Source organism: Indicator indicator, chromosome 1 (assembly GCF_027791375.1).
Source record: "Indicator indicator isolate 239-I01 chromosome 1, UM_Iind_1.1, whole genome shotgun sequence".
Taxonomy (NCBI): domain Eukaryota; kingdom Metazoa; phylum Chordata; class Aves; order Piciformes; family Indicatoridae; genus Indicator; species Indicator indicator.
The window spans coordinates 21,012,337-21,300,694 of record NC_072010.1 but is presented as its reverse complement, the minus strand read 5'-3'; the positions used below and the strand labels follow the sequence as shown (position 1 = coordinate 21,300,694).

The 288,358-nt window shown below is 40.3% G+C and overlaps 3 protein-coding genes across 6 annotated transcripts; all 3 read left to right on the top strand.

Moving 5' to 3' along the window:
• The first annotated feature begins 140,624 nt into the window (after positions 1-140,624).
• On the top strand, positions 140,625-188,597 carry SPATA13 (spermatogenesis associated 13). 4 transcript variants are annotated; one of them, XM_054399909.1, is made up of 12 exons: positions 140,625-142,115; positions 154,684-155,043; positions 158,008-158,152; positions 173,898-174,034; positions 174,452-174,631; positions 175,700-175,885; positions 178,672-178,851; positions 179,494-179,726; positions 182,382-182,511; positions 183,069-183,441; positions 187,123-187,201; positions 188,423-188,597. In XM_054399909.1, exons 1-12 carry the CDS (start codon positions 140,649-140,651, stop codon positions 188,595-188,597), a joined length of 3,645 nt encoding a protein of 1,214 aa, XP_054255884.1. In that variant the 5' UTR covers positions 140,625-140,648. The 4 variants fall into 4 exon arrangements, with proteins under 4 accessions (XP_054255884.1, XP_054255911.1, XP_054255893.1 ...); XM_054399936.1 differs by lacking the exons at positions 140,625-142,115; positions 154,684-155,043 and having other exon boundaries at positions 158,122-158,152; positions 188,459-188,597; XM_054399918.1 differs by lacking the exons at positions 140,625-142,115; positions 154,684-155,043; positions 158,008-158,152 and adding an exon at positions 171,608-171,662.
• A 12,255-nt stretch (positions 188,598-200,852) lies between these two features.
• On the top strand, positions 200,853-206,738 carry LOC128974241 (complement C1q and tumor necrosis factor-related protein 9A-like). The gene is made up of 3 exons (XM_054390799.1): positions 200,853-201,064; positions 204,278-204,340; positions 205,933-206,738. Exons 1-3 carry the CDS (start codon positions 200,899-200,901, stop codon positions 206,736-206,738), a joined length of 1,035 nt encoding a protein of 344 aa, XP_054246774.1. The 5' UTR covers positions 200,853-200,898.
• A 1,961-nt stretch (positions 206,739-208,699) lies between these two features.
• Positions 208,700-279,457, top strand: MIPEP (mitochondrial intermediate peptidase). The gene is made up of 19 exons (XM_054385680.1): positions 208,700-208,870; positions 211,467-211,640; positions 213,549-213,637; positions 218,370-218,456; positions 219,378-219,441; positions 220,485-220,667; positions 223,206-223,362; positions 223,617-223,665; positions 224,919-224,979; positions 225,630-225,682; positions 238,045-238,198; positions 239,126-239,203; positions 240,217-240,421; positions 243,609-243,718; positions 251,126-251,200; positions 253,635-253,754; positions 270,861-270,982; positions 271,762-271,835; positions 279,276-279,457. The coding sequence occupies exons 1-19, from the start codon at positions 208,700-208,702 to the stop codon at positions 279,368-279,370; spliced, it is 2,121 nt and encodes a 706-aa protein (XP_054241655.1). The 3' UTR covers positions 279,371-279,457.
• The last annotated feature ends 8,901 nt before the right edge of the window (positions 279,458-288,358 follow it).

Sequence of the window (288,358 nt, the reverse complement as noted above, 5' to 3'; positions counted from 1 at the left end):
TTTTCTTGATCATAAGAAGGATGAGTTCAAGTGAACAATGCCTATCCCTTGCAATTAATACAGAATAAAATACACTCATTTTAGAGACATACACCTGTGATCGCAAATAGCATCCCAAACCTAAGGAGAGCTGACCATATCTCAAAAGGTCCTGGGGGTTCTCAGCTTCTGTTGGTGGTAGCAGCATGTATGGAAGTAATATTAAAAGCCATGTAAGTACTCAAACTATCTAAATCTTAGGCATCTATTGTATCTAAATCTCAGGACTATTTGTATTCTTGAAGAAAGCACCCGCTTAATTTTGAAGACACAGGAGTTGTATCTTTTTGTCCAAGATGTTATGTTAATAGTGTGATTTTTGTTTGGGAGATATTTTCCTTATAATAGATTAGCAAAATAGATGTGAATGTGCTTTCTGTTAAGTCTAGTGCAAAAATTGATCTGTCAATGTGTATGAAGTCTGCAGTTAGGAATAATTATGGAAACAATGTACATGTCTATGGATGAGATGCCAAAAATCAAAGAACAGTAATCAGTCCCTACTTCTGTGTGCAGAAATCTTAACTCTGCACCCTGTTAGAAATTAGCAAGGCAACCAAACTTCAAAAGGAAACGTATGTTCCCAAGGCTGAGTCACACATGGGCCCTGGGCTGTTAGTGTTTGAAGACAAAATATACCATGTAGAAGCAAGAGCTGTGTCAGGAACACCTATGCCCTCAAATGTAGTATCACATTCTTGCTTTGAATTACTATGAGGAAAGATATCGTTGCTTTAATCACAAAGGAATAAAGTGTTATGTCTATAATGAGTATGTGGAAACCAAGTCAAAAATCATGGAGCATAGAACACTGTGGCATGGAAAGCCATGGTTGTAATTAATCTAAAAAATGTTTAAAAAAAAAATCTCTTGACACAGCATGGGATTTGTGGACTACTTGTAATAACTTCTAGCAAGCTTAATTTAGGATTATTTTTGTATATTTTTTTTTAATTTTTATTATATGCAATCCACACATTGGAATGTAGTGGAAAGTACTGAGCTTTTTCACATGTATAGCTTGAATAGAGTATTCAAGGGAAAATCAACAATTATCCCTATGATAATTCATTGATGTACTTAATCGTAATGTTTCTAATATGTTGGTTGCAAACAACATGGCAATGTTTTATATGTCTATATACACAGCTACAAAATGTATGTATAAACAGATTGCCAGAGTTACTTTTACACTGGTAAAAGAATTGAGGTGCTGTGGTAGCATGACTGTTACTTCTGTAGCCTGCATGAAGAAAGGTGTTTTTTGACAATTCAGTTTAAAAATTTGTGTGTGCCTTTGCCACAAATCTAAGTCCCAGGCGAAGCAGGTAAATGAGCTATTTATAATTTTACTGGTATTGAGACAAACTAGTAGTAAGTTTGGGAGCAGCAGGCCCTATGGTTTGGTCAGGAATAAACCACAGCTCCATGTGAGAGAGCACAGGGCAGAAGGCACAGTTCTGTGGAAGATATAAAGGGCAAAAGAGAATCAGGCAAGAAAACAGATCAGAGATGGAAAGATCTATACCCTATAGATTTATCAGTTTGGTATCAAGGAAGTTTTGGATAATCGGGGAATATGATCTACATTTCAGATACCTTTCTTTTGGAGAAAATGTTGTAACTGCTCTGACTTTACAGAAATAGCTTCTTTCTTTTCCTCCCTGGTAGCCAGCTGGGCTGTTTAGGGAGCACAATCAGCCAGTATGGGATATACTCGACTTCATTTTGGAGACTTCACATGTTGATAATTAGAACTCAGCTAGCTATCTGCACTGTCTTCATAGTGGAGAAGCAGTCAGCCACATACCACCATTCCTCTCAGTTAAAATAGGTACTGATAATCAAATTAATAACATCTAGAAATGTTGATCATAAAGAGAGCCAATGATGACTGACAGAGGCATGAACTGTAAGTGAACAGGATAATTCAGGCTTGAAGAGAACTGAAGTCTCCAGTCAAACCTTCTGTTCACTGGGGCTAGGCCAGGTTTCTCAGTGTTTTGTTCAGTCAAGTCTTGACCACCTCCAAGGATGGAGATGGTGCAACCTCCCTGGGCAGCCCACTTTTCTGTTTGACTGTTCTTGTGGAAAATCCTTTCTTATATCCAGTCTTCTTCAGTTTGCACCTGAAGTCTCTTCTCATCCTGCCATGCACTGCTGTAAAGAATGAAGCTCCATCTGTAGGAAGATAGCAAACATTTGAACAACTTTTGAGAAGTCTATGTTTTGTCTTTGAGTTGGAAAGAATGTAAACACCTTGTAACTGAAGAGAAAGACTAGGCAGAAGTTGACTGGATATGTTGAGAAGGTTGTTTGTCAGTATTAAGCTATTGTATGCTTTGCTTGGACCCATGCCAGTGAAAGGATAGCCAATTGGGATGTGACAGCTCTGTATTAGAAAAGTATACAAGTTGACTATGTAACAGGTAGTAGGCTTTGGCTTATGCTTAAGCTCTTGCTTTGCTTTGCTTTTGCTTGTTGCTTAGTACTTTGGTTAGTTACACAGGCAATAAATGCTGTTGCCTTTCACAATAAGAGTCTTTTCATCTTGGCATCACCTGCAACACAATAACAGGCATCCTATGAGAAGAACATCACTGCTACAATTATAAATGGTAACCCCAACTGATACAACTATATCCATCTTCTTGCTCACATCTTCACAGGCACTGGGAGCTATTGCTAGGTGCCTCTGACACCATTGTTTCCTCTGGCTGAAGAAACTCTAGTCCTTAGTATCTTCCTGTGGGTCAAATGTTTCAGCCCCAACCACTCTCATGGCCCTCCACTGACTTCTTCCCAAGGGGGAAGTCTAACTGGATGCAGGATTTCTAGAACCATAGAATGGTTTGGGTTGGAAGAAACCTTTAAAGACTGTCTGACCAATCCCTCTGCTGTGAGAGAGGGAAAGTTGCTCAGAGCCTCAGCCAATCTGACCTTGAATGCTTCCAAAGATAGAGCACCCAGAACTTTTCTGTGCAGCCTGTTCCCATCTCCCATCACCCACAAATTTCTTCTGTTTATTCTACATCCACCCTCTTTCAGTTCAAAATCTTTGCCCCTTGTTGTGTGACAACAGATTTTTGGTAAAATGTCTCCCTCCATCTTTCTTGTAAACCCTTTTTGGGTATTGAAAGGCTCTAATAAAGTCTCCTGGGAATCTTCTCTTCAGGCTGATCAACCCTAATTCTCTCAGCCTTTCTTTATATGAGAAGTGTTCCAGCCTTTTGCCTATTTTTGTGGTGGTCCTCTGGGCCGATTTGAGCAGGTCTAAGTCATTCTTTTACTCAGGACCTGAGAGTGGTAGTCCAGGTTGTGGTCTCATGAGAGCAGAGTAGAGAAAGAGAATCACTTCCCTCGACCTGCTGGTCGTGCATCTTTTTATGTAGCCAAGGATGCAAGAGGCTTTCTGGGTTACCAGTGCTCATGTCCACTTTTATTGATATTCCCAAACTCATCTCTGCAGGACTGCTCTCAATCCATTCACCACCCAGACCATATCAATACTGGGGGTTGCTATGGCTGAAGCGCAGGACCTTACACTCGGCCTTGAATTTCAAGAGGCGTTCGTACTAGCAATCATTTCTCAAGCCTGAGAGGTCCCTCTGGATGGCATCTCTTCCCTCTAGCAAATCAACCATACTATTCAATGTGTCTGCAAACTTGTTCAATCCCACTGTCATCACTAAAGATACTGAACAATATATTTAAGTAGTGTCCCTCAGTTGTCTCTACCAATAAGACCCCTGAGGGACATCACTTGTTACTGATCACCACTTGGACATTGAGCTGCTGAGGGGCAACTCTTTGGGTGTGGCTATCCAGCCAATTCCTTATCTATCAAACAGTCCTTCCATTAAAGCCATATCTGTCTGATTTAGTGGCAAGAATGTTGTGTGGGACTGTATCAAAGGCCTCACAGAAGTCCAGATAGATGACATCAGTTGCTCTTCCCTTATCCATCAGTGGAATCGTTTTATCATAAAAGACCACCATCTGAGTCTGTCACAGTTTGGACTTTGTGAAGCCCTCTTGGCTGCCTCTTCTCACCTCCCTGTTATCCTGGCATTCAGATGTGATCTAAAGTGTGAAGTGAAGCAAGGAACCTACTGGGTGCGTGTTAATGTTATTCTGGATGCTGTTGGCTTTAGTGTCAGGGTTCACTGCCGGCTCACATTTACCGTGCTGTCCCCCAAGGATTTCTTCCCACAGCTTCTGCTCCCCAGACTGTTGGTCCTCAGCCAGAGGGTCTTCCTTCCCAGAGACAAGATTTTGTTTGTTCTTGTTGAATTTAATGAAGTTAGTCCACTTCCCCCTGCCCTCCCCAGACTATCTAGGTCCTTCTGGCTCCCAATTTATCTACTGGTCCCTTCAATTTGGTATAATCTGTTAAATTTCTGTCTTGTCTGTGCTTTCATGACAAATTTAAAGGAATTATTGCTGTCAAAGTCTTGTCAGATTTTGATCAGTTTCTATCCTTGGGTTTTCATTTATTTAATTTATTGCTGCCTTCTAGGTCAGCCTTCTTGACCTGTGTGTTTCAACTCTAATAAAGCAATGGAATCAGCTAGAATAGGCTTTGATGTGGTCAGGTCTGTTTGTAAAACCTAGGTTACAGAAGAACCTTTAGCAGAAGGAAAGCTATGGTCTTTTGCTGCTTCATGCAGTGTTGTTTCTCCTGACTTGGGAGTCTTGTGAAACACATTTCAGTAAGAACATCAAAATTGCAGGTGTTCAGATGTATTTTGCAATATGAAAACATGTTAGAAGGTGGTGTTGGTTGTGAGGAGAGCATTGACCTGCAGTAAAATGTCTGTAAATTAGTGAACCATTTTCAGGACAGTGCAGCTGCACTTTTTCTGACTTGAGTTTTCAGGTTGAATGTTCATTGTTCAAGAAGCAAATGCATCACATGTGTTTGTGGATATATCTTTGATTAGCACCTGAGATTCAAAACCTGCTGCTGATTAAAGATCAAACCTATCCTGTGTACTGAATATTGTATTTTGCTGCTCTTAAAGTCATTGAGCATGCAGCAATATGTCTACACAGTGATATATATACATAGGAATACAACCTCTGCTTTGTCCATATTGCTGAGCCTCTAAAAGAACAGCAACTCTCAGAAAACATCTGTATAGAATAGATTTGTTAAACTGAATGCTGTTTGGTTTGCCTGGCTTTGTTTTACCATCTCTTGACTGTGTGTTTTTCATGCAAAAGCTGGGAAAGGCAGGGCAAGGAGTTGCATGTTTAAAATACATAAATTTGTGTTCTGTATCACTCAGTGTGGTTTCTGTGCTTCTGCCTGGATGGGATGCTTAGTTTGAGAGACAGGTGGAGAGTAAATGGGATCAAAGAGACTTAGGAGTGTTTAATACATATCTACAGCTATTTGCTTGGCAAAGATGACGACGTTCCATTGCATGCTAATTCCTTTTGCAAAGCCAATAAAAGAGAAGGTTTTTCTTACAGAAACTGACTTAGATGTCTAGCAGTGTAGACTGTTACTGTGGAGTTTGCTGTGTTGCTGTGACCTTACTCTTTTTCATGCTGAAGTACAGGAGTAGCAAAATTTAAGAACAAAAGGTGAAGGATTATTCAGAAGAGTGCCAGTACAGTTACTTCTACTTGAGAGTGTGATTTGATGAAGAATAGACTAAAGCAGAGGAAGATGAGCAGTGGTGAGTAATATTTTCTGCACTGACAAACAGAAGAATTTACCTGGTAAGATAAGAATGTCTTGAGAGAGGACACCAGCTTTTAAAATAATCGCTCTCTTTAAGGTTGAAATATAATTTGTCTTCCACTGTAAAGGATTTAATAAAGGAATAACCAAAACCAGGTCATATTTAAATCTCACAGGGAATTTCTGGCTTCTGAGAAATCATTCTGAGACTCCTCCTGACTACTGGAAAGGAAGATTTTTTTGGTTTGTTGAAGAAAACTGTGACATATGCTTCCGGAATCTAGTAGAGAACAAAAGAAAGAAGGAATTGTGATGCAAGTAACCTGTTACTTCTGCAATGATAAACAGGACAGGTTAAATTACTCTTGGCTGAGGTTAAACAATGTGATATGTTGAAAGTCTGGTGCTCTGCTGAGGACAAGCTTTAAAAAGCCCATGAGGCAATAATAAAAACTACGATTTGCAGCTACTACTGACAGGGATTGAGGGTGCTCTTGCACAGATATGGTGCTCATAAATAACAAGCCACAATGTTTCAGAAGTGACAGTAGGCAGTGCTTTCAATTTACTTATGTCTCAATTAGCTTGTATTTTCATATTCTACTTAAATAAAACTGAGTTTTATTTAACTTAATAAAAGTCAGTTTTATTTAACTTTTTTGCTGATGACTGACCTGATTTTTTTTCCCTCTCTCCTGTTGCTTGTAAAAGCAGATGGCTTAATGCACAGATGCTCATGAACAGCAAAGCTGAATTAGCTGATTAAATATTTTCAGAGAATACCTGACTTGTCACTTACTGCTTTGCTTTTGATGTGCAAATAAAATATATGCTTTCTAAATAAGGAATTCAACAATAACTTTGCAGCCCTCTCATATTAACTCTCATATAAGCCCATACACTGTAGCCAGCAACTGTGATGTCAATAACTTAATTCTATTACGAGGAGAGACGATCAGGGTTGGAACAAATGAGGTAGTTATCTAAAAAGCATTGTCTAGCAAATAGCCACGTGTTTGCCTGTAAGTTCTTCGAGACAAGGATTATCTTTTTGTTCTGTGTACTGCATCTAGCACAAAGGGAATCTGTGGCACGACTAAAACTCAGAACACTGCTTCCATAGAAATAATAATGAACCATATAGGGGAGGATCATATGTGGTTTGGAAACAAAAAACTAGTTGTTCACCTAAACATATTTAAAATTCCCTGCTCTCTTCTTTCTCTCTTACCTCCCTCCAATAACGTCAAAGTAACCTTGAGACTTCTTGTGAAACTAGCTTGTAGCAGGTCGCTGAGAGTAAGAGTATTTCAATGTCAAATGCAAACAGTTATTTGATGTTGGGATTTGGCCTGTTTAGTTTGATTCAGCACAGTGATTCACTCCCACATTCTCAGCAAGTATATTACTTGTACTACCCAAACCAATTCAAATATGTCAATAATTGACTGTATTAGTGTTGGAGTTTTTTCATTTGATGGTACAGTTTAATAATTGGAACGTATAATGACTGCTAAATTAGTTTTTGCAGATTTTCATTCAGTAAACTGACATTTCACAGGTTGTCTGCCTGAAATTACTTTCAACTAATTGAAGATTTTCTCACTCTATTTAGCTGTTAACCCCTGGTGTATGAGCTTCTGATCAATTCTGCTATTCAAACAGATCCTCAGAGAAAGCTGGCAGTGACAATATTAAAAACAAACAAAACCCTGGTTCAGATAGTAAAGAAAATTTATTGCTCATGCTGGTAATTCTGGAGCTGTCCTCCACTCATCAGAAGAGGATTTGATGGAAGCAAGAAATGAGCTTCCCACACTACTTGGCTATCTGCTTAGAAGGAGCACTTCTCAGAGGCAAACATCAGCATAGCAACATAATGACTGCTAATTAAGCCTTGAGTAACCACATCTCTGTAGCTGCCGAAGTACATTTTGGTAGCATGCTGCTGCTCAATAGTTGCTGATGTACTCCTCAGCAATCTGATATGTGATGCTTACAATCACCTGGAGTTTATTTGGGGAGTTTTTCTTGGTGTGTGGTTGGTTTTCTGTGTGGGTTGTTTTTTGTTTTGTGGTGGTTTGGTTTTGTTTTGTTTTGTTTTTGTTTTTGTTTTTTTTTTTTTTTGGAGAGGCTAGGGAGATTAAAATGAGCGTGGCTAGAAAGTTCTCGTATTTCAACTATGTTGTTTGTGAACAAAGGAAATCCTTGTACGTCAAGTTTCTTAGCTAGTTGGTATTAACTAGGATGAAGCTTCTTCTGAAAAGAAATACCCTTTGTATGTTTAAGTTTTCCTGTTTTCCTATTCCTAATATTACCACACATCACTGTTTTGTTGTTGAACTGTGTGAGAACTTCAAATATTGTAGCTTATCTAATAATGTAACTGGGAATTGTGAAAATGAACTGTTGCAGCAGAGGTAACTGAACCTGAGCTGCCCAGTTTATTCTTATTTTCTCCATTCTCTTTATGTGCTGAAGTCAGAGATGACAGAACTGCCTAACATATCCTGGGCTGAGTTTTATTAGCTTGTGTTGTGAACGATGAATAGAATGTATTTTCATGTTTGATATCTTATAGAGAAGGTTTATGTATTGGGGAAAACTCAATTAACTTCAGTGAGACTTTAAAACAAATTGCTGTAAAGAGTTTGAAGTGCTATTGGTGACATAAATGTGTCTGATCCATCAATTTCCCATCCAAGACTAAGATTTATTATTCTAGGGTCTTTGTTTGAAATAATATCTTAAAGTATTTAATTAAATATTTCTTGCTAAAATACAGAGATCTGGAGTGTACTGTCTGCTATAGTTATTGTGCCAGTAGGGTGGGAGATGACATCAGAACTGAATTAAATTTAATTTAGAGAAAGCTACACTTTTAAGATGACAGCTCCAATATAAGAAACTAGAAATTGGTATGAATAATAACAATATTGTTTTCCCCTCATGAAAGGCTGTTATTGTCTAAAAGGGTTATTTTCAGCAAGCTTGATAATACAAGTCTCTGTCTTCTGACAGTGTGGGACGTTTCCTATGTTCTATAGTGGTTTGTGATGAACCATTTAGGAATGAATAATCATAATGTTTTTGTTACCTTCTGGCATAGTTTGGTGCACTGTCCATACAAATTCCAAAACTGGGTTAATTGTCTGAAAGGGTTTAATTATCTGAAAGTTAATTAAGATCTCTCTAGTCATGCATGTATTGAACCTTTTCACTGGACTTAATAGGCCTATTTCTATCAGTAAATTAGGATAATTATTATGAATCTGTAAGGAAAACAGTTCAAAGTAACATTTTCATGTTGCAAGAGACTCATTAAATTATCCTGCATTGGAGAGCTTCACAGCTCAGGTAACTGTTGTGCCTGGAGAGAAGCAGCATATGGTGCATATCCAGCAGCAGATGTCAGTGACATTTAGACTTTACCAATGAAAACGTAGACAAGTAGGGAAATGAGGTACTTCAAAGGACAGTAGGGAATGGAGAAAATCTGATAGGAAATGGATTTGAGTAATGTCCAAAATTTGAACTAATAACCTTAAATTCACAACAGGAAGACAAAAGCACCTTACAGAAAGTTCCCTTATCTGTGGTAAGCTATGCTTGTAGAAGCCTTCAGTTTAGGGAGAGATAATTGAGAAGTTAGTGTTAGTGTGGGAAAATTAAAGTGGAAGATCTGAGGACTTAATCCAGATTGTTTGGCTTGGTGTTCCCTTACCCTACATCAACAACATAGCACAGGAGCCTGTTTTGCCAAAGCAAGGATGCAGGGTCAAAATCAAATCCTTCATTTACAACTTGGAAAAAATTCTCTTTGCTGTAATCCTGGCCTTTCAAATAGGAACTCAGGCATGCAGAGGGAATGCATGGATATCTGTTTTTTGTTAATTTATCCTTTGGAGAGCTACCGATATTCCAATTGAATCACCATGGTGGTTTAAACTTTGATACTTCCAACATTTTCAGCACAGACTTCCAATGCTAGAGTTTATGGAGTAAATTATACTGGTAGCTGAATAGCTTTTTAGAACATGAGATGCTCATTACTGTGTGAAACAGTTTTCCCACTGATGGGGAAATCTAGAATCAGCTTTAAGTCCTATAATTCAGACTTTTACAGTAGTTATAGATGCTTTCACCTTGAACTTCTCTCCTTTATACCTTGTTTGCTTCTCCCTGTTCTGGACATATAGTTATTTTTCTCTGGCTGTTTGACTCCCTCTGCCACCGTCGCTCATTTGCTTTTATCCTGTTCCTGTAATTCTCCTTGCTTTTCTTATCACTCTGCTCAAATCCAGCTTTTTCCAGCTCACCAATAAAGCAAGTTGCAAGAACACAGGAGAGAGCATCCTTCTTCCAGTACAATAACAAAAGCCTATGCCCGGGGCCAGAAAACTCACTAAAACCAAATTTCAAATCTGTGTCCAAAAGAAAGTGCTGTTAGAGATTCTTTAAAGGAGTTCTTGAAAAGATTAACTTTCTGTAATCTCAGTTTGATAAAACCCTGAACTGTTTTGATTAAAACATCCAAAAATTCAGCCAGGGGCAGGCATCCTAAGCAGAAGATCTCTTAACTCAGTGACTGATATCTGGCAAACACTGAAGGCCTGGAAAAAGGCTCCCAGGATAGGAATTATCACAATATCAGATCTAGCTGGCAGCTTCACTTCTCTTGCCGGTAATAAAAAGTATTGTTTCAGCCAGTTCTGCGGGCGCAGTCAGGCGGAGATAACTTCTGTGGGTAAAGGGCACTCTTATGAGAACTCCTTTGGCCATTGCTACTTGTATTGAAATGTCTCAGAGCAGCCTGAGTGCTTAACTCCAAGCAGCACTGGAAAGTGCAGCCATGCATAAACCAAAATCATTTTGCAGGTTATTATTTTATTTCACAGAAAACTAAGATGTTTTTAGGCAGCTTTAGGCACCTGATTTAGATAATTTTGAAATCAGATCTGTCTTAACCTGAACTCTCAGAACTCTTAATTCAAGCCAAACTGTGCTATATAATTATTAACTACTCCCTATGGTGCAGCATTGTCTGCAAAAGACACTAATCACGTGAGTATAATGCTTTCAAGCAATTATGACCTGTATTGAAAATTGTTGAGGCTTAACTAATGGTCTAGTTAGAATTGAAAAGGAGAAAGCTCCTCCTCCAACTCTACATTGCCTTCCTTCCTAATGAAATTATGAATGCTTGAATCAATAGGAGATTTGCTGCTTATTTCTGCAAATCCAGAGAAGGATCATGAGTATTTATTGCTTTATTCCACTTTTCATTTTGGGTAATAAATTAATTTTGTAGTAAATCCTGGATAAGGTATTGAAAACTTTCTCTCCAAGTACCATGGAAGTTTTTCTGTGTAAATATTACATATCACAACATGTGAGGCATTGATATTGTTGTCTGTCTGGGTTTTGTTTTTTGTTGTTTTGTTTTGTTTTGTTTTGTTTTTTTTTCATTTTAATGCAGGTGAACTTAAACGTGGCTTTTTTGCTCTCCCAATTCCAGGTTCAGTGAAAGTCTGACAGTATTTTGAGTCAATATTCTCTCTGTGCTGGTATGCATGAAAAAATGTGATTTCTAAATGATCAGCTGGACAAAAGAAATTATATTGGAGATTTTGGGGATAATTTTCTTTGAATTCTTTTAGTTTATCATGGGCAGTGACTACTAAGTACACTAATTATATATTGAATATTCTTTTTACTGTTTCAGCAATAAATATGCCACCACCTATATGTGAGAGATGAATGGAAAAATACTTTTCCATAAATACCTGAAGATCAAATTATCATTTTCATTTGACTGGTCAACATTGCTTTGCATTCAATTGTCTCTCCAGATATCACAGAAACATTCAGGTTGGAAAAGACCCTCAGGATCACCAAGTCCAACCCAGAACCCTCCTCTACAAGGTTCAAGCCTAAACCATATCCCCAAGCACCACATCCAAACAACCTTTAAATACAGCCAGGGCTGGCAACACAACCACCTCCCTAGGCAGTCCCTTCCAATGCCTGACTGCTCTTTCAATAAAAAAAATTTTCCTAATGTCCAGTCTAAACCTACCCAGTTGCAGCTTGAGGCTGTTCCCTCTTCTTCTATCACTAATTACCTGTGAGAAGAGACCAGCACCAGCCTCTCCACAATGTCCTTTCAGGTAGTTGTAGACAGTAATGAGGTCTCCCCTCAGCCTCCTCTTTTCCAAACTAAACACCCCCAGCTCCTTCAGTTGTTCTTCATAAGATTTATTCTCCAGATTCTTCACCAGCTTCATTGCCTTCCTCCCCACTCACTCCAGCACCTCCACATCTTTCTTGCAGTGAGGTGCCTAAAACTGAACACAATACTCAAGGTGTGGTCTCATGGGAGCTGAGTACAAGGGGACAATCACCTCCCTATCCCAGCTGGAAGATGAAAGCTTAAACCTGTTGAGTAGGCTACTGACCATAATCAATTTTCAGATTGTGTTCAGCTGTATTTTTTTACTATTTCAATCTGAAATGAAGCACTGGGGAAAGTATTTATATGATTGTAGAGTTGAAGTTTGAATATCAAGAAGCTAAAATAAACAGTTTATCAGTTTACTTAAAATTCTACTTCTGTATCAGTCAGTCTCAATTATAAGTAATTTTAAAACAATCTAAGAAAGATTTCTTAATGGGCATAAAGAAAATCAAGGAAATAAAGATCATTTTTACCTCACTAAAATCCGTTTTTCTTTCCCTCAAAAGTTTTTAATAGTGATGTGTGCTGATAGAAACAATTATTCTGTTGTGGAAGAAAACAAAACCACATTCCCTACAGATTAGTACCCACAGGTATCTATCATCTCCAAAGCAGTCAACATTTAATTGATATGAATTCCTGTGCTGGCCAGAAGGATTTTCAGTGGCCCCACTGAGTGATGCTGGTTCATGCACACAGTTCTAATTGCTTTAATGGGATTTTTCTTCATTTAATTTTTGTATAACCCACTGGTGCTGCCCTGAATGGAGGCTTTATATCTGTAATACCTGTACCTGCTGTATTGCATACTGCAAAGATATGCTGCAGCACTAGAGATTTCTAATCTTCTCTCTAGCATCTTGGCCAAGTTGAAATAGAAAATTAACATGCAATAATAGACCTTGGTTGTAATAGAGTTTACAATTAGTTTGCTGAAATTAATTTAGATTAGAAGATACCTATTTGGAACTTTTAGCATTTGAAAAACTTACTACAAATTATTCTGCCACAGTGGTTTCTCCTCAATGTCAAGATCTCCACAGGCACAGGGATGAGTATCAAGGGTGTCAAGTTCCTCTCTGGAGCCAACACTGTCCAGTGAACAGGCAGGGGCCTAGCTTTTAGGAAGCTGGAAGCTGTGGTATCCTCCTGCTGGCCTCAGGAGGAGGTGTGGCAGGTCTCTGCACTAGGTGGCTAGGGGCAGAAGGTAGCATATTTGTCCTCCAGAAACAAGCTGGGGCTCCCATGGCATCTGGGAAAACAGCTTGTCTTTTAAAAGATGAATGTTGCTATGTGTTAGCTTGGGAAATATGCCTAGTGGTGCAAAGCATGCGGTGATTTACTACACCAGGAAAGTCCTGGTGTTCTTATTTTGTGTTTCTCTGCTATGGAACTACTTGCTCATTACAGAAATGCTTTCTTGCATGCAGAGCACATCAAGGGCAATTCAGGTTATATAAGCAGTTTGATGTGAATAGATGTGACTGGAGCTCAAATGACATTTGTGCTGGACCCCTGCCCCTTGTCTATCCACTCCAACATGTGGCAGAACAGATACTGCTTTCAAAAGAAAAATCCATTGCAGCAATGGAAACATGCAGTGTCTCTGTCGTATTACCTAGACAGACTGCATCTGATGTCCTCAAAGAAACCTATAGTGGTTTATCCATCTTGAGAGTGGATGGTCTTGACTCCAGGAATTTTGATTTTATAAAACAGAACATATAAAGAGGGGTGGTGATGATCTTTCTGCAGCATATGCCTTGTATACCACAGACAAATCATAGGATCATTTAGGTTGGGAAAGTCCCTTAAGATCATCAAGTCCCACTATTAAATGTCAGTTGATAAAGGCAGGATTGAAAGATATTGCAATTCACAGGCCTCATCTTGTTAGCATTTTGAATCAACCTGCTTGTTTTGTATGGAGAGTACACATCTAATGGCAGCCTTTAAACTTTATTACCACTTTTCTCTCTCCTTTCCCGTGACTAAAGTACTTTTCATATCAGAAAAGCTTGCAAGAGTACTAGGTTCAACTTCTTTAAAGGTTAGTAAGGTAAATACATGCTTCAGTCTGCTGCCTGTCAGGTCAGCTTCTGCACTACTGAGGGAAGAGATTAGCATTGCCACAGAGATCCTAATTCTTCCAGCTCATTGGTAGCTGATTAGTTATGGTGTGTATGAAGGAAAAATTACTTCTTTTTTTACTCTAATAAGAGATCTGAATCTGAGATCATTAGTATGTACAGGCTTACTGTGGCTCCAAATCTTGTCTCACATTTTACTGGTTGTACCTATGTTGGCATCCAGTCTTACTGTTAGCCAACACTGTCTGGGCTGATCATGCTCTGCAATATGGCTTCCTATCCCTTCTCTTCCAGGGTTTGGATGTATTTATTCTTATGTCCCAAGGTGTGATGATATACTTTATCCATAGTGCCAGATGAAGATTGTAAGACTGAAATGAAACAAGAATTAAGCAGCAGATTTAATTCATACAAGTAATGGTAAAAAAACCCAGGAACCTTCAGTGAAAATTAAGAAAATGTATTTCAGAAAGCCAGACCTCTCATTTATTGCTTCTTCAGTGAGTAATGAAAAATGCTTATGGAAATCAGCCTGGGAACTAAAAATCACACCTTTAGCAGATATTGAAAATCACAGATTCAATAGAAAAACTTCCAGGAAGTGTTTTCTCCATAGTATGCCCTCCATGAAGATCTTACTTTTCTGTAGGCAATTGCTAATTTCTTGTCCCACAGTGCCTAAGATATTATCACTCCTGTTTCTGCTAACATTTTATTATGTTCCCTTGGTATCAACTGTCCTTCTTCAAATTAAATTAAAATCAGAGTAATGATTCAAGTTTTTGGTGTAATTTAGCTATATAGAACTGAAAAAGGGCTCATGTGCTTGAGAGCTTTTGAATTTTTTCCATCTCTATCAATCAAAGTTACCTTTAGACACATTGTTTCGTTTATATCCTTGGAACATCACAAGTTGCAACAACATTGCATTACAAACACAATTCATAACTGGTGGTTTAAAAATATGTTGTATGCCATCTGAAATTACTGAAACCCCAACTCTTGTGTGTGGACCTGATATGTCAGCTGAGAGTTTGCACGATGAATAGAGCATGTCTGATCTGTAGTGAATTAGCTTTAATTATGCAAACTCACAAGTGGCTTTACAAAAACCAGTCATTGTTTTCTCTCTTCCTCTTTGCCCTCCCTTGGCTTTGCTAGTTTCATTGTTTATTGGTATCTGTTCGTGTCAACATCTGCCTGTGACTGGTACAGATAAGATGGGCTGCTGGATCACATGCAGGGTGCTATAGATAGGTTGTAAAGAACAGCTCTGCCATTGTCTGTTTACCAGATTTAGAAGCTTTTTTGGTCAATCTATATGATTGTTTTAATCTAAAGAAAATTCAGCAGTTACAATGAAATAGTAATTTCTGTTTGAGATCATCTGTATTTATACTTCTGAACCTTGTGTGAAGTTTGCCAAGTCCTTAATGGTAAAGAATTATGTTGTTAATGTAAGAATTATTGGAATTATAACAGCAAAGTGGTAGCCTAGCTAAGATCCTACACTGTATTAACTGAGCCTTTTCCTGAAGTGCAGAAACTCCATTTAGATGAATTTCATGCTTTCTCCATTAAAGTTCCAGGGTGTATTCTATATTCTTAGGCTACCTTCTTAAATTATACTTTGTAGGGGAAAAAAGATGAATGTTAATTTGTTTAGTGCTGATTTAAAGCCAGCAGGTAAAAATCCTGCTACAGTTCATTAAGGGATTATTTTACTTAGTACATGCATGACTGTAAAGCCGAGAATTGCATTTCATAACTTCGCCTTTGTTGGTTTAATGACAACATCTGCACTAGTGGATGAAATGGGGACAGGACTTGCTGACTGTAGGGTGAATAGTGTGATTCAGCTTGCATTCCTGCAATTAAGCTTTCTAGCCCCCTTTCCAAAACTGAATGCCTACATTTACAAGAGTAATTGGGCATTATTTGCTTCCACCCTGATGTGGCATACAAAAGTGGAAGCTGGCTTAGGCCAAAATTGTGCTATAAAGTGTGTAAATGGACAGCCTGCTCACAGGGTGGGCACAGCGTGACCTCCAGCCTGTGCCTTGACCTTGTTTAGCCCATGGATGCTAGTGAACTGTTCAGTTTTCCAATATGTCTCTTTTATTGAGGAGTTTAAACCTGGACACAGCAGTTTAGATGTGGCTAAAAGCAGTAAGCAGAAAGAACAGATCATGTCCCTTAACTTTCGAGTTACAAGCATGCTAATGCGGTGCACAGTGTAATAACTGTAGGAAGAGGTTACACAGGTTTTCAAAGTCATTTTAATCAGAGTTAAAATGTAAGCTTCCTACATAGAAGGGGTAGAAGAAGAAAATGATAAATGTAAAATTTTGAGTCGACTTTCTGTGTGGGGAAAATGCAGTCAAGTTAATGCATTCATATATTCAAATAAATGCCAGCATTCTAATTTATTATTAGATACAGCAAAGCAGATATCACTGTGATGAGCAGCTACACAGCACTAAATGATATTCATCCAGACATTAATTCTTGATATGTCTCTGAGTTGGTTAAAAAGCAGGTAATGGCTCCCCCCCCCCTTTCCCCTCCCCCAAATCCATGTAAATAGGTCTTTTTTTCCTTTCTTTTCTGACTTCACATGAGCCAAAAAAACCCCATCAAGTCATCCAGTGTAAAGAGATAGTCAAAAACAGCTGAATGAATGATTTGACTAAGCTCATGCAACAAAAATAATGAATATCTTTAAGAACATGATCTAACACAAACTATTGCAAGGCCAGGAAAACTAGGGTGCAGTTGGTGGAGCTTCAAGTTTGTAACATTTGTTTAATCCACAATGAAACTGTCAGAAACCAATCTCACCGATACTGTTTTGCTCAGCATGGGCTGATTTCAGCATTCTGATGAGAGACCTAATTAAGCATTGATGTTTACAGATTGTACATCATTATTTTTCAGATCTTCAGGAAAGCGTTCTTAAAATGAAAATAATCTTCCTGGGTACATCATACATCATCTAATTTCTGGGATCTTCTAAAGCAAATATTGAAAAACAAATATCAGTCACTGGTAGCAGATGGGATTCTGTTTATTGTATCTTTTTTTCCCCTCTTTTTTTTTTTTTTTTTTCTGTGATTAAGTTGTACCTAGACATCTCGACTATGTAATTTTCCATATAAAAAGCTGCTTTTAAAGCTACAAAGAGATTTTCAGGGATTAGCAAGTGTTGTCTGGGACTTTCTGTATTACTTGATACTCTGTCTCTCTATTTGCATCGATTAGTTTCTTTTGTCTCTTTCCAGAGTTTTTCCATGAAAGCCATCAGTGGTCCTTACTTGGTAAGAATAGTCATTTTTTTCCTCATGTGATACTTCTCCTATTGATTTTAACAGAAACACAATTTTATTGCACTTGCAGATATGCAGAATGTGTCTCAAGAGCAGTGAATTTGCTCAGTCTTAGCATTTTCCCTCTTAAGAGCCTTTTCAAAATGCAAATTAGGGGCCAAGCCTACAGCATCAGAAATTTTAGAGCACATGCTAATGGCAGAAATCTGAGATGGTTGCTCTGAATGGTAGGTTGTCAGTCAGGCTTGCATTAATGTGAGCTCTGAGGATTTGTATTGCTAATTTAGAGTAGCTCAAAAGGAAAGATGAATCTCTTCTCTCACAGGGATGGCAAAGCTAACTCCCAACTCTACCGTCTCACCCCTGAAGCTTTTTTAATTACTGTGATCTTGTTAGCATAATTCAACAACTTTAAAAATTAATTCAATGCATATCAGTCAGGAGATGAAATAATTTTTCTTACACTGCAAAATTATAACATTACACAGTGATCTAAATTACCAAAAAGCTACAGGGCAAACCAAGTGGATTTAGGCTTTTTCATATTCCAGTATTTCTGAATCAATAAATTCACATAAAAACAATAAATAAACCAAACTAAGAACACCTCAAAAATCTGTAATTAGAGTTTAAGATCTAGGTTTATAACTACTTGTACTTATATGGAGGGGTGGGGGGGGGGTTACTGAGCAAGCAATTACTCCTCAGTTAAAGTTCCTCTTCTAGGTAGTTTAAGTATGTTCAGATAGTCGCATTTGAAAAGGTAAGTTTTAGAGCTCACTATACACAAAAACATGATCAGACAGCAGACACATGGTGCTCTAGTCAACACTTGCAACCAGCACAGAAGTGGCTGGGCAGAACTCATTGCTACCATTGTATTCCTGTCCTACAACATGGCTAATGAAACCCAGGCTGTCATGTCTTTAAAGTGACAGGACTGTCTGAAGGGTTGTTTGTCTGTCCTGGAGGTGGAATCAGCAGGAGCCCTGATGCTCCAGGGCTGACTCTTGCTGAGAGGCAGTTCTGCATTCTCTCAGGCAACTTCACAAGGCAAGCTCACAGCCTTGTTTACAAGTGGTCTTAACGATATTGCTTTGTTATCATGACAAGGAGGTTTCAGGAACTGTCTATTGACATAAAGACAGGCTGTTCTTACCAGCTGATGGCAGGGCAAGCTGTTGTGCAGCTGCTTTGGCTTTACAAAGAAATGGAGGTGTGGAAAATTCTGGGAAAGCTACAATAGTGGGCAACAGCAGGGGAAATTCCAAGCCTGATTCAGAGCAGACCACAGACTGACAAAATGTTCTCAGCATCCTTGCCCCAGTCTTTTAGGAATTACGTAACTGGAAACAAGATAAATCAGTCTAATTTAAGTCATGTGGAGAAAGGCTCAAGATGAGAAGAAGGTTTGGAGGTTCTGCTCTCTGGCTCTGTAGGACTATAATAAACTTTTCTATAAAATTTCTTTCTTAAGCCTGCCTCCTGTAAAGAAGACAAAGAGCACAGCAGTTGGTAGTGTTTGGTAGCACAACAGACATCCTGTGTGTGGAATGGCAACATAAACAAGCTCTAAGAAACAATGATACAAAATGTCTACTGATGGAGGGCAGAAGGGGATGTCTTTCACATCCTGCAGATGTACAAAGTAGTTTCACTATCTTGTGCCAGAAGCACATGCACAAACAATGTCTTCACGGAGTTGGGTCCTGTAACAGGAATTCTTCAGTTCACCAGCTCAGTAACTTTTGTTGTGTAAGGGTAAGTGACTCCAAAATGAATCTGTTTAAACAGTGAGCCATATGAGTTGCCACCTCTCAGACCTCTTGAGTACCAGCATGCGATTTGCTTTCATCATAGCAGTGGTACATGTGAGATTATGTTCCCTGGAGTGAGAGCTGAGGGACCTACTGATGTGTGTGTAATTATGCAATACTGTAGAGTCATCTAGGTGAGAGCAATCATACACAGCAGCAAAGAGTACCAGAGGATCTTAAATGTTGCTAGTGCATTTGTGTTTCTGCCTTGTGAAATTGTTACTGACAGCTCAGCTGCACAGTGGGGATGGAAAGAGCACATGTATGGATGCATGGTGTGGCTGTATTTGGGACATCACCTGTAAGACAAAGTCTGTCTGCTGGCATCTAGTGAGAGTAGTTATGCAACCACTGCAGAGATGGCAAAAGGCACAAGACCGTAAATGCCTTCTGATGAGGATAAAAGGTGAATTGAGCTGGCAGACAGGAGCTCTTCTGTCTCATAAGAACTGTGGAAGAGAAGGTATTTTCAGCATCAGCATGAAGAATGTGTGCAGGAAAGTGAAACAAGAAGTTGGAAGAAATAGACAGCAGAACAAGGAGAAGGATGAGATTTAAGGCAAATTAGCTAGGGGTATAAATTAAGCCTGGAGAGATGGCCCAGTTTTGTATTAGCCAAAAAAAAGGCACATGAAATGTGAAGCAGGTTTGAAAAAATTTGTTTTGCATGGGGATGAGGAATGAGTAAGAAATTAGAAATAAAATATATCATAGCTTGTATGTTGCTCCATTTATGTGAACATTTGGGCAATTAGCTATTCCATGGTAGCCAGGATCTTATACACAGCAATAAATGCTACTACACCTACATGTTTCCTCTCTGTTAGCATGGAGAGGACACTCTGTGCACACCTTTGGCCAAAAGCAGCAGCAGCTCTTGCAAATAATTACCACAATTTCTGACACTGATTATCTGGTGAGGGAAGTAAAGTTGAAACTATAATGATTGGGCTTTTCATTCTCAGTTTTTGTAGTTTGGGGGACTGTTATCAAGGAGGACTGTGTGTTAATGTGCACTGTTTTATCTTCTGAATTCTTTGCATTAGTAGTGGGTTAAGCAACAGAACTAGCAGTTATAGGATGTCTCACCAGGGGCAGTACTGTCAGTGGAGGGTTTATTATAGATTTTTGTAATAAAAATCTGTTTTGTGTGGAACAGGGCAAGACTAAAGAAATTCACTGTCTCTTTGGGGTTTGTGGTGCTCTTATGCTTTCTGTGGAGATTTATCCTTTCATTCTGGGATCAAGACCTGAGAGTTGCTTGCTACAAGTCTGTTTCTGTATAAAATTCCTTTGTATGAGAGAACTAAAAAGACATTGTTTATACCTTCCATCCTTGTCTGAAAATCTGTAGTAGTTCAGGGATTGATGCAATGATTCAGGTTCTTTTATTCAGCCTGCAAATAACAAATAATAATTCTCCTTTGTTGATCTACTTGCTCGTAGGGATGTCTAGACAACCATGAGACAGCTTTCTTCCCTGTGTGCCTGTGTGTGGAGTTATTGCTGTGTAAATATTTAAGCAGTTCTTCATTTATTTGATCACACATGTTTGTAGTCCATTTTAGCTAATATTTTATTTTATCCATCTGTTAACTGTGCACCCAAACTGTGATCACTGTCAGCACTTTCTGAGTTCATATTCAGATGTTTCCTGGTCTGTTATCCTCGTATTTACGCTTTAATTGATGAGATAAGCCACACTAAAGGTTTCTTGTGTAAACTTCTGATAGTTCTTTGATGGTCTGCAGACACCTTGATCGCTAATCCATTACTCATCTGCTTATCTCTTAACGATCTCGAGCCATTCAGTTGCACAGCTTTTACAATTCTAAATACAAGCTTCCTGTGCCTACTTTGCATTACTGTAACAGCTGTAAAACCCAGTCTCCATCCTTGAGCTGGGACCAAGACACACATTAATGTGTGGATGCACACATTAATCCTGTAATCTCGATGAATTCTGATGAAGACATGAGCTACACAGGGGGTGTCATCACTTGTTGGGTTGAAAGAGAATTTTTATGGCTGACAGGCACAGTATCAAGTGTAACTTGTGGTGCTGTTTTGAGAAAACCTGCATTAGCTGTGGTTAGCTGTGGATGCAGAAGTGCTCTGAGATGACACACTGAAAATGGCCAGTTGTGGATGCAAGTGCACATTCCAACCAAAGAAATTGGAACTATTTTTCATATTTAAAAAAAAAAACAAACAAACAAGCTTTCCTGTGCCAGCATCACTTACATCATTCCTTAATCTCATCTTCAGTATGAAATCTTAGTCTTCATCTAAACCAGACAGTGGGTCATGTGAGAGGTTTGGATACCATACTAATGGCCAGTAAACCGAAGAGGTAATGTGCTAGATTATGGTTTTGTTTTTCGATTTAGCAGCTAAGAAGTGATGTATTTGGAATGGCTTCATTTCTGCATGCAGGAGGAAGACAAAATTTATTCGTAGAACAAGGAATTGACTCTTTGATTCAGAAAATGTGCTTAAATCTCTCAACAAACCAGGAAAAGCACAGCTTACAATCCTAAATCAAGCAGAAAAAGAAGTCCTTCAGGTTATTTAGAACTTTTAAATTAATGATTTCTGGAAATATAGATTGTTGATTATCCAATAATCCAAATTTTTCTTAAGGTTTGTTTATTGAGATTTCCCCCCCCATCTATAATTATTTTGATAAAGATGAATAACTATTTTTCTGGTGCATTAGTTTGCTATAGGCTTTGGATACCTGTGACTGATTTTAATCACCCTGCATAGTTTCTTAGAATGTAATTCATCAGCTAAACTAAACATTACAAAGAGGGGCTTGTCATGTATTTAAACCTTCTTGCTAGTCTGTTGAGTCACCCAGTCCAAATCACAAGAAATTTTGGTCCTTATAATGCATTTCAAATGCTATCAGATTTTAACAAACTACCTAAAAATGATTTATTTATTAAAGGAATCTATGCTTTCAGAGGCCTTTTTCTGCCAGTAAAAGTGGAAAAGAGGATCCAAAAGCAAGCAAGACAAAAATCTTTCCCAAGAATTAATAGAAATTATTTGCTCAAATAAAAGTTAAAATTCCTGATGATTACAGTTCAGATGATATGAAATAAATTTATTTTGACATATTAATTCTCCACAGAGTCACAGTCATCCTTCTGACACACTGTCATTTACTTAAACTCAGCTTAGCTGCTATCAAGATTGCTAACCTTTTATCTGCTTTTGTCTGGGATAGAGTTAATTTTATTCCTAGTATCTGATAAGGTGGCTGTATTTTGGAATTAGTGTGAGAGTAGTGTTGATTATTCACTGATGTTTTAGTTGTTGCTAAGCACTGCTTATCCTAAGTCAAGGACTTTTCAATTTTCCATGCTCTACCAATGAGGAGGTGCACAAAAAGTCAAAGGGGAGCATGTCCAGGACAGCTGAGCTGAACTAGCCAAAGGATAACATAAGCATAGAATGTCCTGGAGACAGTTGACTTGGGAGGAGTGGATCACTGCTTGGGGTTTGGTCATGGGTGGTGAGCAACTGCAGTGTGTGTCAAGTGTCTTTTCTTGGGGTTCATTTTTCTGTCTTTTTGTTCTATTCATTTTTCTTTTCATTATTATTATTACCACCATAGTTTTGTTATTGTTTTATTTTAATTATTAAACTGTTCTTATCTCAACCTGTGAATTTTACCTCTTTTTTTTTCAATTCTCCTGTTGGTGCTTACTTGCTTCCTGGGGTTAAACCATGACACCTTTCAAGACCATTGTGACAGATGTCTGGTTTCAGACCAAAGACTCAGCAAGACTGAGAAATTCATAGTCTCATAAATCAGTTATAGAGCTAGTCATCACACAGCCACAAATGTAAATAGATTTACAGAGAATGTAGGTGACATCACAGAAAGAAGGTTCATTACTGAATACAAAGACACTTCAATAACTTTGGTTTTGGAAGACCCTAAGCAAATATTGCTGAAAGCTGGAGTGATCTATGAAAAAAGCTGAGATAAACTTGTCCTCATATTTGCTTTTTCCTAAGTCTCCAGTAGCAGCTACTCTAGGGATCTACAGACTGGCTAGGCAGACCTTCAGTTTGAACTACTGTCTCCTTTTGCATCCATAGTGACTACACACTCAGGCAACTGGTTTTCTGCTTGGTTTGGGGTTTGTGTGTATTAATTGGAGGCTGCTGGAGACATTTGCCTTGTTCTATAGATGTAGAGCCTCTAGTGAAATGGTATTGCCCTGATTGCTCCCTAGGGCTTCATATTCTACTTTCATACACACTGGAATTAGTAGTTAAGTAAAAGCCAACTGAAAACATGCATAGTAAGCACAGAATCTAGCTTGACACACTAATGCTTGTTCCACAGCTACAGCACTGCTTTGCTTTTTTTTTTTTTTTTTTTTAATTGGAACCTACCTCATTTTACACTAGCTCCTTTACCTTCAATCTTTAGAGCCACACAGTTCTTCACTATCCTCAAAAGTAAGTACTGACTACCACAAGGCACCCTCACTGCAAGCTTCTTCCAAAATCTCTCTCAGAGCATGTTTCTTCCACTGTCCTGGAGATACAAACCTCACACATGCTGTTCAGGAAGGCAGAATATTCTTCCAGGCACAGAACTATTACCTGGTTCTCCCCAGGGTGTGCTGTTTGTTTCTTGCTCAGTTATCCCCCAGGAATATCTCTGTTGCTTTCTTGTATAATGTAGAGCACTCTTAGTGGAATATAATAGCTAAGAGTGATTTGACATTGATCAATCATAGAATAGGATCATAGAATTTGTTTTGGCTGGAAACTACATCTAAGATCATCAACTATGATTGTTGACCTAATACTATACGGCCATTAAACCATGCCCCAAAATGCCATGTCTATACTTGTTGTTTAGCACTTCCAGGGATGGTGACTCCACGTCCCTGGGCAGCCTATTCCAATGCTTGACCACCCTTTTCAAAAATAATTTTTACTAATATTCAGCCTGAACCTCCCCAATTTAAGACTATGTCCTTGTGTTCTATCACTTGTTACTAGGGAGATCAACACACAGAGAGCAAAGAGGCTACCCCCCAGTTTCCTATTCCCCAGACTAAATAATCCCAGTTCCCTCAGCCACTCCTCATAGAACTTGTTTTCCAGACCATTCATCAGCTTCATTGCCCTTCTCAGGACATGCTCCAGCAACTCAACCTCCTCCTTGTAGTGAGGAGAACCCAGTATCCATGGTGTGACCTCACCACTGCCGAGTACAGTGGCACAATCACTTCCCTGTTTCTGTTGGTCACACAGTCAACCCTAAACAAATTTTTACCCAGTATTCTGAGTGGGCTCCTGACAAAATATTAGCATCAAGTTAAAAAATAATCACTTTTTAATGTGTGAGATTGTTTCCTTTGGTACCAAAATGTTGGTATCAGCCAGGTCATATCCTAACATTCACAGTGACATCAATGAGGGCTGTTGACTGGAAAGACATGTAGATTAGAAAATTTGAACTCTTGTTTAGATTATGATTTGGGGGGGCGTTTTACCCTTAGTATTGTTTTCTTTTAAAGTGTATGTGTATTTTGTTAAAACCAGATTGATATCACTTTATACTGTACTTGCTTTCAACAAAATCTGGATTACAAGTGCTTTAAATGAAGTCATAGTTAGAAACCTATGTGTTATTGTGTTTTAAGTTCAAGCAAATATCTGGTTTATTCATTGCTTTTGTAAAATATTGGGCTTTGCCACGTATTAAATTTGGTGAAAGAGTCAGCAAGCCATGATTCAGTTGTATTTTCAAATAATATTTCTCTCGTTGATGTAACTCAAAGCTCTATTTGTGCTTTATTTAAGCAGAATCTAAGACAATAGGGGTTAAGTTATCACGCATGTCCTGCCAGAGGTGGGATGTGAAAGATCTTCTCTGGAGACCTCTGACAGCAGGCACAAATGTCTTACCAGATAAGTTGTAAAACGACCATCAGATGGGAAATACATTTGCAAAGCCATAACAGTGAATTTTGTTAATTAAAGACAATACAGCATTTAGAAATAATGCTAGGGACTGCTGCTTATATCTCCTGAGGCAATGTTTTATTTGGATAGCTGGGGATGTTACTGAGAGTGGCTAGGACAAAATGCATTCCTTGTAAATGTTGTGTGATTGTTACCCTTTCAGAGGAGTCCCTAAAAGAGGAGAGTATCTCTCTTACCATTGGACAATCTGAAGATAAAAAAAGAAGTTTTTGAGCATCTCAAAGTCTGTTGATCAGACATTTTGTAACGTGTTCCTTCTAGAACATGGTGTCCCTGAGCCAGACCAAAAGCCACGTTCCCATTGGTAGCGGATGTGTCTCTGTCTTCAGCAAGGTTTGGATCAAATCCCTCTGCTATAAGGTGATCATTCCTTCAAATTCAGGTCTTCTCTTAAATTTGGTGGGTCAGTAGCCCTGAATTTGTGTCTTCTGCCACTTTTCATTCCATCACCTTTCTTCGTGTGTCCTTAGTCACCGTATGGAATAGAATTCATTGTAATGTGGCGGAGTGGGAGGAAAGGAGGAGTTCCTAGAAACCTTGTCTCTTTATGAAAAGTAGAATATAGTTTCCATGGTATATTTCTTCAATCATAAATTTAATGTTTGTTTTACTCATGGCATAACTTTTAACTGTTGTTTATACTTATGATTACTGAATGTTTTGTGCATTAATCCTGGATTACTGTGAGGTTGACCGTAACCAAGCATTTTCCATCAGACCACCAGAAGGAGCTATTGAATTCAAAAAGCTTTTCTTTCAAAGCAGGAATTCCCAATGCAGCAGGGCAAGCAATAAGATTAATGGACCAGGCACACTTGTTTTCCTTGGAAAGTCCATCTTTGAGCTACAGAGCAAATTCTCATTTAGAGTCTTGCACATTTTTCTGATCCATTGTATTGTAGTAATCAAAGCTAACTTCACAAGGCTTAAGATACTTCAAGGAGAGATTTTGGGCATCATCCCTTAAATGTGCAAACAAATACTAACCAAATCCAAACTTACTGAGGCAGGTTTAACCATTTATTTTCAAAGCACAAGAAGTGAGGAAGCTGCTGTTTCCCATTAGGTCAGCTGGGAGATGTTAGGCTAACAGACCTGTGAAAGACTTCAGAGAGCTAACGGCAATGACCATAAGGATAAATTAAACTTAAAATTCTACTTACCCAAGCTGACTGGCAATCAGAATGCACTAGTCAGTTGTTATGTGTTTTCTGAAATGATGTGAAAATGTGCAGTTATTTGTTATTAGCCCAATACAGGTGTCTCATGACCAGATTCATAGAAAATGAGATATTGGGATTTATAAGTAGCCTTCCTGCTAGGACATTTGGCCTTTATATTTGATCAAAAAAGTTACACTAACAGAAAGCAGATTATGTTGCTTCTCCCTGTCTTCCATTTACACTTTTTCATGTGACAGCAGCTTAAAAATTTGTGATGGTGGTTTGTGGGTGGCGTGTTCTGTGTGGATATGTGTGTCTTTAAATCACTGTTTGGGGCAAGACCTTAATTATGTCCACTGCTATTCATAGCCTGCTTTGCTTTTATAGCATTGACTCTGGAGAAGGGTCACACTGCTTGTCTGTAAGACACTATCAAGATGCAATCCTACACATATTTCACAGAATAAAACTCTCAGCTATCTAGGGGAGAAGCAGGTACTAACACAAAATACCAGTGTCTCAGTTAACCTTTGTTGTATGCTATAACTGATAAGAGCTCTGGCTCTCTGGGTGGATCTCAAGAACTGTGCCTTCAGCTGTTGATGTGTTGGGATGTGCTTCTTGATCTGCTAATTTCTTTGGAAAGGAAGAAAACATGGGGTGTCATGGAAAACCAGGATGCATACAGGCATGTGGGTTGTAGACAAAGGGAGGTAATGGTTATTTCTGAGTATGTCATCAAACAGCATTTGTCACTGAGCTCCCAGTTCTGATATCCTATGCAATTTGCTAAATCGATGTATCCAGCATACCAAAATAATAATTGTTTTAAACATATGTATTACACATCTTTGGATTAATAAGAGGAGAAAAGGTGTCTGTGGAATAATTTTTCTAAATGCTTTTAGGCAGTAGTTCAGGCTGAGTCAACTCAGAACTAGCTTTTTTTTAATGCTGAGTTTCATTATAATGGATTTGCACTCAAGAGACTCTGCTAGTACTAAGGCATAATTTTGGGGCTGTACATAAGGTAAATCAAATTTTGCCCCAAGGAGCTTACAGTGCAAATGGTTACAAGACATGAGAAATAAGTATAAATCATAACATAGGAGGAGAGAAAGGAGCAGAATGAAACTGAGAGATAGCATGGAGAGGACAAGATGAGTTGTTTTTCTTACTGTGACCTTTTCAGAGATGATGACCTTGTGCTAGATGCTTTGCTGTGAAAAGATGGAAATTGCAGGTGGTCTTTGTCTCAGATTTAATTTGTATGATTGAGATCCAAGATATCTTATCTTAGTCAGAAGATGATTATAAAGAATAGATGCTATAGGCAATGAGTTATATGCCAAAACCACTATCAAAATTAAGCAGTTCCAGAATAAAATGCATTTTGTGTTTTATTACAGCTAAATTCCTATTCATTTATGCAGTGAGACTGTGTGACATATATGTTTAAATATTTTTGCTTTTTTTCCCCCCTTTGTTTTCTCCCCCCAAACAGTTTAGCATGCCCTCATCTCTTTCTTGGGAAGCAGGAACCCATTACAAGCAGCTATGCATCTGCAATGACATCAAATCCTGGTTATGGTAGATTTCTGGAGTTACAGATTGTTGCTTTTATTAAAGACATAAATAATGACTGTTGTAAACTGTAAGCAGCACAGTGGGCACTAAGACTGTACCAGCCTAAACCTCACTTTTCTTTATGATATGGATTTTCATCTCCAAGGCTCTCTATCAGCATGGCAGAGATAACCAGAGAACTGGTCTCAACCTGAGCCTGTCTGTGACAATTGCATCTGGCACTCTGAAGACTGTTTACAAGGAAACTATCTTGGAAATACCTTTTCTCACAAGTGACACTTTCTACTTCAGATTCTCAGTAAACCTGCACTTGAAAGAAAAGAAAGAATGCAAACTTTATAAAACTAAAACATGAAGATAGTTCTTATATTTTTTTGCCCCCACTTCATTGACTGGTGCTTAAATAGTCTTAAAAGAATATGAATAGACAAGTCAGTGAAAGCAGACTGTAGGAAGCTGGTTGTGAACAGAAAGAAACATCTTTCAGAAATATGGTATTATGAATACATTATTTACAGGAAGCTGAATCTTCTATTTTTATCTTGGCAAATAGATGATCTCTGTCTCTCCCTGCAGTCCTGATGTGACATCACACATCATTCTGTCCTTTAACGGTGTGCATCAAAGCCTGTGTTCAGATGGGCTTCCTACAAAGTTCTCAATTTTTTTTCATCTTATTCAGGTTGAAGGTAATTGGACACTGACTGGTTGATTTGTTGATCTTCTTGGGAGGGATACTGGTACCAGGAGTTGAGCTATGGGGTTGCTTTGTTAGGATTTCAAGTAATGGTTTTATAACGTGACTCTTGTGCCCTTTAAACACTGTGGGGTTTAGTTCTACTAGTGCAGGTATTAATGTATGGGAATCCAGCCATATGCTGTCATCACATGGCTTGGGGCATTCCTTAGCTTTTACACAGTGCATGGCTTCTTCTGGGCTATAAGAATTAGATTATTAGGATAAGCAAATTCTTACAGGATCAGACTGCCAATATGCTGTGCCCCTTGGTTCAATGTCTCATCAGTCCAATGTCAGTGCAATTTTTGTATGAGTAGGTATTCACTGGCAAGAAAAAAGGGTTTTAAGTCTGGCCTCTTTCCACCATTGCAAATGTGTTACTCATGGTACAGTTACTGGCTAGTAGCATAAAACATACTCAGGAAATGTTGATGGTGTTCTCATTTGGTAGCAAGGATTTGTCTAGAGTCACAGACCCACAAGGAAGTGAAAAGAAGGTCAACGCATCTTTGAACTTGGTTTTAACACTCAGTAAAAGTTTTAAAGGGAGGTATTAATCTCCAATCACATCTGAATACACAAACTCCCTCTCCTTAGCTGGAAACCTGGGTTTTGAAACATAAGTATAGATGAGAGACAAGCTACTTTCTCTCAAACTCAGTCTGTACTGCACATGCTGGTACTATTACATGATGGCATCAGTCAGAGCTGACTGCATCCGCTGTGTTCATGAGGGAAGAGCATCTCAGGTACAGCATCTCCACGCATCCAGACAGCCACTGTTAATGTTGGCTATTGTGCTACTTAATTTCCCTTTTTTCTTTCTTCTTTTGAATTTTCCTTCCCAGGAGGCTAAATCTTCCTCAGTCAGTAATGGAGATGGAAGAAGTACTCTGAAGAGAGCTGAGGATTGTGAAGTAGTATCTTTCTTGTTTTGTCTTCTCTGGTTGTGTCCCTCTGACCCTTTTGCCCGAGTCTCCAGATTAGGCCATCTGTGAAACTTGTTATCTAGTACTATGCAGAACAGATTGTGTGACTGATCTCTTGGCACAGCCAACATGTTGCCTTGTTGGGTGGTGTGGGATGAAAAAAGCACAATACATGCCTTTTCTCTCTGAGACTTGTTTATCTGCACAACATCAAGGCCACTGTGGGACAGCTCTCCTCTTGGTGATCACTAGCAACTAAAAACGAATCAAATCAAGGCAAAGTTAAAGACATTCTCCTATACAAAGAGCCACTCTAAAACAAAGCTGCATTTTTGTGGTGCATTGTCCTGGCTCTGTGAGAGTCCTGTAGAGAGACAAAGGCGAGCAGGAAGGAAATCTCAGCTGCTTAGTAAATGCCCTAATTTGATTTATTTACTGCTCCCTTCCCCCACCCAAACTGTTCTGCTAACCTGTTAGTCCCAACTCAGACAAGTAAAACCAGCTAATCTGATTAGTTCTGACACACAGGAGCCAGGCTGCTGGGAAAAGCTGGACCCTTACAGCTGTTTCAGGCTTCAGCTTAGATCATAACGTTATGGGTTCACTGAATGTATAGCGCAGTGTGGCGGGAGCCCGGCAGCATGTACACAAGTGAGCAGTGTGACCGTCACTGAAGATTTCTACCCTGGCTCTGAGGCCACCGGAATACAAACCATGTTTCGCGTCACCTTCAATGTAGTGACAGAGAAAGTTACCTTCACCTTGGCAGCCTGCCCCTCCGTCACATGGAAGGTAAGATCAGTTATGCACCATGTAAAAAGGTTGATGGCACAGGAAAAATGAGTATCTAAACTATTTTCCTAAACACAGGCTATGTTTACAAATTTTTTAAGGGGAAGTGTTTTAAAGGAATGTTTTAAAGGAACTGCACTTCAAAGTTTCATATGCATGACTGGTTGGAGCTAGACTAAATGGATCTGGTTCTGGAGAACAGCTTATCCATTTTCTTTTAAAGCTGTTATCATCTGACTTTTAAAATAGTAAAATTCATGTTCGCTTTCATCATTCTGGTCTGAAAATGCTACTGTATTGAGAGCAAATTCAGAGAGGCACAAGCTCCTTATTTCTGCAAGGAAGGAACACTGGGGAAAGATTTCAGGCTTCCTAAGAAATTTAGGGGTTGCAAAGATTTGTGAACTGTACCAAGGTACAATAAATTAGAAAAACTTTTGCATCTCTGTGGTAAGAGACTTGAAGCAAAAGAATCCTAATTGCGTAATTTACCTAACACAGGGCAGTGATAAACTTTGGCAGAAGTCAGAGATGCTTTGCACATCAATTCTCTCCCATGCAGCAACTCAGTTCAGATCTTCATTTCCTTGAGACAAGTGTTCTTATGTTGAAGAGACCACCATTATCAAGATTAGATGGGACCAGGTTCATTGCATTTTCCTTCTAGTGAGTGTGTGCTTTGAGTGTAGTGCAGTTTGAGAAGACAGCTTCTCAAATGTAGCTTTAAAAACTTCATTTTAGAATCTGTATCTTATATAGCAGTTACTGTAGGAACCTCACCTCTGTCTGTTATTATGACTTTCAGATGTGAGACAATTATGAATAACTAGATACTGTGGCAGAGCAAGGTAATTGCTCTTGCTTTAACTATTCATGATTCATTATGCTGCATAAGAAGTTGTCCTAGATCTTTGCTGTATTGTTTTCTCATTCTTGGACCTGTCTTTTCTCTTGACTTTGAAGGTAGACACTGCTCAGAAGCTGTTATTAGAAAATCTTTAAAGGGCTGGGTACAGTGTGGCTGTAGCCCAGATTTATGCTATTTGTAGTATCAGACAGTAAATGAAAAACTGTACTGTGGCAAAGTATGCTTGGAGGAAAATTCACACAAAATTAATTTTAACGGATACCCTCTCTTTGTTTATAGTGATATTGCTCCAGTTTCACTATTTATTAGGAAAGCTTTCCATCCCAAACGCGTATTCACTAAATGGTAATGAAAAGATAATTTCAACACAACATAGAATGGCCTTACATGTGCTTGTTAATAGTGTGCTTAGATTTTTCTGCCTTTGTATGAGAGCTGTAAGGACTTAGAACTCTCTGCCTTTAGGCTGCAAAGCACTTAGAAGAGGGGATTGAAATAGAAAAGGTAATACTGGATCTTACCACGCTGCAGTGTTCCCACCTGATCCTGACTCATGAGCTCTTGATACAGCATGGATGTGAATATAACCCAGCTGGGTGCTGCATTTCAGTGTTCATTTTTTACGTTGCTAAGGGCTGTTAGAAATAAGTGCATTGTAGTAAATCCTTTTGAAACAAACTGGCAAATAATGAAAAGTGCACCCTGGCACAGTTTTCCAGTTCTCCAGCTCTTCTGTTATTTACATAACTTAAATTATTTGGTATGTGCAATGCGCAAAGATGGGGAAGTGGTTAAAAATAAGAGTTAAAAGAAATGTGGTACAATAGAACTTCCTGAAATTTCTTGAAGAACTAAGTAAAAAATACGTGAGAAAACGGGTGCAATTATATGGAAGAACGAAATGGGATGCCAAGCCAGCAGGAGGTGTGGTGCTGCAATAGAGCTTACATAAGTAATGTTAATTTAATTTAAGGAAAGCTTTATGGAGGGAGGTAATATTTTTCTATTGACCAGCTCTTACAGTTGGAAAAATCTGGCAGGCTGTCAGACACACAAGCCTTCTATTTTGACAGTAGGAGGCTAGGGAAAGGTACTGTTTTCCTACAACCTTATCTTGCTTACGTTCTTATATCAGCCATAACACCACTAGCATTGCAAGTTAATTTAGATCCTTTAAAGCTGAAAGAGGTCACACCACTGCTGGAGAAGGGAGAACAGAGACATCTACTTTCAGACAGCAAAGTCTTTTTCTTTCAATCATTAAGTGTCCCAGACTGTAGATAGCTCTGGGATTTTCTGCTGTTCTCCACATACCACAGCACAATCACGGTGTGGTGAGGCCAGGAGGATGTGGCATCTCTGTAGCAGACATCTTGAGACCAGGAGCAACAGTACAAGTTCTGTCCCATATTGTTGTCTTTCTGCCCTACGCTATGCAGTTTTCGCATCTGTTAGAAATAGAATTCTCATTAGAAGTATTGGTGAAATACTAACCAAAGCCTATTCTAACTGTAGATAAACATTTTATTGTAAGAAAGGTGGGACTCCTGCCCCAGACATTTCAGTCTGTAGGGTATAAAGCCCATTGCTTTTATCCAAATATTGTTTTGTAGAAACTAGCTTAATTAGAAGTGGGGGAGGGTATGGATACAGGACAACCAGAGGGAAGTGACAGACAAAAAGGCTGTTAACATGCAGAGGGGTCAGCGTCAAATGTGCTTTTTCACATAGGCACCAATGCTTGAAAACCAAAGCAAAGAAGCAGCTGTATTTTAGTATATATATTATAATAGGTGTAATATATATAAGCCAAGCCATAGCATCTTTTCTGTAAAACCTGGAGGAGGGGACTGGTCTGCTCTTCTCACTTCTCTGTGTCAGTATACTTCTGTTCATTTCCCTGCCCCTTAAGAGAAGAAACTGCTGGCCCTTCTTGATCTGTTGGCAGGCTTGGGGCTGGTCAGCAGAACAGAGGGCTGAGTACTCTGACATTCACAGGGGTTACACAAAGCGAACTGCAGCCAGTATCACTTTGGCCAGAGTCCCTCTTCAAAGGTCTTTTCAGGTGTCACACTTGTGAATTGTTGAATTTGCAATCAGTTGCTGTTAATATTTGGCAAATCTCTTGTTGCACCTCTTTGTGTCGTATACTTCAACTTAAGAACAGACAGCAAGATCAGGCAGTTATTGATACACCAACAAATTCCTACCACCACTCACTTTCTTACCTGTGAATAGATGACCTGCTTTTTAGATGACTGCAATTCAAATTTGCAGGGTACCAGCAGATTTAGTTACAGAATGTACTTATTCGTTGAGGACTAAGCTACACTTAAATCCTACTGATTTTCTCTTATTGTTGGTGGGTTGCTTTTGTAGAATCCTGTCTTGACTGTATGGGGGAAAGCTGCAGAAACTACTAGTTTGTGGCTTTCTATTCAAGGCCAGGAAACTCACTTGATGGGAATCAGCCTGATTCAGAGCTTTCTTGCCAAATGATGCTCTGCTTTATCTCCCTGGCATCGACAGACAAACGAGCTGAGGGTAGCTTTGCAGGCAGTTGGAGCCTGACCCAAACACATTGCCAACGTTTGAAAGCTGCACAATGACTTGCTCTCCCTGGCAGTTACAGCCGTTGGGGCAGGGACCTGTCATCTGAATGGCTGTTAAGAAATAATGATGTAAACTCCTCCCTAAGGATATGGGAACAATGCTTGAATCCTATGAAGGGAGCAATTCCTGTGATAAGGAATTCAAAAAAAGTGGGAAATTAGTGATACTTTTCTTTCTGTGGTGAGTTGAATGCAGTGCTTCTGCTTGTGAAGGGCCTGTGGGGAGGTAGGATGTGAGATGTGGGAAGTGGGCAGCAGCAAGCAGCTCTTCTGGCTCAGAATAGCCTTCCCTGCTGCTGTTTTAGAAATCTCAGTTATGTTTATGTAGAGCTACAGTCATATGCCCTGTTCAGCAATGGAAGGTGCACATTAATGAGCAGTTTTAGAACTGTGTTGTGGTAGAACTGAAAACACCCCCATTGTCAAAACCCACAAGAGTACAGAGACAAGATGATCTATGGTTTTAGTGCACCCTAGCAAAGGACCAGACCATGAGGAGAAAGAGTATGGTGATGATGAATGTCATCCTCATGTGATGACTCCTGGGACAGAAGTGAGTGCAGGAGGAGAGCAACATTAATGCAGAACATGCTATGGTGGATTACTCAAGGGCTGAATCCAGGAAAGTCTTGCATTAGTCCAAGGAGCTGCTTTGCTTCTGAGATGATATTAAAGCTGAGGAGATGACAGATCTGAGGAGGCTCAGCACCTTGTGGGGAAGAATTACAGCTTATTCTTTACTTGAGCATTGTTTTCAGCTTACAGAACAGTGCAGTTCCCCTTGAACAGTAACCACTTAATTTCTAACTGTTAAACAAACAGCTGCTAAATACTTCCAAGAGTAAGTTCCCTGAAAAAAAAATCCAGAAACAGCTATTGCACTCAATCTTAATTTGAAATGCTTTTTTTTCCCACCTTGCTTTTAAAGAGTACCCCAGTATATATGTCAGACACTTGTACGCTAGTTTCTATGGACTTTGCTCAAGGCTCACAAGCACTTGAGACTATTTTTTTATGGTTGGTTGGTTGTTTTTTTGGGGGTGGTGGTGTGTGTTTGTTTCTGTGCTTGAGAGTGCAGATGCACACTGTCTTGTGTATTTGGCTGCTTATTTTGTCTTTTTTTTTCTTTTTGATTCACCCAAAAGAGTTTGAAAAATTCCCTTCACTCTTCACAATATTCACAGTGCAATAGTAGTCTAGGACCACAAATACTCGTCTCAGCAACCCTGAACCCAACTGCACTTTGGCACAATCACCTTGAGAATGACGATGTCTGATTTAGGAGCTACTGCCATAGAAGCAATTACTTTTTGAGGTGATGACTTATTACTATTTCTAGCAACAATCACAAAGCTATATTTTCTTGACCTATGATAAGGTTTTCTTCCTGTCAGTATGCATCTGGGAGTTCTGTAATTCCCACAGGTCTTCTCAAAGGTCTTGCTAACAGAGATTTGCTCATCTTTAGAGGCCTGAAATCCCTTTCTCCATTTCTCCCTAATTGTTTTTCTTTGCAATATAACATGCCCACCTTTGTTGGCTTCTTTACCACACAACAAATATATCAGTATTTGCTAAGCATCCTACTAAATCCTTAAATGCATGTGATTCCAACAGATTTTCTGATTTTTGCTTAGGAGTCTGGTAGAGCAGAAAATGAAGTCTGACACTTATTTGATCCCCAACTGCAGTTCACCAGCAGATGGTAGCAAACATCTCTTTCTCTGTGAGCCTCATGGCGGTTCCCTGAATGAGAAAGAGCTGGAGTGCCTCGTCGGAGTCTTTTGTTTCCAGCGAGAAGAAATAAGCTGTAAACAAAGTAATTGTGCAGTTCGGAACTGGGAGAAGAACCACGGAAACCATGGAAATATTGCTGCAATCAGGACAGAAGAATTAAGTAGAGGTTGGAATAAAACCATTGCAGTGACTTGCACTGAATGGCATGAGAAGCATTTCGGTGGCATGATTATTGTTCTTGTGGTGACAGAAAGGGACCATTATTTGCAATGCAGCAAATCAACAACATTCAGAGCAGCATGATAAAATCGAAACTGCTCTGGGTCAGCTCTGCCAGCATATGTTGACCCTTTGTCGTTGCAGTGAAGACATGGAAAGTTCAGGATGGATATTATTTCAGGAGGCTGTTTCTAGTTATTTATTTGTTTTCCTTCTGAGCTGCACCAGCTCTAGTTCTTCTATATTTGATATGGGCTCTTGATTACCACTTTCTCTCACTCTGTATGCTATGTGTTCAAATGGCTTGTTGTGACAACATTTCTCAAGATTCTTTTTCCTGATAGCAGCTAAACTGAGACAGGAGGAGAAAGGGAGAGGATAAAGTGAAAACTGCTAAACTGTGGTGTAATTCCCAGAAGGAAATGTCTTTTCATACTGTCATATACTTTTAACTACTTTACCGGGGATTTGACTCCTTCATGCAAACATTGTTCAATTCTGTAAGCAGTTTCTGGGAAACATTCTCTTTGTGCTCATTTCTCCATCAATAAGTGGTTGGTGACCAAAATCCTAAGAGTTGGTCCTGTTGTCTGACTGGATATGGAAACTGATTCCTATGCTTAGTTGCTTGAAATAGGAGAGAGGGGAAAGAAAAAAAAAAAGGAAGGGAAAAAAAGTAATTTAAATCAAATTTATAGCAAGACTGGCTTTCTATGGCTATAAAAATATACAAATGTACTCCTTTCACAGCACTTACCATACTCTGAGCCAGAATGTCTTTATTGGTTAAAGTTTAAGAATAGAAAGGAAGGAACTCAGTTGCCACATTTTCCTGCTCTGGAAAGCAGTGCAAATTGCAAGCGAGACTGCCTATACCTCTGTCAGTGCTTATGACATGTATCTGAGGATCTAATCTGAAGTTGTCAGGATTCCCCTTTGAGCTTAAACCTTTCTATTTTCTTGCAATTATTAGCAATACCTAAATACCTTCTGTGCCTTTGTCAGATATAGCTGGCGTGGGTCCTTTTGGCTCCATTGGCATCAGTCAGTAGTATTGGTGTTTGTATATGTTGTTGATAGGGAATTGAAGTCCTCCCTATGGAACAACACTTCTCTCCTACAGTTGATCTGTGTTCTTGGCACAAGTGATGATCAATCAGTTCCAGAAGCTTGGGAGTTTTTGGTCCATATGCTTTGGCAGAGAGGTGCACTGGGAAAGGTTTGTATATTAAGTCGACCTAACAACCTAACCTGACTGAGCTAGAACTGGAAAAGGGCACATGTCTATGACTTGAACATCATGATTCAGCAGTTTGGTAAAGCTGCCTTCAGGGGTCCTCATATTTCATCAGAAATGCCATGGACATCTGAAGCCAAGCTTTGATCCCACACAAACTCACTGCTGATTCATATTTGTTCAAAACCACTGATAGAGCTGTTTTGTACTGTTGGGCTTTATGCCCAATCAGATGTAATTTACTTGCACATTTTTATGCTAGATCATGGGACATCTGCCCTCCTGCAACTGGCATAAGGGGTGAAACCATCACACAGCTTCAGCTCTCTCCTGTATAGTGTGTTTAATCTGGCTGAACTGCAGTCATGTTCTCTGACCAGATCCATTTTATACTGTCGGTGGTGCTTAGATACACCATTATGGAACAAAGGCCTAATGCAGAAATGGAGCCACACAGGAAGCTGACATTAAGTGCAAACTGAAGTTAAACATTTGCTTAATCACATTTGATTGTACAAGTGATGAGTGCTTTGTTTTCCTTCAAATAGTTTAAAATACAAACAGATAAGTGCAGGAGATCTGTTAAGAGAGATGCAAACAATACAGCTGCAGGGTTGTAGAGATGGGTGTGTGCTCTTTCAAATACTAGACTTAAACTGTGTCCATTTACTAGTTAACATCAGGTCTCCCTTTAGTCATCTTTTACGGGCTTCATGACATTAGAAAAGGAGGTCGGAGGTAATAGTCTTCTTAGGTGGGTAAGAATCTGGGTAAGAAACAGGAAGGAAAGAGCAAATATATGGGAACTGATTGCTGTTATTGGAAAGAGTACCTGGAAAGATGGTAAATTGCAAGTGGAAATTGCAAAGGGCTTGTTGAAGACAGATAGTTGTTGATTTGAGCAGGACCAAGGCTGGAAAAGATGATGACACAGCATCAAAACAAAGAGATGTGTATGAGAGAAGTTTAGGAGTTATCTTGTAGAAGTGAAGTCTTAGATTTTGACCAAAAAGAATAAACTTACTTTATGTGAAACAATGGGGGTTTTTGTTGTTTGTTTGGTTGGTTTTTTTAATGACAACACATTATGAAACAATAGAGCAATTATATTTTGTCCATGGGATCCGCTTTCTGTTCCAGGGCAGATGTTTAGTGCTTGATAATCATATTAATACTGGGTTATTATAGCTCATTTAGACACTTTCTACTGCATTTAATAATATTTGAAACTATTCTCACTATTAATCTAATAAAAGAAGTAGTTGCAAACTCAGGGCAGAGTGTAGAAATCTCTTCCCAGGGCAGTGATAATTCATTCCTCACTATCCAATATCCATTTTCTTGGTGCAATGAAAAGCAGCCTAGGTGCTTTACACACTATAAAAAGACATGATCCCTGGTCCAAAGTGCTTTCTGCTTTAGCTCAGTCATGGCAGGAGACATGATAAATGAGAGCAAGATGGTTCAGGGATGAGTGAGATCCAGATTCCTCTAAAGAAAGCACTCTGGTGTGATGTTTACAGGACCTGATCATCAAACCATGTCCAGCTCTCCATCTCCTTTTTGAAGTCAGCCTAATTTTGTTACAGAAGCAAGGACTGTATGACATTAACCATCACTGAAAGAATTCTGACTGATGATAGTATCAATTTTTACTTTTGATACAAGCTCTTGTGAACATTAAGAAATGTGTAAATTTATCTTAATATGCATCAATTTATCTTAATATGCAGTAAATCACAAAGATTTTCTTGCTGCTGTAGAAGAATTTCAGCAACCTCTGCAGCAGGGATAGGGACCTCCAAGTTCTGAGGGGTAGACAGTTGAGAAAACAGATATTACATACATATTTCAACTTTCAATGTGGTCACAAAATGTGGAAGATATATTTTGTGAGATATACTGTATTCAAGCTTCTTACAAGGCCAGCAACTTCCAATCAGGCTTGTAAATCCTGGTGAGTCTTTGTGAAACTGTTCTCAGCAGCAGGGAATGTTTAGCAGTGTCTTTGTTGCATTGCTAACAACCATTTCACAAAAAAAATGTTCCCTGCAACATCTCCTTCCTGAGAGCTAGACAGAAAAGTATAGTTTAAAAATCTTTATATACAACTGTAAAAAAGGATCCTTTGACTTAGTGAGCTTCTGGCAGTTACTTAGCCTCCATATTGCAAAATATTCACTTGTTTCCTGAAGAAACTATCTGGTTTACCCATGTGATCACAGATCAGACTATGCTGGTTCCACTGCTGTTGCAGTGGAGTTTCTTAGATCTCATGAACTTCATACTGAGATGGAAATGTGTCCTTCCTACTGGCCATGGGGTCCTCTGTGAGCAGAGAAGCGGTGTAGAACAGCTTCCTTAGGTAGGCAATTTAGGTTCAGTGGCAGAGGTGACAGGCATTTAACTCTCTGGAAAGACCGTGCCATTTCTTTCCTTTAGTGCTTTTAAGCATCCTTCTCTCTGTCCTCTATGCCTAGATAGCCCTCTATGTCTCTCACTTAGATGTAATCAAATCAACATTGTACCACGTAGCACTTCCCAAGGGAGTATTTCAGAGGACCATATTGATGACGGCAGTGAGTATTTTCTCAATGTTCCTGAAGAGAGATTTGCATCCTACAGTGATCAGCAAGTAGCTCTGTAAGGATATTATACTGGGTCAGCCTGGTCACTGCATCTCATTTATCTCTGATTTTCAACAGCTGAATCATTCACTCCTGAATGAGGAGCCTAACCCAAGCCGGAGCACAACATAATTCTCCAAATACACTTGGAGTTCCCTTTTTGACCCCATACAGAACTTCAAAAGCCTCTGAGCATTATCCAGCAACATGCTGGCCTCCACTGGCCAGTCCCAGAGTTGGCTTATGGCAGCTTTGCAGGCTCTACCCCTCAAATGCAGGCAGTGGCAAGAGGCTGTGGGCAGTGTTGAGCTTGTGTACAAATTAGGAAGAATTTTTAGAAATTGTTCTCCAATATAAACTTGTTCTCTCTTGTTTTCTTTATATCCTAATCTTGAGATGGGATGTTTCACTGCTCTGTCATTATCTGCCAGCTCATTTCCAGGTTGATCAAAGCTAAGGCAGGCTGTACACCTTCAACTAGTACTGCCTGGGCCCTATAACAGGAGGGGTTCTAGGCCTGCTCACATGCCATGTAGTTCAGTAAAATAGTGCTGGGAAGGAAAAAAAAAAGGCATTTAAAGAAGGGGAGTAAGAAAAAAGTTTGCCATTTATAGTTCATGTGCCACCAGATAAAATGAATGAAACAGTGAGCTGTGCATAGCCCAAGGTGTAGAGTATGTGGTGTGACACACTTGTCTCTTCTCGAACTGTCTCACCACTCTCCAGGCAATAATATAAACAAGTTCTGGATGAACACTATAACTCCAAGTAAGCTCAAAGATAAGCTGAGAGGCTTTTGCCATTTAAACTTCTTTAAGGTCCTAATGCATTAACAGGAGATTTACGTAGACCAAAAGTTACATAAACAGTCGCTTATGAAAATGTTCTCTTTCATGTGGGTGCCAAAATTTGACTTCTCTCTGAAAGCAAAGGTGTTGCATTGGTGTTTAATACTATGGCTGCCACTTCTTACCCTGCTGGCAGCACAGAGCTCCTGCAATTACAGAGCCCTGGAGTTGTGTTTAGGGAGACTGGTAACATGTCTGTAATCTCTGCAGTTTGCTTTGTTTAATGTGAAGAGGAGGACGCTGAGGGGGAGACCGTCTTGCTCTCTACAGCTACCTGAAAGGAGGTTGTAGCAAAGTGGGTGCTGATCTCTTCTCCCAAGTACATGCAATGTTTACCATGACCTCAGGCTGTGACAGGGAAGGTTTAGATTGGATCTTAGGAAAAATTTCTTCACTGAAATGGTCGTAAGGCACTGGAACAGGCTGCCCAGGGAAGTGGTGGAGTCACCATCCCTAGAGGTGTTTAAAAGAGGTCTAGATGTGGTGCTGAGGGACCATGGTATCACAGGATGTTAGGGTTTGGAGGGGACCTCTGAAGATCATTGAATCCAACCTCTCTGCCAGAGCAGGACCATAGAATCTAGCACAGGTGGCACAGGAACACATCCAGCTGGGCCTTAAAACTCTCAGAGAAGGAGACAACCCCTCTGGGGAGCCTATTCCAGTGCTCTGCAACCCTCACAGTGAAGATGTTCCTCCTCATGTTGAGGTGGAACCTCCCGTGCTGTAGTTTATATCCATTATTCCTTGTCCTATCACAGGGTGCAATGGAGAAGAGCCTGTCCCATCCCTCTTTATGCCCAGCCCTCAGATATTTATAAACATTTATTAAATCCCCTCTCAGTCTTTTCTTCTCCAGAGTAAAAAGCCCCAGGGCTCTCAGCCTCTCCTCGTGAGGCAGGTGCTCCAATCCCTTAATCATCCTTGTAGCTCTCTGTTAGACTTTCTCCAGCAGATCCCTGTCCCTCTTGAACTGGGGAGCCCAAAATTGGATGCAATATTCCAGGTGTGGCCTCACGAAGGCAGAGTAGAGGGGGAGGAGAACCTTCCTTGATCTGCTGGACACCCTCCTCTTAATGCACCCCAGGATCCTATTGGCCTTCTTGGCCACAAGGGCACATTGCTGACCCATGGATAACTTCTTGTCCACCAGGACTCCCAGGTCCTTCTCCACAGGGCTGCTTTCTAGCAGATCACCTCCTAACCTGTACTGGTGCAGTTTATTATTCCTTCCAAGATGCAGGACTCTGCACTTATCCTTGTTGAATCTCATTAGGTTCCTCTTTGCCCAGCTCTCCAGCCTCTCCAGGTCTCATTGAATAGTTTACTAGTGACTTGGTAGTGTTGGGTTAACAGATGCCTTTAATGATCTGAAAGGTCTCTCCCAACCACAATGATTCTCTGATTCTACAGAGTATTAAAATATATGGTGTTTAATACTTCTTTGATTCAACATTAAACCAGGCATTTCTTCACTTTAAAAAGCTGCCTTTTGGGTCCTTATCAGTATATTAAAGCAATGACAGGCTCAGCTGTTTGCAGGAATTGTTTACCTTCCACGAGCTCAGATTAGTGTACATTAATAGTGTGTTACTGGAATAGCTATTATAACCATTAACTAATGACTCCTCAACACAATGAATCCCTGTATTCTGAAGAAACTGGAGCACTCAGTGGGTCCAGTGCATAGCACCTCAAAGGATTCTGGACTAGGATTTGTCCCTGAATTACAGAAAACATTAACCATCCTGAAACATGTATCATTCTCTTCAGTCACTGAGTCCTTGGAATATTTATTTTGATAAAATATAGAATGTCTTTGCACTTTTCTCTCAATATTTTTCAGGTTAACAGCTCTGAAGGGCTTGCTGATTTCAGATTTTAGTAACTGAAGAGTCTCATTAAGGGAGATTTCTAAAGACCAAATTTCTAGGTTAGGAAGCACACAGTGGTTTCACTTCTGGAGCCAAGCTAGGATGGCCTATGTGTATGCTTAGCTCTCTCTTACTAGATAAAATAATTGCTGTTTCCAGACTATGGGCCTGGCTTGCTCTACAGGTATCCCAAAAGCCCTAGTATCTCAGTTATCTTTATAGGGAGGCATGTTGGACTGTGCAGAGGATCCCATCTACTCCTATTCTTCTAGTGGAAGTTGTGTGACAGTTCAGGGCCTGGATGAGCACTGGTATACATTGCTGAGTACATTCAGTACTCAGCCAGAGAATGAACCTTGATGCAAGAGGTGGGAGACATTCCCAGAACCTAGGACAGATATTGTCAAATACCAGATTCAGCTTTTCTACCTGTGAGCAATGCACAACAGTTCAATTGCCCAGTAACTGAAGGACTGGTTGTCTAAACTGGTGGATACTCTGAGCCATTGCCTTTTAGAGCTCAAAAATGTTACTAATGAACGTTAGTCATGACAGTGACTAATGTTCTTGTTTGTGCCAATGTTTAGCCAGTCTGAAAAGATACAGGTTTAGTAAATGATCTCCAGACTTTGAGATTCTGCCCAGTTCTACACCCAAAGCTCACTAGGAAAATGCAATAATTTATACCACACTGAAGTAAAGAAGCGTCAAAGTAACCCTATTAAAGCAATGGGACAAAACCTGGCTTTAGCCAGGGTATAGAAAAGTATTCAGCTGTTTTGAAAGCTGCCACTGCCTTGTACTCTCAAATGTACTGCATGCATTGCAAAGTAACTTTAGCTTTAAAGGGAGGGGGACAGTTTACAATTTGCTGAATACATAATTTAAAAGAATTTTGACAAAATATCATGTAACATACCCTTTATCGTTTGGAATATGGTAATTGCCTCATTTCAGCTGTAAAACTTTGAACCCAAGATCGCAGGCTGATCTCGTGAAGGAATGAATTTTCTCTGATTAGAGATCTCATTGCTGTCCCTCTGTTGTGAGCAGTTCAATTTGTTCCATTCACTGTTCTTTGAAGTTTTGTCAGCAGGACAATTTACTGCAGCCAGTCCATGTGTAGTGAATCCATAATGAATTATGGAAATTCGCTGTGAAAGCCTGACCTTTTCTGATGTTTATATTGGGATTTCCCAGTACCTTTGTTCTTGTACATTTCAATGCTCTAAACAGAAAGTAATTTCAAATATTGCTGAAGAAATTAACTTTAAAGTCTAGCCAGACACCAGAAAACTCATTCTTACAAAAAAATCCTTTCCAACAGCATAAATTAATGCCACTGATATTAGCTGAGATAAACTATTGGAGGACATAACATGCTCCTCGTTAGGTTTCTACCAAGGCAAGTAGAATTATTACAAGCACAAAAAAATGCTTCAAGCTGTCTGTTGGTCAGATACGCACTTCACAGCATATAATCACCTTAAATGGAGATTTCCAAAAACATGGCTCAATTTACTCATGCATCCAAAAAGATGGATATTTGTCTGAACAGTGATATTAATGCAATAAAGTATTGTAGTATCTTCTGCTAATCAGGGGTAGTGCAAAGCTGGAGCAAGAATGAAACAATTCATCCAAGTTTCTAAATATTAACTGATGTCCAGTATTGGTTGGTAGCTCTCACAGTATCTTGGCAGCTTTTCCATTCTCAAATCTGTATGCTTTATATAATGAAGAGCAGATTCCAAGAAATGATCTGAGCTCATCACATCCATGGTTCACACGTTTGATTCTGAACCAGCCAGTTAACCTTGGAAAGATACCCCCTGACAGTCATTAACTTATATGGCCCTTGATGGGTACAGGGTTGAATGTCTCAGCTGGTGAAAGGGGACAGCAGTCTGGACATGTGGGGTCTAATCTAAAGCCTTATAAATCCAGGCAGAAACCTTCCAGGCTTTGTATAACTCTTTTTTAGATCTACAATGTCAAGTCAAGCTGCATCTGTTTCCCAAACAAAAGCAGATAACAAAGAGCTGCTGTATTCTTTTAGACAAGCATAAAGGGAGAAGATTAATTTCAGAAGCCTTGAGATAATGTCTAGTCCAAAGAATCAGAATGGATGGGCAGATATATCCTCTGAAAATTATTATGACCACAGTATTTCTTAATTTACCGACATCGTGGTCAGACAAGCAGCACTGATCCAGCTTGATAAGTTACATAGGAACTGCAATGCAATTTAAAATCCTTTGCACTGAAGCCTGTTTAAGCACACAGACTTAGAAGGCTTCATAAAGGATTAGAAATGGATCCCTTGGACAATCTTTTCTACTAGATAAAAGGAAGGCCTTCTTCAGCTTTGGGTGTCTGGGTTGGACCATTTGTGCTTCTGACCCCCAATGTCATGGGATATTTAAAATGCTGCTAGTTTAGACCTTAAAAAGAAACAGAAGTTACAGAGATAGTAAATGGGGCAGGAAGATGTAGAAACCTACAGCACCCTCTGCACTGAAGACCTTTGTAATTTTAAATGTCGCTATGTCAGTGCAACCCCTTGAGATTAATGAGCCATTTCCTGGTGCTCTTGTTACTCCAGTGATCTGCAAGACCTGTTTGCAGCATCGAAAGTCCTTGATGAAATACTCTATATGAGAGACTTGTGTTAGTGGTAGTATGAAAAGTAGGCAGGGATGCTGCTGCTTTGATACAGGGGGCTGGGTTATCTTCTACCCTGAAACTCGTTGGTGTAGAACACGTTTTATGTTTTAAGTGTAAAACAGTTAACTTGAATATGGGGGAAGAAAGCAAATGGGAACTCACCTGGTCTATGTCCAGCACTTACTGGGTTTGCAGTCTAAGGAAGCTAAAACTTGAATATTACAGTATTGCAAGGAAATATACCTACCAAATTAGGGAGGATATCTACACTTGTATATATAAAGGAAAGGACACACCTTCCTCACCCCCCACACCCCCTTGCTTAACAGCTGCAGAATGAGTTCTGATGAACGACAAAAAGCCAATAGCATTTGGTGGAAAATGCTGGCCTTGATAATATATGGTGCTTTCTGAAATATCTCTGCATGGAAATCTGTTTCAATATTTAGTTACCATTATAGTGTGGTTTCCATCCACAAAATATGTTCATAACTTAGCCGCATTCTGTTAGATGTTATCCATGTGGATGTGAAGAATTGCTACCCCACAGGATTTACAAATCAATAATTCTAGTTCAGTTTAAACAGAAATTATTTAGTAGGCAAAGCCTTTAGAAGTTTCTTTCCCACTTACATTCTGTAAAGACTTCTGTATTTGTTTTTACATTCTGGGAAAGGAATGATATTTCAAAAGTCATGGCAGTCAGGTGAAGACCCTGGTGACTGGAAGAAAGGAAACATCTCACCAATTTTAAAAAAGGGTAGAAAAGAGGACCCTGAGAACTACTGACCTGTCAGCCTCACCTCTGTTCCTGGGAACACCATGGACCAGATCCTCCTAGAGGCCATGCTAGGGCACATGGAGAACAGGGAGGTGGTTCAAGACAACCAGCATGGCTTTACTAGGGGCAAATTTTCCCTGACCAACCTAGTGGCTTTCTATGATAAAGTTACTATGTCAGTAGATAAGGAATGACCTACGGATATGATCTATCTGGACTTCTGCAAGGCCTTTGACATGGTTCCCCACAGCATCCTGCTTGCCAAGTTGGAAAGATGTGGATTTGAGATGTGGACTGTTCAGTGGATAAGAAACTGGCTGGATGGAGAGCAGTGACGTGGTGCCCCTCAGGGGTCTGTACTGGGATGTGTACCGTTTAATATTTTTATTAATGACATAGACAGTGGGATTGAGTGCACCATCAACAAGTTTGCAGATGACACCAAGCTGAGTGGTGTTGACGATACACCAGAGGGACAGGATGTCATCCAGAGGGACCTGGACAAGCTGGAGAGGTGTGCCCAGGTGAACCTCATGAGGTTCAACAAGAGGAAGTGCAGGGTTTTGCACCTGGGCTGGAACAATCCTCACTATCAATACAGACTGGGGATGAGGTGACAGAAAACAGCCCTGAAAAAAAGGACTTGGTGGTGCTGCTGGATGAGAAGCTGGACAGGAGCAGGCAGTGTGTGCTTGCAGCCAATTACATCCTGGGCTGCATCAAAAGAAGTGTTGCCTGCAGATCCAGAGAGGTGATTCTGCCACTTTGCTCTGCTCTGGTGAGACCTCACCTGGAATGCTGTGTGCAGGTCTGGAGCCCTCAATACAGGAAAGACATGGACCTGATAGAGTGGGTCCAGAGGAGGGCCACAAAAATGATCAGGGGGTTGGGGCACCTCTGCTACAATGACAGGCTGAGGGAGCTGGGGTTGTTCAGGCTAGAGAAGAGGAGGCTCCAGGGAGACATAATAGAGCCTTCCAGTACTTGAAGGGGGGCCTACAAGAAGGATGGAGAGAAACTGTTTACAAAAGCCTGCAGAGACAGGACGAGAGGCAACAGCTTCAAACTAGAGAAGAGCAGGTTTAGATTGGATGTTAGGAACCAGTTCTTTACTATGAGGGTGGTGGAACACTGGAGCAGGTTGCCTAGGGAGATGGTTGGGACCCTATCCCTGAGGATATTCAGAGTGGGGCTCGACAGGGCTCTGGGCAACCTAATCTAGTTGAGGATGCCCCTGCTGACTGCAGGGGGGGTTGGACCTTCGGAGATCCCTTCCAACCCAGATCATTCTATGATTCCATGAGTTGCCTGAGCTAAAACAAAGCTTGATCTGAACAAGATTTTAACCTGCTTGTCTAAGAGCTGCTATATATGTTTAGTTCCAGATGACCAAGATTTGTTTCACTTGGAACTGGAAGTTCAGGGGCTTTGCAAAGCTAGTGCCTCTGTTCCCATCAGCAGAGTTCCACTAGACCACAGAGAGCTCTTGTGAAGCCAGACTGTATCATCACATTCCACCCTTCCTTCCCAAGCCACCATCAATTTCATGTAATTTAGAGACAAGATCTTGTCTATGGTGGGGATTGGGAGATTGTTCTGTGAGTAGGCTTATGGCTGGGGATTTTTTTTCTTTTAAGAAACTACCCTGTGGTCTTTGTTTTTACATACAATCAGATCTTATTGTTGAAGTCCTAGAACTATCAAAATCCATAGCAACTCTCCATGACTTTAGTAGGTCCAGAATTTTATGTTTGTAAGGAAGACAGCAGTGTTGAGGTTTTTTTCCTGTATCATCTTTAGAATTAGCTGACACTCAAATAATGCAATTGCAGAACACAGTATGTAGAGAAGCGTGGATAACATTTGCAAAGATCAAGGGACAGCTTGAATTCTGGTAAGAAAGCATTTTGCTACCAGATGTGTTCATAATCTTTGTAAATGTACTCTGAGAGCTTACCGGATATTTCTTCCTTTAGAACAATCTACTATTATGTTTTATGGACTTCTGAAACACAGATATCCTTTAAGAAGTCTTAGGGCCTGCTTCAGGAGTGGTACAGTTCTATGAATTTGTGACAAGTGATCTTCTCACCAAAGTGAGACCAGCTCAGCTCCTGTTACAGAAACACAGGCCTGGCAGCCAGTTCTGATTTCATGTCCCCTTAATACAGCACGCTATATGGTGTGTTGGTTCAATATTTGTGAACTAGACCACTGAGCTATCACTACGATGCGAGTGATTTGGACTCATTGGGTTGGGAATTGCTGCACAGTAGTTTTGCAGCATAATCCTTAAACATTGTGACAGTGTTGCCTCTACTGGTACAGTAAATAATATGACAACAGTAAGAGTATAACTACTAAGAGCGATATATCTCAAAAAAAGTTTTGCTACGGCCATGACTGTAGGATGTAGTGGCTTATCATAACCTCTCTGGAATATTTCCTCTCAGGAACTGTTTTGGATGCTTTTTGGCCAGGAATTCTGATTCCAGTGTTAAGAATAAACACACGTTTTATTTCTGAAGTGTTTTGATGTTTCTGAATTTGGTTTTGAACAAAGCCAGAAAATGAGGAGGAAACTGGAAATTAGACATGGTACATACATGTTTCTCTCTCACTACCCTATAAAAGTAGCTGTTTCAAATCAAGTTATAAATGATCCTTTCAGACAAATTATTAATTGAAATGTGCTCTCTCAAGGCTATTAAGCTGTCATCTTCTCCGGAGTGAGGATAGGCACAAATCAAACGCACAGATCAGAATGACCCTGGTCAACGTGTGGGAGTTTAAAACTCTTTTGATGGAGGGTTTCTGAATGACCTTTCGCTTTGTACCAGGCTGCATCAAACTCTCCAGTCAAATATCCACTCTGTTCTTAAGCGTCCTTAATCTAGTGCAGATGAAATAGTTATTTACATTCGAAATGCTAAACATCTGTGCAAAGCTACATTCTCAGGCTGCTGCTAACGCGCTCCGACGAAGCCTGAAGCTGCAATTAGCTGGTAGATCGCTAGAGGTCGCGGTGGGTGAAGCGCGTCGCAGCGCGTAGTGTGGGATCGCCAGGGAAAGGTTCCTTTTGTTTTTCTCCTGCCTTTGGCTCCTCAGTTAGATCTGTATGCGTTACATTGCTGGAAGCGAAACTTGGACTTGTTTCAGAACCTCTGAAATATTTTTTTTTCTGACATTAACAATATAAACAAATTTTTCATTAAGTTTTTCTCATGTTTAGCTATTCAATGAGTCATGTGTTTCTGAATCATCTTGTTCCCAGCATTATGCTTCTCAGACATTAATTAGAAAACATCAGAACAAAGCAGCATTTCCCCTGCTTCTTCTGGAAGAAAATAAAATATGGATCCAATTAGTTTGAGTAATTCTGGTTCTAGATAATTTTGTCACAGGATTTTTTATCTCCTTGGTGCAGCATTTTCTAAAGTCAGATTGAGTTGAAAAAATAGGAAGACTGGAAGGAAGAAAGTATAACAATATCCTGTGAACACCACCAGTATTATTATCTTCTCTTTGTCTTCAGAAATAAACTAATGAAAAGGCTCCTTCAAAAGCTCGTTTAAAATACCTTGTTTAATCCTTTCTCTTCTCCTGAAGCTATTTACCAGCACAAAAGGCCTCAGCCTAAGAATCGACACAAAACCCTGAAGATGAACAGGGATCAATGCAACAACTATTCTGCCAGTCTAGTGCTACACCTCAGCATAACTGTTAATTTCTACATAGCCACTGGCTGAGGATTTTTGTCTTCCTAAAGGTTAGGATTTTGGTATTTTCTGAAGTTCCGAAGACCTGCTTCTGATCCCTTTATTTAGCATATACTAGGAAGCAATACATTTATAATGGCCTTTAGAAGTACTATTACACTTCTAAAGCACTCTGAAAATACTTAGCTTCTCAGTAAATTAATCAAATTACATTTCTACTCATTTTGGAGGTTCTGGTAGATGAGAAGGTGGACATAAGCCAACAATGCACACTTGCAGCCCAAAAAGCAAATTGCAATCTAGGTTGCATCAAAAGAGTCAACAGCAAGTCAAGAGAGATGATTCTATCACTGTACTCTGCTCAGACCTTCTCACCTGCAGTACTGTGTCTAGCTCTGGGGTCCCTCAGCACAAGAAGGACATTGATTTGCTGAAGCAGGTCCAGAGGAGGTGGATCAGAGGGCCTGGAGCACCTCTCACAGATTTACAGATTACATCTGGTTGGAAGAGGTCCTCAAAGATCATCTTGTCCAACTCCCTTGCAGTAAGCAGGGACACCTCCAACTAGATTAGACTGCCCCAGGTCACATCAAGTCTGATCTTGAATGTCTCTGAAGACAGGGCCTTAACCACACCCCTTGGCAACCTGTTTCAGGTTTCCAGCGCCCTCATAGTAAAGAACTTCTTCCTAATGTCCAATCTAAATTTGCTCCGCTCCAGCTTAAAACCACTGTCCCTTCTCCTGTTGCTACAAGCTATTCTAAACGTTCCTTTTGCAGCCTTCCTGTAGGTCCCCCTCAGATGCTGAAATGCAGTTGTAAGGTCTCCCTGGAGCCTTCTCTTCTCCAGGCTGAACAGCCCTGGTTCTTTCAGCCTGACTTGATAGGACAGGTACTCCAGCCCTCTGATCATATTTGTGTACCTTCTCTTGACCCACTCCAGCAGGTCTATGTCTCTCTTGTGTTTGGGGTCTCAGAGCTGGACACAGTACTCCAGGTCTCACCAGAGCAGAGTCAAGTGTCAAAATCACCTCTCAGCTTGCTGGAGTTGCTTCTTTTAGTGCAGCCCAGGATGCAATTTGCCTTCTGAGCTGCAAGTATGCATTGTTGGCTCATGTCCAGCTTCTCATCTACCAGAACCCTTAAAATGAGTGGAGAAGTAATTTGGTTAATTTACTGAGAAGCTAAGTATTTTCAGAGTGCTTTAAAAGGATACTAGTACTTCTAAAGGCCATTAAAAATGTATGGCTTCCTAGTATATGCTGAAGGGATCAGACACCGGTCTTGAGAACTTAAGAAAGTGCTACAAAAACAGGCTGAGTTGGGGTTGTTCAATCTGGAGAAGAGAAGGCTCTGAAGAGACTTTACAGTGGCCTTCCAGTACCTGAAGGACGCCTGCAAGAGAGCTGGGGAGGGACTGTTTACAAAGGCATGTAAAACTAGGACTAGGGGCAGTGGTTTTAATCTAGAGAAGGGTAGATTTAGATTGGACATTAGGAAGGAGTTCTTTACTATGAGGCTAGTGGAACATTGGAGCAGATTGCCCAGGGACATGGTGGAGGCCTGGTTCCTGGAGACAGGCAAGGTCAGGCTTGATGGGCCTCTGAGCAACCTGATCTAGTTGGAGATGTCCCTGATTACTGCAAGGGGGTTGGACTAGATGACATTTAAAGTTCCCTTCCAACCCAATGCATTCTGTGGTTCTACTCCTCTTTGTGAAATTGTTTCCTGCTGTTAAACGGCTCTCTTTATATTTTATGATCTCTCTGCAGTTTGTACTTCTCTTTTTGACAACCTGTTAAGACAACAGTAGCTTGAGCCTTATATTTTTCATCAAACCTCTGACTACACTGTGAAAATACAAACTTCTACTAATGCAAACTATAGAATCCATGTGCATTTTTTTCAGGTGACAATATTAACGGTTCCTGTAGAGGTGACGTTGCAAATTCAAAGCCAGAGTAACTACACTCTCTGCATTATTTGTGCTTCTTTCACCCTAATTCACTGTGACAGTGAACAGATGCAATATGCTTATTGTGATCAGTGATTTCCTGTCCTCAAAGAGCCTTGTAAAATTGCCTCTCCTTCCCATTTCCAGATGCTCATTGAGAGCTTCAATTGAGTTAGGTTCTGAAAATATTGTCTAAATGTTATCTTATTCTGTTCCTTACAATTACGTTTTTCTTACCTTTATGAGAAGGGGCTGCTGAACCCTGTCTGATCTGAGCACAGGCCATTTTTGCCCAGGATCAGGATGGGATGGCACCACATACAAGTTGTGCTTGAAATCTTCCTCACAGTTTTGTAGCCAAAATGGTCATAAATGATCTAGAAATTTCTAATTTATGAGAGACTCTTACACTCTTTTTGCTTAAGGGAACTTATCTTGCCATGTATCTCAGGGTCTTTGGTTCTTGCTGTCAGAGTCTAATGCATCTGTGTGCTGAAGTGCTGGTATTATCTCAGTAGCAGTAGATCTACAACATACATTTGGGCTGTCCAGTAGCTCGTTTTGCACAGTGACATGGAGAAAGTGCAAGCAGAAACACCCAATGGATTGTTCATTGGTAAGAAAGAGCATCACCAGCTATCAGATTTCTAAGTTTCCTGTCCATGTCTTTCCAGTTTTCAAGAGAAAGTTTGAGATGTGGATCACAAGAACTGTCTTCTTTGACAGACCTCCTCTTGATGTTCTTCAAATGTGGAGAAGTATAGAGGCTTCTGTTTCTCAAAATATTCCCATGGATCATGTTTTGATTAAAAATTTATGCATCTTGTTATATGCGTGAGCTGCCTCCCCTGAGATGCAAAACTTGTGACCTGCATTAAAAGCAGCACTAGTGCAAAGTTTCCCAACTTTTGCTGAACTTTCTTTCTCGTTATCTGCAGCAATTTCCTTCAGTATGTTGGGAGTCTGCTTTGGATATGACCTGTTGGCCTTTTGCTTCTTTATGGGTCCCTGGTTTTGGAAGAGGGTGAGGAAAAGAGCTATTTTCTCTGTTTGCTCATTTGAACCAAACCAAACAAATCAGACCTTTCTTCTCCAGGTAAGGCTTATCAAAGAGTCTCTGGCTATGGCACAAACACCACTTACTAAAGACTTTGCCCGAGTACCTGAGCTGACAGGCCAGCGAGCAAGGTATTAGTAAAGAAAAGTGCTGTTGTGTTGAACCATTCAGTATGAGTGACCAGACTTTTGCCAGGAAGTGCAGGACAAGTTTGTGAAGATGCACTGTATCTGACTGTCCTGCTTTTACTGGCACAAAATCCCAGACCAGCCGTGGGCTGCGGGCTGCTAGCAGTTCAGTCAGCCAGGACACATGATGTGGCTCACAGGTGTATCCCAGATCACGAGCATGACATTCAGTGTAAAAGTTTGCTGAGAAGAGGAGAGCCTTTGGCTTGAGCCTCCTGCTTGGGTTCCTCATCACCTTCTTCCTCTTTCCTCTCCTGCTCTTGAGGACTGTCTTCCTGGATATTGTGATTGTTGCACTTTAGCTGGAATGAATATAACTTTACCTATCATGTATTAATACTGGTATTAATTTGGCCATCTCATTAAATCAATTTTTATTTCAACCTGTGGGTCTTTTCTCTTTTTCCTGATTCCCCTTTTCTAGGAAGGGGTCACTGAGTGATAGAGTGTAGTTTAACCCCAGATAAGGGCTAAATGTGGACACTGACCACACAGCAGCAGTACTAGAGCAGTATTTAATATTATAAAGAAAAAATGTGATGCATTTTTCCAGCACAGCACATGGTTGGATGGGACTGTGGCCTTTCACCCTGACATTCTCAGCAAGAGCTGCACTTTGTGTAAGTGGCTTATAAAACATGCCAGCTTTGGTAGTTAGGAAACGTGTCTGTGCCCTCTGACATTGTTAGAAACCAATATGCAGAGTGGTAAACAGGGTACAAATTTTTGACATTTTGGGTAAAGTTGCTTTTAAAATGTTCCTCTGTGCTTGAAAAGAGGACATGACTCAGTTACTGGAGTTCCATTATAAATGCTGGCTTGAAAGTGTCCCATAATAGCTCTTTTCATTGCAGGCTTTCTGCCTGCAGGGGCTAGGAAGAGTACACCCTGCCACTCAGACCTGTTGTCCTTTTTTCCCTTGTTAAAGCAGTACTTTGATGCTGGCATAGAGACAGCTGCAAACTTAGTGTGGCTAAACGCCAGTTTCCCCTGATCAGATTCTTTGCTGGAGTCTTTGCAAATCAGCTCTCAAAACACCCACAGGAAAAGGTCTCTCGAACAATGTGAGTGTGACTGTGTGACTGTGCACTTTAGAGCAGTCATAAGTTTGTCAAGGATGGAGAAAAGTAACGTTTTTTGTTGTTGGTTGGTGGAAGTTTTTGTGGTTTTTTTTTTTTTTGTTTGTTTTTTTTTTTGGTTGAGTAATAACATGAAAATACAACTTAAAGCTGTAAAAAAATCAACAGAATCAAAATGAAAGTCTTTATTCTATGGCAGCTGCTTTCTGAGCCAGTACAGTGTTCAGTTCATATTTATGTACCTGTGGTGCTGCAGGCTGCAAAGTTCTCTGGATTTTATTGCCCTACCAATATATTTAAAGGCTTAGATTTAGAGGAGCTGAGCACTTGAAGCAGGCAAGTGGCACTGAGTGGTCTTCACATTTGCATTTCCTGCTCTGAAATCCTATTGTTTTTAATTGTCTTTGAATTGTCAGACGACTTCATTGAATTTATCTCATTAGGAAAATTGTTCTGAAAATTGTGTTCAGTTACAGAGCTAGAGATTGTGGTGGAAATCAATGGGCAAAACAATCACACAGGAGGATCAATATTGCTATGCATTTGAGATGAAGATTGCTAGGATATGGACTAGAAAGTCATGCTATTTATCACAAATCAATAGTTATACTAGAGGTACCACAGAGAGCAGAACTAAGACAACTTTCCTCATCTACAGCAAGTCCAATACAATTAGTAAAGTTAAATTTGCTTATTTAATTTAAATGACCAATACTGAATAGGAGCAATAAATTATTTCAGAAAATGCACACAAATATATATGTGTCATGTCACTGTAGAAAAAGGCACTAGTCATAAATGATTAGCAATATGGTAACATTATTTTGCATTACATGAGCAAAATTTCTGGAGCAAAATTTCTTATGGAATATTTCTCTTCCCAAAGAATGGTAATTTCTAACCAGATGCACAATGTTGTTGATGATGATATGAAAAACTAATAAACCCTTTGAGGGAATATGAGAGTAATACAGTTAAGAACAAGGGAATGATTTACAGTCTGCAAATACGAAATTTTGGAGTGTTTCTCTTCAAATCTGCTCTTAGGCCAGCTAGAAAATTTGGTCAATGTTCAGGTATCATTAAACTAATGTAACTGTTCCCACTGAGGTTCAATACTGAAGAGAAAGAAAGTAATTTCTGATCTTTTGTTGCCTATGTTCAGAACAGCTTTAATGGTAATCACACAGTATTGCTGCTTATGATGTAGCAGTAAGAACAGCAGGAAAATATTTGGGATGCAAATATTTTAATAGCATGTGTCACCTTGTTGTACCTACCTTGGAGACAGGGATTTTGGACATTTTTGGTTTAATCTGGGCAGGCATTCAGGCAAGGCTTGAAAAATTTTAGTACCAGAGACCACACTTGTGTGAATTGTTTCCTTAAAAAGCCACTTTGTTTTAAAGGGAATATCATAGATGTATTGATATTTTTCATTGGATGTTTAGCTGCAGAATCAATTTTATTCTGTAAGTCCTGGTCAAATATAAATCAGGTCTACTGGTTTTTGAGACATACTGTAGGGTAGCTTAAGCGACAGTAGAGTATGGAACCTGGTTAAGAGATGTACAAATGCAGGATGCTTCAGAAAGTGTCTGAAGGGACTGTTCTAAGAGTTTGAATGAACTTAGTTCTTACAGTGTGTGCTGGTTTGAGGCCAGCCAGAACATCTCTTGCCCCGAAAGGGACAAAAGAATGACACACGCAAACGGATTGGAGAGTGATGGAAAGTTTAAATGGAAAGGCGACTGGTGAAACTACAGAAAAACTACACAGCATAGTGGCAAAGAACATCCTAAAGCATACACAGTCCCTTACATAGTACCCAGAGGCTTCCCAATCCTTCCCTTCTCCCACCTGAGGGTATACCCAAACCCTCAGGGCTCTTTCTTCCCCCCTCCCGCTGCTAGGCAAGTCTCAGGCTGGCCAGGTCTGGGACTGCCCCCCCCTCCATTCTCCTCCTGGCATTAGGGCTAGACAGGCCTAAGAGGCCTTGAGGATACCCCCCTGGCATTACCCTATAAGAGAGGACATCTCCCAGGGGAGCAGAGAGGGAAGAAAGAGGAAGAGAATGACTCTGCAGATGGATTTATAGGGTGCAGGATTTATGGGTAGAAATACGTCGTTTCCTGTGTCCACCCCTATTGGGTGGACACCCAGGACACCAGAGGTGTATCTCATGCAGCAGTGGCAGGGGGCACCCAGCCTAAACTGCCACACAGTGTGATCTTCTATCTGTATCCTTTTCCTTTTGTCTGATGTAGTCCTAAGTAAAGATAAAATATATTTAATTTTGAAGTGAATCTCCTTCTCTTTAAGCATCTAAATGCTTGCTATATATATATATTGAGTTGTGCAGGGAATCTCTAGTATATTAAGAAACTGGATAAAGGTGACAAACTGGGCTTACATATCATCTTTATTGACTATCTACATGAAACTTTAAAAATCCCAAAGTCCCCAAATGTGTTTTTGGATGTTCAAGTAAACCTTGAGATAAGAATGCTGTAAGTGATTTCAGTGTTACACAAAACCAGAATATTTCTGAAATATGTAGAGAATGGTTTTCCTGTTTGATTCACTGAATAAAATATCTACTTATACTTTTGGTCTTTAGCACAGTGAATATGTACCTTTTAAAAATACCTACAGCTGGATGTCCTGTTTATATTTCTTTAAAATAAAAATTGCATTTTATATTTCACTCAACTCAATATTTCACTCATATTAAGCTGAAATAAGATATACTTCTCTCTTTGAAAGACATGAATCTAAAAAGTGAATTGCAAATATTGAGAAACAAAATATCTAGAATATTGAGGGAGAAAACACTCTGTAAAGAAGAAGGCATTACAACGTGTGTAATCAATTAACATAGTGTAGTTAGAAATTCCATCTTCTAGCTTTAGATTCTTTTTTTGCCCTTGGCTTTCGTGTGGCATTTTGGCTATGAGGACTGAAATATAGACCGATGGAAATCAAAACCTGACTTTACCCAAGATTCTCCAATGAAAATTGTATTGGTAAAATAAAATGAGAACATGATCTGTAAACAAGTAAGACTGGATAAAACTTCTTTCCTGTCCCTGGAGAAAGATTGCTCAATTAGGATATGTGTTGAGTAATAACAACTGTGTTATGGCAGCTCAGAAAAGGTCATCAGTTCCAGCTGATGTTCGTTCTGAGCTTCTAGCTTCCTTTGAATGCTGATCTCAAAGTGAAACTCCAAAGCTTCTTAATGCTGTAAAGCAAAATAATAAATCTATTTTGTTCACATCTAGAAGAACTGAAACCACTAGTTCTCATATAGCTGCTTCACCAATCAGTGGGTTTGCTAACAAATATGGGAACTGATTTTCTTTGGGCACTGTCTGTTTTCTGATTTGTACCCCAAAATTTCTCTCTATTGATTTGCTTATTTTTCTTGTGTTTTCACTTTGCAACATGTGCAGCAACTGGGTAGGGAAAAGGACACTGAATGGGGCAGGGTACTGGATCAGCTGGGAACTAGCTGGTTATTGAGTAAACTAAGAACAGCACGCTGCCTGCTGGCACCACTCCAACCTGGAACTGGGGCAGCTGAGGAAATTGGTGAAAGTCTTTCCAGTTTGGCCCCAAACAAGTGGAAGATTTTGGAATTTATTTTGTTGCCCACAAGACTTCTTGTTTTGCCAACTGCTGTTGAAAGGGAAATACAGATTGTCTAAACTCTGCAAAGGGAAAGATATTTATGACTGACTTTATTTTCAAGAGTATTTAGCTAGGCATTCACACTGCTGTTTTGGACATCAAAAAGCTCCATGGTGTTTCATTTAACATTGCTGTTCACATGTTTTGCTGTTTTATGTTTGCAAGGCTAAACTCTGTCATAGGAACTTGTCCTTAAAGTCCAGGTAGTATAGGCAGAGAATATTGAAACTGAGCTTTCTAGACTACTGGAAACTGACTATAACTTCAGTATGTATCAGCTCTCATCTTGCTGTCTCTTATTTTCAAAGTATGAACATGTCAGCTATCTGTCAGGAAAATGCTGCAGCTTATGACAGGAATCAATAAAATGGTGAATACCATGCTGGAGGCATTGAATATGATCTAGCTAACTCATTTGTCAGGGAAATCTTCTTCTGTTAACATCTAGAAGAGTTACATATGAAGTAGCAAACTCGTTTCTTTGTATATTGAAAAATAGTTTTATGACCAGGGAACTACCTGAAAATCAAGTGAAGGGCAACCTCTGTTTGTTAATGAACTTGCAGCACTTGGAATAACAGGATTATTAGCTTTGATCCAGAAAAATGCCAGGTTGCATGCCTACTTTTCTTTTTAGGGAAATTATGAAATACCTTGCTAAAAACTGTCTACTGCTACTGAAAGTATGCCCTGCTTCACTCCCCCCAAATAATGCATTTCATTAGGACAGTAATAATCTAATACATGCCTTCATTCATAGCTTTCATCTAAATAGTGCCCATAGAGCATTATAAAGCTAAACTGATGCAAGGACTGTAAGGGAGATCCATTTCCACAAGAATTTATATGCTTTTGAGATTAACCTCCACAACAGCTAAGTAATTGAAAACTGATTCTACATTAAGCCATTATAAAAAATGTCAAATGTCATTGTGGTCTCCTGGAACTGAAGTGATAATTTGCTAATTGGTATTCACATGATTGAAGGAAAATCATCTTCTTCCCATTTGATTTCCCTGATGGTGAAGAACATACGAAACAGGAACACCTACCACCAACAAGACTAGACTCCCTGAGGAAGTACTTGGCTTCCCCTGCCATCATGTTTCTGTAAGTAAAGGTCAGAACCAGCAGGATGTCTTTGAGATTACATGCTGAACTGAGCTATAAAAACATTTTGTGGTTGCTTAGCCATGAACTCTGTATTATAAACAGTTAGGTTGTCTCAACTCTTGGCATGAGCACTCAAGGGTGAACTAGTGGCAACCATATCACTAGAAGATCTCTCAATACTAGGTGAACAGGGAGGCCGGTTTAGACACATGCTGACTGCAGAGTTGCCTCACATGTGTCTGTGGTAAGTTACTGCTCTTCAAAAGCCTTGTGAGTTCACGTCTGCAAGTATCCACTACGCTTCTTTGGTCATCTAGCAGATTTCAGAAAATCTTCCCACCACATAGATGAGCTATTGCAGAAAGCAGTGAGAAACAACACCAAACTCCCAATTGCCTACCAAGCTTTAAACAAAATCCCTTGGGATTGTCTGAGAAGGTCCTATCATTATTTGCATATGCCTTTCTTGCTAACAGTCCAGATGAATAGTGAGCAGTCAGGTTTGGTGGTGATTTAGATTTTTTTTTTTTTTTTTGGATGAATGAAAACAATTTCTTCTTGAGTTTCTGGAGTCTCAAGATATCCAAGATCGCCATGCAACCTCTTCTTACTGTAACTGTGTTTGTTTAGCTATTTTTACTCTAAACATTTTGCAAAGAAGATATACACTGCTTTAAACTGTAAATTATTTATTGGCCAGCCAGCCATCAGTCAGGTGGGGAAGAGTTATCTTGTATTGCTCCTTGCTGGTCCTTGCTGTTGCTGAGTTGCCATCTGACAGTGCTCTGCTTTCTTTCCTTAGGGTTTTATATTGGTTCATCATTTTTCCTCTCAAATGCTTGAGTTAATAATAGTAACTGTTGCCAATTATTATTCAACAATCACACCCCTGTGTTTTCATCTTGACTTTTTTTTTTTTTTTTTTTACTCTTTAGCTCATGTACTTATATAAACTTCATCAATAATTTTGTGGATGAAACTATACTGAGGTCATACAGCCTGCTTGTTTCAAGCTATACTTGGGATATTAGATGGCTTAATCCTGAGGCCACAAGATTCAGCAGCAGCAAGCTCTTTGTGAGCTTTGCAGAGCTGCTTGCACAGCAGTATGTGATGATGAATTTTATAGTCTTCTCTATGATTTCCTGCTTTATCTGAAGAAGATGCTTATTGGAACGTATCTATTTTTGGTCTGGATAGATCTACAGCAGTGAGTTATCCTTTGGGTCTGGTATTCTCAGCAGTGACTGTATATTTCCAGAATGAAGTTGTTATATAAATTTTAGCTCTACAGTAAACCATATAAAACCCCCATACTAACAGAAGTGCTGATAATTCTGATGAAGATAACCTTTCATCTGCAGAAGCTGATCTTAGCTTACAGCTGAAAGATAGAAAGTACTGTGCTCATGGTTATGTGCTAGTAACACTGATAAAATGGGCAAGGAAATGCTCTTGGGATAAAGGAGATCAAAATGCCAGAGAATAAAAGAAATTTTCATCCCTGAACACTTTAGTGGTAACTGATGAAGCTTGTCTTGCTTACATTCCTTTCCAGAAGACACCAGAAAGCTACCCACTGGTGATACAAAGCATAGTGGGGGTAGCTACGAAGATGGAAGGCAAGTGGTGCTTGTGCTATGCAGTTATGGAAAATTGAAATCTAAATTGACATATTTGATATCTTAATAAAGTTGACACTACTGAGTCGGCAGTGAGCCAGTCCAGTGATGATGATTAAACACTTTCTGAAGCTCTATTAACAGAACTGTTGCCAGTAGACTGAAAGATGTGAGCATTTTCTTCTAGTTAGTGCTCATGAGGATGCTATATGGAGTATGGTGTCTGATTTTAGGATCTCCAGTACAAAGGAGATGTCAAGGAACTGTAGAGACTTTGCAGAAGGACCACTTAGATGGTCAGAGAGCTGGTACATATGGCACAGAACAGGTTGCTCTATAAAATGGAGTTTCCCAACATGGAGGTGAGAATGGTAAGGGGGTTTGGGTTGCTGCCTCCTACTGCTTAGAGGGTAGGTATGGAGAAGGCAGAGACAGGCTTCTGTTACAGGTACACAATGAAAGGACAAGACGCCATGGCAGAAAGTTGTAGCAAGGTAGATTTTGCCGGAGTATACAGAAAGGTGTTCACTGAGAAGGATGTGAAGGACTGTAATAGGTTGTGGAGAGAGACTTTGGAATTTTGCTCTTTTGAGCTTTTCACAATTTGACTGAACAAGGCCTTGAAGAAACTAATTTACTACTTGAGTGAGTTCAACTTTGAGTAAGAAGTTGGAAAAGAGATCTTCATAGATCCTTCCATCTTAAATTTTTGCTATGACTCTCTGATGGTAGATTTCATATCTTAAATCAGTGTCTTTTCATTTTGTGTCCCTGACTAAGCTGTTCAGCAAGAAGTTAAAAGTTAGTAGATAATCCATCCTTCCTCCCAAATCTGGAGTGGACAAAAAACCCATCTGAAATAAAAATCCTTCAGACTGTCAGACTTCAAAGTGCTGGAATGATTCCCGGTCTTGAATCCCACAGTCTGATTCAAGCAACCCATGTATCAGTGACTATTAGAATTCTTATAAATTAAAACTGGGAATCTAATTAAAGTTCAATTTCAGTCTGATGAATTGGCTTATTTTTTTAAAGACGTTTGTGTTACGGAAACACAGATGTTAAATTAACATCTTCCTCAGCTAGCATGACTGCCACTCCCATTGTAAAGCTAAGCATGTCTCAGAAGACTTTCAGTAGATGATTTGAAAATGTTCTCTATGTGCATGTTGCCTACTGTGTTTTGGGATATCTGTGTAGATGAAATCTGGGGTTTGCTCTCTACTAAACAGACATTTTTGTGGTGCAGATTTGACAGGTACCTCAGTTCAAGAAGGACAGGGAACTGATTGAAAGAGACCAGCACAGAGACACAAAGCTGATTAAGGGAGTGGAACATCTCCCTTATGAGGAAAGGCTCAGGCAGCAGGGGCTCTTCAGCTTGGAGAAGAGGAGACTGAGGAGTGACCTCATTCATGTTTATAAATATGCAAAGGGCAAATGTTGGGAGGTCAGAGTCAGGCTCTACTCAGTGATGTCCAATGATAGAACAAGGGGCAATGGGTGTAGGCTGCAGCATAGGACATGAACATAAGGAAAACCTTTTTCACTGTGAGGGTGACAGAACACTGGAATGGGCTGCCCAGAGAGGTTGTGGGTTCTCTTTCTCTGGAGGCATTCAAAACCCATGTGGATGTGCTTCTGTGTGACTTATTCTGTACTCTAGGTGATCCTGCTCTGACAGGGGGTTTGGACTAGATGATGTTTTAGGTCCCTTCCAACTGCTAGCATTCTGCGATTCTGTGATTTGACTGACAGGCCATGTCTCCCTTGGGAGTGAGGCAAATATACCAAGGTTCCAGAACAGGGTGCTAACAAACATGGAGGGTTACTAAATGTGCCTGAACAACAGACTCCTGCCTGGATTTTCACTGTCTTTAGAAGAGACTGATGCTCTTGTTCTAATCACTGCCTTGACTGTTGTTTAAACAAAGATGACTATTTTTGTTTTGGCATCTCAAAGAAAGCATAATTATGACAATATTAGTTTTTCCTATTTTATGTGAGCAACTTGAACATAAGAACTATTACAACATTTTAAAATCATATAATCTTGATGTTGCCAAGTCTAGAATGAACCAGGCTTTGTCACCTGAGTATAAAGGTAACATTACTGCAAAAGATGTGTTTTCACTAGTTATCAACTGTGAATTGTTCAGAAACCAGTGATAATTGCACATTGATTCTCTGAAAGTCCATCTTTTACAGGGAGAACAAGGTTTTAGCTCTTATGATGGTTTCTATTTGATGTTCTACAGCCCAGAGAAAATTAATATTGACTTTGGATTTTGTATTATGCTCAGTGGGAGAGATCTCACCTAGATGTAGAGCTCTGAAATGAATTAGACACATGGTATAAATGGATATTCTAGATTCTCCTTCTTGTCAATATGAAGAGAAATGCATTTCCAGAAGCAGATTCAGACACCTGTCTTATACCTGCTTTATGGGAAGAATTCATCACACTAGCTGAACATTTTTTCCATATGCCTAATGAATCGTACATTTTAATTACCTGAACAAAATCTACGTTATTCCTTTCATTTGGACATCTGTTGTGGTTTTTGGATCTTGATCAGTATCACTTCAGAGAGAGAGGGAGATAAGCTTCCATCACTATAAACTAATGACAAATTTTGTAGAAAATGTGATTTATTCATTTGTGATAATACAAAAAGAGTCCCTGTTCAATCCCTTCACTGCACTGAAGGGGAGACTCAGCTAGCCATGGAACTGACACACTTTACCTACTTATAGAAGAACCTGTGTTCTGCAAGTTTAAATCAATATAAGCATTTTTCCTCGCTTTTTGGGGAATTTTTCTAGGAGCACATACACTGTACTCTAGTTCCTAGCTTCACTTCCTTCCTGCAAGTCTCTTCTGCTTTTTTATTTGATGTGATCTGGTGTCTGTCCCTGCCATGAAGCATTTGCACTGTCGACAGTAACCTCTTCTTTCTGTGTACAGAAGGCTCTGGATGTGCACAGTGACCCTGTGTGCAGTCTGTGCTGGAGTCCTAACCGCAGTCTCCTCTCTGGATCCAACTCCTGGCACTGCTGCAGTATTCCTATCTCATTGTGTATAAAGATACTAATGTGGCAGACTTTGTATATTAAAGGCTTATTCACAGCCCTTGTGATCTGCCCCACAGCCTAACAGTGTAGAAAAGAGCAACCAAACCCACACAGAGACATAAACTAAATAGAATTGGAAGTTCTAAGGCAGTAATCCTAAACTCAGAAAACCAAGAGAGTAATCAGTGGAAAGTAAACCCAGAGGAAGGGATTCGTTATGAGCAATGGAGTTGGTGTAGGTTGCTGATATATCTTCGCTGGTCATCCTGACTCACCAGCATACTGAGTTTGTCTAAATAGCTTCAGATATGTTCAACTTGCCTTATGGCCACAATCAGTCTCTCCAAAATCATTCTCAGACAGCGTGAGAAAATTGTGACCTAACTGTTGTAGAGCATGGCTACTCCCAGGAAACCTGAGTGCTCCAAAATCCTACCCTAGCTGGGAGCACTGCTATTGTCTTGGCACTGAGGGGTGCCACGAGGACCTGGAGCAATCTAGTGATGAGTTAATTAAAAGAAAACAAGTTACAGTTTCACCTCGTTTACTGAAGAAGATGGTTAACTCTTTGTTGCAGCTGGCTACTAGTGATTTGCTGTGCTGGGATGAAAGCCCATCTTCTTCAATCATTCCCCAGCAGAACAAAATTACCCACGTCAGGAAAACTCATTTTGTGGCATTAATCAGAATGGATTAAAACGGAATGATTTCTGAGCTGCCCTGTGAGAATAGCTGTGGGACATCAAAGAGAGCTTGTGATCCACAAACCCAGAAGACTGTGTCCTCTGATTTGAAATATGGTAGTCAGACAAACATTTATTGAAGTGACATGTTAATTGTATTGTGTTTAAAAGCACTTTGGAGTTTAATCACTTGTGTCCTATCTCCTCCAGTGTAATATAATTGGGTGAGTAGTCATTTGGTGTGTTCAGGTGGTTTGTTGGAGGAATTTGAAGATCCATTTAAAATCTTGGACTGTTTCTCAATCTTGAATGTTTGGTAATGAGCTACCACAGATTCCATTCAATCCATTAGGAATAAATCCATTGCTATACATGTTAGAGCTACATGCAGTTACTTCAAACAAGAATGTTTCCCTGACTGCTTTTGAAAGTAGTTTTCTTCTTCTAAGGAAATAAAATAAAATAAAATAAAATAAAATAAAATAAAATAAAATAAAATAAAATAAAATAAAACCAGACTGAGTAGATCTGGGATATCTTATAATCCAAAAATCTGGTTTAGATAATGTATTGGAATTTACTGCATAGCAACATGCTTGTCAAGAGGATAAAGCCTTTCTTATAAAGCCTGGAATCTGGATGATCTGTGGAACTTGGAAAAGATACATGAATTAGCTTTTAAAAATGTCTCATGCTATTTTTGTTTTAAGAAGAACAGAGTATGTACAAGCTACCATATACAGTAGATATATGTGATATGATTTTCAAAGACAAGGGGAGAAAAACATGTATCTGTTCAGATTCTTCTCCACTTCATCTAAGATCCCACATGTACTATAGTCATATACATGTCATTGTTGAGTGGAAAATATTAGTTTGGATTTGACAGACCCAAAGAAACCCTAGATCCTGCTGTGGTCACTACCACACAGTCATTGTAAAACTGTCTCTTGCCCAAGTTCTTGGGACTGTAGTATATAGTTCTGTGAAAATGTCAACTTGATGCTCAGTACCAGTTAAAAACAAACAAACACAAAAACCAACCCACAAAACAACCCTCAACAAAACCCCTAAAAAACAAAACAAATAAAATTCTAAGACTTGTTAACGAAGGAATAAAATGTTTTGATGCATTGAACAAACAAATTCATGCTTCACTTGCACCCTAAATACTGTGCAGAAACCTACTCTCCCCAGCTCAACAATATACAGTACCATTAAAAAGATCCAGAGGCAAGTTACAAGAATGATAAATATTTTGTTATGGCTTCTGTGCAAGGAGCAAATGAGTTAGGATTCTTCAGTCTGCAAAAAGACAAATGAAGGGAAACTACAACCGAAATCTATAAACTAATAAACACCATAAAGAGAATGGGTAGGAGACTCCTGCTTGTATCATAGGTTTAGAATAAAGAAGAGGAGGTGATTCATCACTCAATAGGAATTTAGCCTGTGGAGGAGTTGTGTCACAGGGTGTTCTGGACATTTCAAGTTTACCAAAATTCAAGAGAAATCCATGAAGAGATATTACCTATGAGGATACAACTTCTGGCTCATGAAGCCCCTGAAGGCTGGAACGCGTTCTGATGAATTGCCACCATATGCTTGCTGTGGTTCTTTTACACTATTTGCTAGACATTTCCCTTTGGCCAGAGACAGGATATTGAACTAAAGAAATCTTCTTGCCCCAGTACAGTCACAGTTTAAAACCATGGGAACTTCCATATGAGAACACATGGGGAAGGGGAAAAGGGACAGCACAACTGAGTGGGTATGGCACATGACTTAGAGAATGCACCATGTTTCAAACAGTGCCATTGGGAAGCATGGAGCATTTCAGATCTTTGGGGTTCTTTGTTTTTCTATGACTTCTTTAGTTGTAGTATTGCATACAAAGACAGAATTGGACTCACATATTCCAATTTCCAAGGAAATGTTTGGTCTGTTTGGTACTTAAGGGACACAAGACATATGGTTTCAGTCTTTTACTCCAGAGATACATGCCTGCAGTGTCATTACCACATTATCTGTGATAACGTTTCACAAAATTCAGGATAATACTGGAAAGATATTTGATAACAAAATTTCATGGTGGAATTTTTCTTGTTTTATTGTTTCCCTCCAAGTGGGATTTGCATGTAGTATGAAGGAATATGTCATGTGGCAGGCAAGGGAAAGGATCTTAAGCAACCTTACATAGAGTGATTAAAAAATCATTTTCCTTTGAACCAGGCGTGGAGCTCTAGCTGCACAAGTTTTAGAGACAAATTCAAGCAACAGATTTCAGGAATGTCAAATTATACATTTCTACTACAGATTATTGTATTTAGAAATAGCCTCTGCATAACCCTTGCCAGAGTCCCTGGAAGACTTTTATTTACAACAGAACATTCTAGTACATCAGAAGCTACAGTTTTGCCACACTAAATCACCTTGATCTGCACCTTTCCCTGTAAATAGATGATGCAAGCAAGTTGGCTGTAGACTTTGAGATTTTCTTTTTTTACCCAAACTAACCCTAACTTGAGGGCTAGATGGTCTTACCTCCTCATATGAAGCAATGAGCATGTCTCCTTGGACCATTTCCTAAAAACTACATCTCTAAATGTGAAAAATATTTCCATAGTGCCAAGCAGGGTAGGTGAGTCAGATCCCTTCTGGAATTGTTTCTCTGGAAAATTGTCACAGTGCTTGCAAATGCATTCATCTGAGGTATCCCATATGCATATGCTATGCCTTTCAAAAAATTGCTGAAAATCAGCCTGTAATATCACTATTAACATGTCCTCTGTAACTGCCTGTGTCTTTATTGTGCATTTTTGCATCAGAATACAGAATCTGTGACACAATATGTGTTGCTAGGAATTACATGAATATAACATTAGAAGAACTCCCAGCTTCATCTGGACCACATTATATATCTAATCAAGTCATATAACTGCAACCTATCACTTGATTACTGAAACACCTTCTAGTGTGAAACACCTCAGTTTATACAGAAAAGATGATTATTTTGGTTCCAGGGATTTCAGTGAGATTCTTCCTCTGAATATTTATCCATACTTTAAGTAGAAAAAAAAATCAGTCTTTATGGGACTGGACTCTCCAATTTATCCTCAGGAACAAAAATGTGTTTTAGAGGATGCATTTCACATTACCTCTGCTTTCAGTCTGAACCATCTGAGGAAAGGATGAGTCAGAAAACCAAAATGATTTTTGAAGAGAACTGTATCTTGAGGGATGACTTGTTACCATAATCCCCAGGCTCAAAGGTGGTTCCCCACAGAGGTGTATGGAAGGGAGGAATACCACCCACTGACTTTGGACAGTGACAACCCCTAAATATAGTAGTGAGATGCAGTGATTGCTGTGTCTGTAACTTGTGTAAATGGCCTTGACCCCAGAGCAACGCAAAAGAGTGAGCCTGATTGCTGCTGCTCTGGTTTCTGTGCCAGTAAAAGTGCTGAGCAAGAAACTGTCACCCTGCTTAGGGCTGGCTTTGTAGCCAGCACTGGACTCTAAACCAGCATAGTCCCATGGCTGCCAGTCAAAGGTAGTCTGTTTTAGGTGTGCTCCTGCCAGCCTCTCTCAGTGAAGCAGGAGGGTGTTCTGTACAGAGCCAGTCCTTTGGAGTTAGTGCTGTCCTGATACTGCTGCATGCTGTAGGGCACTACATTCCCCTGCTGTGTTACGTTTTTTGAAAATAGTATTTTTTTTTTGTCCCCGAGGAACCTAGGAACCTGTCCATAATATAAGAAGTTTTCCCACTTTAGGATAACTTCAACTGTATGAGGCACAGAGGAACAAATATGTTAGCAAGATGGATCATTCACTGAAGCCTGAAGCACAGTCCTAAGCAAGGAAGGATGCCCAAGTGGCTCTGGAGCTCCCTGAGACAAATCAAAATAGATTTATTTCTCTGCTCTGTTGTAGAAATAATTTGGGCTGGGACTTCTGAAAGTACCATCTGCCTAAGGACACAGAGTGCAGACTGCCACCCATGCAGAGTACTTGATGGCTGGTAGAATAAAATTCGGTGCAAGCAGCTGTGGCAGGCAGGAGTGGGGGCAAGGGAGTGTAGGGAGACACAGGAGAAATATTCTAACTTCTCATTCACATTCATGCACTGAAGGTCAACCATGGATTAGCAAAGATTTATCTAGACTTGCAGTTTTTTAATCCAAAATGAATTACAGGGAGGAGAGAAAGAAAAGAGAAAGGTAGCATGGGTACTTCCCAGAACAGCCTCCCAATTAGCACTGATTCACAGCTTTGAGGTTGTCACAAAGTTCAGTCCAACATCCTGCTACAGCCTAAGGTTTGCGCAAATCTTACCCATGCCTCTTATTATTTCAGTGCTGTCCACCACAATGAGTATGTTAAAGATTTTTTTTTTTGCATTTGTAGAAACATGCAAACCAGATGTGCAGCATCCTGCCAGCCTGTGCCTGGGAAGCTGGTTAAAACCAAAGGAGCTTGTCATAGGCATACAATTATGTCCCAAGTAGCACTTACAAAAAGTGAGGACTTAACTGGGATGATTTCTATGGACAGGTGCAGTAAAACCTTACTAGGGTTTATTGGTGGTGCTGAAAGGATGAAGTGCAGCTCAGCAAAGGATCTTGGTCAGTGCATGGCACTGGTAAATGACTGACCAGTGTAGATGTGGTGCCTTTTAATAAATAAACCGTTTGACTAGAAGAAAAATTACGCTGAAACACCCTTAACCATGGCACTTTCAGGAATGTTGCATGCTTCCTTCATCCATGATTTATCAGTCTCTTGATTCTGTTATTTATTCACAAAAAAGAGCAGTAAATGTTTCTGTCTTTTCGAATCTGAAAAGATATTTCTGTATTTGCCCTGTTCTAGCCCAGGCTTTTGCTGCATGTCACTCATGCCGGTTGCAACAAGCTGAGAGACTGAAGAGGGTATTTCTTGTTTACCTCCCTGGAAACAGAAATAGTGTCTTAAAAAGCCCCAGCACTCGACTCTATGGCTCCTAGTTCTCCTAGTTTTAACCCACAAACAAAACACTCCGCAGCTGCTTGGATGACAAACCATGAGGAAATGCAGTGTGTGACAGCCTGGTACATCTGCCTCAACAAATGTTTTGTCTGTCTAACTAAAAACAATGGCTCCAAAGGCAAAAAATAGGCATATGAGCATCCCACAGCTCTTGGCATACAGGTAAGCAGAGCTGAAGAGCAGCATGGCATCACTTGCCTGGTGAGCAGGGTACAACCAGCAGGCATTTGGAACAGACTGATCTGCCACTGGGCAAACTGGCTTCTTTGCGTCACAACTGCTGCCCAAGGCTTTAAAATCTTCCTGTTTAGTGCTTTAACTGAAGGAAATATGAAGACTTTCATCTTCTTTGTAAAATGTATTTTTCAGGATAAAAAGCTGCTTAGTAATTAGTTCCTCTGTTCATGTGCTGTTATTGCAGGTAGGACTTCAGGCTTCAATCTGAAGAAGGCTGGAGGCAGGGGCAATGATGGCTCCCTTAGGCTGGGGCTAGGATGCAGATGATGTAGAGCATAGTGAGAAGGAGCCTGTGCTGCCATAGATCCCTGTTTTGGAAAGTACACAAACCAGACATAACACAGTGGGTGTTTGTGCATACACAACTGCATGCACAACTGTCCCTATCTTTGTGGAAAAGTATCCTGTTTCTGTACTTTAGTGCAAATTTTCTACTGAAATTGTTCCTCTGACAGGAAGCATCCTCCCTCATAAAGTCTCAGAAGTATATTAGGGATGTAGAGCTTGCTTTAACAACAGAAAATTAGGGTTTCTCAAATTACTTGCAGATTAAAAGAATTTGCAGAGCCAGTCTTAGAAAACACAAAGGCTGTGTGATTGATCTTTCTGAGCAATGCTAATTAGTAAACGCTGTTTGCAGATGTGTCTGTATTGAACAAACACAGACAAATGATTGATGAGAAAAAAACATGACAAACTTTTCCCCCTTATTGTAGAATTGTCTCTGATTTTACTGTATTTCTTCTCTAGTCAAATTCTGTTTTCATAGTGATTTCTGAAAGTAATCTTTCCTTTTATGTTTTGTTGCTACAAAGAATTAATTGCATCAGTAATTTCCAGCCTCTTCTCTGTGAGTCTTCCACCCACAGTCTCGTCTTCTTCCCTGTCCCCTTCATTCTCAGCAGCGCTGTAGGTCTGGAGATGAAAGAAGGGGAAGGTTTGTACTATAACCCATCTGTTAGCACTTCTTTTTGTTGTCTTCTCTTACACCTTTCTCTGCAGTTACCTGGGATCCAGGAGGGAGTTTGACAACAGTGATGGGGCCTTTGTGTTCCTCATCCTTGGCTCAGACTCTTTGCTTCACCCTCCCTAGTTACCCAGTTCTCACCCAGTGCTTCAGTGCTGGGGACTCTGTGTTTGTGGTACAGAGGGGCTGAGGGAACATGTTGTGTATTTTGGTTTGCTATAGTTTACAGTGGCACATCACCCGTGCTGCATCTCACAGTGCAGCAGGCAGGTGAGATGATGCCTCTGCAGTACAGGTGCGGGCAAGGGAAGCACAGCTGATACTGTGTGACCATCATCAATGTGCCAGAGCTCAGCAGTGGGGAGAAGTTGCATGATTTATGCTGCTCAGGGGTATTTGATTCTTTTGATTCTCTTCCCTGGGGTATTATATTCTCTTCCCTAATTCCTGGTAATAACTCTCAAAATCAGGATTCCTATAAAGCACACTCTGAAATGTGCTTTCTGCACAAGTCCATAATGTTCCCTTCAATATAATCACAGAATCACAGAAAACATCTGATTGGAAGAGACCTCAAAGATCATCCAGTCCAACCTTCAACCCAGCACAATACTAAACCATGTCCCTAAGCGCCAGGTTCGCATGCTGCTTAAACCTCCAGGGATGGTGACTCAACCACTGCCCTGGGCAGTCCGTTCCAATGTTTGATAACCCTCTCTATGAAGAACTATTTCTTAGCATCCAGCCTGATCTCCCCTTGAACAACTTGAAACCATTTCCTGTAGTCCTGTTGCTTGCCATGGAGAAGAAGAGGCTGGCCCCCTCCTTGCTCCAACCTCCCTTCAGGTAGTTGTATAAAGTGATGAGGTCTCCTCTCAGCCTCCTCTTCTCCAGACTGAACAACCCCAGCTCCCTCAGATGCTCCTCGTAGGCTGTGTGCTCCAGGCCCTTCACAAGCCTTGCAGCCCTTCTCTGAACACTCTTGAGAACTTCAATGTCCCTCTTGTAGTGAGGGACCCAGAACTGAACATGATACTTGAGGTGTGGCCTCACCAGTGCTGAGTACAGGAGGATGATCACCTCCCTGCTCCTGCTGGCCACAGTGTGCCTAATACAAGCCAGGATGCCATTGGCTTTCTTGGCCACTTGGGCACACTGCTGATTTGTATTTAATCGACTATCAAACAGAACCCCCAGGTCTCTCTCACAGTCTCAGCTTTCCAACCACACATCCCCACATCTGTAGCTTACCATGGGGTTGTTGTGACCCAGATTGAGGACCTGGCACTTGGTCTTGTAAAACGCCATACAATTAGCCTGGGCACATTGGTTTAATCCATCCAGGTCCCACTGCAAAGCCTCCCTACCCTCTAGCAGATCAACACAGCCACCCAGCTTGGTGTCATCTGCAAATTTACTGAGGGTGCACTCAATCCCCTCATCCAGATCACTGATAAAGATATTAAAGAGGACAGGCCCCAGTACTGAACCCTGGGGGATGCCTCTAGTAACTGGGCACTAGACTTAACTCCATTCACCACCACTCTTTGGGCTCAGCCATCCAGACAGTTTTTATCCAGTGCAGAGTGCACTTATTCAAACCTTGTGCCATGAGTTTCTGAAGGAGAATGCTGTGAGAGACAGTGTTAAAGGCTTTACTAGAGTCCACGTAGACAATGTCCACAGCATTTAGAGGAGTCAGACAGAACCTGCCTCTCATAAACCTATGCTGATCCTGGCTTCTTAAGTAGCTAGTTCTAGGCATAGATGCCATTACTGGTTTTGTTTGTGACAGGCAAGGAAGATATTTCTTGTTCTTTAAAGTTGAGTACTCATTTTAAAATTATTATTGTGCTTCTGTCCTTCTTCCCTTTGTCTGGCACATCAAACTGGCTTGTAAACTTTCTTGGTTTGGGGATTGTCTCTTGCCTTCTGTTTGTTTACTAACAAACTAGATAGGAATTTCAAAGTGTAACCATAACACAAGCATTAGAGTGATGGTCCCAGTAAACTAATTTCTTACAAGAGCTGTAGAAACAGAACAAGAAAACACAGCTTTATCCTGTTTTCACATGTAAAGCAGAAATGGTTGAACAGCTTTCTACAGAGTTTGTGCGAGCTGAACTCAGATACAACATTTCAGCTACACTATGCAGTGAATCAGATAATAGTTGGGGAGGGTACTGTCAGTGTACCAGTGAATTATGCTTTTAGGTGATTATATAGAAAGGAATTACCAACCTCATGAATTTTAGGCAAGTGATTGATTGCTTGACAATTTAATGTAGATTGAACTCCCTGAATAGTCAGCCTCACAGATGTTTTTTCTCTCCTCTTACATCTTTATTTAGATATCCTTTATCTCTTTCTTTTTATATGATTTTTTCCATTTATGTTTTCTTCAGCAAGGAATTCTTTCCTCCTCCGAACTCCTTTTAGTTCATTCTCAATTTAAATGACAAATAAAAAATGTTAGATTTGAAAACCCTGTCAAACTGCAAGAGGAGTGACAAAATCCAAAGAGCATGTCTTCCATGCATGGAGGCACTGGAAGCTAACTACTTATAATCTACCATCAGTTTATTAGATGCATCTAGGTCATAATTCTAACAACTTTTATGCCTCAGTATGAGTTTATTTGGCTGGGTAATTCCAGTGATGTAAATAGAAGTATACACTGAAGTAAAGTACCTCAGAGTAAACTTACACACAGACTAAGACTACATTAGAGTTAAGCAGGGAGAGGTCATGGACTCACGCACAGGGTTTCACAGCTATCTTTATTGCCAGCTTGTTAGGAAGCTTCCCAGTGTGGGTCAGCTGCAGATGAGCCAGCACATTGCTCTCATCTAGGCAGTGTGGATGAAGTCCTTTGTGGGAAGCTAAGAAAGCTCAGTAATGTGGATGTGGTCAAACCATGCCACTTGTTTTCATCACAAGAGACAAATCTGTGCCACTGTTTGTTATACTAGAACAAATGTATCCTTAGAGGCCACTACTGGAAGCTGCAAGGAGCACGAGTTGTGTACCACTGCCTGGGTTGGATGTTTGCAAGAGTTTTCATAAGTCTGCCTCTCTTGAGCGTTTGAAATTAACCTCTGCATAGGTATACACAAACCCCTTGTCTCTAAATTGGAGAGACATGGAATTGATGGGTGGATAAGGAATTGGCTGGACTGGTACACCCAAAGAGTTGTGGTCAATGGCTTGATGTCTAAGTGGAGACCAGTGATGAGTGGTGTTCCTTAGGAGTCAGTATTGGGACTGATGTTTAACATCTTTTTTGGTGACATGGAGAGTGGGACTAAGCGTAACCTTAGCAAGTCTATCAACAGCACCAAGCTGTGTGGTCCAGAAGGACCTTGAAAGGATGAGAGTTAGGCCTGTGAGAACCCTATGAAGTTCAACAGGGCCAAGTGCAAGGCGAAATTTGAAGAATAAATACAGGTTGGGCAATGAGTAGATTGAGAGCAGCCCTGCAGAGAAGGACTTGGGATTCTTGGTGGATGAAAACCAGCTATGAACTCACAGAGTCACAGGATTTATTAATTGCCTTCCTGTAATGATTACCAGTTTCAAAAATACAGCACTCACATCAGATACTCCCAAAATACCATTATAGGGTTTTTTAATAAAGTACATGCAAAATAAACTTGTAAGAAAGACACTTGCGGAAGTAGAGCCTAGAATTGCTCTTCTGAGTTAATAGAGAGCAAAATTAGGTTCTTGAGAGCAGTGAAAGACCTGGCTCAATATCTGTAGCATCTCAGTTGCTTAGTGTTCGAAAAACATTTGTCTGCAATACCAGTTATGTTTGTTGCCAAACAGTTTCAAAATCCAGTTTGATGCTGATACATGCTTTGGAATGAGGTTGTAGCCCCTGAGGAAGTAAGATTATTTCCAGGTACTTTGGAAGATCTGTAACAGCTGCTCTGGCTGCATAAACTGAGAAAGTTTTTTAATTACTTCTCTGAAGAGGAAGAGAACCATCAGCCTTGCTTAATTCTTCTTCATTAGCAAATAAGCTTATTGCTCAGCAGAAGTACTATGAGGAGGTCATACATCCTCTCTACTATTAACGTGATGAGCTGGAAAATGAGCTGTGACTCTAAGGAAGATGTTCTGTGCTGTTCTGAAGAGAATTTAAATCCCAATCCATGAAGAGTCAATGTTCGGGGCTAAGGTAGTTTTTACTGAGGTTGTTTGCTTTTATTACTTAATACTGTCCTAGTGTTCGTTGCTATTCTGTTTTCTTTATTTCTTTTCTCAGAGTAATGTCAGATCATGTGGATAACGTGATGAAGTAGATTTACTTGTAATACAATATATTGATAGTAGTCTGTCAGCTTTGCTGTGGTACATTTCTGGCATTGCATAAAAAATACGAACGAAAAGGCGATAGTAAACTAAACTAATACAGGGAATTTTGAAAGAAGGAGCTAGCAAAGCTTAATGTTGTTCTCTTTTGATATTAACAGGAGTACAGGAGTCTTCCTAGTATAAAGGTAATGTAACTATGGCTGCATGAATATCTATGAAGGACATTAAAATAAAGGAGAAATGGCAAGGATATTTCTAAGAATTGATATAACAGAGAGGGTGAGGTGGTAATTTAGCATAGTGTATCACAGGATGAAAAAGAGAACAATTATTTGAAATAAATTATTTTGAGCTAAGACGTATGTCTTAACCATAATTTTGTTCTATTTTATATGATCCGCAGCCCTTCCTACAGAAAGGGTAGTATTTGCATATTTCTCAGTGGTGCCTTTGATGTGACTGACATATTTTATATAATTTCCTCCACCCCTTTCATTCTCCTCCCTGATAATCAGTCAATGATGGCAAAGACACTGACTGTTATTTTAATGGAATTTTCACATAAAATACAATAGAGGAAATCTAACTTGATGCAGGAAAGTCCATATGCTTTGAAAGCTCAGAACTTCCTTTTTTTTTTAATAGAAGACATCTTCTATAATACTTGGGCTATTAGCACATACCTAGTTCACAAAGCGTTTATTTGCTGACATACATCATACATGGTTTCCTGCCATAGTACAGACAGTCCTGAACAACCAAACAGATAAATTTCATACTAAAGAATTGTGTTTGTTTCCTCTAAATTTAATATAGAGTTCAAAAATGCTTTTACAATGCACTGAAAACAACAATGAAATGAGAGGAGCATATTCAAGAAGAGGATATATTGACCTCAGCCCCAGGAATATGTAATTCCAGATACCAAACTTGAACGACACTTCATTTTCATCCAAAAATTATTTACTGATCTCATTCTTATGAAACCTCAAAAGAATTAAAACTGTGAAGAATAATTTGTAAGAAATTGCAGGTATTTTTTATGCAGACTAGGTGGTGGTGGCTGTGTAGCTTGAAACTTTCTTTTTCTTATAAAACAAACAACAAAAAAACTTGGCAACTGGTATCTTAGAAGTACAGAAAAAATCTTGATAAACTCACATGGTTTTTTTCCCAGGCTGTAAAAAGTAGCTAATATTTCGTTGCTCACATAAAAGTGGATAAACTCTGTTCACCTTCAACTGCACAATTGTTTTTGGCAGGAACTCTGGAAAGTTTTCATGGAAAAAGGCTAGCAAACCTGCAAGATCAAGAGGTGAATATCTATCTGTTCTTTCTGCAGGTAACTGAAAACATGTCCCCAAGAGGACAGACTTGTCTTGAGTATTGTTATTATAGCTTACTTAAGTGGAAAAGTAAAACAATGGCTGTTAACATACAGTTACTATATATTGTGTGGAAGAAGACTCTACAGTTTGGGTTCTGACCTCTTCAAAATTAGTATTCCACAAATGTGAGTCAGGAAGCAGAAGTGAAGTCAGTTGTGATCTTAAGACACAATTAATCTTTCTTAAAAAATAAGTTTCCATGCAAAAGCATAGATTTTGAAAATGTTAAAAAAGCAGAGAAAACAAAATTACAGGGAGTAACCTACATGGAAGAAAGTAAGTTTTAATGTAGTTAGTCAATTTAAATAGTTTTAATGACTCATGAAATCAGAGGTTTCTTTTCAATTTAGAAATAAGGATGAAAAGCTATTCAAGGACTTACAGGTGCCTATACTTCTCTCACCTGCTATTAAACTTGTAAACAACCTTTTCATAGTTCCAGCTGGAGAACTAAAATATGATTAGGCTAAAGATTAGAATTTCTTTTGACACATTAGAGCAGCAGTGCAGATAAAACACAAATATCTCACTTCAGCTCCAAAGGTGCCATAATATCTGAGCTCAAGCAGTATTGTTTTGAGCTACTCCATTTTGCAGTGGCTTCAGCCAGCAGGGAGCTATAGTTCAGTCATTAATCATGTGCATTTTAATCATTATAATTTGTTTGAATTTGCATATATGGCTGGTAATCAGTGACAGAAAAACATATCAGGAGTGTAAAAGAGGTTTTGAAAATGTATTTTCAGAGATTGAGCTACGGTACTTCTCAAGCAGTTGTATTTTGGAGAGGTCACCCAAACCTTTTGAGCCCTGCCTGTTGCTAATATACATTCTGGTAGAGTATTTTGCTCTCAAGGCTGAGAACTGCTTTTTTTCTCAGTGCTTTTATGCCATTAAAGTTCTTGCCCTTGACAGTCCTTGAGTGAACATAATCCACGACACACCACATTTTCTGACAGCCTCTTTTAAGAGGCATTCCAATGCATTTCTCGTACTTCATCCTTCATGCACCCTTAATCATCTCCCCCTGAAAGAGAAATGATACTGCTCACCTACAGCGTTTCTAAGTATGCACTTCTTTGTTTAAATCCTCACTTTTTTAGATTGACAGTGAATTTCAAAGGAGGTAATTGAGTTCAAGTTATGTAAATTTTTTGTTATTTTTCAGGAGGTCTGGGGTTTTATGGGATTTTTGAGGTTACTTAACTTTTTTATAATTTTAGGAGTTTTGTTTTCACTTTTGTGGAGTTTTGCAGGCTGTCTTCTAGTTCTGCTTGCAGTTACAATGATGTAGTGTTAGAAAACACACCCTAATAACGTGTTATTTCTGCCTCCATGGCTGCTCATTTCTGCTAACCTTACAGTGGAACTGGACTAGTGAAGCACTCCAGGTAAAATTAACCTGTCTGAAAAGCTGTTTGGGAGCAGCTCTGGTGAATTAGGTGAACTAAGTGAATAATCTCATTTGACTCACCCTGTTAAGCACAGAAGATACAGTTGTTTCTGGAGGAGCTCCTGTATCTTTGATAATTGAATCTTAACATTATGGAAGGGCTAATGTATAAGCACAGCTGTTGGCCCCTGTAACAGCTGTTCATCAGGGGCATAACAGGATGGAAGGGGACCAGGGGAGCTATCTTCTGAGCAAGCACCCCTGGAAACACCATCCATAGATGCAGAGACACTCAGGATGCTGATACCCACAGGATGCCACCAGCATGCTCAATGAATGGCACTTACTGCACTGGTTCCACAAGGGTAACTTCTCTCACTTTTATTCAAGTGCTGATAAGCTGCACAGGAGGAAGGAGGAGATGGTCTTTGGCTTTTGTGCATTCCAGCATAATCACTTGGAGTCTTGCAACAATATTCTGAGGTGTGGCAAGCCTGCTCCTTTCCACCCTGCCAGCACACTGATGGCATCGTACCACCAGGACTGGTTTTGCCAGGACAGAGAAGGGGCTCAGTTCACACATGCTTCCTGAGGCATGTTTCTTGTGATGGCCTAATGCATTCCTCCAGGGGTTCTGTCAACGGATAGAACTGTGGTGCATGGAATAGGCAATAAGTACAGTTTAAATTGCTTCTGCTTATTTCCTGAGAACTGAGCTTCCAGCAGTGTTTCCTGCTAGAAGAGGTGCCAGATGAAAGTGCAACTTTCTTCCCTGTGGATAAAAGGGTAAAAGAAATGATTGCATCTCAATATTGTCTTTCTGTTCTGAGAAATTTTGGGGGCTGGCAGATCATTAAGGGTAACTCTTCAGATATCCCAGCACATGCATCTGCATAAACCAAATCCCCCAGTTAGATTTTAGTTTGTGTGTGCTTGTATTTAGCCTGTAAACCTGCCTGCTCCCTCACCCACACTATTGGGAGAAAAACCTCACTCTTTTGTCAGAGTGCACTGACTTTGGATGACGCAGTCCTTCTGCTTGGTCACGGGCTGGACTCACGCCCCAGATGACTCTTGTTGGGCAGCTTCCTGTGGAAAGCCATGGCTCTGCCTGTGGTGTGGGAAGGAGTGGTAGCCCTTCCCATCACAGGCACAAGGGTAGGAATGAGCACCCAGCTCTGAAACCAGAGCATCCCTCTCCAGTGTTTGTAGCTGTGTCTCCTGGTAAGGCAGGGCTTAGACAGATTCATCACATCCATTCAGTTCAGATGTAGTGACTATAATTTTATTTCATATTGAATATTATTTCTCTCCACCAGGTTTATAACTTGCTGCTCCTGTGAATTTCAGAAATCTTACTTTTCTCCCTTAGAACAAATAATAAAACCACTCACTCTCCATTAACATGCAACAATTCAATATCCTGACATTTATGAGTTCACAGTAGGAGTTTAAGTGATTAAGGATGATTCTGCATTCTTTACAGGGAAGATTGGCTTTTTTGTTTACATTGTCATAAACAATCTTGTATGTTGGAACACTTTAGAAAGTACTAAGGATATATGCTTCCCTCCCACTTCGAAAACATTCTGCCTCAGCATTTTGTGTGCTGTTTTTATTACCTTTGCCTCCAGTAAAAACCCTAAGATAGGCATGATTTTCAAGGAGAAGGCTTCTGTATAAACAGCTTTCAGTACATGTTAACAGATTTAACAAAAGATTAAAGGGAAGAACGAAATTAATAGGAAGTATGAAAACTAAAAGTAAGGCTGAATCACTCTTGCCAATATTCTTAGGTCCAAGTTTTTATTTCCCTCCCATCAGAAGTTTATCTCCCAATGTGTTGCATCCTTCAGTTTTAAAAATTATTCCAATGTAAAAAAAAAGAGAGAGAGAGAAAAAGCCTCTTTATTATAAAATATTGCTACCTTTGAGATTCTGTTTTAAAAAGGGAGAGTGACAATGAGATATATCACAGCTAAGATCAGCTCTTTAGGAGTATAAGTAGAACAACAATCTCTGGTGACAAGAGAGAAAAAACAGGATAACACAGCAAAAAATTCAGATCCCAGGATTGCAGATTTGGGCCCAGGAGTCCTCTGATCCTGTTAGCATCACAGCACTGGAGTGGATCAGGGGTAAGGACTGTGGCAGGATTCTTCATGGAGACCAAGAGCCTTTCCAGATCCAGCCTGATGAACAAAGTCACCTCTCTTCCTGCTCCATGTAGAAGTGGAAAACTCTCCAGCCAAACACAGTGAAGCTGCAGAGCCCTGCTGGGTGGCATTTTTCATCTACCTGCCTTTGTAACTCCGGTAACTCTTGCATGCAGTGCCTGATTAATCTAGTGTTTGATGGAAAGTGCTCACCAGTGAAGTGCAGAATGCTATTCATTTTAAAGAAATTTAGATAAAGAAAGAACCATAAAAACTGGAAATATATCTTACATTTTTTAGCAGACTCACAACTTCATCCATATTTGTATACAGAGATCAGAAAAACAAGGAGCACCATATCCTAGAATAGCAAGCTCACCTTCTGCCCACTGTGTCTCTCTCTGTTCTCATGATAGAAATTATGATCTTGATACTTGAAAAGATGCAGGGTTGAAACAGAGGGGGCTTGGAGGAACATCTGCTGTGTGCAAGAATCATATCTCAGAAGCACGGCAGAGAGTGTGTCTCAGCAAGACAAATGAGCATGCCCCAAGCACTCTGCTGGCAGGAGGGTTGTTAACAGTACCTGTGTGAGCACATTTTAAGCTGACTCGGGCACGTTCAAGTAGTTTTATCATCAGTGGAACTGCACTGTTACTAGTGTTAAGCTGAGGCATGCAGCCCTTTAGTTTTAGAGGTCTGAAATTTCATTCTGATAGGAAATGCAGATACTACAGTCTTTGTGTCTGCCTGAGACCCAAGGCCAGAAGGAGAGTGAATGACTAGGAGGGTGACTTAGCCCAGTAGCTACAGCTCTTACCTCAGGAGAGGATTTTGGGTTCTCTTCTTTACCCCCAATATTATTTGTCATTTTATACCTTGAGTGTCCAAAGTAACAGCCCATCACAAGTGAGGGACATAAGCTTCTAGTATCTGACAACGAGACACCCTCAGACCTGATTCCCTCCAGATCGCATGGCTCCTGAAGTCCTGATCCAGAAGCCCAGCTGCATTAGAAGGATCCTTCTACCTGCCTCTTTTGTAGCCTTGTGGCTATGTGGTTTGTAAAGGAGATATAAAATATGAATGTGAATTCTGTTTGGCCAGGGGATCTATCCAATTAGCTGTCTTGGATAATTAAGGTAAAAATGGTTTCAGGAGACAGGTTACCTGATCTAACAGATGAACACCACTGTGAGGCAGAAGATCAACTGCTTCTGCTACTGACTTTTATGTCAAACCCAGCAGTCATTGGGCAGCCTGTGAATCCATAAACTCACTAAGCCATAAGGTGAGATGAGACACCCTAAACAACTCCCTGCTGCATAAACAAATTAAACTGTCTGGCAGACAGGCCTGAGAAATGGAAAGAGTAGAAAGGACCACCATGCATCTGGGAAGAGGGTGAAAACCTTCCCCTTCAGCAACAGTGAGACACTGGATTAGCCACACAGGTAAGTCTCACATTTCTGAGGCATCCAGCAAGCACAGATGAGCCACCACCAGCATTTGGAAAACCTTCAGGCTGAGCAAGAAGCTTAGTGTGGAAATGCTAAAGAAGATGCAGAAGCTTCTTCTTTTTTTTTTCATTTATTTTGGCCTTACCCAATTAAACTTTCCATACATCTCATTTTAGACATCAAAATAGGCCTTATTTCTGCATTTACCAATCTCAGCTTTGAGGCATTGATTCTTACTCTTCTGCTGCTAAGTTAAGGTGTTGCTAAGTTAAGATGCCTCTAGTTCCTGTGGATAAACAAAATAAATTTATCCCTTTAAGTCTTTCACTGCAAGGCATTTTCTCTAAATCTTTTGAACCTCTTTTCTGTGGATTTTTCAACTTAATGTAATTTTCATCCTACGTCTGCTTGGGACAATTGTAAATTATTATACTGTTCATTAAAAATCCAGCAAACCCCCAGTGCATCCCTGGAGCAATCTGTTATTCTGTGACTGACAAGGCACCAAATCTGAATCAACAATGTTTTCCTACTAAACATATGCAAAGTCTTCCTGTCTCCATACCCCAGTACATTATGAGTAACCCAGAAGTAAAATAGCAGTCTGGAAAAATCTTTGGTTTGCCGAAAGGATCTGACAGAAGGTGGCACAACTGCATGTGCAGTTCATATGCATGGTGATTTTCCAGGTGTTACCTGGAAGCTACTTTTATTTTTGAGAGACTATGGAAAATTTGTATAGTTAGACAAAATTATATATATACCTACAGGATTTATAGCTGTGTGGAAATTAGCATTTTACCTTTTATTGCTTATTCTTGGTAAGACCAAATTATTTTTCACAAAGTCTAATAAAAAGACTGCTGTTAAAGGAAATGAAAAATTACACCACTGTGACAGCATGCAGCTATCTGTTCAAGCTAGTGACTCACATATTTACATACAAATGTCTGTATTCAGATGAAAACTGAAAGCATAGAACAAAGCCTTACAGCACAGACAGGATCCCATTTCCAGAAGATGCTGACAGTGTTTTGGCATTCCAGGAGCAAACCCTATAAAGCAGAATTCTTTGTTCTCATCCTTACACATTAACAAGATGGACAGACTGCTTTTACTTTCATCTTCACTGCTACTTGGTATTTTCTTCCATTAAAGGCATTACACAATATGGTCAAGTCATTTCTCAGTCTTTCTCACTATCTAAGCAATGTTGAGATTTTATCATGCCCTCTTCATATTCTGTATTTCAAGATATGCTGGGTCTTGTAAAAGTCTCCAGATATATTGCATTGCCATTAGTAGAGCTGGAGATGGCCTCTCAGCTGCAACAGCGTTTCCCAACTGCCCTATGGTGGAGATGACAATAGGAGAGTTTAGCTTCTGCAAACAAACTCCAGGAGACTGAAACTGCAGGATGACTTACTGATTGTGGTTCCATATCTGTAATGAAATCTAACTGGGTCTGCTTATGCTTTCCTGCCTGCCAGCAGTGCCTCTGTTCTTGTTCTGCTTAGCTTTAACTTACCATCAGGTGTGACTTGAATGGTGTACAAGTAATTTATATAACCTCCACACTGAAAAAAGCCAGAGGTATGTGCCCTCTCTCTACCCTGCACATAACAGGCTGCAGCATCTGTAAAGCACTTCCATAATGTTAAATTCACATCAAGTCCTGCTCAGTTGTCTCCATGCTAAATCTTAGCTATGTTTTTTGCCAAGTGAGAGGGAATTTCATACTGGAATCTCTTTAACTTGATTGGTTTTGGTATGGTACAAGACCTGCTTTAGATTTGTGCCTCTTACAGTGGCCACCAAACCAAGGCACTTTGTACTGAAGTGTTCTAATTGAGAAGCAGCTGAATATGAGCAAGCAGTGTGCCCAGGTGGCCAAGAAAACCAATGGCATCCTGGCTTGTATCAGAGATGCTGTGTCCAGCAGGAGTAGGGAGGTGATTGTCCTCTTGTTCTCGTCTCTGGTGAGGCCACACCTCGAGTACTGTGTTCAGTTTTGGGCACCTCAATAGAGGAGAGATGTGGAGGTGCTGGAGTGAGTACAGAGGAGGGCAACGAAGCTGGGGAAGGGCCTGGAGAATAAATATTATGGAGAGTGACTGAAGGAGCTGGGACTGTTTAGTTTTAAAAAGAGAAGGCTGAGGGGAAACCTCATTACTCTCTGCAACTACCTGAAAGGTCATTGTAGAGAGGCTGGTTCTGACCTCTTCTCCCAGGCAATTAGTGATAGGACAAGAGGGAATGGCCTCAAGCTGCGTCTGGGTAGATTTAGTCTGGACATGAGGAAAAATTTTTCTCAGAAAGAGTGGTCAGGCACTGGAATGTGCTGCCCAGGAAGTTGGTTGAGTCACCAACCCTGGATGTGTTTAAAGGTCGTTTGGATGTGGTACTTGGGGTTTAGGGTTGAACTTTGCAGAGTAGGGTTATCGGTTGGACTTGGTGATCCCGAGGGTCTTTTCCAACCTGAATGTTTCTATGATTCTGCTTATGTCCTGAAAGGCCAAACCAGACACTGTTAGATTGAAGACTTACTAACTGGCATAACTTAAACCAGGCTGATCCTATCACCTGGTTCAGTGTTCATTATAGGTTTTTCCTTAGACCTAGCCACATCTCATTCGAGCATACATCTGGTTGCACACTGCATGACCTTTATTTACATTACTTACAGCTAGCCCAATGAATGAGAAATTCTATCTCTGTCTTAGATATTCATCTCACCAGCAAGCCTCTAAAATGAGCTCTGCAAGCCAGTCAGCCATCTGGAACAAGCAAAGTTCATTTCCAAAGCATACCCACAGAGCAGCCTCCACACATCATCTCCGGAGCGCTGGCTCACAGCCAGCAGTAACTTTTCTATATAATGTGTCGTGAAATATTTGCAGTTCTGTACTGACATATCCTTTTTTTTTCCTTTAAAATTTCAATCAACTATCTCCTTGGTTGATGAGGGTTTAGCCTGCCTCTGCAGAACATTAGTTGCATGCCATAGAATGCTTATCTTGGTTACTTATCTGATATTGCGTGTCTTTTTACAAGGCGAGTCCACTAGTGATCTATGTCAACAAATTTACTGTCTGCAACAAATGTACAGAATTGAGTAATTAAAATATTGGATGATTCTATTGTTCACCACTATCAGAATGAGCAAAATCGCAGCCAAGGTTAATTTTGTTCATATTTCAATCAGTGCATTTGCTGTTTTTTCTGCAGAGACTTGAAATATCAGTACCAAATTGTCTGAAGCGTTTATCTCTTGCCAATCACACTATCTCTTCAGACCTAGTAAAACATGTTCAAACTTTTGAAACATAAGCACTATGTACTTTATGAGGGCTAAATTAGGTTATTTATGAAATCAGCATTGGTTATATAACCACTATGCAGTTTCATTAAATATGGATTATTATCAAGAACATTCTTTTTTGGAGAATTTTGCAGGCTCCTTTCCAAGGATAGCAGAGAAAATATTTCAATCAGACACAACGGAAGGAAGGAAATAATTATTGATTTCTTCATATCTAAATGCAGTGCATTTCTAATCAAGTCATGTTTCATTTGAACCTGTCTGTCTTCAGAAGATGTTAAAGAACATACTTTGGGATAAGTTCATCTGGATATTCCATAGATGCATTTCTGATCTTTTTCAAAGATGAGAACTGTCCAATGCATTTGATTGTTTCATAGCTCCTTCTGTGCTTAAATTTCTGGGTAACACTTGGATAATCTGGTATAGGCCTGTTCATTGCAGTCCCAACAGCTGCTGAGTTTCAAGATCACATGTAAGCTCTGCATACAAATCCAACTTTTCCTAATAAATAATACAGAAAGAGTTTTTTACTCCACTCCCCAAAATTTTATAGGTTGACACTGCACACCCCTAATACACAGTGGCTTGTCTTCCCATTCTTTTCAAGCTTGTGCTTCTTGGGTTTAGATTTTAATTTATTTTATTTTCTATGGCTTGATCTGTTATGCCTTTTTCCTGAGGCAGTTGCTACTGCTTTTATGATGCATTGGAACAGCAAAGCATCTCACCCATCCTACTCTCCACCATTTTATCTCTGTGCAGCAAAGGAGTATTCACCTGGCTCTGGTTCTTGGGGACTGGATAGATTTACTTGCTAGAAGACTGTGTAGGCCAATGTAGAGAAAATTAATTGTTCTTCACAGTAAGAGTGATTGGCCATTGGAATGGGCTGCCCAGGGAGGTGGTGGTGTCATAGTCCCTGGAAGTGTCTAAAAGAAGACTGGATGAGGCACTTAGTGCCATAGTTTAGTTGATTAGATGGTGTTGGGTGATAGGTTGGACTTGATGATCTTGAAGGTCTTTTCCAATCTGGTTAATTCTGTGATTCTCTGATATGTAGCTGACAGGAAACTGGAATATACTGAAAAAAATGGGACATTTTCTCCTTCTCCAGCTCAGACCAACTCAGTATGTGGTATTTTCTGGTGGAAATTAAAATGTAAATGCCTTTTATTTTAAATACATAAGATAAAAAAGGATCAGCAAATAATTTCAGGAAATAAACAACATGATACTTCAGTATTAAACTTCCTGTCACTGCTTTGAAATTCGATAGTCCTCGAATAATTATGGCCTCTATAAAAAGATATTTACAGAGAATAGAGGGAGCTGGGATATTGTGCTGCTTGACATATAAGATGTGCATCACCAATATACTTTGCTTTTTCCACCAAGAGAATTCCCAGCTGATGGAGGATGTAACTTTGGTTAGGACTTTCATTTCTGCCAAGGTGCAGAATCACAGAAATCACAAGTTTTCAATAATGACTTTCATATCCTTAAGAACCGTCTTCTGCACAGCAGTGTGATGGTTGGACTGTTGCCACAGGCTGTTCAAAGGATTCCCAACAGGCTTGGCTTTATACATCAGGACATGGCTATCATAAATCTAGGTATGCCACAACAAGGATGAGAGATAACAAGGGTAGCAATGGTTTACATCATTATGACAATATAATGTCGCCGAAGAGCTCACTAAGCTCAGTTCAACATAGAGGAGAAAGGGAGAAAAGAGAGGGAAGACATTCAAGGAATTATAAACGGTCACACATTATCCACTGGCACGAAATAATTTTGTAATTAGAGTTTCAGAAGGACTGAATTTAATAGCTGTTCACTATGTATACTTTCTTTTCATGAGTAACTGACTTTTTATGAACAAAGTAATGCTCAGGTACAAGTACTCAATCTGAACACACTTCAGGTGCCATTTCACAGCAAACAGCTAAAACTATTTTCATTGTGTTGTACTAATCCTATAGCCCTCACAGAACGTCAGCAGCAGGGTGTCAGTTCCAAAAATATGTAAGGCCTACTCACATAAATCATACCAAAGTTTCAGCATATACCAGCACCTCTGGCATATTTATGCAGCTTACAGTAGTGTTTTCTAGAATGTAAGCTTCTAGCTGGAACAAGAAGAGGCCAGAGTAACAATCATTTTTAAAGCATCTCAAATAAATTGGTATAATACAGTGTAGGACAACCACACTGCCACTCAGAAACATGTTAGCTCTACAGAGCTTTGTCCAGAGACAAACCTAGAAGGTCAGATTTTTCACAAAGCAAGTCATCAAGGTTGAACAAAAAAGTACTTACCTAGGTGTGTAAGTATTTTTATAACAAGTTATAAGAAATGGGAAAAATAAATAAAATATTATTACAACTACTGTATCATCACTGTGGCACAAATAGCTCTAACCCAAGAAAAAATCCTACACATGCCCTGTATCATAGAAGGGACCTCCAAAGGTCATCTAGCTCAATTCCCCTGCAGTGAGCAGGGACATCCTCTAATAGATCAGGTTGCTAAGAGCCTTGTTGAGCCTGACCTCGAATATCTCCAGGGATGGGTCCTCACCTACCTCCCTGGGCAACCTGCTCCAGCGTTCCACCACTCTCATGATAAAGGACTTTTTCCTAAAATCATATGTGTGTCTCTGTGTGTGTGCAGAGTCTCTGCTATGTAATGTAGTCACTCTTAGCTATATTATCCCAAAATCAGGCTACTGCGTAACAGCTTGTGGTCTGTCATGCAAAGGGAGATGTGCTGTGGACTGAGTATAACATGTGACCATATCCTTACAGTGAGAACATTGCCCAGTCTCCTCGAGAAAGACAGTTTGCAGGAGATGTCAGTAGAGATGGATGGAGAGACAGCCAGGAAACAGTGGAGCTCATAACTCTTTATAGAAAAGACTTTACTTGAGCTCAAGTAAAAAGCCTTTTCTATAAAGACTATATCTTAGCAGGCAGTGTGGAAGATGAAGTAAGTTATGATGCAAGAAACTCTTCCTGTGTATGACAATTAAGACCTGTGTATTTTCGAGTGTTGAAAAGGCACTTCCACGATTTCCATGCGGTATGACACTGCCATATTGTATAAGAACATTGTCTGAAATGAAAGAACAAATGAAAATTTCAGAGATGAGGGAGTCCCCCTAAAAGGAACATATTAAAAAGCAGAAAGTGGAGGGGTCAGCCAGTGTTCAGAGAACAAAGTGAGAGATTTGTCATGTGTAGGAGGAAAAGAGTGGGACACTGACCTTCTCATCAGTGCATTTGCACTGTAACCCTGACTTTCCCATGTTTGATCTTTTCTCTCTGTATGTATTTAAATCTGTGGTAAGGTTGGTAACAAACACAGCTCTTATTCAGCCATGCAGAACATTTCTGTCATATAGCATTACAGTGACTCAAATTCAGCATAAAACAGAGATATCAAAGGATGATCATCTCCATTTTTAACCTTTGTCTACATGAAAAACAGGATGCAGCTTAACCCTCCTCAATGTCATCCTAGCCTGGAGGTCACTTGAGTGACAAACTCAAGAAAAAGCTTTTTAGTTTCCACCCAAACTACTACTGTTTGGGCACAGGAGGAGGCCCAAAAGCTTGGAGTTTTCTGGAAGTGAAAAGCTATTATTGACAGAAAAACTGCAACCTATTCAAAGGGAGATTATAGTCCCCCAAAATTCTCTGAGTACGTGGGTGAGCACTCATCTCTGATGCCTCTGCACAAATGCCCAAGATTCAAGAGTACAGAAGAGAAGGTTTGCTCTCATTGTTTGAGACTTTGCTGGTGTTTGAGACTCTCATTTGAGGCATTCACAATTTTCTCTGTGTTAGGACAAGTGGTCTTTCAGACATTTCACGATGAAATAAAAATTTGTCACTTTATCTATTCAGTATGCCATTGGATGCGCACTTCTAATACTTACACCAAGGCCTTGCAAAGTCTTAGAACTGATTTATTTCCTTTTGGTCTATGCACTCTCTTTGAATGATTACAATAAATTTTGTGAAGGGTGGGGAGGTTATGTTTGAGCCTATGACATCATCACATGTTCTTTGATAGGTACACATTATGTGCTGTTTGCTGATCTGGGATAAGACTTACCTGGCAGAACGATCGCTCCTTCAGGCTGCTCCGACGTGCTTTCGGTTTCTGCAGTGCTAGATTACTTTGGAGGGTATTGCTGCTGATATTTGAGATTATGATCTTGCAAAGCAAAGATAGACCACCACGGAGATGCTGAGACCTAATGGCTTTTGTGACAGGCAAAGGCATATTTTACATTTTTGTAGTTTTGTAGTGAAATTACTATAGTAGTAACATATTACAGTATCATAGTATCACAGTATCACAGTATATCAGAGGTTGGAAGGGACCTCAAGAGATCATCAGGTCCAAACCCCCTGCCAGAGCAGGATCACCTAGGGTAGTCCACAGAGGAATGTATCCAGGTGGGTTTTGAAAGTCTCCAGAGAAGGAGACTCCACAACCCCCCTGGGCAGCCTGTTCCAGTGCTCTGTCACCCTCACGGTAGAGAAGTTTCTCCTCATGTTGAGGTGAAATCTTCTATGTTCAAGTTTGAACCTATTGCTCCTTGTCTTATCACTGTGAAACACCAAAAAGAGCCTGGCCCCCTCCACTTGACACCCACTCCTCAGATATTTATAGACATTGATCAGATCCCCTCTCAGTCTTCTCAAGACTAAATAGCCCCAGGGATCTCAGTCTTTCTTCATAGGGGAGATGCTCAAGTGCCCTAATCATCCTCATAGCTCTCTGTTGGATTCTCTCCAGCAGGTCTCTGTCTCTCTTGAACTGGGGAGCCCAAAACTGGACACAGTATTCCAGGTGTGGTCTCACCAGGGCAGAGTAGAGAGGTAGCATATTAGTTATGCTAGTTCTCTGCAGACTTTAAAAACAGACAAGACTCAGTATAAAGAGGTTTCAAGCTTTTTTTTTTCTGTCTTGGGAGACCTCAATGCATTCACTGACAGTGCAGAGCCTTCTGTAGGGAATGTATATGCTTGTTGATAGTAGCATGGGTGCAATATCATATTAGTTACACCTAACCTTCAGTAACTACAGACTTTCTCAGAACAGTCTAACCTCTTCCCACCTTTCTTTTTCTATTGCTACCCTTCCTAATTTTTTTTTTTAAAGTTGGATCCAGGAATTGTTTTTATTGGAAAGTGAATTTTCTTTCAAGTTGGGAAAGTGAACTGAACTGACTTGCCCTACAGCTCCTCAATTGCTTGTCTGTTTCTGGTGTCATAAAGACAGCAGATCTCATGGCAGAGGCAGTCAAGAAGCATGTTGTGGTGATTGAATTGGAATTGTACTGGTTTGGTGTAGTACGAGATGGTCCCTCAGCTGTCCTTCACAAATTCTTTACAAGTAGTTCCTGGATCCTCAGGGATCAGTAAACTACAGAGGAAAACCACTGCCTAACTAATCGGATTATTAGCTAGCTCACTTGCATGTAATACATATCTAAACACTGCCTAATTTGGGATAGTAATTACAGCCTGCACTGAAAGAATATGTATAAGTCTTTAATTACATGGAAAGATGGTAGATCTTCAAATTTGTGGCTGTGACTCTTGTTCCATGGTTTAAGAAGCTAGTAATTGCTTGTGATAACCATTTTATTCTGCAAATTGGTTTTGGCCATGCACTGGCAAAGTACTGGCTCCTCTGAGGTATGTTACCAAATGCCACCCAGACAGAAAGGGAAACAGATTCGAATTTTGCAAATTTGATATTTTTTCATAAAGCTTCAACATTGTCCAGTTGTTTGTTGGCTTATGTGTCTGATTGACTGTGAGTGGACTCAGTCTTAAGAGCTTTCTTTTTGCTCTAAATTGGTGTTACTATAAATTCATGTTGTACAGCCTAAAATATGAATCCCTTTGTATTCTGGGCTTAATCAACAAAGGACTGTGCACAGAAAATACAGTGTATTTTGTGCATAGTAAAGAAATACTGTATGTCCCATGACTGGCTTCTTATCAAAACAGCACTGATGCATTTACTAATCCCATTTGGAACCCCATTTTCTGTGAAAGGCTGTTAATACAATTCTGACACATGGAACTGTATTATTTTCTGAACAAAGAGTGGACAGCTTTTGGAGAATCACCAAAATGATTCCTTTCTTAGTTCCCGAACTAATCTGCCACATGGAGAGTTGGCACCTTTAACTAAGCTGAAAATAAGGGTAAGGATGGAGACTTTTTTTTTTTTTTTTTTTTTTTTTGTGCAGGATTGATCTCACTTTAAAGATTCTTAGAGAAATCCTTAGAAGATATGCAAAGAATATTGTTTGGAGGATGAGAAACAGTGAAAATTTCCCTTGGCATAAAACAATTCAAATAAGATTAAATCTTGCCTCTCAGCCTTTCTGTAGACCTGTTTTTGGCAGTTTGTTATATTAATTTGAAGAAAAAAAAATTAAATACCCTTAAAACTACTTAGAACTTCCTTGAAGCAAAATTCTAATACAGATCCAATGGAAGTACACAAATTCACACTTCAGGGAGAGAATTGCAAGCCTGGCTAAGGTTGTCCTTGGTGTCTGAAACCTTTAGCAGGGCACATATCTAAAATGAAGCCAGTGGATCTCATGGTAAAGGTAGAGTGCCTATATAATTGCATTTTTTATGTAACTTTTCTAAAAAACTTTGCAGGAGGGGATTTCTGTAGCAGGTTTCTTCACAAAACAAGACCATTCTGGTTTATATTTGATGCATTGGTGATAACTTCTCTATGGAGATTATCCAGTTCTGTAAGTTTGTTCATGGAATTATTAGAGAATATCTTTAATACATACAATTAAATTTAGCTGTCAGTTGCTTTCTAGTTAAAAAACAAAACCAAAAACAACCAAAACACAGACTGATTTGCTTCAAAAATTGCCAATCTTCTCATTTCATTAGAATATTAGATTAATTCAGTACTAATTCATGAAATTAAAAATTGAATTATGAATCCGATCATCAGTAATAAATTTGATTCAAACCTGATGTCACACAATCTGCAAGTGTATGAAAAATTGCAATGCTCACAGAATATCCATCCAAATTCTATGGCTGCCTGCAATTGTCCAACATTCATCAATTAATGCAATCATCAATTTAGTCCATATAGAATATTACAAACTGTTTACAGCAGTACTTCACTATACTGCTCCAACATGCAACAAACTTTTGTCAGCTGAGGAAAATCTTATAGTAAATGTCATGCATGGCATGAAGACTTCTGGCTCATCCCTAGAATCTTAAAGTCCTACTAAAACCAAAGAATATCTAATTAAAGTTATATACATAAATATCTGACATAACACATGTTACACCTTATATCCATTACTTGTCATTCTGCTGTGCACTTTTGAGAAGAATCTGGCTCTGCCTTCTCTGCAGTCTCCCATTAGGTAGTTGAAAACAGGACTAAGTACTCAGCTGTACCAGGCAAAATAGAATCTTCTGTTTTGGACCTCCAGAATTTTAAACCTCCAACCCAGAGTTGCAGGAGTCATCAAGCAATGAAGGCCCAGGTCACTGCCAATGTATTCAAATCCACAGTTTAACATCCTAAGACATGGTCTGAGATCAGACACGAATGGGAATTACTCCTCAGAACTTCTGCCCAGTCTTGAAGCCATTGTGCAGGAAAAGACTGAGGACTTCAGAAGCCCAAAGAAAGGGAACAAACAGTGGGAATCCTGGCTCTGTGACTCTTTTCCATTCTTGTTTTACAGCAGGAATAGATTATGCATTTTGCACAGAAGAATCAATGTGTAAAACGTATTAGTGGTACTGTGAGCAGAAATTTGTAAGAGGTAGGGTCATTAAGATGTACAGCCATGCTCCTTTTGCTCTCTCTCTGTGGCCCCAAGAGTCTTTATATCACTACATCTCTGTGAAATGGCTCTGCTAAGGACAAAGGTAGCTAACCACTGTGAGGATTAGTTTGTCAAAGTGTTTGCAAAAATGCTTTGAAAAAATAGGAGGTCTAGTTAATGTTCTACATACTGCTGTGTAACAGAAATGTGTTATTATTCATCTTCATCATGAGTGTGATGAAACAGCAAACTTGAAAGATGGTTGTACTGGCTGCTGTAAAAACAGAATGGTAGGCAGCCCTACTCAGCCTCATGGGTTCAGAAAAGAATAGACATTAAAGATAGGACTCATTTGGCCAAAGGCAGGTAAAGGTCTGCTAAACACCTTAAAAATAAATATCCTCACAATTGACATCAGAAATGAAGTTCAAGACACGAGAAAGAGAGGAAATACCAAAAAAGGCAGAGCAGGAAAAAACATCCATGTTGCCCTATTTGTGGGGAGATGAAACAGCTAAGGAGGTAAGTGAAAGAAAGAATCACATGAAGGAGGCCAGTACAGAGGAAAGAGCTCTGGGTGGTGTAGAGAGCCACGAGGTTGTGATGGTGGGATGAGAGAAGAGAGGGAGAAAGCGACTGACTGGTCAGTGAAAGTTATACAGGGCTCCCTGGATCTCTGAAGGTTCCTATTTTGGGATCTTTAGAGACTGTCCCTCCTGTGTTTGGGCTCTGAAGTTAAAGCTTCCCAGCAGAATGTAAGCATGGCTGGAAGCTATCACCCCAGCTCCCAGTGCCCCTCAGTAAACCCCTGTCCCTGCATAGTTCTTGGCCATAGAATCATAGAACGGTTTGGGTTGAAAAGGACCTCCAAAGGTTGTCTAGTCCAACCTCCCTGCAGTGTGCTCGGGTTACTCAGGGCCTTGTCAAGCCTGACCTTGAATTTCTCCAGGGGTTAGTCCTCAACTACTTCCCTGGGCAACCTGTTCCAGTGTTCTACTACCCTCATGGTAAAGAATTTCCTTCTAATGCCCAACCTAAATCTACTCTTCTCTGGTTTAAAACCACTGCCCCTCCTCCTATTACTAGAGGCCTTTGTAAACAGTCCCTTTCCAGCCTTCTTGTAGGTCCCCTTCAGGTACTGGAAGGATGCTATTAGGTCCCCCCAGAGCCTTCTCTTCTCCAGGCTGAACAACCTCAGCTCCATAAGTCTGTCCCCATAGCAAAGATGTTACAGCCCCCGATCATTTTCATGGCCATCTTCTGGACCTGCTCCAGCAGGTCCATGTCCTTCTTGTGTTGAGGGCACCAGAGCTGGATGCAGTACTCTAGGTGAGGTCTCACCAGAGCAGAGTAACGTGGCAGAATCACCTCTCTGGTTCTCCTGACAACACATCTGATTGGCCTTCAGGGCTGCGAGTGCACACTGTCTGCTCATGTCCAGCTTCTCATCCACCAGAACTCCCAAGTCCTGTTCTGCAGGGCTGCTTTCTATCACCTTATCCTTCAGCCTGTATTGATAATGAGAATTGTTCCGGCCCAAGTGCAGGACTCTGCACTTGCTCTTGTTGAACCTCGTGAGGTTCACCCGGTCTCACCTCTCCAGCTTGTCATCCTTCTGGATGACATCCTGTTCCTCTAGCATATTGACAGCGTCACTCAACTTGGTGTCATCATGCAGCAGTATCTTTGGCTGGGTCCATTCCTTTTCCCTGCTGCCTGGGCTGGTCCTATAGCTGCCATTGCCAACTGCTGTATTACTCTCCTGTTTAGCACCTGTGACTCCATCAAATAGCTCATATCAGACTTTTTCTTTCCACTGTGTTTTGATAACAGCCTGCCTTCTGTGTGAAAAAGATAGGGAGATGTCTCTTTAGGTTTAGATGTTGCTCCCCACATTTAGATGTATATAGTGCCAGGTGGACTTCAGACAGGGATATCTAGTTCACCCAGTACTGACATATCATTAAATGGCTCCTTGTTCAATGCACACATGGCTTAAGGTGATGGGATGTTCTGCTCAAGACAAAATAACAATTGCATTGAGTTGCCTGGAGGTACATACCATTTCCAAATAAACATTTAAATCTTAGCTAAGGAGGAAATTTAAAAACACATGTCGGTGCAGTGCATTTTAAATAAACCCCTGGGAAAGAAACTCTCAAAACACAGAGCTTAACCCCTGATACGTCAGACTCACAACACCTCAATAAATGCCTTCTGTTCTAAAGACAGAAGGAAAGAGGCTGATAGCTGATCCTGAATAAATGCAGTTGGTAGGCAAGGAGTACAGAGTAAACGGCTGTGCTCTGGGTGTAATGGGGCACCACTGTCCAACCTTCCATCACGGCAGATAATGGAGAACTGGGGTTCACCAGGGCTGAAACAGCTCCTGGTCAGCCCTGGATCAGGAGAGCATCATGGCTGCTTTAATGCTCCTTGGCCCTCTTCAAATATCCTGAAGGTAAAGCTAGTACAGCTGTGCATTATACAGAGTCCATATCATTTAGATTCCTAGAGTCCCAAAGATATCTTGGATGCCTGTTCTGCACTGTCTAATCCCTAGGGAATCTCTTCAGGGTCTCAAAAAAAATATTGTAAGTACACAGAGCCTAGCCCGGAGAATTCAAGCTGGAAAATTGAATTCATTTATAGTCTTAAAAGAACAAATTCTATTCTTCCTATTGCCAGATGTACACTTAGTGTGTTTTTCTTTTAAAACAGTGGATTTGGCAATGCCAGATTTTGTGTGTTTATTCCAAGCTTTTGATAGTCTGCTTCACATAACCACAAGATGGCTTAATATATGCCATCTTATTTCAGAATAAGAGATTCATTTAAGGCCTCAAGAGCCAGAGTTTAGCACCAAAGTTTGCAGTTCATCAGAGAACCCTCACAGCAAGACTTTTGAAACCTTTTCTTCCAGTTTTGTACTATGGCTTCTGTTGTTTCACAGACAGCCAGACTGAACTTTGACTTTGCATTTGTACAGGGAGGTGGGTGTCCCTTCCTCATCTGTATTATTCTGCTTTTCAAGTGCGAAGCTTTCACAGTTGTAGTCTCAATCTCTTGATATGTTCTTCATCGTCCAGTTTGTATAGCACATTTTACCATCACTTTTTTTTCTATTGTACCTTTTATTGTGAACTCACAATACTCTAAACCACCTCAGAGAATGTGCTGAATCTAATGTGCTAAATGTGAAGTTCACATAATTGTCTCAGGTTTTTTTTTTTTTTTGCTGCATCCATATATTTGCAGCTCTACCACAAAGTGCCCTGTTCTGTGCATGCCAAATGCAGATGATCTATGATCCAGCAATCAGCTTCCTCTTCACTAAGAGGCACCAAGCAGCAGAGAGATTGATGAGCTCTGACACACGTTGGAGACACATTCTGCAACAGCTTGGAAACACAATTTTCAGGCTCCATGCTGCTATGTGACCAGCCTCCCATGTTCCCACCTTCACAATGCTTCCAGGGACATGACATTGATGTATTGTGGCTTTCTTAGTGCATCTTTCCCCCCCCCCCCCATCACTTGAGAAACAGAAAAAGATAAATAAAATTGGTGAGACTGAGCAAGAGTAAGCTATAAGTTTTATAGAATTTATGTGCCACTGTTTTCTTTTGTCATTATAGTAATTACGTTGTCTATGTCATGCTGCAATCTCAGATAAAGTTCAGAAGACCTGAACTGCAGAGCTGTCTGCATTTGAAAAACTGCTGCATGTGGAATAGACTGTCTCCTGGAATGAACTTCCAACCATATTGTTATTTATGCATGGTCCATAAAGGGAAGATGTCTGCAGGATGCTGATCTCTTCTTCCTCCCAGCTTGTTCTGAGCAGGGCTAGAGCACAGGGGTGCAAAGTGCTTGTTATTGCTGATTACATAATGCTGAGCACGGATGTGGGGAATTTGTTCCTCTGTAATCAAGACCAGATGAAAAGCTGTCTGACCTGCAGGTGTCTGAAAAAATGGTTTGTTCTCATTCCACACTGTTACCTTGCAGGCAGTTATAATGATTTGCCCAGAAGTCTACTGCTGTGCTGTGTATAATCAGGTAACTTCACTCAACTTGAAATTAGACATTTAGAATCTCATCCACCCTGAGCAGAGACAAGAAGATCTTTATTACTTTTAATAGCTGGGTTACTATGTCTAACAAGAAAAAAAAATAAAACCAAAAACTTTAATTGATTACTTCATGTAAGTAATTTTCAATTTAGACTAAGAAAGCCAGCTCTCCAAGTGTTAGCTTTCTACAATCCCTGTAGAACTTTGATGTTGTGTTTCTTCACAGTTGCTTTCCCTCTGGAAATGTGGCATGCAAAGTAAAAAAATCTGAAGAGATAGAAGGTATATTTTTGTTTTCTCATATACCCTCACAGGTGTGGCTGTTCTGGACTGAAGTGGTTGCAGTAAGCCAAAGTGATTATAGAGGGTCAGAAATAGCTGTGGTAATCATTAGGTGTCAGTATTATTTGCCAGTAGATGTGAGGAATGCAAGTATTGTTGGCTCTTGGCTACTGAGAAGAGGAGATGCATGGCTGGTATCTACCCAGACCCTGGAAGGGCTGCTCCTCATGTGATTGTGTTCTGCCTGGTTTGACCTGACTCTGGTCTGCTCAGCTCTCAGAACCCTCCGGCAGCTTCCAGTTCACTTCTAGGGCCAGAAAGCAGCTTGCTTTGCCTGAGATGTTGCAGGTGTTCCCCAGGATTTGCAGCTCCAGGGGCTAAGAATCAGACAGACTGTATTATAGAGAGTCTGCATGCACTTTACTCAGTATTTCCTACATCAGTGGGAGTAATAAGACTGTAAAATCTAAAACAATCCACAGAGAACTGGATAATTAAAATAATCCAGTGCTTCAGGACTTGCTGGCTCAAGCAATGGCTCTGAGTAAAGCCAGCACTCTAAGTGGCTCTAGGGCAAAGGCAAAGGCAAGGGAATGCCTTCCAGTCCTTCCTGTAATTTTTTTTTCAGTTGTTGCTGGATTTTGCATGAGTTTCGTGGGGCATTTGCTTGAGATGACACAAGATAAGCATCACAACTCTGTACTATGCAATGAACAATTGCACTTCAGGAGATGAGATGTGACACTGGTCACTGCAGAAAGATGTCCACTCATCAGAGTGACAGGCCAGTGACCGTATTGGCATGTCATCTCAGAGTCATGGAGGTTAGAAGTGGCCTGGCCATCACTCCTGGGCAGCAGGAGTGTGCTTGAGCTGCCACTGCTGGGATTATTTTTTCTTTCTGGATAAGGTAATAGAGCACAGTTAAGTCTGATATTTCTCACAAGTGCTAAATTCATTCATTATTTATTATTGTTGCTTATTATTTGTGAAAAGTTGCCTTAGTGCTCAGCATTTTAATGAATTCTGAGTCTTTCACAATATGACAAAATTGAAAGGAAGTTTTTTTGTTAGTGAGGATTAAAAGATGATGTGAAGCAAAGATGAAAAGACTGTTGTCACCCACCATTTCCATTTAAAACATGCAGTGTTTTGATTTACAATGTGATGCCAAAGAAGCATTTCCATTAGTATACATAATAATTTGGTGCAGCATTGCCTATGCCAGCTGCTCAGAAGGACCCAGTGAAGGAGTTACAGATGCTTTAGAAATTTCTGATCACCTGATTGTCTCAGGGCAAGTAGACAAGTTCTGAGGGGAAAATATCATGCAAGCCATTTCTCTAGTCGTCTGTCAGTAGGAGTCAGTTGCCCATTTATCCTACCCTCTGATTTCTATTTCTTGATTATGAGAGGTGGGCATTCTGAAAATATGGGTCAGTGAGGAGTGAAGGCTCTAGAGGCCTGAGATCAACCTGACTCTGCAAGGTGGTTGCCTGTGACATTGCTTGTGGCTTTTCAATGAATCTGTTAGTGACAAAAGATTTTCCTTTGAATGTAAGCATTGGTTACATCAACATCACTTTTTGCAGCAGTCGTGTTGCATCTTCCGCCTTTCTTGGCTTGTTGCATCTCTCTTTGCCATATTCTAAAAGCATGACAGTTTTGTTTAACTAAGTAACATAACTATACAGAGAAGATATTCATGTCTTGTGGAATAGAAAATTATAAGGAAATTGTTGTTGATCTCTGTAAGAATAATTAGGCAGGCCTGGGTTTACCAGAAGGGCTGATGAAGTATTAATCCTCACCTATTTGCCCCTGCCCTTTCTGATTCCCCTCCCAGAGCCCCGCTCCAAGGGCATGAGTGACACCCAAAAGGGAGTGGGTGAGATCTGAGAGGTCATTAGGAATCCCAAAATCTCCTTTCATGACAAAGGCAGTCTTGAGCAGCTCTTACATCTCCAGGATCATAGCACAAACTAGAAAACGCAAAGACAAGTGAGGCCTGTGGTTTGGGATTTTGCTGGATAGAAAATGAATACTAGGATTCAGCTAATGGAGTCCCTGTCATGCCTGGGTCTTGAACATGCTTTGAACCCACCATAGCATCTAGTAGATTCAGGGCTGCATCTGACACTCCTCATTGACCCGGCTCCTTTTCTTTTGTCTTCAGTAGATTTTTAGGTTCTGCCTCATTACATGTTAAAAGACCTATATCCTCCTTTCACTGACCCAGGCTTGCCCTCATTTGTCCAGGGGCCCTTTCCCAGAGTTTGTGGAAGGAAATCTGTGTTTGGTAGTTGAGATCTCCCTGTGGCTGAGGGCAGCTCTGGCACACATATCTGTTTGTGGCAACCCTTATTTGTCTTCCATATTGTTTTCTTTCACTCCAGCTTAGTTCAGTATGCGTTCATGAAGAATTTGAGGATATTTTTTGCCTAAATGCCTCAATATGCATGCATATGTAATGAAGGCAAAGAGAGCAAACACAGCTGTCCTCTGGCCCCCCAACCGCTCCCCTTGCTCACTGTGCAAAAGCTGCCTGTAGCACTGATGGAGGCTGGGGCAGAGGCTGTGACTTCTGCTGCTTGCCAGTGTCCCTCTGTCTGCTTGCACCACTGCAGAGGGAATACACCACAGAAAACACGGAGAAGGTTATAGTGGGAAGAAAGAACAATGTTGCAGTGTGCTTTTCCTGTTATTTCTTAGGGAAGTGCTCCTGCAGCTCAAGTTTCAGAGAGGTAGCTGTGCTTGCAAAAGTGTATTCCAATGTATGTCACTGTGTTGCTGTCATTTGGCTGACTGTATTTGTTGGTGTACATAACCAGAAGTGAAACACATATCTATGCACTGATGTAAAACAGTGGGTGAGAGTCTTCTGCTAAATTATTTACAAAAGGAAATAACTTCCTGACTGTCCTTCCTTTGAGTCACTATACGTCCCCTGTTTTGACCAAGTGCACTGCCCTGTAGGTAAGGGCAGGTGAGGAAGAAGCTCATTTAAAAAATAAGTTATCCTGTGCTTGAGAAATGTTTTGTGTAGGTCTGAAAGAGAGGCATTGTCAGAAATTCTTCATCCCATGGAAAGGTCTGGAGGTCCAGTCCAGCTCAGAGGTTTGGGTCTTGTACAAAGAGGAAAGTTTAGCTGGCAAACCCCACACCCTTTCCTTTTCTAGGCAGACCTAAATGTCACGTTTTCTGAAGTCAGCAAATACCAACAAGAAATTCAGGCTATTTATGGACAAAGTTATAACATCTTATTTTGAAACGTGCTCTTTGGACTAATTCAAAAGAGGCAGAAGTATTTCTATTTTAAAAATTAATACCTTTACTGAAGTTGCTTAAGTTAGAACCTATGGAGTCTCAGGGAGTGATAATGTAGTGCATTTAAACTGGTGTTTTTAAAGTCTCAGAGGAATCCTAAGCATAAGTGATGTTTACTGTATGTAACAGATTTGTGTACTTTCACCTGAGTCATCATCCTTCTACTTGTATTGCTGTATTTTTACCTAAAACAACATAAGTCTCTGGGGAAACTGTTGCTGTAAACAAACTATTCATGGTTTGATTTACATAGTGGTCACTCCTCTGAGGGGCCTGAGAAGTGTAAATTCTCATCCCTGCTGGTAAACACTGCAGGGTGTACCAAGAAAGCCAAAGTAAATGGCACTTAGTTTAGAGTCTTAAAAAAGTCTTTTTGAACAAAGACGTTTTTTCTCCCACTGTCAATGACGTGATTCCCTAAAACCCCTCCATTTACTGTACAGTTTCCTGTGACTTTATAAAATGCATGTGCTGAGCTCTTTGTTCAGAAAAAAAGATACCCTTCTACAAACTCTGCTTTTAGGAGGCTGAAGATCTGTGTCAATGCACAATTGGCTTCTGGTTGCAGCACTAGCTTGACTATAACCCGACAGACACCATGCTGGACTCACTGGCAACGAAATGTGAGGCCCAATGAGACTGACTGTAGGAGCTGTGATTGCTACTTAGCAAAACAGGCTGAAAATGTCAGTGGAGCCCCTGTGGCTCAGAGAAAGATTCTTGCAAAAATCTTGAGGGAGCTTTGTGAAGGCTGAGCTGAGCCATGTTTTTGTGAGCAGGGATAAACAGGCAGTGTCAGTTGCTCACAGAGGGGTAGAGATAAAGCCCTGACAGGATATGCTCCACAGATCACAAGTGGGAGTATGTGCTGTCTTTGCTGACCTTACAGAGCTATGGAGGGTTTCCAAAGGACCAGCAGGACAGCAGCACTGGCCTCGTGTTCATGATGCTACCAAACTCGGCAGGGGTCATCCCTTACACTAAACTTTTATGAACTCTACTGCACTCATCAGCAAACTAATCAAGTGCCACCATGTAGGAGTAAATGTCTTGTAAATAATACTGTCAATTAATTTGATTTTGGACTTACCGAGCGCGCTCACACAGCAGGATGTCAGTACAGGTGTGAATGGTAAATACAGCACCTGCAGTGTGTCACTAGTGTCAGAGTAAAGAGGTTTCTGTTCTAAACAAGAGGCCACTTTGTTTTCTACACCTGTTCCTGCCCTCAAGTGCCAGTGAATGAGTTGTGGCCCAGCTCTGGGTTGTCTGGCTACTGATGTTGTCTTGCCAGGCTCCAAAGGCAGAAAACTTGGGAGGCCAGCTTCCCACCCCCAACCGACAGCCTAGGGTGAAAAGAAAACGTGACAGAACCTGTGCAGTAAACTCCAAAATAGACTTCAGTCGGCAAGATATGCTCACAATAATATGGTTCAGGCAATTCATTAAAAAAATCTCTTCTGATTTTTTTGGCATCCTAGCAATGTTGTGAACAGAGTGGATAGATGCAGTACATTGCTGTTCTACTGAAGTTTTCCTGCAGCCCTGAGGTTCAAAGACTTCTCAGGGGAGGTCTAAACTACTCTTCTCCTTTAGTCCCAATAGTCCTTCAACCATCTGGGCTGCAGATCAACATATGAAGGATTATGCAAAAAGCTCTGTTTCTTGCCCTGGTGAACAGATAAGAGGAAAGTTCAACAAACTTGAATTCAGCTGAAGCAAGAAAGGGTGAATTCCAGCACCAAGGGCTCTCCACACACTGCTGTAGCTCCAGGCATTTAAACTCACTGGCTGTGACCAGTGACAGCATGTAAAATATGAGAAGTGACCAAATTTATTTGATATGCTGGCTTTTCCACTCCTCCTAACACTGTTATCAGAACATTTAATTTAATTACACTGAGCAATGTGGAAAACCACTGGTAAGTATGAAAAAAAATTCACTATTAGCCCCTTTGCATTGCTGAAAATCTAATAAGGCACTGGTTATGAATAGGACTGATGAATTTTAAATGATGATCACCTTCAAATTCAACAGCAGGAAAATAAGACATCTTTTCAGGATCTCAGTGCTGATATCATGAGATCTTTTGAGCTGGCTGCTCAAAGGTTTTCTCTCCATTCCCTCTTGGCAGCTGAGAAATGGCCAATTCTGTGTGCTTGTGAGTCATTTTTCTCAGTCATTCTTTTGGGATGGGACCACTGTAGCTGGAAGATGAGCTAATCAACTCTCCAGCAGGCAATAACCCAGCTAATGGGAAATCCCAAATAAGGGAGGTCATGTGGAAAGCCCTGGGAAGTGTGATAGCAGCCACCAGCTGGGGCCCGTGAAGCTCACCAGAGCTGTAGAGTCTGCGAGGGTTTGCTCTCCTGATTGGTGTTCCCAAGGTCCAGGGGAGCCAGGTTTGTCCATGGAGCAAAGCTTGCCATGTAGAGGAGAGGGCTTATTTAATGGGAGATTAAATGGATAAACTAGATATGCTTCCCAGAGTCACATGCCACTTTTTTTCTCCTGTGGTTATTTGAACAGCCAATGCAGCATGACTAGAGAGGGCTGGGGAGTCATGGGTTCATGCCAAAACTGCCTAGAATGTGAAAGTGAGCAATGGTCAACTCTTTGCTCCTGTGTTGGCATTATACCTGTATATCACAGAATCACAGAATCAACCAGGTTGGAAAAGACCTCAGAGATCAAGTCCAACCTATTATATAACCAGGATGGGAAATCAGCTACTCACTGGGAGTGTCTCAGACTACAGCACCCTGTGCAGACACAGATATGGCATGATTTGCTGTCTTCACTTTATCTGTAGCTTTTAGACCCTTTGTGCCCTGCCCTGCATTCTGGCTCTCTACTAGGTTGCATTTTTGCATTTGTGTTTGAACACTGCCAAAAGAGTGAAATACAGCTCCTTCACTCATTCTTCCTTCCACTTTTCCTCACGATGTATCCTTGCTGCCTGCTTTTTTGCCAGCTCTGGCACTGTTCCAATTACAGAATAAGCTGATTCAACTCACTAGAACAACAGAGAATTAAGTCAGGAAAACAAGTGAATAGAGAGAGAAAGGAATGTGCATCTGAAAATGGGAGTGGGAGGGAAGGGCAATTGGAAAGGAGGATAGCAAAAATCTTTCTGTGGCAGATTTTAACATGGTTCCTTGGTGGTGTGCAGAGGCTGCTGGTGAAGTTGATATTACATCTTGGACTATGTACAGGTATATCACATGTTTAAAGAACAATGTTCCAGTCCTGATTGATCAATTGACTGATGTGTCACAAGAAGGCTGAGATTGGGAATGCATCCATTTTACAAGCCCTGCCTCTCCGAATACTTTTTATCCAGGAGATTCGTGGTTGGAGGAGGAAATTCATAACTGTCAGACCATGCAGGATGCAAACAGGTCTTTCAACTTGCTGGGCCAGCTGAGCAAGAGACCTGAGGACTAATACTGGGAGACCTTTGAAAGGGTTTTCCTTTTTAGAAAGCAAACTACTTCCTTAAAAAATTATGCCTCCCTGTAAAAAGGGCATGTAGAAAGTAATTTGAAATCACTCCCACAAGTGTTCAGCCCTTTTTGAAGCATGACCAGCCACAGCAACCTGTGCAGTGAAAAAGCCAGCAAGGGAAAGAGTATGTCAGCCTGCAAGTATTTGCTACAAAATACACTACAAAAAGAACTGACGTTACCCAAATCCTTCTGAAGCAAAGCCAGAGGTGACTGCACCAGCCTGCTATGGTATGCTGGCACTTAGACTGATGCTTAGCACTCCCTGAGTTTCTTTCCTCCTCTATGTATTTCATCAGTGGGTGAATACTAATGTGAAGGGTGAAGATGATGTCAGCATACCAGAGCTGGAGTGGGAGCTGGTGTAGACCTGCAAACAAATCAGTCAAGACTCACAAAGTGATTTGGTAAATCAGAATGTAGGAATTCAAAGGAATGTGGAAAGAGAGAATTTAATCCCCACTCTTTTTTTTCCTCATTTTTTTCCTACCAGAGTCCTCTGACAGTGTGTTGAGGTAAAAGTATTGCATCATCTCAATAGACTGGTGGCTTAAAGGTCTCAGGGCTCTGAAGGACAAGGGAGCTGTATAGAAGCCTCAAACAAATTAATACTTCCATGGGAGTTGTTCTTGTCTATGTCAAGAACGACCTTTTCCTTGAGAGGAGATGAAAGATCTCCAGTGTTTTGCAAACCATAGAATCATAGAATCATAGAATCAAGAAGGCTGGAAGAGACCTCAAAGATCATCGAGTCCAACCTGTCACCCTAAACCTCATGACTATCTAAACCATGGCACCAAGTGCCATGTCCAATCCCCTCTTGGACACCTCCAGGGATGGTGACTCCACCACCTCCCTGGGCAGCCCATTCCAATGGCCAACCACTCTCTCTGTGAAGAACTTTCTCCTCACCTCCAGCCTAAACCTCCCCTGGCACAGCTTGAGACTGTGTCCTCTTGTTCTGGTGCTGGTTACCAGGGAGAAGAGACCAAACCCCTCCTGGCTACAACCTCCCTTCAGGTAGTTGTAGACAGCAATGAGGTCACCCCTGAGCCTCCTCTTCTCCAGGCTAAACAGTCCCAGCTCCCTCAGCCTCTCCTCATAGGGCTTGTGTTCAAGGCCTCTCACCAGCCTCATTACCCTTCTCTGGACATGCTCCAGCAATTCAACATCTTTCCTAAACTTCACCATAGCTTGTAAACTATCTGCTGGGACAGATATCAGGCTCAGCTAGGAAATGGCAAAAATGGCTACTGTTAAAGTGAGGCTGCAACTGACCCATGTTAAGATGTTATTGTACACTGAAGCACTTCTTCCCCTCCTTTCCCATCAGGATGCACCCTAACCCAAGCATGTTCCTGGTTCATGACCGCATGTTGTGAATGCTCTGTCATTCCTGTGTGAGCTGGTTCATCTCACAGGCTGTAGAAAAACAACAACAAAAAAATCGACATTTTCTGTCTGCTGAGTGATCTCATCAGATTGTCAGAGGAATAGCAGACATGGAACTAAGTGGAGTTGAAGATCACTGCCCAAAAAGGAGAAAAGAGATTCACTGCCCTGTTTCAGTGGTAGCAAGCCATTAACTAAGGCATGCATGCACCTTGTGAAATCTTACCCTCATTTGCTCATTTTGTCACACACAGTTCAGTGAAAATGATCTGTAGTGGCCTTGGTGACTTTCATAGGAGATTTTTTCCAGATCACTTTAAGACTGAGAAGAGGGGGGACAAAACATGCCACCCTGTTGGGAGATCTGAGGAGACAGTAATCTTCAGGGAAGTATGAGAGGGATAAAGAAACAACCTCTTGACCCTGCTCATCTGAGGCCTGGACAACATCTCTGGCTGTGGCCTAAGAGTTCAGCCAGGGAGTATACTTAAACTAGACTAAAAGGGAACTACTGCCAAAATGTGCCAGGCATCCCTTCTCCCCTTCCCACTTGGGTGCATTCCCGCTGTTTCCCTCAGAGCAGCACTGATGCTTGTCTTGACTCTGTGGAGAGCAGGTCAGAGAGTTATTAGAGGGTAAATCAATCCAACAGGAACGAAATGAAGATTTTTCTGCTCACTGAGTAAGATAAAGCAGCTAATGGTAGAGTCACAACAAATACCAGTTCCAGCATAAAGTGATGGGCAGTGGACAGCCCTTTCAATGGCAGCTGCTCTTAAGAGTAGCACAGCTTCATTATCAAGAGCTGTAGGTTGCAAAGACATTGCACTTGTACTTCAATTTGAATACAGAGTGCCTGCCTCTTCAGGAATGGTGCATTTGCTATAGCTGCTATATCCAGCACTGTGGTATTTAGGGCCCAGATTCAACAAAGCTCCATAAGCGATGCCAAGGTACTTTCCAGAACACCATATCACACGGGGTACATGTACAAAGTTTAAAAAGCTTCAGCAAGAGAAGCAGCCATAAAATGAGCTCAGGTCATTGATCTGATTTGGATAAAGGGCATCCCTTCAAAGTGAACAGGAATTTTAGCCTTTGCCTTTATGAGAGTGGACCACAAACCTTGTTCTGTTTGCTGTGTGCTTTGTATTCTGAGTTTTGCCTTTTAAGTTTGCCCAAGAATTTTGTGTCCTTTTATGGAGAAGGCCTTGTGGACTGAATCCTGTGAGACTGAGCAGGATCCTTAGGAAATGATACTGTAAGTCCCAATTTACAGTCAGAGCACAAAAGAGGTCCACCTTGAATTGGAAAGTTCTCAGTCCCATCTCTTACAATCTGCTTATTCCCTCCAGACACTTTTGAAATGGCATTTGAGAATCTCATTGCTGGACTTCAACATTACATCCTATAGAATAATTCATGAATGCCTGTAGAAAGTTTATGATTGGCATTACAGGCTCTGTATTTTCCTGTCTTCTACCCACTTTGTTTTGTACCCTATGGCTAAGGTAATAACCAAATTTTTCATCCCACTATGTGGCCCCCACCAAATAGGTCCTTGGCGCACACAGCAATGTAAATAGAGGCCGAATACGTGGCCTGAATAATTAAGCCTTAAAAATCCAGCTGAAATCCATTGTCACACAAAACGGACCATAGAGATAAGAAGCAGGTAATTGAGAACAGTATTTTACTGTCTGCACCATAAATATAAATGCTGGCCAGAATTCAGGAAGGATTAGGTGTTTCTACAGGAACCAGAGTATTTGCAAACATAGCACTAATCATCTGCTAATGCTTTGTTCTTGCGGCTCTGGGCTAGAGCTCATTCGTGCTTTGCTTTCAAAATACCATTACAAAGGGAGTCAGGACTTTTCTGTCATCTCATCAGTATAGTGGTTCATCTTCAACAGCAGTCCTGGTCAGTATACTTGTGCAATTTTCTGTTGCCTCGTAAAATCTAGTGGATGATATCACCTAGTTGCTACTAGGTATCGATGTGTGGTAAAACAGCACGATTATGATATAATTTCTGAGGAAAGCAGGATATCATTGCTATTTGGTCAAAAGCATATTCAGAAAAACCAAACTAACCAATCTTAGCACAAACTACATTGTGTGTGTTAACCAGGAAAGGTATTTCTACAGTGCTGCTGAAAATAACTCAGGGGCTGATGCCACTGTTGTTGATTTGTTTGCTTGTTTTCCCCAAATAATACCTTATTTAGTGGAAACTGGGCTCGACTTCCAATAAGTAGAGAGACTTTAGTACTTGTATACTTGCAGATAGTAGAGCATTTGTTTGGTAGGCACAGCATACAGCAATAAACCTGGTTTACTCCTTGTATATTTTATCATTCTTTACAGAGTGACAATATATTATTTGAAGTTGAGCTTTTGAGTTTGTGAGTACTAACTTTACACACCAGGTACAGAGGATCACAAGTACTGTGTCTCAGTCACCTTCTGAAGCAAACTTTCTGAGTTCAGACTACTGATATACCTCACGTACCTGTATAGCTGCAATGCAATATCTTTCAGTCACTTACAGTGTGTAGAGTTAGAGAAAAACATATTATCCCTTTTGACTGAGAGAGCACAGACACAAAAAGCCTTAGAAGGAAATTTGATAATTACACACAATCAAGTGTAAGTGGGGGCTGCTGTTCCACAGTCCCAATGTACTTCCTGCCCATCAGCCTGCACTGTATACAGCAATTGTGCAACTATAGCTAGGTCAGCTCAAAGAGCTGGTGAAATGAAAGCTTATGGCTTTTGGTGGGTTGGTTTTCAAGTGGTTTTCAGCTTGCTGAAATGGCTGCCCCAGTGGCCCTAGCAGAGGCATAGTGCAAGGCAAACAGAGAATATGGCAGGGATGCAAGGAATAGGTGGGGGTGATGGTCATATGAAGCCTGTAGCTCACAGTTACCAGCTGATCATGTGAATTGTCAAACTGAGCTCAATAATAAGTCTAAAGATGACCTGGCCCGAAGTGCAGCTCCCACTCACCATTTTGGTGCTACCAGAGCTACAAACACCTTTCATTTGTTCCAGGGAATTCACTGAATTATTCCTGGAGCCAGGGCAGGGTAGTAGCAGTCCACCCTTATGGAAATGCTTTAAAAACTTTAATAAAACTTATTTTAGAAACTTTAACGAAACCTTGTCTACTGAAAGTTCCTTTTCTTCACATATCCAGTAAGAGGAATTTGCATAGCATCATTATTTTGTGCCATAGCTTTACAAGCTTTACAATACCTACCGATTTCAGAAAACATTTATAACATTTAAAATACCTCTTACATATTTGGCGACAGGTCAGGATATCAGCTGATACTAACTTGAGCGATATGCATTGATTCTGGAGCTATATTTTCAGAGCCTGACCTTTAAAGAGTGTAATGAAACCTCCCCAAAGAGTAAGACTTCAAAAATCATGAGTTGTCAATGTACATTTAGACCTTTTTCTTTTCCTTCTCTCTCCTTTTGCCAACAATTTTCCCATATAGATGACAGTTCAGGCAATAAGTAATGATTGTCAGGAAAAATATGTGGATGAATAACTTACCTGATTTTTTTTAATTTTTGGAGGAGAGGGGAAGGAGAGAGGAGGGGAGAGGAGGAAATGGGGAGCAGGGAGCGTGGTATGAGGAAGATGAGGATGCCTGAGTGTTGGAAGGAAGGTTATGGTCACTTGTCACGAATCTCAGTGTTGGAGGAAAAGAGGTTATAACTTCCAGACTGTTAGATCTCTCACTCTTTGTGTCACTCTGCTGTTTCCAAGCTTAAGCACACATATAACCCTCATCAAAACCCAGTTTTCCATATTAAATAGTATACAATTAACTCTTAAAGAGATTTGTAAATAAAACAGTTTTCATAAGAAAACATTAAGTTAAACCAATGAAACGTTGCTTGTAAAGCTCTTTTCAACTGCAAGTACCAAGGGTCGGGTTTTGTTACTTTACACACACACACACACACACACACCCCTCCCCGCTCCTCTCCTTTTGCAAGGACGAGAAAGCCTTGCAGGGCAGCAGGGTTTTGCACATGCTGCCAGTCTGCACCTATAGCCGAAAGTACCAGTAAAAGGGCTAGAAATCTGAATGCAGATCTGCGTGGTGGCAGCACTTTGGATGAGGGGCTGCATTAAAACCCATTAAAACCCGCATGACCCCTGCAGCACAATTCTCTTTTATCTCTCTCTCCTTCACTGCCCGCAGACTAAAGAGCTCATCTCCATAGGATTGGGAGAGTAAAGTCTTCCACAGGCTTTACTTGTTTCTGACCCTCTGCTATTTCTCCTACTATCTGTTGTGGCTTTATAAACTTTATTGGGAACTTTTAAGAGGCTTCAAGCATCTTTGAAGGAATTTGATAAATATATGTGAATAAGTTAGAGAAAAACAGGTTTTGGTACCTCCTTAAAAGTTCCTAAAGTTTTACTGCACTTACACATTAGAAATGGGCTGTTTATGTGAATAATGGATTTTCCCCTTTTACTTGGAAATTCACTTCCTTCAAAGAATTGTGGAAGTCCTTAACATTAACTGCTTTAAGGAAACAATCCCTTGGTCTGGGGGGTCTGTGAAGTCTCTAGTTTTTAAACAATCACTGTCTTTATTTCTTCCTTAGACAAATGAAACCGCATAAAGCAGCCTGCTGCAGGCTGGACAAATCTTCTTCGTAATGAATTGTTTTATGCAGATGGCTTCTGAGGGAGGCAAAAACTTAAACGTGGTTACTATGTCAACAAACGGCAAGATTTAGGCATTTTTCTCAAGGACTTACGTCTGCAGAAGGCTGAGGGAAAATTTATGGAGCGTGTTGTGCTGACTCTTCCAGCTGTTCCTCCCCCTGAGCGCAGGGAAAGCTCAGGAGCAGCTCCAGGGCGCGGCGTCTCCTTCGGAGACCCCCAAGAGCTCGGAGGAGCCGTGGAAGGCTGGAGCTCCTCACGGAGGGTAACCTAGGCTTTTCAGAGAGGGGGTGGGGCATTTCAGGGGAGAAACAGAACACTCCTGCTCTTCTTTGTGCTGAGCTGAGATCCTTCTCCCTTTTCTGAGGTAAAGATTTATATATGCAAGCGTTTGCTGCGCTGAGGAATCGGCAGAGAGGTAAGACAGTTATTTTCTCTGACAAGTTTCCTTTCCTGCTCCTTTCTCCTTTGCCTCTCCTTTGCCCTCACCAGCATCCTGGTGCTGTTACATCCGGAAGCCTCCAAGCACGTCTGTGTGACGGTCGCTGCTGTGTCCAAGGGGTGGCTGCATTTCTGCGGCTTGCCGGAGGCCTTGTGAGCAGGCACACTCACCCCTCCAAATCTGAACCTTGACTACAGCCACAGGGGTGTTAATCTCTGGGGTCCCGTGTGCCTAAAGCCTTCGGAAAACTCTGAAACATAACCCACAACTGAGTGATGCTATCCCAAGTTTGGGGTTATTTTGGGATTGTGAGTGCTTGTATTTTTTTGCTATTGCATGAGACAGGTCTTGTGTCCACATGAGATCATTCTTGCTCATGTCTGATCCAGTAAAATTAGTTCGGATGGATGAGGAATAGTAGAAGTTGCTGAGAATTCAGTGATTCGGTGCTGCCTTGTACATGTGGTGTGCTGGGAGATGCCTATGTGTAGCTGGAGTTGTTCTGTGTGGATGCTCCATCGCCTTTCTCCTGTCCTGCTGCCCACCTCTGATCCCTCTTTTTTCTAGCACAAGTCTCTTGCAGTTCCTCCACTCCATCCTTTTGTATCACAGCTAGTCTTGTTTGGGCTAGTTTAATCATGGGATTTTGGAATTCATCACACAAGCACATTTTTTTACAGTGAAAGTGACGCCAGTGTGTAGCATTTTCTGCTTCCTTTTCACCACAAACTCTGAATCTTAAAAAATTGCTGCCTTCTGACATCAAAAAACCTACTTTAACAGAGACACACGGGGCCTCATGTATTAGGCCACCAAAAAAAAAAAAAAATCTCAGTGCTCCTACAAGAAAAAAACAGCTGTGTGGAAAGATCAATAAACATGACCAGTTGTTCCAAGAGTCATAAAATGGAAAGACTTCACAAAATAGAATATGTGGCATGGGACTCTGGCTCCAGACACTGCAGAAGTCTTGGGAAACTCAGTAATTAATGAGAAGCTTAAGACTTGTTTTCTTTCAGTGGTTCCACACATAAAAATAGTTGATTTAGGAGAGGAAATCAAAGGGGTAGGAAGAAATACTTACCTATGCAAAAGAAAGTGTGTTTACACTTAATGCATTAAAGAAATTGTCCATGAAAGGTTTAACTGTGTAAAAATAAAACACTCACAGTGTTACCAAGGCCAGGGACCTCAGGTGAGCTGGATTATTTGCTGGCTCACCCTGTGAGTTTTAAGTGCCTGGGGCTGCTTTGGTTTCATTCAAGCTAAACAAAAAATACTGTGAAAAACTGTGAAAACTATTTCAGTTAAATTTTCTTCTTTCTGCCTGCCTTTTCCACATTACTGTAGCTCTTTGCTCCTTTGCTTAAGCTGTGTGTTTCCCTAAGTTTTCCTATAGTGCCAAGGGGAGAGAAATCCCTTGGGAATGCACAAGTCCCCCTTGCTGACTCACTCTCACTTCTCCCTCACCTTTCACAGGCCTCTTAGGGCCCTTTATAGCTTTCTCTTCCCACCCCCTTGCTCTCCCCAGCCTCTTCTGATGTGATGGTCCTGCCCCATAACTTTCACATCTCCCCCAGCCTGGTCCACTCTTGATCTCCTACCCCATATCCCACTGCTGCTTTAGTGTATGCTCACAATCACTGGAAACTGTGCCACCCCTGCTCCTTGCTCTGCCACCACTTTGGGTAATGTTGTTTCCCTCAAGCCTTCCCTGTAAGCACTCTGTCATGACAGATTCCTGAGGAACGCCCCAGGCTCCACAGTGATATTAATCAACGAAAGAGCTGCCTGGAGTTACATCTTTGCAGGGTTCTTGCAGAGCTGCAAGCACATCTCCTCCACACAAGCAGCTGTCAAAGCAACCAAAGTGTCCCTTTCCCCTACAAAGTTTAATGTAGGGAGGGTTGCTTTTTTCCCTTTGATATTTTTTCTTAGAAGTTTTTTGACAGCTGTGTGCCCATCAACTCAGATCTGGAGATGTAATTGATGGACAAATGAAAATTTATAAATGGTTATAAAGATGAATCCTCAAATTAGAATAATTTGTGTTGTGTCAAGGTTTGCATATGTGAAAACATATCAGTAAAACTATGGTAGTAATTTATATATCTTCAGCTCAAACAGAGATCTGCAAAGGGTTCAGAGGAAATGGGTGCACCCTCTTGGTGCAGTGCACACTCTGTGCCATGTGCCAGGGTGCCATTTCCTTCCCTGAGTGTCTGTGTTCAGGACCCTAATGTATCACATGGAAACCTTCAGTCCAGCAGAGATGTCCACGTAGCATGGCATGTCACTTCCACTGTATTAGTCGTAGAATGATCCTGGCTAACCTTCCTGAACAGGCAAAGGCTAGTGGTCTGATTGAGTCTCACCTCTGCAGACTTTTTCCCATCTTGGTGGGCTTTCACTCTGCCTTACTGCAGCTAACCTCACAGATAAGAGCTCCAGGATCAGGTTTCTTTATTCTGCCTCACATGAGTATTAAATTCTCCTAAGATAAACCTTACTGCTAGGCAGTACCTTCTCTGTGGGATTTGATTTGGAACTGAGCTGATCTTGGACACGTGCCTTCATGATTAGATTCTTCCCCTTCTGCAATCAGATAGCTCACATCACAACATGGGTGTTGCAGTGACACACTGCAGGTAAGGTACCAACCATATCATTGTATGGGCTTGACTGCATCAAAATGGAAAATTACAGACCTGTCAGTCTGACCTTGGTGCCGAGGAAGATCATGGAGCAGATCATCTTAAGAGCCATTATGCAGCATGTGCAGGGCAACCAGGTGATCAGGCCCAGTTGCCATGGGGTCATGAAGGGCAGGTCCTGCCTGACAAACCTGATCTCCTTCTATGAGAAGGTGACCCACTTAGTGGATAAAGGAAAGGCTGTGGATGTTGTTTAGCTGGACTTCAGAAAAGCATTTGACACTGTCTCCCACAGCATCCTCCTGGAGAAACTGACTGCTTGTGGCTTGAATGGGTGGACACTGCTGGGTAAAAACCAGCTGGATGCCCAGGTCCAAAGAGTGGTGGTGAACAAATCCAGTTGGCAGGGAACACAAGTGGTGTTCCCCAGGGCTCAGTATTTGGGCCAGTTCTGCTTAGTATCTTTATCAATCACTGGTTGACGGGGGTTGAGTGCACCCTCAGTAAGTTTGCAGATGACACTAACGTGGGAGGGAGTGTTGGTCAGCTTGGGGTTAGAAACGCCATACAGAGAGACTTGGACCGGCTGGATCAGTGGCTGAGTTCAGTTGTATGATGTGTGTTTGAGCAGGAAAGGCTAATAAGGGAACTTAAAACCAAGTTAGTTTTCCCTTCCCCTCCTCTTTCATGCCTTTATACGAAGTAAATTGGTGCGCATAATTTCTGAAGACACAGTTCATTGGTTAGATACATTTCTCAAGGAGATGGAAATGAAGGTTTCCTTGTATACTTTGTAAATCCTTTCCAAAACCTTTTGCCATTGTGTGGATTAGTACAATCAACAAGCAAGCCTCAAATGAAGAGCAATGAAACATGCTAAAGTTGTGACTAATTGGTACTTAAAACCTTTCTTCCAAATTGCAGTCTCATTCTTGATATTGGCATTAAGTGTCATCTCTTCTCAAAGGTGCCACAAACCTTGTTGGATGATCAGAGGGCTGGAGCACCTCTCCTATGAGGACAGACTGAAAGAGTTGGGGCTGTTCAGTCTGGAGAAGAGAAGGCTCCCAGGTGACCTTGTTGTGGCCTTCCAGTATCTGAAGGGGGCCTACAAGAAAGCTGGGGAGGGACTTTTTAGGCTATCAGGTAGTGATAGGACTAGGGGGAATGGAATAAAGCTGGAAGTGAGGAGATTCAGGCTGGTTGTGAGGAAGAAGTTCTTCACCATGCGAGTGGTGAGAACCTGGAATGGGTTGTCCAGGGAGGTGGTTGAGGCCCCATCCCTGGAGGTGTTTAAGGCCAGGCTGGATGAGGCTCTGGCCATTCTGATGTAGTGTGAGGTGTCCCTGCCCATGGCAGGGGGGTTGGAACTAGATGATCCTTGTGGTCCCTTCCAACCCTGACTGATTCTATGATTCTATGATTCTATGATTCTATGAATTACATGATTTTGTTTCTTCTCTCATGAGAATACTAACATGTTGCCCTATGAAATTTGGAAAGAACATAACAATGTTCTGCATCTGCTTAGCAGTCCCTGCCTCTTGTGTAGTTTTTGTCATCTAAACATAACTGTCCTTTAGATTCCAACATCCAGGGAAAACTGTGTTTTGCCAGTCCTTGATGCTTTTTTCTCTGCATATTCCATCTCCAGAGCCATAGAAGGACATAAGAAGAACCCATTTCCAAGAGTTTATGAAGCAGCTTGATAAGCTAAGTCTGTTATTCAGATAAAAAGTTGTTGACTCTTCATGAGTTGGATGAACATTCTTTGGATGGAATACTTAAAGGGAAAGGAATAAGGGGAAATTATTTATGCTTATTAGAACCATTCTATGTGACTCTATCAGAAATATTTCTAATTTTGGACTCTTAAAAAATGTTATTTTAAGAAAATGAGGTTGTATTATTTTTTATCTGTTCCTTGCTCAGTTAATGATTCCAAATCTTGTAAATTCTACCTTTTTTTTTTTTTTAGAAGAAAACAACATTGATGCAATTGCAGGTCAGCAGACAGGTAACCATGAAGTTTTATATTTAATGAAAGAGCATCACTGTAGTCTATTCGAAGCAAAAACAAGTGTCAAAACCCTAAGTATTTATAGGAAGATGAAATCTCTAGGAGATGGACACTAATGCTCTTCCTGCCCTCTGTGATACAGAAGATTACCACACCTATCTGTGTCTTAGCTGAAAGTGTCAAGGGCTGCAAGATGGACTTAAATAAGGCCACACAGGTTCTTAATTAGAGGATTTTAACAAGCTTCCCAACTAGATGAGAATTACAGCTGTGGGTGAGCTGCTGTGGCAGTATAGTGCAGGAGCAATCTTCATATGCCCTGTGAGGTGTGAAGCTTTTGAATGGGAGTTGTGTAATGGATTGATTTAGCAAGGGCATTCTCAAGACCCTTTTCTACAACTTGCAAAAGCAACCCCATCTTCAAGGAAGTTAGTGTGTGTTTTGCACTGTTGAGGCAGCAAACACTCTGCTCAGAGAGAGTTCTCCAGTTTCATAAGCAATATACTTGAAGCTTAAATTTACAACATGTAAACCAAGTATCCCAAATTGCACAACTGGAACCACTGAAATGTCATTTTATGTCTTGGTCTGATCTAGTTTTAAACAAAATACCTGGCACAACTGGCCAATTAACAAGTGAAGCAAAAAGGAAAGTCACATGAGTACAAATCTGCTGATTCAGAGATTTTATTTCTGAATGTGACAGGTTTATCACTCTCCGTAGAGCTTTGATAGCTGGCATCACTTATTAAAACAATACAGTTTTGTTTTTTTCCTGCAGAATACAGACAGAGCTCCCCTAGACTATCATAACACTGCAAAACACTGAGATAAGCGTGTATTCAAGGTGTGAACCTGGTTCATCTATGTTTAGGTCTTACACTGTAATAATCTAAGAATGCTGTGATGGGTAATTATATACACACAAGTGCAAACACATATATATGACTTTAATGGTGAATAGCAGGTGGATGTACTGGCAGGTAATGAGAATGGGGATAAAACCAGGGAAACATCCTGAGTTCTCCCCCCATTCAGGAATGGTCCTTATCAGGAAGAAGCAAAGAGGTAAAGTATCTGGGGCTCAGAATTCATTATCTCTACAATACTTTTATATATATATTTGTTTGGTTGGGGGTTTTGGTGGTGTGTTTTTTTTTTTCCCTACAATAACTGTGTTTTTTCTCACTGTCTTGTGGTCTGTAGTTCCTTACAGAACAGAGCTCTTAAACCATGAGACAGGAAGAAGGAAGGGGTCACCATCTATGGGTATGGCAGCCCAGGGCTCTGCAGAGGCAAAGGGCTGCATAATTACATGTAGAGTGGGAGATCTCCTCAGGCCTTGTTGGTGTTTGCCCTTCCTGCTACATTTATAAGTGTCACATCACTGTTTTATTCCATATCCTGGATCCCCCCGTATGATCCCTGAAATTGCATTACCTTTGTCTTTTGACTGCCACTGCTGTCTCACATCATCTACTCCTTTATGGCACACATTTTATGTTGTGTCTTGGAGCAAAGCTCCTTAACTTTCTCTCACCAGTCTTGCCTTTGGATTTGACTGTGAAATATTATTGAGTTCAGAGTCATAAACTAAAGTCAGTTATCTCCCAGACAACCCTCCTCCTGTTTTTTAAATACATAAGCACCACATTTTCTATTCTTCAGCCACATGGTATCAGTCTGTATTTGAAACATTCATTAATCATTCTTTCTAATGCTCATGAAATGTCTCATTTTGGTTAATACTGTGTTCCAGGAGAGGACAATCCTTTATATTATTTGGTCTCCTGAGAATTAGGTTTTGCTGCTGTTCTCAAAGTGTTAGCACTGTATGTATTTATGTGGTCCTAGAGGAGCTCTTGCACTTATACTAACTGGATTATCTTCAATAAATGGAAAAGGTTGTCAGGGTTGGACTCCCAATTCATATTAGTCAAATATAACAGTGGTTCAATAGGAACACATAATATTGTTTGCTTTCCTCCCCAAATCATCATTGCAACATCATCCATGTTAGCAGATAACAGTATGCATTATTGTGGTAAGAGGAGCTACTTGTTACACGATTTTAAGACATCTCCAAGTGATATTGGAATGCTAATTTCAGCAGCCAGTCTTTTGAATAAGCACTCTCCTAAATCTGTATATACTCACACTATTGGCATATAGTACCAAATTAGCAAGGAAAACACATAATTGGAAAGAATTATATGTCTGGGATGTACACCATTTAAAATTTTCTCATCTCCTTCCCTTCTTTTTTTCCTTAGTAAGTAAGCTTTGTCTATGCCTCCATTCAGCACACTTAATCATTGAACCACATAGGGTTTGTGTTCCAGGCCCCTCAGCAGGTTTGTTGCATTTCTCTGGACACATTCCAGTTCCTCAACATCTCTCTTGAATTGAGGAGCCCAGAACTGGACACAGTACTGAAGGTGTGGCCTGACCAGTGCTGAGTACAGGGGAAGAATAACCTCCCTTGTCCTGCTGGCTGCACTATTCCTGATACAGGCCAGGATGCCATTGGCTCTCCTGGCCGCCTGGGCACACTGCTGGCTCATGTTCAGCCTACTATCAACCAGCACCCCCAGGTCCCTCTCTGCCTGGCTGCTCTCCAGCCACTCTGTCCCCAGCCTGTAGCACTGCATGGGGTTGTTGTGGCCAAAGTGTAGAACCCTGCACTTAGCCTTGTTAAATCTCATCCTACACTGCACTGTTATGAGGATGGCAGCAAGAGATTCATAGATTCATAGAATACCAAGTTGGAAGGAACCTCAAGGATCATCTAGTCCAACCTTTCAGGGCAAGAATATAGTTGAATATGTTATGTGAAGGCCAAGTTTGGCAAGATAAATGAAAAGTTGTAGAAGTCAAGGATGTCTCAGGAAGGGAAGGGAAAAGACATGATTATTGAGAGCTAAATCAACAGACTGCAAATAGAAACTGTCCAAAAATCACAAGTGATAGAGAACAGCTGAGCTTTTATCCTCTCCTGGAAGATATTGCCACATTTTCAAGTTCTCAAACCTGCTTTATCATGGCACTGTGACATGATGTGTTTAATGTTCACTATGATTTACAGATAAATAATTATTATTTACAGAGAAATAATTATTAGGTCCTTAGTTAAATTAGACCCAAAATGGAAAGAGTAACTAAAAAAAAAAAAACAGATTAAGCAAAGTATTTTTTCCTTCCTTTAGAGACACACTCATGTCAAAATATCATTCAACAGAGAACCAATTTTTTCAGAATATTACAAGAATTTACCACCACAAAACTGGAGACTATACCACTCTCAAAAGCATGAGCAAAAATTTGCATTTCAGAAGTTGAAAGAGAACAGAACAGTGAGAATGTACAAATTCACTCACATGCTTAACAGATACTTGGTACACCATGGCCTTAATGTTGCAATGAGTCAGCCCTTACCCACACACTCTTGCAAATCTGTGTTCTAACAGTCTTTATAGAAACTGATACCTCAACGAAGTTTAATCAAAATCACAAATCACAGTATCACAGTATATCAGAGGTTGGAAGGGACCTCAAGAGATCAGCAGGTCCAAACCCCCTGCCAGAGCAGGATCACCTAGGGTAGTCTGCACAGGAACACATCCAGGTGGGTTTTGAAAGTCTCCAGAGAAGAAGACTCCACAACCCTCCTGGGCAGCCTGTTCCAGGGCTCTGTCACCCTCACTGTAAAGAAGTTTCTCCTCATGTTGAGGTGAAATCTTCTATGTTCAAGTTTGAACCCATTGTTCCTTGTCTTATTACTGTGCACCACCAAAAAGAGCCTGGCCCCCTCCACTTGACACCCACCCCTCAGATATTTATAGACATTGATCAGATCCCCTCTCAGTCTTCTCTTCTCAAGACTAAACAGCCCCAGGGCTCTCAGTCTCTCTTCATAGGGGAGATGCTCAAGTCCCCTAATCATCCTCGTGGCTCTCCATTGGATTCTCTCCAGCAGGTCTTTGTCTCTCTTGAACTGGGGAGCCCAAAACTGGACACAGTATTCCAGGTGTGGTCTCAGCAGGGCAGAATAGAAAGGTAGAAGAACTTCCCTAGACCTGCTGGACACACCTTTCTTGATGCATCCCAGGATCCCATTGGCTCTCTTGCCACAAGAGCACATTGTTGTTCCATGGAGAACTTGCTGTCTACCAACACTCCAAGGTCTTTCTCTGTGGAGCTGCTTTCCAGCAGGGCAGCCCCTGACCTGTACTGGTGCCTGTTGTTATTTCTCCCCAGATGTAGGACCCTGCACTTGTCCTTATTAAACTTCATGAGGTTTGCTTGCACCCAGCTCTCCAGCATGTCCAGGTCATGTTGGATGGCTACATTTGGTAGCAAATACATTTGCTTCCTGCCTTTTGCCAAACGTATTCAGTGTGACCTCTTTCTTTTATGCTTTCTAACATCTGCATTGCTTTTCTAGTACAATTTGCTGGAGCAATTGAGTCTGAGGTTCAGAGGAAGAGATAAAAGGTTCCTTAGCACACAGGAGCTGTGGGAAAAGGTATTTACAATGCCAGCAGCTCATTTATTCTGCATGCAACCAGGAGCAAATTCAGGCCCTGCTATTATATACAGCTTCCTCCAATCTACCTGTTGGCTTTTCACAGGAGAGGTGAAAAAGATTAACGCTTGGACAGTATCACATATGTCTGAGATGCCTCTCTCCATGCCACATCATTCCTCTGTATCTGAGAGTCAGCTAGAAGGTGGTTGTATTGGAGTCTGTGGAACCATTGCTGCTGCCTTCAAGGCAAGACTCTTTGATTTCATCCTGGATTTTCCATACACAATAAGAATGCCATACTTGGCATTTCTGGTTTTTTTTTGGTTTTGTGTTTTTTTTTTTTTTTCCATATTTCATTGTGTTATGCACATGCTTTCTGCTCCCTGAAAATCTACTGAATTTGATTATGTTAAAGGAGTCAAATTCAAGAGCAGTTTAACTACACTTGGCTTTGCTTCTGTGCAGGGCTAACCTTATATATTCTCCTTTCAAACAGCATTGCTTTTTGGAATCCAGCTTTTCTACTGGTGTGTGCACAGGTAGAATCGAGTAAGAATAATTTGGTGCACAAGAACCAGCTCTCTCATATAAAGCCAACTAATTTCTTTCATTCAACCAAACTATCCTATTGGTCTAGGCCACTGAACTCTAGCTAAAGGTGATCTTGATTTGCCCACTAGTCATCATCTGCATCCTGTTAGATTTAATAAGTAATTTATTCATTCCTTATCGTGGTCAGCTTTCTTTGTTTTCCTCATTAAGTTAAGGAGCAGAGATTTTAATAAATTAATCATCCCAGTGGTTTCTACTTGATTTGTATTCTACGATTCTGGTTTAAACTTCCCAGCACTGTTTACATATTCTGAAGTTCTTCTCTTTCGTATGTCCTCCATTTCCGAGGATGAGAAAACAAAGAAGGCTTTTATGTGCCTGGGACAGTAGAAAGTAACAGCCTGCTGTGATGTTCAAAGTTCAGATGTTCAACAGTTCACCCAACTACCCAGATTCAAGCAACAACAACAAAACCAATAATAATAATAGTGATGTCCATGATGATGATTGATGATACATTAGCTTGCACCAGCTAGGAAAATAAAATCAACGCAAAAGTTTTAAAGACAAATCTTGTCTAGAAACCTTGTTTAAAATTAAATTCCTATCTGATACTATCAGTTTGGGAAATGGCTGACTAATGGGAAGTTTTACTGGTTTTGACAGTACAGAATTAATGTTTGAAAGTTGGTTTGCAAGTATCTGTTTATAGATTATGGGGCTTCTGCAAAGCTCTGTCATAGGAATTCAAATTTGCTCAGAGCCGAAATGATTTTCTTTGTGTCTTGATCACTTGTTGCTTATGACAAGGATCAGCATTTTAAAATACAATCATTTGGAACTGTTTGAAGTAAGCTAAGTATGAAGAATTGCCTTGTTCCAGTGTGTTGAATCAAGACCTTGGTAACCTCAACAATGAACCATGGTCTTTGGTTCTCCTTGGCATGCTAGGTGGTTTGTTGCTGCGTTGTTAAAAGAATTTTATGTTACTGATGGAACAACTCAGCTATCCAGAAATAAAATAGCCAAATACCTCACTGTTACATAATACAGTAGAGAAAAGGTTAAGAGAGAACATGATACTTCTTGGTGCACTGTCCACTAAGAGAGGAACAATGGATTTTTTTTTTAAATGATGGCATTCATCTACTGATGAATGGTAAAAAAAGTTGAGAGAGTTAAATGTGTTACTTAAAACCTGAGTGATAAGTCAAAATATGAGCAGCATGTGGAGAAGCTAGGGGAAAAAAAGGATGAAGTACAGCATACTTTTAAAGAATAAAATATTTATTGAAGATTTGTGTATTACAGTCATTGAGATTGTTAAAAACCAGGAATCCTCTCTTAATGGTAAAAGAAATAGTCCATACACCTACCTTGCATATCTGCCTATAAGTCCTCTTGCCATACGTTCTCCCCTTTCTCATTCTCTCCTGGAAACCCATCCTTCCTGTTTGTTACTTCAGCTCTTTCAACACCCATGTCTGTAGCACTGGAGGTATCCAGCTCTTAGCACCCTCCAGCAGGACTAGGTTTTCAAATAGACACAGCATCACCTGGGTAGGGATTAAAATCAAATCACATGGAATACATTTCACCCAGGATACCAATTAATTATGGGAATTCAGTGAAATATGAGGACAAGGAAGATAAAAAAGAAATGAAAAAATAAAAGAACCAGGAAAATCCATGGAAGAGTGTCCCAACAGAACTAGAAAATAGTGTATTCTGCATGCAGTCTCTGATTTAGGAAGACTCTAAACTTCAGATTGCCAGAAGATGGAAAAATAAAATAGAGGGATTTTTTTCTATATTCAACTTTTTTCTTGTTCCTCTCTAAGCCACTTGGAAACAAGAGAGTTGGATAGATGGTTTTTGTTCCATTCCAATGCAGCAAGTCCTACCCACCAACTTTCTCCTGAGAACGAGATTCAGAAATCTGGCATGAAATCTTTTCCTGAATCTTTCACTGTTTATTTCCAGTGTCCTGGTTCTATTTGAAATATTGTCATTTCAAATGGTATCTTTACAATAGATATATTTCTTGTATTTTATCACTTGCACTGTAACGTTAGTGTAAGAAACCCCCTTACTCACCAGTGATAGTACTGAAGAGATAATGTCCTTAACAGTCTTCATTATGAAGATTCTTATTATTGTAGAATACACACAAACAGGTTTTGCTTTCTTGGATGCAATCTGTTGCGTGTTTTCTGTGTGATGCCATCAAAGAGAAAGAAGGAGAGAAAATTACAGGAACCTTTTCATCTTGTTGCAAAGAAATCAGACTTCTGGGGCAAAGGAGACTGGTGGTTTTTTCTGTGTTGACAATAGCCATGTCAAAGCCATATTACTCCCAAGTCCTACAGAGAATATTCCTGTGCTGAGGACTCAATTAGTACATCAGTTTACCTTAGAGCAACAAGGTACTCAGCTCTTGGGCAGAAGAATTAATCTTCTCAAGGGCTTTAAAATATTGTTAAAAATAAACCAGGATCACTTAAAACATCTTTTCAGGTAGAGGTTGTTAATCTTCTCTCCTCTGCATCCAGTGTTCAGGCCTAATTGCCTCGTGTGACCTGGTGATAAATTGGTCTTATGGATGGTGCTGTGCTAGCATAAATATTTGCATGGAGGGTTGCCCTTCTTACAGGACCTGCTTTGTACTCTGTGGAGTTTTTAAGACTTGAGATGCCTTAACATAATATGTAATTGATACAGCAAGATACAGACATGCCTACTTTTTTTTTCCGCCCCTCCAATTTATTTCTTTGCTGTTTTCCTGTGTTCTGACTATAGTGAAAGATTTGGTATAAACTGAGAGTAAGGGAATAGCAGGTACTCAGACCTAACATGTAACTCTACTAGACTTCACCCAGTTGGACATTTGTTCAGTTATGGTACTTAGATCTCAGTAAGCCAGGTATTTGTGTTTCTTTTGGTAGTGATTTGAAACCTCTTTGTCACAATTTCAAACAGTAAAAATCATGTTGGTACATGGAAGTTACTTTCCACTGAGATATGTTTTCCCTGTTTCTGCCTTGACTTGTGCAGTTAACATAAGCCCCTAAATCCCACTAATTTTGGAAACGTGCTTTTGTAGTTTATAGTACAAACTTGGACAAAACAGGATAGGATGGAAGTAGTGAAGTGCAGTATTGCACTTCTAAAAATGAGGTCAATAGGCCTGGGTAGTTCTGATTTCCTGGTAATTTTTAACCAGGTTGTTCTGACTGGTCAATTGCTGGCTTTCTGTAGGTTCCTCTTATTGTTTTGGCTGCTTCAACTCTTGAGATTTTCATTAAGTAATTTTTTTATACACATGTGGTCTGCTGATTGTTCTTTGTTCTAGAGACTATTATCTGTAATATCCTTCATCAAAAACTCGACACTGCTTTTGTATTTTGACTAGTTCACATTTTGGATATCAACATCTCACATAACCAGATTAAAATCTGAAAAGTTTAAATTGTGAAGGAAATTTCTGAATAAAAGGGAAGGGAAGGGAAGGGAAGGGAAGGGAAGGGAAGGGAAGGGAAGGGAAGGGAAGGGAAGGGAAGGGAAGGGAAGGGAAGGGAAGGAAGGGAAGGGAAGGGAAGGGAAGGGAAGGGAAGGGAAGGGAAGGGAAGGGAAGGGAAGGGAAGGGAAGGGAAGGGAAGGGAAGGGAAGGGAAGGGAAGGGAAGGGAAGGGAAGGGAAGGGAAGGGAAGGGAAGGGAAGGGAAGGGAAGGGAAGGGAAGGGAAGGGAAGGGAAGGGGGAAATATTCTTCATATACACAAAAGATTTAACCTACTCAAACTTGTAATGTACTTGAAGATTCTGAGGTTGCAGGTACAATTCAGGTACAGATATCACTCTCCACTGTCCTCTAAGCAGGAACCTCATCAAAATATTGTAGTTAGAATTGCCACAGTTGGACTGTATTTTGGTGCTGGTCTCACCAGAAAGTTAAGCATCATATAGCTCTCTAAGCGTAAGTCTGTCTTCTACAACAGCATTTGATATCCTAAGCATAAGAAAGGTTTCATGGGCTGGAATTGCAAGAAAAGGCATTTCTCACATTTGTGTCTGTTATTCATTATTTTTAGTTTTCATGTGTGATCCAAATGCCAATACTTCTATTTGCACTTGTGAAGTTCCTGGAGATCAGCTTGTGCCATGTAGTATTATTTGCATTTCAATTTCTCATGAAAGCTCAAACCACAAAGCAAGATGTGGTATTTTCTTCACTTCCCCCCAGTGCATGCCCACACTATGATCAAAATCAACATTCAGGTGGCAGCATTGTAGATGAGTACCCCAGAGAGTGATTTGAGACTAAGAAACTTACTTGAACTTAGCCTTGATGATAATTTTTATATTTATAGAAGCAGAGGAAAATCCCCTTGGCTTTAGTGAACATTGAATCTGACTCAGAAGGCTTAAAATGGTAAAAGCTTAGCCTGGCAAGAGAAGAGTTCAGCAGTGAGAAGATTGCTTCATTCTTTTCACTGAAGGTTTTGAGCATAAGTCAAACATTATGGAATTGTATTTCTGTATTTACACTCCCACGTAGTTAGTTTCCTTGGTATTGAGATTCCAGTAGATCTTTTAGCTAAAATTCATGTGATTAATTAGTGGGAATTCAATAATATATGAATTCCAAATTATTGCATGAGACATATGTGAAGCCTCATATTTCATTATAAATTATTAATAGAGTATTGAAAATTATCTTGGATATGTAAATTTATCATTAAGGAAATCTGTTGGCATTTCTACTTTTAAGAGATTAATATAATATTGCCATTAAAATTCTCCTGGTGCTTATTCACAGAGTAATTTCAAGAAATGTAAAACTGAAATTAATTCCTCTTTGAACTAGTGTTCTCTTGCATTCACAATACAGTTATTCTCCATATTTTACCACTCTAATTCAGGAAAAAAAATGTGCTTGGAAGCTACTATTTCTTCTTCTGAGACAATAAGAAGATTTAATCACATTCTAGCAGAACTTATGTTATATATTGCTTTGTTTTCTGTATAGGGATATATAGGAGGGAGCTGTACAGTTCCGTATGGCTGGAGAGCACAAAGCCAGGGGCATTCTACAATTCTGTATGTGATGACAGGCTCTTGGGATCAATGTGGGTCTCCAGGAGAATGTAGTTCCTCCTTCTGTACACCAGCCAGCAAAAGCAGGGAAGCAGAGGTCTCATCTTTATACCAGGGTGTAACTGGTTTTCTTCATGGTGTTGTTCAGTCACTGGGATAACTGTGCTCCCCACCTGCCTTCTGCACACACAGTTACTTTCCTGTAGTGCTTTACAGAGCTCAAACACGTAATGATGCCCTTGGTTTCTACCTCTTTCATTTGTTACAGTAAATGACCAGGTATGATTTTGGCATTTTGTTCTGCTGCTGACACCTGAAAATACTAGATTTGGGTGATAAAATGTCGAGGTTTGTTGTTATTTTCATTTTTGCATGTGCCATTTTGGGTCATCCATTTTGTCCACACTGTCAGGTGTAGTTTTCCTTAGGGTAGATGCCAGCTGATAATAACCAGGTCACAGTTTGCACAATATTTAACTAGAAGTCTTTGGTTGCAACTTTAGGTTATTTCTGCCTTAGATGCTTAGTTTTATTTTCACTAGAACACTCCCCAAACCTTTGCTTTCATATGGTAAATATGTAGGAATGCTGCACAGGAGACTATTCAGCACAAAGATTTTAATTAAATGCTCCTGTAAATATGCTTGCTCCTCTCTTGTTACATTTATTTTAAGTGTATGTTTAACTTGCTCATTTCACACACGGCTGTGCAGCCATTTGTTATATATTAACTTGAGACTCAATCCCACAAGGTACTGACTGCTTCTGGATCATGCTGAGTCCCTTTCCTTCCCAGCAACGTTTAAAGGCTTACAAGGTACTCAGCACCTTACAGGACTGAGCCCTGAATCCAGGCAACAACAAGCTTTTTCAAAAACCAAACAGATTTTCTGGAACAAGGGTCATACTGTAAGTGGGCAATATTCTGTGTGATGGATTTTCAGACATTTAGATTAAATCTTATCCAGAAAAACAGATCTCATAGTTCATGGCTGCTGGAAGACATAAATGTTTAGGTACGTATGGCGGTAATTAATTACATTTTACAATTATGGTTTTATTAGTTGTTCCAATTAAGTACAAAGCCATGACTGAGACTAATATTTAATTTTTTGTGTGTTGGCTGCGGTGTGCTTTGCCCCTCTGTTAAGCTGTATGTAGTTTTTTAGAGTTGCAGATAATCTCTGCAGTTCATCTAGCAAAGACGTTTGGGCTTTACACATTGCTGTGCTTATGCACTGTACAACAGGGTGCTTTGTGCACTGCAACTTCAAGGGGATCCCACTGTCAGTGGCAGATTCCCTGGCACTACCTCAGCTTTCTGGAACCCCTGTGGGCAGAAGCCCACCCAGCCAGAGACCTGAGCCACTGGCAGTGCCTGCATTGCTGCATTGCCACCGATGGCACTGGGCTGGAGCATTGTCCTCTGCTGCGAGTCAGGCATTTTGAAAGGTAGGCTTCACCAAAGGATACTAAGACGGTTTGTTGCTTACAACTTTGAAGCCATGATTATTATTTAGTAGTCAAATGTATCTTAATGAAACCAAGATATGGTGTAGCCTGTGCAAACTACAGTATTAATTATAACTCTTTCTCTGAAACTTGTTTTGGGAGAAGTGTGTGTGTATTGTAAGATCAGACATATTTGGCACAGAAAAAATGCTGTAACATTGTTTCTAAAAAGTTGCTCTTCCTGGTTTATATGCAGGTGAAGACCACAATCTTCCATTGTTTGCCAGGAAAAAAAAATCAAAACAACCACAAACCAAAAAAAAAAATTGTGACCAGAAGCCTTTAAGCAACTGGGTTTAACTTCATCTACCAGCAAGGAAAATTACTTACCAAAAAGGACAGTCCCTGCCTTCCCTATTCAACACCCTACCATGCTAGGCAAGCAAGGAGGTGCTCTTTGATTTTTTTGTCCTAGTATCACCTGTAAATAGTGGTAATCAGGAACTGAAAAACAAACCTGAATTTTGTATTCAGATTTGTACTTAAGGTTGGCCAGAAAGCAAGGCACAGCTCTGTTAGGGGAATATTGGAGGAACCTTACTTTAATTCAGAAAAGTCTGTGTGTTAATAACCATCTCTTTTCAAAAAGACTAATCACAATACTGGCTCTTGCCCTCACTCCCACGAGTTAACTATCAGTTGCGTTTATGTGTGAATTATCTCTTGAGACTGGTGTGATTTTAAGCATAGAATAGAAAAAGAATCATATATGTAAAATGCTTACAAGATCACAGCTCTGGTGCCGTACTGTAGCTGAAATCATAGTATGAAATCAGCATGGAAGTAGACTGAAAATTAAGCAACTTGATGACTTACAATTTTCTTGGAGTAATGTGACGTTGGCTGCTGTGTTTTTCTGGGGGATAAGCAAAAAACCCAAACAAAACGGAGCTTTTAGGAGTCTTAAGTAAATTAGAGTGGTTTCTGTGGAACTGTAAGCACAGTTAGCTAAGTTACCAACACTGAGAAGTTGTTTGGCCATAAAAAAGAAAGTGGGGAAATAGGTGGAAGTTTATGGGAACAAAAGTTGAACTGTTGATGCCAGTGTTTTCCAAAACTTTCAGCACTGGATGGAGGCACCACATGATCCCACATAAGAATATTGCAGCAGAAAGTAGTCACAAGTACTCAATATCCTCCCTGGGAAAGCAGCTCCTGATTTAGGGGAAATGAGCCTGGGGGTGGTTGTATGCTAATTCTCTTTCTTTACTACGTGTTAGCAAATCTGTTTAATACTTGCTGTAAAGCCTGGATTTCAATCTCCTCTCATTTAATATGTTAAATCTGGACTAATAAGCTCTCAAAAGCTTAGAGGTTCCAGTAAATTGAGATTTGGCTAAAAATTACATGCTAGTTTTACTAGTAACAGTGTTGTAGCAATGAAAGAAGCAGGACTGGTGAGAAAAGAGAATATGTTTCATCAGGATATTAAATGGGTTAGTAGAAGTTGCTATGTTTTATTGCAAATCTTAAGAAGGGTTTGTTTCTCTGGAGAGTCTAAACTCCCTTTGTTCCCTTTTTCATAGAGTTCAGAACAATGAAAAAATGTAATAGTCAATTCTGAATTATTACTAAGTGTTTGTATGATGTGTTTTGCTGAAGTGTTGGCAAATCAAGACGTGGAACTTTGTGCATGGGGCAGGATGGCTGTTCTTTCAGTGTTTCTCAGACAGCAATATCTGTGACTCTGAGGGCTGAACACTGAACAGGAGCTGTTTATCAGCTGAAGGATAGCAGGATTTCTGGTAAATTAAGCATCTTCTCTTGGCCTCGTATGGTAAGGTATAAAACTGACACTACAGTCAGCTGAAATTTGATTGTTATAAAGGTGCACCTCTGACTCTTTGGTTAAAACAATTATTCTGGAATGTATTTGTGGCTCTCCTCAGGGTTAAAGCTTTCATGTGCATCTTGTCCCTGCTAGGAAAATTACCAGATGCTGACAGGGGGTGTCACCAGTGGCTCAGATGAACATATGCTGCATTTGGCTTGGCTGCAGGTCGGACAGGGAGGCCCTGTTCCCTGCTGCTGCAGAGACTGATGAAAACAGGTTTTAAACCAACTAATTTCAGCACAATAATAAATGTTAGGCTCTATGCAGTGTTCATCCTACCACTGAGACTGAATTGAGGCAAGCATAGACTGGTCTGCCAAAATCTTTGCATCAAAAAAGAGTTAGATGGCATGTTTACTGAGATACTTTACAAACGGCTTTATTTTTTTGAGGTATAGAGCAATTCCAGCGTCCTTGCACTGGGACTATATTACATTATTTTTGTGGTTAAACTGGAATTGAAACTGGGGTCGAATGTACAGCAGATTTAAATCTCTATTTACCTTAATGATTGATTTTAATCTACTATTTTTACACAACAGCACTTCATAGGAAATGTATTTAACCGTTTTCTGGAGAAAGTATTTTCCTGCTGTTTCAGAGAACGTGCCTAAAAATATTTTCTGTTTGGCATGCTGCCACAGAATTTACGTTTGTGTCTCTTTTGTAAACCTGCTACAGACACCCATCTATACACCCACCTCACACCCACATCTCCTGGCACCCTACAGCCTTGCAACAACATACAAGGAATAAGCTGAAGGCACTTCCCTGTTCTCCCAGCCCTGTCCAGTGCACAGCGCTTCTGGGCAGTTCCTGAGACAAATTTTGAGTCTGGAGTCATTTCAGGAGCCCTGTTGCTTACAAAAGGAGGAGTTTCCACTCACCTTTCTGTGCTTTCCTCCTTGCTCTTGTGTGCTCGCTTCTACCTCCTGCCCTGCAACAGCTTGGGTGCAGCCAGGGGAGCTGGTTCAACTCATGCTTGGCAGGAAAAAACAGAAGGCACTCCAGCATCTCTCCCTTTATGTGGTGGCATGCTCTCAGACTGGCTCGAGCTGTGACTTCTGCCTTCATCCACAGAGATCACAGGTGGTCTATGGGGAGTGACACCATCTCTGTGTTAGCATGTGGTAACGGGAGAGCAAAGCAGCCATTCCACTCCTAACAGAAACAGAAAGTTTGCTGAATTACATCATGAAAAAAGATGGGATGAGTCCTGACTTAGGCATTTAATGTTGCTTAGACAAAAGACAACCCGAAGACAATTGATGCAAGTGGTCTCTCTTTCATACTGGGGCTGGGAACATGGCTCACATCTCCAGTTTAGTATTTTAATTATGTACATCAGCATGTTAAGGGAATGGCTGCTAAGTGTCCATTTTGCTGTTTGCAATGTTTAGGCCAATGCAGCTCACTAATGTAAATTAACTTGTGTAGTAAGGAAGGTTCAGAGCTGCACTGTACTCTTACAGGACATAAATTATTAGTCAGACCTGCAAACTCCAGTTTAGAAGATAAATGGACCATCATCAAAAGAGGCACTTTAATCTTGAAACAGGCACTTCAGTCTTGAAACAGGCACTTTAGTCTGAACTCCTTTCGAAAAGCTAGACTTTAGGGTTTGTCTTTTTCATGTCTAGATAATGGATCATGCTCTTGTGCACACTTTTTTAGCTCTCATCAAAATGCCAGAAAAGTATTGATGGATTTGTCCTTTCAGGCCCACAGGTTATAAGGTGCTACTCTTGTCATCACTTATTTTACACGTATGGCAATTAGGCTGAGAAAAGCATACTGAACTGCCAAGGTCAGAGAGAAACAAAATGCAGAATCCCTTTTCCCCAGCCTCAACAATAAAGACATCTTTCCTGCCTTAGATGAGGTTTCACTGTTTTCAGATGATTTACCATTACTTCCAGGGCTAGTAAAATCCAGAACTGTAAAACCTGTACTCACAGGAATATGATTTTACGAGCCATAAAGGTCTCATGGGGCACTGGTTCTGGTCCACCTTATTTCAGACAATTATGACATTTGGAATCTTAAATATACATAACTAACTCCATTTCAGGATAATTAAGTTAGGTTTTCTTCCATAGTGTTCTAAGAGGAAGACAACTGCATGATTCCAATGTTCTGATCTTAAAGAAATTTATAATTTCCCACCAAAATCTGCCTAACTTGTGCAGCTGCAATATATTATAGAGGCAGTCAGTATGTATTATTTGTATTACTTCCTAGAAACAATTATAATATTACAAATAACCCAAGGCTTCAAGAGGATATTTCCTTGAGTAACTTGCTGCTATTAGTGTGTATGTCTGTTTTCAACAGGATGAGTAAGATACCCCCAGATTTAGAAATTTTTATGTGTCTGATTTCATGGCCAGACAAATAAGTTTTCAAGTGAGCAGCATTGTGTTTTTTGTATCTTTAAAATCTGGTACCTTATTTTCCTGCCAAAATAAACAGATAATTTGCTTAATTTTATCATCCACATTAAAAAAAAAAATCTTGATTTTAGTGTTAATAAGAAGAAATTAGTTAGTTAGTACAGCACCAGAGAAGGAGAGGAATGACTTATCATTGCCTTTCCAGGCAGGCTACATTCAGAGCATGTATCTTATTGAAAAGACCCAGCACGTAAATGTTGTTGTAGCACTTCACTGGTATCCACTTTGTTTAAATTTGGTTTGTGTAGCTTTTCCTTTCCACAGGATTCTTGATAGGGTAAATTTCAAAAGTAGAAATTGTTGACACACAAAAGGCAGAAATAGCAAGATTTTTTTTTCCCCTGAAAAAGAAAGAGAAAAATGGTGGAGATGGTAATTCAGTCTTCTGGCACAAGAAATGTGTCCACGAATGTTAATTTAATTCAGACTGTAACAAAGACAGCAAGTTTGTCATTGTAAAAAGAGACTAAACAAAGAAAAGTACTGATACTAATTTAAAAAAAAAAAGTGCCCCAGCTCTGTGGTTCTTGAAGCACCCCCAGTGCTTCCTCCCAAATGCTACATGTCTGTCCTTTTCTTTATCTTACTGAGATGTCCACTGTTCAAAAGCTGTAATTTTTCAGGGTCTTTTGTCCTGGCCAGCATGGAGTTCACTAAGGTGTGCAGCTGCATTATCACCAGTCGGGTATTTCTGTTGCATCATGCCAGGCCAATTATTCTACTGAGACCTGTTATTTTATTATAATAAGCATCAAAAGTAAGGTGATCTTATATAACTTCACATAATTTCTACTGATGTGGCATAATTCCTAATGAAGTCCACTACCTGCTTTACTTTTAAAGCATTTCCATCTTTTCTACCATCTGAAGGACTCTCTACCTCTGTGGCATGGATGTATCCCTGCTCCCTTCAGGACATCTGGATGATTTAAGTGAGGGTTAGATGCTACTTGTGCTTCCTTTCCAAGCCCAGGGAGAAGCACCACCACTCAGAAATCAGACTCTTGCCACAGCTCATGCAAAAATGTACAACATGTGCCAGCTCCTCTCTGTCACTCCAGTCCCTGGCCTGAGCAGTGTAACCACCCACTGCAGGTAATCCTCAGTCCTCAAACTCCTCAAGATCCTTTCCCTATGTTTTTATCCTTCCACTGATTTATTTTGGCCTCCTGGTTGCATAAAAAGGCACCTTCATATCCTCAGGTAATTTTGGAAGGACAGTTTTGAATAAAGAGGACTGGATGGCTGGGTAATTAAGGTGGGTGGGGAAGAAGGTTGATAAAGAACTCTTAATAGTCACTTTTACATGCTGTTATTTTGAGCAAGGAAAATAAATACAGAATGGCTGTAGGGCCACCACAGTCCCCAGAGAGGGTGTGACATAGGAAAAGATGACAGGCAGAGCAGAGAAGGAAGTGAAAGAAAATGGTTGCAGAGTGGGACAATTCCAACTACCTTTCTGAGATTCGTGCTTTTCTCACAACTAGTCCATCCATTTAACAGAAAGTCTAATGTAACTTTTGTTGTTGTTGTTCAAGCAAGAAGAAAAAGAAAAAAGTATACAGTGTATAGAAAACGAGAGGAAAAAAAAGATACGTTTTTTGACTAGTCTCTTTTCCTTCCTATTTCTGTCTACTTTACATCTCCAAAGTCCTTTTCCTTCCTACATCTTACACTTTGTGAGATGCAAAATAAAGGTGGAATTCAGCCTTCCTAATTGGTAACTGGAAGTCTTCTTTATGTTTAAACACAATGATCTGTTTATTGGAAACTGCTCTTCTGTAGTACCAGCCATCCCTTCATGTCATGCCGTCTGAATAATGCCTCTTGAGGGTGGGGAGAAAGAATAGCATCGCAGTCAGACCCCGTGGGGTTATAAATAGCATTCTGGCAGCCTGAAAGGCTGAAGCCATCATTAAGTTGCATGCAGCTGTAGTGGTGTAGGTGGGTGAGTAAGAGCAGCTCGGAGATGGGATAATGGTAACCTGGTATACAAGGGTCATTTTTCATTGATGGCGTCACTCCATTGGGCGATTGTGTTCTCCCTAAATTAGGTCTCTGTGTTTAACAGAGCTGAGCAAGCTCAGCGAAACAACCTCTGCAAAGCACATTTAAAAAGATTACAGGGGGAAACAGTTTGTTACCGTGCTGTGATTTAGACCAAATCGTGATAAACTTTTCTCGCTTTGGGTAGTAATTGCCTTTATCAGCAGCAAAGTAAATGCAACAGGATCTGGCCTTTTGGAAGTAGCATACCAGCTTTCTGCACAAGGGCAACGATGACTTTCACTGAGCAAATTAAGAAGCTAATACAGCAACTTAATCCAAGCTGTCCTTTTTGTGTTTTCCTTAGCAACATGATTCACTCTCTGGAATGGATTTTTTCAGTGCCAAGATGACAAAGGTCCTGAATTTGAAAAACCCCTTTCGATTTATTACTAGTTTAGTTGCAGATATACCTGAGTGGAAAAAGCCTACATAAATTTCACACAGTTTATATATGAAACGAATTAAAATAATTAGCAGCCTATGTTAGTTTGAGCTTGCATACACAAGCATGTTACTCTTCCCTCATTTCTGAACAGCACAAATTGAGATCTTCATCCTGTGGTCAGTGAAATCAGTGGGGAAGTTGCCTTTAACTTTAATAGATGCATGACTCAGCTCAGTCCCCTCTGTGGGACCTGCCAATGTGCAAAGATTCCTTGGAGGTTAATTGCCTGCAGTAGAGTCTGCCTGGGATGTAAAAGGAAGGTGCAAATTGCAAAACTGGAGCATTAGCCAGGTACTGCCATCTGGAAAAGGCACTGTCATTTAAAGCAAAGAGCTCTCTTATTTCTCTGATCCTGTATCTTAATAATTAAATTTAGAGTATGTCTTAGACACTTACTTCTTTTGCTATCTTGCCCAATAGCTGTTGAAGTAGGACAAATGTTTTTATGTTTTCCTGAAATTATTCTTTCTTGCTCTTTCTTTTTGGTACTCTCATTCAAGAGTACTTATTAAAAAAAAAAAAAGATCACTACTCTAAAATACATTTTTAGAAAGTATTTATTAAAGAACCATGAAAGAAATAACAGAGTTGTGGGAGTAGAAAAGAGGATTTCTAAATTAAGTAGAAAGAATCATTCTCACTTAGAATTTTGAGATTTGAGTGACTTTATTACCTTAACGCATCCTTATATATTCTTAAAAAAACCTAAGAGATGTATCACTACCTAGCAAAAGTTGGGGTGTGGGTGTTATTACTTCTTCATTAAGACTCTATATTCTTTCTTCCATGCCACATTTTTTGGTAATCCTTTCCCACCTGTATTACACTCGGAATAATCCTTCTCATTCCTTGTCACATGCACATTAAACCTCTTTTTAAAGTTTCTAAAGACTTAGAGCTTCTAAAGCAAGCGTTTCATTTTTGTTTTGCTGAGTGTGATGACCATTGTCAAATCACTATCAAAAATCTCATGCATATACCAATCTGGAATTTATTCTAGGAGTTTTTCAGAATTTACTGTACTTGGTCAACCGTAACACATAATGCTGGCGTTGCCTCTCAGTTCACCGCAGCCTTTGTTACTCATTTCAAGCCAAATTACTAGTCTGCAAATAACACAGTATATAGCTCAGGTTTTCCAAAAGAGCTATGAAAGTGCTATGAATTTGTTCTTATTTACATCTTTTCAAGCATTCTTATTGGCAAATAATATTAATCCTTTCAAGAAACAAAGAAAGAAAAAACCCAATCCTGAAAAACCAGCCAGGAATACCACTTCAAAAGCACTATTTTTGATCTGAAATTTGGATGACATCTTGTTTTTTTTAGGATTGTAGAAAAAACTTTATACAGAAAGGATTAATCTACTGAAATTTTGCTTTGTAACTTGGAGTAAACACTATAGCTTGATTTCTTCAAATTGTAAGAAACTGGAAAGTATTAAGTTTATACTAAGATTTGCCTTCTCGTGGCAGCAGATAAATTTTGCTTTGCATCATTTTTCTGAACTTTGATGTGAAGGTACTCAAGTACTGTATACGTTTCCCAGCCTTAAACTACCAACAAAACCAAAACAACAATAAAAAAGGGTAAAAACCAAAAGAAAAAATGTACTTCAGATTAAGAAAATATTTGAGTCCAGAAAGTTAATCTTGCTCTCAGATACACTCTTTAGTGTTCTGTATCCATGCTCTGCTAAATAGTATGCATGTGTGGAAGGAAAGACTGGCTCAATGAAGCTGCAAGAGTTAGAAGAAGGTTGAAGCTACCTTCATACCATGTCATAGATATTCTATGACAAGCAAATCTGGAATATTAAAACTGTAGCAATTACTTTCAGAGACTTGACAAATACCTGATGGACTAAGTACTGTTATCTTTGTAATAGCAATCTTCTAGGTATTTCCTTTATTAAATGTAGTGACATTTAAGGAACATAGCATAGACTATATTGTTAGCTAATTATGTAAAGTGAGCTTTTTAGCATGGCTTTTTTCCACTAATTTCTTGTGAGCATGGTGTTTGCATCTTCTCATGTCACTTCTGTCTCCTCAACCTGCTGATGAGCTTCAAGTGTATTTAAAAGGAGGATTCAGATCTCAAAGTTATCAGAATTTCAGATGTTTTAGAAATGTTGCTGGCTGGATAAAGGAGAGATCCAAATTAGTGTCTCAGTTCAGCTCAGTAATTTTTTCTGCTTTGTTTTTTTTGTCCAGCTGGTAGATAGAGGAAACAGGAGGAAATGGGGGTTCCCTTCTCTGAGGGGGCTGGTGGATTAAAAAGCATGTTAAAAAGGAATGTAATGGATATCAGTGGGATACTTATGGAAAGGAATGTGCAGGAACATAGGAACATAAATGGATTAAAACTCAGGTTTGAATAGTTAGGAGATTTTAAGCAACCAGCACAAACACCTCAGAGATACCAGGGAAGCTGTGAGTTAAGTTTACAAGACCCGTTGAAAGTGTTTTCAGAATTAATTTCTGATACACCTCTTGTCTCATATAAATGGGAAAAGTATTTCCCTTAATAATGCTGCTGACATCATTCTCTTGGCCATTTCGGTGCCTTCACTGAGTCCCCCTTCAGAGACTTCCTTTTCCAACAGCCTGAAGCAGATAAATCTTGTCTGCACTGATTTGAGAACTTCCTCCATCTAGCCCTATGCTAACACAGATCGCTATCCATAGCCCATATGGACCCTCTCCACACTGTGGTCTGTGTTTTCAGCCAAAATCTCCCTTTGCTTCCCATGCCCAACACTGCAGAGCAACCACTTTCATACCTCATTTGAGTCATTCTTCAAAACTCACTCCTTTCATGGAGAGCACCATAAAGCTCAGGCTAGCAAGACCTGGACAGGTAGGTTGCTGCTGACTGCTAGACAATCCTGTGGTCACTCCCAGAGTTATTTGCTGCCTCATTTGACCTACATCCCTTAAGCCCATTTGTTTGCCTCACTCCATAACTACACCTTGCCTTTGAGAATATGTCTATACTGCTCTCCAGAGGAGTAATTACAGTGTGTACAGTCACACCAGACTTGGAAGAGAGGCAGTGGGGCTGATGGACTTTTTTAATTCTTTAGGGAGTTTGCTCTGCCATCCACCCTGTGTTGTCCTATTTTCATTTTACCTCTTCCATGAGTTCATTAAAACAGTTTTAATTATGTCTACTGCTCCAGTCCAAATGTAGAAATACTTTTAGACAACAAACTACCAGTTGTTACATGCTTTTGTCAGGAGTCATGACATGGGGCTGTAAGACATTGTCTCACAAAATTTTCCTTCTAGTACATGAAAGCTGTTCAGGTTGTACATAAAATGTTGTTCTTGCTGATAAACCCAGAGCAGCAGGGGCAAACCAAAAAGTTGTCCAGGTTTGGGACAGCAAGACAGCCTTAAGAGCCAAGCATGAGTATCTGAAAGATCCTGCAGATTGGCAAGTGCTTGTTTTCCAGCATTCATGTTTTTAAGTGTAATAAAGCAAACCACGTTTAGAGAAACATGCTGATTTGTTCACCAGTGAGAAATCTGTGTTTGGCACCACAAACACAATGGGGCCCCATACCAACTTAAATACTAAACAAAAATATATTTACATGTTACAGATTCTTTTGCTATAAAATAAGATGCTAAATATACTTTACTAGGGTGAAAAAGAGTGGTAGATGATCTGAGCCTTTTTCCGAATGCTTTTGGTTTACTGGGAGGATCAGTTATACTGTGAAAGGAAGTGGACTGTTTAATGCACAGATTATAACTGAGAAAATAAATTTGTGTTTGAGAAGGGGTGAGAACTGGTACGCATGTTGGGCAATGGCTGGACTCTGCCTACAACAAAAGCAAGGGTGAGCAGAGCACACGCACCTAGAAATCCACTGTGAGCGGTGAGATGGGGTGGGACAATACAGATTCACAGATTGCATTGGATTGGAAGGGACCATCAAAGGTCGTCTTGCCCAAAACCCCTGCAGACACCTCCAACTAGATCAGGTTGCCCTAGTCTGATCCTAAATGTTACCAAGGACAGGGCCTCAACCACATCGCTGGGCAACCAGGTCTAGTATTTTATCACTGTCGTTGTAAAGAACTTCCAACCTAAATCTACCCAATTTAAAACCTTTGGTACTATCACTACAAGCTTTTCTAAACAGTCCTTCCCCAGCCTTTCTTATAGATTCCCTCCAGATACTGAAATGTAGCTCTAAGATGTTCCTGGAGCCTTCTCTTCTCCAGGCTGAGCAGCACAAATTCTTTCAGCCTGTCTTTGTAGGAAAGGTGCTCCAGCCCACCGATCATCCTTCTGGACCTGCTCCAGCAGGTCTGCGACTCTTTTGTTTTGGGGGTTCCATAGCTGGACACAGCACTTCAAATAATGTCTCACCAGAGCTGAATAGCATGGCAGAATCGCCTCTCTTGATCTGCTGGCCACATTTCTTTTGATGCAGCCCAGGATGTGATTTGCCTTCTGGTCTGCAAGTGCACATTGCTGGCTCATGTCCAGCTCTTCATTGACCAGTACTCCCACGTCTTTTTCTGCAGGGCTGCTCTCAATTTCATCATCCCCCAGACTGTATTGATATTATCCTGACCTAGGTGCAGGACCTTGCACTTTGCCTCATTGAATGAGGCCCATGAGATTCTCTTCAGCCCAGCTCTCCAGCCTGTCCAGGTCCCTCTGGATGGCATCCTGCCTTTCAGTCATATCAACTGCACCACTCAGCTTGGTATCATCTGCAGATTTGCTGAGGGTGCACTCAATCTGTCTGTATCATTGATACTGAACACTATTGGTCCCAACATAGACCCTTGAGGGATACCACTTGTCACCCACCTCCATCAGGACATTGAGCTGTTGACCACTAGCCTTTGTATGTGACCATCCAAGCAATTCCTTATCCACTGAACAGTGCACCCATCAAATCCATATCTCTCCAGTTTAGAGATCCATATCTCTCCAGTTTAGAGACAAGGAGGGGGGGGGGGGGGGGGGGGAGGGGAGGGAGGGGGACGGGGGCTGTGTAAAAGGTTTTAAAAAAGTCCAAATAGATGACATCTGTCTTCCCTTGTCCACTGACGCACATGCATGATATCTTGAAGATAAACGTGATCATCCTTGTGTGGCCAGGTACTTTCTACTGAGGCATCACTGTGGCTCAGGGCAGGTGGTGGGTAGTCTCCTTCAAGCAGGCGGCAGCGTTGGAGGGCCGGCGGGAGTCACTTCAGGCCGGGCGGATGGGGGCGGAGAGAGGCAGACCCTTGCCCGGGAGGGAAAGCTCAGAGCCGGGGTGCCCGGAGTAGCCGGGGGTTCCTGGGTCGCTTCGCTCCGCTCCGCCCCGCCGGGCCACCGCCCCCGGCCGGCGCTGCCCGTGTGCGCGGCGCTGCCCGCCCCCGCTCGCCGCCCTCTCTCCGCCCCGCCGCGGCGGCCGCTGCCATAGCGATGCGGGAGCGGGTTGCGCCGGGGACGGGTTGTGCTGGCGGGGTTCTCCCGCTCCCCCCAGGTAAGGCGCTGCTCCGCGAGCTGCCTCCCGGCAGCGGCAGCATCGCGGGGCTCCACGCTATGACCCGGTTCTTTCGTTCCGTTGTACTTGCATTCCCGCTCCCTTTCTGCCTACTCAGGTGCAGTTTCGCCCAAAGCTGCTTTCTCAGGGAACTCCGCCGAGAGCAGTGTCTTGTTCTTGTTAGACATATTTTCGTTAGCGTGGAAATTCGCGAGCGGTACAAGAGCACAAGGACAGGCCGAAATTTGGGTGCCCAGCGGGCTTTTGTCCGGCGACGGTACGGGCAGGCTAGGCTCGGGTCGGCTTTGCCTTGCAGCCCGGCAGTCTCCCGCTGGGACCCTCTGAATGAGGAGGATTAAAAACAGCGGCGAGGGAGATTTCGAGCGTCTCGCTGAAGCACAAGAAAATCCTTTTAACCCCATGGGGACAGAGGCTCGCAAAACTTTTAGAGTTTTGGGGAGGAAGGAAGCAGCCTTGAAACCAGTGGACACGGGCTCCAATCCTCCCGCGTTTCGCGTGGTGGTCGGGGTTTTCCTGTGGGGGATCTGCTGCTCGCTGCAGCCTTGCCGGGATGAAAAACCCAGACAAGCTTTTGCAGATTCTGCGCCCGTTCTCCCGCCGGTCCCTCGCCTGGCCCGACCCCCTCCGCTTGCCAGGAGCCACCCCTTTATCCCCGCTGGCCCTGCGGCCACTTGGGTGGGAAGGAGACAAAAGAGGGGCTGGAGCTACCTCTCTCTCTCTGAGGCACTGCTATACGTTTTCTTTCCTCCTTTAGGGCGGAGGGGGAATTAGCTCCCAAGCAGCGACAGTTTTGTGACAATCCCACTGGCCCTTGCGGAAAAGAACCGTGTCATGACTTCAGTTTTTAAGTGCCAGGTTTGGAGTATCGTACATCATGGTGGTGCAAGCAGCTGCCTGCCCAGCAAAGACCCCTTCCTAGAGCAGGATATGGCCAATAGTCTCCACATAGCTCTCTCCCCAGCACCAGAGTGTGGTGTGGGATGCCGGATCTGCCATGCTCAACTCATGGAGATAGCACATCCCAGTCACAGAGACTGGTCACTTCCAAATTCACGTTTTCATCATGCTATCACAACAGCGTGGGAGGGCTTCTGGCTTTATCTACTTTTGGATCTTGTTTTCTTTGGCTAGGTAAAAATGCTTTGCTCTGCTCTTGATGTCACTCTTAGGTTTGCCTGCTGGGGGACACACATGACAGCTGAATGTCCTGCAAGCTTTCTGTCAGCAAATGTAGGAAGAAATGTTTGCTTTCCTTTTTTGCCTACTGTTTGAGGATTAGATGGCACTTGATGGATGTGCTCAATTTTTTTGGATGAAAAATTCTCATGTGTCTTGGCTTGGGGCAGAGTCCTGTGAGGAGGAAGACTGGATTGCTGATTTTGGGGGTTTCTATTTAAGAGTATATGTGGATTATATTTGGTGTTGGAAGGTAGGTGTGGTAGTCATACTGAATTTATTAGCTGATTAAGCATTAGAGCAGCCAGTACATATTGAAATTTATTCTGGTCTCTTAAATTGCTAATGAATGCAATTATACTTTGAGGGAGTTACAAATGTCTTCTCATCTCTGCAACACAGAGTTGTTCAGTGAAAAAAAGACTTCTTTTCATGCATGTCTTTATTTCGTACAATGAGGTTCAAAGTTCTCTTAGTTCGGGATTTGTTAAGAAGATTTCTCTAACTGTTATTTCTGTTTTCTTGATGCAGGCAGTGCAGCCTGAGGAGCTCAGCCTATCCAGTCGATGTGAAAGCAAGACAAACCAAGGTGCAGCAAATGAAGGGGAGGCAGCCAGCTCAGCTGTTGGAGATAGTGGTGTTGCTTTGAGCTACCCCAGCCTCCATCTCCATGCATACAGCATTGAGAGCATGACAACATTTCCAAATGGCTGTAGAAACGGCACCACTGTTACTTGCATAGTTATGGATAATAAAGAGCCCCAAACCCAGACTACTTATATCAGTCATAATGGGGGATACAGCACCAGTGACAGTCATGAGGAGGAAATTCAAGAGGATAAACTCAGCCCTTCCAAAATCATGCGCTTTTTCACCACCCCTCGGAAACGGGCTAATTCCAGCTCTGACAGGCCTCGTTCTCTGGTTTTGATGGGCAACTCATCCACGTGGAATGCTTTGTCTTCCATCCGAAAAATGGGATCTTTCAAGAAACTGAAATCTTCAGTTCTCCAAGGAATTCAAACAAGGGAATGCTCAGACATCTTAAATGAGAATGGTGTAGGCAAACCTAGTTCAAACGGGGCCGTGATGCCAGTTGAGACTAACAGGTATTCCTATTCAGGGCCCCTACATGACTTGCAGAATGCAGTGGATGGCTTAGCTTCTGACTGCTCTGATGCAGAGGAGAGTGATGAGTCTTTCCTGAGGAATACTCACCGCTCACGCAGCATCAGGCGGGCTTATGGTGCTGGCCGCATAAACTTGGTAGACACGGATAAAGTTCAGAGTCATCACAACTGTAGTAGACCAACATCACCTGTCATTGCAGAGGCAAAGATCTGTGAAATTTTGGTGAAAGACTCTGAAAACAACAGGATCATTTATCGGAGAAGCAAAAGTTCAGATAATTTGAACTTTCTGAAAAAAAGCTCATTCAAACGGAAGTCCATCTCAAACCTCACTGACCTCAAGGTTGCAAATGAAAAACAAATACCAACAAGGACTGTGAGTGTTACTTCAGCTGACTCAGACAAAACTAGTGGGAATCCTGAGAGGAGATCCAAGCGATGGAAGAGCCCTATCAGGGCAAAGGATTTCGACCGAGTTTTGAAACTTGTCAGTAATGTTACAGATGCTGCATGGAGGAAGGATAGCCCTAAGACCACTGCTCCTGCTCCCAGTGAGCAGTCCCAGAGAACAAGGTCAAACAGCAGACTGCATGATGACTACTCCCGCAGGGTTTCCAGCAGCACAGATCATGACAGAAAGAGATGCACCTCTCCGGTATCTAGTCCAGACTCTTCCTTACCAGGAACACCTTGTCTGCAGAGCCCTGCAGTTGCTCAGGATGAAGAGGCTGAAATGAATGTAGCTGTTCCTGAAGACAAAAGCCTCAGGATGTCATCAGGTATCCCAGACTCTGATAGCTTATCACCCACGCTGAATGACATTAGTCCATTTCCCAATGAAGTGTTTTATTCGGACTCAGATGAACCAAAAGCTACTCAGCAGTTTACATATGAAGCTGAACACCCTCATGTTCCAGTCAGGCCAACTACTCCAAAGCCTCAAAGTCCCACTGCAGAGAATGTAAAGTGCAATATGAATTTCCAGTGTCCAAACCATCACAGCACATTGTCACTGAGCTCATCAGAGAGCGAGGAGAGAGTTGAGGTACCAGGAATGAAGCTGGGCAGGAATCCTGTTTGTTTCCAGGACTCAGTGCAAACTGTGTACTATGATGATGGAAATGAAGACAGTGGCATAAGCAGCCACTCTCAACTGAGCCTCAATTTAGCCTCTGGTGCTGAAGAGAAAAAGGAAGAGGTAAGAGGAAAGGAAAATCCTTTAGAAGCTGGAATATGTATATATTAGGTTTTGTCTTTATTAATGTAAAACAATGCAAACAATGCAAAATAACCTGAATGCTAATGGCTGTTGCAGCTCGTTATTGCTAAAATATGCTGACAGCAATTATTTCCTTTAATATATTCTCTTTGGATAATAACATCAAATTGCTTCTTCTTGTACATTAATATCAAAGCAAGTTTTGGCAGCAAAGCTATTCCTGTCTGTTTTCAAGGGCAGCTTATTGCACCCTGCAGATACACCACCTTGTCATGTGGTCTTGTGAGATTTTACCAGCCTGAGCAGGGTCTGGCTGTATTTCCTTCCAAGTTGCAAGGTCTCTAAAGAGTCTGTGTATTTTGAAGTAGTGATGATTTAATGTAAAACACTTGGCCTGTGGAAGCCTTGCAGAACATGGTGATACTTCTAGAGCAGTGTGGTGTGAAAGATGTCGAGATTTAAGCATTCAGTTGTATCAAAATATTTTCAGTGTGAAGTGATGGCCATGCTGAGGGTAAACTGTTTGGTTGTTTATTTGCTTTCAAATCTCAAACAGCAGTACCTTAGATGTGTTGTTACTAACGTTTTGGTGAAGACAAGCATTTTACCGCACCTAATGCACAGTTTCGTACTCTCAGCACGCTGTATTGCAGCATCCCTGAAGTAAGTTCACGTAATAACCCTGTGCTGTGCCCTTACCTAAAGCACTGGGACAGTTGGCACCGGGGCAGTTGCAATGATTTGGCAGTGTTGGTGAAGAGCTGTCAGACATATCCTGCACTTTTCTCAAAACAACATGGTTCACCTCAGCCCCAGCTGCAAACCCCACACACAGTAGGATTTTGAGCTAGATGAGGTGAGGTGGCAGAGAAAGGTTTGCTACTCATTGGGAAAAATACATATGGGCAAAAACCCCTCTTAGTCTGTATGGATATGGAAGCCATTTACAAAACAAAGCTGACATGGCTTTTAAGCCACCTTGGTTTGACTAAAAGTATCTTACACCTTAAGTATGAGATAGGCAAAGGCAGTTGTGGCTGCACAAACTTCAACCTTTCATGCTGTAAACTCTTCTAATATCTGTGAAGCCCTCTTACTTTTAAAAGCCTGGCATGGTTTTGTTTAACCATGTAAACTGTAATTTGTTACAGAGCTTGTCAATATTGTTCTTTTGCTAGAGAAAGGCAAGTTTGTCTACTGCAGTGCTTCCTGCTGTGTAAGACTGAAAAAACTCTGAGGTTATTGCTCTCTCAGAGTCCCAAAATTGCCTCAGCCCTCCATTTTTTCCAAAACTCTCACTTAAGAGCGTATGCAGAGATGCTTTCACACTGCCAGAAGAGGCAGCTTGGATGTGTGTCTTGTATTCCTCAGGAATAAAAAGGGAGGTAGAATGAATGCTACTCATCTACCATCTAGTGGCGATCTGCGATCATGACCCCAGAGAAATTCAGCTGGTCCCTCCCCTTGGCTCCCAACAAGCCAGTACGGATTTTTAAATGAGTGTGCACATTGGGTGGATAAAAGTTACTGCAGTTTTAGTTGTCACACCACATTCTGTTATTATCTAGCATGGAATGACAATTTTCTCTTTATATTATAATGCTTTTTATGTTAGTTGTGAGTGCCTGTTAGTGCTCACTTCAGGTGTCTGAAATATGGAATGTGCACTGGTGGCAGCTCTGGGCTTGGACAGGTGGCCAGTGTGGGCTGGAGCCCTGCAAGAGATGAAGAAAATGGTTGCCAGAGGACAGGCTTCTTGGCTGCTAGAGAATCATAGAATCAGTCAGGGTTGGAAGGGACCACAAGGATCATCTAGTTCCAACACCCCTGCCATGGGCAGGGACACCTCACACTAGATCAGGCTGGCCAGAGCCTCATCCAGCCTGGCCTTAAACACCTGGGCCTTAAACAGCAAAGGGGCTAGACCGCTCCATTTGCTGTGAGCACTGCCCAGAGCCTCTCTGCATGACAAAATAACCGTGACCACTCAAATAGTGCAGCTGCATCTAGACCTCTTTTCTGATCCAAAAAGCAAAGGTTTTGGAAGTGTTAGCTGTGGACTGGAAGCAGGAGTTCCGCAGGACAGAGTTTACTTCTGTTGTTCTGTGTAAGGGGTGTAAACTCTCTCCTCTCTTTTTTATCATGCCTTCGTCTCACCCCATACACAATCTGAAAACTGTGGCACTTAGAGTGACTACAAAGCAGACTAGTATGGTTTCGTTGCTCATTTCCTCCTCCTTTACAGCATGCTGCCCTCAGCATGAAGGTACCGAAGACACCTATGCCAAGTTATTTTTTAATTGGAGTTTATTCAGCCCACAGGCACTTTTATGAATGCCACATACTCACACAATGAGGTCACTGGGGTTTGAACTTTTGACTACAATTCATTTTCAAACTCTACCTTACACCTCTGTATTACAGAACTGTACCTACCCAGCAAGTTGTTCCCGTGACAGTCAAGCACTTGGTTCATTCTCAACAGTCACATGAGACACAATGCTGAGCCACACAAATTCCAAATTGCTAAGACTTTGTCTGAACCTTAAACACACTGTGTGCATGGACAGATCTGCACTGTTGCCATGTCTTGTACATTCTCTTTTCTGTATGGATTTAATGTAAAAGCCAGTATGTATTCCAGTACAGCCACTAAAAACCCTGTGGCTTGGCAATGTATTTCAGTACAAGGATGCTAAGCAGTCAGGCTGAAACATGTTCTTCTTTCAGGACTGGCTGCCACAGCTGGAAGCAAGTCTAGTTTATTCCCTGATCTACTCATCTATTAGATTAGTTAACCAGTGAAGTTTCTGGAAGCTGGTCCATCTCTGTATTTTCCAAAATGTGGAAATTAAACATTTCTACCTTGTGTTTCCCTCTGCTGTAAAGCAGATTTTGCAGTACTCACACAAGCGTGTCTATCCATTTATCGAAACAGATGTTTTGGGGATTTTTTTCCTGTATGGTTCAGTCATAAGATCCTGTCACTTCCGTCACCTCAATGGTTTCACCAAAATGTAAAGCTTGGACTGAAGCAGGGAAGGTGTTTGGCCTTCTTTGTTGTTGGTCCTGCCAGAGGTTGCTTCCAAGGGAAGAACTAATTAAGTGCAGCCTGAATCCATGCCTCAGCACTTCTTAAGCTACAGAGGTGTGAGTCACCAAAGCTTGTCTGTGACAGCCTGTGCTTTCCTAGTCTCTGCTTTATGTCACTGTCACTTATATCCAATATATTGCTTTTCAACACCATCAAGAGGTGATTAAGTACAAGTTTGTAATTGGACTATTTTCCATTGTCTTTCCTGAAGAAGAAGCCTACGTCACTGTAGATAATGGAAACTTAAATGCTGTGCTTTGAACTGGCATGTGTCAGCCATGAAGGCTGTCTAAGCAAAACGTTGTTCTGAATTTGTTGCAAAAAAGACAAATGGAGTTATTTGACATTTTACCCAGCCTTTCACAACCCCCTAGAACACCTATTATTTAAGTTGCCTTGCTGGCATCTGGTTTCACAGTACACCAGACTTCTTATTACTTAAATATCTTGTTTGCATGACTATAAGTAATGAAGAGGTGTGTTTGTTCTGTGTGAAAATTGGTGGTATCTGCTAATCCACGTTGTGCAGTTCTCCAGAATACATCTGTTGGCAGAGCTGAACTGGTCTGTCCTGTACAGGTCTCTGGGCTCTGAATATTGAGCACTGATGGCTTAACTTGGGGGACAGCTTATGGAGAAGAGGAAGAAGGTCTGTATGCGTGGCAATATGGAGAGGATTTAGATCTGTCCTCGCAGTTCATCCTCCCTATTTCTTCTTTCAGAAGGGGCCCTCACAGTAAAGCACCAAAAGGTAGTGGCTGGATGTGGTCATGGTCAGTACTCATAAGGAGCATGAAGCAGCCAGAAGCTGAGGATGGGCATCCTTGGTACCTACCACAAGCTCCTGAGTGTTGTGGGACTGGGCATGAGCAGCACTGCTGGGATCTAGCTTGTTTCAGCTCTCTGATGTTTATTTATTTATTTTTATTTTTTTTTATTTATTCACCTCTGGTTCATCCATGTATCAGCTTAACCTGTATAACTGGAAAAGTGCTAAACTGTGAAGGATAATTAGGTAAATAAGGAGGGATTGTAATTTGGAGGAAGGGCTCACCCCTTCACTGGTGCTCTGGTCTTCTTGCTGGCTATAAGGCCTGAGGACAGAGCAACAAAGCACTGTAACAGGCTCTCAACAGCATTTCTGACAGCAAACTGAGTTTAGACCAACTGATGTTGTCTGATGTTACAATAAACTCTCTGAGCTGGTCTGAACAAGTCAGGATGCATTCACACAACGTCTCCAGAATTGCTCAGAGAGTGACTTCCAGGAGCACTTGCACAGAGCTAAACCAGAAACTGCTGCACATTGCTACAAACCCAAAGCAGCTCCCTTTTCTTACTACATCTGTGCTCCTCTGCCTTTTCAGAGTATCTGATAGTTGACTCTGCTGTAGGTCTCCTTTGACACCTCAGTATGCCAGGCACCGCTCACCCTGGGATCGAGAGTAATAGTGCCACAAGGAGTGGAACAGCACCTCTGGCCTTGTAATTTGGTCTTCAAGTGCAGTGTTGAACTGTCAGAACTGAAAATCCACCTCAATGCAGAAGGAGCTGCAGAATTTCCTCCTAGTCACTTACATTTCCTCTCACTGACATCTGGAGGCTGCTGTGCTGCTTGTGGTACCTCCCCATGTGCTACGCTGCTCAGTTCAGGATGCTGAGCAGGATGCTGTGGCAGGCTGGGAAATTAACCAGGTGCTGGAGGAAACTGAGCACAGCAACCTTGACTCTTTGTACTTCAAGCTCAACTACAGCAACCTCTTCTTTACTCCATACTCCAGGAAGAAACAGCATGCAGACCTAAGGTTGCACAAGGCAGCTCCACCCCACAGAAGCTGGAGTTTGTGTCTGCTGCTGGGAACTGCTGGTGGCTGGGTTCCGGCTTGGGCAGGGATAATGAGGCTTTGTTCTGGGAGGGTGGAAAGCACAGGGAACCAGAAGGCCTCCACCTGGAGAGACCACTGAAGAGATGCAAAAGCCTATGGCTTTTTATGTTTTGCTTTGTTCCACTTTCAAGCTGTGGTTATAATTTGGCTCTCTTCACCAACAGATATTACAAAGACAGCCTGGGAAAAGTTGGTTGTTTTGCTAAATAAAAGGAAAATAGATTTTTTTTAAAAAATGTTTCATTTTTGGTTTTAGACCTGTTACTTGATCTGATGTGTTCTGAGTTGACAAAGAAATTATTTAGGGATTATTAATGCCTTATGCCTATGCTAAAAGAAGGTGGAGGATATGAATACTCCCTTACTATATATTACATGCTTGCTGTCCCAGTTCAGATATTGAAGTAACAAAAGGACAGCATTAGAGCATCACCCAGCCGCCCCCAAGTATCACTCACTGCAAAAATGGCGGAAACAATTTTCTGGTTTTAGCACACTTGCATTTTTATATGACTGAGGAGATTATTTCTGCAAAGCAAATACATTTCCCTGCAAACTCCCCTATGCCAGTTGGGAATATGTTAGCTGATTTTGTTTAGGAAATGAGTTAGAGGAGAGCATGAAGGAAATCCTTGAGGCTGAAGAAGAGATTTGAGAGTCATGAGATCCGCTTGTCATTTCCAGTTTGGCCTTATACTTCCTCTGTGACTTATATGACTTAACTACTTTGTTTCTGCTCCTTATCTGTGAAATAAGGATATTATGAAGGTAAACTCTCTAATCTTGGTAAGACATGTTCCTGAGAGGGAAAGTGGTTTGATTACAATAAGCAGGCTTTCAAAGATTAGGTAAAATGAAGCAAACCTTTAAAAAATGCCTTAGAAATGTATTTCTGTGGCTAAAGGTCATCTTTTAATGTGATTTTATAGGTGTGTTTGTTAGTTAAAACACCACAATTACTTTGGGGTTGACAAATCCCAAGAGTAGAATTATGCATATTTTTTCCAATTTTTAAAACTTCCAAACTGAGTGTTTTACTACAGTGGTTTGTGTTGCTAGTGGGGATTGATTTTACCACCTTACAAGGTACAGTTAATGTAATTTTACTTTATTACAAAGCACAGTATTTCCTGCATCCATTCCAGGAGCTCATACTAGTATAGTTAAGTGGTATTCTTTTAGGGAGTCCCTCTGTGGAGCAGTGCTCTGCAAATTTTTACACTGTGGGTCCAGTCAAGTTTAGGGGGTGGAATAAAAGGCAGATTCTCTTACTGTAATGTTTGCAACATCCAAGCAGCTAAAACTTTGGTTAATTTTCCAGTTATTGCATAGTTTGTATTCTCCTGTCTTGCAGACCCCTGCTTGAATAGCACTGTGTTTTCTAGGGTGAGATAATCAATACGTTTATTTTGTGTCTTCTCAAAGGCTAATTGAAAAGAAAATATGCTAGTGGCAAAGGAGACAGAAGGATGTAAAGAAATAGAATACAGTGCAATTTGCAATTAATTAGGAATAGATGGAAGTTTTCTTCCTGTAGGTGAGTTGGATTAGTTTAATTATTCTGTTTAGTTTGTGACAGAAGCTGCAAACACTGCCTGAATGTGGTTTTTTCTTCTACAGTAAAAGCAATCAGAGGTATCAACATTGGAAATAGTTAGCCTACTGGATCTACAAGGAATCACTGGTCTCTCATATCTCTTTGGGATCTTTTTATAAAATCTGGAAAGAAAGCAAAAAAAATGTATTTTCTATATGAGGCTTCATTGCATCTGGAAGCTCATAATCTCTGTGCCCTGTCACAGCAGTTTGCAAATAAAAATATTGATCATATCCACGAAACATAAACCAAGCTTTTGACCTCAGTTTGTTGTAATGATAAATGAACTTCTTCTAATGGTCCCCAACTGCTGTTAACAAGAAGAGAAAGTGCAAAGGTTGCCTTTTATCATGTACCTACATGGAGACATGTTGTCCGGACTTTCACTCTGTTAATTGAAGGTGATAATTTATGGGCACTATGTCATGGTCACTTGGTCCTTTATATATTTGGTGGCTTATATGAACTGAGAAATCAATTCTAATATTGCTACTGACTTGTTGCATTTGGCAATTAGTGTGTTAGACAGAAATGTAAGCTATTTAATACTCACCAATTATAATGCTGGCATGTAGCTGTCATTGCTTGCATAAGAAGTTTGTACAGGTTTTTATATAGATCCTTAAATGTACACAGAAATGTGTACTCATGCTATCAAAATACAGAGATACCTACATAATGTAACAAATACTGTGAAGCTTGTAATTCTTGTTATTTACAGGAGAAGATGACCGATTATCTATCACAATTTTCCACTGAGAATGTGTAGTAGTCGTGTTCTGAAACTTCTCAGCCTGCTCAGGTTATTCTTGTATCTTATTCTCAGTCAGAATTATAATCTGTTAATTTATCACACCTTTTTATAAATTGCATTTGGAAATTAATTTGCATTATTAGATTCTGATTTTCTGCTTTTTTTTAGATTACAAAAAGGGAGCCATGGTAAGCAGGGCTGCATTTCAGCCAGGCAGCTCAAAAATACAGCGATACAAAAGCAAGAAGCATTGCAATTTACTGTGGAACTAAGGAAAAAACCCCAAACTCTCAGAAGATTTCATTGTCCCCTTATACTGCCATGCTTGTCTGTATGTGTACATTATGAGGCAGTAATTGTATTTAGAATTTAGAACAGAAAAATACAATTTAAAGAATCCAGATTGGTAATGGTAGGAGTTGAAATGCAGATTAGTTAAGTGTGAACCTCAGTAACGTAAGCAGGCATGAACAAGCTTATAGAGCAGCGATTTTATTTTCAGTAGTTTATTGGCATAAACACATTAGCAAAAAGTCACACAGGGATTCTTTTTTCTTTGCCATCTATCAGTATGTCAACGCTCACAAGCATACCAGTGGCAGCAAGATGACCAGCAGCAGGCTGTGTTGGGTTAGACCTAACAGGTTGGGCTTTTCCTGCAGTGGAGAATGTGGTCAGGTATAGAATGAAGTGTTTGTCGTGGCTGGTGTAACTGTGCCAGCAAAAGTCCTGCCATGCAATTTCAGGTGCTGGCAGGTTTTTTTTTTTGCCATTTCACTGATAAAAATTGCATCCACATAAGCAACATTTTATCAGTACTGTAGAGATCTCATGTTCCTTGGGCAGCACTCCCTTTGAGGACAATTTTGGGTGCTGAATTTATCAACTATACACTGTAATCTGAGTAGCAGTTGCAGAACCTGTCTCCCATCTGGCTCTAAAGGCTAGGCTAAGATTTCAGTAGGTAAACACCTGATGCTGTTGTTGCTTACATTGGTATTAATGAGTAACAGGGAATGCCAACAGCAGTCATGTGCCATTAAATGTAGCAGGGTTGTACCAGTGCCAGGTCAAACTGAGTGAGATCATGATCAAGTCCTTGAAGCTGCTGTGCCTGGATTGGGAAATCAGTCTGGGCCAAGGCAATAAAGAGATTGGATCTGGCTGAGCTTAGGCTCTGCAGTGGAATTGTCTTACCTGGGAGCAACCTGGGAAAGCTCCCCAGCCTGGTCAGTGGGGGTCAGGGGACACTGGGGAGCACACCCTAAACAGCATACTTGAAAGTGGCACCTAGAGCTGAGCTGAGTTACCTAACAAGAGCTGCTAAATGCAATGAGGGGCAGGTATCCAAGCCAGCTGGAAAGCACCCTGTGAGGAAGCTGCACCTTGCTGGAGTGGGAGATGGGGACCAAGCAGGGTACTCCACAGGTCTGGGAAACCATCTACATCTACCTGCAATCAGATTTGGCACCTGATTCCTGCCCATAGTGCTCTGTAGGCTTGGCTGACACTCTTGTTTTAGTGCTCAACTTGATTGCCTGAACATAAGCACCTAGTGCTGCTGGAGGTGCTCTGACTGGTTCCCCCTCCATGGGCTGCTTCTGGATGTCCCAGGCCTTGTGTAGGTCCTATGCCATACTAGCGTGATTCATGGTACATGGAGATATTTTTGAGCACTTAAGACATTTGAAATGGTCCTGTGTGCCTATGTTCAGGCATCAAAATTTCACCCTAGATTTCTACAGGCTAAAATGACAGTTTTAACATCTAGCTAGCATGCAGACACCTCCACTGCAGACATCAAAACTTAGACATGGGAATCTGGAGCTGAATCTGCACTCTAAGAGAAACACAGTAAATGGGAACAATGGCAAATAAAAGTGTAAACTGGATCAAAATGAGTGTTCATTTGAAATGGCTGTATTTGTAGATATACTACTGTCAGGAAAAAGGAAAGTGATTGAAATGCAACAATTTAACTAATACTCTGTCATAGGGATTTGCCACGATACAATGAATTCATTTGCATCAGTATAAATAAGTAGAGCTGTTTGTGTTTACAGTCTTAAAAAAAAATATCTAACTGATGATGCAGCCTGAAGGACAAGATAAATAATCTTGATTGCTAGCATTGGTGATCCTGTGCTGTCACCAGACTAACAGGTGTGAAATTCAGAAAATCAAATGTGGGTACAGCTTAGACCTTTACTTTTCAGAAGTCTTGGCATATGTTGAAATTTTTGACCAATGCTTATAGTGCATGAGTCAGGGCATGCTGTTTTGATTTTCAACCTATATGAAGTGTCATGTGCATCTCTACTTGTGTCTGTAGATGTTAGCAATGATAATTGTGTGGCATTAACCCCTTTTCACTTGTATAGAGGATTAATCAAGAGAAGGTAATTTGAGGTCAGTGGCACTGCACCAGTATAAAGCCTGTGATAAGTGGAACAGAATTATTTCCGTAGAATTGTTTGATTGGTGTCAAGAATTGCAGTTATGCTTAAGTGACTGCAGTACTGGAGCCTGTGAGTTGTGTGGTGGGTATTTTATTCTTACTAGTAAGTGGCTACTTGATAAAGTCCTGCTTGAGTAGGCCACTTAGAGGAATGTGAAGTTATTAGTCTGTTTTTCCCTGATTTTTGCTATGAGAGGATTTTTTTTTCTGTTTTGTTATTATTCTTCAATGCAGTTTATAGATCCAAGCCTAAAAGCACATGTCCTTCAGCACTGCTTATTGCACAGCAGCGATTAATCTGGCTGTCATTTGGATCACTACTGTAGGTGGAGTGCTGCAGAAGGAAAGCAGTCCTCTCTTTGCAAATGTTATTGCTCAAGATAAGGGTGTAAAAAGCAGATTAGGAGATGACATGTGACGTGTCCTTCCTTCAGTCTAAAAGTACGAGATCATGGGATGAACTTTGCCTGACTGGTCACACAGAGAGCGTTATCACTTTTGTAGCTCTTGCGGAGAAGTCTTTGCAAAACAAAAACATGAAATGGCTCTCATGAACTCCTTTCTCAGTCACTGCATTTGTGGAGACCCTTTACCTGTGTCTGATTCTGAGGTAAGAATCTTATTTAACCGGTAATTTTGCTGCTCTGACCTCGCAGGGGCTGTGTTTAAGAGACAGCTTTGTTGAAGTTATGTCAGTGTACCAGCCAGAGAGTTACTTTGTGTGGAATTGCTTGTGCTGTTGAAACTGGTGCTGAGCTAAGATCCACTGAGAAAATCAGGCATGCTTCAGTGACAGGTGTGATGCCATAGAACTCAGAATTTATGCAAGTGGTCTATTTAGAATAAGTCTCATGCTGTAAGTGAAATAATTTGATGTAGAGCAGTGTATGACATTGGTAATTTTTAATACCTTAATTGCAGTAATCATGTGGACATGCTGACTGTTTAATAACTCTGCCTACTTGCTGAAGTGCTATGATACAGTGAAATTTGTCTTAAGCTGTCTTTCAAACAAAAAGCAAAATCTGTTCACTGTATCATGTGACTTGGTTGTACCAACCTGTTTGAAAATGGTAGGTGGAGAAGAAGAGGGTGACAGGACAATAGTTCTCTTTCACAGGCGTCATTGTGAAAAGCTGATTCCTGGCTGCATATTTACTTTGAATATGCAATACCTGAAATGCCTTCATCTGGTCTGAAACAGATGAACAAAATGTAGTCAGAGACAGACAAAATGATGCCTTTCAATTTTGGAGTACTTATATTTTGAACACGGTCAGGAATGCACTTGGGTAGTCTAAAGAAGTAGGCTGACTTATCTGAAAAAGGAAGTCAGAATTAGTTCATAATTTGTATGAGAACTTCGGGCATGGTTCACTTGCTCAGCAGTGTTTTGGGTAGTTTATCATTCACGCCATCAGACGTTCACCCCAGCTGCTATCCAGCTCAGAAACAGCCATCTTACTTTCTCTGTTTCTTTCAGGAAAAGATTGAGCATTTGGAAAATTGAGGGGAAAGTTAATAGAAAATTTTATGGGTTTTTTATTTTAATTTTATTTTTGCCACAAAAACTGCAGGGGTTTTGCTTGAAAAGTTTGCAGCAGTATTACTCCAAGTGTATTGAAATCCCTAAGAATATTCTAACAAGTACTTCAGTTGAGATTATTTTTTCAAACTTTTAGTACCAGTGCAATTATGATACCTGTAGGCATTAACCTCTGTGAGCCACATGTGCTGTTAAATAGGAACAACATGCAAATTTCCCAAGCTTCCTCTCTAAAAAAAAATCAGTTTTTCCTGTGTTTGTGTTATAATGTATCTCTGGTCCTAGTCTGTAGGCTAGGTTCAGACTATATAGACTAACAAATCCTAGGCTATAACCTGCTTGGGCATATTGAAAATTAGCTTCTCCCTTCTAAACTGGATGAGCTTGCTCACCCAATTCTCACGTGGCTGCACAATCTCTGGATCTGACCCAAGTGAGAGTGTGGGTGTGAGTGGTAGGAGGGGGTGCAACTGCCCATACTGGTATCGACTTACAGTTACCTGGGATCGGCAATCAGTCAAACTGTAGCCTTACTGTTTATTACCGAATAAAGGTAAATCTGAGGAATATCATACAATGGTTTGGGCTGGAAAGGACCTTTGAAGATCTTTTCCTTCCAAGGGCAGGAAATCTTTTGCTAGATCAGGTTGCTCAAAGCTCCATCCATCCTTGAGCTCTTCCAGGGAGGGAGCATCCGCCGGACCTGTTGCAGTAGCTCACCACCCTCATCACAAAAAATTTTCTTCCCAATGTCCAATCTAAACCTACCCTCTATCACTTTAAAGTCGTTACTCCCTGTCCTGTCACTGCAGGCTTTGGTAAAAAGTCCAGACATACAGCATGCCAGTTGTATTATTTTTACTGGTGTTACATGGAGCATCCTACTTGTGCAAAGGAACAAGTCCTGTGAGTGCCAGAGCTGTCTTTCCAAGACATCATTCAGCAAATTCAGTGTTTATGATAGGGTCTGTCTGTACTGCTGAGTTTTAAGTGTTCTTAGTCATGTTTGTTTAGAGATGTTCATGTTTACTCAGCACAAACATCACACCCTTTGCAGAGTTACTCTCTTCCTGATTTGTCAGTTGCATTTGTTGTGCTTCTGGTAACTCCTTCATTTTAGCAATGTTAAGTAGATCTGCTATGTGAAAAACTGACAAATGATTATCTGTCAGAAAATTCTGTGGCTTATTTGACTTGTTCACATTTAAAAAGGTTGTTTCTGATGACCACTGGAAGAGGTCCCCATCCCAGGATGAAGAAAAGGCAGACACACAAAAGATCACACCCAGGAGATGGGGCTCTGGAAGAAGATCTCGGCCCAGACCTCTCTCAGACTATGGTCAAATGTCGATGAGAAGTTTGTCTATACCAGAAGATTCTGTTGCGGTGGAATCTCCGACAGACTGCATGGATGGAGAAAATCAGCCAGGACTGGCTTCCTTCGAGCCTGTGATCCAAAGCAATACAGTAGGCTACCACAGAGGGCGAAAAAGAAGACCCATCTCTGTAATAGGTGGGGTTAATTTCTATGGAAGTGGTCCGGCAGAAGAGATAGAAGGTCTGCTGACACAAGTAAGATAAGAGATGTGCTCTCTGCAAACTGCAAAAGACCCTTTCACTTCCTTGTCTCTATCTTCAGCCTAGAAAATAGAACGGATGCTTCCTTCTCTTCCTTCCCTTTTGTCAAGCTGACATCGTGTACTTACAATTCTGCTTTCCTGGTCACTAATTAATTTGTCGTCTTCTTGTTAAAAAACAAAACAGCACAGAATAAAACTGATGCTGACTTTGGGATAATCTTATTTGTATTGTAAATTAACTTTCTCTTTTCCTTGGAATGGTGGTTATGTCTCACATTGGTATATAAGGGCTTGTTTGTGTGTAATACAGCTGTGTGTTTAGTTTCCTTACAGGGTACAGAGTATGAGGAACAGAGGAATACAAACAAATATGATAATAACCACACATAATTTATAGAACATTTCAATTTTTCCCCAAAGAGGCCTGCTCAGAATTGCTGTGGTGTTGTATGTATTGACATAGCAAGGATACTTAAAAAGAGTAAAGATACTGCTTTAATAAATTGAGAAATTAATGAAATAAAGAATCTAAAGAAAACTGACAATATTAATAAAATATTGATACTAAATTGACCTGATGGAATGAATTTAGGCAGACTGTAAGAAAATATCGTGTGGTTGATCTAGTACTTGAGCACTGCCTACATACTTATTTTCCATCTCTGTTGGCTTAGGTGAGAGAGTGAGAAATAAAAAACTTCTGAAAGACAAAATTAGCTCCTTTTTCACTGGAGGTAGGCCTGAGTGCATGCAATGTGCAGAGGAACTTACACGTTGGTAGTGGTGACCCTTTCTTGCAGTTGGTTACAGAGCTTTAGTCTTACAGGCCTTTGCAGCACTGCACTGATCAGGAGTTTCCCACTTTCCAGAAAAGCTGCAGGACTTCTGCTAAAGCAATTGTCCAGCTGATAAAGCAATAGAAAAAAGTACTAGTATTTATATCCTCAAAAAATGTGATTCTAGTGGTTATTAATGGATTTTGAATGCTCTCAATCCTTCTCGTGCCACTTAATCTCCGGCTGGGAAGTTTAGTGGTACTCCCCTGACTGAAATTCAATGCTGAAACAATGGCAGAATTTTCAGTCTCCTGTGAAAAGCAATTTTTAATGTGAATATTTTTCTTCTATATTGCATTTTTTTCTTCTTTGTAATTCCCTGAAGAAAAAATACATCTTGAAGCAAAACTCCCAGCTGAAACCAATGAAACAGCCAAAGGCTATAGTTTCAAACCCTATATAACTGGAACATTGTAAAATTAATTTTATCACTGCTTAGCTTGGAGTTAAAAAAAAGAACAGTAGATGGATTTCAAAAGTTAGTAAGTATTGGCAACACAAATAATCCTTGCTGTACCATGTAAGAGACTTAACACTCTCCAAGCCCTTCATTTACTGCTGAAAACAAGTTGATCTCTCTTCAAACCTTGCTTGCATCAGTTTATAAATGGAGGAGCATGCATCAGAGCAGCTATTTGAGTTGACTCTGCAGCTGCTGCGAGGGCTGGCTGAGGTTAAATGGGCATATTGCTGGTCACTATGGACAACAGCAAAACTGTGGAACATTCCCAGGCCCAGGCCTGCCACTGAGTAACAGCACATCCTTGTCTGCCCAGGGAAGGGATCTGGACCAAAGCTTTACAAGAAAATGTTCATTGCCCAGAAATAGCTTTGTTGCTTAATCAGGCAGGTATTCGAATGTAGTAATTGCCATCACTTCTGTTATCTACTTGGTCCAATCTATTGGACTTACTCTTTGTGGTGTTACTCAGTGATGAGATCCTGGTACATTGCTAAAGTATTAAGGAAATAAGATTTGAAGATGAGGTTGTAGTTAAATCACATTCAATATACACTGAAGTATTTTGGCAATCACATTAGAAAGTAAATTTGTAGATGGAATGTAAAAAGGATTTGTGAAGCAGGAATACATGTGCTAGAAGTATTTTATGTGAGGCCTTCAAAGACTGATCTTCACATTGGTGATTTATTTTCTTAGAGCATTTAAAATCCTACAGAAACACTGTTTGAAAAATATAATGCTCATTCCTTCTTCATTGTATTTTGTTTTGGTCTGACAGCTTAGGTGTGAGAAAATGTTTTCAAACAATATATATATCGCTGGTTTCGTAATGGTGTCAAGAGATAGCTCATTAAAAAACCATCCCTGATGTTTCAGAGTACTTGATGGAAGGGCCTGTGAACAGTAATAACTAAACTGAAAGATAAGACAAGATCTAAGATAAGTTTCTCTGAAGCTCATGTGCTGAGGTCTGGCTGGTTTATGTTGCATGTTTATGCAAGGTCATTCAGCCTGGCTAATGTGGAGTAGTTCAGGGATGACATGAAGTTAGACTCGGTTTGCATATAAAACAAGGGTTTGTTCTCTAATCATAATTAAGCAAATGAATGATTTAACTAAAGAAAATGTCTTCTCGGTAAAGTTAGAGTCAACTTAATATTACCTGTTTTTACTGAGACTCCTGGGAACTGCAGAACAGGGGAGCATTTAGACAATTATTTTTGTCTTGTAAAATATGTTTATTTTACTTGAAACAATACATTTATTTGAAGACAGCAAGTGTCCCAGGAAATGGACCCAACTTGCAGCTGTAGTATTTCTGGTCATTCTTTTTGTCTTGGCTTTCCCCTCAGATGTGTATTTACAACACCAACCAGCACTGCACAGGCTGTTCCTAAAGCAGTTAGGTCCGAGAGCATTTGGGCATCCAGTATTGCAAGTTGAAAATTATAGACTGTTTCTGATCTTAGCAGAAGGCTCAGGAGTTTTTAATGTAACAGAGAACTGTAACACTGTGGTGCTGGTGGACATGGTATGTAGTGGTTTGAGCAATGGGGGGTTTTGCTGCCCCTGCAATTAGTTTGACTATCTGAAGAAACTGCTCAGTTGGACTTGCTGTTAGTCCTACTAATACTGGCTTTTCCTGTTTTCCCTGTAGCCTGCAACTCGGCCACCTGTTCCAGCACACCAAGTACCCCCTTACAAAGCTGTTTCCGCCAGGTTCCGGCCGCTCACCTTTTCACAAAGTACCCCCATCGGCCTGGACCGGGTTGGACGAAGGCGGCAGATGAGAACATCTAACGGTAAGATGGACAAGTCTTTTTGAACTTTCTAGATCTCAATTTCATACTCCATCTTGGTCAGGAAGTAGATTATCGAGTGGAACACAAAAGGTTGCAAACGCACTCAGTGACAAAGTGGAACCCAGCTAAGTACCTTTGTTTTGTCAGTTTCCCGTTAGTAGCTGTTGTGTTCACGTAAAACTTGTTTCTCGCTTCTACTATTTGACACTGCTATGGTTTATTCTTCTGTACTACTTAACGCTCCTGTATTTTGCACTGTCTGTTTATACACATGCCTGAAGATAATAGAATATGAAGAAAGTAAGATACAATTTCATTTTCTGTTTGCCATGCATACAGCTTAGCTGTCTTGACAGGCAAGCCTTAAATAATTAAGCAACTTGTTTCCCAGAACTGCATGCAGTTGCATACTCGGTGGTGAGTGTAACCCAACCAGGGTTGTGGCACATGATGGATAGGTTCTTGGAAAGATTGTCTTTTTGGAACATTACCCTTCATCAGTCTCTGATGTCCTCCATGTGTTTTTTTGCTGTAATTGTTTACTATTAGCATGCACCCCTCTCTTGTGTTAATAGAAAGTAATAGCTAGTATTAGTGGAATGTTTCCTGGCAAGTGGGACCAGAAGAACCTGGGTTAATATTGTTTGTGTTCTTTCACACCTCTGTGAACATAATCTGAACAGTTGTTCACGTTTCAGTGGTCAGGGACCAGAAATAAAAGCAGAATTTTCACTTCATATCCTTCACTGTTAATAGTGAGCAAAACACTACTGGGAACCTTCACTCTGCCTCTGTGTGGAAAAAGTAAGGATGTCTGGATCAGGGCTTATTGTGACTGAAGTAGGAAACTAACAAATAGAATTTTTGGTGTTTATTAAAATTACACATAGATTTACTAGCCAATACTTGTTTTTTATGGTTCTAAACTGAGTTGTAGCTGCAATGATGTCCAAATTCCGCTCAAAAAAATCCCTCAACTCCCTCAGTTTATGTAAGAAGCTGCTAAAATTGCATTTTCTGGTCTTCAGTAGAGCATGATAATTCTTTTCAGAAAGTGCTCTCCAAGGAACAGACTCGAGAATTTCTAACCGTAGCAATGAGATACATTTTATACAGTGTATTTGTATTTTCCTTTTAATTTATATTGTAGTGAAATATTGGGAACTACTTTAATACCCATGCCCAGAGGGTGTCCTTGCTATATGTATCTCAGTCTACCTTATGATTCAGATTACACATTGAGGTAAATTAGCCATCTAAAGCTGTGACCCATGTTGAGGTGATGTGGTAGCTCAGTCCCTGATTCCAGAAACACCACTTACAGAAAAACAATTTTACCATGAGCTAGTTTTGAAAAACAGGAGGCACTTTAAGTATTGTGGACTGGGAATTATTCTTCTGGTTTTTATTTGTCCTTTCCATTTAATGTTTGGAAACCACATGAAACAATATTAGTCACCTAGACAACTGCCTGAGAATATTATCTTTCCAGCTATTTAGCTTTTGAATAACTGGTCTTCTAAACATAAACATCAGGATGACAAATACACAAAGCAAGATATCTGCCACTTTTCATGACCATGAAGCTGAAGCAATATTGATTATGCTAGATGTAACTTTTATGACCCATTACAATAAACATAGAAGTCGAGCAGGAAAAGCTGAAATCAAAGCTTTAAGGCAAGTTGGGAATATTGTGGACTTTGCACTTAGAGAGCAGTTGCAAAGATTTGTTAAGAAGCTCCAGCAGAAAATAATAAAGTGACCGGTGTCATATATTCTGATCTTTTTCCTTTCTCTCTTATATTCACAAGGCATTTCCTTGTCTTTGAACATGTGAGAGTTTTTTGTTTGCCTATGTACAGTGAAATTTGAAAGCACAAAAGCCCTTTATTATAGAAAGAAATTCTAAACCCAAGCCCTGAAAACCAGAGGTATCTTATTTTAGTTACTTGGTAAAGCCAAATACACAGCATGTCTGCTTTTATAACAAGGGGAGGTAAAACTGGAGGTGTAAAATTTTAGAAAAACAGCTGGTACATGACAAAAAAAATCATCACACTCTAGAAGGCAGATCAACAACCAGGACAACATACAAGGGAAACTTCCCTGAAGACTTAATGTTACTTTTGTGCTTAAAGGGTTACAAGTTTTTAATTATATTAAAGAGATTACCTATTTATCACAGTAGAGCAATTTTTTAAAGTGTCTTAAAAAACTAACCCATCCATTTTGCACATTGTGGTGTGGGACTTGATTTTGGCTAAACTAAGTGGTGAACTCCTTTAGATAGTCTCAGCTTTCAGCAGGTGGGATGGGATTCAGCTCATGTTTAAGTCACCTAAATTTAGTCTAAATGTAGGTACCCACATAAGAGTTACCCATTAGAACACCTGCTACAGACAGTGAAGGCATGATTCAGTTACCCACCCCAAGGTCCAGTGCTGTGTGGGGTATGTGAGCATCTGCCTGCAGCTGGCAGATCTGACAGCTGGTGCATCAGATGAAGCATCTAGGCAGTCCTGAGTACTCCAGAGTGGAGGTGATAGTTGTGGGTGGGTGCCAGGGAGAGTCTGATGGACAGGAGGCATGCACTGGAGGGAGGTAAAATTGAAACTGTCAGGTAGAAGAAGCTAAAAGACCAGGAGCCCAAGGGTAAAGTTGTCCCAAGTGCTGCCATTAGGACAGTGTCAGACTGAGAGACCTTTTTACCTCCAGACACATTCATGCAGAAAGTTCTATTAAAAAGAGGGTGATTAAGATTATTTATAAACTGAGGAATGTTTGAAATAAAAAGATGCTTTGTTTTCTAAACCAAAACACAAGTAGGCTGCTAAGATGCAAATCAAAGATTGTGGAGTAGTGTCTAAACAAAGAATTAGGAGGAAGCTAGCCAGGTGAAATAATACACAGTATAGGAGAGTGTACCCTTCACAGCTGATGTCAATGCATTCTCAGATGAAGGATGAGGCAGAATCTGACAGAACTTAAGCAGGAAATATTCAGGAACAGTTGGACAAACATTTAAATGGGATTTAGAAAAACAGGCAACCCTGCCAGTAGTAGTGAAAGTTTAAAAAGTGAGCTGGAGAAATAAAAATATTTTTAAAGAAGCTAGATGGCACATGTAAAACATTTGGTTGAAGGAAGATCGTCAGTGGAGCATAACCAGCATATTCTATCACCATTGTGCAAGCTGTATAGGAATTACAGAAAAGACTGTACCAGTGAAAGAGGTTCTTGAATGTATTAAAGACTAACTAAGAGCCAAATCAGATAAAAAAATTGACTGGATCACAAGTGTCACAGGATATGGGGACTAGAATGCCATGTCTAAACAGCAAAAAAGTATCATGACAGGATTAAATTTTGAACCACTTAAAATCACCAGGATGGTGATAGTAACTGTGACAAATCAAAGAGAAGTTTCAAGGGCAGCAAGCAGAGTCATTATAAGGAGTCTTAAATTGCCATTGTGTGGGTTAAGCATTGTTAGGGGGAACAGTGCTATGGTTTTTAGGTGTACCATAAATTAATCCTTGGTGCAGCTAATCAGGAGATCTACAGGCGGGGAAACAACTCTAGAACCATTCCTGAGGTATGTGCAGCATCACACATTAACAACTGTTTTGTAAGGATGGGATGTCTCTCATCTGACTCTACAGCCTTCTAAGCTTAACTAGGAGACCTTGACTGGAAGACATGGATAATTTAGGATGCTATTCATTGACCAAATACAGACAGAATCTTGCCCTCTATGTCCATAATGCTCTCTGAGCAAGTATCCTTGCAGGGGTGAGAAGACTGAAAAAAATCCAGTAGAGTATTAAAATTTAAAAGAGGGAAAGTAAATAAAAGCAAATTCCTTCATGTAACAAAGGTATTTAAAGGAGCAAAAAAATATGTTGAATGCTTGCAGGCAGCACAAAGGGTGATCAAGGACAACATATTAGATGTTTAGAGCAAATTCCATGTCACTTGTCAAAACAGAATTTAGAAACACCAGAAAAGGTTCTGTCATTAAATATAGGGGGAAAAGAATCTATCAGGGGGAAAAAAAAAAAAAAAAGAAAAAGGCATCCCTCAGATTGCTAAATTGTATCCAAACAGAAAAAAAAATAACCCGTTGTCAATTTTGATGAAAAGCTACAGCATATCTAAAACTGATGTCCTTTTTAAAAAAGATGAGTACCTGGTAGACTGCCAGACAGTTTGTAGGCATTGTAAGGGACTGAGTAATAAAACCTGAGCTCAAATTAGATAAGGATCTGTGTCAAAATGTCAGTAAAAGTTTTAGTGTAACAAGATGAATAGTAACAAATTGCAGGAACCAAGACTTCTAAAGGAGGTTCCTGGAATGCATTGATGACAATTTCCTTCTCCAGCTGGTTGAGAAGCCAGTGAGGAAAGGCACTAATGCTGGACCTTGTTCTCACTAACAAGGAAGGGCTGGTGGGGAATGGGAAACCGAAGGGCAGCCTTGGCTGCAGTGACCACAAAATGGGAGAGTTCAGGCTCTTTAGGGCAACAAGGAGGGTAAGCAGCAAGCTCACTACCCTGGACTTCAAAAGAGCAGGTTTTGGCCTCTTCAGAGATCTGCCAGGGGGAGTTACAATGGGATAAAGCCCTGGAGGGGAGAGGGGCCCAAGAAAGCTGGTCAATATTTAGGGATGACTTCCTCCAAGCCCAGGAGTGGTGTGTCCCAACAAAGAGGAAGGCAGGCAAAACTGCCAGGTGGTCTGCATGGATGAAAAAGGTGCTCCTGGACACTCTTTGATGCAAAAAGGAGGCCTACAGAAGGTGGACAGAATGACAGGCATCCTGGGAGGTTGTCTGAGTAGCCAGAGACCAGGTCAGGAAAGCAAAAGCCCAGGCAGAATTAAATCTAGGGACATCAAGGAAAACAAGAAAACCTTTTATAGGTATGTCAGTGATAAAATAATGACTAGGGAAGATGTGAGCCCCCTCTGGAAGGAAACAGGGAACCTGTTCACCTGGGATAAGGAGAAGGCTGAGGTACTCAATGATTGTTTTGCCTCAGTCTTCACCAGCAAGGGCTCTTATGACACCACCCAAGTTGCAGAAGGTAAAAGCAGGAACTGGGAAAATGAAAAATGGCCCACTGTAAGTGAAGGTCAGGTTCAAGGCCACATGAAAAATTGGAAGGTGCACCTGATGGGTCCTGTGGGAACTGGTGGACGACGTTGCCAAGCTGCTTTTCATTATATTTAAAAAGTCATGGCAATCTGAAGTTCCCACTGATTGGAAAAGGGGAACATAACCCCCATTTTCAAAAAGGTTAAAAAGGAAGACCCAGGGAACTACAGGCCAGTTAGTCTCACCTCTGTGCCCAACAAGGTCATGGAGCAGATTCTCCAGGAAACTCTACTAAGGCACCTAAAAAACAGGTAGGTGATTGGTGACAGCCAACATGGCTTCACCAAGGGCAATTGTGCCTGGCAAATCTGGTGGTTCTCTATGATAGGGTAACAGCATTGGTGGACAAGGGAAGAGCAAGTGATGTCAGCTACCTGGATTTGTGCAAAGCGTTTGACACTGTTCCCCACAATATCATGGTCTCTAAATTGGGAAGACAGTGATTTGATGAGTGGACCACTTGGTGTCTATGGAGTTGGCTTGATGATTGTACTCAAGGAGTGGAGGTCAGTGATGAGTAGTGCTTGTGAGGGACTGGGGACCAGTGCTGTTTAACATCTTTGTGGGTGACATGCACAGTGGGATTGAGCACACGCTCAGCAAGTTTGCTGATAACACCAAGTTGTGTGGTATGGTTGACACAGTGGAGGGAAGGGATGCCACCCAGAAGGACCTTGACAGGCTTGAGAAGCGAACCAATCTCAGCCTCATCAAGTTCAACAAGGCCAAGTACAAGGTCCTGCACCTGAGTCAGGGCAATCCCAAGCATAAATACAGGCTAGGTGGAAAATGGGTAGAGAGGAGTCCTGAGAAGGACTCGGGAGTGTTGGTTGATAAGGAGCACAATATGAGCTGGCAATGTGCACTTGCAGCCTAGAAAGCCAACCAAATCCTGGGCTACATCCAAAGAAATGTGGCCATCAGGTTAAGGGAGTTGATTCTCACTCTCTGCTTGGCTCTTGTGAAAGTGCACCTGGAGTATTGTGGAGCCCTCAACACAAGAAGAACATGTAACTGTTAGAGCAGGTCCAGAGGAGGGCCAGGAGGATGATCAAAGGGCTGGAGAACCCCTCCTAGACAGGCTCAGAGAGTTGTGGTTGTTCATCCTGGAGAAGAGAAGGCTGAAAGAAGACTTTATAGTATTGAAAGGGGCCTGCAGGAGAGTGGGAGAAGGACTTTTTACAATGGCATTTAGGATAGGACAGAATCACAGAACTGCCTAGATTGGAACAGACCTTTAAGATCATTGAATCCAATCATTAACATAACAATGACAAGTCCTTGACTAAACCATATCCCTAGGCACTGGGTCTACAGGACTCTTCATCAAGTGATGGGCACTCCACCACTGCCCTGGGCAAGCCGTTCCAAAGCCTGATATCCCTTACAGTAATGAAATTCTTCCTAATGTCCAATCTAAATCTCCATTTCTACTTGTCCTATCACTTCTTACTTGGCTGAACAGACCAACCTCCAGCTCTCTACAATGTCCTTTCAGGCAGCTGTAGAGAACAGTAAGGTCTCCCCTCAGCCTTCTTTTCTCCAGACTGAACAACCCCAGTTCTTTCAGCCACTCCTCATAAGACTTGTTCTCCAGACCCTTTACCAGCTTTGTTGCCCTTCTCTGGACATGCTCCAGCAACTCAATGTCCTTCCTATAGTGAGCAGCCCAAAACTGAACACAGTGTTCAAGGTGAAGCCTTGGCAGAGCCAAGTACTAGGGCGCAGTCACTTCACTAGTCCTACTAGCCACACTGTTCCTATTACAGACCAGGATGCTGCTGGCCTTCTTGGCCACTTGAGCACACTTCTGGCTCATATTCAGCTGGCTGTTGATCAATAACCCCCGGTCCCTCTCTGCTGAGCAGCTTTCCAGACATTCCTCCCCAAGCCTGTAGCACTGCCAGGAGTTGTTGTGGCCAAAGTGCAAAACCTGGCATTTGGCCTTATTGAAATTTACACTTTGGTCTTGGCCTATCAATCTAGTCTGTCTAGATCCCTCTGCAGAGCCTTCCCTACCCTCACGCAGATCGACACTTCCACCCAGTGTGGTGTCATCTGTAAACTTACTAAGGGTGCACTCCATCCCCTCATTCATAAAGATGTTAAACAGGACTGGCCCCAGTACTGAGCCCTGGGGACCACCACTTGTGACTGCCAACAACTGGATCTAACTCCATTTACCAACACTCTTTGGACCCAGCCATTTTTTAGATCTATCGAAGTTTCCACCCATCCAGACCATGAGCAACCAATTTCTCCAGGAGAATGCTGTGGGAAATGGTGTCAAAGGCTTTAAAGTCCAGATAGACAACATCCACAACCTTTCTCTCATCCACTAAAGAGGTGACCATGTTATAGAAGGAGATCAGGTTAGTCAAGCAGGACCTGCTTTCATAAATCCATGCTGACTGGCCCTGATCACCTGGTTGTCCTGCATGCACTGTGTGATGATATTCAGGATGATCTGCTCCATCAGCTTCCCCAGCACTGAAGTCAAACTCACAGGCCTGTAGTTCCCCAGATCCTACTTCCTTCTTTGCCCCTGGTGCATCTTAACAGCCCACGTGAATGGTCTGCTCCTGCACCTTTAAGACTTCCTTCTTGAAGAGCGTCCAGCCTTCCTGGACTCCTTTGCTCTTCAGGACTGCCTCCCAGGGGACTCTGTCGAGCAGTCTCCTAAACAAGTCAAAGTCTGACCTTTGGAAGTCCCATGTGTCAGTGCTGCACAACTCTCCCCACTCCCCAGCCTCTCTAAGAATAAAGAATTCAATAATTTCATGTTGTGCCCTAACCCTAACCCTAACCCTCCAACCACCACATCATCCAGTCCATCTCTGTTCACAAAGAGCAGGTCCAGCAGGGTGCCTTTCCTGGTAGATTTGTTCATCAGCTGCATAAAAAAGTTATCATTGACACACTCTAGGAACCTCCAGGACTGTTCCCTCTCTGTTGCGTAGTTCTTCCAGCAGACATCTGGGAATTTGAAGTTCCCCACAAGAACAAGGGTGAGTGATCACAAGACTTCACCCAGCTGCTTATAGAAATATTTCATCTGCCTCTCTGTCCTGATTGGGTGGTCTACAACAGACTCCTACAACAGTATCTGCCTTGTTGTCCTTCCCCCTCATTCTGAGCCATTGACACTCAACTGTATTGTCACTATTAGAATGTGCTAAACGTTCCTAACAGTTCCTAACATACAGGGCCACCCCACCACCTCTCTTCGTTTGTCTATCCCTTCTGAAGAGCTTGTAGCCATTGATTGCACCACTGCAGTCATGTGAGAGCTTCTATACCATAGTTTTTCTGTGGCACCATGGCTTCTAGCTTCTTGTGGTGGGTTGAAATTACCCCCCAGAATAAAATTGCCAGGCCAGCTCAGGTGGAAGCAAATGAAGCTGTATTTACAAGCAAAATTACAATCTAGAAATATGAAATGCCATGAATAGGTACAAAATATACAATTTTTACATGTATTTACAATTTATAAACAACACAAGAACTCCCCTGGACAAAACCAGGGAGTTACCAACAGCTTCCCCCTCTCCGCTCCCTTCCGCCACCCTATACAAGGGACAAGAGAAAAGCAGAGAGTAGCTTATTAGTATTTAGCTACAACAAGAACGCAGCCAAGGTCAGCAACAGTCAAGCAAAAGGACCAGCTAGCATCTGCTAGAGTGAAAAGAAGTGGAGAAAGAGGAAAAGTTCATTTATACAACTAACTTTATGTTAGCTTATCAGACTAATGGGACCTTATCATTATTTTCTTGTGCATCCAGCAGTAATTTATTTATGTTCTACTTAATCTGTGGAAAATTTCCTAGACATCAGCCTAACACTCCTCTTGTTTGTTGCCCATGCTATGTGCATTAGTGTAGATGGACTTCAGCCAGGTTAACTTTCCCAGCACTTTTTTGTAGGTGGAAGGCCTAATTCTTCCTACCTGATCATTCTCAGGTGTTTCCATGGTTTCTAACACATCAATAACCTTTGCATCTTTGCTGCTCCACGTATCTCTAGTCTCTACCTCCACTGAGATTACAGAATCACAGAGACTGGAACAGTGGTCCTCACAAGTACCCCATCCTGCAAATACTGGCATGCTTCCTCTGGGCATATCTCTAGCAGGCCCAGTTATATCCCCTTCCCCCTTTCAATCCAGTTTAAAGCTCTTTCAGTGAGTCCTGTTAATTCTTGCCCCAGGATCTTTTTCCCTCTCTGAGACAGGTGTATCCCATCTGTTGCCAGCAGGCCTGGTGTGTTGTATACCAACTTGTGACTGAAAAACCTGAAGTGCTGCCAGTAACATCAGGCTCGGAGCCAGGAATTGACAAAGGGTAATGGCTTCAAACTGGAAGAAGCTAGATCTAGATTAGACATGCTGAAGAAATTCTTCCCTACAAGGGTGGTGAGGTACTGGTACAGGTTGCCCAGAGAAGTTGTGCAGGATCCAACCCTGGAAGAGTTTAAAGGCAAGTTGGATGCAGCTTTAAGCAACCTGGTCTAGTAGGAGGCATCCCTATCTATGGCAGGGGGTTGGAGCTAGACAATCTTTAAGGTCCCTTGCAACCCAAACCATTCTATGATCTCATGATTTAAGAATTGAATTGCTGAGCTACCGCCTCAGCATGGAATTCATTCCTCAAAAATTGCCTCAGTACAAAGAAGGCAGCAGCAATGGGATAACAATTTATAAAGAAGTATCAGGAAGGATCCAGTGAACACCAGACCAGTGAGTCTGATGTAATAAAATGCATCGTATATAAAGAATATATTTAGGACTTGGAGAGAGTAACATCAGCAGACTGGTAGATGATGAAGATTCTATGTGCCCTATGTAGAGGAAAGCTGTGCCCCACAAATGGATTAGGTTTTCTGAAAAAAAATTCTGAGGATATGACTAAGGGGCTTCAATAGATATACAGTAGGTATACTTGGATCTCCAAAAGGCCTCTGTAAAGATCTCTTACAAATATTTCTTAATAGGGGGCTGGGATAAGAGGGAGGATCCTCCCATGCTTAAACAATTGAGTAAGCACTGAGTAAGAGGAGGAAAGCAGTTGGTTTTCTTAAGGAGAGAGCTCCTGAGTGGAATCAGATGTTCAATGTTTTCAGAAATAATGTGGGAAGGGAGGTACAGTACAAAATTATAATTCTTGTTTGTGTGCTAAATTATTCATGGTAGTAAGTGCATAAGCTGCTAGAAAGGAGTTGCAGAAGGAGGTCACAGTACCGAGACACAATGCACTGCACTGGCAGCAGGTGAATTGGGTGCTGATAAATGCAAGATAGTGCATGCATGGAGAAACATGAACCAGTATGCTTGCAGAAGGATGGACTTTGAGCTGGATATTGCCATTCAGGAAGAGACCTCACAATCCTAAAATGTCAGTTCAGTGCATAGTAACAGTCAAAACAGTAAATAAAAGAGTGGGAATTTGTAGGAATAGAATAGAGAACAAAACAGAAAGTCCAATTGTTCCACTGGGGTAGCATGTGGGGGGCATCTCCCCGTTCATTTCCACCTCAAAAAGCATTTTTCACAGGGGACGATACAGAGAAAGACAAAAGGACAAGGAAACTTACTCAGTGCCTGTGTGAGGAATGATTAACCTGGTTAGGGCTCTGCAACTTGAAAAAAAGGCATAATAGGGGAATAGAAGTCTGATTGGCACAGGAAAAATGAACAGATCAGTAGTTATTGTTTCCAATAGTGTAAGAACTAAAGGGCACCAAATGAAATCATCAGATAGCAAGTTCAAAAGAAAAGATAGTTTTCGCAGTCTACAAAGTAATAATAAAAACTAATAAAAAACACTAATTGCTGTACATGACATTTCACATTCTCAAAAGTTTACAGCAATTCAGAAAGTGGTTTGAAAAATTCAGTTCATTAAACTCAGATATATCACTGCTGCCCCAAGAGAGGTTTGACTCTGATTGCAGATAGCTGGAATTTAGGAAAGTGCATCAGAATAAAGCCATTACATGCCTCATCTATTTTTATGTTCCTCTCTGGGCATCTGCTGCTTGGATGCTGTCAGAACAGTGGGTGGGAGGGACCTTTGGTCTACCCCAGGGTATCTACCCAGAGGGATATCTAGAACTAGATTTTTCTCAAAGCAAGTAAACTCTCTGTATTTTTAGTATTTTAGTATGTGCTACCCACAGCCTTTTCAGAGTGCCCTGTGTAGTGGGTAAGCCAGCTCAGTATGCATTTGGGCAGGGTCACTGTGGACTGCCACTACAAAGGACAGCCGGTGCCTCCTCCTGTCCCTGGCTGATCCTGCAAGGAAACAAACCCACCACCAGCTCACCCTAAACGAGTACTTTTGTGGTGGTTCAGTTTGTGGCTGCACAGTTGCTAGAAACGCCTGTGCAGAGGAGAGAGAACAGATCCACCCTCCCTCCCCAGGCAGCATCCCACGGTGGCACTGTGTTAGTCATCAGGCAAAAGCACAAGAGTTCCTCTCTGCAAGAATCAAACCAAATGACTTTTTAAGAGATAGCTTTTAATGTATCATTTGGAAGAACTGTGTGGGGTTTGATCTTATTTTCCTTTGGCAGTTCAGCAGGTTTTGCCATGCAGATATAGGGGTTTAACATAGAGAGCTTGTGCTCTGCCCTGGCTGATTAAAGCATGAAGCCTTCACTTGTGGGTCCCAGGACCACCAGCACTTCAGCATCACTTCTCATTGCTGGTTTGTTTGTTCTTAAAGACTTGTGTCTAGAAAAATGTGTGGGGCTGTGTATAAACATTAGGAAATTTTTTTTCATGGAGAGTGGTCAGGCATTGGAATGGGCTGCCCAGGAAGGTGGTTGAGTTGCCAACCCTGGATGTGTTTAAGGGCTGTTTGGATGTGGTGCTTGGGGATATGGTTTAGGGGTGAACCTTGTAGAGTAGGGTTATCAATTGGACTTGGTGATCCTGAGGGTCCTTTCCAACCTGAACGTTTCTGTGATTCTGTGATTCAGTAGCCTGTTTTTATTGTACTCTCCCAACAAGTATCCTTGCAGCAAGAAATGTTAGGTGTGTTTGGGGATTCAGAAGAGAATTCCTATCAGTCTCCTGTGCAGTGCAGCACAATCCAGAGTTTTGTAGGAAGATGCCATTAATATTGCAGGGCGATGTTTGGCCTTTTCTTCCCTTGTCTGACGCAGTGCTAGGGAAAACCATGTGATTTCAGTGGGTGTTGAGAGGTTGCTGTGTGCAGAAACGCCTCCAGGGCTTTGTGAACACATCTCTGGAGGTTGCAGTCCCAGTTAAAGGACAGGCTCAGCTGAGCAACAGGGTTTGCAGGTAAAGAATAAGCTATAAAGATTATAGAGTTTTCCAAATCCTAAACATAGTGCTTTGTACAAGAGCAGCTTGCAGCAGGCTTTGCACTGTGCTGATGGGAGCAGCTCCTGCCTCTCCTTTCAGTGTAGAAACTGATCCAGCTTCACTGTAGAACCACAAAGATGTAAAGGTGGTAAATACAGGTGGTAAATATTGGCCCATGGTGAATGAATGAGGTTGTACTGGGTCATTCCCAGTTAAAGCTGGACTATTGGCATGCTTTCTTGCTTCATTCCCTATTTTCTGGAGCAACTGAATTAAGTTATTACTTTGAGAAAATGTTTTCATCCTCCCCTCTTTCCTGGGAGCAGTCTGCTGCAGCCTTAACACTTGAGCTGCTTATGCCCTAAATAATGATACAGCATTTGCCTGTGAAGCAAGAGAAGTCTTAATAGCTGTGCAAAAAATACCTTCGTTGTTTGCTTCTACTAGAATTTTAACCAGTATAATGTAACACAGACACACCGATACTCTGAACAGTGTTGTAATACAAGCAACTCCCAGCTCCCATCCAAATAGTCTTTCCCTTTGAATTGCAGCATTTGAATATAGATTGAAATTGCATTAAGCAGCTTTAATGAAAAACAAATGTACTCCTTGGCTTGCTGTGTTCGAGACGCTCAGGCACTTTGGGAGCGGTCTGGGTGGCTGCAGGCACAGCGTGGCCAGGGCCAGGCAGCCAGGTTTTTGTTTCTTTTCTGGAACTTCCTCCCTAAGGGCACCCCATGATGTCAGCAAGCCAGGAGCTGGCGGTGGCCAGGCTGAGCGCACGCTGCTGGCAGTTCCCAGCCAGGCTCAGCCTCCGAGGCGCAGCCGGGAGCTGAAGGCAGCAAACAGGCTGGTTCTTCACACTGCGGGTAGCTCAGAGCCTTTTGTGATCCTCCGCCAGCCCTTCAGGACCGAGCATCACCTGTTAGGGGTCAAACCCGTGCCCTGGAGTCGAGTCTGACAGCAGCATGGTAGCCAGGGGGGGAATGGCACGATTTTGGAGTCTGGAGAGCCTTCAGATGGGTGCGTGTGAGTAGAACATACTCTCTCTTTTACAGTGTTTTTAAAAAGATTGAACTGGCAGTCAGGGGGCCTGATTCTGATCACACCTATACCGTGTCATCCATGGTAGCCTGCTGCCTTACACTAGTGACAAAACTGCTACGAGATGAGAATCAACCCCACGCTGGCTCCTAAGCTTTTGCATCCCGTTGGTGTGATCAGGAAAGCCCACCCCCACCTCTGATATTTCTGTCTATAAACAATAGAGGAATAGATGCAAAATACAAGCAACTGGTTTTTGCTTGAGTCTAACTACGAAGACAATGTGAGCTTGTTGATTTGGTACAGAATAATGAACAGTTATCGGTCCCCAGATCAGTCATTTTTCATCTGGAGCCAAATGAATTAGGTTATTTTGATGTGTCGTTGTTACTGAAACAAACCAACAGGCAGTACTGACAGTACAGTGATGATCTATAAAGGAGTATTTTTTTTTTTAGTGGTGCTTTATAAGCTAAAAAATCGAGAGAGTTTATTATTTATTTGCAGACTTCTAAAAAATAAAGCAGTCTCAGTGAGTTTCACAAGGTCTGTTTTAAGAGTTTACCAGTGCTCAGATTTATGATTCTATAAGGAAAAAAATCCTTTAAAAAAGTAGGGATTCTACATCCTCCCTGGTTAGGCAGATGATACCATTAATGTACTTATATATTTAAAATGCTGGGAAGTAGATCTCATGCAAATTAACACCCAAATGACAGAAGATGCTAGTGATGGTATGAACACCCATAACAAGAGAGTTGGAATGTTTCTTCCTATCAGTTGAATAATGGGTAGGCAATGGCACGCCTGTTAGTTGTGTAGGTTTGTGGAGTAAAGCCAGAAGTCATCTCTTTGTGACTCTCACCCATGTGGAGCCCAGAGCTCGACAGGCAGGCAATATTCAGGCTTGAAGCAGAGCAGAGGAGAGGTAGGGGCAGAGCCCTGTTGCTCAGCCTTGCTCCTGCTTAGAAGGGAAAGGTTAAATGACTCCACTTATACATCCCTTTCCAGGCTCTCTGGAGTGAGAGAGATGCTCTGTAGACTGCATGAAACTTATGTGGGACACAGAAACCATTAGAAAAGGAGTTTAATGCTAGCAGCCCATTCAGATTTTTTAATTTTTTTTTTTAATTTTTGATCACTGTATGATCTTCAGAATCCCTAGATTAGGCCTGCCATAGGAATAAATCTTTAAGGATAAATTAACATGGTCACAATGCTTCTTGAGCATTAGCTTATTTCCTGATCTGTTTGAACATTACAGCTGGCTTTCAAAAGCAAACCTCCTCTGAAAAGGTCTGTCACTGAGCAGTGTCAATGTGAGTCAGTGAGTATTGCTTGGTACTCATATCAGTCCCTAGTCCTATTTATCTGACAGTACAGAGATGATCACCACAAGATTGACCCCCCTGAGCTTCACAGTCCTACACAGTAACTGAAGGTTTACATGTGCATAGTGGCAGTCACGTACATGACATTTCTCTTGATTTGTGTGGCGTGTAGTAAGATAAAGCCCAAACCAAGATTTTTATGGGGGGATTTGGGGCGTTCAGAACAAGTTTTAACTCAGGCAGTTACACTGCTCAGTTTAGACTCCCTGTCCTCTAAAGCCTCCCTGTAAGTATCTCAGTCCTGATGGAGCCTCCCCTGGCATGTGGGAGAGGTGGCAGCAGCTGGCTCGGAGCAGGGGCTGCATTCTGTGGGCTGTACACCCCTCACTGGTGAGTGGGAACAGAGGTGTTGGGTGGTTACACCCTTGCAAAGGATGTGACATGTGAGGCTGTGATGGCACCCAGCTGGGGGCTGACAGCAGCCCCCTTTGCCTTCCAATGACGCATTGGAGCTCTCTCATCTGCCATGTGGGAAACATCATGGATTCAGGGCGTTTGAGATTTTCTCTGGGTGAAAAATTAAATATTGGTTGTAATCCTATTTTTCATGAAAAAGAAAAAAAAAAAGAAGACAACTTAAAATTTCTAATCTTTATCAGCTGCTACAGGAGAAAATTCCAAAGAAGAGTCAAAAGAGTTGAATGGTGGAAAAGTGATTTTTCCTGAGAGCTCTGCTGCCCTTCTTTTCTGCTGTTATTGTTATATTAGTGACAACAAAGGCAACTTCTTAGTGATTCCTTTTGCATTGTTGTTTGTTGTCTGGGTTTTTTTCTTCTTAATCATAAAAATGATGAAGCAAACAGCTGTTGCACCTTTGTTTTAGTTGCTCCAGATGGTGGGACTGAATCTTCAGCCTTAGTGGATGATAATGGCAGTGAGGAAGATTACAGTTACGAGGAGCTCTGCCAAGCCACTCCCAGGTACCTGCAGCCTGGAGGGGAACAGCTAGCAATTAATGAGGTAATGGCCTGGGCCTTGCGTTGCTGTAACAACGGGAGTGGGGGGTGTCTGTTATCCACAGGTCTGAGGTTTCATGTTAATAAAAAGTGCAATAGAAGTAGGCAACATAGCAAAGAACCCATCAGTCATGGTGTCTTGTCTCTGGCAGGGCCCATGAGCAGATGCCAAGGGAAGAGCACAAAGACTGGTACCTCATTGGGAGTGTAAATCATTAGCCTATGTAGCTGCTCTGGAGTAGGACTCTGATTGTTCTCAGTAATAAACACACACACAAAATTCTGAAAATCCAGAATATTAGTTTTATCCTGTAGTAGGAGTAATCATGGGCTCTCTAGTGAGGTATTTTGATCTTTTAGTAATTTACAAGCTGTTCATTATTTATCTGTCCTTCACAACTTCATTTTCTTCCCATCTCAGCTGATAAGCGATGGCAGCATTGTCTATGCAGAAGCTCTCTGGGACCATGTGACTATGGATGATCAAGAGCTGGGCTTCAAAGCTGGAGATGTCATTAGAGTTCTAGAAGCTTCCAACAAGGACTGGTGGTGGGGAAGAAATGAGGACAAGGAAGCCTGGTTTCCAGCTAGCTTTGTCAGGGTGAGTAGCTAACTCGCTTGCTTTCGAACCATTCATATAAGATTCCTAGCAGAGGACCACAGCAATGGTCATGGCATTACATTTAAGTGAAGGGTGTGATTCTCAGCATCTTTGTATCTGAACATCAGTGACATAACTCCTAATGGCTTCACAAGGGAAAAAGCAATAGAGAGTCACACCCCAATATCCCTTAACTCCTTTAACGCCTTTTTCTCTGGCTTCTTCTTTTATGTGGTCCTTTTGTAACTAAGGGAATTTCTCAAGCAGAAATGAGGGCAGCACGAAGCTCAACTAGGAGCAATCAGTGTATACAGAGAGAGGATGAAGCAGTCTTCATGAAGGAAGTGGAGAAAGCTATACTGCAGAGATTTCTTTGTAAAATAGGTCTTAATTTATTATCATGACATTGTATAGGAATCTGGTTCACAGTCTGAAGTCCCCATTCAGAACTCAGCCAGATTAATAGCAGAGTAACTCTTGAATTCTATAGAATTGAACAAGGTTTGGAAGTGAAAGTACTTTCTGAGAGCCTGTAGTGAAGCTTGGGCTACACTGTATGAAGTATTACATGCAAGAGACAGTTCCTGCCTTTCCTTTTCTAGATCTCCAGCCAAAAATGGGAAAGCAGATAAAAGTTGGAAAAGGAGATGCTGTTAACCACATCATATAGATGGGGAAGTGGGGCAGAGGGAAACTGTTGAAAAGTGAGTTTTCTGTGCTTGTAATTTTTGCCTGTGTGCTGGGCTGGCCAAAATAGCACTTAAACTGTTAGTAAGGGTTAGAAGTAAGCTTAAGTCTGAAAAATGCACAGGCAACACAACATGGTATCTCTCAGATACTGTGAGTAAACAGCCATGTATTTAACCAGACAGAAATCTCAACACTTTATTTGAATATGCTGTGGGTAGAATGAGATAAATCTGGTTGTGGACTCCCCTCTAAAAGGTAAGAATGTCAACATTTCTGTAGCAAGTTCTCTCTTAATTGTAAGAAGTTTGTAACTGTTTTATCACATTTTGTAGAAGTTTGCTACTCTCCTCTAACTTGCTTTGTTTGTTCTGGCTGCAGCTGCGAGTTAATCAGGAAGAACTGCCAGAAAATTGTAATAGTATCCAGGATGAAGAACAAGATGCAGATATTAGCAAGCATCGTCAGAAAATAGCTGAAAACAAGGACCAGATGAGAACCAATGTTATACAGGAAATTATGAACACAGAACGAGTCTATATCAAGCACCTCAAGGACATCTGTGAGGTACATACTTTAACCTGAGGGCATTCTGATGACCTAATATGAACAAAACATCCCACATAAGTTCAGAGCTGAAGTGGTTTCTCATATCAAACTATTCCAAATTGCACTTCTGAGGCTGTCAGTCAGATCCTTCTTGTGTTCTCTTAAGGCTTTCCTCTCTGCAGACTGCCACAAGGAACTAGTTCCTTAAAAAAAACAAACCAAACCAAACCAAACCCCATTCCACTTTTGACATGGAAATGTGCTTTGCTCATCTGGCTGCTATTTCCATAATAATGAGAGAAGGAAGTCCAGTTTATGCAGAACTTTTTACCTCAGGGCTTAGATAGGAAACTTACAGTAGCTTTAATAAAATAAATTAAAGTTCAGGGAAAAAAAATTTTTAAAAGTAACTTGCAGAGAGTGTTTGCTGTGTAAGATTTTTTTTCCCCCCAACAATGATTTTTGCTGGAAGCTATGAAGAAGTCTTTAATGGGGTTTTAAAACTACCTTGCTTGTTTGAACCATAAAACGGAGGAGCAGGGTTTCTGCTTTTTGTTCAAATTTTGTTGGGTACCCTCACTTGGGCAAGAAGCTTCTTAGTATTTTTCACTGAAGTTTGCTTTTTCTGACGTGGACTGTGACACACTTGACCTGTATTTGACTTGTATTTGTTGTTAGCATCTGGAAGGGTGCTAAGCAACCTACCAAAATATTCTTTGTACCCTTAGTTTGCTGTTTGTCGTGTCCACCACGCATCATTAGATTCTTTCATGGGCAACAAAGTGTTTTTTTTTTGTTTTGGTTTTGGGTTGGTTCTTTTCTTTAGATCAGCCCTTTTTTATGCACTTTAAAAAGAGGAAAAAATAAAATAAATATTTGGCTAATATCAAAACATGAAATGTAAGTTTTGTCATTTAGATTCATCATTTATTTAAGCTAGTAAGCTTGTCTGTGTGCCTAAAAGATCAGAATGGAATTTGAACACAAAACTGTGTTGCTGCCATGATTAGCCAAGCTCTAGGGCACGACTTCATATTTTACTTACCCATCAATTCTTGAACTGATATAAATAACTAATACATACATTCCATACCTCCTTTTTAAAAAATCAAACAACTCTGAATTTAGTACCACACACATTTTCCAAGTAGAGAAGTGATGCTCCATGTTCAACACATGACATAGAGATGGTCTGCTTTCCTCAGAGGAAATCTGTAGGGTGGTTCAAGCAGGACATGTGGCTGAAAATATACTCAGACTAAGCCAGAAGAGCTACTGCAGATAGTAATCAAAAAATGCAAGCTCTACACTAAAGTGAATTGCTGGTGCAGTCAGGATCATGAAGTTGGAGTATACCCAGAAAAACATTTTACATTCAAGAAACATCTGCAGTCCCGATTACAAGAGCTGCACAGGAATTAGTTTTCCTTGTCGCAGTTATCCTCCTAACATTAGTAAATGTGGTAGCTGGCTTGCAGCATTGCAACTGCACAGCTCCCAGAGCAGATGGCTGTGGAGGAGACAGGAATATTCATAACAATAAGCAATATTCAGAGTTGCTTCCTGGTAAACCTCACTGGAGCACTTGCAAGGCTTTTTACAAACCAATTTGGGGGAAACCTGCCTGAGAGCAGTGAAGCAAAGATAACCAGATAACCAGATCATACCAGTTAACCTTCACACTCCTCTGTACCTAGCAGCTAACTGGTACGAGAACATAAGCACAGCTGCTCCTCCTACATATTCAGCCCTTGCACTCCTCCTTGCCATGCTCAGCTTTGAGGAACAGCTACCTGAGGATGTGCTGGCCGTGTCTGGCAGCTGCTGCATGTTTCAGCCTTAAGAGGTCCTAGATTGTACCCTTGCTTCATAGCTATGTGAATGCTGATGTGATCTAATGCTGGTTACTGATGGCAGAGCAGCGTTTGCTCTGAGGGCATTTTGAAACTGGAGGGCTCAGTTGTGTTTCTCCTTAACAGTGGATATGATAAAGTGAATGGGACCCTGTGATGTTCTTACAAGCAAAGAGAAAAAGTATGCAAAAGTGTTTGTATTTTAGTATGCAGTCTTGCCAATACTATTACTTCCTGCCAACACCACCAGCAGCATTCTGAATGCATTGTAATATGTTCTTTTTTCACTTCCCTTGCTTACACTGTCCCATACTTGACTACTGGTTGAGGAACCAGTACTTTAGCCCTGGTAGGAATTGGGTTTATATTAAAAGGTTTAGGGTTCATTCTTATCTGCATAGGGAAGAACTGTTATGGCACAGATAAATTGCTATGAGAAAGCTGGAGCACTGGAACAGGCTGCCCAGGGGGGTTGTGGAGTCTCCTTCTCTGGAGACTTTCAAAACCCACCTGGATGCATTCTTGTGCGGACTACTCTAAGTGATCCTGCTCTGGAAGGGGGATTGGACCTGATGATCTCTTGAGGTCCCTTCCAACCTCTGATATACTGTGATACTATGATAGCTCAGCAGCTGAAGTAGTAGCATGGATGGGGTCTCACACTGGGCACATCTCCAGCTTGGCAGGGAGTCACAACAAGGAGACGCAAATGAGCTTTGCAACACACTACAAGGTTCTGGTTCCTTGACTCATTTATGGACTGCAAGAATCAACGTGTAAATGTTTCAGATGCAAATCTCAAATTGCATGTCCATGTGTGTGTCTGTGGCTGGGAAACCACTCACCTGCCCATGGATTACAGGGGTTTTGCCAGCTCAGATGTGCTTGGTCAGGACCAAACCTGTTTTCACATCTTCAGACTAAAGAGGTTTTTTTTAATTTCATTTCCAGGGTTATATTCGTCAGTGTCGCAAACATACAGGAATGTTCACCACAGCTCAGCTAAGCACCATTTTTGGAAATATTGAAGATATTTACAAGTTCCAAAGGAAGTTTCTGAAGGACCTTGAGAAACAGTACAACAAAGAGGAACCTCATCTAAGTGAAATAGGGTCGTGTTTTCTTCAGCATGTATGTAGCAAAGACCACTTTTATTTATGAAATTAGCAAAATGTGATATGAAAATGCTGAGTTGCCATGTTAGGACGGGATTTTAGTAAAAAACACTTATCAAATGCTTAATTATGTATAGATAGCACCTTAGAATGTAAAATTATTTAATTAACTAATTATTTAAATGTTTTTGGTTTCTCCTCATCTTTAGCACATATGTAACTTTGTACACAATTTTAAATGTCCTTTTCAAAACTGTATTAACCACAGAGGAGCTGGATTATTTTGCAGTGATCTCATATTGGGCATGCAAAAACTTTTTAAAGAAAATAAGGGGAAGGAGGCTGTGAGTTCATGGTAGACACTTGCTAAGCCTATAGCTGTCTTCCCCAAAGAAAAGTTCTTCTTAAAGTGGGTTTGGTTATCCTGACTCAATAGAGGCCTGTATTTCTGTGCTCTTTACCAGAAGGTATGCAGTTTCGACAGTTACGAAGTAGATTTCTGCATAGTTTCAAAGTTGGATCAGCCTGCAAACAACATAGAAAATCGATTAATTGATCTAATTAGATACGATAGATGGTACAAAAATATCTTTCTTCCTTTATATGCAAATACTTTTGTTAAAACTTTGGTGTGTTTTTTTTTTTGTTTGTTTAATAGCAAGAAGGCTTTGCTATTTATTCAGAGTATTGTAACAATCATCCCAGTGCCTGCATTGAACTTTCCAAACTAATGAAGCAGGGCAAATACCGTCACTTCTTTGAGGCCTGTCGCCTGCTTCAGCAGATGATTGACATTGCCATTGATGGTTTTCTTCTCACACCCGTTCAGAAAATCTGCAAGTACCCTCTGCAGCTTGCAGAATTGCTCAAATACACCACTCAGGAGCACAGGTGAGAGAATGAAAAAAACCCCTAATCTTATAATACTAGTAACACCTCAACTTTCTGGATGACACTGTCTACAACTACATGAAGGGAGGTTGTGGCCAGGTGGGGTTTGGTCTCTTCTCCCAGGCAACCAGCAGCAGAACAAGGGGACACAGTCTCAAGCTGCGCCAGGGGAGGTATAGGCTGGATATTAGGAGGAAGTTCTTCACAGAGAGAGTGATTGCCCATTGGAATGGGCTGCCCAGGGAGGTGGTGGAGTTGCTGTCCCTGGAGATGTTCAAGAGAAGACTGGATGAGGCACTTAGTGCCATGGTCTAGTTGATTGGATAGAGCTGGGTGATAGGTTGGACTGGATGATCTTGGAGGTCTCTTCCATCCTGGTTGATTCTATGATTCTATGACACAGCACTGAGGCTTTTGAGATGAGCAACAAAACTCCCATTGACCATTTTAGACTGGAGCTTCTAACTAGAAAGGCATCTCAAAACCATCACAAATATTAACAAAAACAGTGTCTGAAAATGGAGTACAGAGGACTGACAGGATTCAAGATAGAATGAGGAATAAGTGAAAGAGGGAGGAGGAAAGGAAGAAGGTACCGAAACAGAATTCAGGGAGGGATGTAAAACAGGGAAGAAGCCCATGTGCCAAAGAAATGAAAGAGAAGGAAATACACTGAAGAAAGGGAGAAGCTGCAGAAATGTGGGTGCAAAAACAGGTAAAGGTTGCCTTAGGAAAAAAAACAGAGTGTGGACAAGTTTGGGAGTAATATTTTTTAGAAAGTTATTAGTAATAAATACTGCCTTTGTTTGCAATAAAACCTAGATATTAGATTTTCATATGGGATAAATGAAATTGCAGATTATTAGCATTTCTAGTATACCACATGGCTAATTTAATCTGACCAAATTCAGATTTTATCTTTAAATGTCTACCTTTTTACCATGTACAACTGCAAGAAAAATGTTCCATTGTGACCCCTGTGCTTGAAGTCCAAATACAGCCTGAGGTGATTCTTCCCTGGCCACAGTCTGCACTTTTTTAACCTTGAGAAAACTCTTCTTGGAGACTGTGGGATTTTTGCCGGGGCAAAATATAGGGGATGTGAAGTACCGACATGCAGGAGTGAAACACCTCCATCTAGTTCTGTGGCTACCTGGGAAGTCCTGCAAGAACAATTACTAATGCAAGTACCTCTTTCACTGCTGCTAATTTTAGAAGATCATTCTGTGAGCTATTAAACCTGCAGAAGAAGTGACAGCAAGGTCTTACCACCTTTCACCCATAGTACCTGTTTTCCTTTTCTGTAATACAGAATCCAGAGATGCCTACAAGCACAAACAGGCACCCAGTGTACAGAGATGCTCACAAACAGGCAGACTTACACCCACATAGAGCCTTGGTAATGCTCCAGCCAGATGAGCTTTTTTTTGGTAGCTTTTTGTTTTGTATTCATAAAAGTCTGAAGATCTGACATGCACAGCCTGCTTATGCAGCAAGTGTGGAATGATGTACACACTAACAGAGAAAGAAGGAACTGAGATAAGGAAGGGCAAGAGTAGCAGCATGGATGTCATGCAGTCACCCTGTATGATATCTCCCTGCTGTTAGTGGGATCCTGTTATTGTTATTCTCACTTTTTGTATGTAGTGTGACAGAGAAGAATTTCCACAGATATAGACAGGAGAGCAAGGCGCAGATTTAGAAGGGAAGTGCATCTATCAGCAGCAGCTGATGAAAATAGGAACTGAGACAGAAGCAGATAAAAAGGGCAGCAAGGTTGACCCCTTTGCAGGGTTTATTTCTGGCTTGTGCTGTTTTCTACTTCTGGCTCCCTTTTCTGCAAGAGGTGTTCTGATAAAGGAGAGAAGGCAGCTGATCTGCTGGGACTCTAAGGCAAGAAATACATCTCTTTCCTTCTCTCTTCTCAGAGACTATTTGAGGAGGGTGAAGGACAAAGGGGAACAAAAACCTGCCTACAGAGTGCAGTGATTCATAAGTATGCAGAGAAGGTCAGGGAAAAGAAGGAGGGGAGCAGACCAATGGAAGAAGGGCAGGAGGCTTGCATTTGACCTGGAGCAGGCTGGGGAAAGTCTTATCTCTCAAGACTTGTTCCACTTTGTCAGCATTGTCTCCTTTAATTCCTCTCTAGTACTGCATTCTTGGTCCTTTGCTCACCCTGTTTCAGGGTTTCAGGTTGCTTTGGATACTTTTTTCTGTCCATATAGCGTTCTTTGTTTGCATTCACTGACACAGCCATTGGAAACAGGACATTAAAAATACAGTTGTTAAAACTGATTATAGGAATGCCCTTCCCAATAGAATCCTACAAAAATCTCACTTTAAAACAAATTATTTTGCTGAAATATAAGTATCACCGAGGTCAATGGGAATATTACCATTGTTTTCAGTAGAGACAGTACTGCAGTTAATTTGCCTCCTCTTCCTTCTTCTACCAGTTATTTGCAAAGCCTAGCAGTACGGACTTTGTGAAAGGGTCAGGATAGCTGAGAATCAGGTTTCTCTTACTCAAGTACCCTGAATAGATGGATAAATGGGCAGCACAAGCTGATACTTCAAATACTGTGTCACAGTTTATGATTGCATCACATCCATTGCATAGGTGATCTTTGAAAAGTGCCTACATTTATTTCACAGTGACTACAACAACATAAAAGCTGCATATGAGGCTATGAAGAATGTAGCATGCCTGATCAATGAGCGAAAACGAAGACTAGAAAGCATAGACAAGATTGCACGTTGGCAAGTCTCTATCGTAGACTGGGAGGTAAGAGCCTGCCCCTTTCCTGGGCAAAGGTACTGTGTACAGTACTTCATGTCCTGTCTATGACATCCAGGATATGTCTTTCTGCATAGTTAGTAGTTTATGGTGTCTACTTTCCAACTGGACACTGCTAAGTTAAAAGTCCATTTGCTTTATTTGCAGTGATTCTGTTACTGATTACCTTGTTTGTAAATGAGGAAGAGTGGCATCTATTAACAGGGACACTTTTCTTTGAGATGACACTGGATTGAGATGACAAAAAAGGATGTTTTAAAAATGTTAGACCTATAGAATCTCCTTTTGGTAGTTGTGTCAGAACTTGAACCTATTTCACTGACTTTAATAAGCCTCCCTCTGATTTAGGCAGAAATAAAGGAGAGCAGAATCACATTCATTGAGTTCGACTGCATGGAGATTACATTCTGTGACAATTTCAAATCTAGTAACAAAAATACACAAAAACCCAAATGAACTTAAGACTTGATTATAAAACTGGTTAGGCACACAGAAAGATCTTAAAATATTATTTACTTACTACATATCTACATTTGTCTTCTTAGGGACCAGATGTGTTAGCCCGAAGTTCAGAACTGATCCATTCAGGAGAACTGACCAAAATATCAAAGCAAGGCAAAAGCCAGCAGAGGACTTTCTTCCTTTTTGACCATCAGCTTGTGTTCTGCAAGAAGGACTTACTAAGAAGGGACATCCTGTATTATAAGGATCGTATTGACATGGATGAGATGAAAATTGTGGACACTGAAGATGGCAGAGACAAAGACTTTAACATTAATATCAAGAATGCTTTTAAGATAATAAACAGAGCAACAGAAGAGATTCATTTATTCTGTGCAAAAAAACAGGAGGATAAAAAGAGATGGATGGAGGCATGTGAAAGTGAAAGAAGAAGAGTTCAGGAAGACAAGGAGATGGGTGAGTAGAAGGATTTTCTCTCTAAAAGGTGGTAAAAACAAAGGTGAACGTGCTTGCTTTTACACTTCTTTATGCTTTGGGCAGATGTGCACTCAGTCTTCTGGCTTTGGTATTTTCTTACCCAACATGACCTTTAGCTATATAAGTGAAGCCTGTTCGGGTGTGTTTGCCATGTCACTGTGGGATAAAGGTCCAGGGCGGTTAGCTGTGACATCTGTGGCACAGTGTAGCCCATGTAATGCTGGTGTTTAATGGAGCAGAATGAGATATGAGATATGACAAGATGCAATTCATAAAGACCAATCAATAATAAAAAGAGAAATGAAGCCTAACCTTGAGTGAGCAGGGAAAAAAGGCAGCAAATGCTAGGATCAGCTTTAGACCCGTAGTCTGTGGGACACTCCAAGGACACTGTCTTCTGTGTGAATGTACATTTAGGATTGCTGTTTTTCCATAGTTTCAGACTTCCTTTAAGATCAGTGACAAAAGCTCCAGCAAAATTCCATTTGTAAAACATGCACGAAGAAGACAGCAACACTAATAAGAAAAAACTTCCATATTCTCAAATAAGTAATGAAAATATTAGTGCAGCTGTGTGTGTTGACTGCATGAGAACTCCTTTTTATAACACTTGCCAGGCCTAGGCTTTGCATGACAGCAGGTTAAAATTGGAAGTGCAGCTGAGTGGAAAAACTCAGAAATTATTAACATTTAAACAAGATGCCAAATCTCATATTCCTTGTTCATTTAAAACACCAAATCAGAAGAACAGCAAGGCAGGAATAACCCCAAGATTACAAATAGAAACCTTTTGATCTTAGTGGCCTTCTCTTGTTTGATATTGTTAATATGACAAAAATAAGGCTTCCTCCATATGTATTGTAGGTAGTTCATAAGGTGAAGAATTCTAAAACCAGGTTTAACTCTTCTGTATTGCACCGGCTCTTGCAATTAACCCAAATCACCTCCAGTCTTGAGTAAACAAAGAAGCAGCCCCAGCTTATCTTCTGTCAAGCTTTCCAAACTTTTCACACCAAACTCTTCTTCTGTGCTGAACATCACGGTGTGACATGATGACCCTGTTGTACTCCACACTGATGGCTTTCACAAGTTGCTCTGTGTAGAGCTCGTTCAGCCATCTTGTGCTCATGGGGATCAGTGGTGGCTGCCTTTCCTAATTGACCTAAACAGAACTCAAAGTGGATACTGCAAAAGGGTGAAGGTGGTAAGTAGGTAATCAATTAATGCAGATGATCTGTCAACGAATGTCCAAACAATCCCTCCTCCAATAAAGTTATAGAAAGCCTCCCCGTCAAGCATACGATGAGAACAGTTGTAGTCCTGTGGAAGGACGATATAGAATAAATAACAGCTCCTGCACTTTTCTGATCAAGACTGAGTAAAAGAAGTTAAAATGTGAACACTTTCCATTCCTGTCCTTCCTGAGCAGCATTCCTGCACTCTTCAAATCTGCATCTACACCTCCTTATGCAGTAGTTGCTTTATGAAACACCGTGAGAGTATGTTGTGGGAGCTAAATGATGTAAGTCAGGATACTTCAGAGGCTCACATAGTGCTTGCCCTGGGCAGGCAGTGGGGCATTACCATTCCTTTTAAGTGACACTGCTGCAGAAATTCACAAGAATGAGGAAACTGCAAATTGAAACAGCTATAGCCTTAATGTCATTATTTATTCTACTGGGACCTCATAAAAATCAATGTTTTATATTCAAAAGTGCAGCAGTTTAACAGTGGTGGCAGTGGCAGCGATAACAACGAGATTTGTTGTAATAGCACTAACCCTTATTTAGGGCTGTGTCACAAATTCCCATGGTGCTGAGCGCAAGGATTGCCAGGGAGGATCCATTGTGCTTGCTGCTCTTCAGGGACTGTGCAATATAATGAAGACAATTCAGTATAATTAGAAACTATTTTTTACAATGGCACACAAGCATGTGCAGCCTTTTCTGCCCACGTCACATCCAGCCTTCTGGAAACTTGCTTTTCGAATGTCACAACTCATTATTCCAATGCACTTGCTTTGGCACAGGTATCATGAACTAGAGGAAAGACAGTTGAGTTGTAACAGCTAATGTCCATCTGGCCTTATGAGTCACAGTAGCTTGGATGTTTCCTCCATTACCCAGAAGACTGCTTCTTTTCTAAAATTTCATTTTTGGGGCATAATTGAACATTTCCTCTAGCCAAAACCAATGGAAAGGCACTAATATTCTCAACCTCAGGTTTAAATTTATCTTGTTGATTTTGTAAGCTATCTTGCTGGACTTCACACAAAGCCTCTAATCTAACCACTCAGGAAACAAATACATACTCTTCCAATTCAGAACTGCAAATGGCATTTTACTTCTATTTTCAAAGACGCTTTGGTGCGAGTCACTGTTCCTCAAACCATATCTAGCTTTTCTTAGCTTTTATGAATATATGGGAGAAAAGGCCACAGCCAGAAAAATTCTTCTCCAAACCACTAATAGTAACCCTAACAAAGTAGTCTGATCTCTGTTGATGAAATGGCTTTCTTTTTATGTTTCCATGTTTCTACAAAGGAAAAAAAAGCCCTGAAGATTAACCTAAACTTCTGCTGCCCCCAAATCACAGCTATTGTGTTGTAAGTTAATAGGCTGATTTGAACTAACTTCTGAAGTTCAAGGTAAAGAAGTAAAGAGGATTTTGAAAGTATAGGGAATTGCAAGAGGATGCAAAATGGAACCAAAGAGGACACCTTTCAGTCCCAACTTCTATGCTCTTTATGGGCATGTGAGTGAAATCAGTGACATCACGTGCACCCTATCACCTCCTTGTGGAATGTAACATATCCAAGTATCTTAACTGTCTTGCACACAGGGAGGGGAAACTGGAGTCCCTGTACCTGGGCTCCAGACTGAGCCAGTCACTGTCTCTGTACTCAGCACACATCAGTCATACACCTATAGCATGACAATAAATAGCACAGGGTTGACCACTTGCTATAGCATCGTGTAAGTCATACAAGTATGCAAGTAAGTACATGAGAAAGTGGAGTGATGGATCCACCCACAGTCTGATGCAGCCAGCTGCAGTCTGATGCAGCCACAGCCACAGCCACATCACAGCCTGCTTTGGTGCCTGGCAGATTATGTCTCCTCTGAGTGGAGGGAAAGGTACCCAATTTTGTACTACTGCAATGCCAATGACTTCAATTTGTTATGCCAGGTTAGCTCCGAGTGAGTGAAACAAAGAAAGAGACCTGCACTTGTGATCTGTTGTTTTGTGGCTTGTAGCTTTCAAAAGTGTTAATTTACACTTTTTAAAAAATCTCTTGCTATCTGGACTTATCTATAAAAATAACTTTTTCTGTGGTTAGTTCTCCAGTGCCTGCCATTTACAGGAAGTGGAAAGCAACTTTTCCCAGTAATCTACAGTCAAATTAATGTCCCTATTGTTATCCTAGTGAAAAACTATCTTTAAATTCACATGACAAAATAAAACATACTTCTAAAACCATATTACTATTAAGATTTTACCATATTACTATTAAGATTATTAAGATTAATTATACATATTACTATTAAGATTTACAAAATTCTTTGAAATATAATTTACTGATTTTTCGTTTAATTTAATGTAATCAGATATTAGATACAGTATTTTTATACCAGTGCCCTACTTTACACTTTGACATAGGAATGGAAATCTCAGAAAGCCAGAAGAAACAAGCCATGCAGAATGCTCGTAAGTCAAGACATGGAAAAATGAAAGGTGAGTGTTCAGAGTTGCTTTACATTCTTACTGTGTTTGAGTGTTCTTTGTGTTAGGAAATAGCACGATCTGGCTATGGTTGAGTTCTTCAATCTTTTAAAAAATGTTCATGGCTTACATGGAATTCAAATAATTTCCATTAACCAGTATTTTTAGATCAAATCTCAATGCTTTTGTAAACTCTTCATTAAATCAGCTCCCCAGTCTCCTTTAGATGGGCAAGTCAGTATTCTCTTTATTAGAGAAGAAACTCAAAAGGAAAGAGAAGTTTTTTATTTAAGGCTATAAGAAAGTTAATTCAGAGATTAAAGCAGAAATGAAGGTTACTAACTCCTTCCTTTGCTTTTACTCAAACAGCTCATTCTTCTTTAGCAGTTCTGTGCTTTGGTTAAAATATCCTAAAATTCTTTTTGAAAGCCACCTGTTGCTGTATTTCTGATGACACGCTTAAAATTGCTTCCTTCTGCTCTAGACTATAAGGAAGGATGGACTAGAAATGTGAACAGCTTTTTTATTCCATTTCTCTCTCAAAAAATGTGTTGTGATTTGGTACTTTTCCCTCTTCAAGGCAAATTTAAGTAAGTCTCTAGTGTGCCGAGAACATACATTAAGTCTGAATTTAGGAGTAAATGAGCTGGTGTTAGGTAGTCCTCTGCTCCATGGGATTAATGCTACAAAATACTTTTTATCACAACTAGATACTTATAAAACCTATCTAGATTTTCAGGGGAGTGGCAGAAAATTGTGATCAGGAGATTTTCTTAAGAATGCACAAAGGTCAAAGTCTGAGAACACCAGCCTGGAAAACTATTTTCCATATTGAAGAAATAACGTTTTTGTTGGTAGCAGTATTTTACTCAGGCTTATTCTGAGGACTGAAATACGAGTATCTACTGTGTTAAGTCATATCTTTGAAACACCAGAATTTACTTATGCAAACAACATAGCTAGGCTATATGAAGCCACTGCTTAATTTTGGTGATTCTGTAAAGTTATTTTTACTGGTATTACTCTCTTAAGCCAAATCAATGCAGCAGTTAAAAAGCCCAACATCAGAAAAGGTAACCTTTAAGTAGTGCTTCTATTCAAGATCATGGCAAAATTCACACTAGCATTATTGACCATTGAATTTGTCCCATGGGCCCTTCCTTAAATTTCTCCAGCACTGGTTGCTCTGCTAGCTGCCTCATACATGTTCTTAAATGTTTTCTTTTGCAGGTGTCAGCTATAACGGGTGCCCTGTGCCTCCTCCACACCAAAGCCTCCATCCTATTCATCAGCGCCACATCACCGTGCCTACCAGCATCCCGCAGCAGCAGGTTTTTGCCTTGGCAGAACCCAAGAGGAAGCCATCCCTCTTCTGGCATACCTTCAACAAACTCACCCCCTTTAAAAAGTGAGAGGCCAAGGACCTGGGAAGGACATTGGCATAGAGCGATCCTTACTCCAGGGAAAGACCTTGGAGATATGGTTAAACTTATTTGAGCTCAATGAATCTCCAGTTTTGGAGGGAAAACCCTGGGCTCCCTTGAGCCAGAAATAGCACCTTTGTCTAGAAGAATTTCCTTAAGACTGCTCTGAAGTCAATGTTGTCAGCATTGCTGATGAAGAGCAGTCTTCCTTCTGACAAAGACAGCTTGCTGCTGAAGCAGCAGTATTTCATCTCTGTTTCTTAGTTATGTTGAAGTAGTGATGGAGTCATGCAGGTCATTGTAGCATTTCATTTTTCTTAACCTTATATTGATGGCCAAATTTACGGTAGGGAGGAATTTTTCCTAAGGGGTGTATCAGCAAGGAATCTTAGGAGACTTTTCTCCTTCCTTTTGGAGCACTGAGGAGAGATCATCCATTCCATTAAAGTCAGGTGGAGACATGTGATTAACCAGCTGCTGCAGAATTTAGTGGACCCTAATCCTTCCTGTCTTCTTCTATTAAATTGCCAAATGGCAGGAGAACATCCCACAAGGCCTTACCATATTCCAGATTGGAACAGGGAATTTTTATTCTGTCATGTAGAAACATGAACAGAGTGTGAAATGGACTGTAAAGATCTGTGCATTTATTGCACACAAGTGGAAATGAGGAGCCCAGGGCATCTCAGATTGATTACTTTCAGTCACAGCAATACACTGCATGCATGTATGCTCTTCAGTATAGAGCTTTTATATCACCTTTTGCACACTTCTGTGCCTGAGAGATGCTTCTTTATATTTCCAATATGCTTATTTCTCTTGTGTAAAATGTACTTTTTTTTTTTTTTTCTGACAGAGATAATGTGAATGTACAAAGTCAGAGTTGAGACAGTACATGCTGACTGCTGGCTATGTTACCTAGTTCACACGCTTGTACTCATACAGTTTGACCTAGGAAATGGATGAATGGTAATGTAAATATAGTGATACAGTCTGGATCCATGCTTCCTATACACAGTCAATTGACAATGGGTTGTGACCAATTGTTTCTTCACAAAGAAAGAGAAACTCTTACTGGAAGGGACAGAGAAATTTTGTGGACCAGAGATGGATTTTTGTTTCAGAGTTGTCAGGCTATTGGAATTGGAAGGACCTGACAGGTCAGCTCTGGCCAGAATATGCAATACATGATTTGCATTGCAATGATTTGCCTGTTGACATGAAGCTGATTTGGGAGAATAGCCTTTTAAAAGCCACCAGGAAGAAAAAAGATCTTGATATTTGCAGCACTGATCCTTTCTGCTTGATAGGTCTCATTAAGGATGACAAGACTGCTAGTAATATGGAAGGAAAGAAAGACTCCATATGTTGCAGAACTGATTTTGCTATGAATGTCTTCACAACACTTTATCCTATGCTGCTGATTAGGGGCATTATCTGATAAGGACAGATCCAAGGGTATTCTTTGACAATGGACACAATTAGCTTTGTCATGAATCTGTAATATATGAAGAACAAACAAGGGGCTAGAGGCCAGGCATCTTAACAACAATGTAAAATGCCTTATTTCAAACATGTATCTGTTCCTACTACTATGATTACCTCTATAATATTTTTATTTATCGTCAGTGTTGTGAAGTCCACTAGTCACTAGATTTTGTGATCTGATAACTTTGTGGCAACTTCTGCAAAGCCCAGGTTTGTGGTTTTGATTTTAAATTAAATACTTCAACAACTGTACATTTCAAATGCCTTGTATATATAGCTCAGCAATAATGCAAAGTCTGGTGATGCTCAGCCAAATTGTTCACTTGATAGTGAACTTTATTGCTTGTGCTTTCCATAGCAATGGAAGATGACCTGAAACAGTTAAGAACTGGAAATATGCACTGACATCTTCAATGATCTGGCTTAAAGAAAATGCATGAGAAAGTTAGTGGAAAAAGCTGGCTGGGTTGTATTTTTCTTTTGATGTTTAAAGCAAGCCATCTCTGTTCAGATTTTTTTAAAAGAAAATTCTAAATGCTCAGTTTAAACACAAAGAGCAGACTTCCAAATGCAGGCATGGATACATGCCCTTCCTCTAAAATGAGTAACCCTTTTGTGTTTTTCACATGCCCATTTCTGTGGGTAATTGTCACATTCAAGCCTGCAAACCAAAGTGATGCATGTACAGTGTAAGTGGAGATGAAGTTTTTTATAATCACATTTTGAAAGATTTATTGTGGATACAAAAAAACGTCTGAAGCTGGATTGCAGTGCTCACCCAGCTATCTTCCCAGCTGGACCTGAAGACATTATGAGATCCACACTTATGTACGTGTCTTTGCTAGAACCTTCTTCCTTCCAGGGCTCAGTTCTGTGGAGTACTGAGGGAGGAAAAAAAAAAAAGGAGGTTTTTGGGATGTATCACCTGACATGTCACTGCTAACAAAGCCTGTTCCCATGTAGTAATGCTGGTGCCTTAGCCCTAAAAATTAACAGAAATGTTTGCATATGGTTTTGGATGCAGCAAATTTTTTCTCAAGAAGTGAATTTCAGAGAGATAAAAAGCCAAGTGTTTCATGGTGCAAATAACTCAGGACAGTTTTACATATAGTATTCTACACATAGACATGGTTGGTTTGTAATATTCTCTGTGTTCTTCTTTGCAATCAGACTTTGCAGCAGATTAAGATAAAATAAAACAAAACGGGCCAAATTTAGACTGCACCATAATCTTTTAAACACATCATAGCTAAATGAAAAATGAAAACAACAAATACAGGCAAATAGTTTGGGTTCAGCCTGATTTTATAGTCTCCTGAAAAAAGAGTTGCAACTAAAATATAAAAGTTGGTATTCTAGAAAGTCTGGCCCTGATCCTCCTTCTGATGACAAAGGTGTGATGGCAACATCTGTTCTTTTTCTCTTGCTTTTGAATGCTTTAAGTTACTATAAAAAAAAAATCTAGGGCAACTACTAAGCACATTTGTGCCTCATTTAGATAAAGCACAGCCAGAGCCTTTCCGATGGCCTGCTGAGCAGATAACCTCAGACTTCATGCATGAGATGCAGTAAAATATAATTGTCCTCAAATGTGTTCCCACTGAGTTAGGAAAATGCCAAACCATAATTGCACCTAACTCAAGAGCATTTGATGTATAAAATAATAAGATTGTTTTACAAGTGGCTCTTGCCATGCTAAATTTCACATTGAGTTTCAGTGGTCAGTGTAATAACGGAGTTCAAAGAGAGATACTCAAATATTCCACATTTTAGTTGTCTTTTGAAAATAATTATAACAGAGACTCGGAGCCAAAGGTCTTTAGCCATAATTAACGCAGTACCTTTCCTTGACTGCCTTTCTGCTTTTTGTTTTCTGTATGTGTGGCATTTGTATGTAGGAGATGCTTTCTGAACGATCTCTAATTTAAAAACTGTTTGTTGTAAATACCAGGGATGACTTGCATATATATATATATTATTTTGACAAGTGTTTTGTAACATTTTATCTTACTGCACGTGCATTGCTTTGTGAGTCTTTCCATCTGTGTGCTGTTACACATGTTGTAATTGAAGTATCCTGGCTACAGAGCAGATGAATTAAGTGGCTGTTGACAGCTGAAGTACAACGTATAGGACTGCAGTAGCTTGATGTGCATTCGTTCTGAAGTAATTGCATTACAAGGTTTATTTACTCTTGGGACATTGTTTGTCAAAGGAATCTATTTTCTGGAAATAAGTACAAACTTACATTCCCATTATTTTTCTGTTATTGTACATGTTTGAATTAAATAACGTCCAAAGCTGAAGTCCCTCAGCTGTGTCTTATAAAACTTTATTGTGCAGTTTTAAAATTTTACGGAGTTTTTTATTGTCCACAAGATGTCCTCTGTGATGCAAAAATGTATCACTGTCTTTTTTTACAAAAAAATTATTTTAAAGCAAAAAACTCATAACCTCCTCTCTTGGTTTTCCAGTAACAGCTACACTATTTCCCAGTACAAGTTCATTTAAGCAACTATTAAACCTGGTTCTGGGGTCAAAGTCTTTCAGGCAAAACACATCCTGGTTACTATCCAGCCATATGCATCTGCAATCACTGTGCTAGCAAGCAGCTCCCACAGTCCTCCTTGGAGGTAAAGGCAAATGCAACTTCTGCATTGCTGTCTACAACTACCTGAGGGGAGGCAGGTGGGGGTTGGTCTCTTCTCCCAGGCAGCCAGCAGCAGAACAAGAGGACACAGTCTCAAGTTTTGCCAGGGGAGGTATAGGCTGGATATTAGGAGGAAGTGCTTCACAGAGAGAGTGATTGCCCATTGGAATGGGCTGCCCAGGGAGGTGGTGGAGTCGCCGTCGCTGGAGACGTTCCAGAGGAGACTGGATGAGGCACTTAGTGCCATGGTCTAGTTGATTGGATAGGGCTGGGTGATAGGTTGGACTGGATGATCTTGGAGGTCTCTTCCAACCTGGTTGATTCTATGATTCTATTAATAAAGCTCCAGCTATCAGAGAATTGTGACTTTGTTAAAGTACTATGGTTTAGCTAAAGAGGACTAAATACTGTTTTCTTTGGAACAAAAGCAAAAGTTTTAGAAAGGTTCACCCAAAAGGCATGTTCTCCATCCCCAGAGGTTTTTAGAGCCAGGCTGGATGGGGCTTGGAGCAACCTGATCTAGTGTGAGGTGGCCCTGCCCATTGCAGGGGAGTTGGAACTAGATGATCCTTGAGGTCCCTTCCAACCCTGACAATTCTATGATTCTAAATTTGAGTGAAAAGACTTAACCTGTTGGCTTACCAGAGCAATGTCCAACATTGCTTCAGATCGAACTTACTGCTCTGATTCAGGGAGTTTTTAGTTTCTTGTTATTCTGACAGAGCAGGGAACCACATCTGTAAGGCTTGTGTGTGTCCTTTATACTCAAGGCTGTGTCAAAAATTATGTTTTGTTGTGATTCACTAGCTTTAACAAAATAACATACTTTGCTGAAATCTTTTCATCAATAATACTTTGGCAAGTTCAGTGCTGACAGGAAACCTGGGTTTGCCAGTTCTTTTCCCCTCCTTCCAGTATTCAAGCTCTTATCTCTATTTCTTGGTTCACCTGAAGGCTGCATTTCCCAGGCTTCCCATGTATTGCTGCTGCAGTGGGATGTACGCTGAGTGCTCCAATATCAAAGTGAAAGGCACAGTCTGAGCACTTAGTGAAGTAGATCAGATGACTGGAAAACATACTCTGAGCAAACACTGGAGGTAGGACATTGTGATCAATAGGCTTTCTAAGGAGTCTGCAATTCATCTGGCCATGGTGAGCTCATTTGTGTATTTTATTTCATGGTCTGGCAGTCAGGCCAAATCCTGAAGATCTTTCTATACCATCAGCTTTAAAGCTGAGAGCTGATCTATCAAGTGCAGCCTTTAATTCATGCAGAAATAGCAGTACTTGTGTTGTGGGTTTGGGGGTGAGGAGGGAGGGGTTGTTTGGTTGGTGGGTTTTGTTTGTGTTTTGTTGGGTGTTATTTTTTTTTTTTTAGAAGCTACATGATGATTTCTGCTTGGTAACAGAGATACTTTTTGTTAGACTACCAAAGGAGAAATGAGAAAGCAATAGACAGCTGTACGTCATGTAGTCCGTAAGGAAAATACATGAATATTTACTGTGTTTCTGAATTTTTTTCAGAACTCAGTTATTCTAACTAGCTAGAGAACATGTAGCTGTGAGAATATGCCAGAAGTGTATAAACTGTCACCACAACATGATGTTTTCTTTTTTAATCTTAGACATGGACTAGGTTTAGTTCAGTGCAGTCAGACCTGACTTCTGGTTGTCCAGGTGAGTACCTAAGGCTAACTCACCTCCTCCCACTATTAGGTATTTAGGCTCTGGTTTCAAAAACAGGTGTGTGTGTGTGTGTGTGTGTGCACATGTGTATGTTTGTATACACACATACACTTACACACACCCCCCCCACTCCCTGAATAGACTCTATACTGACAGGCTGAGAGAGTTGGGGCTGTTCATCCTGGAAAGGAGAAAGCTCCAGGGAGACCTTGTTACTACATTTCATTATCTGAAGGGGACCTACAAAAAGGCTGAGGAAGGACTGTTTAGGAGGGTTTGTAGTGATAGGATGAGGGGCAATAGTTTTAAACTGGAGCAGAGTAGATTTAGGTTGGACATTAGGAGGAAGTTCTTTACAATGAGAGTGGTAAAATACTGGAATACATTGCCCAGGGATGTGATTGAGGCCCTGTCCCTGGAGATATTCAAGATCAGACTTGATGTGGCCCTGGGCAGCCTGATCTGGTTGGAGATGTCCCTGCTTACTATAGGGGGGTTGGACAAGCTGACCTTTGAGGGTCCCTTCCAACCCAATGCAGTCAGTGAATGTATGAATCGATATGGCATCCCCAGATAATGTCTACTGCTAGTTGCACCAGAAAAGTGATCCACACTCATCACAACCTCCCTCTGTTTATGCTACTGTTGTGCCACTTGCTTACAGGGGGGCAGGGTAAGAATGGACAGCACATGTCACCTGAGCAAGGTTTTACCTGAGTCATTTTAATGCTTTAAGCATTCAGAGTTGGCCAACAGCAAAGATGGACAAACCACTCCACAGACAAGCAAAGCTGGAAGGTGCCCACATCACTGGAGTATGGTGTCAGCACAGCTGAGAAGGAAAACTGTGAAAGGGCAGAGGTTAGCAGAGCAAGGAGGAGTGCACTCAGAAGAGAACTACAAGATGATGTAGGATTTGTTGACTATTTCTCCTAGGTTTTTTTTTTTTTTTTTTTGCAAACTGAAACTGCATCAGGAGGAAGAAGGAGGTCCAGATGATCCTGAGGAACTTTGCTGAAAGGACCAGGCACATGCCAAATTCCTCATTTCTGGCACATAAGAAATAAGGCAGAAGGCCCAATATATACATTCAGTAGGCAGATTCACTACACAAGGTTAACCTTGTCCTTCACCTATAAACATATCCCAGACTTTTATGACACCAACTCATGAGGGCCTGAAAAAGTATCTAGACACTTAATCTTTTTCTTCCATCTTCAGAAACATTCCCCATTTTGTAACAGTTATTGGAAATGTGATTTATGGTGCTCTGCTAATAAGGTTGGCTATATCTTCTTTTATTGACCATCCATCTCATGAGCATTGACCACACTCAGCTTCTAACAAAGGTAATTAGCACAACAATCAATCTAAAAACCCCTGACAACTCCTGCCATTCAGATGCAACAATTTTTAAGAGCATATTACGAAATTTTGCTACTGTGTAATGATTTCCAAGTCATTATTCTGTGATGACACAAGACTTGCTAAAAGCAACTGATAGCAATGTTTGTCTTTAAGGCCATTCCTACAGCAGTTTTCTTGGTTCTCTGCTGAAAAATCATTAAACCAAACTAACTGCAAAGTCCATCAAGGTAGATGTAACTAATGAATTATGTGATTCTCACCTCAGGATCGGGATAGACAGGCCGTGACTGTTGCCCTGTAGAATTCACAGCCCCTTTTGGTCAGCATTAAAGACTCTGCCACTCCAGGAGGCCCTGCCACTGTGAGTACCACATCCCTGTGAGCCCCTGCTGCCCCCCTATGCTGTCCCCCTAGAGCCACCAGCTCTCCCAGCACCCTGCAGCCAGGGAGGTTCATCAAAAAGTCCAGGCTTTCTGCATGGATGGACAGATCACTGAGGGCACAGCACCAAGCTGGCAGGGTGGGCTATTTTTCAATGACTCAAACTTCTGAAGTGTGAGAGGAAGCCAAGACTAAGCAACCCTAGAAAATGGTGCCTAACAGGTACAGAGAAATGGACTATTTGTCATGGCTCTCATTTCTTCTCAATTAGCACAGCAGCGAGGTTAATTTGGCTACAGAAGTTCATTCAAGTAGAGCAGCTAATTGCTGCACATTGTCCTCTCTTTTCCTCAGAGCACAGTAGCTAAAATGTCCCAGATAGAAACCAGGGCACCACAACGCTTGCACTATTTCCTTATTGCCACAGGGTGGTGGTGAAGAACTTAGAACAAACTATTCCTTGCTTAGCTGTGCTGAGGATACCTTATTTGCTAGGAGGATCACACATGTCAGACCTTTGCAGTATGGGAACCCCCTCGGACAGTGCTTTCTCTCACTTGCACCCAAAGAGGTGAATTAAGGCCACTTCCTGTAACACATTAACTCCTGTTACTGTTAGCTTTAACCTTCACTGTTCAGGACCAGCATGTGCTCAGTTGCTTTACTTCCACTAGTCCTTAGCAGCTGTATCAATAGTTTCAAGCAGACAGTCAAGACACACATCAAGTGACAGTTTCTTCAAATTCAGTATCAATAATATATAAATTAGTAGCACAGTAGATTAGTATAAATTAGTAATAATAAATTAGTAATAATAAATTAGTAGACTTATGCTTGCATGGGATGATGTGAGCTTAAAATTACACTCGAGAAGGTGTCATTCATTTACTTTGTTATTCATTTACTATGTCATTCATTTACTTTAATCCAACTTCAATTCATCTTTGTTACTTACTTTTCATAATCTAATATTTGTAATGCCACGTACATAGCAGCATTATTTTTAATTTCTATACTCTTTTTGTTCCTAATTCCATTGTCCGTTGTTTGACAGGAAACTAACTTTGTTACATGTTTATGTAGCACAGTAATGCTATGATCCGTGCCTGATTCTGGTGTAAACCACTGTTTTAATTATTGAACAGCTCTCAAAATTTAATCATTGACCTTTGAGAATGTAGTGACCAAACAAGTGCTTGTCCTTGAAGCATGCATTGCTTTACATGAAGGTTTTATGTTAAAGATGTCTAAACACACTGCAAGTACAAAGTGAATGAGGTAAGACCAAAGATCCTGTATATGTGATGATGGTATTGATGATGATGATACTGATGTTGTCAGCTTGTGCATGTATGGGGACCAAACTGTCTATTCCTTAGGCATGAAACACTTCCTTGAAAACTGGGAATTGGATTTTCTGTCAGTGGCCAGGACTGTCAGGCTTCGACACAGATTGCACCATATCCTACCATACAGGGTGCTACTTTTTGTACTCTTCTAGAGCCTTTTGACTAAGGCAGCAAATATTTGTATAGCTCAGATGTAGAAAATGTTTAATCTACTTCCAATTTTCTTTAGTGCGAACTAGCAGCAGCAGGCAAAGTGGAATTTTGCTGTTAGGTGGTCAAATACCTCTCTGCAGTCCATTGGCAAAGGCACCATAAATCACATTTCCAATAACTGTTACAAAATGGGGAATGTTTCTGAAGATGGAAGAAAAAGATTAAGAAATGTGCCTCTCTTACTTAAGTTAAAAGAATATTTAGATTGAATATGGCTAACAGGACATAACTACTCTCATTGAGAACATAAAAGTCTCTCTCTACATGGTATTTGTGTGACAAGTGGAGTCCCTCAGGGATCAGTCCTGGGACCAGTCTTGTTTAACATCTTTGTCGGTGCCATGGACAGTGGCATTGAGTGCACCCTCAGCAAGTTTGCTGATGACACCAAGCTGTGTGGTGCAGCAGACAGGCTGGAGGGAAGGGATGGCATCCAGAGGGACCTGGACAGGCTGGAGAGGTGGGCACAAGCCAATCTCATGAGGTTCAACAAGACCAAGTGCAGGGTCCTGCATCTGGGTCGAGGCAATCCCAAGCACAAATACAGGCTGGGCAGTGTCTGGCTGGAAAGCAGCCCTGAGGAGAGGGACTTGGGGGTGCTAGTGGACGAGAAGCTCAACATGAGCTGTCAAGGTGCACTTGCAGCCCAGAAAGCCAACCAGATCCTGGGCTGCATCAGGAGAAGCATAGCCAGCAAGTCAAGGGAGGTGATTCTCCCCCTCTACTCAGCTCTGGTGAGACCCCACCTGGAGTACTGCGTCCAGTTCTGGAGCCCCTAGTCCAAGAGGGATATGGACATGCTGGAACATGTCCAGAGAAGGGCCACCAGGATGATCAGAGGGCTGGAGCACCTGTCTTATGAGGACAGACTGAAAGAGTTGGGGCAGTTCAGTCTGGAGAAGAAAAGGCTCCGAGGTGACCTTATGGTGGCCTTCCAGTATCCGAAGGGAGCCTACAAGAAAGCTGGGGAGGGACTTTTTAGGATATCAGGTAGTGATAGGACTAGGGGGAATGGAATAAAGCTGGAAGTGGGGAGATTCAGGCTGGATGTGAGGAAGAAGTTCTTCCCCATGAGAGTGGTGAGAGCCTGGAATGGGTTGTCCAGGGAGGTGGTTGTGGCCCCATCCCTGGAGGTGTTTAAGGCCAGGCTGGATGAGGCTCTGGCCAGCCTGATGTAGTGTGAGGTGTCCCTGCCCATGGCAGGGGGGTTGGAACTAGATGATCCTTGAGGTCCCTTCCAACCCTGACTGATTATATGATTCTATGATTGTTTCCTAAGACTGAGAAATAGTGGTGAAGAGTCTAAACAGGAGACATCATTTTTTTCAGTCATTCCTAGTTAATACTTCCAAATGAATACTGATCTTAGTATTAAATTCTCATTAAAGAACCAAATCAAAAGCCAATTAAGTAAAATTTACTCATTTTGACTGTCAGTTTTATCTGTAGAAGTTTTTAACCTATATAATATAGCCCAAGCTTATGTGCATCAGCCATTTATGAGTATTAATTCCAAACAGAATCAGCATTCATTTTGCTATTTGATTTTTGTATTTTTGTTCCTCAGTCTAATCTCTCCCTATTAATTGCTCTTACACTCACTGAGACCAGTTGTGCCCAGAATTAGGTATTAATGCATTTTGGTAGGCCTATATTCAAAGATACTGTACAGGAGGGACAAGCAAATGAAAGAACAAATACATGCTGGACTTTAAGTAACATAGTTACATGAAGGGGAAGAACCAGATTAAGAAAAAGTTTCTCTTACTTAATCTCTCCCATCTTTGCCCCCATCTCACTCTGTACCAGCTCTGACCCCCTCTGAGATTATTCAACTTATTAACCCAGCAGATGACTAACTCCAACAAGGGGAAAAAAAAAAAAAGAGGGAGAGAGAAAGGTGATTGTTTTGTGCTGAATTAGGGGGTTGAGTTGCCCTAGCTCACCTCCTGTGGCACTAGAGCCAGCTCCTGGGAGATGAGAGGCACAACTGCAATTGTGAGTAGGTGCAGGGAGAAATGTGGCTTGAGAAGCAGGCATTTAGACCTCTGTTTCTTCTTGGTTATGAGCTGTTTGACTAGCTCAATTATATTATTTTTCCCTTAAGAAGATGTTGGATAGATACTGGGTTATTAATGGCTAACTCTGATAAAAGTTGGAGATTAGAGTGAAGTGTTTCCTTCCAGATTCCAATTGCAAAAGATGTTATTTGGTAATGAGTCTTTGAAATAGGAAGGAGGAAGCTGGAAGATGTAGAGGGGCTTCACATGGCCTCAAAAGGTAGCAATGGCCATGAAATAGCTTCCCCATGGGCACTGTTCTGACTAGAGGGATGCAAAAAGAAATTTCTGAAAAAGGAGAATGCCTAGATGTAAGCAAAACTATAGCCTAGAGAACAGAACATTGTATGAACCCTTGTGCATGAATGTGGGATCACTAGTCCTATCTACACCACCCCCAAATTTTGACCATTCACTCCTCTGCAGACTGGCCAGACATTGGGGTTTCACAGCTTTGACTGCAGTATGACAGGTCAGCTGAAGTTCTTCGCTAAATAGCTGCTGAGACTGCATACTCCTTGCTGTAATCTGTGCTTTGTCAAAGCCCTCATGGTTTACATAGAACAGTGTGGAAATCTATGGGATGCAAAGAGCTGTTATTTTCTTGTTTGACAGCTATATCCTGAGGATATCAGGGGTAGCTCTAAACCTCCCCAGAGCTTTTGTGACTTTCAGCTGCTCACCATCTACCTGCATCAAAATTTCCTTTTGCAGAGTCAATCTTTTCTGCAAGTCATACTGCACAGGAAAATATAAAGCAGAATCTGGTGCTCCAAATCATAGAGAATTAAGGGATATTTTAAATTGTGTAAAGCTGAGCTAATGTTTCAAACGTTTAATGGTGCTACGGCTGATACTCCCATTAAATTTTTGGAAAGCACTCAGTAGGCTCCAGGATTGTAGTTAATGCTATATGAGACCTATAAACAAAACAAAACAAAACAAAACAAAACAAAACAAAACAAAACATGAGACATGGTGAAAACTAATTTCCTCTTTTCTTCCCTTCCCCATTCCCTTCTAAGGCAGATTTAAGCCACGGTACTTTTGCTTTCTTAAATCTTTCAGCCAAAATCATATAATCTATCTACAGAATGAAAAGCTGGATTATACTGCTGGCTATTGTAGTCAGCATAGCAGAAACACAAAAGCAGGAGGTCTGCACCCAAGGGTATCCTGGCATCCCTGGCAATCCCGGGCACAATGGTGTACCTGGTCGTGATGGGCGTGATGGTTCAAAAGGCGAGAAGGGAGACACAGGTACTATGTTCAGAATAAATGATTTCATGTATCAAATGCAATGCCATTACTTCTCCAAGCTGTCTATAGTCATGCTGCATTAATGTGATTATTCTGCCTAGCCTTCAGAAAATTTTTCATTTACATGCTTGAAAAAGAAAACATAAAGAAAGACCTAATGAAGAAAGCCAGGTAGCTCACACTATGAAGATGTCATGGGATAAAAATGAAAGACTTTACCTTCTGTTTAGGGAATATGTTCATGTCTGTTTGAAAATTTTAAAGCCTATAAACCTGCTCCTACATCTCTGAAATAGCAACTATATTTCTGTTAAGAGTGTCAACCCCAGCAAAAAAAAAAAAAAACAAAACAAAAACAAAATGAAAAACCAATCAAACACAAAAAATCCAACCAAACAAAACCACAAACAAACAAAACAGAGAAATTCTTAGCAGCAAGGGTGGTGAGACACTGGAACAAGGTTGTAGGTGCCCCCTACCTGGAGGTGTTCAAAGCCAGGCTGGATGGGGCTTTGAGCAATCTGGTCCCCATGGCAAGGGGAACTAGATGATCTTGAAGGTCCCTTCCAACCCAAACCATTTTATGAATTTATGAACAACTGATACCTTGTGCGGTGGTAAAAATATTTCTTCTTACCTAAATTTTACATTTTTAGGACTTATTTTGAAGAGTACCTCCTTGCTGTAATTCAAGAACCACCTTGAATTGGGGGGAAGTTTAGGGGTGGAGACTATGAAAAAGAGTGTATGATTCATGTCTGCTCTAACAGGCTATAATAGAGATTTGTGTGTGCTACTGTAGACAGAGGTAATTTCAGCATCCTAAAGCTAATAAAGTCAATAGTACTTTAAGCCCTGGGATGACAACAGCTGGGATATCAAGGCCAGGATTGCACAAGATCATGAATCCGTGGGCATATGGACATATAACACTTCATCTGAGGTCACACAACCCCAGAATGCAAAGCACAGGATAAGTGAAAATCTGCTGCTTCAAATTTGCACACAAAATTTTGGAGGGGGAAATTTTTCCCTTGTATCAGGCCAGTTATTATGTGCCATCGTGCAGGTGGCATTATGGCTTAATACATAAACCTGTCACAAACAGTTAGTGTGGCTCTGGCTAACCAGATCAAGCCTGTACTTATCAGAAGAGCCCTTCGACCAAGTGCTGATCTTAAGGATTGTGAATCACATCTCTTTCCAGTGGAGTATATAATTTAATACATTAACCAAACTGAGGTCAACAGTCCAAAAGAAATTAACTTAAAATGTGCTGAAGTGGTTTTCTGTGTTGTTCTCGCTAGTAGAAATGTTTGTCTTAGATGGGGTTACTAGGCTAAGGATTCACCTGCTCCACCAGAAAAGCAGATGCCTCCATGGACACTGTATGCTGCAGAGCCAGTGTTGAAGGTGTCCTTTGATGTGCAGTTCTTTGATGGCTATGCTGGCATAGGCAGGATCCTCTACCAGATCCTTTTCTTGCCACTTGACTCTTCTGCCTTACATGCCACAACTGTGTGCATGGCTACAGGGTAAACTGGATCAGCTGAAAAATAACCAGCTCTTGTAATTTGTGCAATGAAGAGTTATTGTCATGGATTAGGGCTGGGACAGCCACCAAATGAGTGCCAGAATCTATTAACCCTTCTCCTTTCACAAACAGAAGAGAAAGGGAATAAGGGTGATAGGCTTATGGATTAGAAAAAAACCTAACCCCAGTGAAAATAACAACAATAAAATTAAATATATACCATTATACAACATTGAACCCAGCTCCCCTGATGGCAACCATCACCACTGATACTGTGGTAAGCACTGGGGAAATCTGAGCCTGGGCTCCACAGCAGACAGGAACTAGATTCCGGAGCTGGATTTGGAACAAGGGCAGAATGGGTTGGGAACAAGGGCAGAATGAACAATGTCCTCCTCCAATGCTGGCCATTGAAGAAGAGAGCTTGACCCTTGTGATCAAGTCTACCCACTTACATATTTACCTCAGTGATTGCCAAATAGTTCTTTGGAACTCTCTTGCTTATGAAATGATTTCGAGTTCTCTGCTTTCAGTGCCCTAGCCTAGGTAAAATCAAAACTGCTTAAAACCTAGAAACAAACAAACAAACCACACATTAGCTTCCCAATCAGCACATACCATTAGCTGCCTTCTCGGCCAGAAAATCTGAAAAATGGAAAACTTCTAGCTTACTTATTTTCATTTATCTTATAAAGGTCTTCGATTTACTCTACTGGTTTCTGACAAAGTCCCCAAGTTCTTTTTCCTCAATTAAGCTATTCTGATGACTGTATTGACTACTGTTTGCTTGAACCAATTGGGATGACTGTACCATTCCATTGTATGTTTCTATTGTATGGGCATAAACCTTTGCAATTCAATACACAAGACTCAGTTTTGTTCCTTAACAAGTCAATGAAATTTCAGCAGATGCTGGACTGTGCCCATTGTACAGAAAATTGCTAGTTCTCCAGTCCATACGGCTTGAGAGCTACTCTTGGAATATGGCTACATCCAAACTGCCAACTCTTTTTTTTTTCTGCTGCTGTGTTCTGGATGCAAATCCAGGTATTTGAGCACATGCCTCCTAGTGACTTGTGATGTTACTGTAAAAATGACTTCTATTATTGCCCTGTTTAGAGCAGTGGAAGGTCCATGTTATGCTAGATACAAGGAGCAAGAGTGTGAATGCCCTCCTCAGATCTACAGACAACATTCTTCCACTGTAATATTTCACTAGCATCGGCCAAACTTCTGCAGATGTCTCTTCTTGAGAGGGAAGTTCACCATTACTTCACTACTGGGCTTCCTGACTCTGCAGAGCTTCTTTGCCAAATGTGGCTTCCTCACTCCTTTTCCTGCAATTTTCCAACAGGAAAAAATAACAGACAACAACAGGACAAGAGGTCTTCACATTGCTGGTCCTGATCAGTGTATAGCTCCTCCACATACCTCAGTGACCCACTTCTTTATGCCCTCTTTCTCAAAAAAGAACTATCATCAGGCAGAGTTTCTGTGCTGTCAATTTCTTCATAAGATAAAAGTACTATCAGTGGCATCCACTGAAAGTCAGGAATAACAGTACTTTTTACATTTTTTTTAAAGCCAGGCTTAAAGAGGAGGGATTAGAGAAGGACTTATCCCAAGTTTTCTGGTAATTTAATTGTTTTGTGAAAATCTGTTTTTCTCTTCTGTACTAGGTGAAGCAGGACTTCCTGGCAGTCCAGGAAAAGATGGTGCAGATGGAGAAAAAGGTGAACGAGGTCAGAGAAGTGTTTTCATTTATTATTTATTAACTGTTGCCCTTGTGCTTGTGAGCACTGGAATGCTACTCTAGATCTAGCAGAAGTACCATAAAGATTAAGAAACTTGCTCCAGAAGTAGTAGAGACTGACAATACAAGAGGAATTTTCCACTGCCAATTATCCCACTAGCTCTGATGCCCTACAACTTGTTCACTCAGCCTGTTATCCTGCCTCTCCCACCTCTCAGCTGCTGAGGAGGAGATAGCATCTGCAGCTACCTCAGGAAAGGGAGGTTTCTGTAGCTATATACAAAACTTCAGGGAAAAGGATTTTGAAAAGAAATTGTAGAAGATGCAAGTTATACACCTAAAAATATAGTAGGTCCTGCATACTTCACTTACTTAACCAGCCTATGCACAAGCAGCATGTCTCCTGTCAGATGGATGTACATGTGCAGAGTGACCTGTACATAGGGAGTCAGCCATTCTGCAAAGTCATCATTTTGCACAAATTCACTAACTGAGATTCTGGACTCGTGCATCCTGAGACTAATTGTACATAGATAATGTATATATCCAAAATCATGGAAGCCTGCCAAAAAGTGTCCAGGTTCTTCAAAATACTGAAGTTGAACTTGAGGAATAACAGGCAGTATATGCATTGTGTGGGAATAATTACAAGCTGCTCTACACCCTTCAGACTCTTCTCCACTCTATTAGAAATTACCCCAGTCTTGGAAGGAACATGAGACATGAGGCCACAAATGTTGTTTAAGCACACCAAAGCTACCTTCTTTTCTTTTGTCCTTGTCCAGATGAACCCATGCTGCTTTTCCCAGAAGCTCACCATACAACCTCACCTGTTTTCAGTTCATTGCTACTGTTAAAATTCTCTCAGTTGTAAACTGAGAACATTACACTGCAAATACAGCATTATTCTTAAGTTCAGAAGCTAGAGGCTCTAATGCAGAAATTATCACCTTCTTTTCACGACCAACAGAGTATACAAGCATTACGGTATCTTTTTTCTATTAACTGCTAATTTGTTCTTCTCATCACAGAGCTTTACCTTCAAACTCTTGTGCAGCAATCAGCTTTTCAAAGGATTTGAGCTTCCTCATCCAAGAGTGGATGAAGGATAAATGGAAAATCTGGTAGCAATTAGGACAAAAAGCCAAGCAAAGTTCCTTCACCTAGAAATTCTGAGCATTGTCCAAATAGAACCCTCCTCTGATTAAACTGTGAACCACCTCCTCCTGTTTTTCTATACTGAAGTCCGAAACAAGCGTCTAGACACATGCTGCTTGTGCCTGAGATGACGAGCGCTCTCAGTACTACCACCAGCCTGTAGACAAAACACATCTTGCTTTTTCTGAGCTTGTCCTTGCTGGTCTCAGCCAGGGCACCTGTTTACTAACACAATATCAGGTTCTTCAGATGTTATGTTTATCCTGCACCGAAATGTGTGAGAAATTGTATGCACAGTGAGCATAGCATGTACAGTGGTGACACATACCTACACGTTCTTTCTGATGAAACTCATGTAGTGCCCCATTAATCCAGTGGAAGATTACAAGAAAGTGTCTTTTCCTTTTTTTTTTCCCCACTTAGGAGCCAATGGGACTGTTGAAGAGAAGGGGAACAAAGGAGATAAAGGAGAAAGAGGACAACCTGGGAAACTGGGACCAAAAGGAATTATAGGGTCAGTGGGTTACAAAGGTCAGAAGGGAGAGCTGGGACTGCAAGGACAAAAGGGGTTAAAAGGAGATATTGGGCCCATAGGGCCAAAAGGAACAAAGGGTGAAATTGGCTATCCTGGAAGAGTTGGCTTCCCAGGGCCAATTGGCCCTCCTGGTAATCCAGGTCCTAAAGGTAATACTGGAGATCTTGGACCACGGGGTAACCCAGGAATTCAGGGGGAAAGAGGCTTGAAAGGAGACAGAGGAGATAAGGGGAATGTAGGTGCCCCAGGGGTACTGCCAAGGAGTGCTTTCTGTGTCGGCCTTACAGTCTCCACCAAATTTCCCACCCCAAGTCGCCCAATAAAGTTTGACAAAGTGCTGTATAACAGTCTAAATGACTACAACTCAGTTACTGGCAAATTCACCTGCAAATACTCTGGAGTTTACTATTTCACCTACCACATCACGGTCTACTCAAGGAATGTCCGAGTAGCTCTAGTTAAAAACGGCATCAAGATGCTGCACACAGTAGACAGGTACCAGGGTGGAGAGGACCAGGCCTCAGGAGCTGCCATCCTTGAGCTACAGAGAGGAGATGAGGTGTGGCTGCAGGCTCACCAAGGAGAGACTTTCAACGGGCTGTTTGCAGATGCTGATGATGATACCACCTTCTCGGGGTTCATCCTGTTCAGCACCTCTGACCCACTGGAGCTGCTGCCAACACCTACCATGTAACTTCACATTATCTGTGAATTCTGTACATCTATGTCCCTCATCCCTCCCTAATAAAGTTATTATCTGCTGGCCAATTTCTACTACTTTCAACAGAAAGCAGAAACCATCCAGGGAAGTATGCTGAAGGTTGAAAGGGAGGCTGCAGGGCAGATTGAGACCAGATAGACATCTGTTGAGGGGTTTGGTATTTTTTAGTGAAGTCATCACAGTGGGAAGGTGTAGGATCACACTACCTGTACCTGTAGGAAGCCAGGCCTGCTTATTCATACAAGCGCTCATTGCACAACTTACTGTGCTGTGTTTTCACGACCAGCTGCTGAAACAGAACTCAAGGCTTCAGAGTTATACTCAGAAGAGTTTGAGTTAAGTACCAGGTGTTTATTTATTAAACTGTCCTAATATAAATGTTGTCAGCTTTGTTTTTTAAAACCTAACAATTCCCCTTCTCCCCATCCTCCCCCCCAATTTTCCTAATCTGCCTAAACCATCTTCATGGCTACAGTTGTATCTGGAACAGCTTCTGCACAAGAGAGGACAAGTCTTGAGAACATACAATGATGGGCTTTACACATTACTGACTTAATAACTTATTCTAGTTACACAGGAATACCTACACCAGTTTTGAAGGACAAACATTTTGAAAGAAAGTGGGATTAAATAAAAGATAAAATGTCAAGTTCTCTAATGATGACATGCAAGTCCCTGCCATCTTGTATAAATATGAAGCAGTTACTACCAAGCCAGTTTATATCTTTCTAGGTAGTATGTGTAGATGGACTTGAAATTTCAATAGTTTGCATCCAATGATTTAAAGACGATTTTTCAACTCCGTATTAATATAGTTTTAGACCTCCACATGGGCTGCTTGCTCTGTGGCACAAGTGAGTTTTGTTGCAGCCAGGTGTATTTATAACTTTTAAACACAGCTCTTAGCTCTCTGTAGGCCAAATATCTGAAACTGAGCAAAAGAGTGATAGGTGGAAGTGCTATGTGGATTCAGTTCTGGTGCAAAAATACCGCATAAGGCTGCTGTACTTCAAAATTAGCCAGTGAAAAACAAATTCTCACAAATTAAAGGTAACCATTAATCAACACTTAAGCAGCCATACTTGAGAACTGATTGAGATTTTCCATGTCATAAATTTCTGTGAATTTTCTCAGAATTTGTAATTCATAGTATTTTTTTTCTCCCCTAAAACTTAAAAAAATAACAAAAGATGCTGGTAAGTCTCACTCCCTCCCCTTAATAGAGACTACAATACAGATACCATGTGACATAGGTCAGCATCATGAAATTCAGCATTAAAGTAGTGTTAAGAGCCTAAGGCTCACCCCGAATACTGCCTGGGAGCAAGGACACCTAGACACATCCCCACAGTTGTTGAACCCCGAGTACAGATCACAGACCTGAAATGAAGAGAGTCAGGAGTGTTTCTTCAGGAAAAACAGCTACACTTCTCACATCGGCTGCCTTACAGTGAAGGAGTTACAAGGACACTATAACAGAGGAAAGGGTTAAGGGAATTTTTCAGTGAGATTTTTTTTCCTGTAAATTCAAGGCCATAAGTTTGTGTCACAGAAGCATCTAGACCTAAAACCACTTCAAAATAGACTTTGGTTGAACAAGGAAAACACGTGGGACAAATTCAGCCAACAGAGGGCCTCCTCCTCACCGCGGCGCCCGCGCTCGCCAGGCCCCCGCGCAAGCCTGCCGCAGCTCCCGCCCAGCCTGCCGGGCCCTTCCCTTCCCCTTAGCGGCGGGCCAGAGCGGGCAAAGGGCGCCTCTACCCCAAACAGCCAGTGAGGGAGCCGAGCGGGCGGGCTGGGGGCAGGCGCGACTGCGATCCTCCTCCTCTCCTCGGCCCGGACGCGCGGAGGTCGCGGTGGAGTTCGGAGCACCTGGGACTGCTGCGGGGGGCCGTTGCTGGGGCCCGCTCCAGATCGTGCTCTGCAGCTCCGCCATGCTGGCCGGCTGCCGGCAGGCGCTGCCGGCGGCGCTAGGCCGGGCGCTGCGGGGCCGGGCGGCGAGGCCGTGCCGCCGTGCCGTCAGCACCAGTTGGTGCCCGGTGGGCGCCGCCTTCGATGCGAAGCAGCAGCCACAGCTGCGCGGCAGCGCGGCGGGCAGGGAGACGGTGAGCGGCTGGAGGGGAAGGGCCGGCGGCCGGCAGGAGGCTGCCCTGGCTGCCGGCAGCCTTGCGGTTTGCTTTGCCTCTGTGTGAATTTTAATACTTTCAAATCGAGACGGCGGGGACAGCCAGGCTGTTATCACAGGGTTAGGCGATTATGTCTCTGTAAGGATTTGTTTCAATTCTAATGAACCAAACATACTCTTTTCTGGACACGCAAGAGTTCGCCAATGGTGGCCTCGTTTCTTGAAACATTTGCTTAGTGCCTAAGTAGAGAACGTACGTACATACATACACATCACTCTTTCCACTCCCAGCTCTTACCTGGCTGTGCCCTTTTTGATCTGTCATTGTCATGCCAGTGCGCTTTGGCTGTGCTTCGACGTTGGTTGGACTGCTGAACATCTTTTATGGATGTTGTTCTTGACATTCAGTTGCTTGTGGTAAAACATTGGATAGATTAGTGACACTCAAGCTTTTTGATTTATTTATTTTTAGGATGAGTTAAGTACATTAGTGGGAGTCCTAGGAATCTAAACAAGTCCCTGGACAGCACAAAACAGGTACTTCCAGTGGCACAGTACATACAGAATGCTTAAAACCCGTAAAGTCCCGGTGTTAATCCACTGACTACACTATTCCTGCCATGGTGTCCAGGCTGGTTAAACTGTTTAATTCTGGGACTGAGAGATTCATTCAGTAAAGACATACCTGACCTCTCTTTATAATCCAGCATGTGTTTGGGAAACTTTTCTTCTGCCTCTGCAGGGATACTGGTGTAATTCTTGCTCCAGGAAAGGAGTCCTGTTAAATACTGTGGATTTGCCTGATGTAAGAAATGAGTTTTGGTTTTATATGGTCCATGGAGGGGATGTTAGAGCTCTTTGGGAAGAGAGAGAGGTATTTCAGGCTGTGACAAAGTGCAAATTCTGAGACTAAGCAAGGCCATGCAGTCACTCTATTAAAGAACCCAGAGACCTGCAGCAAACTTTCTTTTTTTTTTTTTACATCAAACTTGGTGTCATATGAAAGAGAAGCTCTGTGGCGATTCCTCCAGTTCACAGCTACATTCACAGGGCAGTCTCACTTGGGAGGGTGAATGGTGATGTAGGGCAGCAGAAATGCCAGGAGCATTCTGGGTCCTTGCAGGACATTGCATCAGCTGTCTCAGTAAATGGGCAGTCTTGAGTCTCTTACAGAGCCAGGTGATGTATATTATGTTTGTGTGCATGTGTTTGTATACATGTGTATGTATATATATATATATATATACGCACACTTAGCTTTTTCAGTGTTCATTTCAATCCAGTTCCTGTTCCCAAATAATAAATGAAAACATGGGAAGTGTGAGGCCATCTTCCTGTTTTCGGGTGGCCAGTTTGTAGTAAGAGCACTAGAAAAAAAAAACAAACACAGTTTTAGCAACAATGATGAAATGAAAATAGGAAAAAGCAACTCAGAATATCACAGATACTTACTTTAGGGGATGCTTTTGCTTCAGAATATGTATTTTTATAGACAAGCTGTGAATTTGCATCTCTTTGTTTTATTTGGATAAACACCTGAAAGCTACATGTAATTCTGCAACTGACTGCAACACAAAGAGTTTGCAGAAAGTGCCTACATGTTTCCAAATACAGATTGTGATTTTTAGAGAAGGTTAAATTTGGGAAGGGATGGATGTTGTCTGAAATTATGTACTGTTAGGTGCTGCACTTAGAAGATAAGGGGATACTTATGTTACGGTTGGGCAGTTGCAGAGGGGGTGCATTGTTTGCAGAGATGCTGTTTTTATCTTAAATGAAGATTTTTTGCTGTCATAGGTATTTATTGTGGAACTTCTCTACCAGGTAGTGTAGGCAATTTTGTTTGATCTGCAGCAGGCCCTATTTAGCTCTTCTACAAATGCAGAAAATAACTTCTGTCTGTGTCTGCCCTGCCCTGTTGGACAAGGCCAGGCTTGATAAGAATTTCAGGAATAAAAATGTTCATACTGTAAAATTTTTGAGTTGGTGCTGACCCATTCCTTTGATCTGGTTACACTGTTTGGGGCTCATTTAATGGGCCTGAGACAGCTATGCTGTTGTCGGCAATCCATTGATATTTAGGGCTGCTGGCCAATTCATCCAGTGTTTAGACACCTCTGCTTGGTCCTCATGGTCCTTTATAAATTTTGCTTTAGAGGGGCGATTTTGCTTTGTTTCAGAATGTGAATGGACTTCCAATGATTTCTCTGGTTCTTGTGCTTTGGAAGTGAGGTAAAAAATGCTTTGAGAAAAGCACAGGAAGTTGTGGGGTGGAAGAGGAAAGTTTGTGAGGATTTAGTGCCAAATTCTTAAAGTCTGCTGAAAACAGCTCTGACTAGAAGAACCTCAGTGAGGTTTTGCTCTGGGAAATTAAGATCTTTTCATGTGGTATCAGTGTCTTTGGCTGATTTTGTGAGTGTTCTCTCTACAAAGACATTCAGTGCGGGAGAGTTTTATTGTAGTATCACAAGCTAGCTAGGGTTATTTTGGTAACATTTTGTGGTAATTCCATGCTGACACTAAGGGGCAGAAACTGAGGGTAGTAGTGATGTGTTTTCATGGTTTCTGCACTGCAGGGTCTGTTTGGTGTTCCAGAACTGAGCTGTCCAGAAGGATTTCAAGAAGCACAGGACAAAGCATTGCAAGAATCTGAACAGCTTGTCCAGAAGGCATGTTCAACACCACCTGGGCCAGAGACTGTAATGATCTTTGATCAGCTTTCAGATAGCTTGTGCAGAGTAGCAGACTTGGTAAGTTTATTTTTGTTTCGATTTTTTTGGTTGGTTTTGTTTTTAATTATTACTTGTACCAATTTCTTTTAAAGTGACTGACTTAATAAGCTTATACCATGTTGTTCCATTTTACAGTTTTCTACACTGTAGAAATTAAATTAATTGAAAGTTAATTAAAAAGGCTTTTACTGAATGATAGGTAACTACAAATCCTGTCAAACCATACAGTTAAAGACAGATGTAGAAGTAGTATAAAGCCCACAACAAGAAAAATAAGAGGGAAATCAGAGGTGTATTTCCACTGTAATATTAACACATAAGCCTTCCTGCATCACTTGCATTATGGAAAATAAGGGATTGCTCTCAAAGTTAAAGATGGGGCTGCAATACATATTTTTAATTTATGAACTTAGAGATTAAAAGCAGCAGATGTCACTAAACAGTATCAACTTTTGTTAACAGAACAAAAAAATGAAGGTATTTCCTAGTTTGCATTTTCTGTCACCCACAGAACTGGAGTACTTGGTCTGACATTTCTGTATCACAAAATGTTAAGTTTAAGAGAACACTTTGTGTTTTGTATTGTTGCCTAGAAACTGTTTGTCTGACATCTATCTTTTATCAAAGCATAATTTCTCATTTGAAGGAAGCAACCCAAACCTTCATACTGAAATCAGTTCTTAATGTATAGATCATTGATTTTTTTTTTCCTTTGGTTTTGAGATTCTACTTTTGCTGTGTGGTTTCAGTTCTCAAACCTGAATTATTTTCTAGATTCAAGACATCTTTTGTGCCAGGCACTTTTTCCTTCTGAAAGTACTCACATGCTCTTGTTGAGTCACTAAATCTATTGTCTCTCCTACTTGATATAGACTATGCCTAATTCCTCTTTAACAATATCTAACTAAAACAGTAATGTCAAAATTCAGTGGTAATAGTTTTGCATAACTCTGCTGAGTTAAAATTCCCTTTTATGTACTGCTTTCAGGTTTATATCTTCCGAGATGCTGGGCTTGCAAAGCTCTGTCTAGAAATAATTTGCTGACTGTTTTCTTGTGGCAGGAATTTTAATATCTGCCATTTTGCACCTATTCTGTCAATATTATGCAGGATTTTAGACAGGGATTCTAAGAAGTCATGTATAATAACATTTGTAAGGTTGCCTTTTCAATCAAACTGCAATCATACAGTTAGACAAAGTTGAGCTTATTTAATGTATTTTCTGCAAAATCATACTGAACGTCTTTGGTATATTCCAAATCTTTAATTCTTTATAATTTCAAGGCTAGCACCTCCCTCAATTCTTAGCACCAGTCTTGGAAGCCCCTAGCTTCCTAGTCCCTTTTTAGCATCCTTCTAGCCTTTGAACTCCTTGAAGTATTTGGAGACTTACTCAAAATCAGTAAATCAAATAAAACCTCTGTTCTGAATCCAGAAGAACTTCTGGGTTGTCCCTCCAGAAACATACTTCATCCTAGTAAGTAATGTTGTCAAAGCACTGCTTGACAGATCTATGCATAAGAGTAGTAAGGGGTTGAAAACAAGCCCTGTATGCACATTTGGTGGTGTGCTTTCTTCTTAACTGTGAATCTTAGTTTTAAAAACCTGTTAACTAACATTTAAATACATTGAAATATCTGTGCTCTAAGGAGTCTAAAATACACATGATGCTAAAAGTTTTTAAGAAATATATGGATTAAAGATGCTTTCTGGGAAGACATTCACTAGTTTAAGAGCTGTCTGCACAGATTTCCAGTAAGTTTATTAAAAAAAAAAAAAAAAGAGGCAAATTCTGCAATAGCTTGCAGAGAACTGTAGAAATAAATGTTAATGTAAATGGAACTGCTTGAGTACAATTTTGCATACAATTTAAGATTTTATTTATTTGTCTTTTCCCTCACTGTTTTTTTTCTTGTACTATGTTAGGCAGATTTTGTGAAAATTGCCCATCCTGACTTTGCATTCAGAGAGGCTGCTGAAGAAGCTTGCAGGAGCATTGGTACCATGGTAGAGAAGTATGCCTTATTTGGGTTTCTTTCTTTCTTTTTTTCTTTTGCTATTTCTATATATGTTTTTGGAAAGTACTATAGGCTCATCTGTTGTTGTGGGTAGACCTGGGCTGGACACCAGCTGCCCACCCAAGCTGCTCTATCACTCTCCCTCCTCTGCTAGATGGAGGGGAGAAAATACAGCAGAGGGCTTCTGGGTTGAGATAAGGGCAATGACATCACTCAGCAATTACCATCCCAGGCAAAAGAGACTTGGGGAAATTAATTTAATTTATTACCAGTCAAATCAGAGTATTATAATGAGAAATAAAATGAAATCTCAAAAACACCTTCCCTCCAGCCCTCCCTCCTTCCCAGGTTCACTTCACTCCTGATTTTCTCTACCTCCTCCTGCCAAGTGATGCAGGGTGAGTGGGAATTGGGGTTGTGGTCAGTTTATCACAAGTTGTCTCTGCTCCTCCTTCTTGGGAGGAGTCCTTACATCTTCCCTTGCTCCAGTGTGGGGGTGCCTCCCATGAGAGACAGTCTTCCAGCGTGGGTTCCTTCCATGGGGTGTAGTCCTTCAGGAATGAACTGCTCCTATGTCGATCCCCCATGGAGTCACAAGTCCTGCCAGCAAACATGCTCCTGCATGTACTCCTCCCATCATGAGGCCACGGGGGTGGGATATGTGAAGGAGGAAAGGACAGTCTTTCCTTAAAATGAGTTTTAGAGGAAATGTCTGCTTAGGGTTGTGATGTCTCCCTGGTGTACTCTGGCAGACTTCTGGTTAATTAAAAGCCTTATTTCACAGAATGTGTTTTTAAGGGCTCCTGTTTCTGAAGTTTAACTCTGGTTTTCTTTTTTTTTCCTTCTCCTTTTTAATAGTTTTAAAATATCTGAAACCCTAAATCCTGAAAGTTTCCTCTGTGGTCCTTGACTACAGTGAATTCCTTTACTTCTTCTCTTGTTGCTGAGAAGGTGGAAAAAGGTGATATTTAATCTCCAAATACGGTGTTCTTTCAATATCTTTCCTTCCTGTGGCATTCAGGAGTAGCCTTCTTAAATGAAAGCTTTGCCAAGCAGTACTGTCTTTGACACTGTCCCCCACAGCAAACTCCTGGCCAAGCTGTCGGCCTGTGGCTTGGGCAGCAGCACTCTGCGCTGGGTTAGGAACTGGCTGGAGGGCCGTGCCCAGAGAGTGGTGGTGAATGGTGCCACATCCAGCTGGCAGCCTGTCACTAGTGGTGTCCCCCAGGGATCAGTGCTGGGCCCCATCCTGTTCAATATCTTTATTGATGATCTGGATGAGGGGATTGAGTCCATCATCAGCAAATTTGCAGATGACACCAAGCTGGGAGCAGGTGTTGATCTGTTAGAAGGTAGAAGGGCTCTGCAGAGGGACCTTGACAGGCTGGACAGATGGGCAGAGTCCAACAGGATGGCATTCAACAAGTCCAAGTGCCGGGTTGTGTCGGTGTGAGCTGAAATTCCCCCCCCCCACCAACAAGTAACCAGGCTAGCCCAGTCTGGAAGCAAATGAAGGCTGTATTTACAAGCAGAGTCTAAAATCTACGATGAAATGCAATGAATATGTACAAATATACAAAATTCACAACATTTACAAATATATATAATCAACAGAAAAGCACAACTGATCTCCCTTTGCTTCCCCCCAAGGGGACCCTCCCAAAGGGGCCTCCCTCTCCCAGGAGCTTCCCCCCCAGACCCCCCTGGACAGAGAAGCAGAGTTAGTTAAGCAGAAAGTTGTTAACTTAGCTACCAAGGTCAGTACATGTTGTCTTCAGCCAGAAGAGAAGAAGAAACAGCAGCCAGACAGTCCAGCAACTGCCCCCACTGCAGAACGTGCAGAGTGCCTACTTTGTTTTGGGTAGTAGTTCTTAAACATTTCTATCTATCCAATGGAAGTGTTTAGAACAATCTTTATTTTGCTTTCTTACACCCAGTAGTGACTTATTTACACTCTTTCACTTTCTCTGTTTTGAACTTTGCAAGGAAAAAATTAAAAAGACAGTTTCAAACCATCACATGGGTGCTCCGCTTTGGCCACAACAACCCCATGCAGAGCTACAGGCTGGGGTCAGAGTGGCTGGAGAGCAGCCAGGCAGAAAGGGACCTGGGGGTACTGGTTGACAGCCGCCTGAACATGAGCCAGCAGTGTGCCCAGGTGGCCAAGAGAGCCAATGGCATCCTGACCTGCATCAGACATAGTGTGGCCAGCAGGAGCAGGGAGGTCATTGTACCCCTGTACACAGCACTGGTTAGGCCACACCTTGAGTACTGTGTCCAGTTCTGGGCCCCTCAGTTTAGGAAAGATGTTGAATTGCTGGAGCATGTCCAGAGAAGGGCAACGAGGCTGGTGAAAGGCCTTGAGCACAAGCCCTATGAGGAGAGGCTGAGGGAGCTGGGACTGTTTAGCCTGGAGAAGAGGAGGCTCAGGGGAGACCTCATTGCTGTCTACAACTACCTGAAGGGAGGTTGTAGCCAGGTGGGGGTTGGTCTCTTCTCCCAGGCAACCAGCAGCAGAACAAGAGGACACAGTCTCAAGCTGCGCCAGGGGAGGTTTAGGCTGGAGGTGAGGAGAAAGTTCTTCACAGAGAGAGTGGTTGGCCATTGGAATGGGCTGCCCAGGGAGGTGGTGGAGTCACCATCCCTGGAGGTGTTCAAGAGGGGATTGGACGTGGCACTTGGTGCCATGGTTTAGATAGTCATGAGGTGTAGGGTGACAGGTTGGACTCGATGATCTTTGAGGTCTCTTCCAGCCTTCTTGATTCTATTCTATTCTATTCTATTCTATTCTATTCTATTCTATTCTATTCTATTCTATTCTATTCTATTCTATTCTATTCTATTCTATTCTATTCTATTCTATTCTATTCTATTCTATTCTATTCTATTCTATTCTATTCTATTCTATTCTATTCTATTCTATTCTATTCTATTCTATTCTATTCTATTCTATTCTATTCTATTCTATTCTATTCTATTCTATTCTATTCTATTCTATTCTATTCTATTCTATTCTATTCTACTCTACTGTGAAGGTGACCCAGAGTCTGCTGCTTCCCTCAGAATTCCTAGTAACAGTTGAGGTGGTAACTGGTTCACCTGTTGTCCAATAGTAAGTTGCAAAGGCCATGAAGCCCTTTGTATTCTGAGGAGGGCAGCAGTGCATGTTTAGTAAGCCTTGTGGCTAATGTGTTTGACTAAAGAGAAAATTCTAAGCTCAAATTCAGCAGAAACTGTTGCTTTGATCTTGCCAGTGTGTTTTAGAAACCTTTCCCTTGAAACTGGAGTTTTTCAAGACTTAAATTGAGTGCACCATCTATCACAACATTACTTTAATATCTGAATACCAGTTCAGATTTAAATTTGTACAAAGAAGAAAGTATTCACAAACTAACTTGAGAGCTTCATAAACTAATGTAAATGCTCAAAACTAGCTGTTACTGAATGTTTGTTTTCATGGGTAAGTGGTATCACTCAGGAACTACTTAGAGTACATATCTACCTTTTGAGAGTTCTGGACTTTTTCCTTAACACCTTCTGTAGAGAGCCTGTCCTGAAGTACAAGCATGATGCAATGTCTTTTTCTGTCTCTGAACTGGATGTTGATTAGTAAGTTCATTTTACAAACAGGGCTGCAGGGGCTTGCTGCAGCTCAGCTGGTGTAAGAGTTCGTGCTCAAGATTGTCAGACTGAGGGCTGCTGCTCACTGCAGCTATGCTGATGTGTGTGTGTTTCATTCCCCACTGTGATTCTTACCCAGTAATCCAGGTTGATATACATGTTGTAGCTCACTTGCCATCAAATCTGATGGATGTAGTGTTTGTTGGCACAGGCACTGTGATGAGATCTGTGTCTTTGTTTTGCTGGGACAGAATCCCAGGCCAGCCATGGGCTGCAGGCCATTAGCGGTTCAGAGTCAGAGGGCTTGAGCTGGCTGGGAGGTGTAGCCCAGACCACGAGCATCACACTCAGCATAAAAGAGGAAGATTGCTGAAGAGAGGGGAGCCTCCTGCTGGGGCTTACTGTGGGTGCTCCTCCTTATCCTGCTGCTCCCATCTAGGCCTGCCTTCCTGCAATGTTGTGACTGATGCACCTTTCTTGAATGTAACTTTATATACCTTGTACTGACATTGGTATTAATTTGGCTATTTCATTAAATCCATTTTTATTTCATCCTGTGGGTCTTCTCTGCTTTTCCTGATTCCCCTTCTCTGCTGGGGAAGGGTCATCAGGTGATAGAATAACTGCTATAGTTTAGCCCCAGACATGGCCTAAACATGGACAATCTGGAAATGTTCTAGAGACAGTAGGATCTTAGTCTACTTCAGTGGCAGCCTGCAGCACATCTATCTGATGGCAAACTTGAGCACAGATTTGCTTTTAATGGAGTCCTTTCAAATTAAGGATTGGAAAACGGTTTTCTCCCCCTTATGCTTTTGCCATCATTATCTTTAAGCATAAAAAATAAGCTGTCAGTCTTCTCATATTTATCAAAAAATGCCACCCAAAACTATTTTCCTATTTGATGCACAAACCCACATCTCATGTGTACACATTTTTCATTTTTTAAGTGTGGCTATGAACCAGAAAGCAGTTTCAAAACACAGTCCTTGTTTTTTAATGTTGTTTCACTAAATATAAATCTCTGTCTTTAAATGAGTAATAGCAAGAGACTGAAATATTAGTGTTTGTTGCTAATGAGTGATTCCTTTACTATTTGTCTTTCCAGGTTAAATACAGATGTTGAACTGTGTCAGAGTTTGAGACGTCTGCTAGCTGATGAAGTTGTTATGAGTTCTCTAGATCCAGAAACCAGGTACTTAATAAAACTTAGAGATTTAGCTTTTTAGGTATATACAAGAAGGAATTATTTATGCTGTAATTTGTGTTTTGTTAAGTTAATTAGTACAAGTGGAAAACATACCACATCTCTGTTACTAATTTATTAGTCACTACTAAATTACCTGCACATTTCTGTGGTCTTGGAGGATGTTTCTTTGTGTGACTGGTGCACAAGCTATGTTTAAGCTGAATAACTGAGGTCACAAAAAAAAAAAAAAAAAGGAAAATGTAAGATTTTCTTCAATAACACCATTGTGCTTAAAATTAGATGCTGTACTATGGCATATATATCAGTGGTTTTAGCAACAGAGGAGAGCACAGGCTGTATAATCTCAGTTTACAGAAACTTGTTTATATAATTCAAAATCACGTTATCAGTTATTTAAAGCTTTATGATTGCTGTAAAATGTTTATTAGCTCCTTAAACAGTTACAATTTTGAATTATTTCTTTGCAGACATGGTTAGACAAGTTTTATGTTTGAGAAAGTTACTTCCTTCTTCCTTCCTTCTTCCTTCTTTCCCCCACAGTCAAGGATGTTAGGTATGAAGCAGTCTTTTTCTGATCTGTTAGAATAAATGAAGTGTCAACCCAAAATGGTAATTTGCACAAATTGCTTAAATGTCTAGAGTGCTATAATGGAATTATTTTAAAGGATATTTTCAGTACAGGTGACTAAAATGACTAAAAAGGAAAAAGTCCTTTTTCACTGAGTAAACTGTTGAGGACCTAAACTATAGGAAGTCTGTGTCCATAATAACTATACTCGTACAACTGTGGTGTTATTTTCTGTAAAAGACATGAAACCTAAATAACTACTAAGGGCAAAATCTATTAAGAAATTATGTCTACTATCAAATAAAGCTGTTTTTAACGGGGACTTACTGTATTTTTAGGAGAGTGGCAGAACTTTTTATGTTTGATTTTGAGATCAGTGGCATTCATTTGGACGAAGAAAAGGTAATTTTTTGCTATAGTATATGAACAGAAATTTGCCTGACTACCAAAAATCAGATAATGAAACATGGGATACGATGATTCTGTGCCAGTTTGTCCTGTGGGATTCCCATTGTCCTCTGTGGAATTTTTGTCAATTTAAAACTGTTTCTAAAGTGTGGCGTTTTTTAAGTTGAGATATTAGCTGTCTGTTCCTCCCAGTTTGGCCCTCATCATTCTTTTGTTTTGGTGAGTTATAAGCAAGACCTGGGATCCTGCTTTCTTTGGTTGGTGTCTGCACCAGGTAGTTAAAATAGCTGCTTAGCTCTCTGAACAACCTGTTTACAGAGGGGAGAAAGCAGCACTCTATGCACTGTGATGACAGATTAATCAGGTAGAATATTTCAAAAAGGGATCAAGTATTTGTCCAGGCTTTCCTTTGGTGCTTGTGCAACAGAAGTTGTAGATCTTGTTCAGAAGTTCATTGAGGCAAATCTTACAGTAGGATTAAATGTGTGAAATACTTTAATGATGATGATGATGAAGAAACCCTAAATCTCAAACTCATCAAGGAAAGACTGAAGTACCATAAATGCTTTACGGTCTCCATAAAATAGTGCAATACAAACAGTAAGAGGAGAACGATAATTCAATTATCTATTTTAGGACGCCAGTAGGATTTATCCGTTTCAGTGATGCCTCTTTTTTTTTTTCTCTGTGTTTTACATAGCAATCGTATTAGGCACAGTTTAGCAGCTACCAAAGCTTAAGTAAATTCTACTTAAACTCCACTGTGCCTGTTCTTACAGCAGAAGCATAGGCATTTGCTATCAGATTTCACTCCTATCTGAAATTACAGATCTGTTTGAAATTACAGATCTGTCTGAGCATCCTACATTAGGATTTTGTTGCTGCTATAATTTTAATACTAAAAGTATTTTCGGCTTCATTTCTGGGAAAGTCCTTTAAGGTTTTAGAAGCTTTGAATTCTGCTTGTTCTGTGTCTGAAGATCTTCTTATGTATTTTGTCCTTTGTATTTGCATTTTGTGCTTTATCTTTCTTGCAGCGTGAAAAAGCAGTCAACCTCAACGTCAGAATACTGGATTTATGTAACGAGTTTCTGATGGGCACTCACCTTCCCAACAAGATTGACAAACATATTTTGCCAGAGCACATTCGGTATAATTTTACAGCTGAAGGCAATTACTTGCAAGTTGCTGGTCTGCATGCTGAGTGTCCTGATGATCTGGTGTGTATTCCCCACACGTGCTTTTGCATATTCTGTAACAAAAGTGCGTATCAGTTATTTTACTTACTGTCGCATGTGGCTTATGATTATGGTGTTATGAGTAACAAGGGAGAACTATTTTAGAACGTAATAATTAATGGCAGCCTTGGCAGTGGCAGCTATGAAATAATAGATGTGAAGATTCTGAATGGATTGAGGAAGAGGGGCAGGATACAGATCTTGGATTGTAGGCAAGCAGCATTCAGTTTATGGAGTAAACTGGGAGGTGGGATCCTATAGGATTCAACTCTGAAGAGTAAAGGAGATCAAGAAAGCTGTCAGTTCTTTAAAGGTAGTGTCTTCCAAGCGCACAATACACTAAGATACTCCATACCAGCACAGGATGATCGTTAGAAAGCCAAACAGATGTATCAGGAATGAGGTTTGGCAAGCAGGGAACTCCCAACAAAGCTTCATTTCTGAAATGGAGCAGACAGGAGGTGGAAGCAGGTACCATGTAGAAGGGAGGCATTTAGAAATATTGCCTGTACTTGTAGGGATGATGTCAGGAAGGCCAAAGCTCAAGTGGAGTTTGAACTTGGAAGGGACGTCAATGACAACAGGATCAGCTGCTGCTGCTTTAGTACTAAAAGGCTGGACAAGGAAAAGGTGGACTCAGTGCTGAATAAGGTGACTGACCTAGTGGCAGTGGACACAGACAAGGCTGTTCATTGCCTCAGTGTTCACCGATGAGTTTTCCCAGCCTGCCACGCTTTGTGGCAGGGTTGAAAGAGAACAACTAGCAGTAGAGAAGAATTTGACTTGGGATTACAAGGCAACTCAACCTGTACAAATCCTTGGGACCAGACTGGCTGCATCTGAGTCCAGAGAGAACTGGCTATTGTCCTTGAAAGGCTTGCTGTCTTTTGTAGGCTGTGAAGATGAGGGAAGAACCCCAGTGTCTGGTGGAAATGATGTTTCACTCACCTTCATAAAGGCCAAAACCCACCAAACTGGGGAACTACAGGCAATTTAGCTTCACTCTGATCCCTATGAAGGTCATAGAGAAATCCAAATTGGGAGATTACAGTCTGGATTTAATGATCAAACTCAGAGTAGTGATTGAAGCATTGTACTCTACTGGAAGGCTGGTAATGAGAGCAGTGTTGCAGGGGTCTGTCCTGAGACATCTCCTGTTTAAAATCTTTATCAATGACCTGGAGGAAGTGACAAAGTACTTTCCTCCCAAATTTGCAGGTGATAGCAGATTGGGAGGAGCAATTGATACATTGAAGGGCAAGGCTAAATATTCAGATAGGAACCTTATAAATTCAAGAAGGGCAAACAGGAATTCTTGTTCCTGGAAAAGGAGAATTTCTGGCAGTAGTGCAGGCTGGGACTGCTTGGCTGGGTTTGATCTGTGGAAAGGTCTCAGAGGGTTGATGGTAAACAAGCTGATTGTAAGCTAGCAGAGGCCCTGGCACCAAAGATGGCCAACAGTGTTCTGGATTTCATGAGCTGGGGCAGAAAGAGAGGAAGAGATTATAGCCCTTTACTTGTCAGTCTTTAGGCTTAACTTCAATGGAGGCCACTAAGATGGCCAGGAGTGCTTGCACTGTGAGGAAAGGCTGGGGAATCTGGGCCTGTTGGCCCTGTAGCAGAGCCAGCTTTTTGGGGACCCAGACAGCAGCCTGCCAGTAGCTACAAGGATACCATGGAGAGGATGAAGCCAGGCTCTTTAGAGTGTTCCATGACAGGAGGACAGGTGACAAGAGGCATAAGCTGAAGTGAGAAATGCCAACTGGAGAATATATCCAAGAGGGAAGCTTATTTCAAGTAAGGAAAGCATAAGTTGTTGCTAGATTTCTTAAGCTTATAAAATAAAAAGATCTTACAAAATAAAGATGATCTTCAGTTTGTTTGTGAAACAGAAAGCATTTAACCAAATTTTCTGAGGCTTGAGGTGATGTCTGTTTTTCTTTGGGGGGGGAGGGGGTTGGGTTTTTTGAGAGACTTTTGAATCAAAAATGAACAAACCAGAAATGGGAGAAAGACTGTCACATTGTCCATGGGCAGATGGGAAGCTTGCTACCTCAAAAAAAGTAAGACTCTTCCGCCTTTATTCTTTCCCCTCACCCTGTCTCTAGTTCTTGTCAATCCTATAAGCCAGCTTAATTGATATGCAGAGAACAATTTGGCTTTCTTTTGGGTTTATTTTCAGAAATTTCAGTGAGTTAAGACAGTCCATAGAGATGTCTGAGAAGCACAGATGTTGACAGGAAGAGGGAGGCAATGAGCAGAGAGGGGTCTGTTAACAGGAGTAGAGAACAGGACCCTTTTTGACAGTCTTCAGCTGCTAGGTTATCTTCCTTCCATTTGTAATGGATAAGAGAGCCATAATTGTCAAGCAGGTGTAATTACTATTGCTAAAAGGCTTTAGGCCTTCTCCCAAAAATACCAGTGAAATACAGCTGTAATTCCAGATCTTCAGTTACATCACTTGTTTCCCTTAAAAATTGCACTGTAGTAATGTGACCTTTTTTATTTTTATTTTACTAGGTGCGAGAAGCTGCTTACAAGGTTTTTCTTTACCCAAATGCTGAGCAGTTAAGGCGTTTAGAAGAACTGCTTGCTAGCCGAAACAGTCTGGCACAGCTGGTTGGGTATGACACCTTTGCCCACAGGGCTCTTCAGGGAACGATGGCCAAAAATCCAGGTACAAGGCATGTGTAAAAGGATATGCTGAGAAATAAAATGTACAGTGTTAGGTATCATGTAGCATGTGACAAAGTAAATGTGGTGCTAAATTCTGTTGAAATGATGACACAGTGGTCAATGGAGTAGTTAGTTGTTCTAAAAAGAACTTTCTTCGAAGGGAGCTTGTTTTGTTTGGAGTGTTTTGATGGAAACTGAACATATTTTAAGGGAAGAAATAAATGTCTTAATTTTTCCCCCCCATTTTATTTCTAGAGACAGTTAGACAGTTCCTGGAGAAGCTTTCTGAGCAGTTGTCTGAAAGGTATGTCTTTTTCACCAAGTAATTTTTCTAACCATATATACTTCAAGAATAGACTGACTGCTTCACTAATGAGTCAGTCAGTGCTGCTTATTGTGCATTCTGATGAAGAAAAAGCAAGACTTGATCAGAGTTTTAAGGGGACCTGTTGGCCTAGAATGAATTGTGTCTGTGATCCAAGGACATCCAGGACTGAATGCAACAACTGTAGTGTCAACAAATGCAGGCAACAGCAAACAAGAACACCAAGTTCAAGTGCTAAAGAACACTGACTTGACCTGAGCCTCAAACTTTGGGCTTAGAGACAGGACCATGCTAGATTTCAAGAATCCTTGCAGACAAACAAAGGTGAACCCAGCACCAAGTGACTGTTGAACCCAGTTGATCTCTTCAATACAAATGGCAGTGCCGTAAAGGAGGTGTTCTTTGACTCGTTTAATGTCACATGTAGTCAAAAGAAATGAGAGGAGAGAAGGAAAAGAGGGCAGTGATAACAAGGGGAGACATATCACCACCACAGGCTCCAATGTTGTGCTGTGTGGTCTCCAACCTGGGGTTCCAAGGTGGTGGGGTGCTGGCCTGGCCTGGCTAATGCTGTGCCTTTTGTAGTCTCCATTCCCATGGGTTCCTTCCTTCAGGCAGAGTTTGCTGAGCATGTGCACTATCTTGGAAGTTTCCCAAAATAGATCTAGGGGGTGTAGGGGGTCTCAGAGGTCAGCCTGCTGCCCCTGCTGCCATGGTGGCAGCATGGTATGTATGCATCTTTTGTCCTGGGCCAAAGCAGTGCAGCCACTGCAGAAGGGTCACTGTCCTCCTTCCACAGAACTCGCCACTTCTGCTACTCACAGGCCTTCATACCCTGTAGGTCATGGCTATAACAAACACTTCTTCTCATTTTCTCTCCATATGCACAACTCCATACATTTTACATCTCCAAGCAAATTCCCCTGATAGTCATTTTTGCCTCTTAGTTTGACACAGCACAAAACAGTTTCATCACTGCCTATAAATTGAGTGTACTGTAAGAAAGAAAATGCTTTGGAGGTGTACAGCCAGAGTAAGAGGGACTTGATTTGAAGGTACCTGAATGACAGAAGCAGAATAGAGAAGTTCTTTTGCTGTAGTATATGAGCCTGCTGTTTTGTAGAGTACTATGACTCTGTGATGATGGGCGTTTTCTTAGGACAGGGTATTATTGTGTTGCTCATTGCTCAAAATTTTTCCGTTAACACTTTCATCATAAAAATGTTTTTCAGAACTCAAAAAGATTTTGAAATGATGACAAAAATGAAAATGAAGCTCAACCCCTGGAATTCAGTAAGTTAAATTTTCATGTGTAGTTTACTGTTTCAGGGTTGTGTGGGGTTTGTTTTAGACTAGTATCATCTGACCTTGTTCTACAAAAATAATTAGGTCTCTTTTAGTGTACAACACACGGTATAATTAGAAAGAGAAGCTTTGTTTTCTGTTTTCAAATGTTTTTTGACAGCTCAGCTGCTACTTGTATTGAAGCCAAGCACTGAGTGTGAGATAGTCACTTTCTGCACTTTGTTTTGGTTATTACTTTGTTTTGAATTAAGTAACTAATTTGAAAAATAAAGGCTGTGCTTTAAGATAGCTGCATGTCCAGTCTGCATACTTTAGGTTATGAATCCTAATTCTGTACATAATTAGGTTTATTTTTTTTTATTATTTGAATTGAGTGTGTTTCTTGAAATCTGGTATGAAGTGACATATATTTGAATAAGAAGTACCACCTTCAAGCAAATGTTTAAAAAAAAAAAGGTTTCAAATTATCATGTATGATGCTATTTCTGATGGTGTTTTTAGCCTTGAATGTTTCCCATTATGTTTTAAAGTTCTCTGACTTGTCAAAACTGAAAGCAATATTCAAAGGGAAATAAAACTTTCACTTTAGGTTCAGTTGCTGTCTGTTATTTTAATTATAAGCTGGGATTCTCTTTCAGAAGCTGATGCCTTGGGATCACCCTTACTACAGTGGCGTTCTTCGTGCTGAGAGGTAAGCTCCCTATGTTGATTGTAATGTAAATTCACGTCTTTAATTCCTTGCAATAAGGATAAGAAAAGTCCTCAATGTAAACAGGATTTCCTTCTTTGAAGATGTGCATCAATATGAAAAAATAGAGTATTTGGTAGGGCACTTGTTTGTAACTTTCTTTAGTTACTGCTGGAATGCCTGTAGAAGTACTTGGTTCCTGTTTTGTTTTTTTACTGGAAAGTATTGGCTTTTCTTTGAAGATACAAGAGGATTAAATGGATTCAGAACAGCTAGAAAATCCTTGTTCTTGTTTTGCTTTTAGCTCTTAGCTGAGTTGCAGTAATGTTTTTAAAATAAATTTTGATCACTGACTACAATTCAACTCCTCTTCAGATTTTAACTGTTGTACTTCTTACTGAACATGCACCTATAGACTTGAAATAACAACTACTTGAGTAGATCTCCCCTGTTTATGGATTGTATTCATTCTCATTTCTCTTGCAAAGACTGGGAAATAAATCCTCTACACAGACTTAAATTGTGCACAAAACTTTTGTACATAATGAGATGCCAACTCTGAAAGACAAAAGCACTGCATGTTGCCTTCATCAGATCAGCAGTGGCGACTGTTTAGGCTTGCATTAGAAAAGATAATTTAAAGTTGTCCTTCCTTCGTGAGAAGTGGAAGAAAAATCTTCCTTTAACTGAAGATTTGTAGGTTGATTTGGTTTTGGTTTTGTTTTTTTTTTTTAAACCAAACTTGGACAATGTATCTGATGGAAATAATAGTTTACTCTGGATCAGAAAGCTATGGAAGGATTGTTAGCAGTTGGCCTGACAGTTCTGCTGCTTTCCTGTGCTTTGTTACTGAGGCTGTACTTCTATGAGTGACAGCTCTAATTAATATTGGTCTTGTCTTAAGCTACTCTGTGCTCAGATAGGAACTGAGCTATGTATGTGCAGCAAAGTTCGTGTCCTGTGCGTGCAGAATTTAATGTGCAGGGGAGGGAGAAGGATATCCAGCTGCTGGGTCTGCTCCCAGTAGCTGTTGTCATAGCACACAACACTCCACAGTGTATGCATGGGTTGCTTTTTTATGGCAGGGCCAGGGAATGGCAGCTTTTGTTTTAAACTGGCCTGGTAGCAGACATGCTTCTTTGAAAGTGGGAACAAAGTAGTGGTTATGCTGAAGGAGAGTTGAGGGCCATCAGCTTCACATCCCATCTTAGCAGTGGTCAGCAGCAATCTATGGAAGAGCAGTCATACTCCTTTAAGATACCATCTTGGAGCTTGCAGATCTCATTTACCTTGCTTATATAGAGTCTTCAAAACAGCAAGAGTTATATTCTAATACATAGTACTTAACATGACTATAAGATGTTGATTAAATTTATTGTCTGTGTCTATTTTCTATATGTCCTATAGCGTATGCTTTCCTTATTTTTAGAATCAGTGTGTCCTGTAAGGTTTCGAGCATTGGTGTTTGTTTATTTCTCCTTCTGGAGGAGTGTCTTCTGATACTTTCTTAATGTCCTTCTTAATTCATCTGATGAAGCTAATCATATTGTAATTGGGTTGCTGATGATCACAGATTATTCTGCTCATTTTGGCATTAGGAAACAAAATATTTCCTTTTCTTGTGGACCTTTCTAAAAGACCCAATAAAATTACTTTAAGAATTGCATAACAGCTTTATGAAGGGAGAGCTGCAGGTAAAACAGACTAAGACATTGGCAGTGTGTCTTTGCTATTTTTTATTTATTCAGGCACCACATCTGGGAGCTGATTTCTGTATTGCTAGGAATTTCTTTTTTTCTGCTTAGTAAAATTTTTGTGGTAAAACAGAAGCAAATTTCTTTTGGACTACTGTTGTCACTGCGACTCCTGCTGATGTACAGAACAGTAGTTCCCTAGATACAGTCAGGTACATGAGATGCAAATTATCTTCACAAACCTAGATATAAGTAAAGAGACCAGAGGGCTTTAGTTATTAAGAAATTTAGTAACGTTCTAGCTGCACTTCAGGGTACCAGTCCATGATGGTTTTAAGACTGCGTCTTTAATTTTCCTTACATTTGCTTCTGCTGTAACACATTGCTCCACTGTAACACAATCTTATTAGATGGGACAGTGTCTGTTGAGAAGTTTAGTGGTCACTATTTTGGTCTATACGATCATATTTGCAAACAGAAATGTTGGGAGTAAATGTTAGACACGGTGATCCTGATGTGATCTTTTGCTTTAGTTCTCCAGGTTTTTTAACATCTACGTCAATTTGTTTCAAATGATGCTGAAACTCATGACTTTTTTAATATGTCTGGTTTATATTGGTAAATTGTATGTTTTAAATGTATTTATGTATTTATATTCTATCTCTTTATAGTCGAAACAGCATCAGAGAAACAAATCTTTTGTTAGATTCTTGATAATCAAAGAGCTGTATGTCAGCCTCTGAAGAACGTAGAATATTCATATGCCTTTGGACTGCTGAATCTTAATGGCATTTGCTATCATATCAGGTTGCCTTTATTTTTTGCTCTGCTTCTGCAATTATTGACCATTTCTGCTATTTTGTAAGTTGAACAGCAGGAGGAGCTCCAGACCTAATCTGTAAATTTAGCCACAATAATTTTGTTTCTGTCAGCTTTCACCAAGTCTTTTTTGCCCAACACTTGATCCTACTTCGAATGTCTAAGTCTCCCATTGATGGTAACAGGATAGTTTTACAATTTAAAAAAAACATAATGCAGCCTCTCTATCTTTAAACTCACATTTAGTGAGTGTGTAATGTTTTTATAGCAGTGGTTTGTGACAGACAAAATAGATGTCAATATAAATGTACATTTAAGAGAAACTGCAGACAACATCTGAAATTCATGGTAGTAGCATCTTAGAAGATAATTAAGAGAACCTCAAGAATTTTGGCAGGCTGAGGATAATAAAACAGTGAATGCTAGAACATGCTTCAGCCTCTAACAAGTAAGAAGATGTCTAGTATGTATATTATAAAAATAATACTGTTGAGTTTTCATGCAGGCAAGTACTATAGTACTAATTAAATCCCATTATTTCTCAGTTAAGTGCAGCAGCAGTTACAATTCTCAAGGCCCTGATCCTGCAAAGATGCTGACTTTTTCCAGGTCGTAAGGGAGACCTTTTGAGGTCAACCACTTTCTTTGAAAATGGAATTGACTGTATTTAAGCTGCTTCTGACAGAGGCACAGAACTGTTCTTGAGAGAGTGGTGAGCTTAGTGCGTTTGGTATTGACTCCTCTTTCCCTGAGCTTTGGTGCCTACCAGGCTGACCTTGCTGGCTATAATTAACTCTTGGGATTTTTGCCAAAATGTCACAGACTTTATTCAGCTTGCAGCTGTGATGTGCTTGGAGTGTATTGCACTCTGGACTAGTCCACCTCTTTGGGACTACAGAAATAAATAAGACTGGCCTAGGGGCTGAACAACTCAATGCCAAAATAAGCCAGTTTCCTGCTGTGTGGGAAGGAGAAGCCACCACAGCAATTGCAGATGTTTTGGATTTTGGCATGACCTGACATTTCTGAGAAATTAAGACTTAACTCATCTCTTTCTTGTTGGGACCCTATCTACATAGACTGCTAGCCTCAGGGGAGAATGGGCAGCACTTCTGTTTTTTTTTCAGTTTGGTACCACGGTATGGAAATGTAACTGAAATGTAACTAAAAGCTACAACTAATGTTGAAGTTTGTGAGTTGCTTGTAAACAAACTTGTTTGTGGCTGTTTTCTGTTAAATTACTTTAAGTTTCATCAAAGAGTGTTCCATCTTGGGAACACCACATGGAAAGATAATCTAGACCGTTTGTGGAATATCTGAGAAAACTGTCACTTTCTTTAAATTGGAAGTGGAAAAATAAGGCAAAATTTAAAAAGAACCAGGAAATATTTCAAACAAAGTGCTCATAGGGAAGGAAAACTTTGTGTAACTTTATGTTTATAAAAAAAGGAAGTCATGCCTTCTAATGTGCACCTAACATTAGTTGATTTAACTTGCCAGTCACCAAGCTAGTGGACCAAGCTTTTTGGAGGAAAACCTGAAGGTTACTGAACAACAGGCTTGCTGTGAAGCAGAATTTCAAGGTTCAAAAATTATTTCTTTATTCAGATCATAGAAAGATGAAAAAATTGTTGATGTGATAACAAATCTAAAAGCTGCAAAGAGTGTTGATACCAAACCAAATTCTGAATTACGCCCTCACCTCATCCAAAATATTCTATGAAATTGAAATTAACAGAAAAAGGGAATGTGAAATACAGGTGCTAGTTTATGGTTGATGAGAGTACAAAGGCTTTCTATTATTATTATCATTATTATTTTTAAGAAATCTAGAGTCTTCTATAAATCATGGTTAAGAGTTTCCCTTCAGGTAAAGAATTAAATTTCATGGTCTGGCATGTAATGAAAATTGGAAGGGGCTTTCCTTGTCTTGATCTCTTTAAGTTAACCTGAGGGGTTCATCTCACTTTTATCTTTTACTACTAAGATTTTTTTCAAGCTGCTTTGAAAGTTTTGACAGAATGTGTTTTATTAGAGATTGTTAACTTAGCGTTCTATATTTTTGTGGATGTCAACAGGATAATTTTTCTCAAATAAATAAAAAATAAGGATATGTTTGGAACTACATTTAATAGCCACCGATAAGAATTCTTGCCAAGCAGCCAGTTTGCAATTAAGAGTCTGAATGCTTGTGTTCTGATGAACAATGATCTTTGCTCAAATATCCCTAAAATCCAAGTTTATAAAAAGCATTCTTAACAGAATAGATGAAAGTCAGGCTACCCAAAACAGTCTTAGTTTATTGCCACATATATAGCTTAAGTGAAAGTGATTTTAGAAGTCTGCATTTTATTTAGACTCAGTCAAGTCATACAAGTTTAGGAATAATTATTTATAATCACATACTACATCTTTGTTCTTCGTAGGGACACTGTTTTTGTTTGATGTCTGTTAGCTCATGAAGAATAAGGAAACCTCATCGTGTCAGTTAACTTCTTTTTAAAATCGGTTTTAAAATTGGTTTGGCTACATTGCTTCTTTTAAAAATAGTGCTGGGATGCATACTGTAAAAATAAAGTGGATTTTTTAACATAGTTTAATATAAAGCAGGAATTTACATCAAAGAAACCACTGTTTTCTTTTGTATTTCTGCTTTCTTTAGGAGGATACTGAGATTTCGTAAAGTTTCTGAGCTTACGTTCTGATGCAAAGTACATAAGAAAATACTCATTCTTTCCTGGCCTTTGTTTTAAATGCATTTGACATTTTGAAATCAGATTTTTCAGAGTGAATTATGTTATTGGAATAAGTTTTAAGCCAAAATGAACAGACAAAATCTGTTTATTTTTGTGCTTTTGAGTCTCAGTTTTGGACATTCAAGCATATGAGTTATGCAGTTCTTCAGGAACAACAAAATGACATAAAGTTCTTTATTACAATAAAAGGGACTTTAATTCTTGGTTTTGGGGTTTTTTTTTGAGTCAAAGTAGCTAACTGAAAGTTTGTCACAGAGAAAAATACTTTTCACTGTGGATTTTTAGCTCGTGTATATTTGATGCTGTTTCTGGTTTGTTAGAAATGAGATCTATATACTCGTGTTCTTTATTATTTTACATAAATGCACCACAATATTTCCTACATCTAAACTAAAAGCAATGGGTTTGGGGTTTTTTTTTTTAGTATCTTGTCATATAAAAAATGCATTCTTGATTTCAGGAAGTAAGCTTCTACATTAATAGTTGTGTTTTCTGTTGTATATGCCTTTAACAGATGGAAATGTTATTTCCTTTTCCTGCTCTTCCAGAAGTACATTCAGATCCTTTAAGTTTCACATAATAGTTTAAGAAAAATTGTGTGCTCAGGGTCAGGGGCAGTAGAGAAAACTCCTGTAGCACTGCAGGTATCAAAAATCAATCCTTAAAGGTTTTTTGGCCTTTGATACCCTAGAAGAAAGGTTCTATGTTAAATCTTTTTAACTGGAGTACGTAGTTCTCTGCAAAGTTCTGTTGTGGTTCATCAGACCACATCTATCTCCTTTGCCTGTATTTTCAAAGGCACCTTCCCATAGAAAAAGCTATTCTATTCATGCTTTTGGGATTCAGATGTACAACATGCAGTCCAGTCAAGGAAGCCTAAGTTCCAGAGCTCATAGCTGAGCTCAGAACTTCTGCAAGTTAGCTCTTGTTGGTACCTCACTAAACATGAAATTGGCGTTATATTTGTGTCTGCTTTCCTGTGGTGACATAGGCTTCCTAGGTACCTATTTGAAGCACTCTGAATCATGTTGCCGGGGCCTAGGACTCAACGTTTTAAGTGAAAGGATGTCCAGACAGGATGTTTGATTCATGCCTTGGCTTGCTTAGCTGACCCAAATCCTTTTTTCTTCTTTAGGAAGTGCTGTAAGTATATTTTCATGTACTTGCCAGCTTTGGAGACAGCAGTACAATGTTCTGCTAGTGATGTTAGTATGCCACGTGCATCGTCTTCCACAGCTGGTGCAGCAAGCAAGCTGCAAATTACAGCATACAAGGAAACCTGTCTTCAGGCACTTCTCTGCAGTTGCTGTCACTAAATGGAGGTCAGGTTGGTTTCCAGTGCTGATTTTAACTGTCTCCAGAGTATTAACCTTTCTTGCTAGTAGCAGTAACCCTTAGCAGAAATTTCACTGGTAGCATGATGCCTCTTGGGGTAGTTCAGTATGGGTTGTAATAACTTCCTTTCTGATTTCTTTTCCCAAAAATACTTGGAATACATTTCCCGTTGGAGATAAAAATTGTAACTTGGCAGAATAAATGTAGAGGCAGCTTGCCAAAAACTGACCAGAAGCTTGTATTAAATTGGCTGTTTCTTGTAGTTTTCTTTATTTTTTATTTGTTTTAAATAGAAGGAGCTAAAGCTAGACAACTACCTAAGCCCACAGCTGATAACAGCTTGAAAATCAAGCATAAGGTGATTCATAGAATGGCAGCTACTTCAAAGTGTAGTATAATAAAAATAATTATTTGCACAGTGGGGTCATCAACAGCTATTAATATGTAGATGATGGAGATTTCTTTGCTCTGACCAGTGAGCACTTCAGGGACAGGCTGAGCCGTAGTACTTTGGAAACTCTGCTCCTTTTTTTATAGGTCAGTCACTTTCAGTTAATTCATTTGGTCCTTTCATTCTATCACTAGTGAAGTTATGTGCAGTGGAATGCACTGTTTCGGTAGGGTTTTGTTGGGAAGCTTTTGTGTGCATTTTCAAATACACTTGGTTTCATATTTGAAAAAAAATGATCAAAGAAACACCATACACCTGGGATAGAAAATGGTGAACTTTGAGTTTCCCTTTTAGCTTCAGGAGAAATTAATTTTACAGACTTGGATCAGCCCTCAGAAAAACTCTGCATCCAGCACAGACAAGCTCTCTCTTTGTTACAGGGCAGTTTACAGTGCTTAATGAGTGCTTGATAGAAGTCTTCATCTTGGAGTTTCATGTGGTCTCTCAGATAATCTGGCCTGGGTCAAAGAGTGTTTTGGAGATACAACCCAAGACCCTTGAACAGCATTAGAAACTTCATACAAAGGGTTGAGGGAAGTTGGGCTTGTTTGTCACAATCACAGTCCCCATTGCTGCCAAGATGTTATGCTAACAGTGCTTTAGAATTTGAATGCTGAAATACTGTGCCTGGGAAATGTTTCGTTTGTGCAGTTTCACTAAGGTGATGAAGCTGTGAATATCTGAAGTTGCATAATCATTGACTAGCAACAGATGCTTTTTTTCCTGTCATCTGGAAATTATAAACTCCTAATGGATGCTACTGTTCGAGCCTGGAATCAAACAAGAATTTTCAATAAGGGAACATATAGTTTGTAAACTCTTCCAAATACTTTTCCACCCACACCTTCCAGCCAGACTTTGGTTTTACAGATCTAGAAGAGATTGTAGGATTTCCTGTTCTGCTAATTGAGTATTCTTTTTCTGTGAAAGATTCAAGCATTTCAAATGAATGTCTTCCCTTTCCCCCATTGTTCTTTTATCTAATGTTACACCTTTCGTTTTGCAGTGAGTAGCATTAAATGTTGAAGGTGAGGGCTCAGAAAAGTCAGACATATGCTTGCTCTTGCCACTGAAATAATTCCAGGACCTGAGTTTTTTATTTCAGGACATGGGCTTCAGATAGATGAGGTTTTGGCTAATTTCTATTCCTAAAAAGACTCAGAGAGAACATTTACCTGAAGTCAGTGAAAGTTTGGTGTTAGGCTCTCTTCAATGGTAGGTGGTCTTACTTAATTTTTGAAAAGAGCTCATGTATGAGGTTGGGCCAAATTAAAAAGTTGTGAATTAGGTCTGTATTTGAGTGTCTGGAATGATTACTGCTTAGTGGGTGTGGAGTCAGGTAAGAGAAAGATTTTGAAGATGTACTGTCCACTTCATGGAGAGGTAGCTTTTTTTCAGTACCTGAGACTCATTTTGATGTGTGTTACTGATTATTATCATCTGATTATGAAAATTGCATTATATTATCATAATCATATATAACTTGCAGTGCCCAGCAAACAAAAGGACTAGGGATGCCAGGTAACCTAAGGTAAAATAATCACCACTGACTGCTGTCAGGATTGTCCAAAAGTCATTTAAATACCAGTCATGTATTATAAGACACCAAGTGCTACTTGAGGATTTTTCAGTATCTTTGATCTTTGTATGCTAGTAGACATGGAGAAATCAGTGAGATTAGAACTATTAAACAATTTTTTTTATTTTTAACATTCTGTCTGAAAAAATATTGGTTTAAAAGACTTTAACTTTTCCATTGGCAAGTGGTATATTAATATGCATCTTTCATTAAATATGGAAGAGATTTGAATCTGACAGTGTTTTACCAGAACTGATTGACATTAACTTTGTATAGTTATTATTAAAGGGGTGGTTTAATCAAGACCTTATTGTACACAAAATGTCAGACATCTTCAAACATTAGTCAGGGTAGGGGGACCAGTTCCTCTGGGGAGTCTGCCTTCAGCTAGTATAGTCTGTTACTTCTTGTTTGTTTAAGTATTGTGCTTTTCTAAAAGACAAAGCATTATAGATAAATTCTCTTCTCCCCCATCTTTGGATAGCAAGAGTATTACAAAATACCTGTCAGAGAGCCTTCTCCCCATCCTCTTCATTGGGGGGTAAGTTCATGAGGACAATGCACATATTCAAGAAATGCTGAGAATGAGGAAAAAATAGCACTTCTCCCTGTAATATTTTAATGTTGGTTCTTCTTTCCATGAAGAAATAGCACTGCTTTCTTCTGGTAGTATGTAATTGTGGGGTTTGACAGAAATAAAATGAAACAAGATAAATTCAGCATTCTTTCCCTCTGCGCCCCCCAGCAAACATGTTGTTCCAGTATTTCAACTGAATGTGGTAATCATTTGCACTTACCATGAAGTGTCCTCTTCTGATAAAGATGAAATCTACCTCAGAGTGCAGCCGTATGATCTTAGTCCTAGGCTCCATATGACTTTGTTACAGAATGGTCATCTGGTCCAACCTGCTTGCTCAGATGTGACCACCTAGAACTGGTTGCTCAGGACCATGTGCAGATGGCTTTTAAATATCTCCAAAGAGATATTTTGAAATATATGTTGTAATTTTTAAAAATAAGGATAAACATGTTTTGCAGCTTGGAGGGGTGTATGTGGAGAAATCCTGCTTCATGTCATAGTAACCTTCTATCAAGACACTACTTTTATAGTGAACTTTTCGTTAATGGTCTGTCCTTAGTTAAAGAAGCAGTTGAGTTTTGAATAGGAAACTCAGGTTAGGATGGAGGATGGTGGTAAAAGATTTTTAAGTGATATGACAAAAAAGCAGTCCTAAATTATTATGGAGATTGTTGTGTATTGCTGCTAAAAGGTGCTATTTTACCTTTTAATAAAATGATCACTTTAAGAGGTCTTGTAGTTGGTATGCAGGGAAATCTTTAGAGCAGAATCCAAAGTGGATTTAGTGGTGGGTTTAATTTTTCATGGTAACAAGCTGAGCAGAAGGTGATCAGAGGGTAGTGCTATAAAAATCTGGAGACACATGAGATTTACTTACTACAGCTTTCCAAAGAGTACCACTGTTGAAGGAGTTGCAGTTCTTTGGAACTACTGACTTAATCTGAGGATGTTCAACATGTACACTGTAATTCTGTACTTCTGGGGGTCTCTGAGTGTAAAACACTGTCTTTTGTAATCCACATTTCTGTGGCTTCTCTTTTGGAGACTTGCTTCCAGTCTTTTTATCTAGCTTCATCTAAAGTAATTTATGCCATGTTTATTTTCTTCTTTTGGTTTAGTGATTCATTGTAAGAAGGAAAATGTGTGCATTGTAGCATGCAGAGTGTGAATTTGCAGCACTTCTTCAAGTTCTGTCAGTACAGTAAAGGCAAAATCTGCTTAATTTTATATGTTCTAGTGTCATTAAAAATAGAATGGAATACATTGGCTTTAGCTTCTTGCATTTGCATGTGACGATAAGCAAAATGAAGAAAGGGCTGTAAATGCTAAGAGAGTGGGCATCAGGAGGATGGGGCCATTCTCTTTTACAGTGGTGCCCAGTGACAGGACAAGAGGTAACTGACACAAACTTGAACATAGGAAGTTCCATCTAAACAGGAGGAACTTCTTTACTTTGAAGGTGGTGGAGCAGTAGATCACACTGCCCAGAGAGATGGTGGAGTCTCCATCTCTGGAGTCATTCAAAACCTTCCTAGATGCTGTCCTGCTGTAGGCGAACCTGCTCTGGCCAGAGAGTTGCACTAGGTGATCTCCAGAGATCCCTTCCAACCCCTACCATTCTGTGACTCTGTGAAAATCCTGTAAAAGTCTACCTGTACTTTTGACTGATGTTGTTATGGTAGTTGTAAAATGCTGTTGGAGTATGTGATCAAGGTAGTGTAGTATAAAAGATACTAGAAAAATAAAACATACTGACATATTCAAGAATGAGTGCTGTGGCATAGAGAAGTAACTCCCTGCTGCTGTGCATCACCATGCAGTGAAGCCAAGTAGTGAATTGTAGCCACAATTCGGTTGAAAGCAGCATATTGGCAAGTGCAGTATCCCCACTGGGCTGTCTTTTGTGTGTGGGAGTGGGAAGGAAGGAAGGGTTGGTTAAGTAGATGGGGGATCAGCTGACCATTTCACAGCTGGTCTCTAAGCCTTTTGATCACAGGCCTTAGCAAAGCATGGTTCTCATCTTTGGTGTTCAGCTGTTGTAGTCTAGCTGATGCATGTTTAAATTTCAGTAATTAGTTACCATGTCATTAGGAAGCAAAAGCACAGGAGCATGAAAGAAGATAGAGGGGCTGTGATTCTCTAGATTTAAACTGTCTTTACTCTGAGACCCCAGGAAATGGTGTAAGTAACTTAACACTTGTACTTTGTGAAATGAAGGAGCAAGAAGATTTTTGTCATGTGGGGTGCATGTGCAACTACAAGGAGATTACAGTTTTGCTTTTGCTGTCATCTCCAAAGACTTGCGTGGCCCTCAGCAGCTCATGGAAGGTCTAAGTTTGCAAAGCATTTGTTTGCCTGATAGTTTGTTTGTTTCTTAAGGTCAGAGATTCAGGATGTTTGAGCCCAAGTATGGGCTGCATATGCCTCTGAACTACTTTTTATAATTGTTTTTTGTTCATTTTCAGTTTGTGCATGCAGAAGCATGATGTCTTCTACAGTGTCTTGAACATAACTAGTTATTTGTCAGGAAGCTTGGCCATATTTGAACTCCACACCACATGCTAAAATCTTCATGTGGCTCAAAGCTGGAAGTTCAGAAAGTCCCTAGAGCTTGAGCTGTGATTTGTGTGTGTAAGATGATTTGGTCCACTTGGTGTTTCTGTTGTTTCAGTGAAGGACGAGACTACAGACTCAGCAGTGCTTACTGGTTGATTTCCTGCCCTGGCTGAGGGTTTGGCTTACACTGCAGCGAAAGCCACCTCCATTATCTGATCAGTCACACAGTGCAGCCTTGGCACAGGAGTGGCACTTGAGTGCCGGTGGCCTTTTGTGGATCAAAAGCAACAGCCTGGCCACCCATGGTGTTGCCATGGGGTCTGTTTGAGCTACGTGTTTGCCACATCTCTGATAATTGTAGTCAACATCTGCTGAGTTGGGTGTCCAGATTTCAATATAAAAAAACGGAGTTACTGTGAAGCACTTACCAGTGCTCATAACTGTGCCATAGCTAGTCTGTGACTGAGTTTCACTATATTAAGAGTAATGCCAAACATGAGGCTTATCTGTTGTGTTTTGTCACATCCTGTGATTTGAAGGTGAAGAATATAGTTTTATGAAACTCGGCTAACTGACTGGTTTGGGGTTCTTGTAGGTACAACATTGATCCTGGCTTGTACTGTCCGTTTTTCTCTCTTGGGGCATGCATGGAAGGTTTGAACTCTTTGTTCAGTCAGCTCCTAGGAATCTCCCTTTATGCTGAACAGACACAGAGAGGAGAGGTTTGGTCTGAAGATGTTCGGAAGTTGGTAAGTATTCTTATTCTCAGCATCTCAAATGACAAAGTTATGATGGTGTGTTCCTCTGAGCCATGAATCAGGTTTTGTTTTTATTGTACTTGGGTACCTATCAATAGTACAGACTAGTTGTCTTAATTTTAGTTAGAAGTTAGACCTGAAGGACTTCATGGTCTTAAGTGCCTTTTGTATGCTTGGCATTTTATGGCCCTTATAATAGGCCTTTGTGTGAAGGGTGCCTGAATCAGAAACAGTTTCTCTGTTTTACCTTTCAAGCCATTCTTCTGAATGAGCCCTACTGGGTTTCTAATTTCAGTTTGTGGATGACTGTATTCTAGCAGTCATGTGTCTCTGCCTCTGTTTTTTTTATTTTGTATGTTACCTTTACTTTGAGATTGGGTTTTATGTCTCTATTTTTCTGCCCTTTTCTTAGGGGAGGGTGGGAATAAAAACTTTGGTAATAACTTACTCATCAGGTTCCCAGATTCCTCTGGGGTTTTACCTTCATGGTGTTCACTGCCAGATCTCCTTTGCTCCTCTTCTACCTTCAGCAAGAGCTGCTGCTCTTTATATCCTGTGGGTCAATTTGTAATTATTTCTTACTCTTTCTATCTCTGCTTCCATGGTAAAACAACTTCAGTTACTGTTGACTTCTCAGAAGTCATTTTGGGGCTACAGATAGTGTTACTTTTAGTATGAATATGTGACTAATTAGTTTTGAGTGAAATGGTTGGAGTTTTAGGGATGAACTGTGAATCTTGGGGGGGGGGTGTTCTGCTAAAATTACCAACAATTTTATGTTAATTATTAATTTAGATTAATTATTCCCACTTTATTTGTCATTTATTCATTATACATCTGGGAATTAAAATACTGTGTCTTCAATTTCACACAACAGTGCTTTCACTGTGGAAATTATACTTTTTTTTTTTTCTTTAGGCTGTTGTTCATGAAACTGAAGGTTTGCTAGGATACATCTATTGTGACTTTTTTCAGCGACCTGATAAACCACATCAGGTAACATTTATGATTTGATTCCAGCATGAGTTTTATTTGAGCAATGACTGTGACATTAGGGCTTTTTGCACTCCATGTAAGTTAGTAAAAGTTACTTCTATTTAAAGCAAGCTAAACAGGGAAAGTTTGCAATTTCAAATGTGATTTTAGGTAAAATATTGTTGTGAGTAACCTTTCATTTGAAAAAGGTCACCTGATAGCCTGAACTCAAGACTCTCTGTTCTACAGAATGGTAGACACTATGAAATGTCCTGGAACCCTGTTTAGAGAAATGGTAGATTTAAAAACAACTTTCTTGTTTTCTGGCCTACTATTTACAAGAAAAAAAAATCTAACTTTTTAATACTTTCTAAAGGTGAAAGCTCATAATGATAACTAACTTTTATTCCAAATTCTACTTTAAACTGCATATGGTTCCAACTGCTGTGGTTCACTCACACATGCTGCCTAGTGCTAGTGTATTAACGACACAATGCAGTATAATAGACACTTCACTCCTTAGAATCATCTGCAAATTACCACCTTCAGTGAGGTGGTAAGTGAACAAACTTTAAACTTCATTAGTTTAATATATCACTGTGTTTTTCTAATATTTCACAATATACTAGGAGTGCTGTGTAGTATATTTTTACAAAGATGTTACTGCTGAAGAATGAGGAGAAAACAATGTATAAATTACAGATTTGGCACTTCAGTAAATTTCCTTGGACTAGTGATACTATTTAGAAAATGTGAGATTTTGATAATTCTGAAACAAAATATTTCATAAAACACAATCTTTTCTTTATAAATGAGGTGGTTTTTCCTTATGAAAATGAAGCAAATAAAAGTGGAGAAATGGCATGCAGCGATTGGACAACACTGTTAATGACCATTGAATTCAGCTTGTGTAATAGAGTATATGTTTATGTTCGATCTGATAGTTGAAGGTTAACTTAGTAATTTCATTATTGTTTTAGTATCATTGGTGTAGTTACATTGGCTGTCCATATGTTTGCTTTTATCTTGGAAAGGACTGTCATTTTACAGTTCGTGGAGGCAGGCTAAAGGAAAATGGAGAGTACCAGCTGCCTGTAGTTGTTCTTATGCTTAGCCTGCCACATTCAACAAGGAGTGCACCAACACTACTAAGTCCTGGTATGATGGAGAATCTCTTCCATGAGATGGGGCATGCTATGCATTCTATGCTGGGAAGAACTCGATACCAACATGTCACTGGTAAGAAAGTCAGAATAGTGATATTTTTTTTTTAACTTTTTTTTTTCATTAATGTGCAATTTCTAGGAGGGGGTAGATTAGAAAAAAAATAAGGAAAGAAAATAAATAAACAAAACAAGAAAATAAAAGGGGATGAGCCAGAAGCAGTTGAGTCATGTTGATACTTCTCTGTCTTTGACTTGAAAATACAGTATCAGATCCCTAGATATTATCTAAAACCCAACCAAACAACACTTGAATATTCTTCTTCTCTAATAAGAATTAGGCATTTGTATTTCTTTGTGTACTGCTAATCTTTGTTCTAGTGGTGGTATCCATTCTTGAAAGTTTCCCTTACATGGAGTTTATAGTAATAGAACAGTCAGAGGCTTGAAATTAATTTGACCTAAACTTTTACCTAGTGTAAAAGCACAATGAATCCTGGGTTGGAAGCGATTTAGGAAACTGAATTAAAGAAAACTAGTAAATTAGTTCTTCCAAAACCCATACACTGGCAGTATGGAAAATCTGTAAAGCCAGGCCTTTTCTAGTTGCTTCTAATTAAAGCAAATTGGATAAATTTAAAACACACTGTATTTGCAAGCATGAATAATTGGTAGGCCTTTTTATCATGCAGAAGTGAACATGAATGAATGTTTAGTAACAGCTTAGTGAATGCACAGAAAGGAATATTGCCTTTTCTCATTAGTCCCTCTTTGCAAGCAGTTGCAAGGAGTGTATTGGCTGACAGTTTGCAGGCTACTGTAGCTCCTGCAGTTGTGGCAAAGGAGTCGAAGGCACATCCTGGCTGCAGCAGTTTGTCATGTTGCTTTTATTACCTAAGGACCACTTGCTGTTTCTTCTTCTATAATAGCATCCTGGAAATCAAACAAACAGATCTACAGCTGCCTGAAGGGAAGTTGGAGTGAGGAGAGGGCCAGCCTCTTCTTGATGGCAAGCAACGGGACTAGAGGAACTGGTTACAAGCTACACCAGGGCAGGTTTAGGCTGGATATTAGGAAATGCTTCTTCACTGAAAGGGTTATCAAACATCGGTATGGTCTGCCCATGTTAGTGGTGAAGTCACCATCCCTGGGGGGTGTTCAAGTGGTGTGTGGCCCTGGCACTTAGGGGTTTAGTGTCAGCCCTTCAGTGCTGTTGTCGAGGCTTGGACTGTATGATCTTTGAAGTGTCTTCCACCCAGATACATTCTGTGATTTGGTGATTCTGTACCTGCCTTGACTGAAGGAATTTTTTTCTTCCCCCAAATGTTTTGCCATTTTCATATTCTGCTAGTGATACAAAGGGAAGTCCATGGTAGAGTTATGTGTTACCAGCAGATACTTTACACCCAGTGACAAAATGCTCTTTCTTAAGTCTCTCACTTAAAATTAAAATGGATTGAGCTATTCATGTTTTACTACTGGACATTATTAAAACGGACGAACACTCCATATGCTCTTGCAGTGTAAGCTCTATATACTCTTTGGAACGGTTAAGTGCTGTCCACCACCCCTTCCACTCACATGACCTTGTCTGTCTTGACCTCCAGGAGAACTCACATGCCCAAAGTAACTGCTTTGATGGAGTGCTCTTGTGTTGAATTGTGTGCTGCTAATGGGTAACTGCTCAGCCTTTCATCTTTCTGACTTACAGATAATGTAATTTTTCAATAGTCTCTTTTAATGGTTCTTAAAATAATTTCATCACTTTATTAAGGAGTACTGAAGTCAACAGTTGGACTTGATGATCTTAGAGGTCTTTTCCAATGGAAACAATTCTGATTCTGCAGGTGTTTGTCTTGGGACCTGCCTTGTTTTAGGCTTCAAAAAAAATATTTTCATTATTTTCATATAACAAATAAAAATACGCTACTAAAGAAATGTGTTGGCAGTGCAGATAATGTATTTAAAGAGTATGAAGAGACTTTATGCTACCAAATGGATATTTCAGCAGTGAATAGAGAAACAGAAGCACAGTTTTATGTGTTAATGCAGAATTGCAAAAAAGTAATGTATCTTTGAATGGGGCAAATGTGATGAAATTACATTGGAGATTTATTTTAACAGCAGCAGGAGAATGGTTAAGAAATGCTGGTGAAACCTCATGCAGTGCTTGGGTGTGATTTTCTCTCTCTGGTCTGAAGGTGACTTCAGATAAGCAGGTGCAGGGAAGAGCTACAACAGTCTTTTAGGCTTTATCTTACCTCTGGATAATGAGGACTGTGGAAGAATGTAGTTTACAATTTAGGAGGCCAAAACCATCGTGGGAAGTGCTGGGTTTTTTACTAAAGATGAGTATTGTTCTGAAAACATAAACAGATCATGAATTTGGGTTAAAAATTAGAGAAAGATTTGTAAAGATCAAAGGAGTGATTAAAAAAAAGTAGTCTTCAAGAAATAATAGTAGAAGCAAAAAACAAAAACATACTTAAATTTAAGACTAGTTTTGAATGTTGAAATTAGCAGACAGGTAGAAGTGATGACCCGGTGCATCTGCTAATAAAGCAGCAACTTTGTATATCCCTAAGTTCAATACAAAAAATCAGAAATGCAGCTTTGATTTAGTGATGTGTTATATATCTTAATAACTTATATTGTCTAAGGTGCTGATAAAGATTAGAGTAAATAAGGCTTTTGAGAAAGTGCTTTTTGAAAACACTAACTCTTAAGATAGTGCCTAAGATATTACACTGTCTTAGAACACTTCTTCAGTCTGCAAGAGTGTTCCTTGGATGAATGACTTGGTATTATTAAGTTTAATATAAAGCATAATTAAGCTCAGCCAAGAGAGGGAAGCTAAAAATTGTAACTGTGAATGGGATTAAGGCAGAGTTTCATTTACATTGTAGTTTGATTTAGGTTTAGGACACTTAAATAGATTTGGTGTTTCATGTAGAGCCAGTTTGGCTGCAGTCTGGTTTAGTTTAAGAAGGGTGTGATCCAGAGCTTTATAAGGTGCCTCACCCAGCTGTTCAAATATTTTGTTTTACTTTGTGATTTATAGTAAAATGTGTAGGATTATAACGAAGCTTTTCTGGCAATATGTACAATAATGCTATGGAAATAAAATATTGACTTAATAAATGAAAAAGCATTAAAGTTCGCCAAAAGTCCAAACTGAAAGTTGCAAAACCTTTTGGGAAGAGTGAACTGTTGGTGTTAATGAAAATAGCAAGTGCTAATGTGTACAATTGTTCTATCTCTAGGAACCAGATGTCCTACTGATTTTGCTGAAGTTCCCTCAATTCTGATGGAGTACTTTGCGAATGACTATCGAGTGGTTAACCAGTTTGCAAGGCATTATAAAACAGGACAGGTAGGGAAAATTAATAAGCAAAATATTTAAAATAGGAATAAATGTGTTCAGGAAAACAATCACAATCTCACATGTTATTTATGAATGATGTTTAAAGTAGAAATAAACAATAGACAAATTATTTCATAATTTATGATATTCAGAAAAAAAATAATATTCTTATTGTAAAAAAGATAGACATAATCTATCTGTCATAGACTGCTTATGCCCTGTGTTTCAATTACATATTTAAAACTCTTAACCTTTTTTTCCCTGTAAAAGTATAGTTTCTGCACTACGCAAACTTAGTGTAGCAAGTCAGCAACTTCAGTGTGAATCAATTTATGTGGAATGTTTTAATTACAGGTAAGTGATGACAAAAATAGTGATTCATCTTTGAACTGTCTAAAGTATGTCTTGAAATAAAGCTCAGATACTAAATCATGGAAATAAATAGAAGTGATCCTACTTTTGCAAAGTGTAGGCTAGTGATTTAAATATTTTGTGATGAAAAATGTACTGGTTTATTTAGGATTAGATTAGGATTAGTTAGATTCTGTGAGTCGTGAATCTCTGAATTAAAGCTCTGATCCTTTTTCTTGTGTAAAGCTGTCTAAAGCTGTGCCAGTCTGCTGCAAGGATCTGCTCTCTATGGGGAGTTCAGAAAACAGTGCTCTTTGAAACAAGATGATTTTCAGTGGGTCTAGTGCTTTTGACTAAGGCAGGTTTCAGTGTACTCAAATGTGATGGTTGAAGAACAGACCACCCATCAAAGCCAAAAAGGCCCTTTAAGTTGTGTAATATTATATTTCATTGAAGCTTGTAATTTACTACTCAGCATTTAGTATAATTCAGTATTATGGAAGTGAAATGTTACTTTACCTCTATTCTAGCAGGTACTGTCTGAGAAATTTGGTCTGTTAATAAAGTCTCCTTGAAACCTGGAACCCAAAAGTACTTGGTTCAGGAGTCTTGGTCATTTATATGTTTGAGTGTGCATACCGAAACACTACTTTCTAAGTGTTCTCTATAATGTTCATATAGTGTTTAAACATTGGAGTTAACCTGACTGCATATGAGTTCAGAGAATTAACTTGACTAAAACATCTGAAAGAGATTTGTGGAATGTTATTTATGGCTTTGTATTTTCAAAATGGCTTAACAAATCTAAACCATGTCTAGTTGCAGTGGAAAAGCTAAGAACCAGACACTGTGTCCCACTTGGCATTTCCATAAACTTCTGTTTATTGGTGGTGAAATCTTGCAATTTGAGAGAGCAATTGAGAGAGGTAGAATTTCAGTCTTGAATGGGGCAAGAATGGATTATGCGGGAAGATGAGAGAGTCTAAAACTGCTGGGTGGCTTTTGAAGTCTTTAGATGGCTTCCACATAATTGTGTCTCTGTGTGTGTCCCTCTTCTTTTTAATTTAGAATGCATTTTTAATCCATTATCCAACATGTATAAATCTGCTTTTGGTTATGTTTGTTCATATGAGGTAGTTTTAAGAATCTGATATCGTGTTACAGTATTTGTCATTTAATTATAAATAGGTTGAAGTAATCATCTCTTGAAGTTCAATGATCGTTACAGCAGTTACTTTTAGCTATTGTATATATGTGTATATGAATACAAAATCTCAGCTCTCTTACATTTACAACTTCACTAAATATTTGTGGGACTTCTGTTTTCTGTGTTTGATTCCTGAGTAATTTTGTTGATTTGCAAATAGAAATTTGAATCAACATCATCTTCTCCAGTTTTTAGTTATTAGGAAAAAAATGAGTTCGTGTTACATCCCTTTCAAGGGGAGGTAAAGAAAGAAAGTGAAACAGTTAAAATGTGATACTTGTAAAACCATTTCATTCTAATATTGTTCCATATAAGAACTTCCAGTAGGTGTTGTCTTTGGAATAAAGAGACTGAGCATTTCTGTGTGAGGAGAATCTTACCTGCAACATCAATATAGACTAGCTGAATATTGACAGAAGGAGGGTTTTTTACTGGCCTAGCCTGTGAAGCGGCAGTGCAGATAATTTGAAAAAGCATCATTTCAGCATTCCTGCATCTGTGCAGTTTTTGCATGTAAATTTTAGGTGGTGTAATAATGTAATGTAATGTAATAATAGAAAACTTGTGGTGTAATCTCATCTTATGACTGCCCTGAATGTAATAATAGAAAACTTGTGGTGTAATCTCATCTTATGACTGCCCCCACTGTAAAAGCCAGTTGTAGAAAGACTGGTCCTCTGGATCCTCACTTAGGATCAGTGCTTGTGCTTAAGGAAGAAGAGGGGAAAGAGGTATTGTTTAGACTGTTAAAACACTTAAAATTGCCTTTCAGTAACACTGCAGAAAAAAGGTAGGCTTTGAAAGATGAGAATTCATTATGCATATATATGTGGATTATGAGGAGCTGGTCCAAAGTGACTTGAAGTTTACAGAAAGCTTGTGCTGTTGAGTACTGAAGAGTGAAAAAACTTCCAAGCTCTCCTGGAAAAAGGAGCAAGTCTTGTGAATTTACTTCAAAAACCTGGCCAGCACAAAAACATTTGCTCCAAGAAAGTAGCAAGCCTAGTTTTCCTTTCTTCTTAAAGATAACTCCAAACAGAAAATCCTTGAGGTAAGGAAAAAAAATGAAAAAAAGAAAGGGCAGGGGGGGGTGAGGAGAGAAGACTGTCTTAATTAGTTGCCAAAGTTGAATTACTCAGGTAAGCTCTTGAAGCTGTACCAAAATGAGCTCTTAACAGTGCTTAAGCAGACAGTCTGGATCATGTGTATCATTCTGTATCACTTGTTTAATTGTGTTTAAATGCATAGATAAGTGGTAGGTCTGTCAAGCTAAATCAGTTTAAGCTTCTGTGTCTTTGGAGGCTCCCTTGAATACAGGCCAGTATTTCAGCTGTTCAAACCAGAACTGACCTCGTTTTTCACAGAGCTGGAATTACAAAGGCAATATTGTATTAGCACGATTACGACAATAAACCCACAGATAGTAAACAGTTGTGCTGTGTCGTGGTTACTACTCGGCAGTAAGTAGTTCAGTGTGCTTTGGGACACAGGGAATTCTGTACTTTTGGCCACCATGGCAAAGATGCTGAAAATTTCAGGCCAAGATCTTAATGCTGCTTAATACGGAAGGATGGAAAAGTGGAACCCAAAGTCAAGCCTGTAGTGTTTGAATTTTTAGAATGGAATGGTTATTCAGTCAGCATACTTTAGCCAAGCTCTGTGAAGTCTTTTAGAAGGAGGATGATTTTAGTTTTATCAGAGAACTGATAAAAGAAGTAAAATAATTATGCATTGATTTTTCTTCACTCAGACGCTTATTAAGGGACTGTATGAGATTGTGATGGATCAAAGAGAAATAGTTTCTATTGTGTGAAACAGTACACCTTCCTCAGAACACTCAAGACCTCAGCTTATCCGTATGCCTGACTGTGCTGGTTTGAGCTTTACCCGCAGTCCAAAAGCTCAAATGGAAACAGATTTAGATTCCCTCCCCCTCTCCCTTTTCCCGGTAAGGTAAAGCAAATTAGCAGGAGAGAGGAGAGGTAAAATCAGGAAAGAAAATGGTCTGGAATCAGTTTGGAAGTAAAAGAGGTAATTTTTTTAAACAAAATATATATATAGCAGTAACAGGGATGGTTACAAAGGTGTAAGGGAAAGGGTAAATAGAAAAATATACGAAACCAGGCCCAGCTGGCATTGAATTCCCTTGATGCAAATGGATTCAGTTCTTTAGAAAGTGTGGATGCAGCATGGAGGTAGGAAAGGCCTGACTATGTGGCTGAAGCCAGAAGCAGCAGCAGAAGATGACCTCCTTGAGCAGGCGAGGTAGGGTAAAAGAAAAAAAGCTAAGAGATGTTTCTCCTTAAATAGGCTTGCTGGACAGGAAGGGGGAGTGAAATAGAGCTTTGATCCAGCAGACCCCTCCTTCTGGGAGTGGAGAAAACCAAATACCTCTCTCTGCGAACCTGGATCAGGTTTCTTTTGTCCACCTGGGGGCTTGGTTCTTTTCAGCCCCCATCAAGGATGGATGTAACCTGGGACACTGGCATTCATAAAAACAAACTCTCTAGAAGCGTGGGATCTTTAGAAAACCCCTCCAGTTTAGTATTTCTGGTTCCCTGAAATACTAAGTTTTAAAATTGTAAAGGTGCTTTGGGGAAAAATAAAAAGTGATCTCCTTGTTATCATTCTTTCAATTTAATCTAATTTTGGGAATGTTTTTCTGGTGCCAGATACTGGTTGGCTTATCAATTATGATCATAGCACAATGTTTGAGCCAGATCAGTAGCACTGGTAGATTTAAACAAAAGGACATTGTTGTCTTTCCCCTGCACTTTTTTGTCAATAGGTATTATTGTAATGATTTGTAATTTCCTGTTGATTTCAATCTGCTTAATATTAAAGCTTGATCTTCAGGGCGGAGTAGATCTGTGCTGTTTTTTTGATATTCACATGTTTGCCAAAATTTTTTTCTTGCAGACTTTTAGGATTACCTACATTTTACTCCGTCTTTACAAGGTGGTAAGCCATCTCCTGGGCAGAGAGATTTTAGTATGTTATTAATGATCATTCTGTGTCTCCCCTTAGGAGTTCAATTTAGAATGGCTAGATGCTTATAGCAGAACATCAGGAAGAAACGGGTGAATGCAGAGCCACATTCTCTGTGTTGAGGTCAGCTATTAGCAGTACAATCGAAAAAAAGCAGGCAACGCTCTCTTGGGTAGAGAGACTATAAGAAATGCTTAGCTCTGAGCAGAGAATTAGACTTGCTTCATTTGTTTCTTGATCAGGGCTGGATGTGACCAGCTCTCCCAGGGAGTGTACAAAGTCTGACTGCATCACCAATCCTTGCTGCTCTGTGCCCCAGTGAACTGAAAATTGGATTTCCCAATTCAGTTGAGGATCACTGGGACAATGGTTTACCAAAATACCAATTAGAAAAGCCTTAGTGCTTTTTGTTCTATTTATTTTATGTACCAAGCCTATGTGCTTAACAATCATTTAATATAGCTGAAATATAAAATTGAAAATCCATTATATTGAAAGGGCTGGTTTGACCTTACTGGTACAAGTGCTCTTGGCTTTAACACTCTTAAATTATAACTGTGTAAAATAAACATTGGCTATTGCCAAGTTTTTGGATGTTCAGCTTTTTTAACATTGACACACAGTACAATTGAAAAATTTCCATCCAAATTTCTCATTCTTTACTCAATAAGAAATATGCAGTTGACCATAGAAGAAATCCGTTTTGCTTAATTCCATACTGAGCTACTTCACCAGGAAATGCAAGCCTCCAATAAGCTGCCAAAACTTGCTGCTAGGTTTGGAGCTTAGTAATAAAATCAGTTCAAAATTCTGTAAGTTTACAAGGGTTTCTTGCATGACAACTGAAAGTTTTATTGCAAACCCACAAGTGCTTTAGTTCCAGTGTAAAAAGTCTTTGAAGTACATACCTCAATCTGTATGAGAGGATGAGACAAGAGATGTTTGTAGAGCCAGGAGGAAAACTGTCCAACCAAAATATTTGTTACCATTTGTAATTTTATTTTCTACTTGCCTTAATAACTCTTCTATATACCATCTAGATCAGTCAGGGTTGGAAGGGATCACAAGGATCATCTAGTTCCAACCCCCCTGCCATGGCCAGGGCCACCTCACACTACATCAGGCTGGCCAGAGCTTCATCCAGCCTGGCCTTAAACACCTCCAGGGATGGGGCCCCAACCACCTCCCTGCACAACCCATTCCACGCTCTCACCACTCATGGTGAAGAACTTCTTCCTCACGTCCAGCCTGAATCTCCCCACTTCTAGCTTTTTTCCATTCCCCCTAGTCCTATCACTACCTGATAGCCTAAAAAGTCCCTCCCCAGCTTTCTTGTACACTATTAAGTAGTATTTTTAGCATCCAGTATGGAACCTCAAGGTAGTCAGCTACAAAGATCTTTATTACTGTGGCTAATTGCCCATTTACTATAAACTCTAGTAGTCAAAAACCGTCATGTAATTTCAAACAGAACTTTTGTATTTGGGAAGGGTAAACACTGCCCTAACAAAGATATCCTGTAGGACAGACTTTGTGTTCATTGGTTCATTTTTCTGTGATGAAATGTAACAGCTGTGTGCATTTATGACAGGCAAAATAGTGGATGTTGTTCTAACCCAGCTAAGATTTCTCTTGGAGAAGAGGTTAGAAGTCCTGGCAAGCTACTGCATAAAACAGCTGTGCGGCTTCAGAGTTTTTCTTATCTACTTTAACTTCACATAGTTAATTGATAGTATTTTCTTCACTTATGTGTAACTTCCTTGGAGCTGAGTTTTTATTCTGTGAACATTAATATTGTTTGTATTGAAGTTGTATTATTTGCACAGAACCTAAACATATGCCTCTGCCATCAGGATCTGTAGACTTTCATCTATCATTTCTTGAGCAATTCATCACGCTGTAAAAGTGTAGGTATGCTTTGAGAGTTCAGCGTAATGCCAGCCATCTGTATTACGTTGTACAAGTTGTAGTAACTTCCTCAATATTTTAGCAAGACCTAAGTTGCTTTAGCCATACGTAATATGTTTGGTTAATAATAGCAAGAATAGTAATAAATGTGCTTATTAGGAAGAATATCTATTGAAAAGCTTCAGGAAATAGTGGAAGTGCAAGGTCAGGCATTCATATACAGATACTCTTGAAAATCTGTCATTAAAAAGGTTTTGGATGTACTTGTCTGGATAGAAAGTCAAGAAGAATTTGTTTAATGACTTGAAAAAATCCTCTAACATTCAGCCTTTGGTGGCATGGATAATTTTATTGCCATAGATATGGAATACATTCAACTTTGTTAAAAATTTCAAAGGGCAGATACTTACTGTTCAGTATGACTGAGCATTTTTATGTGGGTTAAGGTTGAATGTCTATTGCTATACCAGTTGGAGTTAGGAAAACCTCACCAGCTCAGCAGGAATTATGTGGGCCTTTGTATAAATCTAGGTGAAATATGTACAAAGACCAGCAGGAAAAGCTATTTAAAGCTTACTTTTGACAATTAGTCAAGATGACCTGGGAGGAACTGTAACTGCCCTATCTGTTCTTCTATCTCTAAAGACAGTCATATTTTTAATGGACATGTAAGGGAACATTGAATCAATTTAGAGAAAACAAATGCTGAGACCCTGCAATTTCTTGATTGCTATGTAAATTACTGCAGATAGCTTAATTCATAGATGCATAGAGTTGCCTATCTGATGTTTTACTAACAAATATGATTTCCTTCATCAATGCAAAGCAATTAAAATGTGGGCTTTTTTAGCACCAGGAATATATATTTTTTTTTTAATATTCATCCTTTTCTAGTGTTAAGCACAATATTTGCAGATACACAACAATTCTAAATATGTTCTGACTTCTTTTTTTTTTTGAAGCCACTACCAAAAAACATGGTATCAAGACTGTGTGAGTCCAAAAAAGTGTGTGCTGCAGCTGATATGCAACTCCAGGTATGTTCTTTGCATTCTAGTCTCTACTCTCTATCCAGAACTTATGGAAAGTATTTTAATTCATACGAGGTTACAAAGCTTTTATTGTAACATACACATATTATCTAAATATATGCAAGCTAGTGAAAACTACTTCATTCTTATATAGATTTTTATGTTTGTTTTTCTGAATGTATTCTGTGCTGTTTGCTTAAAGCTAAATGTCTAAATCTACACATCTTTTGAGAATGGTTGGATTTTCAGAATCCCCAGATAGATTGAATAGGCTGAAGATGGAGTGTTCAATTAATACAATCATTTAAGGAGAACTTGCAGCAGATGGAAGTATTGTGTACTTTTGGATCGTTAAAGTGTAGCAGGACTGAGAGATATAGGCCACCTTAATAAAATCAAACCACCTCATTTATATACTAGAATGTGATTTGAGCTTCTTGTCTTCTGCAACTAGACTGTGAAAATGGCAGCTTGTTACTGCCGTCAAGATTTTGGCGGAGCTATAAGGCTGTAAGACTTCTCTGTCACAGTGTGAGGAACAGTAATTAAATTAATGAAACTTTGTTTTCAGTGAATGAATGTGACCTTCCCATAAACTGTCAGTGGTGCTTTTCTTCAAAGGAAATAAAAGAAATTATGGTTCTGAGTATTTAGGGGTTTTCAGTCCTGCAACAACCGTTCTCAGATGTGAACAGTAGCATTAGTTTCCAGTCAAGTGTTTTTACAGTGAATTTGGCTGCAGTTAATATGCTACAATCTTCTACTGTGTGATTTTTGTGATTATGTTTTTTTCCCCTCTTTTTTTTGTGTAAGCCAAAAGCATATAATTTTCCTTTTTACAGCTGACCCAGTGTTTAGATGAGATAAATCTGCTACTACCTTAATAAAAGTTTGTCACTATTTTTGAGATGTGGAAAAGAGCAAATGTAGAGATCAGATCTTTGTAATTCTTCACTTTGAAAAATACCTAAATGATTGCAACAGATGTGAGTTGCTCTGGTTAACTGAAGCTGATTTGGAAGAGAAACTTAGTTAAATATTTGCAGTTTGCTCTGTGCAGTTATTTGTATCAGAATGTTGGAGGGTGGACCTGTAAATGTATACACATCAGTTACACTGATAAAAAACAGACTTAACACTGGTTTTGGTATATACATATATTTTTAATTAGTTAAACTTAAGGGGTTTTGAATTATTTCAGTGCAGCACTGGCTGGCAGTGGCCAGTGCTGGCTGTGCAGGTGTTCACAAGAGGATACTACCTGTGGCTATACGTCTATGACATGAAAATAATTGTACCCTCTCTACAGGTCTGATTTTGAAATACATGCTTTTGGCTGTGAAAGGTTCTCATACAGAGATAGTTGAGAATCCATAAAGAATGTGGGCAAGAATACAATTAGTTCATATAGGATTTTTTTGTTTTTTGAAAAAACAATGCAGGAGTGAAATAAAATTTATAATGAGAATGTTTAGTGGTGGGCCTCTATTCGTTACATCTACTGGCACAGAAGAATTTGCCAGTATACAGACTAGTAACCACCAAAGTGATGATCAACTGCTTTCACGTGCACCCCTTCTTTCCTGGTTCATATAGGATTTTTTTTGGGGGGAAAAAACAATGCAGGAGTGAAATAAAATTTATAATGAGAATGTTGTCAAGTTTTGAGACCCGATTGACAGCATGGGGACTAAATGGGCATGGATACAAAGAAAACTTTAAGTCACAGATGTATTAGCAAGTAATATGGCCTCTTTGTCCTGTGGCAGGAACATGATTTTAGAGGTGATTGATTGATTGATTCATGATCTTAAAGGTCTTTTCCAGCTATGGTGATTCTGTGGCATGCTCCAGAAGTAAATCAAGGAGGTGTCGTTGCATCAGTCCCATAGAGTGTCCTGTCGCTGTTGGCCCTCCTGAGATCTCTGTAGGGTCTCTCGGTGTCACTCCAGATCCCATTGCTTTAGAACTAGGAGAGAACACACACCTCTGGTGAGCTGAAATTCCTGCAGGGTGGACTGGTGCTGGCAATGATACAGTGATTAAACAGACTGCTTGCCCTTAAATTACTCTTGTATAACTGATGTTCAACTAGCCTCAGTCATGCCAAATGACCATAATGGCCCACTAAATAGTATCACTCATTTCCTACTTTCAGCACCATCTTTTTGAATATTCCAAATGATGATTTGGTACTGCCAGTGTTTTCCGTGGCCTAAACATGGATCTGTTATAGATTATGATGATGGTGGTTGGTGTACTCCAAAAGCCAGTTTCTGTCTTTGTATGTTATGCTAAAAATAGAAGATTTATAAACCCATATGTATTTAAACTCTTCCCTCTCAGTATTCTCTCTCCCATTCTTTTGTATTTGTCTTTTTTTTGGTTGTCAAATGTCAATGGCATGTGCCAAAGAAAAACATCTATTTTATCTCTTCAGGTATTTTATGCTGTCTTGGACCAGATCTATCATGGGAAACATCCACTAGAAAAGTCAACCACAGAAATTTTAAAAGAAACACAGGAGAAAGTTTATGGATTGCCATATGTACCTAATACAGTGAGTAGAAACATATTGACTCTATAAGCTTCACCTTTTCTTTGCTAGCCTAGTAGTATCCCTACCTCTCCCTGCTCCTTGCCCCTCACTCATGTGCTTTTTGTTGTATTTCTGTGTTGAAAGATTTTTCTTTCTTTCAGCTGCTTTAGCCAGAGAGTAGGGTGTTGTACATTTTCAGCTAAAAATCAAAATTGAGCTAATGTATTGGTTTTGTGTAGTCTGGTCGTACTGAACTTGAAACTTATGTTTTCTTTTATTTTTTTAAGTCAGCGTGAAATAGGACTTGGAAGTGAGTTTTTCTCACTGTACTGCTGTGACCTTTGGCATATCACTTATTTAACCTTTCATGTGGTATCTGAAATTGTTAAAGCTTTGAGTTCTACTGAGCTCATGACTAATAGTGCAATTTGTTCTATACTTCATGTGACATCCCAAATTGCAGTTTGCAGAGATTTCCTAGCCCCAAACACTTCGGTCAGAATACCCAGATCCTTTCCCTGCTTTCTGCTCCTGGGGAACTGTACTTTCCTCCTTAGCAGAAATGTCATTTTTGTTCTGTGAGAAGGGTATTAAGATATATGTAATTCAGCACTCCTCATCAAAACTGCTCACTCTTCTTGCCTGGCAAAGACAGAGAAGTGAGAGCAAGATGTCTTCAGAGTGTGATGTCTGACTTGTCAGCATTTTTATAGATGTTTTACATTGCTCCTCCACAGCTATTAGATATCCAGTGAATGGAACAGCTCTGAAAGTTAGCCTGCATTTATTGTTCCATTTTAAGTATTTTTTAAATTTAGTTACTACCTTCAAAAGAGCATAATATCTCTTAATAATCTTAGCCTCAATATGAAGAAAGACATCAGGTGAACTTTTGAATTGCCAGAAAGTGTGTTCTTCAAATTTATATTGAATGTAGATTTAGTGTGCCAAGAACTGTAATGTAATTTAGATTTCAGTAAAACTTAGTGAAAAATTACATTAGGAGAATACCAGGGCTCTGCAGAGTAATTTAATGTCAGTAATTTGGCTCTTTGTCCTTTGCTGCTCTTTCTTGCAAACTTAAAATATGTTTGCAGTTTAATTTTTAATCTAGATGAAAAAAAAATCTTGGTTTTTTTTGTTTGTTTTATAAATGAAGAGAGTATGTTCCTTTCTTTAATTTCAGAACTAGGTATTGAAATACAAAATTAACTTAATCTGCCATTTGGTTAAGGGCTGGCAGAGAAAACAATGTGGTTTGATTATTTGAATTTTAGCTGCTCCCAATAGCTTGAGATTCAAGTATGGATTAATAAAGTCAGGCTTGTATATATTGGGAAAAAGTAATTATTTCTTAGTGGAGATCTTAACTGCATTAATGTGTCTGTCAGGGCTGAACATTATTGTCTCCTGATAAACCTTAATTCCCTCTTACTGCTCTTGACAGGCAAACTTAGTAAATATCCTCTGAATGTATTTGTGCTTCATTCTTATTGTACAGACCTGTTTTTTCTGAAGTAGAGCTACAGTGTGTATCTTAAGCAAAGTCTTTCTGAGGCCCAACTCAGATAATGGGACAATTTGTATGCATCTTTGTGTTACAGTACTTTAAAAATGAGGCACATAAACTACACGTAATGAGTAAATGTTGCTGTATCTCTGTAGTAATACCTATGTGAAAGTAAAACAGCATCCTCACCAAAGATTGTGTCATATATCTTTGGGAGAGATAATGGGAAGAAAATCCTTTCAAAGCCTGTATTTGCCATTCATACAAGATGAACCAGTGCTGGGGCAGTTGGCACTGCATGCAGTGGTATTTACACTGGCTGTGTTGACACAGACTGTGCCGAAGCTAGTGCCACATGCAAGGCAGAAAGGAAGAATGGAGCAGACTGTAGAGACGGAAGCACAGAAAAGCAGGACTCCACAAGACTTTGTTTTCCTGAAGAATGTAAACCTTGATTTTTGGCTGGCCATTGCTTATCTATTCGAAAGTACCACAGGGTTTGCTGCTGGCATCTGGAGGATGAAATTCTGCTGGGATTTCCCCTCTTTTACTGAATCCAGAAGCTGCTGACTGCCAGGCAGGGGGCAAGGAAATGTATTTGCCTGTTTTTGTAGTGTCTGGTGGTTTTGTTGCCAGAGATTTGTTACTGAGCTTGGAAAATGAATACAAACTTTGCACAGGCTGGATTCTTGAGTCTTTGTGATACCTTTAAAAAGCAATCAGTCTTTCCTTTGACACTTCTAGGAAAGCAAGATAAACCAAATAGTAATGATCACACATTTTCTTGGCATTTCTTCCTGTACTTGGTGCTAAAGTCTGTGAACTCTGGGGAATTTCATACTTTGCTTTTGCTCCGTACTGTTCTTCAAATCATAGCTTAATTCTCATCTCTTTTGAAGCCAGTTTCCATTTCCTATGGTCTGCCTTAAAATTGATAACACTGTCTGCTTTGAGAGTACATTCCTTGGTCTCCTCTACCTTTGTCTCCAGGATGCCCAGAGAGACTTTTAAAAATGTATCAGGTGACCCTTTGATCAACCTGAGACATGATCAAAGTTTCTTCCCATGATCTGTTTCTCAGTCCCCTGCCCGTCCCCCAAGTTCAGACTTGAAAAAAACTTTCCTTTGAGACAGTCATCAAAACTTAATGATATGGCATTGTTAGTCCTGTGCCAACCATAATAATTCCTATCTCCTGCTGTGGGTTTCGGTTCAATATCGTAACGAAAAATGAGACACAGGGTAAACAGGCTCTGCAGTGATAGTGGAGATTGCAACCTCCTGCAGTTACAGGAAAGAGCTCCCAATAATGAAGTGGTCTTACAATAAACACCAGCTGCTGAAATCATCCTACCTGAATTTTCTATGTGAAATACTGTAATGATTTGAGTTATTGATTCTTACTTTTAAAAAATTACCGTGGACTTGCATATTAATTATCTGTCTGGCATAATAACCTTGCTTCATTCTAAACTGGAAGTTTGGTGGGAGATGCTGGTATGAATTGAAACTGTGAGGAAAAATGGTTTTGAAGAGGGAGGAGGCAGAGTGAATCTGGGTTCTTTTTTGGGTCACTGCCAAACAGTCCCTTGGATATTTTTTTAAATTACTTGGCTTTCCAGTAAGCTATTCTTTCAGAAACAGAAGAATTTTTTTGTGTGCTGCCTGAATACTGAGTGCAGTGTTGGAATTAACCCACGTGCATCTTTATAATTACGTCTGATGTTGGCCTTTTGATATTTTTTGGAACACTAAATAATTTGCTATATACCTTTCTTGCTCTAGCATGTTAAGTATATTACCATGTTCAGAAGGGCCACCTCTACCAGTGGCCTAAAATTTTACATCAGGTTACAGTTTTAAATATGTCTTTGTGCTTTTGTCCAGAGTGCAGATTTCTTTGGCAGCATGAGAACTTCTTAATGGCCTATGGTTGCTAGTGATTTGAGAGACCAAAACACCTGTGAGACCAGATATGTTAGCTAGCCAAGTTTGCCAACAGAAGACAAGGCAGACATTGTTCTAGATACCCTAGAGGGAAGAAGAGCATGAAAAATGGTGTATCAACCAATGTGGTTGCTTGTCTTCTTCCTGCAGCTGGGGAGACTCTGCCCCGACAGGGATTCTGACCTCAGAAGGCTTCAACTAGGTCGTTGTCTTAACTTGCTAGTTAATATTGTGTCTGTCATGTTCCTGACAAAGGAAATCAATGGAAAAGATGCAACCTATCATTTGGAGTTCTTTCTCAGGGAGGGTGTTGGGCACTAGAGGAAGATGTGGCTTGCTGTGGGTGTTGAGAACACAAGGAGTTTTTAAGAGGGCACGTAAAAAGGTATCTGGGAATGCTGGTCAGCTGAACAGGAGTTGGTGTCACTAGATGCAGAGAACCAGCTTCTCTGCAGAGAAAAAAATAGTATCTGCAACACACATTGCCACCATGTGCCCACCCCCCTTTCTCTTTTGTTGAGCAATACCTGAGAGCAAAAGAATCATAGAATCATTTCAGCTGGAAAAGATAATCCAGCCCAACCATTATCTAACTCTACCAAGTCTGGTGCCAAACCATGTCCCTTAGCACCACAACTATTCATCTTTTAAACACCTCCCGGGATGATTATTTGATCATCTCCTTGGGGAGCCTATTCCACTGTTTGAGAACCCTTTCAGTGAATAAGTTTCTTTAGTATCCAATCTAAACCTCCCCTGGTGTAATTTGAGGCCATTTGCTTTCCTCCTGTCATATTTTACTAGGGAGAAGAGACCAACACTCACCTCACAACTTCCTGAAGTAGCTGTAAAGAGCAATAAAGTCTCACATCAGCTTCCTTTTCTCCAGGCTAAACAACCCCAGTTCCCTCAGCCCCTCCTCATAAGACCCTTCACCAGCCCTTCTTTGGAAATGCTTCAGCAATGTCTTTCTTGTAGTGAGGGCCCCAAAACTGAATCCAGTATTCTAGGTGTGGCCTCACCAGTGCTGAGTACCGGGGGAAAGTTGCTTACCTGGTCCTGCTTGTCACACCATTCCTGGTAGAGACCAGGATTCTGTTCGTCTTGGCCACCTGAATACACTGCTGGCACATATGCAGCTGGCTGTCAACCAACACTCCCAGGTCCTTTTCTACCGGGCAGCTTTCCAACCTACCAAGCTTGTAGAGTTGCCTGGGGTTGAACAGCTGTGTGCCTCTTTTGCCTTCTTAGGAGCCTTTTCTTAAGAGCTTGAAAGTGACCTGACCTTATGCTTAATTGTCTTAGGTAAGCCAAAGGCCAAAAATGGAGACAATGTGATTTCTGAAGTTCTGTATCACAGTCTTGTACTCATTGTGATCACTCTTGGTGTTAGAAATTGTTTTAACAGTCCTGTTCCTCAGCCTACTGAAGGCTGGCTGGCTGTTTTGAGTGAAATATCTTGCTATTGAATCTGGCATCTGTGTCATTTTGGCATCTTGTTATCTTTGGATTTCTTGTTAGGTCTTTGGAGTGGCTACTAATGTGTAGTTCTAACTCCAGTCCTGTTTAACATTTCATGTGAATATCAGTAACACCATATAAGAGAGTAGAGAGTCAGACTGGGCAAGCAATGAGGCAGCTGTCTTAAAATAAATAAGTGATAACCCTTAACCTCTGAAGGTAAAAGTGGTTTTGGAATTCTGAAAACTTTACTCAAGTGGTGAATATAAATCTTAAAAATATTGGTAAGGAAGGCTAAGTAGTGGCTGCCAATTACATTTTAAACTGCGATTTCATTTCACATTTATCTAAAATCTTCCCAAATTTGTCTTAGGTTTATTAAGTTAAACTAATGTAACCTTAGAACCTAAGCAAAACTGAAAGCTAGGTTAAAGGAAATGAAAAAAACAGCTAAAAAGTAGAGTTGGTGCTGTTGGCAAACAGCTTTTAAATTACCACTACTGGGTTGAGGACGAGGGAATAAAATTTATGGTGCTAATAAATAAGATGCTGAAAGAAACACCAGTACACCTGAATATCTGAGAAAAGGAGGTTATTAGAAAAAGAGAAGCCATAAAGTGTGACAAACAGAAAGCAGGATAAGCTCCAATGAGCCCAAAGTAGAGTTGTGGAAATTCAGAGCAGCTTAAAAACCAAAACAATGTCAATAATGATTTAAAACTATGTGTCAGAAAGAGGAAAGATGCCAGTTATTTGCTGTAATTGGACAATATTTAAATATGATGATTTTGTAGTTAGTGGAGAGACTGAACCAAAGGTACACACTATCCTGATTAAAAAAAAAAAATCGGTAATAAGGGCCTAAGCCTTTTAAAGACCTCATTAAAATCATAAAAAATAGAAGTGATGATATGACTAGAGATAATTCCTGAAAGACTACACACATTCAGAACAAGAAGGCTAGAAATACTGAGTTGCAAAATGCACGTAGTGAAGGTAATAAAGTTCCATCACTACTGATGAAGCAAGAGAGTGGGATAGAAAACAACAACAAATGTTAGAGAACACAGAAATCTAACATGGCTATACCCTAGTATTAAAAAAAAAAGTTAATTTTTATTAAGTAGTAAGAAATGTATAAGGAATTAACACATAATTTTTGAGATGGATAGAAACACAATTTAGATATTAAGGAATATTAAGGAAAGAGGGAATAATTCGATTAGGTGTAGTCAGGTTGTCAGAACATTTAAGTTTGTCAAAGCAATCACTGGCCTGGAGGAATTATCACTCACAAGCTCATGAAAAAGTGGTAGTGTTAGTAGGATGACTACTCTTCTACAGGGAGATCTGATCACTCAGACTTCTCTGTTAAGAATTAGTAGAACTAGTTATTAAGCATCTTTTAAGTACCTTGAGAATAATAATGTCAGCAAAAGAACTGTGGTTTTGTTAAGAACCATCTGAGATGGAAAAATCTACTTTTCTTTTTAAGAAATTGATTGAATTTGGGAATAGCATAATCTATGTCTACGAAGCTTTCTGGCACTTGAAAGTTGTAATTCTCTAAGCAAACTGTGGAGTTATGGCTGAGGCAACATGTAAAAAACATGCTGACAGAGGTGAAAGCTTGGTTTCAGACTGAGACATTTTAAGTTGAAGTCATCAACAGTCTGTCCAGGAATTGCAGAAGTTCTGTGCTTTCGTTTAATGATTTGATGAGGATTTATAATATTTATAGAAGCTCCTTCAATTGACAAAGATGACAGAAATAATGAAAATGGAGCAGAGATTTTGAATCATTGTAAGTCAAGTAAGTGGGGAAAAGATCAGCTTGGCTAAACGGGGAACTCCTCATGAAGCTCAGGAGGACAAATAAACTGTCTGATCTCTGGAAGCAAGGTCAGACTTTGTGGGAAGATTACAGAGTTGTGGTTTGTATATGCAAAGAGAAGTCATGAAACGTCAAAGCTCAGTTAGAGCTGAAACTCGCCAGTGTTGTTTCTGATAAACAGGGTTTTTTAAAGTATGTCAGTAGCAAGAGGAAGTCTAAAGAAAAAATTGTTGCAGATGGTCATCTGACTAATAGGGATGAAGAAAAAGTGGAGACATTTGAGGCAGACCTCACGCTGCCCAGTCCCCTGAGCTGGAAGACCACAAGTGTGGGAACAATGACTTTCCATTTGTGGACATTGAAATTATAAGGGACCAGCTGTATCAGCTGATTGTTCACAAATCCATGGGGCCTGATGGGATTCATCACAGAGTTCTGAAGGAGCAAGACCCTTCTCTATCATCTGCCAAAAGTCTTGGGAGTCTGGGGAGGTTTCTGGTGAGTGGGAGTTGTCAAATGTTATTCCAGTTTACAAAAAGGGCATCAAAGAAGACCCAGTGTACTACAGACCTGTTAGTCTAACCTCAGTTCCTGGAAAAAAATGTGGAGAAGGCTATACTGGGTACTACTGAAAGGCATTTAAAGAATAATGTAATCATCAAGCATGGTGAACATGAGTTCACAAAATATAAGTCCAGCTTAACTAATTTGACATCCTATGCTAGGGCCACTCCCTAATGGATAATGGGAAGACAGGGGATGTAGTTTTTCTGGATTTTAGTAAAGCTTTTCATACCGTCCCTTATGCTATTCTTCTGCACAAATGTTCCAAGTATGGGATCAGTGGTTTTACAGTGTCCTGGGTGAAGAACTGGCTGAAGGGCAGAGCTCAAACCGTTGTACTGAATAGGGCTACATCTGACTGGCAACTGGTCAGCAGCAGCATGCCTCAGTGTTTAGTTCTAGGGCCACTTCTGTCCAATGTATTTATCAAGGATCTGGATGCAGGATTTGAATGCACTGTTAGCAAGTTCGTTGATACCACACTGGGAGTACTGATGACTCTCAAAGGCCATGATTCCTTGCAGAGAGATCTAGATAGATTGGATTATTGGGCTATGATTAATGAGATTAAATGTAACTTCATTTACAGTGGAGTAACGCCAGGAACAAGTATAAATTGGAGATCAGCCCTACAAAAAGGAATCTGGAGGTGCTGCTTGACAGCAGGTTCAGTAGGAGTCAGTAGTGTGCCCTGGCAGGCAAGAGGGCAAACCACATCCTGGATGGCATCAGGCATAGCATTACCAGGTGGTCAAAAGAAGCGATTGTCTCATTGAATTCAGCACTGGTGTGACCTCACCCCGATTCCCATCTGCAGTTCTGGGTTCTACAACTCAAGAAGGATGTGAAGGTCCTTGATTGCATTCAGAGGAGGGTAGCAAGGCAGGTGAGAGGGCTGGAGGGAATGTCCTATGAGGAGTGGCCTAGGTTTATGGGCTTTTCTGGTTTGGAGAAGAGGAGGCTGAGGGGAACATCATTGCTTTTCTGAGAAGGAGAAGTGGATGGGGATATGCTGATCTCTTCTCCCTGGTATCCAGTGACAGGACATAGGGAAATGGTTCAGAGCTGTGCATGGCAGGTTTAAAGTGGCCCTTCCAACCCTCTACCATTCTATGATTATGATTAGAAAGCATTTCTTTACTGAGAAGGTGGTCAAACACTGGAACAGCCTTCCCAAGGAGGTGAGCAATGCCCTGTGCCTGTCAGTGTTGAACAGTTGTTTTGATACTGCCCTTAACAACATGCTTTAACCTTTGTTGTGCTCTTAATTTGGCAGTTGGACTGGATGATTGTTGTAGATCCCTTCCAACTGAAATAAGAGCATGCTTTTATTCATGGGATGCTGCTGAAGAAAGTATAATCTGTTTTTAAAATTTATTTTAGTATTTGGCATTGAGTACTTAGCACTGTGTAGTGTTGTGTCCTGTGGTAGTTGTCTGTCTTAAAAAGATGTAGAAAAACTGGAATAAATACAGAGACAATTTTGGGAAACTTGGACCTGTAAGGAAAGTTGAGGAAATGGGATTTATTTGGCTAGCAGAGAGGAAATGAGTGGGCACACTAGTATGTTCTGATTTTTTTTTTTTTTAATGAAAAAACAATGTAATTGGACTGTGATAATTTGTTTCTTATGAGTGAGCAGATAATAGTTGGGAAGAATGGTTTAATTTACAGCACATGTGATTCTGATTAGTACCTAATGTTTTCAACAGATAAAGGGAAAAGCTGACAAGAGTTTAAGACAGACACCCAGTAGGTCTAGGATCTCCCTTGTAGGGAATTTTAAAGAAACCACTGTTGTGGATCACAGAGACATAAATTTCATAGTAAAAGCAGAGAGCCTTAATAGAATATTGGTTTTACGCTTTTCCTCTCTCTTTGGTTACTTGAAGAGGCATTGATGTTGCTCATATTCCACTTTTTTGGAGTGTTTTGAAGAGAGATGAAGTCATATGTCATTACTCAAACTCTTGAAGTTTGTGTAACCCCTTCAAAGTAATCGTTTTTACCTTGCCGTGTTGGAAGACAAAGTTATTTACACAAAGTGCAAATCCCTGGATTAGTTTTCATATGAGTCTTCTTTAAAGTATACTACAAAATCAAGCTGAAGAGTCTGCATCTGAAGAAAAGATTAATAAAGGAGTGCATAGTGAACTCTGGGGAAGTGAATAGTTCTATAAATAATTAATAGCTAAAAGCCATTTCAAAAAGATTGGTGCCCTGCTGAGGTCAGTATTAAAGTAGATGTTGGGACTTTCAAAAGCTCTTAAAGTCACCCTTCATGGTTTGTTTAGGTTTCTGTCCTTCTGGAGTTGAGTTCATTTTATGATAAAGAAAATACTGATAGCAAATACTGTGAAGATATGGTTTCTGGTGGTAATATGACACTATTCACTGGGCAACTATCTACAGCAGCAGAGTGTTTACAGATATCATAAGATATCTGCACTTTTAAGGAAATTCTTTTTTGCATGGGTTAGTCCTATGAAACTCAAATGCACTTCAGAGATAGTGTACTAGAATATTTTAAGGAACAGTGCAGGAAGTGGTTGCATACATCTCCTGGTAACATTTTAAATAGCTGTATGTGCTTTATATATATCTTTTATAGATATATGTATATATATATATATTAGATATACAAAATCACAGACTGCTTTGTTTTAGTTTTACATAATTCTGTTCTCACAGGTCACAAGTCCTTTTTTCCCCCCAGGACTGTGGATGGTGATAGATAGAAATGAATCTGCCATTGCCATAAACAGTGCCTGAAATGAATGCTCTTCAAATGCAGTGTGAGATTGTCCTCTCTATGAACACCTTGTGGTCAACACAAAAGAACAAGGAAGGATCTATTATCACTCTTGCCTAACAGGAAGTGGCAGTTACACTGAGAGGGGGGAAAAAGTGTTTTCTTCAAGTTATTACTGCAGTTTGTCACAGATTCAGGATTTGTATCATGATCCCCTAAATCCCTGTCTGGAATGGCTCTGGCAAGAGTTAGTAAATGAGCATTAATTTTAGCTTCTAGTGTAGATACAGGGAATTTACATGATTAAGTTGTACTGGCAAATACGTTTTGCAGTTACAACGTTGCTTAATATATTTCTGGTTTTTAATAAGAGCTTTTTTTAAAGCAGTGTTCGTGAAGGTTTTTGGTTTTTTTTGTGTGTGTTTTGTTTAAAGGAACATGTCATTGGTAAAGTAGACTAAAACCCTTGGGTTTTCAGTGTGAGTCTGTACCCAAAGGAAACTGTGATGATCTGATTCTAGTTTTCTCTGGCTTATGAATGTTTAAGGCAGGAATAGAAATTGTTAATTGGTGATAGAGTTATGTGTGTGTGTGTGTTGCATGTGCATGTATCTATGTGTAGTTGTGTTACAATGTGAAGGCCCTGTTTGGAAATCAATTGTATATTTCTTATGTTTTACCTCCAAGACTAGTTATAATATGTACAAGTAACACTGCCTCTCAGCGTGTCAGACAAGGTCAAAGGACACAATATAGAATCAATTTTCATATCTCTGTGTCTTTTAATCCAAGTTTGAAGAATTGCAGAGCAATGCAGATCATACATAGAGCTTTCTGATATTTGTATTCTTTGTTTATCTCCCATGTCCCCTTTCCACCAGTCACTTCATGGGGAGGAGGGAAGAGAGTGAAGAATGAATAGTTTTAAATTATTTTGCTGTAAGCAGCTCAAAAGCATCAATAGGCTATAAATAAAAATTAATTATTTCTCTTTAAGTAATTCAAAGACCATATGGTACCTATCTAGAATCACCTAAGTGGTTAATCGCATGTTAAATTCCTTTCCTCTTCTCTAGTGTAAACAACTGCAAAAATATTTACATTCCCTGCTGTGCTAGATTTATTTATCATTTTATAATAAACACACAGAAGTGTTATAAATTGAAATCTTAATCTCTTGCTTGACTTGCTTTCTAAAATGTTAGCAATGTCTTTGGGTTGGTTTACTTTGTGTGCTCTCCCACTCTGAACAGAAATGCACGACACTGAAAACAAGAAAGCTAAGAAAGTCAGAGGTGCAGCACAAAAGCTTTCTGTTATTCTAAACAAGGTTAGAGAGTGCAGTAAGGGAAGTGGCTTTAAAACTCTTTATTGGATTTTCTTATTGTTGTGAAATTCCAGAATGATGATGATGTAATTCTATAAAACTTAAAGGGGCTCAGGCAAAAAACACAGAAAACAAGTTGACTGAGAAAGCCACTGCATACCTATAGAGCAAGTTGTTCCTGTCAGTCAGTGAGTGCTCTAGCTTTTCCCCAGAGATAGACAGTAAAAACACTGCAAACTCTCTGCTCCACAACTCATTGAACTGTCTTCAGTTGGAGAATGAATTGAGGACATCTTCAAAGCACAGTGTAAACTTGAACAAACTAATACAATAAGGAAAAAAACAAACTGATTTGTTTCAGAACAAGGGAGTGAATTCTTTAAGCTGCAAAGTGTATGTGAAAATAATTTTCTGGATTTGTAAAGTAAATGAGTGGTCTAAACAGAAAAGTGGGAGAATGATTTCTGCTGTGCGACTATTTGGCCTCTCCAAAATAAGCACACGCAGCGACAGAGCTCATGCTTTGGAGGCTGGTGGCCACAACCCAAGCTTCTGCTAACAGTCCTGGGCTGCTCACTCCCATTACTGGGTAGGGACAAGAAAAAAAAGAGGAGCAATACCAGCAAGCTTCTCAGCATGTCTAATGGCAGACTCAGTTCTTTTGGGAAAGGGAGCAGTTCAGAGAAGGGCATTTAATCGAAGCAGATTAGCACACTAATTCTGGGAGTCACTGTAAATGAATGAATGAGACTGAAATTGTGATGGCTGGATGCTGTTACGGTTCTGTGCTCTTGGATTTTGAGGAAAGTGATCTGGGTAAAAGCATGAAAATGCAAGGTGGAGTCAAAGAGAAAAGGTAAGACCAGATGTCCTGCTCATCAGATAATGGAACTTTTAATTTTGCTAAAAGCACTTTCTCCCTCTCAAATTTTAAAATGATACCTGCACAGCTAGTCTATCAGAATGAGTAACTTGTTAAGCTAAACGTGGAGCAAATGAAAGCATCTGCACCCTACAGTAAATTCACCATTTTTCTGTGCTGAAAAGTGCTTTCATAGTTCTTGACCTGTAAGCTGCAGTCCTTGAAGTTCCGCCTTCAGCTGCTGCCATCTGAGTTGCTGACACAGGGCCAAGAAAACATTGCCTGTGCTAACTTTCATTGTGCTTATTTGCATGCCAGAGCAGCATTGTCCTGGATTTCCACTACCCCTGATGAACCTTGATCTCATCAGAGGGAAATACCCTATACTGATTTCCTTGCTCAGTGCTGTTCTCCTCTGGCTCTCCATTTACTGAACCTTGGAACTTCTTCATGACTCACAGGAGTTTTCCACCCATGCTGGTAGCTAAATTCAAGGTCATTAGGAACAACAACTACAAGTTAGTGTCAGACCCAGGGGTTCTCCACCCAGTAGCCCCTGAAGGAGATAAGTTGGCTGCTTCTCAGTTGGTTGTCGTGCCAGAATAAGAATTTAATTAAGAAGGGGGAGAGCATCAAATAGCATCTCCATCAAATACTGTTCCTTGTGGAAACTATTCAACAATGTGCTCGTTGATATAATTAGTACTGTAGCACTCATTTTGTAATTAAAAGTCTGGGTTTTGTCTTAAGATGCAAAGCAAGGTGGACGTAAATATACCTTGAAATAGCTGAAGTCTCAGCAGAAACTGTTGGAAGAACACTTTGAAAAGTTGAAGCACTAGTCAAGAATTTCTTTAATGGTTTGTTTTTCTTTATTTCCAAAAGGTAGAGAAGAGTTTTGTAATACTGTGGAGTAATTAGTGGAGCTCCATGAAACCATGATTTCCCACACTGAAACAAAAGCTAGGTTAGTATATATTAAGCTACCTGTAGGTCTTTCCTGTTAGTTTTGTCTGATGAATCACATGTAAATTTTTATGTCACATTATTTTGGTGATGGTCTTAACAATTCTAAATTTAGAATTCAAATAATTGAATCATAAATTAGTTTATGTAGTCTTCCAAACTGTTTAGTTTAACTGATCCTCAGATATTGTTAGAATGAATGAAGTGGTTAAACTTTTAAATAGAAATTGTAATAAATAACTCAGATATCTTCTAAAGAAGCAGCCCTATCCTCTCCAAAGAGAACTGGATAAATACTTCTGTCCTCTGACTATGAAGGAAGCCTATGTGACTAGTTTGGGCAAGACACCTATTTTTGTGTAGCCAAAGTAAAATGAGCTGAATCTTACCCTAAGAATGAATCTTACAAGGGCTTTAAAAAAAAAAAATCCTGATAAAGTGTATGAATACAAAAGCTTCAGTGAGGTATTTTTGTTTGTTACACGATGGGATGGAAAATCACTGCACATGGAATTTGGGAAATTATCTTCAGACATGGTTATAAAAGAAGATTGATAATGTTGGTTGAAAAAAGGCCCCTTTAATAACAGCAATGGATCAGTCACACACCTTTATTTCACTCTGTTGTGCTGGATAAAAAGCAGGCATGAACATGACCTGTGGATGGCATATTATCATAACCCATGGGCTATGCTGTAAAATGCACTGTTTTATAAACTCCTGGAATGAGTTCATGGAACTTTCTGAAGTAGGTGGTTACTCACAGTCTTCATTAACTTTCTAGTTGCTTACCAAAAATATAACATTTAATAAGGAGAGTGCCCTAGTTCTACATGTCTAGCCCTGACCCTTTCCAAAAGTGAAATTAAGATGTCTTTTTTTTTTTTTTTAATATATGGAGAAATCATTCATCACTGGAAACAATACAAGGAATCAAGTTATTTTACATCTATCTTCATTAAAATTGATTTTTGTGCTAAAGGCTGAACCTTACAGTTTGAAATAATACATTTATAGTGATTTGTTTGGGGTTTTTATCAATCATAAAACTTTTAAAAGGAATATCAGCATATATATTCCTGAGCTTTTGGAACATTTTATTGCCTAGATTGTAATCTCTCATCTGTGTAAAGTAAGGATGAGTTTTATAATCTCATCTGTATGAAGTAGCATGAGTTTTTTTTAATGCAGACAGGTAGCTCCTTGTGAATTAGGGTAAGAGGATGTTTCTTAATGTTTAAGTGTTTGTTTAGAGGTTGCTAAATCCAGTTTTGAGAAGTTAATTGCTAGAATCAGAAAATGTACTTGAGTAGTGTAATATGTACTAGGTGATGGTGAAATATTGAAGATTAGAAGTTTGTGATCAGAAGCTTTGCATGAGGATTGATAAAATAGTGACATGGAATTGTAGAATATAGAATGGTATGGGTTGGAAGAGACCTTAAAGATCACCCGGTTCCAACCCCACTGCGGTGGGCAGGGAAGGAGCACCTTCTACAAGACCAGGTTGCTCAAAGCCCCATCCAGCCTTGCCTTGAACAGCTTCTGGAATGATGGTGTGCTAGAGTTATTCATGCTCTAGAGTGAGGAAAATCTGTACTGGTTAAAAAACCCACACCAAAACCTCCAATTAAAAAAACAAAATAATACAGGCTTCAAACTTCACTAGGGAACAGTAGTGTTTATGATCTGATAGATACTATTTGCAATGGGAAGACAGTTGCAGTTTGAGAATGATAGTCATAAAACTTGAGCTATCTAAAAGTATGTTCTTTATCCCAATGAAGGAAGAGAGACTCATCTATACTTTTTCAGTCCTAGGAATCTTATCTTCAGATGGATTTAGTCATCCTCTACCTTTATTTTCTATTTTGGATACTGCCCTGCTGCCAATAAATTTTTGAATTCTCAACTTCATTATGTATGAGAGCCTCTCCAAATGCAGGGATAGGGATGAGCAGTGTTTGCCTTTGGTCTTCCCTTTTCTCTTTTGAAAGCAACCAATGTCAAGTTTAAGTATATTAGCAAAGGTAAGGTCAGCCAAAATGTCTTCTGTTTGAGGCCTGTTTTAGATGCAGACTGAAACAAGAGTTTGGTCTTGGGCAGGTTGCTGAGAAGATGGTTTTTTCTCCTATCATACCTAGAATCATAGAATGGTTTGGGTTGGAAGTGACCTCCAAAGGTTATCTAGTCCAACCCCCTCTGCAGTAAGCAGGGGCATCCTCAACTAGATTAGGTTGCCCAGACACTTGTCGAGTCTCACCTTGAATATCTCCAGGGATAAGACTGCAACTACATCCCTGGACAACCTGTTTCAGTGTTCCACTGCCCTCATGGTAAAGAACTTGTTCCTAACATCCAAAATGAATCTATTCTTCTCTAGTTTGAACCTGTTGCCCCTTGTCCTATCACTGCAGGCCTTTGTAAACAGTCTCTCTCCATCCTTCTTGTAGGTCCCCATAAGGTACTGGAAGGTCATTATTAGGTCTCCCTGGAGTCTTCTCTTCTGCAAGCTGAACTTGTGATACAGAGTTTCAGTAAGCCTGATAAATGGAATAGTTGACCATCCCTAAAAATGACCTGGTTTAGGTACAGACCGTTAAATGCAAGAGCGATTTGAACGATTCAATGTAATTTACACTGTTGAAGACATGCTGTCCTGGTTACAGCTTCTTTCTGATACAGAAGAGTATTTCAACCTCTTCTATGTCAAGCTCATAGGAAATTTTTTTTTGTGTTTGTTTGTAGCAGAATAAGCAACTTTGATTTTTCACTGTAATTATCTGTTTGGAAATTATTTGAACTTCTAAATATCCACAGGAAAATTGAAGACTGGACACATTTTTTCATCTACTCTATCTTTGCTATTCCTACTCTAAAATAGTCATGAGTGCTACCAGTAGAGGCTTGATTGCTCACCCATGGACACCTGTCTTAGGGTGGAGATAACCATCTGGTTAAAAATAACTTTTGAAGGGGTAAATTACAGCTGAGAGCTTTGTTTGTAGGTGTTGCTTAGAAAAGGAAGCTGAAGACTTTGTTTCTCATCAGGTGTTCACAGGGAACTAAGAATATGGGCCACTGTTTGCTACCTTTTTTATGGTAAAAGGACATTAAAAGCCATATACTTCCTTTTTCCATTCTCTCAGCTGATAATTTTTTTAACATAGACATACATCTTTGACTTGGCTAATGGAGAATAAGGTGATGGTCAACACTTTCTTGAATAAAGAAATATAGTTTATTTCAGCTGTCAAAAACAGGAAATTGTTACAGTGTGACAAAGAATCACAGTCAAGTAGTTCTGGAAAGTTGCTGAAATATATGCATTTTAAAATGTGCAGACAAATCTGTGAACTGTGGTATTGCACATGGATGTAATTCGTCTGAGTCTCGATTTTTTTGGTGTATAGCAAGCTCTATTTTTTAATAGTACTAATTGCAATTTAATAATTAATTAAATGCAATTGTTTGTGGCAGAAATATATAAACTGAACTTTTCCAAATGTGACATATGACACTTATCCACGTGGAAAATGATAAAATGTGGTGTTACTGTTAATAAGGTAATTGTAGTTTTATTTCCAGACCAATAGAACAACACAACTATTATCACTATTACCAGATTGGTTTGGGTTTTTGGGGGTGTGGTGGTTTTTTTTGTTTGGTTGGTTGGTTTTTGCTGCTTGGTTTTTCTCTCCTTCTTACCCTATTTATATTTTTTATATATATAGTACTTAGGATTTCTGGTGGTTGGGGTTTTTTTCTCTTTTTTATTTTTTTTTTAAACTGTTGGTTCTTTAATAGTATCAGATTTCTTCCATCATACATCAGAAATACCAAACAATTTAAAGGATCTCAAAGATGACTTCTGTTCTGGCTTTTGTTTGTTTCCTCCTTATAGGCCTGGCAGCTGCGATTCAGTCATCTTGTGGGCTATGGTGCCAAATACTACTCCTACCTCATGTCTAGGGCTGTTGCCTCCATGGTGTGGAAACAGTGTTTTGCTCAAGACCCATTTGATAGGTAAATCCAGTGAAAATACTAAGTAGAATGAAATGTTGTGTTACTTGCTTCTGAAAAACATGAAATGGGGCCATGTAGATTGATGGGGTTTTTTTAATGACAATCAATTCTTAGCCATCTTCTTAATTTTTGAAAAGATTATAAAACCATGTATAACCATAGGTATAAAGTGTATTTTGGGACACGTTCATTGGTGCAAAAAAAATTCATGTCAAATGTTTTAAAATACAGGTGTGCCAGTTGGGAGGCACTGACATCCATATTTAGATGTAATTATACAGCTTGATTTTCATGGATGCCTAATTACTTGTAATTTTCTGTTGAAATCAAAGCAATTGCAGGTGTTAAACAAGCTTCATGTCACCAGCTTCAAAGCTGAGTGCAGCTATCTGACTCATTTTGCTTTGTGAAATTAAAAAGTAAATTGTAAGCTCACAAAATCTTAATTATTCTTATACCTCAGGAGAATGTTAAGAGCGTTGTAACAGAGCAGCTTTTCTCCTTGGAGCAATGAAGGCTGAAATGTTGTTTGCAAATTAACTTCTATAAGCACCAACACCTATTCATATGTATGAAATTTGTCTAGTTCAGTTACTCATAGTGTAATTTTAAATGTAATTGGAATTTAAGGAGTCAACATGGAGTCAAGGCACTCATTGTTTCAGGGTGGAAAATTTCATTTGATCTCTGTCTCTTGAGTTCCACAGAGATTGTAGAAGCAAATCTGAAAACTGAAGAGGTTGTGTTTGCAGCTGGCTCTAACATCTGTGTTTCTCCAGGGCAATGGGTGAGCGTTATCGCAGAGAGATGCTGGCACACGGTGGTGGAAAAGAGCCCATACTTATGGTTCAAGGTAAAAAAAAAAAATCAGAACTGTATTATTCCCTATTTGGTCTTTTTATTTTAATTCTGATTTTCACTAGGTTTGTGAAAGAAAATGCGTTCATTTGTTTAGTGAAGTGGACTGGTCGTCAACTTTGTGTCATGGTCAGTAGAGCTTGTGATAAACAGAATAACCACCAGGTAGCTTGGAAGGAGTGTTGGAAGGAGTTGTATTACAAGGCTGTCTAAAGAATTTAGAATAAGAATATCTCATAATTGAAGAACATTGACGATACTATTTTTTGATACAACCCCCCCCTAACTTCTACATACCTAGAATTCATAATGTGGTTATATTTTATACAGAATTTCAACTTGTTTTGGCCATGTCATTTTAGCATCATCAAAACGGCTTTGGTTGCATCAGTGTGTTGAATATACATTCTCATTAAAAGGAAGTCTGAATGTTGTAATGAAATATGGTGCTTTATTCCACTTGATGCCATATTTGCCTTTTTAAATCTGAAAAATAACTTCTAAAAATAATTCATAGTGATAGCAAAAAACCCACAATTCATGTGTTTAAAAAAAATCATGAGAATGAAACAAGTTTGAGAAACTGCTGACTCATATCTACCAAGGAGAATCAGGATAAAGAAGTTTTACTCTGTAATGCTGCTATATTTAAAGTTTTTTTGCATTACAGTCACTCTTCCTGGTATGAGCACTTGCTAAGTCCTAATAGGGCATCTTTTGGTTTGAGATTCTAGGATGAATGTTAATTCATTGGCCTTTCTTCACTCCTGTTTGGTAGTCTGGAAGTTATAGTGGTTTGTTCTACAGCTAAGGAAGACAATGGTAATGTGTTGGTATTTCATCATGAGATTGGCACAGTTTCATAACTAGAACATTTCAGTTCTTTGACCCTTCTGCTTATATTTGAGGCCATAACCTCTGCTGTCCTTAGAGTCGTCATATATTAAGCAACTATATATTCTCCAGATTAATATATTTATATTTCTGATCTACAAGGTGTTTTTTTTTTTCATTCAGGATGACTTGCAAACTTGCCCTGCTTTGCTGTGATTTACAAAAAATGGCAGGTGTTTTGACAGAAATACAGAATCACAGAAGGATGGAGGTTGGAAGGAACCTCTGGAGTTCACCTGGTCTAACCATCCTGCCTCCAGTAGGGCCATCTAGATAGAGCTGGTAGTCCAGGACCATGTGCAGATAGATGGCTTTTAAATATCGCCAAGGATAGAGACTTCATCACCTCTAGTGTCACCCTGTGCCAGCGCTCAGTCATCCTTACAGGGAAAAAATGTGTCTTGATCATCAGAGAGAACCTCCCATGTTTCAGTTTGTGCCCACTATATGTCTAATATGTCATTGAGCACCAATGACAAGAGCCTGGCTCCAGTGTCTTTTCACCCTCCCTTATTTATGTTCATTAATAAGATCCCCTTGAGCCATCTCTTTTCTACGCTGTACAGTCCCTGCTCTCTCAGCCTTTCTTCACAGGAGAGATGCTCCAGTTCCTCAGCCTTCTCTTTGTATTAAGAATCCCAGCACCAGACACAGCACTCCAGGTGTGCCCTCTCCAGTGCTGAGTAGAGGGGAAGAATCACCACCTCAAGCTGCAGGCAATACTTGGCCTAATGCAGTCCAGGATTGCATTCACCTTCTTTGCAGCAAGGGCGCATTGCTGGTTCATGTTCAAGTTGGTGTCCACCAGGAGCCCCAGGTCCTTTTTGTCCCAACTCTTTTCTTGCTAGGTAGATCCCAGCATATACTGGTGCCTGGGCTTGTTCTTCCCCGGTTGCAGGACTTTGCACTTCTCTTTGCTGGACTTTGTTTCATCATCCTGATTATTCATGAAAATATTAAATAGGACTGGACCCAGTGTTGACCCCTGGGGTACATCGCCAGTTACTGGTATCCAACTAGACTTTATGGCACTAATTGACACCTCCTGGGCCCAGCCATTCAACTAGTTTTTAATCCACCTCACTGTCTGATAATTCAGCCCATATATCTTCATCTTCTCTGTGTGGATCTTACTGGAGATAGCATCAAAAACTTCTCCCAGTGACCATGATGGGTCAAAGATTATGGAAATTCATCTTGTGATACTGGCTTGTGGGTGCATCCCATCAGGACCTGTGATCTTCCACATGCCCAGTTTGCTTAGGTGTTCTCTGATGTGATAGTATTCCATCAAGGGTACATCTTTTTTGCTTCGAGTTAGCTCCCTGGCCACTTCTGTATTCCGAATTTTATGTTTATACTCAGTATTTCTTTAATATTACTTTTAGAGATTTTAAAACATATTAAAGATCATAAAAATAACTAGAATTCATCAGTAGATTCCTTGCCTTTCTATATTGTGAACGTTCATTTGTAGACAGTGCAAAACTTAAACAAGCATACTTGAATGACTTCCTGAAAAATGAAATTGAGGTGACTCAGGTCTTTTGACAAGTGAATTTGATTGCCGTTGGGACTATTTGAGGTTAAATCACTGAACACACATAATGGAAAAGCTTCTTAGATGCTATGCTTAAATTGCTCTGTGTTTATTGCAAAAATTGAGAATTCAAGGAGAAAATTAAAAGCAGTTATTTGTTCTTTAATTTGTTTAGATTTCATCAGCTTCTGATTCCTTTTGCTGCTTTTTTTCCCCTTTTCATTATGGATGTTCCAGCATGCTTGAGTTCCACCTTTTCTTGGTTTTCGTCAGTCACAAAGCTGTGCTCCCATTGCAGATGAACAAGCAGATTTCTGAGTTGATTCCACCAAACTTAGAAGCTTGTTGATTTTACTCTTCAGGTGAGCAGTTCAGATGCTGTGCTCACTAGTGCCACATTTAAAAAACCTTAAGTTCCATGAGCATGGGGTTTTTTTTTAATATATACATAAAGAAATGTGCTTATACAAGTCTGACTTCTGGATGCACGTACATAGCCTCACCCCTGAAGTTCTTCCGTATCTCATTGTGAAGTTAGCCATATTCATTGCCTGATAACAGATAACTTTACAAGTGCATTTCATTTATGCAGTTTCTTTGTTAAGCTTTTCTTCTCAGAAGCTATCTATTGTCTTTCTTTTGTGTTTGGATATGACCTTAGCTTTTCATCTTTCTCCCGCATGATTCCATAGATGTACTGATTAGGGAAGAGAAAGGATCTGACCTGCCATTCAGTGGAGTTCTAACAAGATTCCTGTTTGGACTAGTCTTTAATTAGAAAACACAATATATGAGGTTTTTTTTTGTTTGTTTGGATTTGATTCTCTTGGCTTTTCTTTACGTTTAAATAACACAAACAAAACAACACAAAGGCTTTGTGAAACCTTTTTTAACATTTTTCTGAAGTGACCCCTTTGATCTTACCCCTTTGATAATCTACAAAACAGAGAAATAGCCACAAATATGGATAGCAGGAGCCATTAAAAGAATGAGTGAACAATGCATTGCTTCAGAGGCTTTTTTCTTTTTTCCTCCTTAGGAAATAATTTGAGAAAAATTTGATTCCTTTTTCATTTTGAGTTGGCTTCGTGACTCTTGCAGACGCTCTTCTTCCTAGGACTATGTGGCATTAGAGATTCCACATTTCTTTTAAAGATACATAACCCAGCTGTCCCTTCCAGGTCCAGTTGTGTGCTGGTTGCAGGCCTGAACAAGATCCAGGTGTGCACCATCCCTCTCTCTCTCCCTTGGCACTCCTTGACTGGAAAGAAACGCAGGTGCCTAGGCAGAAAGTGAACTGCATTGTGAAAAGTACTGGGTTGGATGATCTGAGAGCACAGAACATATCCTGGAGTGTGCTTCTCCTGCAGTTTTGGTGCAATCACATTTGCCCTTTGGGTCTCTGCAGAAGTCCTCATGCATAATCCATGTGAAGTTGTGCTCTTGGTGTGTCAGTGCTGTATGATACTGCACACAGGCAGAGGCAGCTGTGTGCATACATGGTAATCAACTGAGTGAACATGCATGCATTTGCTCCAGTGCACCTTAAAAATTTATTTTCTATGCTCCGAGTTGTAATTCATGGAATAATTACAATTTGAAGAGGCTGTTAAAATGTTCAGATAACAATTGTATGTCTTTCTGTATAAGAAATAGGCATAAATCCTAAAAGGTAATGTGAATGGCAACATATGTTAACTCAAACTATACAGACCCAAAATAATTAGTGTTTCAAAGGGGCAGAGGCCAGATTTTGCCACAGGCTTTATTCTTCTCTCAGTGTTCAGTGATTGTAGGTTACAGCTAACCATCTCTCAAAAGGGTGTGGTTAACCACAGTGCTGTAATGTGAAAGAAAACTTCAAAGCAGAGAAGATAAGTTATGTAGTTGCCTTAGGCTTGGGAGAGACTGAGCTGAAATAGGAGTTGGGCTGAATGTATAAAACACACACCTAGATTTTAAAACTGCAATCATCAGACCTTGTGGACATCTTACTAAATCATGTAGACTGAAGTGCTGAGTACTTAGAATATATCAAAGCTCATCTTGCTTTGATATATTTTAATGGAGTTTAAAGGGAGATGACCATTTTTAAAGCATCTGTGCAGAGTAAGAGATTAAAACACAGACATACCATCAGTGTCCGTTTCTTTTGGAGCTGTCTAAAATCTGTAGTTATTTATTTCAGAAGAGTATGATCATTTCACTACAGTAGGAGTTTTTCAGCAGTGATCTCAGTTACTCACTCTTCATCCTTCCTTTGCAAGAGCAGATTTTGCCAGTGTCTGCCTTTGATGTCAATGATGGGAAAATAGGAGTGCAGTAGACCACAAATGCAAGAAATCTGAAAGCTGTTTGTATAATCAAAAGTTGGAACTACTGCGTAGGAGGTCATATGACATCAAAATTGCCAGGACAATTTTTATTTCTTCTAAACATTTAAAACAAACCATGTGGAGTCTAAATGAAAGCAATTTGTAATGAGTTTCAAGGGGGGTTTGGTAAAACCTGTATTCAGCTGCACTAAAACATGTCCAAGTATACTGTAGCTAATTAATGTTTATTTTATTCATTTTGTAACATCCAGGATTGGAACGTTTCTGTTGTCATTTGCCATTTTTTATGTAAGAGGCAAATTAAATTTACTTGTAGGTAATCCCAGCATCAGTCTGTTCTCTTTCCTTACCCCTAATCATTGCACTGTTAGCTTTTCTTCTTTTGCTGTGTAATGATAGTAAGTTTTAAGAATTGTCCACAGCAGAATAAATTTTAGTGCAACAAAAGAATTGGATAAACATCACCCAGGCTGGCTGTTTTTTATAAAGTCAGTGTTGGAAAGCAGGGGTTGTATTATGAAGCTTGGGGAGTGGTGGTGATGTCTATCATGGCCAATTTTATATACTGCCTATGCAGCAGTACAGCCACCCCTCCGTATTGATACCTGATAGAAAAGGACATATTTACTATGGAAAAATGGTTCTTTTGTAGACCCATGCCTTAAATATTGGAATGAAGGAATAATTTCACCAACCTGAGATTTTTTTATGCCTCAACTAGTTATCCAGTTTTCCTTTCTGGAATACAGGGGAAAGTAGGTTCATTATGGGTACAACTCACCTCATCATAAATTAGACTTCTGTAAAAGGTCAGCTCAGTAACACCTGCGAAGGTCTTCCTTCTGTTCAGTCTCTAGAAATAGAGCCCCAGTTAGTTCAGATGTAAATGTCTGAGGCAGAATTAGGCCAAAAAAGAGGCAAAACTAATCGCACTGTTGGGACTGGACAGCTCCAATTGAGTTCAAGACCAAACTCCAGCAGTCATGCATGATACTACATATTTCAGTGGGCTGCCATCCATGTCACCTTCTTAAGGCATTCTTTCCAATTCTGGTAGAACTGCAGGAAAATAGTTTAAACTGGAACTTTTCCAAGGCTGTTAGGGAGCAAATATACATCCCCTGGACAGGAACCTGAGAGAGGGAGTCTGCAAGAAGACACAACTCTGGGGAGTGTAGATAAGCAGCTGGTGTCTGGAGACGTCTGTTTTTCAGCCCAGCGTGTAGCAAGCCATTTTTCATTGTGAACTAGAAGTAATTCCATGGTACTTGTACTAATGTTAAAGTAGATGAGACATTTACTAGGTATTTCAATAGATTAATTCTGTTCTCTTTAATTTTGAAAATGGCTTAATGCAAACTTCATTTAACAGCATTTCAGCCAACCTGAAACAATATTTGTTTTCCTTTTAGTGCTCAGTATTAATCTACTGGGCCATGGCAGTTTGTGTTGACACTCGCAATGTGTTTAATTCAGATAGAAGGGAGATTTTGTGAGGTCTTAGCAAGAACATTCTTTATGGTTGCTCACACAAAATTACCTTGAGCTGATCTGTTTCCTGGTGGGTTTTGAATAATTGTGTTGTAGTAAAAGATTGCAGTTTTCTAGCAGCATGCACTTACAATTTCCACTAAAGGCAAGTATTGTTGAGGATGTGAAAGAAAATGAAACTATGTTCAGTAGGTACGCCGATCAGAAAGGGTAGAACAAGGTTATATTTACCTTGGCAGCTGTCAGAAAGAACAGATCACTTCAAAGAAGTACAAAGATTAAATTTTACATTATTTGGCAGCTGTAATGTTTTTGGTATTTTTTTTTCTGGTACAAGTAATGCAGTAAATTTCCATATATAGTCTCAAAAATGTTAACAACAACGAAAAGACCAACAGTAATGTAGCGTTAAGTACAAAGAGACATCTGAAAATAATTTACAGGCTATATCTTCATGCTTTCTAAAAAACTGAAATTCTGGGGAGGAAGGTGTGAGACTTTTAGCCACTCTGCTTATAGTATTACTTGACAAAGTGCTTGAGCGTGATTGTTCATTATGCTGATTTGCCTCTCTGTTATTCTGTAGCCATATGCTACAGCTGACAGTTGCACTAATTAAAATCCCTAATGGAAGGTAAGTCCTGCTACTGTAGAAAAGCAAATCTAAAACTGCAGGGCACTGAAAATACTTTTGTTTGGGTATATTTCATGCCTTGTGAAAAATTTCAGCGATATTTCACACAGAACTTTAAATGCTCAATTAAATGCTTTAAAGGTGTGTACCACTTTGAGAAAATAGGTTGTTTTTTCTGGCACTGTTACACCTGAGACTCAGCAGATAAGGATTTAGATACCTGCTCAATCACAGATTTATCCCAGTCATTTGGAAATGACTGAGTTGCTTCAAAATGTGTGTAATTCCCTGCATAAGCAAGATTGTGATGATAACAATCAGTTGACTGTCTTGAAACTTGTCAATTTTGTGATAATGTGGAACAGGTAGCTTGAAAAAAATTAAGTAATCTGTATATATCATAATTGCACTTATTTCCAGATGGTGAAACACCATAGCTGTTACTGTCATACTGTGACATTGGAAGTTAGCAATAAATGTTACTATTGACAAAGCTTTCTAGGTCATAGTACTGAAGAGTCTGTTGTCTTGGTTTTGTAGGTATGCTTCAGAAGTCACCTTCAGTCGAAGATTTTGTGGATGCCCTTGTCTCAGACTTAGACCAGGATTTTGAAACATTTATCAGGGACTCATGAAAATGTTCAATGGAACCACATTCTTCTATGGAAGATTGCATATGTCTTCTTAATTTTGGATAAAATATTGTTGTGATTGGTTTTGCTTCTCAGTGAACACTTGTAAAAATTCAACTATTCATGTTGGTGGGAGAGTTAATAAATAATTTCATTGAATCACCTGGTTTCATTTATGAAGGTGTTGACTTTCTGTTCCATAGAAGCTTAAGCATGGAATTTGAGACAAATCCTCTAGCATGTACTGTTAGAAAATTTTATCTTGTTGGAACAGCTGATTAAGTGGGAATTAAACTCACCTTCAGGGTGAGTGGAGTGGTATGAGTGGTCTTCTGGCATGCACGTTGGGTTCAGTATTAGGGCATAGCTGTTGAGTGTATAATCTGGAACTGTTAGCATGGGTCTTCGCCACATGCTCATGGATACTTTTTTAAACTCATTTTAACCCTATTCCTTGTGGGAGTTCTTCATTGGGGGAAAAGCAAGTTGTGTTTGCAGCAGAAGGGAAATTGGAAAGGAAGATGAAGTGGAAAACTAGGAACTGTATTTGGCACAGCGAACAAAAAGAGGGAGAAGAAAAAAAATTAATCATACAGGTATGTGATGGGAAATGTTAGGGTGTGGAGGAAAGCAATACCTTGCAACACAAGAAAAGACAGACAAAAGAGTAAAGCAAGTAACCTTACATATGTTTGATAGCAGGGGATAGCCATGGAAGGCAGCCATGCTTTTGTAGCTGTGAGAAACCAATGGGTGTATGTGTGGCCATATTTGTAAGTCAGAATAGCATCTTTTGTTACATGAAGGTATTCTTGAGGTTTGGAACGGAATAGCGAACCTTAAAGCTAAATACAAAAGATGAACCCGTTCATTGTGTCAAGTACATAAAATGGCTGAGAAAGGAATGGAATTTACAAGGTGCCATAAAACTGGTCTTGCTGTTGAATTAGTAGCTTTTTAAATAGCCAACAGAGTTTGGTGGTTTTTGGGTTTTTTTTAAGTTCCTAGGCTTATCTTTTGCAGGTCTTTCACTAAGCTTCAGTGTTCAGGGGTCAGCAGTTGTTTTCAGAGGAATATTCTCCCACTAACTGGGTCCTTTTGTCCTTTTATCTGTTATCTCTCTGTGTGTTTGCTTTTACTAACCAGTGGTGGTTTAGTTTTGCCCACTTTAATTAAGGGCTTTACTGGGTGAAATCTATCTTGTTTTGGTGAATATGGATTTACAGGCATTTTGATGATTACATCGCAGAGAACAATTACTATGGAAACATGTTGGCTATGTTGCAGCATAGATTCATCCTGAATCTGGTCCTTGCATGTTTGTTCACATGGAGTTTCCTTTTCATAGTGAGTGAATGAGTATTGGGGAACTGTTTCAAGTTCCAAGTTTATGAGGGCAGGTTTTGGAGTGGGATACAAAACCATTCAAAACAAAAATGTTTTTCCAGGATAGACTGGAGCATTATATAGTAGGTGATTAATAAATGAAATATTATCAGTAGGGTTTTTTTTTTCCTCTGGAAGTAAATTATGACAAAGGTATTTGAATGCACATTGTTTTTAGAAAAGTTACTGATTTTTCTGTAGACATGGTCTTGTCTTTTAGAGCTTGTTTAAAAAGGTATCAGAAGTGTCCTGCTCAGCAAAAATGTGGTGAAAGAAGCAAGAGAGGAAGAGAACCAAGGCTTAGAGATGGGGACAAATAACTGGAAAAGAAGTAAAGAATAAAGATGAGAAGGCTCACCCAGAAAAAGTGGATGTTTGAGAAGGGATGAATAAGAATGAGAGCTGATCGAACGACAGGCTCCTGTTTTTAGCAGAATTCGTGCTGTCAGGTATTGTTTGATATTTTGCTGTCTTTTTTTCACTTTGTTTTTGCCTGGTGGGAATTTGTCTTCTATGAATAGCACTGCCATTCTGTTAGTACTGGGTTTAGGTATTTTTTGATTAAACACTGGGAGGCATATTTTCAGGCACGTACCACACGAAACCTTCTGTGTCGTACTTCTGACTGACTACATTCTGTATCTGGTCCCTACTAGGAGAGAGTGAATGGTTTCATTTAACAAACGAGGTGGATGTTTTGCTGAAGTGGTTAATACACCACAAAAACTAAACAAATGTAAATTTAGATGTGAGTAAAAGCACACTGTGAAGATGGGAAGTTCTCAGAAAGATACAATCGATCGTGAACATGAATTTAACAACCCTTTGTAGAATATTAAATGGAAGTATGTTTTAAAGGGAATTCAAGGGTGTTGCTAAGAGAGCCTTGTGTTCTCTGTTGCCTGGTTTTTGTATTGGAGCAAACTACCCATAGTGTTTATCTGGAGTTGGCACATGTTGAAAGACTCATTGTGACAAAAAAGAACTTAGCAAAAGGAAATCCTAGTGCTGACACGGCCCTGGGAGCACTATAGTAAAGAAAATAAAGCATCATAATTGGCAGAATAAGCACAGCTTTTAAAATTAAAAGATTACCCCAGGATTTTAATTTGAAAGAAATTAGAGTGGTGTTGGTTCTAGAGTGTAGATACTTTATCAAAATATTTGTAGTAGTCACACTGTTTTATGCCCGTGGCTGCTATTACTTCCTTAATTCACTGTCTCATTTGATGCTTCTGTAAACAACAGTCTTTTCAAGTTTTTATCAGAGTGGCGTCAAGCAACATCATCCTAATACTGAAATCAGATACAGACAAAGCAAGGAAGAAAATCTTGTCTTTTGCCAGAGCAGTGGACTGTGGGTTATTGTCACAGATTCGTAGCTCATGGGACATTTGGCAAAGGGAGCTTGCAGAAAAACAAATACAGCTCAGAACAGCAGCTTCAGGGGTTTTTTCCGTGTGTGAAGAAACTCTGTGGACTCCACTAATTTTTGTTTTATGAAATAACCTTAGAGGATTGAACAGTAGACATGATTAAGCCTCTTGAGAATGTATTATATCACTACTACGATGCTTACTACAGAAAGGGAAATATTATTCTAAATTAGTTCTTTTCTCTTTTTTGGTAGTTTCTAAAAATGCTTCCAGCTGTTCAAATGTGTATTGCTTTTTCCTTTCTATTTTTTTTCTTATTGGGAGACTTCTATTTTCCAGCAAATATGTGTACTTTCAGTAATGTGAGACCTCTCTTGTGACCAGCAGTGTAACTCTTCATAAATGTAAAAACCACTGTAATCCTTTTCCAGCATTCCATATTTTCCCACTGGGCCTGCTGAGCCAGCTATCCGAAAGTTGGTTTTATAATGCTGTAACTCAGCATCATGCTTTTAGTCTGAAATTGACCTATGTTTTGGATTTTAGCTGCTATAGAAAATAAATAGTGAACATCTTCAAAAGAAATTACACCCTTATGCAATCCTGAAATAATAACACATAATTAAGACACATCAGGAAAACACACACGGATTACGTTTGATAGTCTCAGGTGTCAGATGCCTTTTTTTTTATGTTTGATGTGATTATTTCTCTGATTCATTTAAGATAGACTGAAAGATTGCTTAAGATAGACTGAAAGATTGCTTTCTGGTGACATAAATGCAAGTGGTGCTGCATGGAGTTTTCTAAACACCTTACCAACAAAGATACAGAGTAGAAAGGAGCTGTTAATTGAATGAGCCAGGGAAGAGAAAGGAAATAGGGCAGGGAAGAATTGAATATAGATTAGAAACCAGGCATGAAAAAGGGTTGATACAAAAGCAAAATGACCTCCAAGTTAAAAACTTGGGAGGAATGAAAGAGGGGTTTCTGTCCAAAGCAGTAGGTCTAAAATGGAAATTACAACCCTGTCAGTAACAGAAAAGGAAGAGGTGTTAAAAATATTTCTGTTTTGTCTTTTGTGGAAGAATTCATATCATATGTTGGTACAATGCTTTCTACAGATACTAAACAGCAGCTTGGAGAATAGGTCAGGCTTAAAATCAGTGTGCAGAAATAAAAACTGTATCAAAATAATGATACTGAGGTGGAAATGAATGATCACTATACCGACAATTTTACTGGCTCAGAAGACAGGCTTTTCAATTTAACAGAAGATTAAAATACCTTAATTGTGATACAGGAGCAGAGATTTGAGAGGTTGAACACTAGTCTGAAAACAAGTCTTTAACAGGAGGTGCTAGCTCAAAGTTGGCATTAGGCAAATTTGCCCCCTTTTTTGGTTTTTTTTTTTTTTTTTTTGACATCAGGGAGAACAGCACTGGGACATGCATGAAGGACAGTGCTAGAAATGTACTTCAAAACCAGACTATTTTCTCAAAAATATATTCAGACTAATTCAGAGAAGACCTGTGTCCTTCATTACACTAGAGGACAGCTGTCTTTTCTGGCCTTAGGAGCTATGAAGAGAGTGTGTTTGGAAAGAGGTTTGGCCAAGAGGGTAGCAAGTCCCTGCTTGCTGGGTAACTGTCCTGCTGACAGCTTCATGGCTAGGGAGGAGTTCTTGAGTGGAGAACTGGAAAAGTGATGTGAACCAAAGTGCCTTTTTTGTTTGCTGTTAAGTGGGAGGCACTGTGCATCTGCTATTTCAGATTGCTTCTGGGCAAAGTACTGGAGGCTTTCTGTTCCCAGAGCCAGGGATTTCTTTACATGCCGTTGGGAACGAGTTCAAGTGAGTGCTTTACCCTGACAGGCTTGAAGTACACCAAAAGGGGAGCCTTATATTAAAATTAGACCTAAACAACTGAGAATTGAAAATGAATGATTGCAGAAAGCAAGCACACGTATTTCCCTGTGAGAAGGACCGTGGGAGAGCAGCTAGTGTGCTCGAGAAGGAGAGGGCAGGAGATAGAAGATAAGGAAGTATAAATCAGCACCAGCAGGACCGCCTGTCGGCTCTTCTGATCTTCCCCAGGCTGGGATTTGTTTACCTTTTAAGTCTGCTGTGGCTGCTCTTCAGCAGGAGCACCACAGCTTGCCAGAGCTGTGCATTTGTAGGAAATGGTTATGGCTTGTTCAGAGGAAGCATCCAAGAAATCTGTTAAAGACAAAATGCTTAAACCAGAGGCAAAGTGCTGATACAGATCTGACAGGATGACTAGTCAGTGCTCTGCTGGGGTGCAAATTTAAACAACAGAGAAGAGGGACTGGGATGCATCTTGCTAGGCAGCTGCCTCTGAGCCTGTAGCCTCTAAGGCAACTTGCAGATGGCTAAGGCTTGCCATTCCAGCTTCCTTCACAATGAAGAAACAGGCGCCTTCAAAATGGGATATATCCTACCTGTCATAGGATGGGATGAACCAGCTCTTGCACTTGTCTTTTGCTGCTCCACTGACTATAGAGTGAGCACGGATAGCTGGAATAGAAGTGTCAGGAATATAGTTCTAAATTCAGAACACCTCAAAGCACCCAGCTTACTCTTTTTTTTTTTTTTTATGTTACCATTTTTCAGTAGTCAAGTGCTATAATTGCTTGCTTTTACTGCCTGTCATATATGGCTACATTCATGGCAGTATCATGTAGTACAACATTAGAATAGTTGTAGATGATGTTTGTAATTATTCTTCAAGACATCTTGGGTTTTATGAAGTGGCTTTTGGCAGTTGTCTCTCTGTCTACTTACAGCCCGCTTACTTTACTCCTTAGACATCTCCTAATGCCCCCCTTCTACTGCTTTTACATCTGCAGTGGGGAATGACCCAGGGGGATAGAAGAAGGCAATTTGGGCTGTGGCTCTGACCTGGTGGTCGTGATCATGTCAGAGGAGAAGCAAACTGGCAGCATGGTAAGTTCCTCCCATCCTACTCACAGTTGCTGCTGCTCATGTCTGCATAGCCTGAAGTGTGTCTCATGCAGGGGTGACCTTATTGCTCTCTACAACTACCTGAAAGGAGGTTGTAGCCAGGAGGGGGTTGGTCTCTTCTCCCAGGCAACCAGCACCAGAACAAGAGGACACAGTCTCAAGCTGTGCCAGGGGAAGTTTAGGCTCGAGGTGAGGAGAAAGTTCTTCACAGAAAGAGTGATCTGCCATTGGAATGTGTTACCCAGGGAGGTGGTGGAGTCACCGTCCCTGCAGGTGTTCAAAAAAGGATTGGACGTGGCACTTGAAGCCATGGTTTAGTTAGTCATGAGGTGCTGGGTGATGGGTTGGACTTGATGATCTCTGAGGTCTTTTCCAACCTTGTTAATTCCATAAGCAGCATTTCGCACCTGCCTTCCCCATGTTGTGGAAGATGAGTATTGGGAGAGCTGGGCCTTGAAGAAATGCCCCAAATGTAACCCACCAAGAAAGGGAAGCATGGCCAAAATAGGGCAAGTCGGGATGGATGAGCCCCTTTAAGGTTGCATGCCGCAGGGCAGCATCCCAAAATACACTCTAAGAAATTGCACCTCTTAAAAAAATAGTAATTTATCAAATAGATGTTTGATATTGGCTTGTCCTCTAAACATGGTCAGAAGCCTGCTTTTGGCTGTTGTTTGCAGCTACCCTTCATGTAAGGGTTGAACAAAATGAACAAGCTCATTTTGCTCCTCCACCATACTCACAACAAGTTAGCATGGCAGCTGTCAAAAATGAAGTCTTGTTTATTAACATAGCCTTCTGAAGTAGTCACAGAGGCTCAATCATAGTCTGCTTTCAGTGTTCAAAAGACATATGAAAGAAAAATGTCTAAAGGGGTTGCTGTTGTTATGTTTTGCACACTCCTATCACAGGATGTTAGCGGTTGTAAGGGACCTCTGGAGAACATCGAGTCCATCCCCCCTGCCAGAGCAGGACCATAGAATCTAGTGCAGGTTGCACAAGAACACATTCAGATGGGGCTTGAAAGTGCTCAGAGGAGACTCCACAGCCTCTCTGGGAAGCCTCTTCCCATACTCTGTGACCCTTAGAGTAAAGAAGTTTTTCCTCATGTTAAGGTGGAACTTCCTGTGCTGTAGTTTACATCCATTGCCTGTTGTCCTATCACAGGGCACAAGTGAGAAGAGGCTGTCTTGACACCCAGCCCTCATATATTTATAAACATTCATTAAATCCCTTCTCAGTCTCCTCCAGACTAAAAAAGCCCCAGGTGTCTCAGCCAGCCCTGTTTTTCTTCCTTAGGAAGGTGGAATCTATTTAACTCACTTTGCAGCCCTCTCTACAGAGCCGAATCCTCATCCCGGATAAATTTCCATAGCTCAAATGAAGTTATTAAAGACCTCTGTTATTATACCTGTTGAATGATTTTACCCTAAGGTCGTTTGACAGCCCTCCTAGCTCTTGGTAGCTGAGCCCCAGGATCTGCTCTGGGCAGCCATAACCTGCATGGAGGCAATTTACTGATGGCCTGGGAGGAAATTAGTATCTTCAGTTTTGAACAGCTGATAATGCTGGAGTCCAGAAGTGATAGCATTTCTTCACGTGGATTTTAGAAATAAACAAGGCAGCAAAGTTTCCTTAGATGTCTTGGCTTACAATGCTTCTCTTGACATACAGATGTCTTCAGTTGTCTATGGTTTAGTTCCAAGAAAAATACATTTGTAACAAAATTATTTTATAAGGGAGCCCTGAGGGAATGCAAGTGATATAGCAACTTTCATAACATACAAAAACTCCTATAAAGCTCTTTATGTGTGTTTATCAAAATGATTCATGCTAGCCTTCGTAAATCCCATTCATTACAAGTGAGAGTCTTAAGTTACAGTTAGCTGTCTCTTGATATTTGAACAAAGAGCACACACTGTGATGGTGGGGTAGAAAAATCCCCTAAGAACTGGAGATGAAGTTTCGTGCTGCAAGGAAGAGGCAGTGCTGTTAGGATCTGTAATCCACCTCAGCTGTCAGGGAACAGGTAAGTTCTGATCAGACCTGATTCCTCACCATCCTGACAAACATTCTTCCTGTTTTCCTGTAAGTTAAATTTGTTGTCTTGCCCTGATGCCTGCTCGACAAACGTGTCCTTCATGCACTGAGAAGAGCCAAGTGTCTGTAGCTTTTGCTCTTGCTGAACCTATTTGACTTTGAAGGCCTTTTTCAAAACAATGCTGAATTGCTGGCGGTGTTTTTCCCTAAATAGGGATTTAGATAACTTGTTCTACTTAATCAAATTAGTTATCTTTGATTCAATCTGGTGTTTAAGCCAAATTCCCAGGACAAGGTTGCTTTAGTAGTTTGTTCAGTTTGTAATTGCTGTTTTCCAAGAAAGTCTGCTTTTATTTTTTTCTCTTTTGTGTGAAAAACTGATGTAGGCTGGACGAGTACAGGGAAATAGCTAATTAGACATTCAGTTTCTTTGTGAGCTTTTCTGTTTTCCATGCCTTTCACTTGGTCTGTCAGAACATACTTCTTAGCTGGTCTGAAGTCTGTGCCTTGCTGGCTTTACTCTCTTGTTTGTTTGTTTGTTTGTTTTCTTCCCTGCTTTATGTTTGTTTCTCCTCCCATTTTGCATCTTTCACTTTATCTGTTTCATTTTGGGGGGGGAGAAAAAAAAACGAGACACTTCACAAGATAAAGGGATCAGTAAAAGCTATGCTCTTTTTATAACTTGTTCTCTGTGTGTTGGGATGCTGTCCAACTGAAAACACTGCAAATCCCAGTCACTGCAGATCTGAATGGGTTACACCAAAGTGAAGGGCAGGATCATTTAAAATAAACTGTGAACCCCTAAGCTTTTCTCTTACTTTTTCATTATTCACCTCAGGTTTTCAGCTGTAAACTTGAGGCTGTGCACCTTGTATTGACATTAGAACTGGGGAAGGTGACAGTTTGAGCTCACAGTGTCCTTGGCCAGAGCCCCCTTTGGTGCTTCAGCTCTGGGTAAGAAAAGGCATCAGTGCTTTCAATCAACCAAGGCATGCACATGTGTATGCTTTGTTACCTCTGGTCTTCTGAAACAGTGTCTATGGGGCAGTTAATGTGGGGTTTCTGTGATTCTTGAGATGCTTTGTTGAAAGAGAGCTCCCTGGATAGCATATTTATGAAGACCTGAGACAACAATCACAGTATGTACATGGAAACAGGAGTCATGCAAAGTTTGTCTGACATCTCAGTGTTTTATTTAGTCTCCGT

Excerpts from the sequence above, each read along its gene's own strand:
- SPATA13 (XM_054399909.1), top strand. The coding sequence starts at position 140,649 with ATGCGCTTTTTCACCACCCCTCGGAAACGGGCTAATTCCAGCTCTGAC. Across the intron at positions 155,044-158,007 it reads TAGAAGGTCTGCTGACACAA|CCTGCAACTCGGCCACCTGT; the intron begins GTAAGATAAGAG and ends TTTTCCCTGTAG. Across the intron at positions 182,512-183,068 it reads TCTCTATCGTAGACTGGGAG|GGACCAGATGTGTTAGCCCG; the intron begins GTAAGAGCCTGC and ends TTGTCTTCTTAG.
- MIPEP (XM_054385680.1), top strand. The coding sequence starts at position 208,700 with ATGCTGGCCGGCTGCCGGCAGGCGCTGCCGGCGGCGCTAGGCCGGGCG. Across the intron at positions 223,666-224,918 it reads TCTGAGCAGTTGTCTGAAAG|AACTCAAAAAGATTTTGAAA; the intron begins GTATGTCTTTTT and ends AATGTTTTTCAG. Across the intron at positions 253,755-270,860 it reads TGCCATATGTACCTAATACA|GCCTGGCAGCTGCGATTCAG; the intron begins GTGAGTAGAAAC and ends TCCTCCTTATAG.
- LOC128974241 (XM_054390799.1), top strand. The coding sequence starts at position 200,899 with ATGAAAAGCTGGATTATACTGCTGGCTATTGTAGTCAGCATAGCAGAA. Across the intron at positions 201,065-204,277 it reads AGGCGAGAAGGGAGACACAG|GTGAAGCAGGACTTCCTGGC; the intron begins GTACTATGTTCA and ends CTTCTGTACTAG. Across the intron at positions 204,341-205,932 it reads TGGAGAAAAAGGTGAACGAG|GAGCCAATGGGACTGTTGAA; the intron begins GTCAGAGAAGTG and ends TTCCCCACTTAG.